Genomic DNA, 255,117 nt, shown 5'->3' with positions numbered 1-255,117 from the left:
ATAGCATCTTCCCTCGAATACCCTGAGCACTAATCAAATGCCTTCTGAAAATCCAGGTAACCCACATCCATAGTCTTTGTCTATCCTTTGTCTATCCTGCTATTAACTTCCTCAAAGTATTCAAACTGATTTGTCAGACTAGATCTCCCCTTCATCATGCTGAATTCAGCCTATTTTATCAGGAGCCTCTGTACTTGGAAACCTCATCCTTAATAATAGACCCTAAAATCTTACCAATCTTACCAATGTTAATGTTTCATGTTGAAGATCTTTCCTCAAAACTGGGAAGGAGAAAAGTCAGCCTGTCGTTTCCACTCTTTTGCTTCACTCACATCTTGAACAGCGGAGTAATATTTGCAGTTTTCCAGTGCTCTGAAACCACTCTTGACTATAGTGATTCTTGAAAGATTACCACTAATGTTAATGTTTCCACCTCTGCTGTACAAGATGCACTGAGCAAGGTGAATGAGCGCAAAGCTGCCGGCCCCGATGGCATCCCTGGCCGGGTGCTTAGGGCATGTGCTGGACAACTATCCCAAGTCTTTACCGACATTTTCAATCACTCACTGGCCCAGGGTGTTGTCCCCACTTGCCTCAAGACATCAACCATCGTGCCAGTGCCCAAACAGTCAGCCACAGGGAGCCTCAATGATTTCCGCCCAGTGGCACTCACCCCTGTCATTGCTAAGTGCTTTGAGCGGCTGATCTTGGCTCACCTCAAAGCCAGCCTCCCCCCCACACTGGACCCCCATCAGTTTGCCTACCGGGCCAACAGGTCTACAGAGGACGCCATATCGGCGGCCCTACACTCTGCCCTGACCCACCTGGACAACAACAACTCCTACATCAGGTTGCTGTTCATTGATTTCAGCTCCGCTTTCAACACTGTCATCCCCGCCAGCTTGATCACCAAACTCAGCGGACTTGGCATCTCCACCTCCCTCTGCAACTGGACACTGGATTTCCTCACCAACAGACCACAGTCTGTTAGGGTCAACAACCTCACCTCCACCACTATAACACTGAACACCGGCGTGCCACAGGGCTGTGTGCTCAGCCCTCTCCTCTACTCCCTCTTCACCCACGACTGCATCCCTAAGTACGGATCCAACGCCATCATTAAGTTTGCTGACGACACCATGGTGGTAGGACTGATCAGTGACAACGATGAGTCAGCCTACCGAGAGGAGGTCCAGCACCTGACAACCTGGTGTGCCAATAATAACCTCGTCCTCAACTCCAAGAAGACGAAGGAACTTATTGTCGACTTCAGGAAGGTCAGAGGGGGCAGACATACCCCCATCCACATAAACAGGACTGAGGTGGAGCGCGTCTCCAGCTACAAATTCCTCGGGGTACACATCTCGGAGGATTTGTCCTGGTCCCTCAACACCTCCAAGCTGATCAAAAAGGCACAGCAGCGCCTTTACTTCCTGAGGAGGCTCAAGAAAGCCCACCTGTCCCCCCAGATCCTGACCAACTTCTACAGGTGTACCATCGAGAGCATCCTGACCGCCTGCTTCACGGTATGGTACAGCAGCTGCACTGTTGCGGACAGGAAGGCACTACAACGGGTGGTGAAAACCGCGCAGCACATCATCGGTGCCCCGCTCCCTGCCATGGATGCCCTCCACCGAAAACGGTGTCTGAAACGAGCTGGGAAGATCATTAAAGACCCCTCCCACCCCAACCATGGACTGTTTGCCCTCCTCCCATCAGGGAGGCGGTACAGGAGCCTCAGGTCTCGTACCAGTAGGATGAGGAACAGCTTCTACAATCATACCGTCGCATTGCTGAACTCGGAGTCCCGCCGATAGATTCCTCCGGTCCCTCCGTCCCCATTGTTTAATTATTCTGTATTTTTTATTATTCTGTATCCTCTTTTTTTTTAAATTTCTATATTGCACTACTACTACGGACTGACGCAAAACTGCATTTCGTTGTACCCATACTCAGTATTTGTGCAATGACATTAAAGTTGAATTGAATTGAATTAATGCCTCCAATCTCTAAAGCCATCTCTTTCAGAACCCTGAGGTGTAGTCCATATGGTCCAGGTGACATCCAACTTTAGACCATTCAACTTCCTAAGCACCGTATCCTTTGTAATAGCCACTCAACTAACTTCTACCCCCTGACTCTCTTGAATTTCAGGTACATTGCTGGTGTCATCTGTTGTGAAGACTGACACAAAAACAACCTAATTCCTCTGCCATTTCTTTATTCCCCATTATCACTTCTGCAGCATTATTCTCCGGTGGTCCAATGTCCACTCTTGCCTGTCTCTTACTCTTTATGTACCGGAAGAAACTTTTGCTATGCTCATTTATATTATTGGTTAGCTTACTTTCACATTTCATCTTTTCTCCCCGTATTACCTTTTTAGTTACCTTCCATTGGTCTTTAAAAGCTTCCTAATCCTCTAGTTTCACACTAATCTTGATATATTATAATCCACAAATTCAAAAACTTCAGGTAACTTACCTTATATCAGTGGCCAATTCAACTGTAAGTCACCTATATGTAATATTGATTCAGTTTCTCTCTGCATATCCTGGATATTTCCTGCTGTTCCATATAGGTAGGTTTTATATTTTTTGTCTGTATATTCTCTCTTTTTCTTCAACGTCCCATTATCCGACCAGTCAAATAACTTCATCAAAAAAAAAATCACCAAGGCATTCTAGCTTCACTCCACCAGGGATAACGAAAATCAGAAGAACTGCAGATGGTGAAAAGCTAAAAATAAAGAAGAATGTTGAAAGCGTCCAGCAGGCCAGGCAACATTCATACATTTATAGTCAAACAGCAGGGAAACAGGCTCCTTAGCTCAAATTGTCCATGCTGTCCAAGATGCCCCATCTAAGCTAGTCCCATTTTCCTGTATTTGGCCCTTATCCATCTAAACCTCAGTTTTGTGAAAAGAGAAACTGAGTTAATGTTTCATGTTGAATATATTTCATCAAACTAGGAAGAAGACATAAGTGTTAAGAAGCAGGGAATGTGGGGGTGGGATAGACAAAAGGATGGTTGAGTTTGAGTTTATTGTCACATGTACCGAGGTACAGTGAAAAGATCTTGTTGCGTGCCGACCAGTCCACAGAAAGACAATACATGATTATAATCGAGCTATCCACAGTGTACAGATACACGATAAAGGGAATAATGTGAATAACATTTAGTGCAAGATAAAGCCAGTAATGTCCAATCAAAGATAGTCTGAGGTGGACAAAAATGTTGGAGCAACTCAGCGGGTGAGCAGCAGATTTATTGAATCATGAAAGTTTGAGAAACAACACCACAGCTTGTTGTTGGTGAAAGTGTCAGTGGTGAGATGTGATTCATGGTCAGCATGAACTTGGTGGGCTGAATGGCCTGCTTCCATGCTGTATCTTTCAATCAATCCAAAGTTCTGCTTTCCCCAAAAAGAGTGCATTGATTTTCAACCTAATGGCTGATTATGGTGGTGGAAAGACTCAGGTGGCTCAACGCTGAGAGGAGAGTGGAACTGAATTTCCCATTGAAATACCCAGCGCAGACCAGCAACAAGCTATATTTAAAGGGCTCATTATAATGAGATCCAACACAAGCTTGAGGAACAGTACCTGGTGTACCGTCTGGGAACATGGCAGACTTGTCAACTTCAACATTGAGTCTACAACTTCAGGTAACCTGATATATCTGTTAATATCATCCATCTGCAATGTTGGCTCAGTTTATTTGTTATTTTCTCTTTTCACTCTTTTTTCCTTGTGCCCAACCCAATCTGCTGAGCATGCAACATGCAAAACATGAAGATCACTCCTACATTATTTGGTCCATGCTCTTGTGACTCTTTCCATTCTAACTGCACCCATTGATTCATTGACTGGGTGAACTGGTTAATAGCCTATCCTATTAGAGATTGCCAGCTCATTCTTCCCTGCAACTCAAAACAAGCTTTTGTCTCTTTCCCAGTTTTGGCAAAGAGTTTTCTATCTGAAAGCTCTGTTTCTCTACCTACAGTTGTGGCCTGAACTGCCAAACCTGACTCCCACATGTGAGGATAAATATTTGTTTTGCAATAGTCACAATAATATGCCTCAACTGGTGTTCTTTTCAGCAAACCATGGAATGGGACCATTTTAAAAAAACAGCATTTTTATATTACCTTTCAAAACCTCAGGACAACTTGAGTTTAACAACATTTGACAAAATTTAAAACAATGTACACACATGCTCCCATAAACTACAATGATCATTAACAGTTTAGCATTGTCGAAAAAAGGATAATTTAGAAGTCTGAAATTACCCACCCAAAACAATTCACTTTCAGACTTTAATAGTTTAAAGAGAGTTACCACAACCACCTACGTAACAGGAATCAATTAGTAATTGCACAGCTTTCCATGGCTCCCTACCGCCCAGAGACAATTTAAAAACAATAAGATTGAAAAAAAAATTTTTTTTTAAAGACGTATACAAGTAGCACAAACGTATTTACAAACAAATTCAGTGACGTATCTGATCAAAGCCAAATTCTCAATAGATTATGGCAAAATGATACACTTTTGATACAAGTTAGCTTTACAATGTTACAAGATAAATATTTGGTCATTTCTCAATGGTTACTTTTGATTTCCAAGCAAGCTGAGATGTGTAAAATGTGAAGAAGTTGGTGAAAAACAAATAAAACAGTTTAAGGATAAGGGGGAAATCTTTTAGGACCGAGATGAGGAAAACATTTTTCACATGGTAATCCCTGGAATTCTCTGCCACAGAAGGTAGTTGAGGCCAGTTAATTGACTATATTTAATTATATTTAATTTAGTTAGATGTGGCCCTTGTGGCTAAAGGGATCAGGGGGTATGGAGAGAAGGCAGGTACAGGATACCGAGTTGGATGATCAGCCATGATCATATTGAATGGCGGTGCAGGCACGAAGGGCCGAATGGCCTACTCCTGCACCTATTTTCTATGTTTCTATGCTACATGGGTCAAAATGTTATCGGCATCGCAGTTGTTCAGCTTTCTTCAGGATTTTGCAGGTACTTTTAATATTTGTATTTATTCAGCAGTAATCAATGAAAAGGAAAACAGTGGACAAGATGGATGGCATCAAGGACACTACTAATTTGTGGCGACAGTAGTATAGGGAGAGGTTGAGCAGGCTGGAACTCTATTCCTTGGAGCACATGAGGATAAGGAGTGATCTTATACAGGTGTATAAAATCATGAGAAGAATAGATCGGGTAGACGCACAGAGTCTCTTGCCCAGAGTAGGGGGAATTGAGGATCAGAGGACATTGGATTAAGGTGAGGGGGAAAGATTTAATGGGAATCAGATGGGTAACATTTTCACACAAAGGGTGGTGGATGTGTGGAGCGAGCTGCCCAAGGAAGTAGTTGAGGCAGGGACTGTTGCAAAGTTTAAGAAATAATTAGATAGGTCCATGGATAGGGCAAATTTGGAGGGATATGGGCCAAGCGCAGGCAGGTGGGACTAGTGTCAAAGGGACATGTTGGTCGGTGTAGGCAGGTTGGGCCAGAGGGACGGTTTACAAGCTGTATGGCTCTATGAGTAGCTTCAGGATGCAGAGATAAATCAGTTTCTCACCATTCACACTATACTCTGTTATTCAATCTCCACTCCAAAATGGATAAGCTCGTACTTCCTCATCTTAAACTTCAACTGCTATACGTTTGCCTGCTCATTTAATCCGTCTTTCCCTCTTTACTTTACAGATATTTTGTGCCCTCGCTGTTTACTACATCTCCAAATATAGATTTGAAAAATTCTCTTTTAAGGGGCCTTCTCTTCTATTTCTACTTTCCACCTTTTCTTTTTTATTTTATTTTTTTATTTTTATTTTTTATATACACATTTCACATTTTTCTACTCTCTACCATCTATTTTTCCACTCTTTCCCCTTTCTATTGTTTTCTTTTTCTTGTCTTGCTTACTTCCTTATCATAACATAAAACTAGAGGTTGTACATAGAATGGATTACGGTATGACATAGTTGGCACCTAAAATTAGGTGCCACTGTATTGTTTTGTATTGTATTCACTTCTAATAAAATAAACAAATATAAAAAAAATTAAAAAAAGAACTCCCAGAACAACATAAATCAGTCTCTCACCATTCACACTATACTCTGTTATTCAAACTCCACTCCAAAATGGATAGGCTCGTACTTCCTCATCTTAAACTTCAACTGCTATACGTTTGCCTGCTCATTTAATCCGTCTTTCCCTCTTTACTTTACAGATATTTTGTGCCCTCGCTGTTTACTTTTTGACCCCGTTTTAACACTAAACCAGACATATTGCACTTGGTCCATTTGTTTAAGCTATTCTTGTAATTTGTAAACAACTAAGATTCCAGCACAGATGCCCTTTGCACTATTGAATTACCAATTACTAGATTTTGTTGCCACATCCTGGCAGTCCAACCATCATCAGACTTTGGACAGCAAAGCAGGACAACTGTGTGGCAAGAAGGTAAAGAAAAGGGGCAGTAGTTCTTTGGCAAAGAGATTTGAAAATCCCAAGGGACTGCTGAGCCTTCTAGTAGAAATGAAAATAGACACACAACTGGCGTACGATTCCTGTCCTGAAACCACTTCTATAACTTTTAAAACCGCTGAACCGCTCAGTCCGCCTAAACCTACCCGATCTTGCAATTGCTAAACACTTTAACTCCCCCTCCCACACAGACCTTTCTGTCCTGGGCCTCCTCCATTGTCAGAGTGAGGCCCAGCACAACAGAACCTCATATTGTGCTTGAGCAGCTTACACCCCAAGTCAATGAACATTGACCTCTCTAACTACAAGTAACCCTTGCTTTCCATCTATCTCCATCCCTCCCCCTTCCCAGTTCTCCAACCAGTCTTACTATCTCCAACTACATGTTATCTCTGTTCGCTTTGAACAGAGATGTAAAAAAAAACTATTTCCCAGCCAACAAATATCTATTCTCCATTTACCTTGATCTCCATTCCCTTTGTCCTAATATCTATGCATCTCCCTCTTCTATGACATCTGGCTGAAGAAGGGTCTTGACACAAATCATCACCCATTCCTTATCGCCAGAGATGCTACCTGTCCCGCTGAGTTATTCCAGCATTTTGTGTCTATCTTCGGTTTATAACTTTCCAAAATAAGCAGCCAAACCAGTGGGATACAATTGACCACACCTCAATATATTGATCTCCATGTTCATTAACAATAATCAAAACCATACAAGTTGAGTTTAGAAGGATGAGGAAGGAATCTTGTTGAAATCTACTGAATAATGCAAGGCCTTGGTAGAGTGGATGTGGAGAGGACATTTCCGGTAGTGGAGAGTCTAGGACCAGAGGGCACAGCCTCAGAATAAAAGAACGTACCTTTAGAAGAGAGATGAGGAGTAATTTCTTTAGCCAGAGGGTGGTGAATTTGTGGAATCATTGTCACATATAGCTGTGGAGGCTGTCATTGAGTATTTTTAAAGCAGTTTGATAGGTTTTTGATTAGCAGGGATGTCAAAAGTTACAGGGAAAAGGCAGGAGAATGGGATTGAGAGCGAAAAATTGTTCGGCCATGCCCGAATGGCGGAGCAGACTCGATGGGCCGAATGACCTTTCTGCTCTTATGTCTTATGATGTTAAATGATCAAAAATATTCAAGGATATCACAATAAAGCTAAGTAACAATCTGTACATTTGATGGAGGAGAAGGTTGCATTAAATACCTGCATTTGATCGGAGGCCAAGTCCAAGGACCAGTCCAAGGAGTAATATGAACAGCAAAGCCAGCAGCACCTATGCAGAATGAAATAGATACCATAGGTTTACACAGATCCATTTATGCAGTTCCAACACTTTGTATTTTGGCATAAAACATCAATTGTTAGCTGGACGTATCACAAGATAATTGTACAATTGGGGGTATTTTTCACCTTTTCAATGGGATGTAAACCCATTAGGTTGGATAACTTGACCACACAGTAAAGTTTTCTTCACTCTTTGTTTGCATTGATTTATTAATGTTGAGTGTCATGAAATACAGTGAAAAACAAATGGTTTACATGCTATCCAGATAGATCATACCACACATTAGTAACAATGAAACCATCCAGGTACCTGTACTACAAAAACAGAAAGGAAACAAAGGGGTAGAATAAGGGGTAAGCCATTTAGAACAGAAAAGAGGAAAATCCTTTTCCCCCAGAGAGTTGTTAATCTGTGGAATTCTCTGCCTCAGAAGGTGGTGGAGGCCGATTCTCTTGATGCTTTCAAAAGAGAGTTAGATAGAGCTCTTAAAGATAGCGGAGTCAGGGGATATGGGGAGAAGGCAGGAACAGGGTACTGATTGTGGATGATCAGCCATGATCACATTGAATGACGGTGCTGGCTCGAAGGGCCGAATGGCCTACTCCTGCACCTATTGCCTATGTAAAGCACAGAATGTAGTGTCACATCTATGGAGGAGGTGCAGATAAAAAATGTGCAAGGATTGTGCTGGGGTATAGTGAGAGATTGAGAATAATCTTTAGCTACTGAGAGGTCCATACTAGGGTTTGATCGCAGGGGGAAGAAGCTATTCTTGAATCTAGTGGCATCTACTTTAAAGCTGTTGGATCTTCTGCTTGACAGGATAGGGGAAAAGAAGGAATGGCTGAAATATGAGTGGTTCTTGATTATATTGGCTGCTTTCCCAAGGCAGCATGAAATGCAGATAGAGAAAATGGGGTCAAGGTTGCTTTGTGTGATGGACTGGGCTGTGCCCAGAATTCTCTGCAATTTCTTGTTGTCTTTAATTGGATAGGTCCACACTTGAAGTGGCTGCTATAACGCCAAGGTGCCAGATAAGAAGTTCGTCTAGACCCCTGGCTCAGCGCAGCTAATCTCAGTAATTGACTCAATGTTGAGAGAACCCACTGTGAATGGGGGTTAGATGCTTTTAATTAAGAGCTTGTACTTTGATAATTTCATCTATTCTGCTTCAGTGCGACTTTTTAAATATAATTTAGTCCCTAAAGGACACCAGTGAACCAGGTGTGCATTGTTTTTAAACAATCCATTAGTTTCCCAATGACCATGATAATCTAGCATATTGTATTGTATTGTATTCAAATTTATTGTCATTGTCTCAGTTAGAGACAACGAAATGAATTTCCCTTACAGGCAGTATCATAAAAATAAAAATAAATAAATAATAATAAATAATAAAACATATTAAAAATAAAATACAATTAAAGAAAAAAACACTGAATGTCCACGACACAACATAACACAGTGGCACCAAGGTGAGGAAGGCACCATAGTCCAGCCAGCCTCCCCTCCGTTCTTCCCAGATGTTCACTTGTGGTCGAGGCCTTCCTAGCATGTTTACTTGAATTTAAATGCCTTGGCTAAACCATGATCAGGACCTCTGGTCCATAATCCTTGTCTTAATGCAACCGCAATAATAGTTCTAACATTAACAGCTCAGACCATTTCACCAGAACATACACCAGGGAGCAGAACCATCAGAGTTAATTGGCTCAGCTCATCAGCCTTCCAGACATGGATAAACTGACCACTGTCCATTACTAGGTTTCGAGTTGACACAAAAGAAAACAGAGCATTAAGGGGCAGGCACGTCAGTGCTGGAAGAACTCCCAATTGCCACTCAGCAGAAGCATTTGAGCCAAGGTTCCGACTTCCAGTGCTGTCTGAAGTTTTCACATTCTCCCTGCAACTGAATGGATTTCCCCAGATGCGTTGGTTTCCTTCCATTTACCAGCAATTGTGATGGTTCTTAGGTGAAATGGCCACAGTCAAAAATCCCTACTGTAGATGGGCAGTAGTAGAATCATTGTTTTGTAGAAAGATTATTACGAGTCAATAGGTCACAGAGAAGTATGTAGAAAAATGTGAATGCTTTCAGAATTTGCATGGACTCAAAAGACGGAAGAAAAATGTAAAATATGAACTCAAAGCTCACAATGAAAGAGCAGTGAAAATAACAACTACATTTATAATAATAATAAACTTTATTACGGACTCAAGGTCCAGACAAGGGGCAACATTACATTAAAAATGCATTGCATATCAAATATCATAAATATATATAAAATCATGGTATATCACATAAAAATATCATAATTTATATTTAACAAAAACCCACAATACTTAAGTTAAAAATCCAGATTAAAAGATGATCAATGTCCTACAACGAGACAACGATACCAGTGTCTCCACAACTGTTTGTCAAGGCCACAATAAGCACATTTTTAGAGTCATTTATCCTGCAAATGAATTTATACATGTGGTGTCTTAGGATAGCTTCTAAAGTACTGACTCCTGCAGCCACAAACATATTACTGGCACTACACCATCTAGGTTGCCTTAGCAGTGTTCTCATGGCATTGTTATATGCCACCTTTAGTCTCTGCATACTTGTCTTTAAATAGTTCGACCACAGGTGCGCAGTGTAGAGGGGTGTGCAGTATGCTCTAAATAGCGACATCTTCACCACATCTGCACACGCACCAAATTTACGCAAGAGGATATTTGCCTGTACATACAGCATGCGTCGTTGCCTATAAATATCCTCATCATCTGTCATTTGTTCTGTAATAATATGCCCTAGATATTTTATCTTATTACAGACACTAAGATTGTTGTCAGACAACTTAAAAACAGGATATTTTAGGCATTTATCCTCTTTGGTCCTACAGACCATAACAGCACTCTTACTAGCATTATATTTAATGTCATGTTCCATACCATACACGGAACATATAGTAAGGAGCTGCTGGAGACCAGCGCTAGATGGACTAAAGACCACAAGATCATCTGCATACATAATATGGTTCACTAAAATATTACCAATCACGCACCCAGTGTTACAGGCTTTCAATTGTTTAGACAGATCATCAATATATAGATTAAAAAGGACTGGGGACAAAATTCCCCCTTGTCTAACACCATTGCTAACCCCAAATGGGGCTGAGACCCTATTGCCCCATTTTATTTGCATAGTCTGGTGGACATACCAGTAGGCCAGAATTCTAACAATGTATTCAGGCACCCCTCTTTGACTCATTTTACCAAACAGCTTTCTGTGATTAACACGATCAAAGGCTTTGGAAGCATCAATAAAGCACATAAGGATTGAAGAGTTTTTGCTTCTATATTTGTTTACAATCTCCTTTAGGGCATATATGCATAAGTCAGTGCCATGTTTAGCTTTAAAGCCAAACTGGTTATCTGTGGAGTTAACAAACTCATTTATTCTATCCAGCAAAACTCTTTCTAAGACTTTTGACAATATGCTGGCTAAAGCTATGGGCCTGTAATTATTTAGGCTGCCTACTTTACCAGCTTTGTCCTTAATGACCGGCACTAACAAGACAGACAACATTGAGTCTGGTAACAAGCCATGAATCATAAAGCCAGTAAAACAAATAGCTAGGAGAGGAGCTATCCTCATACTCGCATACTTAAGATGTTCAGCAGAGATATGATCCAAGTCACTTGCTTTGTTGTTGGACAGCTTGTTCATGGCATGATACACCTCATGTGACATAATCACCATCGAGTCATTACTCTCAATATTTTCCACCCTATACAAGTCACCTTGGACAGTTGAATAAAGTGATATTTATGACTATTATTGACTGAGCTATAGATTTCCTTCTTCAATCTGCATAAAGTTTAATCGTTACCACCAGAGTCTGATTTAGCACACTTAGAGCTTTTGTGTTTGATGACCTGTTTAGAGGATTACATCTGGAACAGATTGTGCTTTAATCTATCAGCAATTCCAACCATATTTCAGAGTACAAAATTCTTGCACTTTTCTGCATAAAATCACAAAACTGACCGGCTGTTTTAAATTAGCCACTTTCCAAATTCAGAGAGAACCCGCGTTGCAAATGTGGCTGCCCATAATACAGAATCGTACTGAAAAAGATTTCACTCTTCAATTTATCATTTGCTTATTCTGAAGAAAAAAATGTATTAAACTTCTGAACAACTGGTTGAATTTTAATACAATTGCAAAATATCTGTTTTATGGCTTCTAAATCCTAGATGTATCATAAATGTGTCTAAACTCTGTGAGAAAACTACCCCATCAGTAAAAATAAATAAATATATATATAAAGACAAATAAAAGACAAGAGGTGCTACATCTTGGCAGGACAAATCAAAATAGGACGTACATGGTAAATGGTAGGGAATTGAAGAATGTAGGTGAACAGAGGGATCTGGGAATAACTGTGCACAGTTCCATGAAAGTGGAATCTCATGTAGATAGGGTGGTAAAGAAAGCTTTTGGTGTGCTGGCCTTTATAAATCAGAGCATTGAGTATAGAAGTTGGGATGTAATGTTAAAATTGTACAAGGCATTGGTGAGGCCAATTCTGGAGTATGGTGTACAATTTTGGTCGCCTAATTATAGGAAGGATGTCAACAAAATAGAGAGAGTACAGAGGAGATTTACTAGAATGTTGCCTGGGTTTCAGCAACTAAGTTACAGAGAAAGGTTGAACAAGTTAGGGCTTTATTCTTTGGAGCGCAGAAGGTTAAGGGGGGACTTGATAGAGGTTTTTAAAATGATGAGAGGGATAGACAGAGTTGACGTGGAAAAGCTTTTACCACTGAGAGTAGGGAAGATTCAAACAAGGGGACATGACTTGAGAATTAAGGGACTGAAGTTTAGGGGTAACATGAGGGGGAACTTCTTTACTCAGAGAGTGGTAGCTGTGTGGAATGAGCTTCCAGTGAAGGTGGTGGAGGCAGGTTCGTTTTTATCATTTAAAAATAAATTGGATAGTTATATGGATGGGAAAGGAATGGAGGGTTATGGTCTGAGCGCAGGTATATGGGACTAGGGGAGAATATGTGTTCGGCACGGACTAGAGGGGTCGAGATGGCCTGTTTCCGTGCTGTAATTGTTATATGGTTATATGGTTATAAATAAATATCTATCTATCTATCTATCTATCTATCTATCTATCTATCTATCTATCTATCTATCTATCTATCTATCTATCTATCTATCTATCTATCTAATTAAAACTCTCAGCTTGTTTGTTTGTTTGTTTGTTTGCATGTATGAGTGTTCCCAAAACTCCGCCAAAACGACAGCGCTACAATTTTTGGCCCACCTTACTCGCCATTGTCCTGCGATGTAAATTAAACAAGTTTTGTTCAGATTTATGTTATATTTTACATGGAACCCGTCAGCCGCGCCCCCGCAGTTGCAGGCTATGGGTGAGTGGTGGAATATTACGTTGCGGACGGGGCCCAACGGGTCCTCACTTGGTCTAGTGTACAATAAAAAGGAGTAATGTGTAGAAAGGACCTGCAGATGCTGGTTTGAACCAAAGATAGACACAAAATGCTGGCATAATATACACTGTATAAGTATAGAACAATAAATTATTTACCTCTCTCAAACAAGCTTGAACTAATCTACTCCCTGTTACTGTGTTTACTCAGAAGCTAATGTCAGGGATTTAAGGTCAACTGATGGCAATAGGACAACATGCTCATACTTGTATATTGCTCTTAAAATGGCAAAATGCACAGGACATAAAGAGCATTTCATAGCCTAATGAGAAAAGGAGAGATTAGGATGAAGGATTATAAAATGTCAGGAAAGGCAGAATTTAATAAAAATCTTGGGACGATGAAGGGCAGTATGATTTAGAGAAAGAAAATTATAGTTGAGGGTCATAGAGTCCGAGTCATAGAGTACAGAAGCAGCTGCTTCAAGCAGACCTTTCAGCCCATCCTGTCAATGCCAACCAAGATGCCCCATTTAAGATTATCTCAAATGCCCATGCTTTGCCATATCTCCCCTAACCCTTCCCATCCACATATAATGCCCAAATTACTTTTAAATGTGTTATTGTTCTTGCCTGAACCACTTCCTGGCAGCTCATACTTTATACCCACTCTGTGTGAAAAGGTTGCCCCTCAGGTTCTGATTATATCATCCCCCTCTCAAGTTCTGATTATATCATCCCCCTCTCACCTTAAAATTATGTACTCTAGCTCTCATCTCCTATCCTGGGAAAAAGACTCTGTACATTCACTCACTATTTTAGCCAACCCCAAGATCGCCCTCAGCCTCCTGCGCTCCAAGGAATAAAGTCGTAGCCTGTCTAATCTCTCCCTGTAGCTGAGACCCTTGAGTCTTGGCAACATCCTCGTAAATACTTGCTGCAGTCTTTTCACTTAATGGCATCTTTCCTACAACAGGGTGACCAAAACTGAACAAAATACTCCAAGAGCAGCCTCACCTATGTATTGTACAACTGTAACATAACGTCCCAAGAGAATTGGGAATTGAGGACAGAGTCACCAGCAGAGGAGCAATTTGAAGGTGATCACAAGGCAAAAATTGGAGGAGGGCAAATTTTCAAAATTTACATGTAATTAAAACTTGGAGGTGTAAGGAGCTATGAGGTTAGCAAAGGACCAACAAGATACAAGCAGGTTGATGGAATATAATGGAGATATAGAATATAGAATATGAAGCATAGAATATTACATTTAGGAGGAGGAGAAGAGGCAGAATGAATTAGATGGCTCCTTGAACAGTTGAGTCAAGGGGAGTTCACATAGTCAGCATAGTTCAGCAAGTTAAAGGTATTTGGGTGTACAGAATTTATCAATTAGGGCAAAGAGTTCAAGAGCAAGGATGACATGAAGAACCTTCATAAATGTTGGTTCTACCACAACTGATGTATATATGGCTAAACTGGGGTTGTTGTCCTTGGAACAGAATAAATTGTAAGGTGATACGAGAGAGATATTTAAAACCATGAAGGATATACACTGAGAAACTGTTCCCTCTGGCAGAAGAGTCTAGGATCTCGAGACACAAAATGAAAGTGAGTGACAAAGTAACTAAAGGCAATATGAAAAGTTGTTTTATGTTTGTACATGATAGGGATAGCAGTGGAGGCAGATTCAATTAAAGCTTTCAAGTACGAGTCGGAATATGCAATCTGTATATGGAACAAGAGGAAGAAGTTGAGACAGGTATAATAACATTTAAAATACATTTGAACATACATGGATAGGAAAGATTCAGAGTGATATGGGCCAAACAAGACCAGAGGGGTGGGAAATAGGCTATTTCAGTGCTGTTCGACTCTAATTCTACACTGATATTGGGGAAAGCCAGAGCAGCCGAGAGAAATCAATGTGTGAGCACAGGGAAACTGTGCAGACTCCACACAGGCAACAGCAGAGGTCACAATAAAGCTCACGTTCTTGGAGCTGTGAGGCAGCATGACATGTACAGCTCTCATGTTGAAGGACAACCTAGTGGGCATCGTCCAATAAGCTACTTGAGCTCATCTTCATCACTCTACTTGTTACCAATACACCCAACCATTAACGCACACATAGACTACTGTATCCCTCCCTAATGTCAAAAGCATTCTTGTTGATTATCCCTCTGCTTCTACAGATGCTGCCTGGCCCACTGAGTTGCTTCAGTATCTGCAGTCTCTTGTGTCTCACAAGCTGCATCATGGTTTGTTACAGTTGTACATGTTGGTGGGACCGCACCTGAAACATTGTGTACATTTCCGATTGTCATATTATAAAGATTTGATTAAGCTAGAGAGGGAGCAGAAACGTTTCACAAGAATATTGCCAGGAATGGAGAGCTTGAGATGTCAGAAGAGTTTGTACCTCGGTACATGTGACAATAAATTAAACTCAGAACTCAGGCTGGATAAGCTGTGACTATTTCCCCCGGAGCGAAGGTTGCTTGGGGTGGCCTTGATGATGTTCATAAAATCATAGGTGGCACAGGTAAGACAGATGATCATACACCTTTTCCCCAGGGTAGAGTCTAATACTAGAGGACACGGGTTCAAGATATGAGAGAAAAACATTTAAAAGGGAAATGAGATGTAATTTTCCCCACACAGTGGGTGGTAGGAATATGGAACAAGCTACCAGAAGAGGTGGTAGTGGCAGGTATAATTTCAATATATAAAAAAATTTGGATGGGTACATGGATAGGAAAGTTAAGAGGGACATAGATTCCGAACACATCAAGGAACTCAAACCTGAAGACTGCAAAGTGCTTTTAGCTAGCAGATTTGAATTGCAGAATGGTACGTCTCCTCACAGACAAAGGACAGGACAAAGACAGGACAGACAAAGGTTAGTCAGTAGATATCGTTTACTTAGATTTTCAGAAAGCCTTTGATAAGATGCCGCACGTTAGGCTGCTTAGGAAGATCACAGTATCAAAGGGCAGATGCTAGCATAGACAGCAGGTTGGCTGGATGGCAGAAGACAAAGAGTGGCAATAAAGGGGGTGTTTTCTTGTTGGCTGTAGGTGACAATAGACACAAGTGGAGTTCTGCAAGGGTCGGTGCTGGGGCCGCTACTCTTCACGTTGTATGTTAATGATTTGGACGAGGGGAAAGGCTTTGTGGCAAAGTTTGTGGATGATACGAAAATATGTGGAGGGGCAGGTAGAGTAGAGAAAGCAGGGACTCTGCAGAGGGACTTGGACAGGTTGGGAGAGTGGGCAGAGAAGTGGCAGATGGAATATATAGGTATGTTGCAAAGCTTACCTGAAGCGTCGCTGAAAATCTGTCGCTGCCCGTGTGCGCGATTTTGGCGCCGTTTAGAGGGGGCGGGTTTAAAACGCGATTTTCTCTAGGCTGTTCAAATCGAAGATGTTCAGCCTAGTTAATTATTAACGAAAAATCGCTGGAAGACCCCGTCGCAAAAGCTATTATTAGTTTTAAAGGCCACGTATAATAGTTATAGTAGTTTAAAAATCAACCTCTAAACCCGCGAACACCAGCAACCGCAGGGTCTCATAAAGCAAATAGCAGAAGGTAGGCTGTATATTTTTACATTAAAAAGAGCTTCTAAAGATCCCTTTATACAAAGTTTAATATTGCGAGTAGCTCATTTTGGGCCCATTATATCCCGCAGTATTTTTCTCGGCATTTGGGGGCACAAATCTACCGCAATGTGAACGTTCTAAACCAGCACGTTCACAGGAACCCACTGGAAAGCCGATTTAAAATGGACTTTAATTTACAGCAATTAAACACTAAATTCCTTCCATTTGGTCTATAAATTAATGTAAATGAGATTTAAAAATCATGTTTTATTGTGAATTATTTGTGAATATTATTTGGACATTTAGGCTATTTAAAAATGTTAATCATTTATTAAGAAATGGATAGATGTTTAGATCTAGTAATTGAAGTCTGAAATTAGCTACAATTAGGTAACTAACTAATTATATGCTTTAATTTCAGGTCATTAAAGTAAGATAATTTTATATTTGTTTCAGAATGCTTCAATCTATGATAACTGAAAATTTCATTCAGTTCTCTTAATTTTTAAGAAAGTTATGGGCTTTTGACTGTTCATGATCACAGCTTTTTTGTTATGTCCATAGAAAATCAATAGGGAACAAGATGCTCATTTCCCAGTATGAAAATGGCCATAACTTTTTAAATACTTGAGATATGAAAGTGAATTAGGTGTCAAATTAAACTTATTTTTATGCTTTATCTGATGGGATAAATTGCAGACTTGATTTTTAAAATCTCAAAATTTTGTAACATTGCTAGAATATAGTGTTGCAAAATGTGGAGTCATGCATTTTGGTAGTAGGAATAAAGGTGTAGACTATTTTCTAAATGGGGTGAGAATCCAGATATTGAAGGTGCAAAGGGACTTGGGAGTGCTGGTGCAGGATTCCCAAAAAGTTAAACTGCAAGTCAAATCCATAGTAAAGAAAACAAACTCAATCCTAGCATTTATTTCAAGAGGGCTTGAATACAAAAACAGAGATGTAATGCTGAGGCTCTACAAGGCGCTGGTAAGGCTGCATTAGGAATATTTTGAGCAATGTTGGCACCATATCTGAGGAAGGATGTGCTAGCTCTGGAGAGGGTCCAGATGAGGTTTACAAGAATGATCCCAGGAAGGAGTAGGTAAACCTATAATGAGCGTTTGTCTGCACTGGGCGTGTAATCACTGGAGTTTAGAAGAATTAGGGGAATTCATTGAAACATACAGAATAGTGAAAGGCTTGGATAGAGTGAATGTGGAAAAGGATGTTTCCATTAATGGGCGAGTCTAGGACTAATGGGCCTGTCCCACTTAGGCGACTTTTTAGTCGACTGCAGGAGACTATGCGGTCGCCACATGTTCGCGGGTGGTCGCCTTCATGGTCGTGAGGAGTTCCCGCATTCTGGGAACTAGACGCGACCTCATTATGGTCGTCCCGACATGTTGAAAAATTAGCGTCGACCAGAATGAAGCCGCCATGGAGAGTAGCTAGAATTCGTGTGCAGTAGATGGGTCGCCAGGAGGTTGTAGGTTATTGTAGGTTATTGTAGCCAGTGCTGACCGGTGAATTTCATTGGCTCATTGGGGAAAAAAAAACGTAAGCAATAGTTTTCAGAACCAAGGATAACCGACCGGTAATGTTAATGTCCACCGAGCTTCACAGCCGTGTATCTCTGGCTTCTTAAAAGTTGTCTCCACTCCTTCTCCCCCTCTCTCCCCCCACCCCCCCTCTTTTAAAGGACTTGCGTGCCCCTTACCACTCAGACAGCGCTTCCCCCGCTTGCCCTGTCCCTCGCCTGCATAACAGGCTGGTGAAGGGTGTGTGTGTGAGCAACTTGACAGCCACCTGAAAAATCGCCTAAGTGGGACAGGCCCATTAGACTCAGAATTAAAGGATTTCCCTTTAGGAAGGAGATGAGAAGAAATGTCTTTAGTCAGAGGGTGGTGATACTATGGAATTCTTTGCCACAGAAGGCTGTGGAGACCATCAGTGGGTATTTTAAAAAATATAGACAAATAGGTGCAGGAGTAGACCGTTCGGCCCTTCGAGCCAGCACCACCATTCAATATGATCATTGCTGATCATCTAAAATTAGTACCCCGTCCCTGCTTTTTCCCATATCTCTCGATTCCTTTAGCTCCAAGAACTAAATCTAACTCCCTCTTGAAAACATCCAGTGAATTGGCCTCCACTGCCTTCTGTGGCAGAGAATTCCATAGATTCACAACTCTCTGGGTGAAGAAGTTTTTCCTCATCTCAGTCCTAAATGGCCTACCCATTACTCTTAAACTGTGATCGCTGGTTCTGGACTCACCCAACATCGGGAACATTTTTCCTACATCTCCCCTGTCCAATCCTTTAAGAATTGTATATGTTCCTATAAGATCTCCTCTCATCTTTATAAATTCCAGTGAATAATAACCTGGTGAACTTATGCTGCACTCCCTCAATAGCAATAAGGTCCTTCCTCAAATTAGGAGACCAAAATTGCAGACAATACTTCGTAGTACAAAAACCTTTCCTAACCAGAAGCCTCGGATGAACCATGAGATCCGCATTCTTCTGAAGACCAGATCCCAGGCATTCAGGTCTGGCGATGTAGAGGTCTAGAAGAAGTCCAGATATGACCTTGGTAAGGCCATCAAAAAGGCTAAAAGGGACTTCTGCTCCAAACTGGAGGATGAGACGGATGTTCGGCAACTGTGGCAGGGCTTGAATGCAATTACCTCCTACAAGGCGAAATCAGGAGGCAGCTCAAATGTCAGCGAAACTTCACTCCCTGACGAGCTCAATGCATTTAACGCACGCTTTAAAGGGAGAACACTGAAGTGCCTTCCCGAGCCCCCATTCGGCGTGATGGTATTTCGGTCACAGTCACAGAGGCCGACGTCAGAAGATCCTTCAGAGGGGTGAATCCTCGGAAAGCGTCTGGACATGATGGTATACCCGGTCATGTTTTAAAAACCTGTGCGGACCAACTGGCTGGAGTCTTTACGGACATTTTCAACCTCTCACTTCTGAGGTCTGAGGTTCCCACCTGCTTTACAAGGGCATCAATATTACTGGTGCCCGAGAAGAGCAAGGTGACGAGCCTCAATGACTATCGACCAGTGGCACTAACATCTGTGGTGATGAAGTGCTTTGAGAGGTTGATCATGGCGCATATCAACTCCTACCTCGACAAGAACCTGGACCCACTGCAATTCACTTACCGCCACAACAGATCAACGGTGGATGCGATCTCACTGGCTCTCCACTCCGCTCTGGACCACTTGGACAACAAAAATTCATGCGTCAGGCTGTTATTCATTGACTACAGCCTTAACACCATCATCCCCTCCAAGCTGGTTACTAAGCTCTCAGATCTGGGTCTCTGCGCATCCCTCTGCAATTGGATCCTCGACTTCCTCATTCACAGACCACAGTCTGTCCGTATTGGTGGATATGTGTCATCCTCGATAACAATCAGCACGGGAGCACCTCAAGGCTGCGTGCTCAGCCCCCTGCTTTACTCACTCTATACTCATGACTGCGTAGCCGGACATGGTGCGAACTCCATCATCAAGTTCGCCGACGACACCACTGTTGTGGGACATATCACTGATGGGGATGAGTCAGAGTATAGAAGTGAGATCGAGCAACTGTCCATATGGTGCCAGCACTATAACCTGGCCCTCAACACCAGCAAAACCAAGGAACTGATTGTGGACTTTGGAAGGGGTAGGATAGGGACCCACAATCCTGTTTATATCAATGGGTCGATGGTGGAAAGGGTCAAGAACTTCAAATTCCTGGGCGTGCATATTTCCGAAGACCTCTCTTGGTCCCAGCACACTGATGCAATTAAAAAGAAAGCACATCAGCGCCTCTACTTCTTGAGAAGATTACGGAGAGTCGGTTTGTCAAGGAGGGCTCTCTCGAACTTCTACAGGTGCACACTAGAGAGCATGCTGACTGGTTGCATCGTGTCTTGGTTCGGCAACTTGAGCGTCCAGGAGCTGAAAAGAATGCAGAAAATAGTGACCACTACCCAGTCCATCATTGGCTCTGGCCTCCCTACCTCGAGGGGATCTATCGCAGTCGCTGCCTCAAAAAGGCTGCCAACATCATCAAGGACCCACACCATCCTGGCCACACACTCATCTCTCCGCTGCCATCAGGTAGAAGGTACAGGAGCCTGAAATCTGCAACTTGCAGGTTCAGGAACAGCTACTTCCCCACAGCCATCAGACTATTAAACACAACTTCAAACAAACTCTGAACTATAGCAGCCTATTGCACTTTATCTGTTTATTTACGGGTATATATATGGTCTATGGTATATAGACACACTGATCTGTTCTGTATTTATGCCTACAATATTCTGTCTTCAAAAAAAATTCCAACTTTAGCTAACTCTTATCCCATGTCCCCCACCCTCTCTATTTTCTATGTATCTATGTATGGTAATTGACTGTATCTGTTTGGATAGCTTACACCACAAAACTTTTCACTCTACCTTTTAACATGTGATAATAATAAACTTAAACTGGTTCCTCTTAAGATCGAAGATAGACACAAAAAGCTGAAGTTTCTCAGCGGGTTAGACAGCATCTCAGGAGGAAAGGAATAAGTGATCTTCTTCAGTGTCTCGACACAAAATGTCACCTATTCCTTTTCTCCAGAGATATTGTCTGTCCCGCTGAGGTACTCCAGTTTTTTTGTCTATCTTCGGTATCAACCAGCATCTGCAGTTCCTTCCTCCACTTAAGACCTGGGACACTGGTACCAGGTTTAGTACTGCCTACTCTTGACAGAGATCCTAGCCCTCCAATCAGAACACTCACAGGTATGTGTCTGAACTGACCGTTGAACACATTAAAATAATGGTGGAAAGCTGTGCGGCTGCACACAGCAAGGGGGAAGCAGTGGCTTCCATCTTATCTCTCAGGAGGTGACGGACTGGAGTATCCAAGCGGTCTGACAACACGCAGAGCCAATGCGGCAGTCCTACCGATTGTTGCACGCACTGTGCCAGTCGGCTTGTGGTCCTGAGCCCCACAGCTCGATGCCAAGTAGCTGCACTACTCAGCCTGGCTGGGCAATGCCAGTGCCCCCACGGGCAGCCGCTCCATGCTGAGCATTGGGAAGACTACAGCTGGATTTGCAGCAAGTTCCCTGCACAGCAGCGCGCACAACAGAGAGGGCAGGGCTTATGCCATGTTCTCAGCACAATCGTGCGGCCTTTCGACATGTAACACTACAGCAACAACTTTCATCACTGAATCCATTTTCTTCCTGGGATCACATCTGGCAAACCAAGCCAACTTCCCCTGTACGTGTTGACTATTCCACGCTTGCCCTATACCACGGACCTTCATGCTTTGTCACCTGTTCCACCCCTCCTTTTACTATTTAATGTACTTATAGAAATCTTCTAGATTCTTTTTTATGTGAACTTCTATATATTACTTGTCTACGAGTAATATATAGAAGTTAACATCAGAAAGTAAAGAGGTCTTTCCAGGTGCGGCAGAGGTTCACCTGCACCTCCTCCAACCTCATTTATTGCATCCGCATTTATGTTAATTTCTATATATACTTTTAAAATCCTATTGCATTATCCTTAATCCAATATACCAGAGCTATATTCATGCTCCCTTGAGTATGCTCCTAAAACACTCCTCAATCCCCTACATGCAGGTACAGCAGGCAGTGAAGAAAACTAATGGCGTGTCAACCTTCATTGCAAGAGGATTTGAGTTTAGGAGCAAGGAGGTCCTACTGCAGTTGTACCGTGCCCTGGTGAGAGTATCGTGTGCAGTTTTGGTCTTCTGATTTGAGGAAAAGTATTCTTGCTATTGAGGAAGTGCAGCGTAGGTTCGCCAGGTTAATTCCCAGAATGGCAGGACTGACATAAGTGGAAAGAATGGGTCGACTAGGCTTATATTCACTGGAATTTTGAAGGATGGGATCTTATAGAAACATATAAAATTCTTAAGAGTTTGGACAGGCTAGATGCAGGAAAAGTGTTCCCCACATTGGGAGAGTCCAGAACCTGGGAGTCACAGTTTAAGAATAAGGGGTAGGGACTGAGATGAGGAAAAACTTTTTCACCCAGAGAGTTGTAAATCTGTGGAATTCTCTGCCACACAAGGCAGTGGAGACCAATTCACTGGATATTTTCAAGAGTGAGTTAGATTTAGCTCTTAGGGCTAACGGAATGAAAGGATATGGGGAAAAAGCAGGAACGGGGTACTGATTTTGGATGATCAGCCATGATCATATTGAATGGCGGTGCTGGCTCATAGGGCCAAACGGCCTACTCCTGCACCTATTTTCTATGTTTCTATATTCTTCCAGAGACTTGATCCTAGCTGTCTATACCTGACCCATGCCTCCTTTTAGCTGACCAGAGCCTCAATTCCCTTCCATATTCTTAACTCTAACAGGAACATGCATGCATTGAACTCACACTATTATCCTTTTTAAAAGTATCCCACTTTCCAGACATTCTTTTGCCTGTAAACAACTTGCCTCAATCAATTTTCACAAGTTCGTGTCAAATACCATCAAAGTTACAATTTCAAAATTTATCAAACTTTTTACTTTAATTTAAACTTTTACTCTGAGGAAACTTTCCTGAACACACGTGACAGATTCCACCTTCTTAAGTTCTTGGCACTGTCGCAGTCCCGAACAATATTGGGGGTGTTAAAAGCTCCCACTATGACAGTAGTTGTGATCTGGAATGCACTAACTGAAAGGCTGATGAAAGCTGATCGAATTATAACTTCATAATGAAATTGAATTAACATTAAATCTCTCTTTAGCTTCCAAATGGGCAGAGCTGAAATTCTCCCATCAGGCAATTTACTCTTATCTCCTCCATCTTCCTTTGCAATCACATCCTTCTTGTAATTAGATCACCAGAACTGTACACAATATTTCAGCCGCAAGAGCCTGTAGTTGCTGGAATCCACAGATGCTGCCTGTCCCACCGAGATCCTCCAGCATTTTGCTTTTTGCTCACAATATTCCAGATATGGCTGCATATTGGGTATCCCCCCCCCCCCTCCCCCACACACAATGACCTTCCTGCTAAAATGTATTATAGCTTACATTATAAAGAAACAAAAACAAAACTAATTGTAAATCCTCTCCGAGTCCATAAACAACTAAATGAAAGAGAATTATGTAGCAAACAAGTTAAATGAAAACATTAGTGTTCAAAAGGGAACTGCAGATGCTGGAATATCGAAGGTACACAAAATTGCTGGGGAAACTCAGCGGGTGCAGCAGCATCTATGGAGCGAAGGAAATAGGCGACGTTTCGGGCCGAAACTTTAATTTTAAAATTTTTAATGTGCCCCATCCCTTGGGGAGCCCTCCACATGTTGCCTGAGGAAACTTTCCTGAACACACGTGACAGATTCCACCTTCTTAAGTTCTTGGCACTGTGGCAGTCCCGAACAATATTGGGGGTGTTAAAAGCTCCTACTATGACAGAAGTTGTGATCTGGACTGCACTAACTGAAAGGCTGATGAAAGCTGATCGAATTATAACTTCATAATGAAATTGAATTAACATTTTACTTCGGAGTCACGTGAGTGACTACATGAAGAACCCGCCAGTACGCACGTGTGTCATTATCGCTACACGCATTGTGAACAAGTCATTACGAGGGGAGGACGTTCCTCCCAAACGGCAGGGTTGAACCTGCAACAAGTAAGGTAGGAGAACTTAGTTTCTTGACTTACCTTTTTTACAGGCAGGCTGATGAAAACTGGCTGGGGAGAGTCTGCAGAACTGCAGGCAGCCAGCAACGGCCGGGGGCACCACTATCCCCCTTAAACGGCAGCCGGAGCCGACCTCAGCTCCAGCAGCACGCCGACAGCGGTGGAGCATTCTGGAGCCGTCATTCCGACGGCTCGGACAACAGCCCCACGGACCTATACTACATGGGTCCGAGGGGCTGGAAGGTGCTGGGTTTTTCCACAGCACTAAAAATAGCGGCAAGCGGTCAGTGCCCGAGAGCACCGAGTACGCGTTGGAGCCGCTGGGCCTGGGTCCCGAGCGGCCAGTTCCCCGAGAGGACTGGACCGCGTTGGAGCACCCCAGGCCCAAGTGGAGAAGGAGCAGCACAGTGCGGGAAGCACTGCACCGCGTTTAAAAAAAAAAAACTACCAGACCTGCGGCTGCGAGCAGCCAGCTCCCCGAGAGGACTGCACCGCGTTGGAGCATCGCAGGCCCAAGTAGAGAAGGAGCGGCACAGTGCGGGAAGCACTGCACCGCGTTAAAACTGCCATACCTGCGGTTTGCGAGCGGTAAGCTCCCCGAGGGACTGAACCGCGTTGGAGCACCGCAGGCTAACGGCAGTACGGGCGGCTCAGTACTGTGAGCACTGCACCGCGCTTTGGAGCACCGCAGGCCAACGGGGATACAGGCGGCACAGTGACCGTGTACATTGCATCGCATTGGCACTGCGGGGCCTGCACCTGCGAGAACATACCGTTTTGCAGCGATGCAGGTGCAAGAAGAAATCCTCCAGTGGGTAAGTCCCATAGCAGCACCTTATACAGGGCTGTATTTCACTTCTACTATTACAGGGAAGTGGTTGAGGAAAAGACAGACTCAGGGAGAAGGAAGCAGCACCTTTTCTATAGGGCTATAATCATGCTTCTCTCTCCCCAGTAGACTCTTCTGTCAGAAGAGTGCTGGGGTCAAGTCTAGGGCAAACCCTGGACAGGTAAACGGATGTAAGAGCTGTAACAATGAGGTGATGCCTTTTCTAAGTCACAAAGTACATAGAGTGCATTATTGGTCCTTTCCTGATAGAAATACAGGAATACTTATGTTGTGACTGAAGGATTTAGCAGTCCAAATATTTACTAACAAATTCCATTCCCATCTGGGAAGTCACACGGGAATGTCTGTCTATGTTTCAGGGGGAACAACAGTACAGCTGTGAGTAAAGCTAACTGGGAAAGATCTACAAACCAGGTTAGAAGCCAGCATAGACCATATGTTTTCTATCTACTGCAGGGGCAAACATTAGCTGACACCATAGCTGTCACTTGCCACCGGGGATTGTAAATCCCTGAATGTACTAAACTAATCAATTTATGCATCTGGTTACATCCAACCGGGATTGACGCGGGCCTGTGTAACCCGAAACCTCCTAGCAAAATCTTTTTATTTGGGGGTGACCTATCTAGAAGGTCAAGGAGTTGGACAATGAAGCCAAACGGGAGCTCATCTAAACTTCCAAACATCATCCTCAAAGGTATCGCCCCTATGCTGGAAGATGTGTACACCCACAACACACGGCCTCGGGGATCCAGAAGAAAACAGTAAAACCAGAAGGAAGCAAGTAGGTTGGTGCGAGAAGACATCGAATAAATAACTTTTTGACATATCTTAAACAGTATCCGGGAATACACAATAGAATTTTACAACACATAATCTTCTTGTCCAGCAGATATATCGAGAGAGGAATTTGGAGGAGAACACCAAATGGATATTGGGCTATAGTATTTGCTGATGTTTCTACACGATATGGAACACCAGATGCCGATCTACTCGTATCCAGACATAATCACCAATTACCAAATATGTCATATGGGATACAGACACTGGACATCAGCAACAGATGGGGTTTTAGCTGCATTGCAAGGGAAGAATTATTATCTACACATTCCCTTCCAAACAAAATAGGTTATGGCGCTTGACGCATCAAACATAGATCAGATCTCGGCTGTTTGGCTAAGATCAAGTATAATATCTGTTCTTATCAGTTTAAATATCTGATATGTCCCTTATCTAGGGACCATATATTATAAAATAAAATAAAAAAAAATTTAAAAAGTAAAAAATAAATAAAACGATATATTCGTTTTAAGAACAGAAACTTTTAGAAACATAGAAACATAGAAATTAGGTGCAGGAGTAGGCCATTCGGCCCTTCGAGCCTGCACCGCCATTCAATATGATCATGGCTGATCATCCAACTCAGTATCCCGTACCTGCCTTCTCTCCATACCCTCTGATCCCCTTAGCCACAAGGGCCACATCTAACTCCCTCTTAAAAATAACCAATGAACTGGCCTCGACTACCCTCTGTGGCAGGGAGTTCCAGAGATTCACCACTCTCTGTGTGAAATTTTCTATTGTTAAGTATATTCGTTTTAAGAACGAAAATGGCAAGCATTGATTCAAAGGATGCTTACAATTTCAGTACCCATAACAGGTGACCACGGACATTATTTTATCTAATTGGATGGCTCAGCTCTAGCAGTATAGAGCACCACCTAATGTGTTTACATTAGCACCTAGGTTATTTACAAAATATGACAACCAGCCACACAAAGAAATGCTTCTTTGGATGACATACTAATTGTGTGGAACCTTAGGACGGGCTGAACAAACGGTAACAGCCACTTAACAATTATTTGGAAACTAGGATTCATTATCCATCCAATTAAATAGTAAGATTAAACGAAAACTTACCAGTTCGAAGTTTGATCTGTATTTTATGAGGAGTAACGTTGAGGGAATACATGAAGAACCCGCCAGCACGCACGTGTGTCATTCTTCAAAGCAGCGGAGTGAATCACAGATACCTGTAATGACTTAAGCATAGTAAGATTAGAGAAAAGATACCAGTTGTGTTTATGATCAAGGGTGGGAGCGGAGGGCATGTATTCCCTCAACGTTACTCCTCATAAAATACAGATCAAACTTCCAACTGGTAAGTTCTCGTTTAATTTTACTTCGGAGTCACGTGAGTGACTACATGAAGATTTCAAAGCTCTGTGATTCAAGCCGTGGAACGAGTCCATCATCACGTCTGCCTTGGTTTTGGGGAGAATAGTGATAACATATTGAACATCAATATGATATATATAAATAACCATAAAGTTAATAATAATTGATAGCCCCTGTTTTTTGGGGTAAATTATGGTACAGAAATTTAACAATGTTTCTGAAAAATTCCAGTTTCCATTACTGGTTAGTTATAATCTTTAGAATGTTCTTTCCGATGGCCATCCTGCAGTCCTGAGGATTTTATCCATAGGAACCTCCAATTTAAATGCTGCCGACGTTGCTGCAGCCTGGTGGAGTGAGATTTTAACCCAGTTAGTGTTTACATCAACTTTTGTCAATACTGTGTTAGCCATTTAGCTGGCCTGGCCTGTTATTCTTTAATGAGGCTGTCTGTCGTTGATGAGAAGTTCCTCTTCTGTGCCACTGATGGTCTGGGTTTGTTCCATGTATATTTGTAGATGTCTCACAACACAGTCAATCATCTGTAGGGTAGGCTCTAAAAAAAAATGTTATTTTAAGGCCTGCTGACCCCTGTCTGTTTAGTTCCCTAATTCCTGAATATAGAAGTGTAAGTTGCCAGGTGAACTGGTCAAGGTATCCATCCTTAATTTGGTAGGGACTGAGTCCTTAGTGCCGTGACCTAAGCCATCAGCATGACAGTTTTGTAAAATGTCAAAAACTGTAATGACAGCGCTGTGGCTGGAGCCCAGTTCTTTAACAACGTTAAGACGATGCTGATGTCCCATATTTGGGAATACCTGGTCTTTGGGGAATTCCCATAAAAAGTGTCCCTCATAAGCTGTTGTTCCGTTCTCTTGCCATAGGTAAGTAGATGGGCCACTTCTGGCACAGTTGATGTCACTAATACTAAGCCTCTGTAGGTTAACAAAGCTTCCTAACAGGCTGGATGATGTATTATGGTTGCAACACATCTCCCATTAGTTTATGTATTTTAGACATTGTCTTTAGGTTGATTGTCTGTGGCCCGCTGTGATCATGTCCATTGCTCTGGCCGTCTGTTTTGGATGGTGCTGCATGGTTCTAATCTCATTCCCATTACCACCTAGAACCATGGTTGGGTAGGTCAGTCGGGTACTATTAAAACACCAGACGCAGAGTCTTGTAGTATTTCCCTTAGTACCCCCCCCTGATGAGGTTGCCAAATTGTGTTGGCCAGATTGTTACATGATATAGATTCCCTTTCACCCATGTGGTTGATATGTGCTACCACAGTAGTGTTGTTAATTTATAATCTAATAACCTGTTTAATATATTCCAGAGCAACATGACTTTAGGCCATGAAAAAACACCCAACATTTCCAGGTAGTTATGCCCAGTGTTAGTAATAATAGTATCCATATGTAGGACCATAGACTGGTTGCTGACAATGATAGGATTGGAGCAATGCCCAATGTTATCTTTCCACCATTTAGTTCCAATATGGCTTCTGTATGGCTTCATCATTCTATCGAAATGATCACCATTAATTTTAAGAGCTCATATTTTGGCCCTCTGTAAATCTTTATAATGCAAGGGTCTGAATTATGTGGCTGGAAACCATATGTTGCCAATATTCTTGCTACCAGTCTGATGGATGGTTTATCCTCATGTCGATGATTTTGCTGTATGCCTCTATTAAGGTTGTAACCTCTGTTGGCAAAGTTACTGACACGAGGAACTGAGTTAATGGTGAACCCCAAATAATCCCTTTAGTTTGAAGGCTTTAATTTTGATTTAATTGGATGGATAATGATCCTAGTTTCCAAATAATTGTTAAGTGGCTGTTACCGTTTGTTCAGCCCGTCCTAAGTTTCCACACAATTAGTATGTCATCCAAAGAAGCCATTACCATTGTGTGGCTGGTTGTCATATTTTGTAAATAACCTAGGTGCTAATGTAAACACATTAGGTAGTGCTCTATACTGCTAGAGCTGAGCCATCCAATTAGATAAAAATAACGTCCGTGGTCACCTGTTATGGGTACTGAAATTGTAAGCATCCTTTGAATCAATGCTTGCCATTTTCGTACTTAAAACGAATATACTTAACAATAGAAAAGGTTTCTGTTCTTAAAACGAATATATCGTTTTATTTATTTTTCACTTTTTTTAATTTATTTTTTTTAAATCTTTTTTATTTATTTGTTTATTTATTTAATTTTATAATATATGGTCCCTAGATAAGGGACATATCAGATATTTAAACTGATAAGAACAGATATTATAGTTGATCTTAGCCAAAAAGCCGAGATCTGATCTATGATTGATGCGTCAAGCGCCATATCCTATTTTGTTTGGAAGGGAATGTGTAGATAATAATTCTTCCCTTGCAATGCAGCTAAAACCCCATCTGTTACTGATGTCCAGTGTCTGTATCCCATATGACATATTTGGTAATTGGTGATTATGTCTGGATACGAGTAGATCGGCATCTGGTGTTCCATATCGTGTAGAAACATCAGCAAATACTATAGCCCAATATCCATTTGGTGTTCTCCAAATTCCTCTCTCGATATATCAGCTGGACTAGAAGATTATGAGTTGTAAAATTCTATTGTGTATTCCCGGATACTGTTTAAGATATGAGTGTCAAAAAGTTATTTATTCGATGTCTTCTCGCACCAACCTCCTTGCTTCCTTCTGGTTTTACTGTTTTCTTCTGGATCCCCGAGGCCGTGTGTTGTGGGTGTACACATCTTCCAGCATAGGGGCGATACCTTTGAGGATGATGTTTGGACGTTTAGATGAGCGCCAGTTTGGCTTCATTGTCCAACTCCTTGACCTTCTAGATAGGTCACCCCCAAATAAAAAGATTTTGCTAGGAGGTTTCGGGTTACACAGGCCCGCGTCAATCCCGGTTGGATGTAACCAGATGCATAAATTGATTAGTTTAGTACATTCAGGGATTTACAATCCCCGGTGGCAAGTGACAGCTATGGTGTCAGCTAATGTTTGCCCCTGCAGTAGATAGAAAACATATGGTCTATGCTGGCTTCTAACCTGGTTTGTAGATCTTTCCCAGTTAGCTTTACTCACAGCTGTACTGTTGTTCCCTCTGAAACATAGACAGACATTCCCGTGTGACTTCCCAGATGGGAATGGAATTTGTTAGTAAATATTTGGACTGCTAAATCCTTCAGTCACAACATAAGTATTCCTGTATTTCTATCAGGAAAGGACCAATAATGCACTCTATGTACTTTGTGACTAGAAAAGGTATCACCTCATTGTTACAGCTCTTACATCTGTTTACCTGTCCAGGGTTTGCCCTAGACTTGACCCCAGCACTCTTCTGACAGAAGAGTCTACTGGGGAGAGAGAAGCATGATTATAGCCCTATAGAAAAGGTGCTGCTTCCTTCTCCCTGAGTCTGTCTTTTCCTCAACCACTTCCCTGTAATAGTAGAAGTGAAATACAGCCCTGTATAAGGTGCTGCTATGGGACTTACCCACTGGAGGATTTCATCTTGGACCTGCATCGCTGCAAAACGGTATGTTCTCGCAGGTGCAGGCCCCGCAGTGCCAATGCGGTGCAGTGTACACGGCCACTGTGCCGCCGGTATCTCCGTTGGCCTGCGATGCTCCAAAGCGCGGTGCAGTGCTCGCAGCACTGAGCCGCCCGTACTGCCGTTAGCCTGCGGTGCTCCAACGCGGTGCAGTCCTCTCGGGGAGCTGGCCGCTCGCAGCCGCAGGTCTGGCAGTTTTAACGCGGTGCAGTGCTTCCCGCACTGTGCCGCTCCTTCTCCACTTGGGCCTGGGGTGCTCCAACGCGGTCCAGATCTCTCGGGGAACTGGTCGCTCGCGACCCAGGCCCAGCGGCTCCAACGCGTACTCAGTGCTCTCGGGCACTGACCGCTTGCCGCTATTTTTAGTGCTGTGGAAAACCCAGCACCTTCCAGCCCCTCGGACCCATGTAGTATAGGTCCGTGGGGCTGTTGTCCGAGCCGTCGGAATGACGGCTCCAGAATGCTCCACCGCTGTCGGCGTCCTGCTGGAGCTGAGGTCGGCTCCGGCTCCTGTTTAAGGGAGATAGTGGTGCCCCCGGCCGTTGCTGGCTGCCTGCGGTTCTGCAGACTCTCCCCAGCCAGTTTTCATCAGCCTGCCTGTAAAAAAGGTAAGTCAAGAAACTAAGTTCTCCTACCTTACTTGTTGCAGGTTCAACCCTGCCGTTTGGGAGGAACGTCCTCCCCTCGTAATGACTTGTTCACAATGCGTGCGTACCGGCGGGTTCTTCATGTAGTCACTCACGTGACTCCGAAGTAAAATCAAAATTAAAGCCTTCAAACTAAAGGGATTATTTGGGGTTCACCATTAACTCAGTTCCTCATGTCAGTAACTTTGCCAACAGAGGTTACAACCTTAATAGAGGCATACAGCAAAATCATTGACATGAGGATAAACCATCCATCAGACTGGTAGCAAGAATATTGGCATCATATGGTTTCCAGCCACATAATTCAGACCCTTATATTATAAAGATTTACAGAGGGCCAAAATATGAGCTCTTAAAATTAATGGTGATCATTTCGATAGAATGATGAAGCCATACAGAAGCCATATTGGAACTAAATGGTGGAAAGATAACATTGGGCATTGCTCCAATCCTATCATTGTCAGCAACCAGTCTATGGTCCTACATATGGATACTATGCACTAGGATGGTGTGTTACCAATTCCATCTCCAGCTGTGGAGGAAGATGGAATACACAGCAAGCATCATTATTACTAACACTGGGCATAACTACCTGGAAATGTTGGGTGTTTTTTCATGGCCTAAAGTCATGTTGCTCTGGAATATATTAAACAGGTTATTAGATTATAAATTAACAACACTACTGTGGTAGCACATATCAACCACATGGGTGAAAGGGAATCTACATCATGTAACAATCTGGCCAACACAATTTGGCACCCTCATCAGGGGGGGGTACTAAGGGAAATACTACGAGACTCTGCGTCTGGTGTTTTAACAGTACCCGACTGACCTACCCAACCATGGTTCTAGGTGGTAATGGGAATGAGATTAGAACCATGCAGCACCATCCAAAACAGACGGCCAGAGCAATGGACATGATCACAGCGGGCCACAGACAATCAACCTAAAGACAATGTCTAAAATACATAAACTAATGGGAGATGTGTTGCAACCATAATACATCATCCAGCCTGTTAGGAAGCTTTGTTAACCTACAGGGGCTTAGTATTAGTGACATCAACTGTGCCAGAAGTGGCCCATCTACTTACCTATGGCAAGAGAACGGAACAACAGCTTATGAGGGACACTTTTTATGGGAATTCCCCAAAGACCAGGTATTCCCAAATATGGGACATCAGCATCGTCTTAACGTTGTTAAAGAACTGGGCTCCAGCCACAGCGCTGTCATTACAGTTTTTGACATTTTACAAAACTGTCATGCTGATGGCTTAGGTCACGGCACTAAGGACTCAGTCCCTACCAAATTAAGGCTGGATACCTTGACCAGTTCACCTGGCAACTTACACTTCTATATTCAGGAATTAGGGAACTAAACAGACAGGGGTCAGCAGGCCTTAAAATAACATTTTTTTTTAGAGCCTACCCTACAGATGATTGACTGTGTTGTGAGACATCTACAAATATACATGGAACAAACCCAGACCATAAGTGGCACAGAAGAGGAACTTCTCATCAACGACAGACAGCCTCATTAAAGAATAACAGGCCAGGCCAGCTAAATGGCTAACACAGTATTGACAAAAGTTGGTGTAAACACTAACTGGGTTAAAATCTCACTCCACCAGGCTGCAGCAACGTCGGCAGCATTTAAATTGGAGGTTCCTATGGATAAAATCCTCAGGACTGCAGGATGACCATCGGAAAGAACATTCTAAAGATTATAACTAACCAGTAATGGAAACTGGAATTTTTCAGAAACATTGTTAAGTTTCTGTACCATAATTTACCCCAAAAAACAGGGGCTATCAATTATTATTAACTTTATGGTTATTTATATATATCATATTGATGTTCAATATGTTATCACTATTCTCCCCAAAACCAAGGCAGACGTGATGATGGACTCGTTCCACGGCTTGAATCACAGAGCTTTGAAATCTTCATGTAGTCACTCACGTGACTCCGAAGTAAAATAGTAAGATTAAACGAGAACTTACCAGTTCGAAGTTTGATCTGCATTTTATGAGGAGTAACGTTGAGGGAATACATGCCCTCCGCCCCCACCCTTGATCATAAACACAACTGGTATCTTTTCTCTAATCTTACTATGCTTAAGTCATTACAGGTATCTGTGATTCACTCCGCTGCTTTGAAGAATGACACACATGCGTACTGGCGGGTTCTTCATGTATTCCCTCAACGTTACTCCTCATAAATTACAGATCAAACTTCGAACTGGTAAGTTCTCGTTTAATCTTACTATTAAATCTCTCTTTAGCTTCTAAATGGACAGAGCTGAAATTCTCCCATCAGGCAATTTACTCTTATCTCCTCCATCTTCCTTTGCAATCACATCCTTCTTGTAATAAGAATATTTGCTCACAATATTCCAGATATCCTGGTGGCGGCGCGACTCGTTGCAGCGGCTCCTACAGCCTGTCTGTCTTTTTTTATTTTTTGTCTAGTTAAATGTAGTGTTTGGTGTTTTTTAAATACTGGTTTTTAAATGTGTATATGTGGGGGGCGGGGGGGGGGAGGGGGAAACCGTTTAAAATCTCTTCCCTGTCCGGGAGACCCGACCTTTTCCCTGTCGGGTCTCCGTTGTCGTTGGGGCCTAGCACCGTGGAGCGGCCTCCAACCTGAACGACCCGGGGGCTCAGGAGACTGCGCTGCGGACTACTCACCATCGTGGGGCTGGCCGGCCTCGGAACGTGGGGAGCGGTGGTGACTCGCTGCTGCGACTCGACCCCTGGGGCTCGGAGGCTCCAGCAACGCAGCCGCAGGTCCGGTGGACTGGGACATCGGGAGCTCGCGGGTCCGGGGGGAGAGAGAGACCGCTTCCCGGAGCTCCCGCAACGCGACTTCTCCAGCCCGTGTCGCGGGGTTTGGAACGACCCGGAGCGGGGAAGTACATCACCCGGCACGGCTTCATGGCCGTGGGACATTACAGCGCCCGCCGGGGGCTCCAACTTCGAGACTTCTAGACCGGGAGCGGGGCCGTAAATCGCCCGGCACGGCCTAAAATGGCCGTGGGACTTATCATCGCCCGCCTGGGGCTTGGACATCGGGAGAGCAGGGGAGAGAAAAGACTTTTGCCTTCCATCACAGTGGGTTCACTGTGATGGATGTTTGTGTGAACTTAATTGTGTGTATGTCTGTAGGACATTGTTTTTGTTTGTATGGCTGTGGAAACAAAATTTCGTTTGAGTCTCACTGGGGCTCAAATGACAATAAATGTGTATTGTATTGTATAAGATCACTAAAACTGTACACAATATTTCAGCCGCAAGAGCCTGTAGTTGCTGGAATCCACAGATGCTGCCTGTCCCACCGAGATCCTCCAGCATTTTGCTTTTTGCTCACAATATTCCAGATATGGCTGCATATTGGGTATCCGCCCCCCTCCCCCACACACAATGACCTTCCTGCTAAAATGTATTATAGCTTACATTATAAAGAAACAAAAACAAAATTAATTGCAAATCCTCTCCGAGTCCATAAACAACTAAATGAAAGAGAATTATGTAGCAAATAAGTTAAATGAAAACATTTGACATTCATGTATACAATTTGCACAGCGAATAGAAACATAGAACATAGAAAATAGGTGCAGGAGTAGCCCATCGGCCATTCGAGCCTGCACCGCCATTCAATATGATCATGGCTGATCATCCAACTCTGTATCCTGTACCTGCCTTCTCTCCATACCCCCTGATCCCTTTAGCCACAAGGGCCACATCTAACTCCCTCTTAAATATAGCCATTGAATTGGCCTCAACTACCTTCTGTGAGATGTTTTCCTCATCTCGGTCCTAAAAGATTTCCCCCTTATCCTTAAACTGTGACCCCTTGTTCTGTACTTCCCCAACATCGGAAACAATCTTCCTGCATCTAGCCTGTCCAACCCCTTAAGAATTTTGTAAGTTTCTATAAGATCCCCCCTCAATCTTCTAAATTCTAGCGAGTACAAACCGAGTCTATCCAGTCTTTCTTCATATGAAAGTCCTGACATCCCAGGAATCAGTCTGGTGAACCTTCTCTGTACTCCCTCTATGGCAAGAATGTCTTTCCTCAGATTAGGAGACCAAAACTGTACGCAATACTCCAGGTGTGGTCTCACCAAGACCCTGTACAACTGCAGTAGAACCTCCCTGCTCCTATACTCAAATCCTTTTGCTATGAATGCTAACATACCATTCGCCTTCTTCACTGCCTGTTGCACCTGCATGCCTACTTTTAATGACTGGTGTACCATGACACCCAGGTCTCGTTGCATCTCCCCCTTTCCTAATCGGCCACCATTCAGATAATATTCTACTTTCCTGTTTTTGCCACCAAAGTGGATAACCTCACATTTATCCACATTATACTGCATCTGCCATGCATTTGCCCACTCACCCAGCCTATCCAAGTCACCTTGCAGCCTCCTAGCATCCTCCTCACAGCTAACACTGCCCCCCAGCTTCGTGTCATCCGCAAACTTGGAGATGTTGCATTCAATTCCCTCGTCCAAATCATTAATATATATCGTAAATAGCTGGGGTCCCAGCACTGAGCCTTGCGGTACCCCACTAGTCACTACCTGCCATTGTGAAAAGGACCCGTTTACTCCTACTCTTTGCTTCCTGTCTGCCAGCCAGTTCTCTATCCACATCAATACTGAACCCCCAATACCGTATGCTTTAAGTTTGTATACTAATCTCTTATGTGGGATCTTGTCGAATACCTTCTGAAAGTCCAGATATAACACATCCACTGGTTCTCCCTTATCCACTCTACTAGTTACATCCTCGAAAAATTCTATAAGATTTGTCAGACATGATTTACCTTTCATAAATCCATGCTGACTTTGTCCAATGATTTCACCACTTTCCAAATGTGCTGCTATCCCATCTTTAATAACTGATTCTAGCAGTTTCCCCACTACCGACGTTAGACTAACTGGTCTGTAATTCCCCGTTTTCTCTCTCCCTCCCTTTTTAAAAAGTGGGGTTACATTAGCTACCCTCCAATCCTCAGGAACTACTCCAGAATCTAAAGAGTTTTGAAAAATTATCACTAATGCATCCACTATTTCTGGGGCTACTTCCTTAAGTACTCTGGGATGCAGCCTATCTGGCCCTGGGGATTTATCGGCCTTTAATCCATTCAATTTACCTAACACCACTTCCCGGCTAACCTGGATTTCACTCAGTTCCTCCATCTCATTTGACCCCCGGTCCCCTGCTATTTCCGGAAGATTATTTATGTCTTCCTTAGTGAAGACAGAACCAAAGTAGTTACTCAATTGGTCTGCCATGTCCTTGTTCCCCATGATTAATTCACCTGTTTCTGACTGCAAGGGACCTACATTTGTTTTAACTAATCTTTTTCTCTTCACATATCTATACAAACTTTTGCAGTCCGTTGTTATGTTCCCTGCCAGTTTTCTTTCATAATCTATTCTCCCTTTCATAATTAAGTCCTTTGCTGGTCTCTGAATTTCTCCCAGTCCTCTGGTAAGCTGCTTTTTCTGGCTAATTTGTACGCTTCATCTTTTGTTTTGATACTATCCCTGATTTCCCTTGTTATCCACGGATGCACTACCTTCCCTGATTTATTTTTTTGCCAAACTGGGATGAACAATTGTTGTAGTTCATCCATGCAGTCTTTAAATGCCTTCCATTGCATATCTACCGTCAACCCATTAAGAATCAATTGCCAGTCTATCTTGGCCAATTCACATCTCATACCCTCAAAGTTACCTTTCTTTATGTTCAGGACCCTTGTTTCTGAATTAACAATGTCACACTCCATACTAATGAAGAACTCAACCATATTATGGTCACTCTTGCCCAAGGGGCCACGCACAACAAGACTGCTAACTAACCCTTCCTCATTACTCAATACCCAATCTAGAATAGCTTGCTCTCTCGTTGGTTCCTCTACATGTTGGTTTAGAAAACTATCCCGCATACATTCCAAGAAATCCTCTTCTTCAGCACCCTTGCCAATTTGATTCACCCAATCTATATGTAGATTGAAGTCACCCATTATAACTGTTTTACCTTTGTTGCACGCATTTCTAATTTCCTGTTTGATGCCATCCCCAACTCCACTACTACTGTTAGGTGGCCTGTACACAACTCCCACTGGAGTTTTCTGCCCCTTAGTGTTTCGCAGCTCTACCCATATCGATTCCACATCCTCCAAGCTAATGTCCTTCCTTTCTATTGCGTTAATCTGCTCTCTAACCAGCAACGCTACCCCACCTCCTTTCCCTTTCTGTCTATCCCTCCTGAATATTGAATATCCCTGGATGTTCAGCTCCCAGCCTTGGTCACCCTGGAGCCATGTCTCCGTGATCCCAACTATATCATAGTCATTAATAGCTATCTGCACATTCAACTCATCCACCTTATTACGAATGTTCATTGCATTGAGACACAAAGCCTTCAGGCTTGTTTTTACAACACTCTTACCCCTTATACTATTATGTTGAAAAGTGGCCCTTTTTGATTTTTGCCCTGGATTTGTCTGCCTGCCACTTTTACTTTTCACCTTGCTACCTATTGCTTCTACCCTCATTTTACACCCCTCTGTCTCTACGCTCACACATTTAAGAAACCCTTTCCCTTTAACTCCATCCTCAAGTATCCCATTCGACACCCCACCCCCCCTTATTCAGTTTAAAACCACCCGTGTAGCAGTGGCAAACCTGCCTGCCAGAATGCTGGTCCCCCACCTGTTAAGATGCAATCCGTCCCTTTTGTACAGTTCCCCCTTACCCCAAAACAGATCCCAGTGATCTAAGAATCTAAATCCTTGCCCCGTGCACCAGTTCCTCAGCCACACGTTCAGGTCCCGTATCTCTCTGTTCCTGCTCTCGCCAGCACGAGGAACTGGAAGCAAACCAGAGATAACAACCCTGGTGGTCCTGCTTTTCAGCATTTTTCCGAGCTCCCTAAAGTCACGCTGCAGAATAATCATCCCCTTCTTTCCGACATCGTTTGTGCCGACATGCACTACCACTTCCGGCTGTACACCTTCGCCCTTGAGGATTTTCTGCACTCTGTCCGTGACATCCTGGATCCTGGCACCAGGAAGGCAGCACACCTTCCTCGAATCCCGTCTGTTGCCGCAGAAACCCCTGTCCGTACCTCTCACAATGGAGTCTCCCACTACAATGGCATTGTCTGACTTTGGCCTTTTTGGTTTTGGCTCAACAGATCTAGTCACCTATCACACAACACTGCCTGAACAATATGTTATAAAAAGGAACTGTAGATTCTGGTCTATACCAATGATAAACACAAAGTGCTGGAGTAACTCAGTGGGGCACGGAGCATCTCTGGAGAAAACAATGTCTATACAATTAATATAACTAGCCTCCCACAAACCACCTGAGAGCAGGCTTCCGTGTAGATTGGTTGAGGTAGGCCATAGCACGTGCACATAAAGAATGGGTATGAGGCAGAAACCAAGCAGCGTAAACATTTACATGAGATGTATGACCCCAAAGAGCAGCTCTCACTACAAATGCGTTAAACTACAGTCTTATCACCACTCCACTGCATATAATCCTTGTGCAGTTAGTGACATCCAACAGCTGCTCCCCAATGAGTGAATCACTTTATTTCCCAGACAAACAAGGCATTGAGTCAAAATGTGGCTGGCATGCTTAGCTAACTTTCATTCTTTTGATCATTAGAGCTTCAGTCCAGAGCTGCACAGAACACCCAGCATTCAGACGGTGACAGTTTGGAGCAAATGTTTCTCTTACAAATAGTGAAAGAAATATAATTATTTACTAAATGTTAGATAAACAAAATGCAGGTTTGATTTTCATGGCCAATAATCCACAACCACAGATAAGTAGATGAAGAGTGTTTAATTTATATATGTGTCAAATATGAACTGGAACAATGAAATTCTTACCTGCTGTAGCTTTCTAGGCACAGCAATAATACATTATTGGTTATTCTCAGCAAACCAGACCATGCTAGTTTAAAAAAAAAATGGACAGAGCAACCAGAGTAGTGAGAAGTCCATTATAGTTTGCTGCAGAGGTAAAATTGTTGTTGTTCAAGAATCTGATGATTGATGGAAAGAATCAGTTTAGTTTAGTTTAGTTTAGTTTAGAGATACTGCGTGGAAACAGGCCCTTCGGCCCACACACTAACGATACCCTACACACACTAGGGACAATTTACTCTTCTACCAAGTTAATTAACCTACAAACCTGTACGTCTTTGTGGTGTGGGTGGAAACCGAAGATCTCGGAGAAAACCCACGCGGTCACTGGGAAAACATACAAACTCCGTACAGACAGCACCTGTAGTCAGGATCGAACCTGGGTCTCCAGCGCTGCAGCAACTCTACTGCTGCACCTCCATTCAAGCTGTTCTTGAACCTGGAGGTAACGGTTCACAGGCGCCTCTGGTTGACAGCATCAGCTAGAAAAGAGCATGGTCAGAGTGGTGTAGAGCTGACAATATTAGCTGCCTTCTTGAAGCAGCATTTCCTGCGGATCCCTTTAATGGCAGGGAGTCAGTTTTCATGATCAACCAGCCAATGTCTACCACTTTCTGCAGCATCCTTCATTCTTGAGGGGTTGCATGCCAAACCAGTCCATAGTGCAGCCAGTAAAGGGCCTGTCCCACGAGCATGTGACCTGCATGCAGCAAGCACGACCAAACCGGAAGCGGGGGCCGCTCGGAGGTCGAGTGATCCCCGTACAGGGCCAGTCCCACCAGCATGCGCCTGCATGGGGCGAGCGCGACCAAACCGGAAGCGGGGGCCACGCGGAGGTCGTGTGAGTGACGTGAAGTTCGAGCAAAATCCGCGGAAGTTCACGTGTGACATACGGCGTCAAGATACTGCGTACGGCGTCGAGATGCTGCGCACGCCCGTCGAGGAGGTGCGTAAGGCGTCTGCGGGCCGTCAGGCCATTGCCGCGCGGAATTTTTGTACATGGTCAGTTTTTCGGAGCCCCTCACAATGTCGGGACTAGCTCCGCACAACTCCATATGGCTCCAGCGATCGTAGTGGGACCGGCCCCGTATGGCCCAAGTGACCACGTTAGGTCGCGCTTGCCGCATGGAGTCGCATGCTCGTGGGACAGGCCCTTTAGTAAGCTCTCCACCATACACCTGAAGAAGATTGATAGAGTATTTAGCAACAAGCCAAATCTCCTCAAACATCTGAGCAAGGAGAGACATCAGTGAGCTTTGTTTGTGATTGCATCAATGTGCAGGGCACAGGACAGAACGGTGGAGATGTGTACACCGTGGAACTTGAAGCCAACTCTCTCCATCACTATCTCACCAATGAAAACAAGAGCATGGTCCCACAGCTTTCCCTTCCTGAAGTCAACAATCAGCTCCTTGGTCTTGCTAATGTTGAGAGCAAGATTGTTATTTTGGCACCACTCAATCAGATTACCAAACTCTCTCCTGTACCCGACTCATCGCTAGCTGTTATTTGTCCAACAACTGTGGTATTGTTAAGTAAATTTAAAGATGCTTTTGGAGATGTGTCTGCTACACAATCATGCGTATACAGAGAGTAGAGGAGGGGACTGAGCATACACCCTTGAGGTGCTCCTGTGCCTACAGTCAGCAAGGAGGTGTTGTTGCAAATCCATACTAATTAAGTTCACGAGGAAGTCAAAGATCCAGTTACATAGGGAACTGGGTCTCTGTTCGTCCCCGAGTTTGACGATGAGCTTGGAAGGGATGATGGTGTTGAATGCTGAGCTGTAGTCAATGATCAACAGCCTGTCAGAACATCAGACATCCAACCATGTCCTCTCTGGGTGCCTGCTCTACCACCCACCAAATGGAGCTCGAGGCCTGGCAGACATTGACGCAGAGACAACAACCTGGCTGCTCAACACCCGTTTTGAGATCTAACTATTCCTTTGGTTTATGTTTTATTTGCAAGAAGAAGCCTGATGTACATATTGCAGTTATACAACAGCTCCATTGCAGAGTGGAGAGCCAAAAAGATCACATCTGCTATTGATTTGTTGTGGCATTAGGTGAATTGAAGTGGGTCGAGGTGATTACCGAGGCAGCAGTTGATTTGAATCATAACCAACCTCTGGAAGCACCTCATCAAGATGCGAGCACCATCGTTTAATAGTCATTGATGCACTGGAGTCATTTTAAAATCAGCTTCTAAAGCCGTCAACGCCGACAATGGGGACGGATTTCATGTAGGTGACAGGTAAAAGAAAGTTGTTTATTTTTATGTATAAAAGTGTTTCTTAAGATGCCTTTAGTTCACATTTTGTTGCGAAACGGTGATTTAGTCCTCATACGAATGGGCAGTATTTTTCATGCCGATATGGGGACTAAATCACCTGCAACCGCAACATTCCAAATGGTCGCGTTCCAGAAAAACCCACTCGTAAGATGATTTAAATGGCCATTAATTTGCAGGTCTCAAACATTAAATTCCTTCCATTTGACCTATAAATCCATGACAATGAGATTTAAAAAACATGTTTTATTGTGAATTTGTGTGTGAATGTTATTTGGACACTTAGGCTATTTAAAAATGTTAATCTATTCTTAAGAAATTGATAGATGTTTAGATCTAGTAATTGAAATGTGTAATTAGCTACAATTAGGTAACTAACTAATTATATGCTTTAATTTCAAGTCATCTAAGTAAGATTGTGTCATATTTGTTTCAGAATGCTTCAATCTATAATAACTGAAAATTTATTTCAGTTCTCTTAATTTTTAATAAATTTATAGGCTTTTGACTGTCCTCGATCACAGCTTTTGTGCTCAGTCAAGGAAAAGCAATAGGGAACAAGATGCTAATTTCCGAGTATGAAAATGGCCATAACTTTTTTAATACTGAAGATATGAAAATGAATTAGGTGTCAAATTAAACTTCTTTTTATGCTTTATCTGATGGGATAAATTACAGACTTGATTTTTAAAATCTCAAAATGTTGTAACATTGCTACACATTGCATTTATTTTCTCAGGTTCTTAAAAAACAGTTCTGTTAAGTTATTAGGGAGCATTTAGTGTGGGAATTAATTCACCGTTCACGGCACCACACTTTGTTAATTCTATCCACAGTGGAATATTGGCACAGAATAAGACGGGATGCAACAAGCGAAAGTGAACTTGAAAACAGCAAAAGGTTGCAATCCTGAGCACAGCTCGGGGGCTATGGTGGTTCGTGCAAGCGCAGGGCACCCGATCTCTGTCCTACAATTGCTCATCGGTGATCAGAAACCCCCCTTAATATGCTGAAAACATTCAATGTTCACGTTTCATGTCCAGGATCTTTGGTCAGAATGTACTAACTAGACTGGAATTAGACTTTATACATTAAGATATCTCTCTGAAAATAGACACACAATGCTGGAGTAACTCAGCAGGACAGGCAGCATCTCTGGAGATAAGGAACGGGTTACGTTTCTGGTCGATAACCTGTCTTCAGAAATCTGAAGGTTCTCGACCCGAAACATCGCCCACTCATTCTCTCTGGAGATGCTGCCTGTGCTGCTGAGTTACTCCAGCATTTTGTGTCTATCTTTAAACCAGCACCTGTGGTTCCTTCCTACACAAGACATATCTCTCTTTCTCTCCACAGATGCTGTCCAACTTGCTGAGTGTTTCCACTATTTTCTATTTGGTTTCAGATTTCTAGCAATTCCAGTATTTTTCCCCACTTCTTCGAGTTCCTCAAGTTTCTGAGGGAGAAATTCTAACCCAGTGGTGGAAGTTCGACTACAATGTGTCAGAAAATTTGTAGTGGGCATAAAACTGTCAGCTGTGTGCGGTGATATAGCGCGTCATTTACACCTATAATTGTGCCACCTTTTAAATGAATATAAGACTCCAGATACAAAAGCAAATATTTTGTGTAACTTGCACAATATTCGCATTAACACTCCAAACTTTGAGTAAAAAGTAAGCAAAAAGTAAATCGGTCAGAAATTGACCGGTAATCTGCAGTAACAGGGTGGTTAATTGTAACAACTTGACACTGAGCTGCGGGAAACTGAAACGGCGAGTTGTATGAAGTGAGTTTGTGTAGAGTTTTTCCACAGCACTCACCCCAGTGAGCAGCCGGCATCGGCGGCTCTGCCAGCGGCTCCTCGCTGGCGGCTCCCCGGCGCCGGGTAACATGGACGCCCGCTGCTCCTCGTTGGAGTAGTGCGCTTCGCAGCCTTGTTTATCTCGCCCCAGATCCATGCCGTATCCAATTTAGTCGTCTGTTGCACAGCGAACAAAACAATCTCAGCAGACGAGAGGGTGAAGGGGGGAAGGCGTTGCGACGGTCCACCCCTCCTGGGGTGGCCAAGCAAATCCCAAGCCATGCGGGGCGGGAAGAGGAGAGGGGAGGAGGCGCTCCCAGACCCAGGGCAGCGCGGCTCTGAGTGCAGGTGAGCTCACCCACAATGTACACAAGGATCAAGGACGTCTCACTGCAACTGTTGCAAGTAAACTGTTGTTTGCGACAGTTCGCTGCATGTTTATTCCATGTGATTTACGGACTTTTAACCCGACAAAAAAAACAGTTTAAATGATAGGGAAAGCGAGCAAATATGCACGAGGGTCATCCTTTCCATTTGGTTGTTAACATTTGATCATTGCATGGTGTTTTCCACTAAACGGAGCCTTAAATTTAAGATTTTCAACAGTGAAAATATAATATGAACTAGTTGCAGTAATGTTTTCATATCCAGAGATGGGTTTAATGTTCCTAATGCCTTCCTTCTTTCCGTTAATTCTGTCCTGCTCTTCCTGATAATTCAAGTTCACAGGAAACAACCAATTAATACTGTACAATAACAATATGCATTCACATGGCTCCCTTTATCATCACCAACAACCAATTTTTTTTTTAAATAGCCAAAAAGAAACTCACATGTGGCTCAACTGGTAGGATTTCTCTTCTGTCAGGAGATAGTAAACTTCATAGATGAATACTGAAATTTGGGCGAGAGGGAGCTAAATTATGCCCAATCCATATTTTGCCTTTGGCAAACATTGCCATGCTGTAGGGAGGCTACCGATGATCAACTTGCATCCCCGCCTGAAGGAGTATTCAGTCAAGGTTGCGTTGCAATCTCCTACTGTTATAAGGACTGTGGAGAAATTGATTTGGAGAGCAGATTGTGAGTAGTGAAGATTAATTACATCAGGGAACAATGATTTGGATGAGAACATGCAGGGCAAGATTAGCGAGTTTGCTGAAGTTACAAAAGTTAGTGGTTTTGCAGATAGTGAAGATGGTTGTGAAAGATTGCAGCAGGATCTGGATCGATTGGCCCGGTGAAGGTCAAGTCGCAGGTAGATAGGGTGGTCAAAAAGGCTTTTGGCACTTTGGCCTTCATCAGTCAGAGTATTGACTGTAGAAGTTAGGAGGTCATGTTGCAGTTGTATAAGACGTTGGTGAGACCGCATTTGGAATATTGTGTTCAGTTCTGGGCACCATGTTATAGGAAAGATATTGTCTAGCTTGAAAGGGTTCAGAAATGATTCACGAGGATGTTGCCAGGACTAGAAGGTGTGAGCTATAGAGCGAGGTTGAGTAGGCTGGGTCTCTATTCCATGGAGCGCAGGAGGGTGAGGGGAGATTTTACAGAGGTATACAAAATCATGAGAGGAATAGATAGGTTAGATGCACAGTCTTTTGCTCAGAGTAGGTGAATCGAGGACCAGAACTCTGATTAGAAGTCTAATAACAGAGGGGAATACGCTATTCCTGAATGGTGGTGTGTGAATGAAGCCCATTTCCTGCAAACATCAGGTTCTTGAACCAACCTGCACAGCCCTAATCCTATCTCAGTAACATAGAAACATAGAAATTAGGTGCAGGAGTAGGCCATTCGGCCCTTCGAGCCTGCACCGCCATTCAATATGATCATGGCTGATCATCCAACTCAGTATCCCGTACCTGCCTTCTCTCCATACCCTCTGATCCCCTTAGCCACAAGGGCCACATCTAACTCCCTCTTAAATATAGCCAATGAACTGGCCTCGACTACCCTCTGTGGCAGGGAGTTCCAGAGATTCACCACTCTCTGTGTGAAAAAAGTTCTTCTCATCTCGGTTTTAAAGGATTCCCCCCTTATCCTTAAGCTGTGACCCCTTGTCCTGGACTTCCCCAACATCGGGAGCAATCTTCCTGCATCTAGCCTGTCCAACCCCTTAAGAATTTTGTAAGTTTCTATAAGATCCCCTCTCAATCTCCTAAATTCTAGAGAGTATAAACCAAGTCTATCCAGTCTTTCTTCATAAGACAGTCCTGACATCCCAGGAATCAGTCTGGTGAACCTTCTCTGCACTCCCTCTATGGCAATAATGTCCTTCCTCAGATTTGGAGACCAAAACTCCAAACACTGCAGACCACTTCTTCTAACACCATGGACTTGTGTTCTAATCGTGTTAGGACTAATGTTTTGTTTCATATACAATATTTTTTCTTTTCACTCTTGTACAATTTATGTGTCATTTATATTTTCTGTGATGTCCCAGTCTGTTCCTGTGATGCTTGACAATAACATAAATACAACAATAAACCGGACAACTTAACTTGATTGAGTTGTCATAAACTAGATTGTTGTTGAACTGATTTATATCCATGGAGATATACATGGAGATGGAGATATTTTATTTATTTATCTACCATTATTTTTTATTTTTATTAGAAGCAATTGTACAAGAATAAAACATTCGGCATGTAAAATTATACAATTATTGTACAGCTTCAATTTTAACCTGGAAATGAGGGAAAAGAAGAGAGAAAGAACAAGAGAGGGGAAAAGTGAAAAGTGAAAAGATAGGACCCCTAGACTACCAAAATAGTGTGGCTAAAGAGTGAATAAAGATATGAGAGGCAAGAGAAAAAGAGAAAAAAAGATATACCTGCCCCTCGTCCCCCCTCCCCCGCCCACCTCAACCAACCCAGAATCAGATTTAAATCCAAATTTGTGTTAGAATTCGGTAAAGGGTGTCCATGTCTTGAAAAATTGATCTGGGTTTTCTGCCAACACAAGCCTAATATTTTCCAAATGTAGTGTCTTGGACATGTTTGTAATCCACATCTTTACAGACAAAATCTAATGAAATAATTGATGTCTTCTTTTATCGTTCTATGTGAGTGCATTATATTAAATAGGCGTCTCAAGTTGTTGAATGTGTTGATCAGAATGTATTAATTTACTAACGTATTTGCTTAGTCTTCTTGCCAGGGTTTTAGCTAATAGTTTCTGATCTGTATTTAGCAGAGCTATTGCTCTATATGATCCCGGCTCTTCGAGATCTTTATCTTTTTTCGGTATCAGTGTAATTGTTGATTCGGCTAAAGTATGTGGTAGCTTATGTTCTTTAAATGCGTGTATATAAAGGGCTTGTAAACGCGGGGAGATTAAATCATAATTTTTTTAATAAAATTCATTACTAAACCCGTCTGGGCCTGGCGTTTTACCATTATTCAGTGATTTAATAGTCTCTTCAATTTCTTTTATTGTGATCTGCGCTCCTACTTCTTCACGTTCCGCCGCGTTAAGTGAGGGAAAATTGCAATTGTCGAGGAAGTTTTTAATTTCTATACCAGATGATCTCTACAATTGAAGGTGGGAGCGGAGGGCACGTAATCCCTCATCGTAACTCCTCATAAAATACAGATCAAACTTTGAACTGGTAAGTTCTCGTTTAATCTTACTATTTTACTTTGGAGTCACGTGAGTGACTACGTGAAGATTTTAAAGCTCTGATTTCAAACCGTGTAACAGTTCATACTTCACTCGCTGCCAAAGTCATTCGAGGGAGGAAGTATGTTATCGTAATCAACCATTAATCTGTTTGTAAAACAATAATGGTGTTATTAACAATAACAAGACCAAAATGCTCCCCCGTGTTTAAATTATATATTTGCAGATTCTAATACTTTTTCTGCAAACGATACAGGTTCTGCCAGCGGCTTGTTATAAAAAGTTTGGAACATATACTCCCTAGACCACCCCGATGTAGCCAGGATGTGGTCCATAGGCACGTCCATCCTCTTAGCCACCGATGTGGATGCTGCCCTGCTGGAGTAAGATTTATACACGTTAGTATTTACTCCATCAACTCCCAGTATCTGCTTGAGCCACTTGAGATAGTTTGGCTCATCACCTGACCATGAGGTTTCTTGTGGCTGACCCATAAGGCTTTTTCTCTCCCTCGGGGATTTCTTATTGTGTCAATGTAATTCAATAAGTGGGTCATGACACATAACCATGGTTCAGGTGGTTATGCCTGGAATTCCATGACTGGACCTGATGTTCCTGGTCTGCTGGTTTGACCAGCCCCTGAATGGTAAATGTGACACGGTCTGGTGTTATAACCATATTGTCCAATCGTAGTAGATGGAGGAACTGAACTCTTTGTGCTGAGACAAGGCCATCAGCATGGCCGTCTTCAGGGTAGGCTGTTCCAGGGTGAGGGACCTGGCTGGTGACCATCCCCTAAGGTACGTCAGGACCACACTGACATCCCAGATTTGGGTGTACCTAGGTCTGGGGGATTAGAGTTGAATATGCCTCTCCCGAGTTTGATCACTAGTGGGTGGTACCCTATAATAATAATACATTTTATTTAATGGGCGCCTTTCATACATCTCAAGGACACCTTACATAGTAATCGGAATAAAAACATATAATCGGAATAAAACAAGTAATTAAAGACATCACAGTGACACAAATTAAAAACAGAATTCAATCCAAAAACAGAAAATCAAAAACACAGTGTGAAAAGAGAGCAGCGGCAGCCAAAGCGCGCCAGCGTCCACTCTCTCTTCACGGCAGCCATCTTGGACACAGACCTACAGGACTACAATTAGACAAAAAAATCATCCCCCCACAGTGGATAGCACTGTGGGGGAAGGCACAATGCCCAGTCCCACCCCATGTTCACCCCAAAGTCAGGCCTATTGAGGCCACCGCAATTGCCTGTACGGAGGCCCGATGTCCCTGGCCGTTCTCACCGGGTGGTCTTGCCCCGGCGTCGGGAGAGTCCTTTCGGCGGCTGGGCCACTTGGAACGGCCGCTTCTTGGTTGGAGCCCGCGGCTGCCGAAGCCGACAAGGCCGCGCCGGTTTGGCGCTCCCAGGCTCCAGATGAAAAAGTCGGCGCCCGCTCTCCGCACTGCCGCCTTGCCGCCTTTACGCACGCCGTCTCTCCGCACGCCGCCTCTCCGCTCCGCAAACCCGCAGCCCGGAGATGTTGCTCACGGCGGTCCAGCTCGCCAGAGCTCCAGCGCGGCGACCCAGGCAAGGCATCGCCCGCTCCGCTCCGCTCCAGCGCTCCAATGCTGTGCCGCCACCCAGGCCGAGGTGCTGGGTGGTTCCCGCCAAGAAACGGCGCTCCAAGCCCGCTGGTAGGCCACGAGGACGGGTCGACGGGCAGCCCGGAAAAAAGGCTGCCACACCGACCAGGTAGGGACCTATAAATAAAGTAACACCTACCCCCCCACATTAAAAGACCATATCCCCTACAAACAAAAAAACAGGACTCACTAAAAACTAAAAAAAAACGAATTTAAGACGCACGGCTGCTGGCTAGCAGCCGTTCACCAAGATGGCTCCTCCTCCAGTGGCCTCCCTATGGCCTGTTGTCCTGGAGCCTGAGTTAAGTAGGCTGACAGAGCACTTCTGGCTGTATTAATGGCGCTGTAGCTGAGTCCTTCATTGTGGTGAAGACCTGCCAGGAACTCCAGTACAGGTTTTGTTGTAGTTGAATATGTAGTTCCTGTATTTGAACAGTATCTTCCCACTTCTTGATGTTCGCCAAGTATAGTTCCCTTGTGGATATGCGATGGGATGCTGTCATCGTGTCGATAGTGCTGTCTGACAAATCCAGGCCCAGCAGTGGTCTTTCCAATTCTGCAACCCAGGCCCAGCAGTGGTCTTTCCAATTCTGCAACCCAGGCCCAGCAGTGGTCTTTTCAAATCTGCAACCCAGTAGTTTAATTTATCGTGGCATGGGTGGCTTATGCCTGATACTGGGTGAATTAATAAGTCTGGGCTACTGGGAAAAGTCATTGGGGTTTTAATGACCATGTCGAGGACCACTGGGAACCAGGTTAGTCGGGTACTATCAAAATACCTGAAGCAGAGTCCATCTGTATTTTGCGTAGTACCCGACTGATGAGGCCGTAGTACCTGACTGATGAGGTAGAAAAGGGGAGAACATAGAGATTAGATTCCCCCCCCCCCCCCCCCCCGTTCAGCGGGAATGTATCCATTGCCGCTGCCTCAAGGTCTGGTTTCATGCGACATATATCGGTACGTGGTGATTCAATTGGAATACAAGGAAATCGATATCTGGTGTTCCATATTGCTTTGTAATTTCAGCAAATACTTTGGTTTAATATGCCTGTTTACAGTATTTAGCTCACCTGGTAGGTAAGTTGCTGATGGTCAAACATGTTTGACGACATACGGTTACCAATTGTTAAATAAATTGTCACATGATATCGATTTTATTCCGCCCATGTGGTTTGGTATATGCCACCACTGTGATGTTGTTAATTTATAAACAAACATGCAAAATGGTGCACTATTGAACAAAATGCTTTTACCCCTAGAACGCACTCAATATTTCCAACTAGATTTTATGCCCAGTGTCTGTAGTGATGATGACTCCAGATTAGTCCATTTACCACCTGTTCTGGGTATGGGTTATTTTGTTTAAACACTAGCACCTTAGCTCTAATGGAAAGGTTCAAGTTAAGTAGCTGGTAATGCTGCTACTAATTCCCAATTACTCTTGCCACTTTGTTGAATGGTTGGTTGATTGTTACCATTAATTTGTTGCAGGTTGTGCCATACGCTGACTCTCCTTTTGGCAATGTTATAGACAAGTGGATAGAGTTAATTGAATACCAGATAGTCCATAGTTGTGGATGGTGTCAACGTAGATTTATCTGGATTGTATGACAGAGCCCAGGCTAAATAAGTTTTAGTAGCTAATGCTGCTGATGTAGCTATTTCCATGGTTTTGTCTGTCGTTAATATCATAGAGACATGCCATGATGATATGTTCCTTAATAGTGTCAGGGCTGGTTTGAATATCTTGGAAAACAGTTTTGGCTTGTATTTAGCCATTGTCAATAATTTATACTGCCATATTTACCCCATCCAGGTAAATTGTGGTATCTCCGAAGATCTTTTATGAATGGGTACTGAATAGTATGCATCTTTTAAGTCGATGTCTACCATAAAGTATCCTAGGAAATCCACGGTTAGCAGTTACAAGTTTCCATTAAAGTGTGTATACCTGGTGAAAATATTCAAGTGGTTAAGTCAATGATGGTGCGACATTCACCATCTTTGGGTTTTTTGGTACCAAAGGTTCATATTAGACTTCTTTATGACCCCTTTGTATATCTTCTCCTGTTAGTTAGTCCCTCATGTTCTTTTTTTAGTGGGAGGGTAAACCCCTTTGGGGTGCATGCTGAACTGGTGGCAAGTTTCTTAATTCAATTTTTATCCTTGAATACTTTTGGTATATAACTACCAAGTGTGATAGTTCTTCATGCTTCCAAACCCAGGTGTGATTTCCACCCCCCCCCCCCCCCCCCCGTTAGTACAAACCCTTCACCTTTTATGTGATGGTAGGAACCATACTCATCTGCCTTCACTGTTGTTTAGTGGTGTGTTCATTTCTTCGGTTTCTGGTTCTTTATCTGTCGGGATGGTGTTGTTGGGAGGTGGCGCATTTTCCATGGGGCCCGCTCTGGGCCCTGGCCTGAAAAGGCTTACGGGCACTGGCATGCGGGCCCCGAGCTTTCACCAGTACCATTAAGTAGACGCCTACTGGTGGACGCGTGGAGGTACTGCTGTCTGGTTTTGTGTGATTTGCTCATTCCAGGCCCTGCCCTCATGATGCCGAATATCTTGGATACTTCATCCAATTTTTAGACTTGTTTGGTAAATTTACCAGATAGCAGGATCTGTGGTTGTGAGGTCGGCGTTCTCACAGTCCTGTGAATTTTTTAGGTTGAGGGCAGGTTTTATGACTTCCTTCCAGAGGTTGCGGTCGCATACTGTGTTGAACAGTAAGGTCAGGTGTTTTGCCATACTACCCTGCCCCTCTGGAATGAGCATGCAAAAATGATAGCCGACGTCAGGGGTATCAAATGCAATTTAAGATATTTGGGTTTTTAAATGCCCTGCTCAATGTACCCCCAATAATGGTAGGCACTTTGAGTAAATGCAATTTTGGGGAAACACTCCTTCCCTGGAGTCGAACAGGGGCCGTTTCCCTCTGTGCTGCTTTGCTCCAGTTTCCCCTGGTGCACAAAGAGGAGCAAAGTTGTGAGTTTGAACCTGTGGGTAAGTACTTACCTAACAGTCCATTCCTTCAAGCTTGTAGCGGGAGCGCCCGTACTCCCGTTAGTCGCTGTTGCACTGCGTGAACGCTCATGGCGCGCATGCGTGCTGGACGGGTTCTTCACGTAGTCACTCATGTGACTCCGAAGTAAAATTGCCTGTCTTTAATCCCTTTGTAGAAATAGTTTATGTTGCCTTTTCTTGGCTGTTGCAAATAGTAGGGCAAATGTACTTCTACAATAACATTGAGTGGGCAATTCATGGAATATCAGTGAACAAAAGACAACATATGCACAAACATAGGGGTGTGACTTTGAGGTGATGGCTTTGTAGTCCTGCTGCCCATATATGTTATGTGCAAGAAGCGGCAGGTTTGAGTGATTTGCCTGATCAAATTGTTGCAAGGCCCTTTAAAGATAGTGTAAATACCTTAGTTTCACACAGGTTGAAGCACAAGCATCTTTATTGTTCAGTTCATCATCATCTAGGCAGTAAATCATACGTTCACTCTACTGCAGCTACTGAAGACAGTAGATGAGTTCTTACACTATAAAGCATGCATTAGGCGGAGTTATAATTACTAAGCATTCTGATTGGCTAACATGCAATAGCCAATCTACATCTCCGTGTATAAATGAAAAAACAACTAAGGCATTTTAAACAATAAGCAATCCGCAGATCGTTTACACTACCGGCCACAATATGCAAGGCAGAGAGAACAGGTATTTCAAATGGTGGAAGACAATCAACTGAAACACTTTGTCCAGGATTATGTTATACCTTGAGAATCCCAGTAAAGCTTGCCAGATGCTAAGGCATCTAACATGATCTGTTGTGGTGATGGTTTTAATTAATATAATGCACAAAGAAGAAATTATGATTTTATTTAACTATTTTATTGCAGTGATTTATTTATTTATCTTGGTTTGTTTCCAGGAGCATCTGGGAGGAGATGAGATCAGCCGGTAGTCATCAGCTGACAGACATGCCTTCTAACCACTATGTACTCAGTGACATTGGTAAAAAAAACTTGAACTCTCCTGTGATGACACATCTAGGCTTACCAAACAGCCAAGTGGAAAAATAACCCTAAACGAAGACCAATTTCTTTTTGTCCGGTTTGTTTCCTATTGATATTCCAAATCCACCGTGAACAAAGGATCAGATTCATCATTATAACTGTATCCCACAATAGTCAATTCATTTTAAACATCTGGCATTTTACATCTCAGTCCCAAATAAACATCTCAGTCCCAAATAAATGTTTTGAGCTGTAAAATATCTGGAACTGGCTGCTTTCTATCCTGATAAAAATCAAGCCCAGTGATCAACTCCACATCCCGTACACGGGCTGCATGGGCCCAGATTCGTTCTTTAACCCACTGGGATTCCGGTTTGCCATCCTGCGAAAAAAGATACAGAAACAGTAAATCTATTACACAGTCAAATAAAATTAAGACATTTGCTGCTTGCAGGTTGGAAAATGTTGCTGGATCATGTAATTTTCAATCATATGCCTTTAGGTGGTTTATTTATGTGATTAGTGATGTGTCCTGAATGGGACAAGCTAAAATATTTATCGATGATACAGCACTTTTGATATTTCTTTTTTGCACTTCTCACCAGAGACCTCAAACCTGAAATGTTAACCTGCTGTTTCCATTTTTTCTTCAGATTGGGGGTAGGTTGGGGGGGTGGGGGGGTCATGCAGTGCATGTGCCTTAATTAAATCTAATAGATAGAATAGTTGGCCTACAGCATGCAGCCATGATATTCTCTATGAATGGCTGATCTTGACATAAATCATTAAAAAATCCTATCACCTTCAATTTTTCTCCATCAATTGTACTTGCTAGACACTCAACAATTTGCTTTTTCATAAAGTCCTTCTGTATGAGTGCATGAAATATACAAAAAATGTTTCATGAATATGTATAGGTTAAATGAGTGCACTTAAGTAAGAAAATAAATTGCAGGATTTTTTTCACATTTGTGAAATGTTGGTGTTGGAGGATCTGGGTCTAATTGCAAGCAATTGCAGGAAGCTAATATGCAGGTGAAGAAATGGTGTTTGTCTTTATTGCAAAGGGATTAAAGGAAGCCTTACTATATTAATGTAGGACTGGTGGGACTGTACCTGGAATTCTATGTTAATTTTGGTCTCGATGTCTAAGAACTGATATATTGCCACTTGAGGGAAGGCAATTTAAATCTACTGAAATGACTCCTGGAATGGGGGAGATTTAGATTAGGTGCATTACTTCAGTTTAGATGAACAAAGGATGATTTACTTGAAATCTAATATTTTCATGGGGCTTGAGAGTGTATCCAGGAAGTATGGTTCTTCAAGCTGAGAAGATTACAACGAGAGATCAGATTCTCAAAACATGAGATCAACTATCTATAACTGAAATAGAGAAGGTTCTTCAGATAAAGCATGGCAAACCATTTGCATTCTTTACCTGAGAGGACAGTGGATGCTTATTTGTCGAATTTGTTCATAAAACAGATTTTTGGATTTTCATGTGATAAAAAAGTGTGGAGACATTGGAGAAAGACGATTGTGGTAAAAGATCAAGGAACGGAGAAGCTCCTGCTCCTATCAATTATTTCCCATTTTCTCTCCCTATAGAGGAGGCCATTCTGTCCATTAACTCTAAAGTGGCACTTAGTATAATCCTTCTCCCCTACTTAGTTTCCCCATAACATTCTTCCCACATGCCATCAACACCCCCGATCCTCCTACTACCCACCTACACTTGTGACAACATACAGCTGCCAATTTATCAACCAGCCAAGCAGAACCAACATATTTGGGATGCAGGAGGACCCGGGGGAAACATACATGGTCATCGAGAGAACATGCAAACTCCACAGTGTTTTAAAGATTCTTGCACATAAAGATGCGCTCTTCATGAATACTTGTTTCAGACGCTGTTTCTGCTTGTCCATGAAGTTAACAATATAACATTGATAAACCGACGTGCAGTGTTTTAAGGTAAAGATTTGCTGTTATTTCTTTATTCTGATTTAAACAGGGAATAGTGAAGAGGAGCAGAATGTTTCTCCTGTGTCCCTGATTCACCCCCACATCCTTGCTGAAGTTATATCTTGGCAGCTGGGTATCTCCAGAGTATTCACTGGCTGCTTAAGGAATCTTAGCAGATGTGGTTGCTAAAGACCCAAAACAGGATCAAGAACTATTTGGGAGGTGGTTAGTCCAGAAGAAAGCAGGTTGGAAATGCATCAAGATCAGTACAAAGCTGGGGCCTTGTGAAAATAAATCAGTATATGTTAAGAACTGAAAGTCTGTCGGCTGTACTTACCGGGCAACTTTCACTGTTATCCACTCGATGTGGTAGAATGAATGACATTACATCCAGTGGGCCTTCACAAGTCAGGGGAGTCTGAACAGTGTTATTACAGCTGGTAAGGATTACATAAAAATGCGTAGGAATGGGGACCTTTGTATTGTTAACATACCTGGAAAAATAACATGAGAAGTCATTCAAAAAATGTCAACATTTTATCAGTGTCAGTGCCAGTATTTTATAATGTCATTGAATTGGATTATTTGAATGAATCCCACAGCCACACTTGCCTGAATTCTCCTTCATCAGATCTACACATTCATTCTCGTTTTCCCCACACAGTCTGGAAGCTGAATGACGAGGCCCTGAGCAGTGGCAGTGAATTGGCCAGTGAATGGCAGTGAATCTGGCCATGCCCAAAACCTCCCTTCAGAAACATTTATTTTTTAAGAGTTACAACATTGAAATAGGCCCTTCAACCCTTGTAGTTCACACTGACCATTGATCACACATTCATACTAGCTCCATGTTATCTCACCCATACCCTACACATTGAGGCCTATATCACAGAGGCAAATGAACCTACATGTCCACACGTTGTTGGGATGTGGGAGGAGACAGGAGCACCTGGAGGAAACTCTCACAGTCACAGGGAGAACATGCAAACTCCATACAGACAGCACCCAAGATTAATGTTGAGAATGGCCTGCTGTTTTCCCTGGATCTGCCACCAAAACTGAGCAAAGCTCAGGCCAATATTTGGAGTGAGGCCAATTAGCAACATTTATGCAGTAGCCTACTGGTGAGCTAGTCTGATATGAGAACATGCGATGGTTCATGTTGGTGATTTGTTTAACCAGATTCAAATTGGATGCCAAATGAAAACATAAAATGCTAGTAATACTCATCAGGGCAGGTTACATATGTAAAAATAAACAGAACTAACATTTCAGATACAAGTCGTTTAGTCAGAACTGGGGAGGAGGCAAAGGCAGATTTTATTAAACTGCACGTGGGATGGGGAGGGTGATAGGTTAGAATCGGGGTGAACATGGGGAAAAACTGTAAACAAGGCCATCTGGTCAATGCGCGAAAGAGAGTGAGAACATGGACTAAAGAGTTGAGGTGTAGTTGTGGAATTGAATTGAATTTACTTTTTAAGAGACTTGATGTCTTGAAATAAAATATTGCACTTTCCTTGGAAATATCTTTTTATTCATGATCACTATCTCCAATTTAAAACCGAGATGAGGAATTTCTGCTCTCAGAAGGAAGGAAGAATGAAAAAAAACATGATTATGTGGCACAGTGGCACACCTGTTAAAGCTGCTACCCCACAGGGCCAGAGACCTAAATTCAATCCTGACCTCAGGTGCTGCCTGTGTGGAGTTTGTATGACCACATGGCTCTCCACCGGGAGCTCTGGTTTCTTCCCAAATCCCAAAGACATACAGGCTTGTAGGTCAATCGGCCTCTGCAAATTGACCCCAGGCTGTGGGAAGTGGGATAACATAGAGCTAATGTGAACATGTGATCAAAGGTTGGCATGGACTCAGTGGGACGAAAGCTCTGTTTCCATGCTGTATCCTTTAATCAATCAAATAAATGGAAGGACACCACAGAATGGTGCCATACAAAATGACTTTCTGCAGTTCACCTCCCCAGAGCTGCAGGGGCAGAGCCATGGAACATGGGACAGGACAGCACTGGAACATGCCATTTAATATAATCAATGTGGGATTGACAAGTATTCAAACTAAAAGATATTTTCCATCCACAGACGAAAACAGACAGGATCTCAATTTAACATCTAGTCATAAATATGGCAACTGCTTTAGTACAACAATGGAACGACAGCTGGTCATAGATACTCAGGTCATTGGAGTAAATCTTGAATCTGCAAACTTCTAACTCAAAAGTGGGAATGCCTGAACTACCCATAAATGTGTTACACCTTGCATATCCTGTTATATAAATGCCTTGTAATCATTAAAGCAACTGGTAGTTTTCTAGACTTTGTGGCTTTACACGTCCAGACTAAACAAAACAAAATGAGCTATAATAATACATTTTTAGCAATTTCTGCATCACATTTGGTTAATAAATCACTTCAGGAATTTTAAATAGGTTGGTTATCCTAAGCTGGTTTAAGGGTCTGTCCCACTTTCACGACCTAATTCACGACCTTTTTTACTCATGGCCATTTATCATCATGCTAGAAAAATGCCCCGACCTACTTGATGCCACGAGTACCTACGACTAGCATCACGACCTACCTACGACTAGCATCACGACTTACTTACGACCTCTTGACGACTATGCTGCGAGTATGAGTCAAGGGCAAACTCGACAGAGGTCGTGAATTAGGTCGTGAAAGTGGGACAGGCCCTTTACTCTTTCAATGTTTCTTAATTATGCTCTCACCCAATGGTAGTCAAAGTTTACATTTTGTATCAAACAATATAAAGTACAAAAAACATATTCCTTACTTTTTTATTTGGTTAGGTGTATCAAAGTGTCCATCGTAATTATAGTCAAATACTGGTCCACTCAATACATTGACTCCATTTTTCAGCACAGCCATGTCTGGCAGCATAACCATGTGAAAGTAATGCCAAATCGCTACAAAATAATAAGAACTTGGTTATTTTGAAATGTAATAAATGAAAAGATCTGTTTAATACCCCATTCATAGACATTTCCATAGAATTCCCTTTATTTTCCATGACATGGTAACAGGCTTCTAAAAAGAACAATTTATTTTAAGCTTTCATACTTTTTATCTGTAGCTGATTCATTGCAAGAAATATCTTTCCAAATGTCGTGCTTTATCTTTTGGAGAAATGTAGTTAGATATTGTCCATCCTTGATTTATTTTTCAAGATTTCTTTAGTCTGAAGTTATCCTTATATAGATATTGCAGTACATATAATTATATTGCTGGGAATTCTGAACAATACTAGGTTTTTAAAGCAGAGGTAACACAGTGGTAATCGGTGTTTAAGTCACATTTTCTTGTACATTCCAAGAACATCATACCTACAAATCGATATTTTTTTAAATGTGCTATCCTCACCTTGTTTCCACACATTGTAGGTCTTGTCACTAATAGCCACACTATGATTTATCTTGCCAGAACCTCCCTCTTTACTTAATGACAATAAATTGTATTGTATGTATTATACCCATTCTAAATTGCCATCTTTCAATGCCCTCATCAAAAGGTTCAATTATCTTGTCTGCTTGTTGATTTTTATTTATCACTACCCCCATTATAGACAATAGACAATAGGTGCAGGAGTAGGCCATTCGGCCCTTCGAGCCATTCAATGTGATCATGGCGGATCATCCACAATCAGTACCCCGTTGCTGCCTTCTCCCCATACCCCTTGACTCCGCTATCTTTAAGAGCTCTATCTAATTCTCTCTTGAATTATGCTAGTTTATACTCTTGCATTGTTCTCTCTGCTATGAATGTGTGTTTTTTAGTACATAGAAGAGTACAGCACAGGAACAGATCCTTCGGCCCACGATGCTTGTCCCAAACATGATTCCTAATTAAATTGATCTCATCTGTCTGTACACGATTTGCATCATATAGAGCTGCATCATAACCTCCTGACATATTTAATGCCCCTAGCATGCATATCATACAGCTGTTTTACCACCATATCTACTTGTTCTGCCACCTTTAATGAGCTGTGAACTTAAGACTCCAAGATCCCTCTGCATATCAGTGCTGTTATGGATCTTGCCATTAACTGTATACTCTCCTTACATTCAACCTCCCAAAGTGCAATACCTCTCACTTCCATCTTCCATTTCTCTGCCCATTTCTGCAGCTGATCTATATTCCACTGTATCTTCTAACAGCATCCCTCAATGCATCACCTCCAATTTTGGTGTCATCAGCAGTCTTACTCACTAACCCATCTATATTTCTATCTCGAACATTTATATATATCACAAACAGCAGGCGTCCTAGCAGAGAACCCTGTGGAACTTCACTGGTCACTGGCCTCCAGCCAGAATATTTACCTTCAGCCACAACCCTCTGCCTTCTATGAATAAGCCAGTTCTGAATCCACACAACCAAGTCATTGTGAATCTCATACATCTTAATCTTCCGGATCAGCTTATAATGAGGGACCTTATTGAAAGCATTACTAAAATCCATGTATCAACACCACCCTACCTCATCAATCCCCTTTGTCACCTCATCAAAAATTCAATCAAGTTAGTGAGTTATGACATGCCATGTACATAGCCATGTTGGCTATCCCTAATTAGCCCATTCTCTTCCAAATGGGAGTAAATCCTATCTTGAAGAATTCTCCCCCAACAGTTTCCCTACCACTGATGTGAGGCTCACTAACCAATAATTTCCTGGGTTCTCTCTACCTCCTATCTTGCACGAAGGAACAACATTGCCCACCCTTCAGAGTTCTGAGACCTCGCAGTGGCTAGCGAAGAAACAAAGATCCTCGTCAAGGCCCCCATAATCAACTATCTTGCCTCGCTCAACAACCTGGGATAGATCACATCAGGGCCCTAGTTCTTCAAATGAGCCACAGTACCTCCTTCATCCCGATCACAAACTGCCCGAGCATATTTGTATGCTCCACACTGATCTCGTTGTTCTTCCCCTCTGTGAATACAGATGCAAAGAACTCGTTTGGTACCTCTCTGACATCCTCCAACTTCAAGCATAGATTCCCTCGTTTATCTTTGAGCTGTGCTACCTTCTCCCCAGTCACCCCTTTATATTTAACGTATGTATAAAAAGCCTTGGAATTATCCTTAATCTGACTTGCCAATTATATTCCAGGGTCCCTTTTGGCCCTTCTAATCGCCCACGAGATCCTTCCTACTCGCTTTATATTCCTCATAAGCCCTGTCTGATGCCACCTTCTTAAACCTGACATATGTCTCCTTCCTGGCCATTTTTCTTCCTGACCAAATGTGTAACCTTCTTGGTCATCCACGGTTGTTTTACTAGTCTTTCTAGTTCTGACAGCATCCTCCTTACTGGAATATGCTGATCCTGCACTTTGATCTACTGACCTTTAAACAACCTCCCTCATGTCATCTGTAGACAAACCCAAGAACAACTGCTCAAATTTACCCTCCTTAGCTCCTGCCTAAAAACATTGTAATCTGCCTTGCCCCAATTAAGTACCTTCCCCCAACATCTAAATCTGTCCCTATTCAAAATAATCTGAAAATCTATGGTTGTGAGCAAAGATCCTATAGCTAGCAAGATAGTCCACTCGACGAAAAAGATGTAGTACGGTCATGGGACGATTCATGGGTAATTTTCGGCCCCATTTCCATAACCGGCTTCCGTGTCCACACCAAAGATCCCATAGCAGAGCAAAGATACTAGTGCGGAGATGGAAGCTGGTTATGGAAACATCCTCGTAAAAATAAAAGTTCTTTGGTAAAAATTTTCTCCTCATTTTCAGAATTATAATTTATTAACACCAACTGTTCCCCTGCAACGTTGATTACACTGCGAGTCGGGTCGGGTTACCGAAATGGATGAAAAAAAGGCCAACGTTCCGTTCCGTTGCGTACTACACGTCAGCCCATTGCATTTAGCAGGCGTGCTCTATCTTGCTCCACTCTAGGATCTTTGTGAGCACTGTCTCCAAATTCTTCTTCCACTGCAACAACAGTCATCTGGCACGGCTCATTTCCCAAGACAAGGTCCAGTGTGGTCCTTCCTCGAGTCAGACTATCTGTATATTGTTTAAGGAAACCTTCTTTGATATACCTAACTAATTTTGCCCTGAGTAAATCCCGGTCCATTTTGGGGAAGTTAACGTCACCCACTACAACAACTTGTACTTTCTTGCATCCTTCCGAAATCTGTCTACATATCTGATCCTCTATCTTCTGCTGGCTACTGGGTGGTTTATAATATAATCCCATTAGAGTAGTTGCTTCTTTCTTATTTTTGAGCTCAATCCATAATGCTTCACGAGACATAATGCTTCACACTCCAGTATGTCTCCTCTGTGTACCATCTTAACATTCTCCCTGATTACTAAAGCCGCACCTTCACCTCTGTTACCCCAACTCTATTTTGCCCGAAATATAGATTAATTTCTGTATGATTTGGGATAATATTGGCTTCCAGAGCTTATTCCAGTGATCCAATCATATAAACCGTGCCTTACACAACAAGTGGCTGTATGCCAAGTAATTAAACAGCAAACCAAACATTAGCTCATGTTTAACCCTAATCTCCACCACAAACACATATTTATCACACTTACTTTTGAAAGCTTCATACATAGGCACAAGGTTGCTGGTAATTAATGCATCAAATTGCTCAGGGTCGTTTCTGAGATCTGCAAAAATACCATCACATATTATTAAATGGAACTAATATTCTGGTCTGAACTAATTTAATTTAAATCCAAATCCCTTCATCAACCGCTCCCCCCTCCCCCAACTCTACAGATCAATCAAATAAATCATAGTCTCACAAGATTTGAATAGCATATGCCTTTGGCCAGTTGACTTTCAGAAAATGAAGTTTGCCATTAACCTTTGCACAATATTCAATCACACTTCCACAGTCCTTCATTGATCTTTTCAAGGTGAAATCCTGTTCTAGAAATCCATATTCCAACATATGCTCCAGTTGGACCTCTCGGATGGAAAAGTTTTCCAGTTTGAGAGTTACAACTCGGAATGATGACCACCAGGATAACCAGTTTTGAATGTAGTGGGATTGTACCACAACCAGTGACTAATGGTGTTTAACTGAGATTCCTTAACACATTCAGTGCCTCTTGTCAATATCAAGCTATACCAAATTCACTTACTTGGAGGATAAAGAAAGTCAAAGGTCATGTTCAATGTGGCGTTAAGATTTGAACACTGCTGGCTATTATTTGCAACGATTCGAGGATCAGGCCGTAGGCAGTTCTGAATGACTGCAGGCAGAGGTGGAACTCCCGGCTGGTGAAATACAAGAAAAGGTTAAACATAAAGACCATGTCAATTTCAACAACAAATTCACAAACACAGACTGTAACACCAAGCCCCGTAACACAAATGACAGCCAGTGGAGATAGGAAATGACTCCAGACAACATGTAACATTTTCACTGGCACATGACTACTCAAAATGGAGGAGCATGAAGAATGGCAATGAGAACCTCAAGTCCATGTGACAGAAGCCCAGAATAAAGCAAACCACCTCCATAACTACCCACCTGCTTCCCCCCATCAAACTCCTACCCCACACATGACAGAAACTGTGGCTCCCACATTGGCCTTGCAAACCATCTCTGAATGCACACACCTGGAGTGGAAATGAGTCACCTTCAGCCCACCAAAGAATCAGCAGTACCTACTGATAGTTTCAATTTAGCTCATGTTCCTCACATGGCTTATGTCCCCATCATGGAAAAATTACAAAAGATTCTCGAATTAATGGGAAGGAAAGCTCGAGAATGGACAACAGAGTAAGGTCAAGGCCAATTGCCAGCGGTGCAAGGGGGGAAGTGAATACGGAGGTTAAAGTGTTGTATATGAATGCGCGAAGTATGAAGAATAAAGTGGACGAGCTTGAGGCTCAGTTAGAAACTGGCAAGTATGATATTGTGGGAATTACTGAGACATGGCTGCAAGAGGGCCAGGGCTGGGAACTGAATATTCAAGGGTATACCTCCTATCGAAAAGACAGACAGGTGGGCAGAGGGGGTGGGGTTGCCCTGTTGGCGAGGAATGAAATTCAGTCCCTTGCAAGGGGTGACATTGAAACAGGAGATGTGGAGTCAGTATGGATAGAACTAAGGAATTGTAGGGGAGTCAGTATGGATAGAACTAAGCAATTGTAGGGGTAAAATGACCCTAATGGGACTAATCTACAGGCCCCCAAACAGTAGCCTGGACATAGGGCGCAAGTTGAATCGGGAGTTAAAATTGGCATGTAGTAAAAGTAATGCTGTGGTTGTTATGGGAGATTTAAACATGCAGGTAGACTGGGAAAACCAGGTTGGTACTGGACCCCAAGAAAGTGACTTTGTAGAGTGCTTTTGTGATGGATTCTTAGAACGGCTTGTATTAGAGCCTACCAGGGAGAAGGCAATTCTGGATTTAGTGTTATGTAATGAACTGTATTTGATAAAGGACCTCGAGGTTAATGAGCCATTAGGAGGCAGTGACCATAACATGGTCAGGTTTAATATACAATTGGAGAGGGAGAAGGGTGGATCGGAGGTGTCAGTGTTGCAGTTGAATAAAGGGGACTATGGGGCCATGATAGAGGAGCTGGCCAAAGTTGACTGAAAAGATACACTACCAGGGATGAGAGTGGAACAAAAATGGCAGGTATTTCTAGGAATAATACAGAAGGTGCAGGATCAGTTCATTCCTAGGAGGAAGAAAGATTCCAAGGGGAGAAAGGGACGACCATGGCTGACAAGGGACGTCAGGGAAAGTATAAAAATTAAAGTGAAGAAGTACAAGGTAGCAAAGATGAGCGGGAAGCAAGAGGATTGGATAATGTTTAAAGAACAACAGAAGATTACCAAAAAGACAATACAGGAAGAAAAGATGAGGTACGAAGGTAAGCTAGCCAAGAATATAAAGCAGGATAGTAAAAGCTTCTTTAGGTATGTGAAGAGGAAAAAATTAGTTAAGACCAAAGTTGGACCCTTGAAGACCGAAAAAAGTGAATTTATTATGGGGAACAGCGGACGAGTTGAACTTTGGATCCGTCTTCACTAAAGAGGACACAAACAATCTTCCTGATATAGTAATGGCTAGAGGATCTGGGGTGGCGGAGGAACTGAAAGAAATCCACATTAGGCTGGAAATGGTGTTGGATAAACTGATGGGACTGAATGCTGATAAATCCCCAGGGCCCAATAGCAGCCACAGGATTGGTCCAAGTCAGCATGGATTTACAAAGGGGAAATCATGCTTGACTAATCTGGAATTTTTTGAAGATGTGACTAGGAAAATGGACATGGGAGAGACAGTGGATGTAGTGTACCTGGACTTTCAGAAAGCATTTGATAAGATCCCACATAGGAGATTAGTGGTCGAAATAAGGGCACATGGTATTGGCGGTAGAGTGCTGGTTTGGATGGAGAAGTGGTTGGCATACAGGAAACAAAGAGTAGGGATTAATGGGTCCCTTTCAGAATGGCAGGCAGTGACTAGTGGGGTATTGCAAGGCTCTGTGCTGGGACCGCAGCTATTTACAATATATATCAATGATTTGGATTAAGGGATTCAAAGTAACATTAGCAAATTTGCTGATGACACAAAGCTGGGTGGCAGTGTGAACAGTGAGGACGATGCTATGAGAATGCAGGGTGACTTGGGGGAGTGGGCAGATGCATGGCAGATGAAGTTTAATGTGGATAAATTTGAGGTTATCCACTTTGGTAGCAAAAACAGGAAGGCAGATTACTATATAAATGGTGTCAAGTGGGAAAAGGGGAAGTACAATGGGATCTGGAGGTCCTTGTACATCAGTCTATGAAAGTAATCATGCAGATACAGCAGACAGTGAAGAAAGAGAATGGCATGTTGGCATTTATAACAAGAAGAATTGAATATAGGAGCAAAGAGGTCCTTCTGCAGTTGTACAGAGCCCTTGTGAGATCATACCTGGAGTATTATGTGCAGTTTTGGTCCCCTAATTTGAGGAAGGACATTCATGTTATAGAGGGAGTAGGTTTACAAGGTTAATTCACGGGATGGCGGGACTGTCATATGCTGAGAGAATGGAGCAGCTGGGCTTGTACACTCTGGAGTTTAGAAGGATGAGATGGTATCTCATTGAAACATATAACATTGTTAAGGGTTTGGACACGCTAGAGGCAGGAAACGTCCCCGATGTTGGGGGAGTCCAGAACCAGGGGCCACAGTTTAAGAATAAGGAGTAAGCCATTTAGAACGGAGACGAGGAAACACTTTTTCTCACAGAGAGTGGTGAGTCTGTGGAATTCTCTGCCTCAGAGGGCGGTGGAGGCAAGTTTTCTGGATGCTTTCAAGAGAGAACTAGATAGGGCTCTTAAAAATAGCGGAGTCAGGGGCTATGGGGAGAAGGCAGGAACGGGGTACTAATTTTGGATGATCAGCCATGATTATCAGCCGAATGGCCTACTCCTGCACGTATTGTCTATTATCATACACCTTCCTGTGGCTTAAGAAGAAGAATGCAGATCTCCAGTAGACCTGCTATAAAAGCTCTGTTATTTTGCTTGTGAACTTAAGTATAGAAAACAAAACTGCTAATTGTCACATGAAACATATACTGTGCAAAGTTATGTCATAATGTGGCTTTGGTTAGTATTAGAGTTGGAATCTCACTAAGGATGTGGAAAATTTGTTTTCTTTCCATGGGTTTTTGTTCTGTTCGGATTATTTTAATGATTCACGGCTTTCACTCCCACAGCACAAACACACCATTATTGGTCACCAAACCACAACCACTTCCACATCTTGCCCATGTACTAACATTCCAGTGAGTTTTACTTGGACTTCTTTGTTATTGCTAGTTGTTGATGCCTCAATTTTCTCTAATTTCATATTCTTTGCATTTTGTCTATTATTTCCTCATTATCAGAACATCAGTTTTCACTTCTATTTATTTCCTCTCTTGATCTCTCTGCACCACACGATTTCTCCTGTTTTGCTTTCCAGTTGTTTCAGTTGCATTTCAGTTCCTTACCCACCTCCCATTACTCACTTTCCTCTACTCTTGTTTTCTTTCCTCTCTTACTTAGTCTTTCTGTTCCTGTTTCTTCCTGACAATTCTAGGCCCAGAAATTACATTGTTTCAATGAAAATACATGAAAATACTTGGCACTGTTACCGTGCAAAACTCAGACCAACTTCTGGCATCCGATATCTGCACTCAAATGCAGAAATTGTTAAGTCTCCACCATCTTCACAGGAAGTGCTGTTGTTATGAAGTTAAACAACTTATATTTGATTCTCAGTGCAAAAGAAAACAACAAGAAACATTCAGCCAGGATAATTGTGTCTTTAGTAGCAGACTGACATTGCTGGCTCTGAAAAGCTACTCTGACAGTTGTGCAGTTTCATTCTTCTACAAGGTTATTCAAATGTTGTGAATTTACCATAAAATAAGTTATGCTTTTTTGCTTTGTTCTGATCATTAACTTCCTTTGTATTCTATACATATTTTGCAACTAGAGGTTGGATGGTGGCGCAGCGGTGGAGTAGCTGCCTTACAGCGCCAGAGACCCGGGTTCAATCCTGATTACAGGCGCTGTTTGTACATTCTCCCTGTGACCTGGGTGGGTTTTCTCCGGTTTCCTCCCATACTCCTACGACGTAAGGGTTGTAGATTAATTGGCTTTGGTATAATTGTATATTGTCCCTAGTGTGTGTAAGATACTGTTAGTGTGTGGGGATCTCTGGTCGGCACGGACTCAGTGGGCCGAAGAGTCAAGGGGAGAATGTACAGAATAGCAGTTAGTTTACATGAGATGTTAAAATGAGACCATGCCTACTTGTCCTGCAAATAAGAGTTCTTGTACCAGCATTAAATAAGGAAAGGGAATTCTCCCAATGCCACGAACAATAATCTCTCAACCAGTATTGCCGAAAACATGTTGACAGGTTGTATTTTATGTTTGTTGTCAATGGAAGGTTACTTTACATGATGTACATTGCCTGCTACTAATTAATCGAAGTCCTTGGTATTGCAAATAATATTGAAAGCCTCCTGGTGTCAAAGGCAAAGTGAGAATCTGAGGATTTGTACTGAAACGCAACCATCATGTTTTGAAAGCCAGCGTATTCTCTGCCTTATCCATAACCTTGACAATTACTGTGAAAGCTCTCAATTTTTTTAATGATTTTTAAATTTAATGATTTTTTTGCATGCCTTTCCATAAACACTATCTTCAAAAATCCAGTTTTGCTACTCATCTTAACCATCGCATCCTCTGTAAAGTACTTATTTTGCATTGATTTTACTCCTATTGTAAGCCAGGACTGGATTCGTTTTGTTGTGATTTCTTTAGTGCGGTGTACGTACTTAGTGACGGGAGAAAGTTAATGAACGCAACACACTTACCGATTTGTTAACAGTATATGCACTCCACAGAGGCATTAAAATATCAGAGCTATATCCAGTTGTGTAAAATGTTTGAGTCAAGAGACAATATTCGCTGTTGTGCTGTAAAACTCGTGGTCTTCCATAAGGCATGTTTTTAGCTTCAGCTGTTTTAACTAAAAAGACACACAAGATTAACATTATACATTTAAAGCTAGATTAATTTGTGGTAGTTAATAGCTAGTGCAAACTCAGTGGGCTGAAGGGCCAATTTCTGTGCTATTTTTTTCTATGACAGTGATTCTAGTGTGAATTTTATGCAAGTAAAAGCATTTCATCGATAAGTGGAGAAAACAGGTATTTGTGTTGACCTCCCCTGTAAATGAATAAACCTCAATGGTTCAATGATTTCTTTATTATCAAAGGTACCAAGGTCCAGTGAAATACTTTGTTTTGCATACAGATCAGCAAGACTTTCATCATACAATAACACAATCCCCTGGTTAGTACAGAATGTGCAAAACAACCCGCCTTCCCTGCACTCATCCAGTTTCCTACAAAGGACTCAATTTAGATAACCAACGACCAGGCATGTATAGACGTGGTTTGATGCGGACCCAAAATGACATAATAGAAATATAATAAAAGACTAATCTGAAAGTTGTTATGGGTGATTTCTCTAAATTTTTGTTGGTAAACTAATTTAATTTCTTTCTACTTGATGGGGGCTAATGTAATATGTATATATATTGAACAAGGTCAAATGGTACAGACTCGAGAGGCTTTGGTGAGAAGGCTGAGCAGAGGCTGACTGTAAGACATGGTTAGGTCTTGTTTTTGTGATTTTCTTTTTTAGTCTAAGTGTAAGAGGGTTATGCTCCTCCTGCAGGATGTGGGAGAACGGAGAAACTTCCTGCAGGATGTGGGATAATAGAGAAACTTCCAGTGTCCCCGAGGTCTACACCTGTGGGATGTCTACCCAGCTGCAGCTCCTGGCTGAATCAGCGAGGAAACTGTAGCTGCAGCTGAAACACCTCAGGGTTGCCCAGGAGAATGAGAGGGTCATAAATAGGAGTGATAGTGAGGTGGTCACACCGAAGGTGCAAGCAGAAAGTAGATGGATGATCGCAGGAAGGGTAAAAGGAGTAGGCAGAGAGTGCAGGAGGAGAGTGTGGCCATTCCCCTCAAAAACATGTATACCCTTTTGAATAATGTTGGGGGGGGGACAGGGAAAGCAGCTGTAGCCAGTTGTTTGCACCAGTTCTGGTTCTGAGGCACAGTGGCGTAGGGTGAAGGCAGACAGCACTATAATGATAGGAGACACTATAGTTGTACGAACGAACGTATACCCATATGTCTGATTCTGAATTGAATAATGTTATGGGTATGTACAGGCACCAGTATCCCTGTCAATCTCTCTTTGCCCAAGGATGGCCTGTACATTCCATTCATCAGAATACTTTCTTGGAAAATTTGATGTTCTTTTAATAATGACTTCACTCATGTTCACTCATGCCTACACTTGTATCTTTCAAACATGTTCATATTAATTAATATCTGCTGAGTGTTTTTTTTTTTACAGTAGTTGATTAGCTGCTATAATTTAGTCATAATGTAGTTAATGTGGCTGCATCTTGATGCCGCTACTTAATACATTCTATTTTGCATATTTGCAGAACTGCTAAACAGCTTTCACAGTTAAACATTCATAAAACCATTACAGTATCCTACCTTGATCAGCAGTTAGGTTGATTCTGTTATTCATTTCCTCAACTGAAGGGGTCTAAGGGGCATAAGTACATTCTGTTGACGTTAAGAGTTTAAATGTTCTTCCAGAGCTCCCTTTATAAAACTCAGATACGTTTTCTCCTCGGTATCCAGTAGCTCTGCGATTCTTCCCCAGCTCCCCAGTCGTATCAGGGACCCAACTTCCCCAAGTCCTCATATTTCACCCCATCAGTCGTCACTTACAGTACCTAATAGTCTGACATTTTCGCCACCTCTAACGGGATCCCAACACTAGCCACATCTTCCCATCTCCTCCCCTTCCGCTTTCTGCAGAGGTCATTTCCTCCGCATTCCTTCTCTCGCTGCCTCTCCCCAAAACTAATCATCCGGACAGTTCCACTGTTCGCATCCATATATCCCTTTGTTACCACCTCTTACACAGCCAACAATGGACCCTGGTGGGCTCCATCTTTCCATGGCCATTAGTGCCTGCTCTGATTCAATCTTCCCGATATAGTAGTGGCCAGAGGATCTGGGTGACAGCGGAACTGAAGGAAATCCACATTAGGCAGGAAATGGTGTTGGATAGACTGATGGGACTGAAGGCTGATAAATCCCCAGGGCCTGATGGTCTGCATCCCAGGGTACTTAAGGAAGTGGCTCTAGAAATCGTGGATGCATTGGTGATAATTTTCCAATGTTCTTTAGACTCAGGATAAGTTCCTGTGGATTGGAGGGTAGCTAATGTTATCCCACTTTTTAAGAAAGGCGGGAGAGAGAAAACAGGGAATTATAGACCAGTTAGCCAGGCATCAGTGGTGGGGAAGATGCTGGAGTCAATTATAAAAGATGAAATAGCCGAACATTTGGATAGTAGTAACAGGATCGGTCCGAGTCAGCATGGATTTACAAAGGGGAAAACATGCTTGACTAATCTTCTGGAATTGTTTGAAGATGTAACTACAAAAATGGACAAGGGAGAGCCAGTGGATGTAGTGTACCTGGACTTTCAGAAAGCATTTGATAAGGTCCCACATAATAGGTTAGTGGGCAAAATTAGGGCGCATGGTATTGGGGGTAGAGTGCTGACATGGATAGAGAAGAGAGATTATGAACATTGAATTCTCACAATTCTGTTAGACCTTGCTGTCTCCTCCCCTTCCTAGCTCTCCCTCAGCCCTCGGGCTCCTCCTCCTTTTTCCTTTCTTCTCCCCACTTCCCCTCACACCCCATCAGTTTGAAGAAGGGTTTCGGCCCGAAACGTTGCCTATTTCCTTCGCTCCATAGATGCTGCTGCACCCGCTCAGTTTCTTCAGCATTTTTGTGTACCTTGGATAGAGAAGTGGTTGGCAGACAGGAAACAAAGAGTAGGGATTAACGGGCCCCTTTCAGAATGGCAGGCAGTGACTAGTGGGGTACCGCAAGGCTCGGTGCTGGGACCACAGCTATTTACAATTTACAATAATGATTTGGATGAAAGGATTCAAAGTAACATAAGCAAATTTGCAGATGATACAAAGCTGGGTGGCAGTGTGAACTGTGAGGAGGATGCTATGAAAATGCAGGGTGACTTGGACATGTTGGGGGAGTGGGCAGATGCATGGCAGATGAAGTTTAATGCGGATAAATGTGAGGTTATCCACTTTGGTAGCAAATACAGGAAGGCAGCTTACTATCTAAATGGCATCAAGTTAGGAAAAGGGGAAGTACAACGGGATCTAGGGGTCCATGTACATCAGTCTATGAAAGTAAGCATGCAGGTAAAGCAGGCAGTGAAGAAAGCAAATGGCATGTTGGCATTTATAACAAGAGGAATTGAATATAGGAGCAAAGAGGTCCTTCTGCAGTTGTACAGAGCCCTAGTGAGACCACACCTGGAGTATTGTGTGCAGTTTTGGTCCCCTAATTTGTGGAAGGACATTCTTGCTATTGAGTGAGTGCAGTGTAGGTTTACAAGATTAATTCTCGGGATGGCGGGACTGTCATATGCTGAGAGAATGGAGCAGCTGGGCTTGTACACTCTGGAGTTTAGAAGGATGAGAGGGTATCTCATTGAAACATATTAGATTGTTAAGGGTTTGGACACGCTAGAGGCAGGAAACATGTTCCCGATGTTGGGGGAGTCCAGAACCAGGGGCCACAGTTTAAGAATAAGGAGTAAGCCATTTAGAACGGAGACGAGGAAACACTTTTTCTCACAGAGAGAGGTGAGTCTGTGGAATTCTCTGCCTCAGAGGGTAGTTGGTGGAGGCAGGTTCTCTGGATGCTTTCAAGAGAGAGCAAGATAGGACTTAAAAATTGCGGAGTCAGGGGATATGGGGAGGAGGCAGGTGCGGGGTACTAATTGGGGATGATCAGCCATGATCACATTGAATGGCGATGCTGGCTCGAAGGGCCGAATGGCCTACTCCTGCACCTATTGTCTATTGTCTATTGACCCCCTCCTTCTCAATGCTCCTGCCCTCCCCCGCAACTTTACCCCTGGCCAGACTCCCCACACGCTGTGAAAGGAACTCTCCCCCCCCCAATTGGTCCCTTGAACTAGTATTGTCATTCAATACGATCACAACTGATTCAACTTGTCCCGGCGTGCTCCCGTTTTTCCCACCATCTCTCCACCTGCCGTCACCCTCCACCCCCCACACATTCAGTAATTGTGAATGAAGGAGATTTTGAACCCTTGGGCAAATTGAATTGTTACTTTCTTTATTTTTATTCTTTATTTTTACGGAGAGGAGAACAATCTGCGCATGCGCGGTTTAAGATTTTTTTAAAGCCGACTGACTGCCTACTCTGAGTAATTACTCACGGCACATGCCTGCTACACACACTGGGGACAATTTACACATACACCAAGCCAATAAACCTACAAGCCTGTATGTCTTTGGACTGTGGGAGCAAAGCGAAAATCTCGGTGAAAACCCACGCGGTCACGGGGAGAATGTACAAACTCCGTACAGACAGCACCCGTAGTCGGGATCGAACTTGTGTCGCCGGGAGGCAGCAACTCTACTGCTGCGCCACCGTGTTCTGAACTGTTTCAAACCTCTAGCTTCCCTCCCCACTGACTCTCAGTCTGAAGAAGGGTTTCGACCTGAAACGTCACCCATTCCTTTTCTCCAGAGATGCTGCTGACCAGCTGAGTTACTCCAGCATTTTGAGTCCATCCTAAGTTTACAACAATTCATTAAATGTCAGTCCTCTACTTACTTGAATTTCACATGAACATCCCAGATTGTCAGTTGGATTCAGTGTGGCGAAGCGACAGGGCGATAAACTAGATGCCTCGGGAGGATGAGTAGGATTCTTGCGCGGTTTCTTCAGCAGATGATTTAAGCTGCCATGAGTTCCATTATTAGGTGCAGGTGTGATATCCAATAGATCTAACAGAAACACCACAAAGTAATCATGTCAGATTTCTGCACCTCAGAAATTTACCTTGAATTTCTGATAGCCTCGGAGTAGGTACCAGTAAAAAATGGACTTTGGATACAGAGTAAGGTAATTTTAAGTGTGGCACAAACACTTTCACACTGAGATGTTTGGATGTTTTAATGCACATCTGAAGGAATAGTTTAATGACTAAGTAAAACAACAAAAAAGATACATGACTCATAAACAAAATAACTGGATTGTACATTAGCATGTAGTTCCCTAGAGGGCCGAAGGTTTCTGTTGCTCAGGCTTTGACTTGTGTCCAACTTCCATGATTGCACAGGCCTGAGGCAAACTGAAAATTGGATTCCAAAATATCTGGGGTCCCATCCTGTCGCTGACTCAGCATCAGCAAAGTGTTCTGAAAAGAAGGTCGGATGCACTTCATTTTGTTACTTTCGACTGTACCTTTAACTTTATGCTTTCATCTTTACCTTCAACTCGATACGAAGGGATGGAGACACAAGAAACTACAGGTGCTGGAATTGTAGCACTGGTATGGCAAGTAAAGGGCCTGTTCCACTTGGCCGTCATTTGCGCGCCATTTACGCGGCCTCCAAATATGTGGCCCCAGTTTAAGCTAAGTCTAACCGTTCGTATTATGACTACTTCTCTGCTTTGTTGATTGCATGTGGTCAACAGGCAGGAAGAAGAGTGATACCATTTCAGGATGGAAGCAGTCAAGAGGTTGCACTAAAATTGCAACGCTGCAAGTTACAAGAATTAACTGCCAGTAATTTTCGTCCAAGAATAAACTTAATGTGCCCTGTTATATCTTCACTGTGGAGAATATTGTTGGCAAGAAAATACCTTAATTTTCAATATGCCTTTCACGAGCCAGGGAAGTTCCAGCATTATAATTCCTTTGAATTGTAGACTTTATTCCAATATTAAAACCACCTACCACACATCAGATTGTAGAGTTCAATATTGTCGAATGAATTGACCTCTGTCTTGAATTTGAAGCCAGGTCCATTAGCTATGAAGATAGTCTGGAATTGTCCATCAAGGCAAAAGGCAGTTAACACAAAATTGCAAATACAGTTTGGACAATTTAGTTTAAAAATGTTCAAATGGACAATTTAAATTAAATTATAGGTCTTAATTCTTTCAAAATAAACATTCTCCAAGAAACAGGGCTTACGTCTTTAATTACAATTATAATGAGAAACTTCATCAGCGTTATCATTTTCAACCTTGCAAATTTACATCTATTTTCTTTTACATTTTGCAAGAAAACTCTGTTGGCAATTGAATTATAGAAACATAGAAACATAGAAAATAGGTACAGGAGGAGGCCATGCGGCACTTCGAGCCAGCACCACCATTCATTGTGATCATGGCTGATCGTCCCCTATCAGTAACCCCGTGCCTGCCTTCTCCCCACATCACTTGACTCCACTAGCCCTAGTAAAATATTATATTATATTTTACTATTTATTACTTAGGTTAAAAAAGTCAATTTTCCATCGGGAGGATGATTTTGGAAGTCAATGCTACTGGTGTAAAATTTCACTGATTAAAAATATCTGATTGGAACTTTGCAAGTATGTTACTTATTGTTCCATTACAATCTCATTGCTATCATATACCTGGTATTATAGCAATACCAGTTTATAGTCATAATGCACACCAATTACTGTAAATGACCCCATTGGAAAACTGGTTCATAAAATTACCTCTCTGTTGTTTTCACATATACCACACTAATGGCAACTGATAACTTCCAGATGCATTCCACGATCCAGTCCAAAGCATGTACTGAGTCATAGCACCAAGGAAACTATCTTCCTTGTCACATTATCTATTTTTGTGATATGTCTAGGCAATTTGAAAGCTAATGGAAAATCATTGTGCTGTTATAATTTTCAAGATGAGCTGAGCCATTTTCTAACATTTGGTTATGGTAGATGACATTCTGTACCAGAATGCAGAAACTGGAAAGCAGACTAAATATGTCAATTGGTGTCAAATTGATGTTGAATAGTGATGAATACTAAGTTCAGAGCAATTCGATAAAGAAAGAATTTCAACTACACATAGTACTGCCAAAATGTCAACTCATTAGATATAACACAGTTAAATATATTTAGTTACTTACATGCATGCTTTTATATTCATTATCATAGCCATGAGTTCCACCATTGCAGAAACTGAATGTAACCTTATCTCTGAAAAAAAAGGTTAAATCAGGATATCAATTGCAAAGAATGGAAATGATAAAACAATAAGACAATGTAAAAGAAAAAATACAGGTATCCTTACGTATCACACTTGCTGGAGAATGCAGGTTATAGCTGTAGATGCCCGATTTGAATGGAGGCAAAAATTCTGTGAGATACATGTTTCACATGGATTGGGGAATCTTAGGTCCCTTCCTCCACATCACTGGCCTTTCATTGTGTGCACCTAGGCTGCACCTTTAATGTAGGTTGAAAGTTGGCATATCCATACCAGAATCAGAGACATCCCACCAACTCACACTGCGATTATGAAGCAATCCAGCAGAAATTCTGTCAGGAAGTTTAATTTTTCAGGAACTACCAATAAAACTGATGTTATGCTCTGGGCAAATTGATGGTCCGATGGACAGATATTACTGGAAATAATCATTGACCTGAAACATTATTATACAAAGAGGAACCCGACATGGGGTACCACTGAGAACAAAGAGGCACCCGGCATGGGGGAGGAGGGAGAACCGAGAACAAAGAGGGACTGGGGGGGGGGGGCAGTTGGGGAAGAAGGAAGAGGGACTATATTGAATCCTTTTGTAACTTTGTCGGCAGCCTTTACATCTGTGCAAGGACTCTTGCATCCTTGCACAGTATGTAAACAAAGATTCTCACTGTACCAAGTACACGTGACAATAAAGTATCAATCAATTTCAAAGGATATGCTGCTTCTCTGAACTTGGATGAAAAAGGAGCAGAGGTTGTGGTCTAGTTTAGATGCAATGCATGAATATGTTAGAGGTATTGAAAAATGAATTGCAGAGTTAGGCATTACATTGAAAAATGAGACTTTACGGTATTGATTTCCAGTTAAAATTTCTGTCTGCTGGACTTTAACAGGTTAAGGAGAGCCAAGTAAGAAAGATTAACAAGTGATTCATGTTTGGTGCATGAAATAAAGATCACATCACTGGGGCACTGAAGTGATAACTAACATAAGAGCTATCACAAAGAATGCATCTTGCTAATGCAATGTCTTTGCAGGGAAAATAAGTTGAAAATCTAGTGCGGGATGAGAAGTGCCTATGTTTATGCCCACATGGTGAGAATCGGATTGATATATTAATATAAAACATTAGCAAGGCCACAGGTGGACTATTATGTGCAGCACTATTAGAAATATGTGATTGCAAAGATTCACTATGAAGTTGTCTGGTATTAAGTATTTCAGTTATGAAGAGAGACTGTCAAGTCAAGTCAAGTCAAGTCACTAATTATTTCTATAGCACATTTAAAAAACAACTCTCGTTGGCCAAAGTGCTTTACATTGGTGGAGGTACTAATGTTATACAACAGTGGTTCATAGATTAAGTACATACATAAATACATACATTTAGCCCTCACTCAGAGGATGTCAAGAAAGGCTTGAGAGTAAAGATGAGTTTTAAATCTCGACTTAAAGGAGTCGATGGAGGGGGGCAGTTCTGATGGGAAGAGGGATGCTGTTCCACAGTCTAGAAGCTGCAACCGCAAAGACGCGGTCACCCCTGAGCTTATGCCTAGACCGCGGGATGTTCAGTAACCCCAAGTCGGCCGATCTGAGGGACCAGGAGGTGGTGCGGTGGGTAAGCAGACTATTGATGTAGGTGAGGGCAAGCCCATTAAGGGCTTTGTAGTCATAAAGGAGGATCTTGAAATTTATTCGGAACCGCACAGGGAGCCAGAGGAGAGAGGCCAGGATCAGGGTGATGTGGTCCTTTTTTTGGGTGCCCGTCAGGAGTCTCGCTGCGGCATTTTGGACTAGTTGCAGGCGGGACAGGGAAGATTGGCTGATGCCAGTGTAGAGGGAGTTGCAGTAATCTAGGCGGGAGGAGATAAATGTGTGGATGATCTTTTCGAGGTCATCAAACTGGAGGAATTGTTTTATTTTAGCTATCGTCCGAAGGCTGGATAGGCTGGGTTTCTTTTCTTTGGAGTAGAGGAGACTGAGGTGGGAATGTGATTAACATATCGCAGATTATGATAGATCCAGACATTAGGAAACATATCCCCACTGCTGAGATATCTATCTATACTATTACTAAAACTCTCATCTTGACCACATACGGGTTGTGCTTTTTATAAATTTGCGCAAAAATTGTAAACCTATATTGTTGGGATTTTTTGCCACCTTACTCACCGTTCTCATCTGCTCCAAGTGCATGAAGTTTTGTTCCGATCCATGAAATATTAGAAAATTTATGAAGGTTTAAAAAGTCATGAGATCAGCAGATTGGTCTTCTCGCCTGTCAGTCACCATGAAGGTAATGCCCCTTCCGGCACCCGCAGAGAATAAAACCCTGGAGGCAGGGCTGAGTCCGTGAGCAGCGTGCGGGCAGAGAGCAGCGTGAGCTGGGAATGGTTAAGTTGAACCGGAAGCCTCTGAGTGAAGTCGGTCTGGGACCAGGAGCTGCTGCGTGAGGCCGAAAGCTGAAGGTGCAGGGTGAGCAGAGTGTTCAAGTTCAAGTGAGTTTATTGTCATGTGTCCCTGTATAGGACAATGAAATTCTTGTTTTGCTTAAGCACACAGAAAATAGTAGGCATTTACTACAAAACAGATAAATGTGTCCATATACCATGATATAAATATATACACACATGAATAAATAAACTGGTAGTGCAAATAACAGAAAGTGGTTGCTAATAATCTGAGTTTTGTCCGAGCCAGGTTTAATAGCCTGATGGCTGAGGGGAAGTAGCTATTCCTGAACCTGGTTGTTGCAGTCTTCAGGCTCCTGTACCTTCTACCTGAAGGTAGCAGGGAGATGAGTGTGTGGCCAGGATGGTGTGGGTCTTTGATGATACTGCCAGCCTTTTTGAGGCAGCGACTGCGATAAATCCCCTCGATGGAAGGAAGGTCAGAGCCGATGATGGACTGGGCAGTGTTTACTACTTTTTGTAGTCTTTTCCTCTCCAGGGCGCTCAAATTGCCGAACCAAGCCACGATGCAACCGGTCAGCATGCTCTCGACTGTGCACCTGTAGAAGTTAGAGAGAGTCTTCCTTGACAATCCGACTCCCCGTAATCTTCTCAGGAAGTAGAGGCGCTGATGAGCTTTTTTGATGTGTTCTCGGACCAGGAAAGATCTTCAGAGATGTGCACGCCCAGGAATTTGAAGTTCTTGACCCTTTCAACCTACATGCCTACAACGAAAGATAAGTCTAACATCACCAGAAAAGAGAGGCAGGCCTTGACAGAGCTGAAGGAGAACAACGAGATAGTGATCAAACCAGCAGACAAGGGGAGCAGTATAGTCATCATGGACAGACAACAGTACCTCTTCGAGGCACATAGACAACTGAACAAGATAGAACACTACACTAAGTTAGATGAGCCCATATATAAAGAAACACAAAAGGAAATAGGGGGCATTTTGGAGGAGCTTAAGAGATCAGGATACATCCTAGACAAACAAGTAGAATACTTGACAGGAGCACAACCCAGGGCGAGGAAATTCTACATGCTCCCAAAGATACACAAAAACCCAGACACGTGGACAGTGCCTGGAGAAATACCACCAGGTAGGCCCATAGTATCAGACTGCAGTAGCGAATCCTATGGGGTAGCAGAATACATTGACCACTACCTTAACCCACTGGCACAACAACATCCCAGCTACATCAAAGACACCTACCACTTCACCCGAATAGTTAACTCCCTCAACATACCACCCAACGCAATACTCTTCACCATGGATGTGGAAAGCCTGTACACAAACATAGAGACAGACAGGGGGATACAGGCAGTTAAAAACATCCTACAGAGAAATCCTGACCCAGAGAGACCAGACGAGGCCCTAATTAAACTACTGGATCTGGGTTTGACTAAGAATGACTTTGAATTTAACGGGGAGTTCTATTTACAAGTCAAAGGTACAGCAATGGGGAAGAAGTTTGCCCCAGCTTATGCCAACATATACATGGCAGAATGGGAGGAGATAGTTTTCCACAAATGTCCGAAGCATCCAATGTGCTACTACAGATTCCTAGATGACATTTGGGGAGTGTGGACACACTCAGAGGGGGAACTACAGGAGTTTATTGACATACTCAATGCCCACCACCCATCCATCAAGGTAAAGGCCATGACCAGCCAGCAGAGGGTGGACTTCCTCGACACCACTGTCTTTAAACTACCATCAGATACCCAAGACCACAAACTAGCCACCAAAGTCTTCTTCAAACCCACAGACACACACACCCTCCTACACACCACGAGCCACCACCCAAAACACACCTTCAGGGGTATCGTTAAGTCACAACTGACCCGCTTCCACCGTATATGTACTAGGGAGGAGGATTTCAACCAGGCCACAAGCACCCTTTTCACCGCCCTCAGACAGAGGGGTTACTGCAAACGTAAATTAAGACACATTAAGTCAGATTTTCTGAAAAAGCAAACGAGCTGTGTCTGCTGCAAACGCACCCCCCCTTCCCACACACCCCCTTCCCCCTCCCCACCACCCCCACACCCCCTCCCTTCTCCACACAACCCCCTTCCCCACAACTCCCCTTCCCCACAACCCCCCTTCCCCACAACCCCCCTTCTCCCACCCCCCACAAAGGGCCGTAATTCTACTGTAAAACTCTCTCTGTGACTCTGATAAGCTTATTAAAATAGAAGCAACAGGATTATCTGAGGTAAATGCTGAGAAATAAGCAGGTTATTAAAAATAGAAAAATTACAGTTAAAAAAGATTTTTGTTTTAAATGAATGAGAATACTAGAGAACTAGGTATCTCAGTGTTCCAGGAAGTTGGAGTAGAGCAAATGAATATCAAATGCATTCTAATCAAAACTAATAAGTGAAAGGCATAACTGTAGAGAGAAATGATATTGAAGCTACCATTAAGTAAGTAAGTAAGTAAGTAGGTAAGTTTATTGGCCAAGTATTCACATACAAGGAATTTGCCTTGGTGCTCCGCCCACAAGTAACAACATGACATACAGTGACAGTTACGAATGACTGAGAAAACACTAAACATTAATAATAATAAAACATTTATGATGAAACACCATTGATCAAGCATGTGAACCAACAAAATACCAGATCAAAGGGAGGCTACAGATTTTTGGCTGTTGAGTAGTTCAAGTTCAAGTGAGTTTATTGTCATGTGTCCCTGAACAGGACAATGAAATTCTTGCTTTGCTTCAGCACACAGAACATAGTAGGCATTTACTACAAAACAGATAAGTGTGTCCATATACCATGATATAAATATATACACACATGAATAAATAAACTGATAAATATCAAATAACAGAAAATGGGTTATTAATAATCAGAGTTTTGTCCGAGCCAGGTTTAACAGCCTGATGGCTGTGGGGAAGTGGCTATTCCTGAACCTGGTTGTTGCAGTCTTCAGGCTCCTGTATCTTCTACCTGAAGGTAGCAGGGAGATGAGTGTGTGGCCAGGATGGTGTTGGTCTTTGATGATACTGCCAGCCTTTTTGAGGCAGCAACTACGATAAATCCCCTCGATGGATGGAAGGTCAGAGCCGATGATGGACTGGGCAGTGTTTACTACTTTTTGTAGTCTTTTCCTCTCCAGGGTGCTCAAATTGCCGAACCAAGTCATGATGCAACCGGTCAGCATGCTCTCTACTGTGCAACTGTAGAAGTTAGAGAGAGTCTTCCTTGACAAACCGACTCTCCGTAATCTTCTCAGGAAGTAGAGGCGCTGATGAGCTTTCTTGATAATTGCATTAGTGTTCTCGGACCAGTAAAGATCTTCAGAGATGTGCACGCCGAGGAATTTGAAGCTCTTGACCCTTTGAACCATCAACCCGTTGATATAAAGGGGCTGTGGGTCCCCCTCCTCCTCCTTCCAAAGTCCACAATCATTTCCTTGGTTTTGCTGGTGTTGAGGGCCAGGTTATTGCGCTGGCACCATTATGGACAGTTGCTCGATCTCTCTTCTATACTCTTACTCATCCCCATCAGTGATACGCCCCACAACAGTGGTGTCGTCAGCGAACTTGATGATGGAGTTCGCACTGTGATTGGCTACGCAGTCATGGGTATAGAGTGAGTACAGCAGGGGGCTGAGCATGCAGCCTTGAGGTGCTCCCGTGCTGATTGTTATCAAGGCTGATACATTTCCACCAATACGAACAGACTGTGGTCTGTGAGTGAGGAAGTCGAGAATCCAATTGCAGAGGGATGCGCAGAGACCCAGTTCTGCGAGTTTTGAACCAGCTTGGAGGGGATGATTGTGTTAAATGCCGAGCTGTAATCAATGAATAACAGCCTGACATATGAGTTTTTGTTGTCCAAGTGGTCCAGAGCGGAGTGGAGGGCCAGCGAGATCGCATCCACCGTTGATCTGTTGTGGCGGTAAGCGAACTGCAGTGGGTCCAGGTTTATGTCGAGGTAGGAGTTGATTTGCTCCATGATCAACCTCTCAAAGCACTTCATCACCTGTGTTAGTGCCACTGGTCGATAGTCATTGAGGCACATCACCTTACTCTTCTTGGGCACAGGTATAATTGATGCCCTTTTAAAGCAGGTGGGAACCTCAGTCCTCAGAAGTGAGAGGTTGAAAATGTCCATAAAAACTCCAGTCAGTTGGTCCGCACAGGTTTTTAGAACACGACCGGGTATACCATCAGGTCCAGGTGCTTTTCGGGGGTTCACGCCTCTGAAGGATTTCCTGAAGTTGGCCTCTGTGACTGAGACTGAAATGCCATCACAGCAACTACTCGTGGATAAAAACTGTTTTTATGTCTGGCTGTGGCAGCTTATGGCCTAAATTTAGAAAGTAGGGCAAAAATAAGGCTGGAAAAAAAATCATATTTAGGAAGGCAGAGAGGGAGACTGGAAAGGAAGAGGTGGAATGGCATTCCCAATGAAATATTATTTCACAGTGTCTGGGATGTAATAGAACAAATACTACATATTGTAGAACAATATCTACATGGGTAAAATCTGGAAAGAGCAGGAAATAATTGCATATTTTTTTGTTTCCATTAAAGATAACTACAGTGGATATCAGTAAGAAGTCATGTATATCAGAAATGTTTAGGTATCTCAGTATAATCTCTTATAGGAAACGTGGTGATTATAAATTAGGCACCATTGCTGAATAAAATGACATACCGCCCAGCCAGCCATTGTTTGTCCAAGTACAGAAGGACCTCCTTGTCTATCCTACTGTTGTGGGCATAGTGGAAACGCTTTGGCAGTTCATAGGCCACATATGGTATAAAATGCTGGTTTGGATTCTTGCACTAAGGAGTAATAAAACAAGTATTAGAAATAAACAGGTGATAACTTTATAATTTTATGCCCCAGTAATAAAACCCAAATCTTTCTATACTATGAAAGACCAATGGTTCAAAAGGGAGCAGAATGTTTGCTGCGTGAAAGATTATTTTTAAATTATAATTTTTAAGCTGCTTTATTGGGATATTTGCTGAAAAAATAATAGATTACATATGTGTTTTAGTTAAGGTGTTTTAGTTCCACCTTACTAATATGCTTACCATACTGAAAATACTTAACATACTTACCAATACTGAAAATATTAAATCTAAAATAAAAACAGAGAATGCTGGAATACTCAGCAGGTTAGGCTGCTTTGCAGAGAGCAGATGTATTAATATTTCAATGAACCAGGAACCTATAGATAGGAAAGGTTTAGAGGGATATGGGCCAGATGCGGGGTCAGGTGAGAATAGTGTAGATGGGGCATCTTGGTCAGCATGGGCAAATTGGGCAGAAGGGCCTGTTTCCATGCTGTATGACTATGAACGGCAGAGTTAGGAAACCAGCATATTTTATGTTGCAGAGATGAGAGTGGTAGAAAGAACAAGAAGAATGAGCGTAAATTAGGCCAAGTGTTTGTTAATCGCAAATGATCGGCCTGGAGAAGAAGCAAGCAGAAGAAGATGAGAGAAAGGGATGAAAGGCAATATGAGATATAGAACACTGCAATTGTTGTAAACACTCAGGGAATGTAGCATCTGTGGAGAGGGAAAAAAATAATGATCATTGGGAATGTGAACACTTGCAGTAGTGTGTGGGATATTTGACAAATTGGCCGATGCTGACTGAGTGAAAAGATGCCAGGAGAGTGCTATCAAGAATAGCAAACAGGAGGAAGCGATGGAATGAACTCGCCAATCTTAAATATGCACTGCACGTGTAAATACAGAAATAACTTTTTACAGCTGACTGAGTTGTAAAACCCCACACCCAAACTTGAACAGCTGTCTAAACATAAATTATTTAAAGTGTTTTCTAGATTTTCTCATATCCAAAAACATTTCAAACTACAAAGATAAATCAGATTGTTAAAAAATACTTAAGATTATAAAAAACATAAAAAAACATTAAAAAAAACTAAAACTGTTTCAGTGGCTTGCAAAAGTTTTCATACCCCTTGAACTTTTCCACATTTTGTCACGTTACAACCACATGACCAACACAAGTGGTGCATAATTGTGAAGTGGAAGGAAAATGATACATGGTTTTTTTACAAATAAAAAACTGAAAAGTGTGGCGTGCAAAAGTATTCAGCCCCCTTAGTCAATACTTTGTAGAACCACCTTTCGCTGCAATTACAGCTGCAAGTCTTTTGGGGTATGTCTCTACCAGCTTTGCACATCCAGAGACTGAATTTTTTGCCCATTCTTCTTTGCAAAATAGCTCAAGCTCAGTCAGATTGGATGGAGAGCGTCTGTGAACAGCAATTTTCAAGTCTTGCCAGAGATTCTCAATTGGATTTAGGTCTGGACTTTGACTGGGCCATTCTAACACATGAATATGCTTTGATCTAAACCATTCCATTGTAGCTCTGGCTGTATGTTTAGGGTCGTTGTCCTGCTGGAAGGTGAACCTCCGCCCCAGTCTCAAGTCTTTTGCAGACTCTAACAGGTTTTCTTCCAAGATTGCCCTGTATTTGGTTCCATCCATCTTCCCATCAACTCTGACCAGTCTCCCTGTCCCAGCTGAAGAAAAGCATCCCCACAGCATGATGCTGCCACCACCATGTTTCACAGTGGGGATGGTGTGTTCAGGGTGATGTGCAGTCTTAGTTTTCCGCCACACATAGCGTTTTGCATTTAGGCCAAAAACCTCAATTTTGGTCTCATCTGACCAGAGCACCTTCCTCCACACGTTTGCTGTGTCCCCTACATGGCTTGTGGTAAACTTCAAACAGGACTTCTTATGGCTTTTTTTCAACAATGGCTTTCTTCTTGCCACTCTTCCATAAAGGCCCGATTTGTGGAGTGCACGACTAATAGTTGTCCTGTGGACAGATTCTCCCACCTGAGCTGTGGATTTCTGCAGCTCCTCCAGAGTTACCATGGGCCTCTTGGCTGCTTCTCTGACCAATGCTCTCCTTGCCCGGCCTGTCAGTTTAGGTGGACGTCCATGTCTTGGTAGGTTTGCAGTTGTGCCATACTCTTTCCATTTTCGGATGATGGATTGAACAGTGCTCCGTGAGATGTTCAAAGCTTGGGATATTTTTTTATAACCTAACCCTGCTTTAAACTTCTCTACAACTTTATCCTTGACCTGTCTGGTGTGTTCCTTGGGCTTCATGATGCTGTTTGTTCACTAATGTTCTCTAACAAACCTCCGAGGCCTTCACAGAACAGCTGTATTTATACTGAGATTAAATTACACACAAGTGGACTCTATTTACTAATTAGGTGACTTCTGAAGGCAATTGGTTGCACTGGATTTTATTTAGGGGTATCAGAGTAAAGGGGGCTGAAAACTTTTGCACGCCACACTTTTCAGTTTTTTATTTGTAAAAAAATTTGAAAACCATGCATTTTCCTTCCACTTCACAATTATGAGCCACTGTATGTTGGTCTATCACATAAAATCCCAATAAAATACATTTACATTTGTGGTTGTAACGTGACAAAATGTGGAAAAGTTTAAGGGGTATGAATACTTTTGCAAGCCACTCTATTCCCTTATAATTCACTTCCATTGACATCAGTGGAAGAGAATTCTAGGAATCATGTTAAATATATCATAAAATAGACATAAAAAGCTGGAGTAACTCAGCGGGATGGGCAGGATCTCTGGAGAGAAGAAATGGGTGGCATTTCGGGTCGAGATCCTTCTCACCCATTCCTTCTCTCCAGAGATGCTGCCTGTCCTGCTGAGTTACTCCAGCTTTTTGTGTCTATCTTTGGTTTATAACTTTTCACCCTGATTTACACCAGCATCTGCAACTCCTTCTTACACATATTGAATATATAGCAGAAGTTCTTCATGTGGATTCCTGAGGTAAGTACAGGGCAATGGTTGCAACATTGCACTCAACTCTTGCATCCATGACTGTTCAGCCCACAATGTCGTTGGGAAATAGCAAGTGAACCACAGCCAGCAAGTGCAAACTTTCCAATTCTTGCAAGTAATCCTGAACTCATTGGCAATTCGCTGCAAAATCCAGTCAAATCTTTACAGCAAATGGATATTTTTTTTAATTACTTACAGAAATGTTCTTAACAACTCCTTCTGGATCAACTAGAAAAAAAACAAATCATTGTAAAAAATTCATAGAAATCTATAGGAGTTGTAATTTAGATCTACTTTGACTCCCTCTTGCCCCAGGCCTAATGAGGGTAAAATTACATGCTCTGTGCGCAGTTCCATTGTAGTTTGTGACCCTCCACTAACATCATAAGCGAGACAAAGTTCTGGGAGAAGACTAAAAAATCTCCTGCAAAACTTTGGTCTTATTACATTTAAACCAGAACAAAGGTGTCGGAAATAAATTAGCAAATAAACCCACAATTAACCATTAACTGGTAACAAAATTAATGCATTTGATAATTTAAAATTCTTTTTTCCCCTCAGTATTTTGAACTGTTATACAAAAGCATTCTTACGTCATTCCGAAGACTGTAAAGGTTTGATAGATTTGGATAAAGGGAAAAGTATAGCAAAAGTCAAGGTGGTTCACTTATGGATTGAGGTAGGAGAGAAAAATATGGGGAACAACAAAATGGCAGAGAAAGTAAACAAATATTTTACTGTCTACCATCATGAAAGGTACAGAAATCCTCTCAGAAATATTGGAGAACAGGTCCAGCACGAATATAGAGCTGGAAGAAATAGTGTTGGAGAAATTACAGTTACAATTTAAGACTATAGTGGGGCCACATTTGGAGTATAGTGTTCGGTTTTCATTGAGCTCAAGGATGTAATTGAGCCTGAAAGAGCACGGAAAATATTTCCAAGGAAGTTGCCAGGACCTGAGGGCCTGAGCTAAATGGAGTGGTTGGGCAGGCTAGGACTTTATTTTGTGGAGTGTAGAAGACTGGGGGATGATTTTATAGATGTGTATAAAATTATGATGGGAATAGATGGGGTGAATTATTATGCCTAAGTTAGGAGAATCAAGAACCAGAGCACATAAGTATAGGTGAAAGGGGAAAGATTTAATACAAACCTGAGGGGCAACTTTTTCACATAGGGTGGAGGGTATAGGGTATATGGAAAAAGCTGCCAGAGGAGGTGGTTAAGGCAGGTACTGTAATAGCATTTAAAAAACTGTTGAAAAGTACATGGAAAGGAAAGGTTCAGAGGGATTTGGACCAAATTTGATCAAATGGGTGAAAACGTAGAAACAAAGAACTACAGATGCTGGTTGAGCCAGCCAAAGATAGGCGCAAGGTGCTGGAGTAACGCAGCGAGACAGGCAGTATCTCAGAGTGAATACTTTGCTCCAATTATATGGAGGCCAGGGTGAGCCTCATAAGCGTATATAGTGCACATGTCTGGCGTCCCTATCTAAGGAAAGATATTCTTGCACTAGAGGGCATGTGCACAGATTTGCCAGGATGATTCCTGTGAGGGGGTTCTGCCCTTTGAAGGAAGATTACGTAGACAGGGGCTTAAAAGAATTAGGAAGAAGCACACAAATCTATTACTGGCTTTCACAAGGTAAATGCTGGAATAAAGTTTCCCCTGGCTGGTGTTTCCAGAACCAGGGATTCAGTTTCAAAATATGAAGCCGGCTATTCAAGACACAGCAGGGAAGAAATGGCTTCACCCAGAGGTGGGTGAATTATTGGAATTCTCTACTCAAAGTTGCTGTGGCAGCTCAGTGACTATATACATTAGAGGCAGAGATTAATAACAATGTTGCTATTTTAAGGGATCAATGGATATAAGACAGGATGGTGGTGCGGTGATAAAATATCGCCCATTATCTTTTTGAGTGGTAGAGTGAGCAGTAGGGACTGAATGGCTTACTTATGTTATCTTATGTTGTTACTATTGATTATGTTGTACATAAAATTGTGCTACTTTAACTTACTTTAACCAATCCTGGTTTTAATTTGGGAATAAGTACTTACATGACAAATAGTCCTCAGGAACATTTTTGGCTCGGATGCGAGCAGCCGAGCCTCCATAAACAAATATATCCTTCACACTCTCAAAGTAGTTGGTCATATACTCAACTCGGTCACAGGAAGTTTTTTCCATTCCTGAAATATTTTTAAAAATATCAGAGGAAACATTGTTATATCTCATTGAAATAAAATCTAGATCTTTAAAGTTTAATGCTTCCAATTGAAAAGGTTAATTTTTCCAAAAGTAAAACATAGACATAGAAAATAGATGCAGGAGTAAGCCATTTGGTCCTTTGAGCCATTCAATATGATCATAGCTGATAGTGCAAAATCAGTATCCCATTCCTGTTTTTTCCGCATATCGCTTGACTCCGTTAGCTCACAGAGCTATATCTAACTCTCTCTTGAAAACATCCAGTGAATTGGCCTCCATTGCCTTCTGTGGCAGAGAATTCCACAGATTCACAACTCTCTGGGTGAAGAAGTATTTCCTTGTCTCAGTCCTAAATGGACTACCCATTATTCTTAAACTGTGACCTCTGGTTCTGGATAACATTACTGGATAACAGTAACATCTGTATCGAGTGCGGAAATTAAACTTCAATGTGTCCTTCAATTTTATTATTCCCTTTGTGTCCACTTTGGTTCATAAATATCATGCATAACAATTAATGATATAACTCTTACAATTTTTACTGTGCAGTGAAGCCTTGCTCAGCAGATGTCTGTTTAGGTCAGCAGACCGCAGTTTTTCTATTGCTGTGTGGGTGCCAGTATATCAGCCAGCTGATTCATGAATTTAATTTGGTACACAATATTACACCTTTCTAGCTCTGGTGCAAATCTCTTCAAGTGAATTTTAATTTTATTATATTTAAGTCACTTGGATAACTGTTCACAGAGAGCAAGAGGAATACTGTGGGCCAGGCAGTTTATGTGGAGGGAAATGACAGGTGGCATTTCGGGGTGGGACCCTTGTATGGACTGAAGAATGGTCCCAACCCAAAAAATCATATGTCAACCCATTGAGTCCCTCTTGCACTTTGTGTTTTGCTCAACATTCCAGCATCTGCAGTTCCTTGTCTCTCTGTGGATAGCTCAGTGGGGTTTTCTGTATTTGTTTTGCTGTTCTCTGATTTATTGTAAAATATAGAAGTGTAGGGTTGTTCATATTATTTACAGGAATAATTAGTCCTCCTTGGGCGGCACAGTGGCACAGCGGTAGAGTTGCTGCCGTACAATGCCAAAGACCTGGGTTCGATCCTGACTACGGGTGCTGGTCGGTACAGAGTTTGTATGTTCTCCCCGTGACCTGCATAGGTTTTAGACAATAGACAATAGGAGCAGGAGTAGGCCATTCGGCCCTTCGAGCCTTTGTGAACCTACGCTGCACTCCTTCAATAGCAAGAATGTCCATCCTCAAATTAGGGGACCCAAACTGCACACAATACTCCAGGTGTGGTCTCACTAGGGCCCTCACATTTATCCACATAACCTCACATTTATCCACATTAAACTGCATCTGCCATGCATCTGCCCACTCACCCAAACTGTCCAAGCCACCCTGCATTTTCATAGCATCCTCCTCACAGTTCACACTGTCACCCAGTTCTCTCTGGGATTTGCAGTTTCCTCCCACACTCCAAAGATGTACAGGTTTGTAGACTAATTGGATTGGTATAATTGTAAATTGTCCCTAGTGTAGGATAGTGCTAGTGTATGGGTCGACACGGATTCAGTGGGCCGAAGGGCCTGTTTCCACACCGTACCTCTAAACTAAATTAAGAATAATAATTTGTTCTGTGCATTGTGATGTAAATAGGTTTTGGTATCTCCACTATGTTAATCTCTTAAAAAACATGTTTTCAATAATATCCTTTCAATAAGTTGATTGTTGGCTACTCATTTTCCCAACAATATATTTTGCTTTGATGAAAATTGACACAACAATGCTCATACCATGATCAGCTAAGATGATGAGGTTAACGCAGTTATGTAAATTCCTCTGTTTGAGCCCATTCATCAACATTCCTATGATCTGATCAACTCTCTGCAAAGCTTTAACCACCTGCAAAATGAGCAACAGTCACTTTCAATTAAAAAAGGCAAAATTACTCAATCAGAGAATGATTTAATTAAAAATTCAAGACATCTCTGATAATATCTTGAATTCTTCCAAACAGTACTAAAAATTAGCTGCTCTAAAAGTGATATTTTTTTTAGTGAGATTGTCTCACTTCTGATACAAAACCAGAAAATGACCACAGTTTAACATCACCAAGTGTGATGACTACTCATAGCATGATAACATAGCATTTCAGCTGGTTTCTCAGCAAATTGTTTAAGGTACAATTAATACAAGATATCTGAGGTATGGGTAGATGGAAGAGGCTGCCAGAGGAGACAACTGAGATCAATGCAATCAATGCAACATTTGAAAGGCATTTGGATAGGTATTAGGTTTGGAAAGGAGTAGAGGATTACAGGCCCAAGTGCAGACACATGGGATTAGTGTAGACCGGCACCACGGTAGGCATGGACAAGTTGGGCTTGTCTGCGCTGTACAGCTCTATGACTCTATATTTCAGGGATTATGGTGGTAAATCCAACCACCCTCCCAGAAAATGGTAACCTGATGTGTCCAGTGGAATATGAAAAAAGGACTGCTTTTTATATTCAAGAGAACTGTTAAATCAGAGAAGATGATTTGACAAAAAAGCAAGACAGGATTACTACTAATGGTCTGCTGCAGACTGACATGTTGGTCAAGATGACATATGTAATACTTAATGAGAAGAAGCATGGGCAAAGAAAATGCCATGGTGGGAGTAGTATTAGTATAAGGATTGCTATATTTCAAAAACAAATTCGATACAGCAACAGTAGGGGAGGGGTCAAAGTAAAAAATAATTGAATCATCCTTTAGCACAAGAAGCGAGTTTACAATTATAGATCTAAGAAAGATGTGTGCAAAGTAAGTAAACATTGTCAAAATAGGTAATAAATATATTTCATATGCTTAATTAAAAACCCCAAACTCACCTCACCACTAACAGGTCCGTAACTATGTCCAGCATGGTCTGGTTCTTCGAAATAAAGGGTATAAAAATCTGGCCTAATTTAACAAAACCAATGACTTAGTAAACAACGAGTAAGATGTTCAGCAAAATTGTATTGTTAATTTTAATGGTAGAATTATGGCATTGCTCGCAGGAATGTATTTGTTGCATCTCTCTTCCCATCCCAATCATACAACTTATCTCATATACTCTCCTTGTAATGTTCTATATCTGTCAATGTATGCCCCCACTCTCATTCCCTCTCTAAATCTTACATGTTTCTTCTCATTCTTATCTCTATCTGTGATGCCCCCTGTTGTTTTTACCCCCTCTTTTATATATCTCCCAGACTCATGATGTTTCTTTCTTTGTCTTTAGTTGTCTTTCTTTTTGCCCTCATCTTTTCCTTCAACATGCTCTGTATGTTTCTATTTTTACTTTCCCTTTTTCCCTTCATTTGGTATAGATTGGGTCCTGAGAAAGAGTGTCATATCTGGAACTATGGACAGGGGAGGACTGGGACAGGCTGAATCCAGGGTAGGAAAAGTTGGTTTGGTGCAGTCTCACAGTTCCAGTCGCCTCCTGACCTCCAGAGCTGTCTGAGTGGAGTTTAAATGTGATTGTACACACCGGTCACTGAAAGTTGGCGTGCAGGTACAGCAGGCAGTGAAGAAAGCTAATGGATGGTTGGCCTTCATAACAAGAGGATTTCAGTATAGGAGTAGAGAGGTTCTTCTGCAGTTGTATAGGGCTCTCTTAAGACCACATCTGGAGTATTGCGTACAGTTTTGGTCTCCTAATTTGAGGAAGGACATCCTTGTGATTGAGGCAAAGCAGCGTAGGTTCACGAGATTGATCCCTGGGATGGCGGGACTGTCATATGAAGAAAGATTGAAAAGACTAGGCTTGTATTCACTGGAGTTTAGAAGGATGAGGGGTTATCTTATAGAAACATATAAAATTATAAAAAGACTGGACAAGCTAGATGCAGGAAAAATGTCCCCAATGTTAGGCGAGTCCAGAACCAGGGGCCACAGTCTTATAATAAAGGGGAGGCCATTTAAGACTGAGGTGAGAAAATACTTTTTCACCCAGAGAGTTGTGAATTTGTGGAATTTCCTGCCACAGAGGGCAGTGGAGGCTAAATCACTGGATGGATTTAGGAGAGAGTTAGATAGAGCTCGAGGGACTAGTGGAATCAAGGGATATGGGGAGAAGGCAGGCAGGTTTGGGGGCAATCAGCCATGATTGCAATGAATGGTGGTGCTGGCTCGAAGGACCGAATGGCCTCCTCGTGCACCTGTTTTCTATGTTTCTATGTGGGAAGATTAAAATGAATTTAGTGCCGGATTGATGTTCAATGCTAGGTAAGTGGGCCTATATGACTCTATGATACTCTGTGACTATGATATAGCAGGAAGGCTGATGTGTTGCAGCAAAGAAAGTAAAAGTTAAACATAAATGGAGACATCAGGCATAACATGTGAAAAAGGAAGCACATTACAAGAATTGGCACGCAAAGACAAAAAGAAGAAAACAGAGGCTGAGGAGTATGTTTTGGAGGACAGTGAAGCCTATTTACTGGTAAATGAAACAACTAAAGCCAAGGAGATCAGAATGAATAATGGAACATAACATGGTCAAGTATATACTATTAATAATAAAGTTAAATGTCAAAAAAAAAAAATTACCGCTCAGATTCAGGTAAACTTAACCATTTCAAAATAGTCAACACTCTATCTTCAAATGGAATTGATCTGAAAATACAAAGAGTTATGTGAATAAATGAGACCAAAAAAGTCAAGATAAACATTTGCTTACATTGTTGATGTTATGATACATTGAGTACAATTATCCACTAGCCACTCCAAAACTTACTAGTAGGACCGAGGGGCCTACAAATTAGTTTGTACTAGAGAACATCTGTTGTAGGTACATACCACACCAGACTGACCTGGTAAAGATTGCCCATCAATATTTGGTTCCACCTCATTATCATCAATCCATTATCCATCCAACAGCAACAGTGATGTCTCACTTTAGGGCTTATTTACAGGGCAAACATTTTTCAAATAACACGCATTGTATACTAATTGATTCATTTACAGAATGTCGATTATGCTGGCAGAGCCAACATTTATTGCCCATCTCTTATCCTTGCGAGGGTACTGGTGAGTAACTTTCTGAACAGCTGCTTCCCTTGTGGTAGAAACTTTAATATGTCTGAAACTCTCAAATGTCTGAACCACCCATCCCCAGAAGTTATCACAGATTTGGTCCAAACTGAATTAAATAACTGAATTACTGAGAGGAGGAGAGAGTGATCTCCCTTAGTAGCATTCCACAGGCCAGTGAGAGTCTAAAGGAAAATTAATTCTACCAGTTAGAATTAATCTACATGCACATGAAGGTGGTTGTGGTTGCTGGAAATCAATAATCTCAGCCCTAGGATATTGCAAAAGGAGTTCCTCACGACAGTATTCAAGGCCTAAATATCTTCAGTTGCTTTATAGACAAGTGGGATATTTGCTTACTTTGCACAATGTTCAATTACATTCAATTATTTGCACAGCTCTTCAGAAAAGGACATGTGCCTCCATAAAACAAAAGATAGACACAAAATGCTGGAGTAACTCAGCGGGTCAGGCAGCATTCCTGGAGATACCCTTTTTCAGACTAGAGCCAGGGGAAAGGAAAATGAGAGATATAGACCGTGATATAGAGATATAGAACAAATGAATGAAAGATATGCACAAAGTAATGACGATTAAGGAAACAGGCCACTGTTAGCTGTTTGCTAGGTGAGAACACTCGTCTCCAAAGACGTGGAGGTTTATAGGTTAATTGGCTTCGGTAAAATTGTAAATTGTCCAGAGTGTGGAGAATAATGCTAGTGTATGGGGTGATTGCATGTCAGCACGGACTCAGTGAGCCAAAGGGCCTGTTTCCAACTGAAGGCCAGTGTTTCCAGTGAAGTCCAACTCAATACCCAATGTGCTGAAAAACCTGGCACAGCCAGCACACAATGTCTTGGCATTGTCTTGTGAAATACATGGTAAATCTTTCTACATTTGCAAACACAGTTGTCCAAACTTAATTCTTATTAAACTCTGCTGTTTTTATTGGATGTCACTTTGTCAAGATTTATCTTCTGCCATTGGTTTCTCTTCGCAAAGACAATTGCGTAACACCATGATAGTAATTATTTTTTAAACGTATTTCCACTTACTTCTATTTTAAAATGGTCAAAGTAATCCTATTCAAAGTGATACACAGCAGCTTGCTTTCAATAGTAATTTGTTATGAGATTTGGGATTTGCTTTAGACATTCAGCAGCGTTTTACCAGTCATTAGAAAGGTATTCAATTAAAAAAAAACTTTCAAATGCACTCCACATTAATTAATATTTCTTATTCATTTATTAACTACATGAGACTGTAACAACAATATTTGCTGCCCTCTAATTCCAGCAAAGCGAGAGGTGAATGTATTCATGGGTAGAGTAGACAGTGAATTTGCAATTTTAAATATACCTTTGTCACAAAGCCTTCAGAAGCATTAAAAATAATGTTCTGATATCCACTAGTTTGTCTTCAGTCGTATTCTACAAACTCCACAGATGGGGAGCAAATAAGAAACCAACAAACAAACCGACAAACCAACAATCCACATTCCCACTTTACAAATTAATCCCACTGTGAACATCAGTGCTCGGCTTCGAATTACTTAACCTTCTGAGTTTATAGTTTCATTCAGTGAAGAATAATGAAAATGTAAACCTTAGGTATTCAGTCCAAAGTTAGGGTGAAATTAAATCCTAAAACATAAATGTCTTCATAAGTTAAATGAAAACTTGATTTAAAAAAAAGACCTACCACTCCCTACACCAGTACATTTATAAAATGTCATACATCATGCCGAAAATAGACTGCCTCTCACTCAATCAACTCCTGGCTCCAATTGATCTGAGCACACTGATCCCCTGACGCAGTGAATATTGACATTTTCTGATTGCAAAATCGATTAACAGAAAATGTTGAAATGTTAACAAAAAATATCAATGATTTGATCTAAATGCGGACAAGCCTTACCACAAGATTTACTACAATGTTCGTTTTGTCATTTACCAGCATATTTTCAAGTCTCTCCGGAAGTGGCGGCGCTGGTAACCGGCTGTGGCTCGCCTGCAGTCCGTTTGTCTTTTCTTTTTTGTGTTGTTTTTTTTTGTTTTGTCTAGTTACGTTTTTAGTTTTTAGGTTGTGTTTATGTGGGGGGGGGGGGGTTGAAACGGGGCTTGCTGTCTCTCCCTTCGGGGGAATACGACTTTTATGTCGTATCCCTCTTCTCTGCCTCCACCTGCGCTGAGGCCTAATGGCGGAGCTGGCGACCTCGAGGCTCCGGAGGCAGCCTGTCAGGACTCGCCCTGGGCTCGCTCCCGTGAGGGCGGCCCAGCTCGGGGCTGGAACGCCGCTCCCGTGAGGGGCTGTGACGCTCCCGTGAGGGCGGCCTGGCGAGGGGCTGAGACTCTCTCGTGAGGGGCTGTGGCACTCTCGTCGGAGTGGCCCAGCCCGAGGGAGGAACGGCACTCCCGTCGGAGTGGCCCAGCCTGAGGGAGGAACGGCACTCCCGTCGGAGCGGCCCAGCCCGAGGTGGAACGGCACTCCCGTCGGAGTGGCCCAGCTCGAAGGAGGAACGGCACTCACGTGAGGGCGATCTGGCTCGGGGCTGGAACGGTGCTCCGGTGGCTGGGACGGCGTTCTGGCAGCGGTGACCTGAGTCCTGGGTTCAGCCGCGGGCCAGCGGCTGCGTACGCTGGACTGGAGGGCGGCAGCTTCAACCACCCCGGGCCGCGGTGTTTGAACCGGCCCGTTTGCGGGGTTCGGTGAGCCGCGGGACTGTTTGAGCCATCACCCGGTGGGGAATCGCCTCAGCGCAGAGGGAGAAGAGGAGGGAAGAGACAGTAACACTAAGATTTTTGCCTCCACCACAGTGAGGAGGTGCTTGGAGGATACACTGTGGTGGATGTTAATCTGTGTTTATTGCTGTTTATTATTGTATGATTGTATGTATGACTGCAGGCACGAAATTTAGTTCAGACCGTAAGGTCTGAATGACAATAAAGGTATTCAATTCAATTCAATTCAATTCAATTATTTCCTGTGTAATGATACTTACGAATTGAAAGTTACATATCTGTTTGGGTACGTTCCATTAATTTTAACATCCGATCCAGGCCAGAAGAAGGTGCCTGCTTTCAGGCCCTGATACATGGCTGTCAGCCACAACTATGAGAAGAACATAAGCAAAATGAGTACACTCTTATGTGATCAATGATTCCTATGAAAATTATTATGGCAGCAGAGATTCCAGGACCAAGTCACAGGGGCACTCATCATACTTTCCCGAAAGCCCACATTGGGGTACGCCCAGGTACACATTATGACAGGTGAGCTGGCAGTTTACTGGCCCCATCACAGATTGAGGTAGTCCTTGGCTTTGTCTGAGTAGTAGGTGCCATGATGATGCACTATATAAAGATCAACACTGCCTTTCTGAAATACCTCCTCACATTAGTTTAGTTTAGTTTAGAGATACAGCACCAAAATAGGCCCTTCAGTACACTGAGTCCGCGCTGACCAGCGATCCCCGCACATAACACCGACGTACACAAACTACCGAATTTTACAATTTTACCGAAACCTATTAGCCTACAAACCTAGGATAGACATAAAAAGCTGGAATAACTCAGCGGGTCAGACAGCATCTCTGGAGAAAAGGATTAGGTGACGTTTTGGGTCGAGACCCTTCTTCAGAAGAAGAGATGCTGTCCAACCCACAGAGTTACTCCAGCTTTTTGTGTCTATCTTCAGTTTAAACCAGCATCTGCAGTTCCTTCCTACACATTTAACCTACAAACCTGTACCTACAAACCACTCGGCCCGTCCCCGCCCTGCCTATCCGCCTACTTGCCTGCCTGCTCGCTGCCGCCGCCAAGCCGGGCCGGGCTGGGCCGCAGGGGGGGTTGGAGTCAGTGTTCGTCACGGTGGGCACCATGTGTTTTGGCGAGCTGGTGGAGAATATCTCCACCGAAATGGCCGTGAGGGTGAGTTACCGCAGCGGTGACGGAGGATACGGACGGTCGCAGCCAATCACCCGATGGGACATGTAAACGGGACCACCATTGCCACAGAGGGCAGGTAGGGGACAGGGGTGAGTGAGGGAGAGAGAGACGGGACCAGGGCCTCCACTGAACCCCCCCGCCCCCGGTGGTCGGGAAGACCCTAGACATTTACTGTGAGGAGGGGAGAGAGGAGTTTGTGAATGAGGCGGGAGAGGCCGTGGTGCAGGAAGGGGCCGTTCCGGCCGTGGCATTGACTGACAGGAGAGGAGACCAATCTGAGCACGCCAACTGACAGGAGTAGAGACCAATCTGTGCATGCACAAATTTTAAGATTTTTTAAAAACCTTAATAACTTTAAATATATACCATAAATCGGAACAAAACTTGTTGCACTTTCAGCACAGGAAAATGGTGAGTAAGGTGGCGAAAAATCATAGCGCTATCGCTTACCGTTTTTGCGCAAATTGAAAAATCATGTAAACCGGAGGAGCACAAGATCAGAGTTTTAGTTATGTAATAGATAGAAGAAGAATATAGGTTGTCTTGAAGTTAGAATTGAAGTACATTTCATTTTGTAATGTAGGCAACTCTATGTGTTTAACTGGGGATTGTACTTATGTACAGCAATAATCTTACTGATCTGGATGCAATATAACAATTTCACTGTACGTTAGTGCACGTGCCAATTTTGGACCCATTGAATAATTCTAATATGCCATGATAAAGGCATTGAATGTCAATAGAGAAAACTGATTCTCGTCATTGTTACTCACACAGAAGATCCCTAATTATGTGCGGCAGAAAAGCAGAGAGAGTTCTAACTGGAAACATGCTTGATTACAACATTCGGTGATGCAAAAGCATCATTTTGACCATCATCCATAACCTCTTCTGCTAGTATTTACAGCTTCCAATTATATTTATGCGGACTATCCCCCATTGCGCTAGACAGTGAGTTCTATGCAGACACAACTTTACTGTATATGCAAGAATACTCATATATGCAAGAATACTCATTCATTTTGATGGAAGTAGGTTCTGATGTTATTGATAATTTCATTATTTACCAGAGTAAATAAATAGTGTGTGCAGTGAGCATTATATTAGGCATGCAATGGTAAGCTTTCCAAACATGTGGTCCCATTTTGAAAATCCCTCTATTGGAACCATTATTCTGAAAATGACAGATCAATGATATCGTACCCCATCTTAGGTGTAGCATATTGACCTGAAGTGCTAAGCAAATACAAACATTAAGCTCGCATGGAACACCACAAGAATTGGGAATTTTTATCCCATTAGTTTGAATCATTCCTTGTGAGACCCCAGAGTTAGAAGGCCAGTAAATCATCCCAGTATATCTAATGTATTTTATTTATGTATAGTTTAGAAATAACTCACAAATGTTTGGGTTAACGGGAAAATTAGGTTTTAAATTGTATTTAAAATAGAATTTATCTTTAGCTAACCCAGTACATGTAGCCCTTCACCTACAAACAAAGCCTCACTTTCTCAGTAAATTGAAAAACAAAATTAATCGATTTAGAAAATCTGAAATAAGTATCATAACAATACCAGGAAGGTAATCAGCATCTTAAACAAAACACGGTTTAATAAGTAAAAATGTGATAGCTTTTTTAAAATGCTGACTGACCTGCATTGCGTTTCTAGTATTTACTATTTTATTACTAATGTTTGTACTTTATAACTTTTTACCATCAATAGATACACAATGACATGTCAGTCACAATTGAGACACTAACATTTATTATTCCACATGCATTAACCTTAGATATCCAGAACGGGCTTGAAACATACCAATTTCTAATTACGTAATACAGAAATATTAATATTATACTTACTGGCTGCCCCCCCCACCAAACTGGATTGCTCTTTTCAGTACCAGAGAGGGAGAAGGACATGTCTAATTTGTAATCGTACATGTTGTTGTCAACTATGCCATGTGTCTCTGCATACTGCCCCTAAAAAAAGTACATTAACTTGAAATAAAAATACATTGACTTAAGATTAATTGAATTCATAATTATTTCAACATAGGGCAATTATATGGAAGCAAGGAATAAGAGCAAGTTAAGGTGGGGGATCAGGAAGGAATGAGAATTATTATATTGTTAGATTTTGCCAGATACATGATTGCGAATGGCTTCTGATGCAATCTGGAGTCAATAGTTTGACTTTCAGTCAAAATATTTGTTTGAGTTTTTTAAAGGGGTGATCAAGAGGATTAATAAGTACACTATAGTAGATGTTGTCTACATGGAGTTAAGTAAGGCCTTTGATAAGGTACTCTATGGTAGGTGAGTCTGGAAGGTAAAAACACATGGGTGAGCTGACCAAAAGGGTACAAAGTTGACCTAGTGGAAGGAGGCAGTAGGTAGTAATAGAGGGTTGTTCTCAAATTGAACAGGCATGTAAACAGGAGTGCACCACAGCGACCAGTGCTAGGTGCCCTGTTGTTCATATATATTTAGATTTTGGGTTCAAAAGTAGGTAGCATGTTTAATGATCTTGCAGATGACACTAACGTTTATGTTAATATTATATTAATGGTCAGTGAAGAAGGTTGTCTAAGGTTACAGAAGAACATTGATCAACTTAGAAAGAGAACCAAGGAATGGGAGATGGAATTTAACTCAGACAAATGCAAAGTGATGCATTTTGGAAGATTAAACAAGACCAAGTCACACGTGGTGAATGGAAGTTGTTTTGAACAAAAAAAACTTAGAATACAAGTACATTATTCCTCAAAAGTTGAAGAACACAAATAGTATGTTTGACTTAATTGGCCGTAAAATTGAGTACAAGAGTTGCGGTGTCATATTACAATTTACAAAATATTAAATTGACCATACTCCCTGTGCAGTTTTGCTCACAGATCTGGTATTGTATGCAGTTTGTGATGACACGCTATAGGAATGATGTGATTATGCTAGTGATGGTGCAGCAAAGATTCGCAAGGATGCCGCCTGGACTGGAGGACTTGAGTTAAAGGAGAGTTTGGATAGGCAGAAACTTTTCTCTGGTGTGAGGGAGGCTTTTGGGTGACATTATAGATATTCATTAAATTATGATGGACATAGACGGGTACGTTGGCACTCTCTTTCTCCTAGGAATGGGAAGTCCGAAATTAGAGGGCCTAGGTTTAAGATGAGAATGGAAAGAATTAAAGGGGATTCGAGGGGCAAGTTTTCCGCTCAGAGTATGGTGCATGTCGAGGATGAGCTGCCCGGGTAGGATGAAGGCAAGTACAATTATCAATCATTTGAATAGTTACATGATAGGGAATGCTTAGATCCCCAGACGTTGATCTCCAGGCTGCAGAGGAGATGAGAACAGTCACTCTTCCTGTGGGGAAAGGTTTGCTTCTAATGCAAGGGACTTCCTGCAGAACTGGTGTCTTAAAACTCTAAATCTGGTGGGAGAGTACTTTGGAGGCGAGTCCTTGGAAAATAAGTAAGTAATCTGCATTCTGCAATGAGCATATTTCAAAACCTGTCCCTTGATGGATATCTATTTTATCTATTTACAGATAAAATGGAAATAAAAGTAGAGAATGTTGCAAATATTCAGAGAAGACTAGAGCTAATTTCTATGGGGCATGAAATAGAGTCAATTTCTCAGAATAACATTATTTCATCAGAACTGTTTCTCCATCCAAAATTCCAGCAACCTTTCAAGCTGTTATACATATCCAGCATTAGTGGTTTTATTTGCAATTCAATATTTTTTTAAATTTTGCTGTTTGCATTATTTCAAATAACCTGGATGCAATCAAAATGGGCATAAACTAAAGGCCACGAGTTATGATTTTTAACTGCTTTCCTGATTTTGTGAAGATAGATATTTTCTAGAATCACTGTGACACTGCAATAGCCCCACAGAAGTTCTATAGCTCCTGCATAGTATAATTTTTTATCATCCAAAGCCAACCTAGGTGGGGTACAAATTCCTAAATATTGGCAATATCCTAAAATTAAAGTGAAATAGGAAATTTCAAGATTTTTTCCATGTTTCCATTATTTAGTGTATCCATGGCAGCAAGCTGAGTCACTGAGGATGACTAAGTTAATGTCCACTGACTAACTTGCTTACTACTGTGCCTGCGCTGCAGTTTTTATAATCTAATTTTCAAAGTTACACGCAGAATGGAAACTTGACAGAAAGTCACTGTGGCTTAAATGAAAAACTTACCGTGACAATTGTGTAATGATTGGGAAACGTTTTAGTGGGATACATAGGTCTCAGATACGTGGCGTGTGTTCCACAGGATCCTGGAATAATTACATCAAGTTTAGTTATATTTTTAAACAGTCACGATATTTCACAACAGTTCATTTGCAGCTTCTTGGACTGACAGTGCTGTAGTTTGAGTAACAATTAGTCAATATAGTTCAAAAACAGAATGTATAAAATATAGCTTGGGATATTTGGATTGCAATTGTTTTGTAACTCCAGTCATCACACAACTGCAATCCAGTGTATAATCCAGATTGAAACAAAGTGAGGCTCCATAAAATCAAAGATAATGTTGTAATTCACTGAACTAAACATTTAAGTGCATCAATGCAAATAATAAGGAACTACTTTTGCCGACAAACTCATCAGAAACAGTTGTGAAGTCCAACAGAAAATAATAGAAATGCAGCAAAATGTAAAGAGATGAACTTTGTTGAGAATGTTGGGAAGCTCTCTATCTGCTTCGCATTTATTTGTTGTATATGAGACAGAAACAAAGCAGAACTTCCAATCCAAACTTCAAAAGACACCTGCAATTTCTTCTTCTATCTTAGTGGAGAAAAATCCACTCTTCCCATATTCTGATTTACAGAACATCTTGCCTTTATTAAAAGAAAGTCATTTCTTTTGGTCCTAACATGAACAAGAGTAGTTCTGTACAGTGTTAGTTTGAGGAAACAGATAACATCCTTCGAGACTCCCTTGAGTCGACGGTATGATCCATATTCGAGGACTGTGACAATCCTGAATGAGTATGCACTGCTGGCACAGACCTCATCAGTAAGTGTTTAGAGGACTGCATGCCAAAGAAGACATTACGAGTGTGCCCCAACTGGAAACCATGGATAGAAACATAGAAAATAGGTGCAGGAGTAGGCCGTTCGGCCCTTCGAGCCTGCACCGCCATTCAATATGATCATGGCTGATCATCCAACTCAGTATCCTGTACCTTCCTTCTCTCCATACCCCCTGATCCCTTTAGCCACAAGGGCCACATCTAACTCCCTCTTAAATATAGCCAATGAACTGGCCTTAACTACCTTCTGTGGCAGAGAATTCCAGAGATTCACCACTCTCTGTGTGAAAAATGTTTTTCTCATCTCGGTCCTAAAAGATTTCCCCATTATCCTTAAACTGTGATCCCTTGTTCTAGACTTCCCCAACATCGGGAACAATCTTCCTGCATCTAGCCTGTCCAACCCCTTAAGAATTTTGTACGTTTCTATAAGATCCCCCCTGAATCTCCTAAATTCTAGCGAGTACAAGCCGAGTCTATCTAGTCTTTCTTCATATGAAAGTCCTGACATCCCAGAAATCAGTCTGGTGAACCTTCTCTGTACTCCCTCTATGGCAAGAATGTCTTTCCTCAGATTTGGAGACCAAAACTGAACCATGAGGTCCATTCGCAGGTGAAGGCCAAGCCTGCAGCATTCAAGTCGAACGATCCAGCATTGGTAATCTACATATGACCAACACAAACTCATAAAGGATGCCGAGGAAATTCCAAGCCAAGCTAGAATCCTAGGATAACAAACTGAAGTCAGGCAATATTGCTAGAACAACAAAGCTCCTCCTGATAAACACAATGCATTCTATGCTCGCTTTGAACAGAAGGTCAGTGGAATGACATAATCTTGCACAACATCCTCGGGTGAGCCTGTATATATTGTTATTGTGGAAAATGCAAGATCGGCCTTCCTAAGAGTGAACCCATGAAAGGCGATTGGTCTGGATGGAGTTGCCAGCTGCATCTTCAGGAGCTGGGCAGACCATCTGTCAGGAGGATTTAACCTCGTCTTACTGTGGCAGACGTAAGATCGGCTTTCCCGAGAGTAAATTTGCAGAAATAAACTAGTAAGGAGTCCCTGGCTGCATCTTCTGGATCTGCCATGTCTTCAGCACCTGTGTGGATCAACTTTCACAGAGATCTTTAACCTCTCATTACTCAATTCTGAGGTCACCACCTGCTTCATAAAGACCACTATCATTACTATACTGTATAAAAGGAAGGTAGCGTGCCCTACTGACATCCACCCTTCATGAACTGGTTTGAGAGACTGGTGATGGTGCACCCTAACTACATGCTTTCATGCTGCCTCGGAAAAACAACCACAGCTCTTCCCGCTCCAAAGACGGGCAGCTCCGCAATGTCAGGTCCGCAGGCTCCGCGACTGGAGCCCTCAGGTTGGTCCCGGCCCGAGGCCGCCGCAGGCTCCACGATGTTAGGCCCAACGACACCGGAGACCCGACAGGGAAAAGGTCGGGTCCCCGTACAGGGAAGAGACTAACGGTTTCCCCACCCCACCCCCCACATATACACAGCTAAAGAAAAATAATAAAAACTAGTCAAGACATACATTTAACGAGACAAAAATTTAATAAAAGACAGACGGACTGTAGTCGAGCCACTGCCAATAGGCGCAGACACACCATACTTAATATTAACATGTTAACATAGAAAAAGTCATTGTAATCACGGTACAATTAGAGAAATTAGCACAACCTTTTAGCAAAATGACAAAAAAAGGTTGATTTAGGCACTCGATCGTGAAAAAGGCATTATCTTGGTGAAATCACCAAAAAAGGCATGAAAAGGCACATGGCATTTATAGCAAAATCCTGGCTCTAGTTACCAGGCTTTTGACTGGTCCTTCCATAAGCGAAGGTATGGTTTGATTCACCTCTACCCCATTGAAGACAGTAGATTTTGTCTCTGGAACTGATGCACTATAATGCACCACAATGCTGAGAACTATATTCTGCACACTATATCTTTCCCTTTGATCTATCTATTGTATTGGAGTTTGACGATTGCATTTATGTACGTTATATCTGATCTGCTTGGATAGCGTGCGAAACAAAGGTTTTCACATGAATGTTAGTACATGTGACAATAATAAACCAAAATCTAGCACTCTACCCGGCATTCTGGTTATTTTTCTCTTTGCGTAAAGGGTTCAGTCCAGATCTCGGGCTCTGTCTGTATGGAGTTTGCACGTTTTCCCTGTGATCATTTGGGTTTCCTCTTGGGTTCCAGTTTCCACCCACATTCCAAAGACATGTGGGTTTACAGATTAATTTCCCCATATAAATAGCCGCTAATGTGTAGGAAGTTGATGCGATAGTGGATAACAGAGGACTAGTGTGAACGGGTGATCGACGATCGGTGTGGGCTTGGTTAGCCGAAGGGCCTGTATCCATGCTGTATCACTAAACTAAAACTACTCGCTGTACTTGTGTATGCCTTGAATGTACTCATGTATGGTATGTTTTGACTGCATAGCATGCAAAAAAAAAATTCCTCATTGTATCTTAGAACACATGACAATAAAAACCTATAACAATATTAAACCAATAATAATAATAAACACATAACAATAGCAATGTACTTGCCATTTTATTGTAAAGGGAATAAAAGAACAGGTATGGTATTTGTCAAGTCAAACTGAAATGAAAGGACTAATGCTAAATTAAAATCACAAGCGCACAATAGTAGGAAAAGAGCATATACCGTACAGGTGAAATGGAGTTAAAGGGGGAGGAGTGTTAGGTATGGGATAATTAGGATAAGTAATTGGTGTCTTGTGATGTCTTGGGCAAGTGAGCAGGGGGAGGCTGGAGGTGGCGTCCTGCAGTAAAGAAGCTTGTATGATTCCTCCCGTGTCCGAGCCTTTATTCAAGACTGTTCAAAGCATCCGAATACACAACAATTGGCAACGAGGATAAAAGAACGAAGATAAGAACAAGGCCAGCAAGAAGAATCGAAAACAAAAGTTAAAAAAAGAAGTAGTCTTTGGAAACAAGTGGAACAGCACCAAGCCAAATGGTTTTGAATTGGCGCCAAAAAGAAAAAAGGTAGGAACGGGAAGCAATAGCTCAGGGAAGAGCTAGGAAAACAAGCAGGGGCAGTAAGGGTCACCAAGCATGGTGTCAGCTTACCTGGAATGTATCCAGGGCTGTGCAGCCCACAGCCAAGCCCAAGCAGGAGACACAGACCTCGGGTGGGGGCCTAGTACCGTGAAGGCCACGGACAGGTCCAGAGAAGCCACCGACAAGAGGACCATGTAGCCCACGGCCAGCCCCAGTAGCAGCCACAGACGTCAGGTGAGGGCCTAGTACCGTGTAGGCCACGGACAGGTCCAGAGAGCCACCGACAGAGGCTGAGTCTTCAGCCCAACCGGGAACAGTCAACCCGGTGGGGGGAGAAAACAGAGAAAGCCTGGTCGGGATCAGAGTCAGCCCGACCGTGAACAGAAAAGCGGACAGGCCCACGAGAGAAGTTGACTTGCGGCTAAAACTTGAACAGTATAATCTAAGAGACTGTCCTAAAAACTGCCGCGATCGCCAGCAAAGGCATGCAGGACTGATTATCTATAGCACCCGATTGGCAGCCGGTTTTTAACCTGCTAAAAGACTAAACTGTTAAATACCTTAAGACCTACAACATCCAAATGCCTTCAAAGTAATGGCTGAAGCAATAAATCAAGTGGAACTAAATTAATTGCTGAATCTGCCAAAATAAAAAAGGGAAAAAAAAAATGGAAAAGAAGTGTTTGGTCATTGAGTGAAATCCAGTTCATCATTTCGGGGTGGATAAATCAGATCCCTTTCAAGCGGGGAATCTGCACAAAAACATTAGAAGACTTGACAGTGAAAAACCGCTGTAACCAGGAGATCTGGAAACCCGGAAAAGAGACAGTTAAGTCAAGATAAATCATGGCTGATGAAGTTACTGGAAAGTCAACTGAGCAGCTCAAGGTGGAGAGGACAACAGCAAAACGGGCATTCTCTCGTCTTGTTAACAGCATCATTAGGAACCATAAAGAAATGTCTGAAGAGGAGCTCAGGAACAAGTTTAACAAACTCATGCAGGAGGCCAAAGAAGTCATGGAAGTCAATGACGATGTGGAGGCTGGACTCATTGCAGAGCTGGAGGCGGAGCTGGACGCAGATGAGGAAGCTGTGTTAACTGAACAGCAAAAAGCCGACCTGGCAAAGACTGCAAAGGAGTGTGAGTCGAAATTAAAAGAGGTCAAAGGACTCATCCAGGACACTCTATGGGCAAACTTTGGAAATGTTGAATTATCCACCTCACTACAGACAGCAGATGGTGCATGTGAACTGGCTGCTGCCACCGCACCATCAAATAGCAACCAAGAAGCATATGAATTCATGCTTAACCACCTGCAGAAACTGGTAGAGACTGCAAAGGAGGGGTACAGTCAGTGGAAATGTTGGGTCCCTCTGGATGAGCAAGAGAGCTTCCAGAAACACCTAAGGACACTCGAGCTTCTCGTCCCCAAGCTGGTTTCCAGGAAGGCTGACTTCATACAGGCAAGAATAAAGAAGGACGTTGAAGGATTAGCACAAGCGGCGAATGCTTTCAATTATCCTTCACCAGCCATCAGACTGAGACCCACGGCCCTTCCTAAGTTTACTGGAAACAAGCGTGACTTTTATAGATGGAGGAAGGATTGGGAAGCACTGCAAAAGCAAGGTGAACCCACTGGATCAAATGAGGTGAAGAAGGTTCAATTGCTGGACAGTCTGGAGGACAAAATTACAAGAGACCTCCGCCTCACAAGTTATAACACTGCAGATGATATCTTTCGTGTCCGGTTTGGAAATCAAATAGCTATTGCTATTGAGATAGTGGAGGAGCTTCAGAGAATCCCACCTGTCAGAGGACATCAGCCACGTAAAATAGTGGAATTAATTCATGCTGTGGAAAAGGCGCTTAAGGACTTGAGCGATCTCGGAGACACAGGCGCTATTAAAAATCCACTGATGACAAAATCAATTGAAACCAAGCTTCCAGAAACCCTCAAAAAGGAATAGCTGGTTTATGTAGCTGACAAGAGGAATGCTGTGGCACCAGATAAACGGTTTGACAGTCTCTTGTCATTTCTCAAAGAGCAGGAGAGCATATACGAACAGCTCGAGCAACTGAGGGACGAAGAGCCGAGTAGAAAGGAAATTCGGACTGAACCAAGACATGCCAGAACCAAGTCTACCAAGTCAGGAAATGCCCACACAAGTTGTGCAGTCTGTGGTGATGTAAAGCATAAAAGAAAGCTGTACTTCTGCAAGCAGTTTCGAGGGCTAAAGCTGACAGAGAAAAGAGCTGCAGTAAAGAAGTTGGGAGCATGCAAAAAGTGTCTTGAAGTTCATGATGATGGTTCATACTGCAAACCTGCATATCTGTGTAAAAATCAAATCTGCAAGGATGAACAGACTCCTGAGCATCATTTTTATCTGTGCCCCAATTATGAGATGAGGAAAAGCAGTGTGGGTCAGAGAAGGAGTAAATTTGGTCCAGAGGAAGATAAAGGCAAGAAGAAATATACAGTGGACCAAGAGGAGTTTTTCAGCAAACTTCCACCAGAGTTGGCAAAACAATGCCGAGATGTGTTCTCCAACACTGCATCAAGAGCCTTCAACACTGCAAAGCATCAGCCAAGCCTGCTAAAGGAAGGTGGACTGCAAGAGCATCCAGTGATTATGATGCTTCTGGAGGTCGTAGCAAATGCTGGACAAAAGGTTGGGACATTAATTGACTTGGCTTCAGATACCAACTACATAACTCACAAGGCTGCGAGTAGACTGAACCTTAGGAGTGAAGACATCACACTTATCGTCCATGGAGTTGGGGGGATGAAGGTCCACGTAGAGACGAGGCGCTACCTTCTAAAGATCCGAGTGAAGAATCCCAAGGGCACACTCAAGTCGCACCAGTTAGTTTGTTATGGATTGGACAGCATTTCAGATGTTCACAAACGTGTGACACCACAGCAGCTGCAAAAGTTATTTCCAGACGTCCCACTTGAGGAACTTGTGAGACCAAAAGAGATACATTTGCTCATAAGCCATAGAGAAGGTCAGCTAGCGCCTCAGAGGATTAGAACTGTTGGAGATCTCATTCTGTGGGATGGACCACTGGGAAAGACTGTTGGAGGTTGTCATCCTGAGCTGTTTGAGGAGCTTACCATGTCAGCCCACATGTCCAAAACACACTTCACAAGATCAATGAGAGCAGCTGCTTTAAAGTATGAGGAGCTCACTGCCCCAGTCCCTGAGGAACTTTCACCAAACGGACAGGTCGCCGTCAAAGTCCAGAAGTCACGTACATCAACCGCCAATCGGGACTTCTTGGATTGGTGGAAGTGGGATAGCATTGGAGCAGCATGCGAGCCAAAGTGCGGGGGTTGCCGCTGTGGAAACTGCCAGCCAGGCGGAAAAGAAATGACTCTTGCTGAAGAGAGAGAGCTCGAAGTGGTAAGGGAAGGCCTCACCTACATAACAGGAGACCGTCACAGTAAAGACCCACATTGGCATGCTAGCTATCCTTGGTTGGAAGACCCAGCTTCTCTACCAAATAATAAAAGGACAGTGGAAGCCACATTTCTCAGGAAGGAGAGGCAGCTATCCAGAGAACCTGAATGGAAAAGTGCCTACACAGCTCAGGTGCACGAAATGGTGGACCGAAAGGCTGCAATCAAATTGTCAGAAGAGATGATTGCAAACTGGAAGGGACCAGTGTGGTATGTGAGTCACCTTATTGCTCCAAACCCCCACTCTGTCACAACCCCAGTGAGACTAGTGTGGAACAGCAGCCAAAAGTGCAATGGTGTCAGCTTAAATGATTTGCTGATGAAAGGTCCAGACGTCCTCAACCAAATTCGCGCCGTCCTCCTCAGATTCAGAGGCGGAATCTATGCTGCTCTGGGAGACATAAAGAAGATGTATAACTCAGTCTGGTTGGAGGACCGTGAAGTACACTTACACAGATTCCTCTGGCGAGTTCCGAGGACGAGGAACTGGGAGAGTATGCTATCACAAGAGTTAACATCGGAGACAAACCTGCGGGGTGCATTGCACAGTTGGCAATGCGTGAGACTGCAAATCTTCCTTCTTTTACCCACCTCAAGGATGAACAGCAAGTACTCCAGAAAGACAGCTATGTTGACGACATCCTCACATCTCACAACAGCCTCGACCAGTTGAGAATCATCACAGCAAATGTGGAACGAATCCTAAAAGCTGGTGGGTTTGAGCTCAAGCCTTGGGTTCTGTCTGGCCAAAGTGGGAGGAAGGAGGACAGTGATACTTTAAAGAAAAGCAAAACAAAGACCATGATCCTACCAAACCAAATGCATGATGATGATAACAAGGCACTTGGTCTGGGCTACATTGTTGAAGAGGACATGCTCCACCTTATGGTGGGAATCAATTTCTCCAAGAGAAAGAAAAAGATGCGGCTTGGTCAAGACCTTCTACAAGAGCAAATCAAAACTCAGACGCCAAATCCCCTAACAAGAAGAGAGCTTCTCAGCCAGGTAGCAGGGCTATATGACCCCATCGGCATAGTGGCTCCTGTTAAGCAAAAGGGAGCGATTCTAGTACGCAGAGCTTTCCAAGAAGCAAAAGAGGGAAGCTGTTCGGTCAGAGACACATGGGACATGGCACTCTCAGATGGACTCAGGAAGGATGCAATTAAGCTCTTTGAAGAGTATGTGCAACTTGGAAAAGTCAAGTTCGTCAGGGCACTGACTCCCTCTTGCTCCGCAACTGAACCCTTGGGAATCACCTTTTCTGACGGAAGTGAGCACACCTACGGGGCGGTGATGTACCTGAGATGGGATTCAGACCATGGCCCAATTGTCAGACTTGTGGAATCCAAGGCCAAGTTAACTCCCTTGGACCACAGAGGAGACGCTGTTAAAGCAGAGATGTGCGGAGCAGTGTTCTCCTCACGCTTAAGGAAGTATTTTGAGCTACACAGTCGAATTCAAGTGGAGAAGTGGTATCATCTTGTGGATAGCCAAACAATCCTTGGTGCAATACAGCGAGAAAGCTACGGATTTCAGACATTCTTCGCCAATTGGATTGGAGAGATTCAAACAAGCACCAACATTCAGGACTGGCGGTGGATTCCAATCCCACAAAACATCGCTGATGTAATCACCAGAGGTGCCAGCCCTCAAGACCTTGATCAGTATTCGGAGTGGCAAAATGGACCAAAGTTCCTGGTGTTGCCTGTGAGTGAGTGGCCAATAAAATCAGCTAAAGAACTGGCTGCCATTGCCAGAGAGAACATCGACAAGTTACAGAAGAAAGCTTTTGTTGCAGCACTATCAAGAGCCAAAGTAGAGAAACAAGAACCGGAACCAACAAACCCAACCCCATTCTCCTGCCTTCACCCCATAACCCCTGATACCCTTACTAATCAAATCAATCTCCACCTTAAAAACGTCCAAGGACAGCCTCTACAGCCATCTGTGGCAATGAATTCCACATTTACCACCCTCAGACTAAAAAATAAATTCCACCTCATTTCCTTTCTAAAGGTATGTCTTTTTATTTTGCGGCTATGCCCTGTTGTCAGAGATTCTCCCACTAGTGGAAACAACCTCCTCACATCCACTCTATCCAGGCCTTTCACTATTCGGTAAGTTTCATTGAGCTACCCCCTCATCCTTCTAAATTCCAGCGAGTACAGGCCCACTACCGTCAAATGTGCATCAGATGTTAACCCATTCATTCCTGGGATCATTCTGGTAAACCTCCTCTGGATCCTCCCGAAAGCCAGCATATCTTTCCTCAGATTTGGGGCCCAAAACTGCTTACGATATACCAAACGTGGCCTGCGAGTACTGTATAAAGCCTCATTATTACATCTCTGTTTTTATATTCTAGTCTTATCGAAAAAAATGCTAACATTGCATTTTCCTGCCTTACCACCAATTCAAATTGCAAATTAACTTTTCAGGAACCTTGCACCAGCACTCCAAAGTCACTTTGACCCTTTGATTTCTGAATTATCTCCCCATTTAGAAAATAGTCTCTGCCTTTATTCCTGCGACCAAAATGCATAACCGCACATGTTGCTACACTGTATTCCATCTGCCACTTCTCTGCCCACTCTCTCAACCTGTCCGAGCCTTTTGCAGAGTGGTTTGGGAATGGCTCCATCCAGGACTACAAGAAATTGCAGCGAATTGTAGTCGCAGCCCAGGCCATCACACAAACCAACCTCCTTTCTATGGACTCCATTTATACTTCATGCTGCCTCGGAAAGACCAGCAGTATAATCAAGGATGAGTCGCACCCTGACCACTCCCACTTCTCCCCTCTCCCATCAGGTAAAAGGTATAGAAGTGTGATAACGCACATTCAGATTCAGATTCAGGGACAGTTTCTTCCCAGCTGTTATCAAGCAACTGAATCATCCTACCACAACCAGAGACCAGGGCTGAACTACTATCTACCTCTTTGATGACCCTCTGACTATCCTTGATCAGACTTTGCTGGCTTTACCTTTCACGAAATGTTATTCCCTTATCACGTATCTATGCCCAGCACCAACCCCAATGGAACACTACTAGTCACTGGCAGCTACCCAGAAAAGGCCCCCATTTTTCCCCCACTCTTTGATTTTTGCCATCCAGCCAACTTTCTATCCATGCTTGTATCTTCACTCTAATGCCATGGGCTCTCATCTTCATTAGCAGCCTCACAAGCGGCACTTTATCAAAGACCTTCTAAAAATCCAGATAAACAATATCTACTAACTTTTCTTTGGCTGACCAGATTTTTGTACCAGGTGCTTCTAAGTTCTCGGAAACCTCATCCTTTATAATGGACCTATAAACCTTACCAATAGTTTTCCCCTCTTTAGCTTCGCTCTCTTCTTCAACATCGGAGTAACATTCACAATTTTCTAATCCTCTGGAATACTCCTGCCTTTAGTGATTCTTCAAAGATCACCACTTTGATCTCCACAATCTCGAAAGCCACCTCTTTCAGAACCCTGGTGTGTAGTCCATTTGGTTCAGGTGACTTATCCACCTTCAGATCTTTCTGCTTCCCAAGCACCTTCTCCTTAGTAATAGCCACACCAGTAACTTCTGTCCCTTGACTCCCTTGAATTTCAGGCACATTGCTGATGTCTTCTGCTACGAAGACTGACACGAAAAATATATTCAATTCATCTGACATTTCCTTATTCCCCGTTATCACTTCTCCAGCATCATTTCCCAGTGGTCCAATGTCCACTCTTGCCTCTCTTGCTCTTTATATATCTGAATAAACTTTTGCTATCCTCTTTTATATTGTTGGCTAGGTTACCATTTTTCATCTTTTATCCCTGTATTGCCTTATTAGTTATCTTCTGTTGGTTTTTAAAAGCTTCCCAATCAATATATTTATTGTTTTTATTGAAACATAGAGATATGAGAATATTGTAAGGCTGTATAATCTTTGAATGCTACCATTGAACAGATCTTTTAATCTATTGGATTTTTGTTGGAAAGACATATTATGGCAGGCCGTATGCATTTAGCTGGTATTTATTTCTAGTGTCTTACTGAGTTTCTCAATAACTGGGATGAACATGTCCCACGTCTCTAGATACTCTGCACGAAATCCATCTAGTGAAACCAGTATCAAAGGTGGACGGGAAAATCTGAAATCCAAGGATAACATGTTATTTTAATTATAATTATTGAATTCGCATCAATGTTATCACAGATATCAACTTTCTTAACATAGCCCTCAATCTGTTTATTTACATGCAATTCACATTGATAAGTTTATGTTCTAGGAGCTGAATTAGGCCATTTGGCCCATGAAGTCTACTCTGCCATTCAATCATGGCTGATCTATCTTTCCCTCTCAACCTCATTCTCCTGCCTTCGCCCCACAACCCCTGACACCCTTACTAATCAAGAATCTGTCAATCTCCACTTTCAAAATATATCCATTGACGGCCTCCACAGCCGACTGTGGCAATGAATTCCACAGATTCACCACCCTCTGACTAAAGAAATTCCTTCTCATCTCATTTCTAAAGGTATGTCCTTTTATTCTGAGGCTATGCCCTGTGGTCCTAGACTCTCCCACTAGTGCAAACATCCTCTCCACTCTATCCAGGCCTTGTTTGTCTGAAGGGTCTTTCTGAAATATTAACTCTTTTTATTTCCATTGAAGCAGCCTGGCCAGCTGAGAGTTTCCAGCATTCAAGTCAATAACCTTTCATGAGACCTTGAAACATTTAGTAATGTGAAAACCAAGGTGAGATGGGAGGACAAAACAAATAAGAAGAATTGTAACAAGGAACAAGGTCGAAATTGAAAGATTACAGGGTATAGGTTTAAGGTGAGAGTGAATTTAAAGGAAAAGTGTCGGGAGCAATTTTTTTGAAACAGGGAGGGTAGATGTCTGGAACACATTGCCGGGGGTGGGGGTGGTGGAACCAAACATGATCGTGATGTTTAAGGGGCATTTATTCAGACTCATGAACATGCAGGGAATGGAAGATTGTGGATCATGTGCAAGTAGATGGGGTTACTTTATTAGACATAATGAACATAGAACTTTTCCATGTTTGATGTTCCACGTTCTGCCTGAATAGAACTGAGCCTCAGCTGACGTAAGCAACAGGCATCCAACCAAAGATGTTTCCTCTCGCCTTGCCTAAACATTAACACTCGCACCCCCCCCCCCCCCCTACCCCCACTCAATTGCATCTACAATTTTAATTTTGGTTCGAACTCGAGTTGAACCATTGAAACATTGTGTTATTGGAACCATCTAGTTTAGTTTAAATTAAGGGTAAGCTGATGGGATCATACAGACATTTCCCACAGGCTGTTCCTGAACGGAATCAAGCTTTTACTAAATTAAGTTACAAAATAATTTTATACACTTTGGAAATGTTGGGAATTCATATTAATTACTTCAGAACAACGTTTGTTCTTTTTCTAATTCAGCACAGCTGCCTTTCGCTGCGTTCTCTAAATCATGAGCCACTGAGCTAATGTATTTATTTAATTATAGATACCCTTACCCTGCAGGACACACAGGAGTATTGATTTCTTCGCACTCATCGTCCCACCAGGATGTTTCCACTGCACACAAAGTAAGATCATTGAAATTATATCTGAAATTTTGAGTTCTCATTCAGATCAAACTTCACATTTTCATTAAATTAAACAAAGTTCATGCTTTGCACAAAAGAAATAGAAGCTTCATGTCAGCTACAATAAGATCACAGCAGCCACAGTCCTGTACAAGACCTACATGCATTTATTTCCCTTAATATTTAAAAACATATTTTAACCTTTGTCCTTAATATGTTCAGTAACTGAACTATCATAGTCCACATAGATAGAGAATTCTGGGTGAAAAATATTCTTCTTATCTTAGTCCAGGAGAGCTGCTCTCTATTCAAACTCTTGAATTCAGACACCCCACTCAGGGGAAATAACAACCTTGCATCTATCAGGTACAATGAAGTGAGATGTTTTATATTTCAGAAGTGCAGTTATTATAGCTGTAATCAACCAGAATCTTGTGTCTAAGAACATAAAATTTATACTTCAATTTGCATTCGAAATAACGATAAATTGACATTCAATTGATGAGGTTTAATCAGAGATTCTACTATGATAGTTTGCTGTGATTGTAACTATGCAGAATTCCACAGGACCATTACTCTTCTAATTAATTATTGATCTGGATTGATCTGCTTGTGGGCATGATTTGTAGTTAACACAAACTCTTGTACACTGGTAAGAATATTTCAGCCTGATCTAAATGAGATGTGGGAATGGACCCCCATTTCACTGATATCTTTTGTTTTGGTGCATGCACTGTTTAGCATCTAGGATCTGACTAATGTTGTGCTGCCGTGTATCTACTCAGTTTACCTGTGACCGACCGGGTGGATTTTCCTCCCGCATTCCAAAGACGTGCAGGTTTGTAGATTAATTGGCCTCTGTAAATTCTCCCTAGTGTGTAGGATAAAACTAGTGTATACTGCAAGTGATCGTGGGTCAGCGCAGACTCGGTGGTCCGAAGGGCCTGTTTCCAAGCTGTAGCTCTATCTGTTAACCCTGCATATTTCAGATTAAATATTCCGCGTCATGCGACACAACCTTGAATGACAGATATTCTATCAACACGTATGTTTTCTGTCAATTTCCATTGTTCCTTTGTTTCCTACCAACTGACCCATGATCACCTCTAATTATTTTTGAGTACGCAGCCTGCCGATAAACTGGAATCTCATAAGTTCATAAGTTCATGAAGCTGGATCTGATTTAAGTACACGAACACGAGGGAAGTTCCAGTTCAAAGATCGTATGCTTTATATTTTTATTTGACCACTCCCTATTACTCAAAAATCTACAATGCTAATTTCAATCTTTGAAGACAATAATGTAAAGTCCACAGGCTAATTAGCTTGATATGGTATCTACATCGTGGTTTGTATGTTTCAGTTTTCAAAGTAGTACATTGATTAGAAATTTGTTGGAATATTGGGAGAATCCCTTTTCGCAGACAATATTAAAATCATCGAAGACGGCAAATTTTTAATTTGATTTCAACCAACTTTTTTAAATGATGAAAGTCTTTTTGGTTTCAACAGAAAATAACAAACAGCCTTGTTGCAAATTTTACAAATGGTGCAGCAATAATCAGTCATTTGCAAACAACCTTAGTGGCTTGTCAGTGAATGTTTTTCACTGTGATGGAACATCCATAGCTCAGCACATTACAAAATTATCCAGTTAGTTTAGAAATATACTGGAAAACAGTGCCCGGTATTCTGCAATAGATAACCCGATAGAAAGTAGAAAGCCAATGGACTGCTAGATTTCATGCACATGGACACCTAGTATGGAGAGTAAGCTTACTGGTGAAGCAGGCAGTGAAGAAAGCTAATGGCATGTTGGCCTTCATTGTGAGAGGATTTGAGCTTAGGAGCAAGGAGGTCCTACTGCAGTTGTACAGGGCCCTGGTGAGACCACACCTGGTGTATTGTATGCAATTTTGGTTTCCTAATTTGAGGAAGGCGATTCTTGCTATTGTGGGAGTGCAGCGTAGGTTCACCAGGTTAATTCCCGGGATGGCAGGACTGACATATGATGAAAGTCCACTGGGCTTGTATTCACTGGAATTTAGAAGGATGAGAGGGTGTCTTATAGAAACATATAAAATTCATAAAGGATTGGACAGGCTAGATGCAGAAAAAATGTCCCCACTGTTGGGAGAGTCCAGAACCAGGGGTCACAGTTTAAGAATAAATGATAGGCTATTTAGGACTGAGATGAGGAAAAAATGATTCACCCAGAGTTCTGAATCTGTGGAATTCTCTGCCACAGAAAGCAGTGGAGGCCAATTCACTGGATGTTTTCAAAAGAGAGTTAGATTTAGCTCTTAGGGCTAAGGGAGTCAAAGGGATATGGGGAAAAAGCAGGAACAGGGTACTGATTTTTGATGATCAGCCATGGTTATATTGAATGGTGGTGCTGGTTCGAAGGGCCAAATACTCTACTCCTGCACCTATTTTTCTATGTTTCTATTTTTTGTTTCTGTTTCTATTTTTTCCATGTTTCTATGTTGCTATGTTTCTATGTTTTCTTTGTTTCTATGTTTTCTGTGTCTATGTTTCTATGTTTCTGTTTTCTATGTTTCTATGTTTCTATTTCTATGTTTTCTATGTTTCTATGTTTCTATTTCTATGTTTTCATGTTTCTGTTTTCTATGTTTCTATGTTTCTGTTTCATATCTCTAAGTTGTCTATGTTTCTATGTGAAAGTGAATTAATGATTCTTTATCCTGTATTTTTAAAAGTTCACTAGAATGACACCAGGAATGAGAGGGACACCAGCAATGAGATTATAAAATGAAAGGGTTGAGTGTTTTTCTTGTGATTAACGAAAGCTGTATTTGAATTTATGAGATGTTTTCAAAATTGTGTAAAACTTCAAGTTAAGATAATGGGAGTACTTCCAGCAGTTGGCTAATTGATGATAATTAGGCATAAATTGTTTATTGTTGCATGAGGAAGTGAGAAGGAATATTGTCAATCAAAAGTAGAGACTGCAGCATCATTTAGTCTCAAGGTCATTTGATATCCAGTTTTCCTTTTCAAGAGGAGTCCTTCTGAATGACACTCCAGTTACAAGATGGGGACAGCCCTATGGAGTGGCACATCCAGAAAAAGGAGGCAAATCAACTTCAAGAAAACTTTGGAAACAGTAGCAATCCTCCATTTGAATTTCTTTTTCTATCGTGCGAGTAGTTAGTGTGGTCTTGCCTGCATTCTCCACCAGTGTGGCATCGGGGATAACGCCAGGTTCGGCAATGACCTCACTGACACTGACATGAAACGCATGTGATATGTTTTATTTACAGTGACAGGAAACTCCAGGACTGCATGGGAACGCTGTCCCTCATCGTCAGGGTGCATGTAAGGTGCTGCTGGCAATCTCGGGCTTGTCCTGGCGGCTCAGTCCTGGCATCATAGGTGGGGGCCTGGCTATATCAGGCTTCTCCCCGCAGTTTACCCATACCTTGAGAGGAAGTAACTGGCAGTCTCTGGCTTATCTTGGAAGCTCAGTCTTTGTTTCTCTGTGAGGGCGCAGTCCCTCATTGTCCGTGGACAGGAAGAAGCACTGGTAGCTCAGGCTTGCACCGGCCGCTCAGTCTTAGCTTCAGTAGTAGTGCTAGCTGTCTTGGGCATCTTCCAGGCAGCCCAATCTTGACCACACGGTGGCACTGGTTGTCTCGGGTTTGTCCCAGTTGGTCAGTCTTCCTTAAACTTAGGACAGGGGAACACTTTCCGCTCCCTTTCTCTCCCTTCCACTCTTTCTTCTTTCTTTCTTTCTCTTTCTTTCTTCTTCCTCTTTCTCGTGGTTTGTATAAGAAGTATGCTGACGAGGTGCAGGTGGGCCAATCTGATGTCAGTTGATTGGATCCAGTTGTAAATTAGTTACGACTACCTCATATTCTGCATGCGTAGCTTCCAACCCAAAGGTATGAATGCTAAATTCTCAGATTTTAGATAATTGCAACTCTCCTTCTTCTCCCCTACCCTTTCTCCCCCCCCCACCCCTTTTCCCCCATGCCCTACCTGGAATCACACCTATTTCTCCCCTCCTCCATCCCTTCCATATATTCCTTCCTCTAGCTTCACAAATCGCAATTCTTGAATCCTTTTGTCTCACACCTCCTGTCTTTTCATCTCTTGCCGTTGCCCAACTATCTGCTTATCAAAAACTCCCCTCAACTATATCTGCCCTTTTACTTACCATGGTTAATCCTCCAGAGTTTCTTCCCCTCCCCCCCCACAAACTGTCTGAAGAAGGGTCCCGATCTGAAACATCACCTATCCATGTTCTTCTTGATCCGCTGAGTTACTCCAACACTTTATGTCTTTTTTTGTAAACAGGCATCTGCAATTTCTTGTTTCTACTTCAACCAATGCTGTCATTGTGCATATGCAATGGATATACTGTATTGGTGAGATTGGTAGATTTATTCTTTATGTTGGTTTACTTACCACATTCTGTAACAGTCTGACAGCCTTAACATTCAGGACTCAGGCCAACTTGGTCATTGGTGCTGCTGCCAAAACACTCAGTAATATGAATTCTCACATCAAGAATCCATTCTCTTTCGTTGCAGGTCCTTTACAACTTGTTCTCTATGAAGAGGCTCTGATTCATCAATCAAGGTGGGTGGCCAGGAAAGGAAGGTTCTCTGGTAAGTATTTGACCTGATACCGCAAGACTTCAAGATGTCCAGTATCAAAATTAAAGACAACTGGGAGAACTTCTCATTTCTGGTGAGCAGGACCAGGATCACAATGAGAAGGCCGTGACATTGACTGATTGGATGTGATTTATTGAGTCATGCTATTTCTTGGCCTGTTTATGGTTTAACTTTCTCAATTAAGATGCTGCTCCCCTGTTGTTTGAACAAAATTGACTGGGTTGGGAGTCAATTTACCATCTTCAAATCCAGTGCCTAGTCCTATGTTGGATGGTCTGTCCCATTTTATTCTTCTCATATTTAAAAGTAGGGGTCGATGCAACTTAATGGCTTGGTTGATAATTTTTTAGGGCATTTAAGGGTTAACTACATGGCTATAAGTGAAGAGTCGCACATCGTTCCAGTCAAACAAGAACATCCGATTTCCTTGATGAACAAGGTTCAATTGGGCCAATCCAGTGAGTGAGTGTATGCCCAAAATAGCACAGGGCAGCTTGGTGTCCCTCCTCTCCCCCACCCCCTTACATTTCCTCCTCACATCCAAGGCATACTCTTATGCTGCTGTCCTATGCTTGCTATGGAGAGAGTGAGAGCTGACTTTCTTCCCAGTGCTAAGTGCTGCAATTATTTTTGTTACAGGCAACTAAATTAGGCACAAGTGCTTCACGCAGCATCCTTTTAATACGCCATCAAATAGTATATTGCAAATCAAATCATTAAATAAATCTAGTCAATCACTAATTTAACGATGAATTGTGTAGGAAATGTATAAATTAAAATTACCTTTCTCTTGCACAGGTGATGACTTACGTTTCAGACCCAAACCTAGTCCAAGTCCAAGAGATACAACAATTAAGCAGACAACCAGCACCTGCAAAGAAAATGTCATCACCTCTTTAGCTGAATAAGACTACTCAAAGTGTAGTGCACTAATAAAACATGATAATAAGCCATAACTGTTTTTTCTGCAAAACATTGTCATCTAATTTGAAAGTTAAAAATCATACTTCATTGAAGATATTCTTCGAAATAATCTTGCCAAAAGATAATATTCTTGAAATAGCCATGCCTGATCAAAACATACTGCCTTCACACTTAAATCATGGGTACGAAGTATAAGCACATTTTTTGCAGGAAATGCACTGTCTGCCATATATTAATAATCAAACTAAAGACGCAGAACCAAACGTTTGGAAGAACACAATGGTTCAAGCAGCATCTGTAGGGCAAAGGGATGGTCAGCAATTGGGGTTGAGACCCTACATTAGAGGGTGAATATCAAGTTTGAAGAGGTGAGAAAGATGGGTGAGACAGGGGCCGATAGGTGATAAGCGATAGGTGAAACAAGATGAAGAGGAGTTGATGAGTGGATGGAGGCAGATGGGAGAGGTGGAGGAGGGAATTTTGAGCAAGGCCTGGTGAGTCATTGACGTTGACAGATAAGAAAAAAAAATGGGACAGGTGAACGCAGATAGGGGGAAGGTAGAGTGCAAGATAAGGGAGGGATGATGGGTAGATGGAACAAGATGTGGGAGAGGTTAGGAAAAGTAAGCTAAGGAAGAAGAAACCCAGGTGGATAGGTCTGTGGGTAATGGGAGAAGGAACCAGACTGGGGAGGGTGATGAATCTACGCAGGGTTGGAGGGGGAGGGGGTGAGGGTGGAAGAGAAAGGTTAACAAATGGAGAGAGAACCTAGGTAGAAAAACATGAGTTTGATATGAACGTGCAGGGTTGGGGGAGGTGGGGGTGTATAGTCTTCTCAATGCCTGAAGAAAACATTCTGTTACTTTAACCTACCGACAAGGGAATAATTATTCCTGCTGCAACTTATGTTTAACCTGAGGTATTCGGCATCAAACCAATAAAGGATAAATATTTCCCCAAACCACTGCCGCAGCCCAACGTCAGTGCCTATCACAAGCCCATCCACAAAACAGTTGGACAGGTATGTGGATATGAGTGGTTTAGAGGGATAGGGGGGCAAACAAGGGCAACTGGGACCATCTCTACCACGTTGCACACAGTACTGACTTATCTGGAAAACAAAAATACCTACGCCAGAATCCTATACATTGACCAGCTCAGCTTTTAATACCATCATCCCACGGAGACTTGTGGAGAAACTAACCCTGCTGGGCCTCAACACCACCCTGTGTCACTGGATCTTGGACTTTCTGACAGAGAGACCGCAGTCAGTCCGTGTTGGCAAGAACACTTCAGGCTCGATCACGCTGAGGCTGCCCCTCAAGGCTGTGTGCTCAGCCCGCTGTTGTTCACACTACTCACACATGACTGTGCTGCCAGATTCAGGGACAATAAGATCATAAAATTCGCGGATGACACAACAGTGGTGGGACTCATCAGCAGAGATGACGAATCAATGTACAGGGAGGAAGTAAAACATCTAGTGGACTGGTGCGGCAACAACAATCTAGCATTAAATGTCGACAAAACAAAGGAGATGGTTGTCGACTTCAGGAGGGCACAGCCAAAACACACACCCCTCAACATCAATGGCACCACAGTGGAAAGAGTGGAGAGCATAAAGTTCCTCGGAGTGCAAATTACAGACAGTCTCACCTGGTCCAGGAACAACACTGGGATTGTCAAACGGGCCCATCAGCGACTGCACTTTCTGAGGAAACTCAAACAGGCCTCACTCCCTACCAACATCCTCAGGACTTTCTACAGGGGCACAGTGGAGTCTGTACTCACGTACTGCATAAACATGTGGTACTCCAACTGCAACTGCTCAGACAGGAAGGCTCTGCAGAGGGTAGTGAGGGGAGCAGAGAGGATCATTGGCGTCTCCCTACCCTCGGTACAAGAACTGTTCCAGAGCCGCTGTCTGAAAAAAGCTCTGAGAATAGCTAAGGACAAACTGCACCCCCACCACATACACCTGGATCTCCTGCCATCAGGCAAGAGATATCGCAGCATCAAAGCCCGGACTACAAGACTGCTAAACAGCTTCCTGCCACAGGCTGTGAGGCTGCTAAACAGTCATTCTGTACTCATAGTCACCTGATTCTGTGGCTTTGCACTGACATTTTAATAACTCTGGCACTGGCCACTCAAATCAGCTGCCCTGGACATTTTAATGGTTGGTTTTACTGTATTTTAATGTTGCTGTTTTACCTGCTTTTAACTATTTATACTGTTTCATCAGGGACTGGATTGTTTTTATTGTTATTATGTGTGAAATGTTTTAAGTTTCATGTGCGATGCTCCGGTATTCCCTGGGAAACGTCTTCTCATTTTGCACTGTACAACTGTTGCTTTGCAAGATGACAATAAAGGTTGATTGATTGATTGATTAATTGACTGACTAGCTTAGACAAAGCATCTTGTCGGTATGGACAAATTCTGCTGAAGAGTCTGTTTCTGTGCTGCATCTCTCAATATTTATAGCAATATTGACAATGCCACAATGCCTTCAATCTTTCCACCATGACCCCACTCTAATCCCCTAACAAGAAGTACAGTTCACTTCAATCGCCTTCATACGCAATTACCCAACAAGCTTTAGTTTAGTTTAGAAATACAGTGCGGAAACAGGCCCTTCAGCCCACTGAGTCTGCACCGACCAACGATCCCCACACATTAACACTATCCTACACTAGGAACAATTTTTACATTTATACCAACCCAATTAACCTACAAACCTGTACGTCTTTGGAGCGTGGGAGGAAACCAAAGATCTCTGAGAAAATCCACACAGGTCATGGGGAGAACACACAAGCTCTGTACAAATAAGCACCCGTAGACAAGATCGAACCTGGGTCTCTGGCGTTGTAAGGCAGCAACTCTACTGCTGCGCCACCATGCCACCCTGTAAAACTCTTCAAGATACATTCATTACTCCTTCAAGACACATTCATTACACAAGAATTACTTGGAACATTCAGTACTGCAACTTCAGCATTATGATGGGACTCAGAATCCAAAATCCATGTTTTGTGTTGAACAGGCCACGGGATGTGAGTGGGTAACATCTCTTCCGTACCCTCATGTAATGGGCCCAAGGATGCTGTCTGGATCCTGCTCCACAAAGTTGCTGTCTACTCTCCACCCTTACCCACTAATGCAGAGGACCAAATACAGAGGTCTGATGAAGGGTCTCCACCCGAGAAGTCACCTATTCATTTTCCCCAGAGATGCTGTCTGATCCGTTGAGTTACTCCAGCATTTTGTGTCTATCTTAGATGTAAACCAGCATCTGCAGTTCCTTCTTATACAAATTGCTGATCCTCTGCATCTGGAGTTTAGCAGATTGTTGACAGGGCTTCAGGCTGTACAGTGCAACAGCCCCACCCCAAAGCTCCCCGGCAGCTTTTGACAGTCAACAATGATGGGATAGGTCGACTATGCCCTGTTTCGACTAATGCAATCAACTCGACGTGCACAAACGGAAGATCAAATAGAACAAGTTGTCCAACAACTTTAGGCTGTGCACGCCACATGAAAGAAGAAGAAGGGTAGGTCGACACAAAATGCTGGCGTAACTCAGCGGGAGTGGCAGCATCTCTGGTGAGAATGAATGGGTGACGTTTCAGGTCGAGACCCTCCTTCAGACAGAAGGGTCTCAACCCTAAACGTCACCCATTTCTTCTCTCCAGAGATGCTGCCAGTTCTACTGAGTTACTCCAGCATTTCAAGATTCAAGATTGGTTTATTATCATATACTATAAGATAAAGTGACATTTGAGTTAACGTATGGCCACACCAAGTGAAAAGCAGTAAGACATACAACCACATAAAATAAAATGTACACAAACATCCACCACAGCAGGTCCCCACATTCCTCACTGTGATGGAAGGCAATAAAGTCCAATCTCTCCCTCTTCTCCGCGGTCGGGGCTGTCGAACCGCAATCGGCGATCTGATGCCCTCGGTGATGGAACTCCCTCATCAGGACGGTTGAAACTCACCAAGGCTTGGAGCCCCAACTCAGTCTCTAACTAGGGACCACGATGTTTCAACCAGGTACCAAGATGTTAAAGTCCACAGGGCCACGGGTGGAGCTCTCTACAGTCGATTTTGTGTCTCTTCGATTTAAACCAGCATCTGCAGTTCTTTCCTACACAATGATGGGGTAGGTCTTTGTTGGTTTTGAAAATTTGAAAGGACTAATTGTAATTGTTTTTAAAAGTCCCTTATATCAGTATCAGTTATTTATTATCAGTATTAATAATAAATTATCATTATCAGTGGTATTATGCTCGGGTTCTGTTCCCTTTCAGTAAATTACATTTTTATTCCTGGGGTATATCGCCCTTTTTCTATCAGCTCTTCGTTTTATGGATGAGAATTAATTCTTCAATTCATCAGTGATGTCCCAAACCTTGTCTGCTCCCCACTTCCTGACAGTGATCACTCAAACCTGCATTCATATCTTCACTGATCTAAGGATGTAGCTGGTCTCTGCATTTCATCTCCCCAAGGCCCCCGGGACATGCTGACAGATATGGTGGTGCTCTGCATCACCTTTTTTGTTTGTTATCTCTCACATGACCATCTCCAACAATGTGTCCAATGACACATTCTGCTTGTTAAAGAGCAGGCTCATTGATTACAGTAGCCAGCTGTTTTTAAATTAACCTTTTCCAAGAAGGTTAAAGATTTTCAGATTCAACATCTACTATCTCATATCACTTCTTCCCCACTACTTCTTACTACATCTACTTGGGCCAAAATGTGGGAAAATATGACTAACTTAAATGCGGCACCTTGTTCAGCATGGATGAGTTGGCTGAAGGGCAGTTCCATGCTGTATAACCCTATGATTATGACTCTATACCATTGGAATGTCCACTGTCTCTGTTAAATGTGGCAGCTATGGCAAACATAAGGTCATTAAAAAGTAAAAAGCGCGGCCATATGGCTCCTAGAGCTTGCACTGTGATTCAGTAAGGCTAATCTAATCTTGGTATAAATTCCTATTTCCTGTCTGTTCACCGTAACCTTGACCACCGCAATTTCCCCATTGACCAAAAATCTGTTCATCTCATCTATGTAGATACAATGTTTTCGTTTTGGCAGCTGTCCAGGATGCAAAATGCAGATTCTTGACCCTCTGAAAGAAGAAATTCTGCTTTCTTGCCTCGGATAGATAGAGAGATATGACATTAAAACAGGCCCTTCGGGCCACCAAGTCCACGCTAACCATCAGGCACCCATTTACACTAATCATTCTGTTCATATTGTAATCAGTTATCCCCAGATTAAGTTATTAAAAGCCTGAATATCCCATTTCTTTGGTTCCCTTCATCTACTCCACCAGCCCCATTCTCAAAGAACAAGTAGATTAGTCAAACATGATTTATCTTCCATAAGTCTGTATTGACTTTGTTCGTTCATACAGTATTATCATTGTCTAAATGCCTTCACATCACATCCTTATATATTCCAGCATTCGAGTGTCAAATTAATGTCAAATTAATAGGTTTATTATTACCTTTCCCCTCATACATGTTTCGAAAAGATTTCCTTTAATTCCCATTGGGGTTTGTCAAAACTATGCACCTTCCGATTAAGAGAACGTCTTTATCCCAGTTACTTCCCCAGTGCACCTTCGCTGAATTTCCAACAGTGCAAGTTTATCATGGAGACCAAAACTGCATGCAGCACTCCAGGTTTAATCGGACCAACTCTTTGTATAGATGTGGTGAGATTTTCCTTCTTTTATACTCCAATCCCCTTACACTAAATGTTAGCATTACATTAACCCTCCTATACCTGCAGGCTATATTTCTGTGTTTTGTGTACAAGGCCACCTAGATCTCACCATACAATAGCATACTGTACCCTTTTTCCATGAAAAAAATATTCTGTTTTTTTTAATCAATAAATTTAGTCTCATGTTTCACCGTATCCCTTTGCAAAGTACGCGTGTCCTCTTCGGAGCTTTTGTTCTCACCTATCTTTGCATCATCAGCAAATATGACTACAGTGCATGCAGTCCTCATCTAAGTCATTAATATATGGAATGTAACTAGTTGTGGCCCAATATTGAACCCAGTGGCACGCCATGGATTGGCACGCCCACAGAGAATTTTGACCCCATCAGTTCTCATCTTCAGTGTCCTATCATTTTTATCCTTGGCTCTATATTTTAACCCTATATTCTCTTGAACACAAGAATGTTTCACCTCCATCTGGTTTCAGTACAATTGCTCTTCACGTTTTTATCTGTGCTTTTGCTTTCTCATTCCAGCCTCAACTACTGCAATGTTTATCTGGTCAATTATCTGTCCACTCAGCACCTACATTCAACCAAATGTCCAGTTTAAAATCTATACCAGATTATGGCTGGTCCATTAATTACTCAATTGCTTCTCAGCCACCAATGGTAACAAGTCTATCAAATGTCCAGAATTTAAGCGTCATCCTTGTGTTCATGGCCTCAACTCCACCTATCTCTGTACATATATATATTGAATGCATGAGCTTATAGATGCACAACAGAGGGCTACCCATCCCTTTTGCCTGCTCTGCCATTTAATAAAATCATGGCTGAACAGATTGTAACCTTAATTCAACAGAACGATCTGCTCATAGTGACCTTTAATCCCCTTGCTTATCAAGAATCTATTCACCTAGAGTCGTACAGAGACAAGGGGTGGCACAATCGTGCTGTGGTAGAGTTGCTGCCTGTCAGCACCGGAGACCCAAGTTTGCTCCTTGCTATGGGTGCTATCTTTACAGAGTTGTACGTTCTCTCTATGACTGCGCAGGTTTTCTCCAGGTGCTCTAGTTTCCTCCCACAATCCAAAAATGCACATGTGTGTAGGTGAATTGGCTTTTGTAAATTGTCCCTATTGCATAGGATAGTGTTAGTGTACAGGGTGATCACAGGTCAGTGGGGACTCAGTGGGGCCGAAGGGTCCGTTTCCATGCTGTACCTCTAAAGTCTCTACTTCCTTTGAAGGCTTAGGAAGTTCGGTATGTTCCCTACAACTCTCACCAACTTCTCCAAGTGCACCATAGAAAGCATTTTACCAGGATGCATCACAGCAGGGTTTGGGAGCAATTCCATCCAAGACATTGCAGCGAATTGTGGATGTAGCCCAGACCATCAATCCGACCAACCTCCCTTCCATTGACTCCATTTATACCTCAGGCTACCTTGGCAAGGCCAGCAGTATAATCAAGGACCAGTCGCACTCTTAGCACTCCAGAAAGCCCCCCCCCCCCCTCCCCCCCACTGGCCACCAATATTGGAATTGGTGGAGAGGTGGATAATTGCGTTGGGGGACCAGCCCTCCCGTGTGATGCTGGGACCCAACGGGTCCCACTTAGTCTAGTATACACTGTACATGGCACAATAGTATTCATGTATTGCTTTTATGCTGACTGGGTAGCATGCAACAAAAGCTTTTCACTGTACCTCGGCACACGTGACAATAAACTAAACTGTTGAACTGTTTAAAGTCTAAAGTCCAAAGAACATAAACAGGCCCTTTGGCCCAACTTGCCCATGCCAGCCAAGATACCCCACCTATACATCAATAGTCCTATTTGCCTATATTTGGCCCATATCTTTCTAACTCTTTCCTACCCATGTACCTATCCAAATGTCATAATATCTGCCTCAACTTCCTCCTCGGGAAGCTCGTTCCATATACCCATCGCCCAGTGTGAAAAAGTGGCCCTTCGGGTAGCTGTTAAAGCTTTCCCCCTTCTCCATAAAGCTATGTCCTCTGGTTCTCGATTCCCCTGTGCCCTGTTATCTGTGCACTGTATAAAGTATTGTATTCATCCATAGTCTTTCCTTTCTTTGACTGGATAGCATGCAACAACAAGCCTTTCACTGTACCTCAGTACCCATGACAATAATAAACTATGCTGAACTAAAATGTTGTACAAGACATTGGTGAGGCAGCTCAAGAATGTTGATAGGTCTTAATGACCTGAGCTTATAGACAGAAATTAGGAAGACTAGGACTTTATACTTTAGAGCATTGGAGGCTGAGGAGTGATCATATAGAGGTGTATAAAATAATGAGTGGAATATAGGGTGAATGCTCTGAGTTCTTTTCCCATGGTAGGACAATCGAGACCGTAAGGTGAGGGAAAGATTTAATAAGAATCTGAGGGGCAACTTTTTAACACAGATGGGTATATGGAATGAGCTGGCAGAGCAAGTAGTTGAGGCAGACACAATAACAACATTTAAGACATTTGGACAGGTACATGTATAGAAAGGATTTAGAGGGATATGGGCCAAATGTTGGCAAATGCACTAGCTTGGATGGGACGTCTTGGTCGGCATGGATGAAATGGGCTGAAGGACCTTACACAGAGAGTGGTGAATCTGTGGAATTCTCTGCCACAGAAGGTAGTTGAGGTCAGTTCATTGGCTATTTTTAAGAGGGAGTTAGATGTGGCCCTTGTGGCTAAAGGGAACAGGGGGTATGGAGAGAAGGCAGGGATGGGATACTGTGTTGGATGATCAGCCATGATCATATTGAATGGTGGTGCAGGCTCGAAGGGCCGAATGGCCTACTCCTGCACCTATTTTCTATGTTTCCATGCTATATGATTCTATGACTCAAATAAGATGCCAAAAATGCCGACCTCCAAATAAAACAAGGCTTTGGGAGCTGAAGGTATTCCTACTTAAGTCAGTCACAGAATGCTGGAGTAACTCAGTGGGACAGGCAGCATCTGAGCTGGTGGGGACCCTTGAAAAGTCATCCATTCCTTCTCTCTAGAGATGCTGCCTGTCCTGCTGAATTGCTCCAGCATTTTGTGGCTATTGTCGGTATAAACCAGCATCTGCAGTTCCTTCCTACACATACCTACTTAGGTCAGTGATGATATACTTAATGATCAGGACCTCAAATTTGGTACAAACCACGTCCACCGGATAGTATCACCATTCCAACATGCTTCTGAGGTGACTCACTTTTGGCCGTTCAAATAAATAAATCATTGATTACATAAGAATGGTCTTGTATTCCTACAGTGGAGGCAAAACCCCAGATTTATAAGCTCAAGTGTCCAGAGTGGATTTGAAACTGCACCTTACTGACTCAGAGACAACTGAGTCATGGCTGAAACAGATAGCAACATTGGCCTTTATCACAGACTTAAAATGACAGCAATGGAAACATTCCACACTGGATTAAAAAATATTCTGTAGCCTTTCTAATCACTAATACAAACACAGATCTCCTTTCTTTAGCCAGTTACCATATATATGAAATTGACATATGTTACTTATTTATAAAAATGTTTGAATGCTATGTTTTGAAAAATTATTCATGACAATGGTTGCGACCTATGCCATTATGAAACTATTTCACAGTGAGATTAATAAAAATTCAGCCACATTTATAGTATGAAGTCAGTTTTATCAGTGGTTAGAAATGCTACATACTGATTCAACATAATTTAAACAATTTAATTTAACTTAAAATAAGTTGACCAAATTTAGTTTGAAAATAAAATGTAGCATAATCTGTTATTCAAGTCAAGTCAAGTCAAGTTTTATTCGTAATTTGTTATTTGATTCAGTACCTGTGAATCAATAACATGCTGAAAATCTGAAAGGTCTATTATCTGAAACATAAACTCTATTTCTCTTTCCACAGATACTTCCTAACCTACTGAGAGTTTCCAACATATTTAGTTTATGTGTTTTTTCCATTGTTTATTCCATTAAAATGGTGAATTGTATTAAAAAATATATTTACATGTAAAATCTTTCAGCTATACCAAATTTATTCATAATTTTATCAATGTCTGTACAGGTAAACTTCAGACTTTAGATATACAGCGAAGAAACAGGCCCGTCGGCCCACCGAGCCCGCGCTGACCAACGATCACCCCGTATACTAGCACTAGCCAACATACTGCGGAAAATGCACAATTTTACCAAAGCCAATTAGCCTACGAAACCTGTATGTCTTTGGGATGTGGGAAAAAATCCATGGGGTCACAAGGAGAATGTACAATCTCCGTATAGCCAGCACCCGTAATCAGGATTGAACCCGGGTCTGTTGCGCTGTAACGCCGCAACTCCACTGCTGCATCAATGTGCCACCAAAAGGGAGATCCAAATGTACAAATATGTTAAAAAGTTACTAAAATCATTTCAAATAAAATAAGTATAGGGCATAGCTGTAACAAAATTCTTGATAATAAATTACTTACCACACATAGTATTTTGTACTTTTTTACTTCCTTATTTTCCGATGAGTCTGTCATTTCTGAGTCTGTTTCTCAGGTGGAAACACAAATTGTCAAACCAGTTAAAATTAATTTGTTCTCTCTCTCTCTCTCTCTCTCTCTCTCTCTCTCTCTCTCTCTCTCTCTCTCTCTCTCGCTCTCTCTCTCTCTCTCCCCACCCCCCCACTCTCTCTCTCTCTATCTCTCTCTCTCCCTCTCCCCCTCTCTCTCTCTCTCTCTCTCTCTCTCAAATTCTCTACTAATTCCTTTTTCCTTTTCAACCTACAAATCTGTGAACTTGCATGTCTTCATGCACTTTGCAGGTCGAGATTAATGTCCGTATTATTATATACCATAGTCAGAATTTATTATATACAGTCATATATATTAACAATGAGTTAATAACTAACAACAATAACTAACTTGCTGAAATTGAATTATTGAATGATTATAAAGTACATGTTAATTTTCTATTTAAAAAAATTGGTTTTAAAGGTCTTAATAGTTGAGCACAAAATATATCTGATTTCAGAGTTGAAATTTCGAAACAGATGAATCTTCTATTCTCATCTGCTTCCTGATACCATACTCTGATGGTTATGGGAATAGTTCCATTATGCAGATTAATAAATATGATATGCTGCTACTGCATTAAAGAGTCAGCGTCAGCGTACAACATCTTGGGTGTCAACAGATTAATGTCCATTTCACTATGAACAACCCATAATTAAAATTATGTTTTCAACTGATGTCAGCAGTCTGTGTCATTGGTACAAGGGAGACTCGAAATGTTCTTCCATAGAGTTAAAAATTAAAAATAGTAACGTGATCCATCTCCAGCCAAGTTGGAAAATAAGTAGAAGCAAAGAACTGCAGATGCTGGTTTACAAAAAAGGACACAAAGTGCTTGAGTAACTTGACTTTATTAAAAATATTATTGGAGATATCATTGCCCCTCTAACCTTAAAGCTATGTTTTCTCAGCGTTGACATTTTCATCCTGGGAAAAAGGTTCTGACTATCCACCCTATCTATGCTTCTCATAATTCAATGTATTTCTGTCACGTTCCCCCTTCTACCTATGACATCCCAGAGGAAACAATCTAAGTTTGTTCACCCTCAAATTCACGTATTATTCTGGTAAACCACCTTTGCACCCTCCATATTCTTCCTGTAAAGACGTACAAACTTCCAAATGAGGCCAAAACTAAATTTCAATAAAGCTGCATCATAGTTCCACATCTCTACACTCAATGCTTCGACCAATGAAGGCAAGCATACCATATGCATTCTTTAGTTCATAGGTTCATTTGTCATAATAGCGGAAATAGGCCATTCAGCCCATCGAGTCTACTCTGCCATTCAATCATGGCTGATCTATCTTTCCTTCTCAATCCCACTCTCCTGCCTTCTCCCCATAACCCTTGATACCCTAACCAATCAAGTATCTTCAATCTCCACCTTAAAAATACACAATGTCAGCCTCCACAGCCGGCTGTGGCAACGAATTCCACAGATTAACCACCCACTGACTAAATAAATTCCTCCTCGTTTTTATAAAGGTTCTGAGGCTATGTCCTCTGGTTCAAGACTCTCCCGCTAATGGAAACATCGTCTTCACACCCACACTATTCAGACCTTTCACTATTTGATAAGTTTCAATGAGGTTCCCCCTCATTCTTCTAAACTCCAGTGAGTGCAGGTTCAGTCTCATCAAACTCTCAAAATATGTTATCCCAGTCATCTCCAAGATCATTCTTATAAACCTCCTCTGGACCCTCTGCAATGCTAGCACATCCTTCCTTGGAAATGTGGCCCAAAACTGCAAACAATACTCCAGATGCAGTCTGACCAGTGCCTTATAGAGCCTCAACATTACATCCCTGTTTTATATTTCAGTCCACTCGAAAAAGATAATATCATTCCATTTGCCTTCCTTTCTACCTATTCAACTTGCAAATTAACGTTTTGGGAATCGTGCACCAGCACTCACAAGTCTCTTAGCACCTCCGATTTCTGAATCCTTTCCCCGTTTAGAAAATAGTCCATGCCTTTTTCCTACTCTCATAATGCATGACTGCACATTTTGCTACATTGTATTTTGTCAGCCACTTCTCTTCCCACTCTCCCCTATCCAAATCCTTCTGCAAAGTCCCTGCTTTCATTGCATTATCTGCCCCTCTACCTAACCGTATCATCCGCATATTTGGCCACAAATCCTTCAATCCCCTTATCCAAATCACTGATATACAATCTGAAGAGTAGCGACTCCAGCACCGACCCCTGTGGAACTCCGCTAGTCACTGGCAGCCAAACCGAAAAAGCCCCCTTTATTCCCACTCTTTGCCTTCTGCCATTCAGCCAACCTGCCATCCATGATAGCATCTTCCCTCGAATACCCTGAGCTCTAATCAAATGCCTTCTGAAAATCCAGGTAACCCACATCCATAGTCTTTGTCTATCCTTTGTCTATCCTGCTATTAACTTCCTCAAAGTATTCAAACTGATTTGTCAGACTAGATCTCCCCTTCATCATGCTGAATTCAGCCTATTTTATCAGGAGCCTCTGTACTTGGAAACCTCATCCTTAATAATAGACCCTAAAATCTTACCAATCTTACCAATGTTAATGTTTCATGTTGAAGATCTTTCTTCAAAACTGGGAAGGAGAAAAGTCAGCCTGTCGTTTCCACTCTTTTGCTTCACTCACATCTTGAACAGCGGAGTAATATTTGCAGTTTTTCAGTGCTCTGAAACCACTCTTGACTATAGTGATTCTTGAAAGATTACCACTAATGCCTCCAATCTCTAAAGCCATCTCTTTCAGAACCCTGAGGTGTAGTCCATATGGTCCAGGTGACATCCAACTTCAGACCTTTCAACTTCCTAAGCACCGTTTCCTTTGTAATAGCCACTCAACTAACTTCTACCCCCTGACTCTCTTGAATTTCAGGTACATTGCTGGTCATCTGTTGTGAAGACTGACACAAAAACAACCTAATTCCTCTGCCATTTCTTTATTCCCCATTATCACTTCTGCAGCATTATTCTCCGGTGGTCCAATGTCCACTCTTGCCTGTCTCTTACTCTTTATGTACCTGAAGAAACTTTTGCTATGCTCATTTATATTATTGGTTAGCTTACTTTTACATTTCATCTTTTCTCCCCGTATTACCTTTTTAGTTACCTTCCATTGGTCTTTAAAAGCTTCCTAATCCTCTAGTTTCGCACTAATCTTGATATATTATAATCCACAAATTCAAAAACTTCAGGTAACTTACCTTATATCAGTGGCCAATTCAACTGTAAGTCACCTATATGTAATATTGATTCAGTTTCTCTCTGCATATCCTGGATATTTCCTGCTGCTCCATATAGGTAGGTTTTATATGTTTTGTCTGTATATTCTCTCTTTTTCTTCAACGTCCCATTATCCGACCAGTCAAATAACTTCATCAAAAAAAAATCACCAAGGCATCCTAGCTTCACTCCACCAGGGATAACGAAAATCAGAAGAACTGCAGATGGTGAAAAGCTAAAAATAAAGAAGAATGTTGAAAGCGTCCAGCAGGCCAGGCAACATTCATACAGCAGGGAAACAGGCTCCTTAGCTCAAATTGTCCATGCTGTCCAAGATGCCCCATCTAAGCTAGTCCCATTTTCCTGTATTTGGCCCTTATCCATCTAAACCTCAGTTTTGTGAAAAGAGAAACTGAGTTAATGTTTCATGTTGAATATATTTCATCAAACTAGGAAGAAGACATAAGTGTTAAGAAGCAGGGAATGTGGGGGTGGGATAGACAAAAGGATGGTTGAGTTTGAGTTTATTGTCACATGTACCGAGGTACAGTGAAAAGCTTTTGTTGCGTGCCGACCAGTCCACGGAAAGACAATACATGATTATAATCGAGCCATCCACAGTGTACAGATACATGATAAAGAGAATAATGTGAATAACGTTTAGTGCAAGATAAAGCCAGTAATGTCCAATCAAAGATAGTCTGAGGTAGACAAAAATGTTGGAGCAACTCAGCGGGTGAGGCAGCATCTATGGAGCGAAGGAATAGGTGACGTTTCGGGTCGAGACCTTCTCGATCCGAAACGTCACCAATACCTTCGCTCCATAGATGCTGCCTCACCCGCTGAGTTTCTCCCGCATCTTTGTCACCCTTCGATTTTTCCAGCATCTGCAGTTCTTTCTTAAAGATAGTCTGAGGGTCTCCAATGAGGTAGAAGGTAGTTCATGACTGCTCTGGAGTTGTGGTAGGATGGTTCAGTTGCCTGATAACTAACATATTTCTGGTAGATTGCAGCCACACTTGCCCTGGGGATAAACTGTAAATGAAGTCACCTGGTCAAAGGTTTAATACGGAGTGGAGTTAACGTGGGAGAGGAGAGTTGTTTGCTCATTTAAGCTGAAATTCTGTTTGTCTTTCTACAGATGCCACCTGACCCAAGGGTACCGAGGGCATTTTTGATTTCTAAGAGAAATATTCCCTTTGTCCTATTCATCCCTCCCTCTCTCCTCTCTGCAATTTATTATGAATTTGTTTTCTGACAAAGGATCTTGACTATAAATGTTAATTCTGTTTTTCCTATAGATGCTGCTTGGCTCCCGTATTTCTAACATTTTCAGCTCGTCTTAGATTTCCAGCATCTGTAGTTTTTCAATATCTGTTCATTTATAACTCATAATTCCCTATCAGTGGGCAAGGGTAAAATTATGAACACACCCTTGAAACTTTTCCTATCTTGTTTCTCAATACAGCTTCTCATAAAGAGTGAACAAACATGCATATAAACACGTGCAATATATTAGTAGCTGGTTGGAGTTATGATTCATGGGTTATCACTGATCAGTACACTACATATTAAAAGTTGCACTTATGATTGTAGGATACATGGTAGACTATGTACCTGAGAGAACAGCACACCAAGTTAAAAAGCTGTGAAAGGGGCTTTGGCCAACACCATTGTCAACATGAAATGATTCTCACCAGTCTCATAAAAGAATCAAAGCATTTTGTCTCGCATTTTCCACAGTGCCTGACAGCCTAAAGACTTTCAGCAAGTTCCATGACCCAATAAGGGCCGTCATGGTGGTGCAGTGATAGAGTTGCTGCCTTACAGCAAACACATCCCGACTACGGCTGCTGTCTGTATGGAATTTGTACGTTCTCCCCATGACCTGCGTGGGTTTTCTCCGAGCTCTTCGGTTTCCTCCCACACTCCAAAGGTGTACAGGTTTGTAGGTTAATTGGTTTGTAGGTTAAAACATTTTTTTTTAATTGTCCCTAGTGCGTGTAGGATGGTGTTAATGTGCAGGGATCACTGGTCGGCGCGGTCCCGGTGGGCCGAAGGGCCTGTTTCCGCGCTGATCTCTAAAATAAAAAAAATAACTATTTTATGAATTCAAAAGACCTGTAAATTTTAATGGGGGTGGAGGGAGAAAAGAGAGAAAAAAAACCCACACTGACAGCAACACACGACAGTTTCACCAGCTATGTTTATCGATGGAGGTTTGAACACTGAAAATGCTGCGCAGAACACAAAGTGTAGGAGAAACTCAATGACACAGGCCACATCTCTGGTGGGCATGGATAGGCAACGTTTTGGGTTGGAGAATTCTTCAAACAGGAACCAAATGCTGTGTTTTCTTTTCTTTTCTTGGGCTGTAGAGTTATTTTAACAGGGGATGGCCAATGTTCACCAGCAAGCACACAATCTTAACAGTGACGTCATGGTCCAATGGCAAGGATGACCAAGGTGAATGGCGAAAGACTCTACTGCACAGGCTTAATGTGCATTCATAAAGTGCACAAAGATATCCTCTGATCATATACATCATGGAGATAGATACCCAACCTTGGGCACTTAAAAAAAAATATTCCACTTACTCTAAACTCGCCCATCCTAATCCCCTCTTTCAGTCTCCTCCTAAATGGCTTCCTCGCCCCCTCTCCTCCTTCCCCCTCTCCTCCTTACCCCATTGCTGCCCACAATCTGCTACCTTGTGGCATCCTCAGGACCGTTCCTCATTTAACAATTACCTTCCACCATCCAAAGTCCACAGTCAGTACCTTGGTTTTGCTGGTGTTGAGGGCCAGGTTATTGCGCTGGCACCATTTGGTCATTCGGTCGATCTCACTTCTATACTCTGACTCGTCCCCATCAGTGATACGTTCCAAAACAGTGGTGTCGTCGGCGAACTTGATGATGGAGTTCGCACTATGTCCGGCTACGCAGTAGCTAGTACAGTAGTATAGCTAGTACAGCAGGGGGCTGAACACGCAACCTTGAGGTGTTCCCGTGCTGATTGTTATCGAGGATGACACATTTCCACCAATACGGACAGACTGTGGTCTGGGGATGAGGAAGTCGAGGATCCAATTGCAGAGGGATGCACTGAGATCCAGATCTGAGATTTTGGTAACCAGCTTGGAGGGGATGATGGTGTTAAACACTGAGCTGCAGTCAATGAATAACAGCCTGACATATGAGGTTTTGTTATCCAAGTGGTCCAGAGCGGAGTGGAGAGCCAGTGAGATCACATCCACCTTTGATCTGTTGTGGTGGTAAGCGAACTGCAGTGGGTCGAGGTTCTTGTTGAGGTAGGAGTTGATATGAGCCATAATCAACCTCTCAAAGCACTTCATCACCACAGACGTTAGTGCCACTGGTCGATAGTCATTGAGGCACGTCACCTTGCTCTTCTTGGGCACTGGTATAATTGATGCCCTTTTAAAACAGGTGGGAACCTCAGACGTGAGAGGTTGAAAATGACTGTAAAACTCCAGCCAGTTGGTCCGCACAGGTTTTTAGAACACGACTGGGTATACCATCAGGTTCAGGTGCTTTCCGAGGGTTCACCCCTCTTAAAGATCTTCTGACGTCGGCCTCTGTTACTGTGACTGAAACACGATCATGGTGAATGGGGGCTCGGGAAGGCACATCAGTGTTCTCCCTATCAAAGCGTGCATAGAATGCATTGAGCTCGTCAGGGAGTGATGCTTCGCTGACATTTGCGCTGCCTCCTGATTTTGCCTTGTAGGCGGTGATGGCGTTCAAGCCTTGCACAGTTGCCGAACATCCGTCTCATCCTCCAGCATGGAGCAGAAGTCCCATTTGGCCTTTTTGATGGCCTTACCAGGGTCGTATCTGGACTTCTTGTAGACCTCTGTATCTCCAGACCTGAATGCTCGGGATCTGGTCTTCAGAAGAATGCAGATCTCATGATTCATCCAAGTTCTGGTTAGGAAACGCTCGGAAGGTTTTAGCTGGGATGCAATCCTCCACACATTTCTTTATGAAGTCTATAATTTCGTATTCATTCAGGTCCGTTGCCGAGTCCCTGAACATTGCCCTGTGTACAGACTCCAAGCAGTTCTGGAGTTGTTCCTCTGCCTCCCCCGACCAGCTCTGTACTGTCCTCACCTCTGGGGGTGCGCTCTTCAATTGCTCCCTATAGGCAGGAAGAAGCACCGCAGTATGGTCGGATTTACCAAAGTGAAGGCGAGGGATAGAGCAATAGGCATCCTTGATGGTCGTGTAGCAGTGGTCGAGGGTGTTTGATCCTCTGGTGCATCTGGAGACATGTTGCTGGAAGTTAGGGAGCAATTTCTTAAGGCTGGCTTTGTTGAAGTCCCCGGCTATGGTGGTAAATGCCTCGGGGTAAGACATCTGGTGCTTGTTGACCACTGCATGCAGCTCCCCCAGTGCCAGATGGCCATGAGGCTGGGGTCGGATGTAGACCGCGGTCAGGATGATGGAGGTGAATTCCCTCGGTAGGTAGAAGGGACGGCACTTTACCGCCAGATGTTTGAGGTGTGGAGAGCAGGAGTTGGATAGGACTGCCACGTCTGAGCACCACGCAGAGTTGACCATGAGGCAGACGCCCCCTCCTCTCCCTTTCCCAGATGCCAGTGTACGGTCCATATGGTGGATGGAAAAACCTTCAGGCTGGATGGCTGAGTCTAGAGAGCTGGGGGTGAGCCATGTCTCTGTGAAACAGAACACAGAGCATAGAGCATTCCCTCAGCTCCCTTTGGTAAAGCAGTCTTGCCCTTAAGTCCTCCACTTTATTTTCCATGGACTGTAAATTGGTTAGTAGGATGGTAGGGAGAGGGGGCCGATGTCCCCTACGCTTCAGTCTGACCTGAAGTCCTGCCCGTCGGCCACGTTTCCGGACACAATGGAGGCCTCCCCGTAGTTTCCAGGTACTGAGCTTACTGTACCTGCTGTTTCTGCGAACCTGCGCTGGAACGGAGATTCCCTTGCAGATGGCAGCTCCAGCTCCGTTGCGAATGGGGGTTCCCTCACAGTCAGCAGCTCCAGCTCCGTTACTCCTGGGTGAGCCTGCTCGTCAGCTCCGGAGGTCTCCCCGGTGTTTCCAGGTACAGCACCTGTGATCCTCAGTCGGGTCGGGTGTTCTCCAGCGATCAAGGGATCGTAGCGGCGATATGGAGAAATAGTTGGAGAGCTGATGTCAGGGTACATTTGGAAGAAATTGTGTTTAATGTAGCCAACAAAAAGAAAGACAGCTAGGGCCCATATGAGTTCCCATGGCTACACATTTGATTTGAAGAAAGTGAAAGGAATCAAAAGAAAAGTTGTTGAGGATAAAGACAATTTTCGCCAGGCAAAGGAGGGTGTTTCTAGAGAGATTAGGACACTGTTCAAGGAAAGCATTGAGGAACCTGTGGCATGGTGTGTGCAGGGGAAAGTATCTGTGGAGTGGGTGGTTTGGGTGGGCAGTGACGAGTTAACCAGGGAGTCGCTGAGGGAATGGTCTCTGCGGAAAGCGGAATGGGGTGGAGATGGGACGATGTGGCTAATGGTGGGATCCCGTTGGAGGTGGCAAAAATGTCGGAGGATTATGTGCTGTATGCGATGGCTGGTATGGTGAAGACTAGGGGATGGTGAAGGGGAACAAGAGCGGAGCTGCGAGATACCTTGTCACCTTCCCCTCAGCTAACAATGAACCATTCTACATTTCCTTCTCATCATCTGCTTTGATCTGTCGTTTTTATACTTTACCCTTCCATATCTCTAGACTCCCTCTCCCCTGATTCTCAATCTGAAGAAGTCTTGACCTGAAATGTCACCCACTCCTTTGCATCTGAGATGCTGCCTGTCCCACTGACTTACTCAATCAATCAATCTATCAATCAACCTTTATTGTCATCTTGCAAGCAACAGTTGTACAGTGCAAAATGAAAAGACGTTTCCCAGGGAATACCGGAGCATCGCACATGAAATTTAAAACATTTCACACATAATAACACTAAAAACAATCCAGTCCCTGATGGAACAGTATAAATAGTTAAAAGCAGGTAAAACAACAACGTTAAAATACAGTAAAAACCAATCATAAAAATGTCCGGGGCAGCTGATTTGAGTGGCCAGTGCCAGCTATTAAAGTGGCCAGTGCCAGTTATTAAAGTGTCCGTGCCAAGCCTCAGAATCAGGTGACTGTGAGTACAGAGTGACTGTTTAGCAGCCTCACAGCCTGTGGTAGGAAGCTGTTTAGCAGTCTTCTAGTCCGGGCTTTGATGCTGCGATATCTCTTGCCTGATGGCAGGAGATCCAGGTGTATGTGGAGGGGGTGCAGTTTGTCCTTAGCAATTCTCAGAGCTTTTTTCAGACAGCGGCTCTGGAACAGTTCTTGTACCGAGGGTAGGGAGACGCCAATGATCCTCTCTGCTCCCCTCACTACCCTCTGCAGAGCCTTCCTGTCCGAGCAGTTGCAGGTGGAGTACCACGTATTTATGCAGTACGTGAGTACAGACTCCACCGTACCCCTGTAGAAAGTCCTGAGGATGTTGGTGGGGAGTGAGGCCTGTTTTAGTTTCCTCAGGAAGTGCAGTCGCTGATGGGCCCGTTTGACGGTCCCAGTGGTGTTCCTGGACCAGGTGAGACTGTCTGTAATTTGCACACCGAGGGACTTTATGCTCTCCACTCTCTCCACTGTGGTGCCACTGATGTTGAGGGGTGTATGCTTTGGCTGCGCCCTCCTGAAGTCGACAACCATCTCCTTTGTTTTGTCTACATTTAATTCTAGATTATTTTTGCCGCACCAGTCCACTAGTTGTTTTACTTCCTCCCTGTACATTGATTCGTCATCTCCGCTGATGAGTCCCACCACTGTTGTGTCATCCGCGAATTTTATGATCTTATTGTCCCTGAATCTAGCAGCACAGTCATATGTGAGCAATGTGAACAATAGCGGGCTGAGCACACAGCCTTGAGGGGAGCCGGTGCTCAGCGTGATCGAGCCTGAAGTGTTCTTGCCAACACAGACTGACTGCGGTCTCTCTGTCAGAAAGTCCAAGATCCAGTGACACAGGGTGGTGTTGAGGCCCAGCAGGGTTAGTTTCTCCACAAGTCTCTGTGGGATGATGGTGTTAGACGCTGATGCGTGAGTACTGTGTGCAGCGTGGTAGAGATGGCATCCTCTGTAGAACGGTTGGGGCGATAGGCAAACTGGAGGGGGTCTAACGATGAGGGGAGGCTGGCAGTAATGTGGGGTTTCACCAGGCGTTCAAAACACTTCATTATTATTGAGGTCAGGGCGACAGGGCGGTAGTCATTTAGGCAGGCAACAACTGGTTTCTTTGCTATGGGGATTATTACTCCAGCATTTTGTGTCTATCCTCAGTGTAAACCAACAACTGCAGGTCCTTCATACACATTTTGTCTGCTCCTTTGTGAAGTCTCCTCCAGGTATGCCTATTTTGAAGAAGTTCTCCTCCTCCCTCAGATGAGAGTTCTGCATCACCCTCTCTCACTGCTCCCGCTCTGTGATTCTTCCAGCTCACTGACTCTACGACCACGTTTAACCCAGACTTACTACCATAGCCACGTTTGTTTTCTTGGTGCTTGCATGCGACTCCATCTTCTGCCTCGGGGCTTCCAGACCTTCCAGCTCAGACCCAACCCGGATCCATCGTCTCACCTGAGTTCCAGGCTCAGCACCAGGCCCACAGCCTCCATGCTGCAGACTCCAACACCATGTGGTTTGACACCTGGGACCTACTGCTCCCCACCTCCTACAGGGAACCTCAGTAATGAGTCCACTGGGTCTTCCCCTTCCCCCTCGTTTAACCAGGTTACCTCAACTACTCCCCACCCATACACTAGTCCTCAGGCCCCCCTCCTCTCTGAACCACCACCAACCCCCCACCAGACATTGCCTCAACAGGTTGGGAGGGGAAGGAGGAGGTCGGGTGTCGGTGCCGCGCGGTCAGTGACTTTGGGTGGGCAGAGGGAGCAGATCCAAGTGTGCAGCAGCTGATGTTGCCCGGAGCCACGACCCCGCTTCACCCGGCCCCGCTACACCTGGCCCCATGTGTGGGCGCTGCTGACCCACAGCCAGTGCGGCCCACAGGGGGAGACGGGGCGGAGGGCGGCCATGGCCGGACAGCGCTGACCCCGGGGGGGGGAGCATGGGGGCAGTCCCGAGAGATGCGCTCCTTCGGCCACTTACACCTTGGTGCTCGGGTTCAGAGCAAAGATACTAGAGCATTTGGTTCTGAGCGCTCAGTTACCCAAAAAAATAACCCCACAATATTGCCATCAAATTGCTGAGTTTTAGTTCACTTTATATAGCGAAGGCTTATCGAAATGGTGCTGTCTGGACACGACAATGATTGCAGCTAGTCACGGATTGTAAAAGACGCTACACCATGAGATAACACCAGTTTAAACCTGATACCTTCCCGCTTTCAATGACAGCACCCACAATTATTTACGGAGCAAAAATTGACAATTTTGGCAGTATTTAACAGGTAAGAAAGTACCTGTTTCATGTGTTAACAGTGTGTGCCAAGGCAGCCATGACCTCCACGTGGATTAAGCTGCTCCGTGCATCACTCCCTTTGACCCGATTACCTTAAGTGCAACACCCCCCCCCAATAAGGAATAGGAGTGGAATTAGGCCATTCGGCCCATCGAGTCTACTCCGCCATTCAATCATGGCTGATCTATCTCTCCCTCCGAACCCCATTCTCCTGCCTTGTCACCATAACCTCTGACACCTGTACTGTGTCCTTTTGTGTATTAAGCAGCATCTGCATTGCTTGTTTTCTACAGGTTAGAGGTGGCCTGGGGTTGGATCTTGATCTTGGTCTTGGTCTTGTGCTGCCGAGGATGTGGCGTCGCAGGTGGCCGCAGGGGGCGCGACGCCCGACCGCCTCATCGTGCACTTGCGTCACCGGCGAGGCGCAGACGTGCGCGCCCCCGCTCCTGCTGCGTTGTTGCGTCGCCGCCGCCGAGGCTCCGGGCGCAGGGAGCGCGCGCGCTCGATTGTTTGTGCGTGAGCACGAGCTCGCGCGCGCCGGTCCGCCCGTCCGTCCGTCCCCGCTATAGGATCTTTGGTTGTGTCCGAGCCTCCACCGAGCAACCCCCTGCACCAGCAGCGAGCGCCGGCTCCCCCACACAGGGCGCCGGGTGACGGGGTGGGTTCCCGTGGATCTTCAGCGGAGCCTCACAGAGTGTTCGTGCCCCTTCCCCCGGAACCACAGTGACTGAGCCATTGCGGCAGGGCGGAGGGTGAGAGGCGACGGCGCCAGTGATCCGGGAAGCGGAAGCTGTCCCCGCTTGCCCTGGATCGACGGGGAGCGGGCGGCTCAAGCGGGGAAGATGGCCGTTTCCATGGAGACGCAGCTACAGAGCATCTTCGAGGAGGTGGTGGTGAGTGAAAGGCTGGGAAAGATCCAAGCGAGGGGAAAGTTTGAATAAGAGCGAGTGGGAGGGAGGGAGGGAGAAAGAGGGGGGAGTGGGTGTCCCTGGGTGTTGGAGGGATGGAGAGAGCGCGGGTACGAGAGGCAGATGTGAGGCGGTGGGACGAGGGTCGGGAGATAGCGATGGGAGGGAGCGGGTGGAGAGAAGAGGAGGGATCAAAACCTTGGTAAGTTTGAGATGCAGGTTTAGGTTTATTATTCTCACATTTACCGAGATGCAGTGAAAAGATTTGTTTTGCATGCTAATCAGACAGGTCAGATATACCAGACATAAATGCAATCAAGCCAAACTCTAGTACAATAGATAGAATGAAGGAAAGGTCCAGAGTGCAGAATATAGTTTTCGGTATTGCAGAGTATCAGTTGCAGAGCCTAAAAGTCTAATGTCCACTGTTGTTTGTCATGTACATCAATGATCTGGATGATGGTGTGGTAAATTGGATTAGTAAGTATGCAGATGATACTAAGATAGGTGGTGTTGTGGATAATGGAGTAGATTTCCAAAGTCTACAGAGAGATTTAGGCCATTTGGAAGAGTGGGCTGAAAGATGACAGATGGAGTTTAATGCTGATAAGTGTGAGGTGCTACATCTTGGCAGGACAAATCAAAATAGGACGTACATGGTTAATGGTAGCGAATTGAGGAATGCAGTTGAACAGAGGGATATAGGAGTAACTGTGCACAGTTCCCTGAAGGTGGAATCTCATGTAGATGGTAAAGAAAGCTTTTGGTGTGCTGGCCTTTATAAATCGGAGTATTGAGTATAAAAGTTGGGATGTAATGTTAAAATTGTACAAGGCATTGGTTAGGCCAATTCTGGAATATGGTGTACAATTCTGGTCGCCAAATTATAGGAAAGATGTCAACAAAATAGAGAGAGTACAGAGGAGATTTACTAGAATGTTGCCTGGGTTTCAGCAACTAAGTTACAGAGAAAGGTTGAACAAGATAGGTCTTTATTCTTTGGAGCGCAGAAGGTTAAGGGGGGGACTTGATAGAGGTCTTTAAAATTATGAGAGGGATAGACAGAGTTGACGTGGATAAGCTTTTTCCATTGAGAGTAGGGAAGATTCAAACAAGAGGACATGATTTGAGAATTAAGGGACAATAGTTTAGGGGCAACACGAGGGAAGTTATTTACTCAGAGAGTGATAGCTTTGTGGAATGAGCTTCCAGTGGAAGTGGTGAAGGCAGGTTTGTTTTTATCATTTAAAAATAAATTGGATAGGTATATGGACGGGAAAGGAATGGAGGGTTATGGTGTGAGTGCAGGTAGATGGGACTAGGTGAGAGTAATGTGTTCGGCACGGACTAGAATGGCAGAGGTGAATCGGACTGTACGCTAGCTTATAGAAGGACCATTCGGAAGCCTGATAATCGGAGGAAAGTAGCTGCTCCTGAGTCTGGAGGTGCGAGCTTTCAATGAAGATAGGATTATACAGAAACACAAGGAACCGCATTTGCTGCATACTATTATACAGTTTCCGTGGTTGAACATCCTGCCGACATTCACTGCTTGAATGCAAGTATCACGATTGTGTATAACTCGTAGCTCTGAATGGAAAAGATTAAAATTGACAGCGTGCAAAACAGTCTGAAGGAGGGTCCGAACCCAAAATGTCATATGTCCATTCCCTCCATAAATGCTGCCATGCCCACTGAGATCCTCCAGTATTTTGTTTTTAACCTTTAGAATTAATTTGCCTAAAATGGCAGCATTAGTTTGAGGGTTGAGTCGTTTTGATGCTTCAATGATCAATTATGTTTTATTGTTAATGTTTAATGTTTTATGTGTTATTCCTAACTGTCACTGTATGTCATATTGTCACTTGCGGGCGGAGCACCAAGGCAAATTCCTTGTATGTGAATACTTGGCCAATAAATCTATTCATTCATTCATTCATCATTCATTCATTTAATCATTCAGATTTAAAGGCAAATACTTCCATGGCAAGTTCTGAAAGTAAATACTGAGCTTTCTGTTTTGTGAAAAACTTTGAAAACCTTATGTGTTTCAGTTTTGATCACTATTCTTTATACATCTTAACATGCCTTCACAGTCTCTGATGATCCAATAGACAATAGGTGCAGGAGTAGGCCATTAGGCCCTTCGAGCCAGCACCGCCATTCAATGTGATCATGGCTGATCATCCACAATCAGTTGCCTGTTCCTGCCTTCTCCCCATATCCTCTGACTTCGGATCTTTAAGAGCCCCATCTAGCTCTCTCTTGAAAGTATCCAGAGAACCGACCTCCACTGCCCTCTGCGGCAGAGAATTCCACACTCACAACTCTCTGTGTGAAAAAGTGTTTCCTCATCTCCATTGTAAATGGCTTACCCCTTATTCTTAAACTGTGGCCCTTGGTTCTGGACTCCCCAACATCGGCAAACCATTAATAATCTTAAATGTTTCAACCCCGTGATCTCATTGTCTGCCAATATCAGAGCATCCTTCAAGAGGATGAATGCACACAATGTATCCCGCGCAGATGGCGTATCTGGCCGAGTACTAAAGACCTGTGCGGACCAACTGATTACATCAACCGTACCATGTTGGCAATGGTAAAAAATGAACTGCCTCAGAACTGACCTGGATTTGCTTCAATTTGTCTTTTGCTACAATAAGTCATCTGCAAATGCTATTTTGCTGGCACAACACTCTTCTCTCGACCTTCCAGATTACAAAAACGCATACACCAGTCTGCAGTTCATTGACTATAGCTCAGTATGCATTACTATTATCCCCTACAAAATTAATCACCAAGCTTCCTGGGTCCTTGTATCTTCCTTTGTAACTGTATAGATTGGTAACAACATCTCCTTATCATTGACCCTCAACATTGGTGCACCTAAAGGCTGTGTGCTTGTGACCGGGCCATGACCTCTTCTCACTGCTACCACGGTGCAGGAAGTAGAGAAGATTGAAATTGCATAACACCAGATTCAGGAACTTTCTTGCACCATCAGGTTCTTGAACTGACCCACTCACTCATCTCCCCGCTGCCTTCGGGTAGAAGGTACAGGAGCCTGAAATCAGCAACATCCAGGTTCAGGAATTATATATTCTGGGAGGGCTGGTCCCCAACGCAATATTCCACCTCTGCACCAATTCCAATATTGCTGGCTAGTGGGAGGGGAGGGGGGGGGGGGCTTTCTGGAGCGCTAGTACGGGTGTTGTGGACTGAAGGGACTGGTTTCCAGAGGGCTAGTATGAACATTGTGGGCCGAATGGATTCCTGGGCTGGCAGCTCAGTCACTCAGGCCTGGTGGGCTGGCAGCTCAGAAACTGTCAGAAATTCTGCCCAAAACAGGTGAGAGAGAAGGGGGAGAGGGTGAGGGTGAAGGAGGAAAGTTGGCCTGGATGGCACAGCGAGCAAATGAAGGGAGGGAGAAAAATACTGGGGTGAGGTTTAATACTTGCAGCGGGAATACTTACTGATGGGCCGAAGGGACCCATGGGCTAGTACAGGCCTGATGGGCCAAAGGGGCTCTTTAAAAAAAAGAAAAAGAGTGAGATCTCAGTGAAACACACTTTTTCTGGACTTTTCCTGGCCTGGCATGGACCTGTTGAGAGTTGATACAAAGGTTAGTGGGTTTGCAGATAGTGAAGATGGTTGTGAAAGATTGCAGCAGGATCTGGATCGATTGGCTAGGTGGGCGGAGGAAAGGTTGATGGAATTTAATACAGCAAAGTGTGAGGTGTTGCATTTTGGGATGTCGAACAAGGGCAGGACCTACACAGTAAATGGTAGGCCACTGGGTATTGTTGTAGAGCAGAGGGATCTAGGAGAACGAGTGCATGCTTCATTGAAGATCGAGTCGCAGGTAGATAAGGTGGTCAAAAAGGTTTTGGCACTTTGGCCTTCATCATTCAGAGTATTGCGTATAGAAGTTGGGAGGTCATGTTGCAGTTGTATAAGACATTGGTGAGACCGCATTCATAATATTGTGTTCAGTTTTGGGCACCATGTTAGAGGAAAGATATTGGCAAGCTTGAAAGGGTTCAGAAACAATTTACGAGGATGTTGCCAGGACTAGACGGTGTGAGCTATAGGGTGATGTTCAGTAGGCTGGGTCTCTATTCCATGGAGCGCAGGAGGATAAGGGGACATCTTACAGAGGTATACAAAATCATGAGAGGAATAGATCAGGTAGATGCACAGAGTCTTTTGCCAAGAGTTGGGGAATTGAGGACCAGAGGACATAGGTTCAAGGTTAGGAATCCAAGGGATAACTTTTTCACACAAGGTGGTGGGTGTATGGAAAAAGCTACCAGAGGTAGTTGAGGTTGGGACTATCCCATTGTTTAAGAAACAGTTAGACAGGTACATGAATAGGACAAGTTTGGAGGGATATGGACCAAGCGCAGGCAAGTGGGACTAGTGTAGCTTACAATACAATACAATACAATTCAATTTATTGTCATTTGGACCCCTTGAGATCCAAACGAAATGTCGTTTCTGCAGCCATACATTACAAAACAAAAAGACCCGAGACACAACACAGTTTACACAAACATCCATCACATCGTTGTGATGGAAGGCAAAAAAAACGTATCTCTCCACTGCACTCTTCCCCCCCCCCCCCCGATGTCAGAGTCAGAGTCAAAGTCAAAGCCCCTGGCTGGCGATGGCGATTGTCCCGCGGCCATTAAAGCCACGCCGGGTGATGCAAGGTCGCGCACCGGGTCTTGGTGTTAGAGCCCCCGGCGTGCGCTCGCAGAGTCCCGCGGCCATTCCAAGCCGCGCGGGGCGATGGTGTAAGGCCCCGCTCAGGTGCTCTTCAACCCCGCAACTCGGGCGGGAGAAGTCGCCGTTGCGGAAGCCCCGAAAAGCGGTCCCCCAGCAGGGACCCGCAGGCTCCCGGTGCCGCCGTCCGCCAAACCCGCAGTTGCAGCCTCCGAAACTCCGGAGGTCGGGTGGCAGCAGTGCTCAACCACAGCTCCACCCGCTCCGGACTCGGCCAGCCCCGTGACGGTGAGTAGTCGGCAGCTCCGCAGCTGGAACCCCAGGTCGTTCCTGTTGGAGGCCGCTCCACGTTGCAGCCCCAACGACAACGGAAACCCGACAAAGAAAAGGTCGGGTCTCCCGTGCAGGGGAAAGATTTTAAAGTTACCCCCTCCCCCCCACACCACCCCCACCCCCCTGCCCCCCCCCCCCCCCCCACACACATACCCCAACAAAAAAAATAACAAAAACTACATAAAAACGAGACAAAAAAGAATAAAACACAGACGGACTGCAGAGGCCGCTGCTGACGAGAGTCGCGCCGCCCACCGAAGTTCTTCATGAGACATTGTTGGCCGTTGTGGGCGAGTTGGGCCTAAGGGCCTGTTTCCACACTGTATCACTCTATGACACAGAACCTGTGGGTGAAGAGTATTCCATCACACTCCTGACGTACTTAGTAGGTGGCGGAAAGTTTTTCGATTGTCGGGAGATGCACTGCAGAATATACAGTCTGCATTCACTGCAGAATACACAGTCTCTGATGTACTCCTGTAGCTGTAGTATTTGTACGGCTGGTTTATTTAAGTTTTTGGATTCCCAGGAAGTTAATGGTGGTTTACCTAATGATAGTATTGCCATTGAATGTCAAATGTCATGGTTAAACTCTCTCTGTTGGAGAAAGCAATTGCCTAGCACTTTCAATGTCATGAAAATTACTTGTCAATTATTGTCATTTGCTTTTGAACTGCCACCTCTGAGTCATTCACATTTTTACTGTGACACCCTTCCTCAACAACGGGTGTCATAGTAGTGCAGCTAGGAAAGATGGTGCCTTACAGCACGAAAGATTTGGATTTAATCCTGACCTTCGGTCTGTCCATGTGAAGTTTGCACGTTCTCCCTGTGACTGCATGGGTTTCGGCGGGTGCTCCGGTATCCTCCACTTCCCAAAGATATGCGGGCTTGTTGATTAATTGGGCTCTAAATTTCTCCCTAATGTGTAGGGAATGAGTGAGATAATACAGAACTGTTATTGATCCTGACCTTGGGTGCTGTCTGCGTGGAGTTTGCACCTTCTCCCTGTGACAGCGTGGGGTTTCTCCAAATGCTCCGGTATCCCCCCACATTCAAACGAAGTGCAAATTTATAGGTTTATTGGCTTCTGTTAATTGTCCATAGTGTGTATGATAGTGTATGATAGAACTAATGTATGGGTGATCATTGGTTGGCGTGGGCTGAAGGGCCTCTTTCCACACTGTATCTCTAAACTAAACTAAAGTAGTGTGAACGGGTGATCAATGGTTAGCATAGACTCAGTGGGCTGAAGGGCCTGTTTCCATGCTGTTTCTCTCTGAGCAAAACTAAACCAACATGTCTTTCCGCTGACTGCTTAGCAGGCAACAAAAGCTTTTCACTGTACCTCGGTACACGTGGCAATAAACTAAACTAAACATTCCTTGCTTTAATTTCATATTGTTTTATTTTGCAGAAAACTGAAGTAATTGAGGAAGCATTTGCTGGGTGAGTGTACATTTTCACATCTTAGTCATTTTGAGCTATAAGTAATTGGAAGTTAACCTCATTTACAATAAATTCTTTATTAGGAAATCTATCTTTGGCACCACCTACTCAAACTGAATTAATTAAGTTTTTTTTAATGTTTGCATTTGGTGAGAGCACAGACACCAATGCTTATATTTGCATTTGTTACTGATATTGTACCTAAAATGATGCTTGATGCAACAAAATCTCAAATATATTGGCAGCTATCCTTTTTTATTGTATAATATTGAAACGATTTTCAAAACTATTGTCTATAAAGATGCTTTATTGTATCCTAAGGTAATGAAAACTGTTATATAGTTTAAGCCTTCATTTTCAGTCAAGCAACCTCTGGATCCATATGCATTCCTCAACTGAGTCTAAGCCCAGGAGTTGGTCAATGGATATTTCCAGGCTGACTCCACCCTGTTTGAGTTGAACTCTGACCTCTCTTCTCCTTTACTCAACTGATGTCATCTATTCCTTGTTCTCGAGCAGATCTATTTTCTCTGGTGTTTCTTTATAGAACGTAACCACCGACTGTTAATTGTTTTGCTCCCATATATATATATATATATACATTTTTCTAAAACTACATTTAAGGTATCTGAAGCCAACTATTTTCAAACAATTTTTTTCACAGTATGTTTATGGACACAGCTGAAGATGAGAGAACCAAACTGATCAGTTGCCTTGGAGCTTTCAGACAACTCTGGATGACACTTCCTCAGGTTAGAATCCAAGCATCAGTATTTACCTGAAACATGCTTTCAGTTACAGTTGACTTTCTTCATTCTATATAAGATCTTTCAATGATACATTGATAACTGCTTTTGAATGCCAGGAATCTCACGAACAGTGTGTACAGTGGATTGTTCGCTTCATCCATGGACAGCACAACCCCAAGAGGATTTCCTTTCTATATGACTGCATTGCAATGGCAGTTGAAAGTGGACTACTACCCCCCAGGTACACATGAAAGAAGAAAGCCAAGAATTTTAATTATTTGTGGGATGAATTATTTAAATGTATCAAAAAAATCAGTGCATAACAATACAGGTTATGAAATAATTGCTGTTTTCTGTTGATATTTTGATTTTCTCCTCTGTTTTCAAATTTTAATATAATTGAAAAGTAAGTTTTTTTAGATTGTGTGCCTTACTTGGCCCTTTGCCATGTTATTAGAAGACAAATTAAGTGTCTTGGTTTGGGGGGGGTATTCAAATTTCATAAAATTCTTTACAGCAAAGCCAACCACTGGCATTTTCCTTGAGTGCTTGGGGAATAGCCCCACAGGGTTTATATAACACAGTAAGTGGCTCCGAATTCACAAATCCTAGCTGCACTCTTAGATCTAGCCTCATGGGACCTGATGAAATAGCATTAATGTTTAAGGTTGCATACCAAAAAGAACCTCAGTCTTGGGCTTGAGTCAGGTTCATATTAGCCATCACTGACTTCATTCAGCTCCAGTTTTAATTTTATACCCAAGCAGATTATTAGAACAAGCAATTTTACGGGCACAGCAAACTGCTCACCAATATTGATGTGCTGATTAAGATACACCTTGTGATTTCTGGTTAAAAAAAAAATGCATTCCAATGATGAAAGAACTGTGTCGATGAGAAATGGTGACGGTGAAAAAGAGAGAATGCAAAATATGAACTATGATTGCTTTTAATACTGAAGGAACTGATTGGCATGAGGAAATTAACTTGGACATTCTAGATAACTTGCTTCACCAGAGGGTTTTTCCTTCTACCCAGCATAAAATGTGAGTAAAGTTGTAGGACTGTGATTGAATATGTCATGGGTTAGCTAACTACTATAGATGATGATCTTTAAAAATAAATTCCACACGATAATTGAGATTCTGAAGAGATTTCTTTATTTGTTTACCAGGCTGGTCTGTGAATCGCTAATCAACTCTGAAAGTCTGGAATGGGAGAGAATGCAGCTTTGGGCTCTAACCTTTAGGCTGATTCGAAAAATAATTGGAGGTGTTGACTACAAGGTACTATGCAAAGAATTGAATAACTCACCAAGATGCTAGAAATAATTTCTAATTAGGTATAAAGAATGCTTAAATTAAAATTATTTATTGTTGCTAGTGATTGAAATAAGGCTTTCAATTTTGAGTAATGTTCAAAAGTCCAATGTGATTTTGTTAAAGTAATATTGGAGCCTTAAATGTGTGCTTAGAGCTAATAAAGGTTTATATATTCTTCAGAATTGTATTGAACTCGTGAACTTCATGGCATATTTGTCAATAAATATCTTTAACACACAATTCAATCTCTGTTTAGGGTGTAAGAGACCTATTGAAAGCAATTTTAGAGAAAATTCAAACTATTCCTAACACCGTCAGCTCTGCTGTTGTTCAGCAATTGCAAACAGCCAAAGATGTAAGTTTTTGGTATCTTTTTTCCCCATGTTGAAAGTAATCTTAAATATCGGCTTGTTTAGGTCTTTGCTGATACTTTAATGCTTAGGCCGGATGAAAAGAATGTACAACTTGCTCCTTTTTGAAAATCATGACCTTTGATATTTTATACAGTAATTGGTAGCAAGTAGTAGCTGAATCAATATCCTGCAAATGCAAATTTTTACATTTAAGCTATATATTTTTTCATTTATATATTATGCTGGCAAAATCAATATTTGGTTTTGTTTTAAATTGAATAGTTTAAATATTTTTCTTTTGAACATGTAATGGTTGTTCCTTCTTTTAATCTTTCTAGGTTGTGGCATATATCCTGGACAGAAATGCTTGTCTTTTACCAGCATATTTTGCAGTTACTGAGATTAGGAAGCTTTATCCAGAAGGAAAGTTGTCTCATTGGGTAAGGGACTTGCATTTTTCTTAAGCATTAAAGCTTTGTTATTCTCTGCTGTGAGTGATCCTGGTGCAAAATGAGCAAATAAAAGGAGAAAGTGATACAGACACAAGAAGATAGGAACAGGACGCCCGTCCGCTCAAAATGGTCCCGTGGTTCAGTATGAGATTGCCTGATTTGCCAGAGGCCTGGACTCTTCTTCTGTGCCAATTCATATAAACTTTGATTCCCCAACCTTTCAAAAATTATCTACCTACTCTTTGAATTCCTCCAGCTATCTTCCCTACACAGTCCTCTTGAGGTAGAAACTTCAAGAGAACATCATCCTCTGCAAAAAGAAATTCTTGCATATCCAACTACCTCCTTAATTTGTAATTGTGTCCCTTTGTCCAAGACTCTTCTCCATGGGGAAACAGCTCAGCATGTGCATCATTACACTCCTTTAGTTCTTTGTATGTTTCAATCAGATTATCCCTGTAACACTAAACAATAAACATCCAACTTTACAATGTATCCATACCATGCCATTTTTAAGCTCCAACCCCCTTCAGTAAAGGCCAATATGACATTGCCTTTTTAATTACTTGCCTTACCTGCATACATTTGTGTTTTGTGCACCAGAAAACCCAAATCCCTCTTGACTCCGCTACTTTACACTACTCCTTTTGATTTATTTTTACCTAAGTACACAACCTCACACTTTCCTTCATTAAAACTTTGCCAAGTTTTCACCTAATCATTCTAACTGTTTATGTCCTATTGCAGAATAAAAAATCCTGCATGCCCTCCTAAATGCCTTTGTATTATCAGCAAAGTTGGTTGCATTCAGCCCTTGTGTAAATTATTAACATAGGTAGTAAATCATTCAGAGATCCTTGGGGAACTCTTCTAGTTGCATCTTTCCAGTTTGAAAACAACCTATTCCGTCAGTTTTTCAGTCTTCTGTAATCTTTAATCCTTATTAACATACCTCTCCAAGTATGAACGATTATTCTGTGCACTAATATATAACATTGACTGTAGCATATTACCAAGTCTTCTAAAATCCAAATTCCAGATATCTACAGGATCCCCTCTATAGACTCTGACTAATACATCGTCAAATAATTCTAACAAATTTGTCAATCATGGTTGTACTTTTCACAAGACCGTGTTGACTTGATTACACTGAGCTTTTCAAAATGACTAGCTATTTCTTCCTTGAATACTATTTTGAGCATCTTTCCAAAAACAGTTAAGCTAACCGACATACAGTTTCCAGCCTTTTGCCTCCCTTCCTTCTTGAAAATGAGCATCGCAGTCACAGTTTTCAATCTACATACACCCTTTTGGAACTAAAGCAAGCTTTGAAAACTTTCAACTAATGGCTCTACCATTTCTGCAGCTACATTCTTGGGTGCAGGCCACCAAGTACTGCAACTCCCTCCCTCTTTCTGGAATTCCACATTTTCCTTAACTACCCTCTTTTCCCTATTTAATGTGATAAGTCTATAACATGGAGGTAATAGACCTGTCATAAATATTAAACTAATTTCACAAAGATTGGAGGAAATCTCATCAAAGGGATCTGGAATATTCTATTTTTAAAAAACATGGTGGAAGCAGAAACTGATCAGGTTTCTAAGATAGTGATGAGATGTAACCTGCAAGGTCACTGTCCGAGAGTTGGGAATTGGGTTATACTTTATAGCTTTTTTTTTTGGTTGGCATAGACAGAACAGACCTCCAGTGTTGTAAATATTTATGCTATGGTATTTCTGCAGAATATGTCAATATTCTTGGGAAATAAGGTATGGCATTAGAATTTAATTATTTTTGAAAGCAATTAAGGGAAATCTTTAGAAGTGCTGTAAGATGTAGTTAAGTGATCTCCATTAGGGTACTCAATTTCAAATCTTATCACTAATACTCACAAGCTTCTCCACAGCAACATTAAAACATTTTAATCTCAAAGTTCTCATGCATTGTAAAAATTGGATATCATTATTTGGTTGTCTTTCACTTTAATAGCTACATCTTAATTCTTATGAATTATTTTACATTTTAATGCTAAACATATTTATTGATTTATTTTGGTATAACATTTTGTATATAATTTTTCCTGCAGTTGCTAGGCAACCTGGCTTCTGATTTTGTTGATAGCTTCAGACCCACATCACGAATCAACTCCATATGTGGTAAGAGCAAAACCAATCTTTTTGAACTTCATGAATATGTTACACTTCAAGTGGAGTAGCACAGTTGATGTTTTAAAAACACATTTGTGCTCTCTCCCCCCTCCCCCTCTTTCCCCCCTCCCCCTCTTTCCCCCCTCCCCCTCTTTCCCCCCTCCCCCTCTTTCCCCCCTCCCCCTCTTTTTCCCCCCCCCCCCCTTCTCCCCCCCCCTCCTCTCCCCCCCTCCTCTCTCCCCCCACCGGCCTCTCTTTCACGACCACCTCCCAGGGCCTCTCTTCCTCTCTCTCCCCCCCACCTCTCTCTCCCCCCTCCTCTCTCCCGCCTCCTCTCTCTCTCTCTCCTCTCTCCCTTCCTCTCCTCTCCCCGCTCCTTCCTCTCTCCCCCTCCTCTCTCTTCCCCCCCGCCTCTATCTCCCCAGCCTTTCTCTTCCTCCCCCGGCATTCCTCTTCCTCCCCAATCCCGCGCGTTGAGGGGACGGGACTTGGTCTAGTTAAATTTAAATATTTTGAATAGCAGAGCACTTTGGTTAGCATTTTTAAAAAGATAAATGTCATCAACAGCTTAATCAGAATTCCACATCTTAGGATGTGGTAGGGAAGATAGCAAAGTGGTGAAAGGAAGAAGTTGGGTTACCTTTTCTGGTTTGAAAGGTAAACATTGATTGAAAATATTTTCTCAGAATCATGAGCTGTTATAAATGGACAGTTGTAAGAAGAAATAGAAAAGACGGAAAAGGCTGAGAAGATAAAAAGGAATGCCATGTGATGAGCTGAAGGACAAGAATTGATTGGATTACATTTGATAATGTTGCAAGAACAGGAATAATGAACAAAAATAGGAAATGTGTGCAAGATCCAGAAGATATGTAATTTAGAAGAGAATAATAGAGAGGAAAGCATTGAGGCTTTGGCATGTCACTGGGGAGAATGCATGAGAATGACAATGGACAATAGGTGCAGAAGTAGGCCATTCAGCCCTTCGAGCCAGCACCGCCATTCACTGTGATCATGGCTGATCATCCAGAATCAGTACCCCGTTACGGCCTTCTCCCCATATCCCCTGACTCCACTATCTTTAAGAGCTCTATCCAACTTTCTCTTCAAAGTATCCAGAGAACCGGCCTCTACCGCCTTCTGAGGCAGATAATTCCACAGATTCACAACCAATTGTTCAAGCGCTTTTGATTGCAACATGCGCCTTAATTTAGTTCAACAAAGAAACTGACAAGTTACTAAAGAAAAAAGTTTTTCCTCATCTCTGTTCTAAATGGCTTACCCCTTATTCTGAAACTGTGGCCCCTGGTTCTGGACTCCCCCAACATCGGGAACATGTTTCCTGCTGCTAGCGTGTCCAAATTCTTAACAATCTTATATGTTTCAATAAGATCCCCTCTCAGTCTCAGCATATGACAGTTCCGCCATCCCAGGAATTAACCTTGTGAACTTACACTGCACTCCCTCAATAGCAAGAATGTCCTTCCTCAAATTAGGGGACCAAAACTGCGTACAATACTCCAGGTGTGGTCTCGCTAGGGCCCTATACAATTACAGAAGGACCTCTTTGCTCTTATACTCAACTCCTTTTGTTATGAAGGCCAACGTGCCATTCGCTTTCTTCACTGCCTGCTGTACTGCATGCTTACTTTCGTTGAGTGATGAACAAGGACCCCCAGATCCCGTTGTACTTCCCCTTTTCCCAACTTGACACCATTCAGATAATAATCTGCCTTTCTCTTTTTGCTACCAAAGTAGATAACGTCACATTTATCCACATTAAACCGCATCTGCCATGCATCTGCCCACTCACCACACCTGTCCAAGTCACCCTGCATTCTCATAGCATCCTCATCACAGTTCACACTGCCACCCAGCTTTGTGTCATCTGCAAATTTGCTAATGTAACTTTGAATCCCTTCATCTAAATCATTGATGTATATTGTAAATAGTTGCGGTCCCAGCACAGAGCCTTACGGTACCCCACTAGTCACTGCCTGCCATTCTGAAAGGGACCCGTTAATCCCTACTCTTTGTTTCCTGTCTGCCAACCAATTTTCTATCCATGTCAGCACTCTACCCCCAATCCCATGTGCCCTAATTTTGCCCACTGATGTCAAATGCTTTCTGAAAGTCCAGGTACACTACATCCACTGGCTCCCTCTTGTCCATTTTCCTAGCTACATCTTCAAAAAAATCCAGATGATTAGTCAAGCATGATTTCCCCTTCGTAAATCCATGCTGACTTGGACTGATCCCGTTACTGCTATCCAAATGTGCTGCTATTTCATATTTTATGATTGACTCTAGCATCTTTCCCACCACCAGTGTCAGGCTAACTGGTCTATAATTCCCTGTTTTCTCTCTCCCACCTTTCTTAAAAAGTGGGATAACATTAGCTACCCTCCAATCCACAGGAACTGATCCTGAATCTATAGATCCACGATGTCTGGAGCCACTTCCTTAACTACCCTGTGATGGAGACCACCAGGCCCTGGGGATTTATCAGCATTTAGTCCCATCAGTCTACCCAATACAATTTCCTGCCTAATGTGGAATTCCTTCAGTTCCTCCGCCACCCCAGATCCTCTGGCCACTAGTACATCATGAAGATTGTTTGTGTCCTCCTTAGTGAAGACGGATCCAAAGTTCCTGTTCAACTCATCTGCCATTTCATTGTTCCCATAATAAATTAACCTTTTGCAGTCTTCAAGGGTATATTTTGATGGAATGAATGCTGAGGGTGGCAGATGAAGTGTAAATTTTGAAAGCTGCTTTATCCTTCATGTTACGAAACACACTATTGGTGTTTGGAGTTGTACTCATTCCTCTAAGTTGCGAGTATTCCATCATGCTCCAAATTCGCATCTTGTAGTAGCAATGTTACAAAATTTTGAGATTTTAAAAATCAAGTCTGTAATTTATCCCATCAGATAAAGCATAAAAATAAGTTTAATTTGACACCTAATTCACTTTCATATCTCAAGTATTTAAAAAGTTATGGCCATTTTCATACTCGGAAATGAGCATCTTGTTCCCTATTGATTTTCTATGGACATAACAAAAAAGTTGTGATCGTGAACAGTCAAAAGCCCATAACTTTCTTAAAAATTAAGAGAACTGAATGAAATTTTCAGTTATCATAGATTGAAGCATTCTGAAACAAATATAAAATAATCTTACTTGGATGACCTGAAATTAAAGCATATAATTAGTTAGTTACCTAATTGTAGCTAATTTCAGACTTCAATTACTAGATCTAAACATCTATCCATTTCTTAATAAATTATTAACATTTTTAAATAGCCTAAATGTCCAAATAATATTCACAAATAATTCACAATAAAACATGATTTTTAAATCTCATTTACATTAATTTATAGACCAAATGGAAGGAATTCAGTGTTCAATTGCTGTAAATAAATGCCCATTTAAATCAGCTTTCCAGTGGGTCCCTGTGGAACGCGCTGGTTTAGAACGTTCACATTGCGGTAGATTTGTGCCTCAAATGCCCAGAAAAATACTGCGCGATATAATGGGGCCAAATTGAGCTACTCGCAATATTAAATTTTGTATAAAGGGATCTTTAGAAGCCCTTTTTAATGTAAAAATATACAACCTAACTTCTGCTATTTGCTTTATGAGACTCTGCGGTTGCTGGCGGTCGCGGGTTTAGAGATTGATTTTTAAACTACTATAACTATTATACGAGGCCTTTAAACCTAATAATAGCTTTTGCGACGGGGTCTTCCAGCGATTTTTCGTTAATAATTAACTAGGCTGAACATCTTCGATTTGAACAGCTTAGAGAAAATCGCGTTTTAAACCCGCCCCCTCTAAACGGCGCCAAAATCGCGCACACCCGCAACGGCAGATTTTCAAAGACGCTTCAGGTACGCTTTGCAACATACCTACTTGTAGATGGTCAAAAAACTTTGGGGTCCATCAAGTGAGTTGGAGGTGAGTTGGTTGCCACAGGATACCCGGTCTCTAATATATTCTTGTACAGCAGTATTGGTATGGCTGCTCCAATTGAGTTTCTGGTTCTGGGAGTAGTCTGTGATGGTAATTCAATTGAATGTCAATGGCAGGGTGGTTAGATGCTCTTTTGTTCTAAATGGTCATTGCTTGGACTGTTGTTCATGATCAACACATGCTTTATAGGGCGGCATAGTGGCACAGCAGTTGAGTTGCTACCTTACAGCGCCATAGACATGGGTTCGATCCTGACTATGGGTGCTGTCTGTATGGGGTTTGTATGTTCTCCTTTCCCCAGGTGCTCCGCTTTCCTCCCACACCAAAGACATGCAGCGTTTGTAGGTTTATTGGCTTCTATAAATTGTAAATTGTCCCTAGGGATAGTGCTAGTGTATAGGTTGATCGCTGGTCAGCACGAGCTCCGTGGGGCGAAAGGCCTGAGTCCACACTGTATCTCAAAAGTCTAAAGCCTTCATGCAGCAAAACCTAAATGACATGCAGGCATGGATTGCTTTATTTCCTTTGGAGTTGTGGCTTGGGATTTAGTGGTGGATTTGTGGTCCAAAAAGGAAACAGTTGTCAATAGAGTCGTTGAACAATTAAAAACAAAAGATTTATTTGCAGTTCTATTTGCACTGTAAAATATTATTTGAGAACATCTCATGGATGAGTTTTCCAGATATAATTTAGAAGTCTTTTTGTGCAGATTACCATTGTCTTACAGTTTGTTTCACCATCTCTGTTATCCCCTTCAGTCGTTCAGTGAGTTCCTTTGAAATTCTATTGATGTCTCAGAGTTAAATATTTCTAAAGTGTGGTCACTGTATCAGTGTCCAAATTAAAAATATTTTTTACGTTTAACTTCATTAATTATTTCGTAATTGTTTTTCTCCGTAACATTCCCTCCATTTTCGATTTGAATGTTCCATTTCTGTGACTGCTATTATGCATTGCCCCTTTTATGGTGTCACTATTGATGGCATTGCTTTTTAACTTCCAACCCCTTCAACCTGAAACTTCTGTATGAATGTATTCATTTCCTACACCTTTCAAACCTGCACTTAAAATACATCATCCTAATTTCAGCTCCTTTGGCATGAACCTATTTTTATCACAACATCTGTTTGTTTTCATTACCTGTTCTCTACTTGGATAAACATGATTTATTTTTGATTAGGTTTTTCTTGAATTACTTTGGATTTTCAGCAAAATATCATTGACTCACAAATTAGCATTTAAGATTTTATTTTGAACAAAGTTACTGGATCTTAATGGGAGAATGCAACCTGACTCTTGGAACAAATTGAAACTGATTATATGTTATGGGCAATTTGAAAGTAAATGGTCCATTTAAGAGGCTTAAGAACTCTTTCTTTCTTTCCATTCCCCAGGACGTTGCAGTCTTTTGCCTGTAGTGAATAACTCCGGTGCAATCTGTAATTCTTGGAAATTGGATCCAACAACACTCCGTTTTCCTTTGAGAGGACTCTTGCCATATGATAAGGTAAATCGTATGATCGGCATTATTTTGATTAAACCCACTCATATATTTAATAATTTAGCAAGAAATAGCTTTAAACTTTTGCAAATTATTTCAGCAGCATAGGTTATGTTTCTTAAATGTTCCTCGTTCTTGTATCATGAATTTCAGGGTATAGTGTTTCCATTAACAACAAAACTATCCCTCATAAACATAAGTGAACTTGTTTTTTGTTATGACAACAATCTTTGCTTACATTAATGTTATTTGCACTAATATAATACTCATAATATACCAAGAACATCTCATGGTCCTTCACAGCAATGTCAATATACAGGCGATTGCTGTGAGACAATGTTTGGACAACGGAAATTCGCACTTACACAATTCACAATTCAGTATCGAATAATTTGAGACACCTAATAAAATTGGTAGGAAAGACCTGCAGATGCTGGTTTAAATCGGTATTCACAAAATACTGGAATAACTCAGCGGGATAGGCAGCATCTATGGAGAGAAGGAATGGGTGATGTTTTGGGTCGAGACCCTTCTCCAAGACTGGTCTGAAGAAGGGTCTCGACCGGAAACGTTACCCATTCTTTCTCTCCAGAGATGCTGCCTGTCCCGCTGAGTTACTTCTACATTTTGTGTCTACCTAATAAAATTTGCTCTCTTGAAATTTAGATGGGGATAAAGTAAATAAACACAATTTTTATAAATTTTTTTCAATTTGCATTATTTTAATATGTGAATATAATGCTGCTTCTCATTATGGAGCATTGCGATACAGACCATTTTCTTGGAACACCCCACAGCCTTAATGGAGGGATTGTCAAAAAATCGACGTCAAGTTACATAAGGAGATATTAGGACAAATGACTAAAGGCTTGATCAAATCGATTTTGGAAGTGAGGTCCAGAGTTTAGTGCCAAGGCAGCCAAAGACATGACCATCGGTGGTGGGCGATTTTATATGTGGAGGATCGTGTATCTTGGAAGATTATCGGGCTGGAGGAGATAGCATAGACAAGGAAAGGGGTAAGACTATAAAAGGTTTAGAGAACAAGGATCAATGTTTTAATATCGAGGGTTCCTTAACATTTTTAATACATTTTAACTTTCCATTCTTGCTAGATATGTAGTTTGATAATCAATAGAAGTTGATGTCCATTACTTTACATTTGCTATTAACACTGCACACAAGTTTATCTTCAAATTCTAGCTTTAGTTGTGTATTAAATAATTGTTGACATTATACTTTCATCTTTTGTAAACAGCTTTTTCTGGTGGGCTGGATCTTGCTCAACTCAGCCACTGGGGCCAATTTTGTTGGCTCTCCATGACCCTTGGTTTGATAACAAATTGATCTTTTTTGCCAAAGTGTCGAGGTCTCAACCTTCTAAAGCCTTGTCAAGCTTTAACAAAAAGCAAAGCCAAAGGCAGAGTTGTACAGCTATCAAGTATTTCAACAGCTCAAAAGCATTTAAAACTAATAAAATTGATCCAAATTGTTTTTTAAGTTAGGAATGTTGTAGAAAAATAATAACAGACAGAAAATATTTGCAATAATAAATATAAAATAAAATATTTTTTTAAATGGTTTACCCTTTCCATTCTAATCTGTGATCCTTAAAATTAATGGCATCTCAGAACTTGCACTGAGTCTCGATAAGAAATTGGGCTTGTTTGGGAGTCTAGTGGTAGGGTGAACTAATCGATTAACCCTCCTTGAATATTTCAGTATATACTGGACGTAACCCATCAGGTCACCAGGACTTCCACCTGAATAGCAACAATTCAGGTGGAAGCCAAATCCAATCACTATTCAGGAATAGTGATTGGATTTGACACAATACTAGGCTTTTTAGCAAGCAGGTCATTTTTCACAGCAAACAGATAAAACATATAATTTTTATCTATGACTAGTTAACAGAATAAGAGTTCCAAGATAATTCTGATGTTTAAGGTATAAACCTATTTATCATGTGTGTTTAGAGACAATTATCTTGAAAGTGCCAAGGAATATTGGTTGTATTAATGTGTATATTGACGTTGGCTTGCAGTACAAACTGCTTAATATTTTAATTTTATTTATAAAGCTCTTATTTATATTTTGCAAAAGATCTGATTCATTTCAAATTAAGACATAATATGCTTTCACAAAGTAGGTGCAGTATCAAGCAAGCTAATCAATAGCCATAAATAATAAGTAGCATTTTCTGGTTTTGCTCTTCTTTTGTATTTACTGAATGTTGCAAACAATTATTTGCTCTTTTGGAGACATTGAACACATGAAGTGGAATTGTATATCTGGTAAGTCACCTCAGTTAGAAATTTAAAGAAAAATAAATTATATTTACTGTATTACAAATGATATATTTGTTATTTTCTCAGCACCTATTTTTGGGTGAGCGTCATAGTCATTAGATGTCAACTTTTAAATGTCATGTGGCAACGCCATTTTTATGTGTTGCACTGACAATTCCCACATAATTAAAGTAAAGGAAGAGCAGAAGTGCTCAGCAGCTAAGTGTTAAGCAAAGAAATACTGCTAAAATTTCAGAGGTCACTGAAATACTACTGATCATAATTTTGGTACAGATGTTCTAAAGAAACAAAAACAATGCTTGAAGCTAATACTGTCAAGTTTTGCTTGTAAGGAACACTTGTAATACAAGATACTTAATTTTTTTAACACAGGAGGAACCTTGGATGCTTCACAGCTTTATTATTTATTGAACAATTGATTTGTTTTAACCTGAAAAGAAAGTGCTGGAATTGGCAGATCATGTAGCGTGAGAACTATGGAGCCAATGTTTCCATTATTAGAAGAGCAAAAACTAGACTAGTTATAATTTATGATTTTAGCTTCCATTTTACTCTTAATTAGTTCCTTATTTTGGTGAGATTCAATGCTCTACACAGTACAAGATCTTTCAAGTTCTTTGACCAACACGCTTATTTCTTATGACATTTTAAAATTGTGCTAGCTTAAACTTTGCACAGTTACATTTATGAAATGTGGTCTGAATTTATAAATTGTATTCATAAAGATCCATTTATTTTCTCATCTTAATTGATGGCATTTATTTGACTATTTGGTAAATTTTAACTTGTAGCTTCTTTGTAATATAAAATGTGGACAAATTATCATTCTTCCTGTTCACTTTTTCCATCATCTCACAAATAGCAGCAACAGTCTATGTAAACGTCATGTTATAATTCTTGTAATGGGACAATTGCACATCAATGGTGATCATAGTCATCTCGTCTAATTCAAGTAAATTGCCAATTTCATCCCACTGTACTTCTCTATCTTGCCAATTTATGTTATTTTGCTTACCTAATGCATTTTACACAAGCATGTCGTTATTTAAGAATATATCCAGATTCTGAGAACTGCGTTTTTTACATTTGTAATTATCCCCTCCACTTTAATAGAATTATTCCTTCTTTATGTATTGATTGGCCATGTGTGACATTACAGAAAATTGGTCTTTATATACATGACTTTTGTGAATTGACCGATTAGGTAACTGGTTTAAAGAATTAGCAACATTTAAAAAAAATCAGTAACCATGTCTACATTGACCTGAATCGTGTTTGGTAAGTAATACCAAAGTAAAACTTGCTGTTATGATTTTCTTCCAATATGAAGCAGAAATGTATTAATAAAGTAGATGCTCATGGGAAACTGGTTTGGAATTCTGGTTTCTGCTTCTGGATTGTGTGCCCCAGACAAGAACGTAGAAACGTGGTGTGATAGAACCATGGTGGTATGGATCATGAAGTTGTACGGATATGAAGTTATACAGATAATGATTTGTACTTTTGGGTAAAGTTCTGAAGTCCGCGTTTGTCATTTTAAAATCTAAATTTTGAACAAATCTGAGATCGGAATACCAGCCTTAGTAAAGTAAGTGGGTTGCAGGTTTGGTGTCTGGCAGTTCCAAATTATATGAGCATATTGAAGAATTGTTTAGATCTTTAAGCCACAAAGAAAGCAAATCATTAAAGGAAATAAATGGCAGAGTCGATTAGGAAAGTTGATGGTAAATACTGAATGCATTTTAAACCCTATTGAATCTTTAAGGAAGTTTCTGATTCAAAACAGATATTACATGATTCGAAAATAAATTTAGTACAACTCCATATTTGAAAACCTTTAAGGGACTGATCACATAAAAGCAGAAGCTATTGCAATCAAATTGTAAGGGATGTATCCATTACCTTTATATTACTATTATGGCGGGCGAATAAGCAAGCCACACGTGGTGAATCAAAGAGATCTATACTGATGAAGTAAAGAGAACCACACACACGCGAATGGGGGAAGGCTGACCCGGGGCTCTATATTTATACTAGGGCACACCCCTAAACCCCGTGACAACTCCATCCCGCCATTACCCAGTCAAGTGACCCTACCCCCGACTGCCGAGGGTTCGCATAATGAGTAGCCTACCCACTGGGTGGCGCCACGGGGCCACCCCAGAATCGGAGGTACGAAAGCGAAAGAGTAGACGAACAAGGCATTGCCCCCACACATCCACTAACAGAGATTGGGCCCGAAGGAAATCTGCGCCCAGCAATGGCTGGGAAACGTCAGCCACTGTAAAGGTCCAGGTAAAATGGCATGGGCCAAAAATGAGTGGGACCATGCGAACCCCATACGTCTGTATGGAGCTGCCGTTGACTGCAATCAGCGAAGGCCCCTGATGGCCAGAACGAATGTCCACCCCCAACGGGGGTAAAACGCAAACCTCCTCGCCTGTATCCACCAGGAACCGTCGTCCTGAGTGTCAATCCCATGCGTAGAGGCGATGTTTCAGGCCGACCGCTGCAGCGACTACTGCCGGCCGGCCCTGGCATTTCAAGGCTACGAGCAGGGCGGGCGGCACTGATGGGCTGCGGGACCCCAGCGCTGGTAGTGGTAACACCACTTCCCCTTACCGGGGTTGTTCGGGACAGGCGGCGCAGCTAAACTCCCGGTGGACGCAGGGCCTGGTTTCTGGGCCGCCTATACTCGATCGATCGAGCCACCGCCCTGCTACTTGGCTTGCCACAGCTCGTCCGCAAGCAGGGGGTGTGCAAAATCCTCACTGGCGAGCAGCAAGCAGATGTTGTCCGGCATCTGCTCCAAAAAGGCGTGCTTGAAAATCAGGCAGGGCCGATGCCCGTCCATGAGGGCGAGCATCTCGCTCATGAGCTCTGACGGCTTGCGATCGCAAAGGCCGCGCTGCGCAGTCCCGGCGGCTGAGCCCAAAGGTCCGCAAGAGCAGCGCTTTAAGGCCATCATATTTGTCCTGATCCGGCGGTGCGCGTAGGTAAGGAGCCAGGCGACCGTCCGTCTCCAAATCCAAAGCGCCGACCACATAGTAGTACTGAGTGTCGTCGGCCGTTATGCGTCGAACGTGGAACTGGGCCTTGCTTGTTGGAACCACACCTGGGGCTGCGATGTCCAAAACACGGGCAGCTTCAGGGAGACAGCGTTCTGCTGGGCCGGACTGTCAGCGACCTCGGGCTGTTGAGGTTGATCGTTGTCGGCAAACATTATTGAAATCCAAAATGACCGTTTTGGATCGTGGAAGTCACCAATATGGCGGGCGAATAAGCAAGCCACGCGTGGTGAATCAAAGAGATCTTTATTGATGAAGTAAAGAGAACAACACACACGCAAATGGGGGAAGGCTGACCCGGTCCTCTATATTTATTCAAGGGCACACCCCTCAACCCCGTGACAACTCCTTCCCGCCATTACCCGGTCACATGACCCTTCCCCCCGACGGTTCACATAGTGAGTGGCCTACCCACTGGGTGACGCCACACTATTGGACTTGAATAACAATTTCCATTTTTTACAGTTGAATAGAAGAAATTTTCTAGACCTCATAATAGCCAAATTATATAAATCCCACTCCACATTTTATATACATTTCTTTGAGAAGGAATATAGTATCAATATCTTTAAAGCATCTTTGAAAGATTAACCATTCTATATTACTGCTATCGTAGCTGAATTTGAAATCAATGAGCTGTCATACAAATTGTTCAAATTAAATTAACATTTTATGATTGAAATTGAACACCCAAATCCAATTTTAGCAAAGTAGATGTTGGGAGAAGGTTTTTTTCTGGCTGGAGAGTCAATAAATAGGCAGCCTGGTTCTAAGTGATTGCCTATCTGAGCTAAATATCATAAGACATTTCTTGACAAACAACATGGAATTATATATCTTTGAATTCTCTATCTTTTAGAGGGTTGGGGGTGCTCATTTATCTAGTGTATTCAAATTTACGATCATCAGATCTATGTTGTACACGATTAGAGCAGATGGAGATCAGTGAGGAATGTAGAAAAACAAGATGATCCATTGCCTCATTAACTGGCAACGCAGACTAACCTGTGTTATTTTTCTAGGTCTAGTTATCTGGTACACAACTCCATCAAAATCACTGCATCAGGAAACTTGTTTTTTTCCAAAAATTCCAGATTTTTATGATTAGATACTTCAATGTTAAGTGAAGTATTTACTGTACTATATTTCATAACCAAAGTTCAAATATATTTGTTAATGGTGTTTCTTTTCCTTCAGAGTTGGGTATTACAGAGTTGGGTTTAAACACTCCTCAAAAGATAAAACGAATATCAACTGTGTGTGTTTTGTTTCCCTTAGGACCTTTTTGACCCACAGACTGCTCTATTGAGATATGTTTTAGAACAACCTTACTCCAGAGATATGGTCTGCAACATGCTAGGTCTAAATAAACAGGTACTGTGTCTCCCTGTATATTGCCTTGGATTTAACTTCTAAATATAGCCTGCACTGTTTTTCTCTTTTCTGTTACTATGGCTAAATAAGCAAAACAATATTCAGCAAGAATAGCTAGACTGTAAGTTAGCATCAGTTTCTAATAGATTTACTCTAGTTACTTGAAATAGGGAAACAGTTTTAATCTTCCAGTTATATATTGCCTTGTGGATGGGAATAGTAAAATACTGTAAATGCAGTATCTTATGAAAAATCGGTAGAATTAATGTAAAGAAATACATGATTTGAGTTTTATTTACATTGCTTTAGCTATTAGGCCAGCCTCAAACATGAGAAATTGTACATTGGTTTTTGTGGGGCTTGGCCTGTCTGGGGCATTCTGAGGCTGGCCTCATAGTCACTGTTATGTCTTTCTTTTTTTCTTCCTTTATTTTTGTTCTGTCCTGTCTTGTCCTGCCCATCCTACAATGCTCTAGACCTTGAACATTGCTCAGGTATGTTTACAATCTTACTGTTGTATTGTGACTAACGAGACGCTGACTGCTTGGTAGCAACTGATGCCATTTTAGAGAATAAAGTAGATCTGCATGCTGGTATACGTAGAGTATGTAGTGGTGTCTGTCGCTGTCTGCTACAGAATGTGTGATTGTTGCAATTCTTGCACCTAAGATTTTTTAAAGTTGTCATGGAGAGGTTATTTAGAAAATATTATTTTGTTAATCTGTGAAAACTAGTTAACTGCATATGTAAAGTGGCATCAACAGATGTGTTCAAAGTAGCCGTACCTTTGTAAGGGACCGTAAAGCATGCTTTCAAAGGAAGTACAATTTTTAATTATTTTTTTTAAGTTTCATGATCACACGTGGAAAGCATGCTAATTTTATATGTAGGTAGTAATAGAACTTAGGCTCGGAAGAAAACACAAAAAAAACCTCTGCTTTACAAATTTGATCACTAGAACATGTATGGTTAAGTTTCTTGTTGACCAAAGTTGAGTCTCCTTTTTGGGGGGAAAAAAGCAAAATGTGTTTCTGAATATGCAGATTTGGGGAGAAGGGCAAATCATTGCATCTTTTTTTTACGCTACATGCAAATTAGGTGCTTTCTGAAATACCTCATTGCAGTGTGTTTAGGTTAGCATTTCATGCTTTGTTCATTTTCTTTTGCGTGAGAAGCCTATCTTTGTGTTTAATGTTCATGACTGTAATAAGTGTCTACTTTACAGCACAAGCAACGTTGCCCAGTTTTGGAGGATCAGCTTGTGGATTTAGTGGTTTATGCTATGGAACGCTCAGAGACAGAAGAAAAAATTGATGATGGAGGCACCAGTCAATTGTTGTGGCAACACCTCTCCAGTCAGCTCATTTTTTTTGTATTGTTTCAATTTGCTAGCTTCCCACACATGGTGTTATCACTGCATCAAAAGGTATGTTTGGGGTACAAAAATGTATATATGTATAATTTCAGACCTGCGTTGCAATCAGTTCACCATTTAATCCATGATTATTTATTGAGTGTATAGGAAGATATACTTGTACAACAAAGGTTTTTGAATTAGCAGGGGATTGAGCCAATGACATAGAGCTGACAACATGTGAATCAAATCCGATGAAAATTGCACATTATTAAAGGGGCTCAGTTTACAACAAGCTCATAGCTAGATATTGATAAGCAAAAACAATTGTAGTCTGAAGAAGGATCTCGATCCAAAATGTCACCTATTCCTTTTCTCCAGAGATGCTGCCTGACCCGCTGAGTTAATCCAGCATGTTGTATATACCTTTGGTGTAAACCAGTATCTGCAGTTCCTTCCTACATAAAAATTTTGAGGTGCTGAAAACCAGACATAAAAATGGATCATGGTGGACATGTTTAGCATGCAATGACACATGTGGATATTTGATGCTGAAGAACTTTCAACAGAACTGGATGTGAGAAAATATTTTTTCAGAGAATGGGAGGGTTAGAGAAAATGTATTTACATTACTTTTATTAAGGAAAGTGAAAACAATATCAGCACAGTCAAGAAGAACTGCTAATGATGATTAATGTTCAAAACAATATTATTATAAGCGATAATTGGACTGAAATTAGAAAAACTGCTTGAATCTCGTAATACTGAAGGATGCTGGTGAGTAAATTGTCAGGGTTTTACAGTTTCACAGAAAATCTTCAGCAACTGACATTTATTTAGAGATCTGAATTATCTGAAATGTAATTAAATAACTTCAATTAAAGGAAAAGCAATTAAAAAAAACCTAATTTTACTTTGATTAACTTATTTATTAGAATTCACTTTGATTAACTTATTTTTTAGAATTCACAGCGCAAAATAAAATACAAAAATGCAGTGGGGAAATCATAACAAACTGTGAAGTTGAAGGTGACCTTAGATAAGAGTTGTTTTTTTAATGAAATCATTGTGTAATGATGAGAGCGGTGTGACTGATGTGATAAAGGTGGCTGTTGCATGGCATTTTAATAAAGCTTACTTAAAAGATGTACTATTAAAATTAGAATGCATGTTGATAGAGGGAGAAAAGGCTTTTGTCCAAAAAAGCCGTGGATAGCACGCATCAAAAGTTCTTCACTGTACCTCGGTACACGTGACAATAAACTAAACTGAACTGAAAATGTAAACAAATAAGCAGATTAGTAAGAACAGAACGATATAGCAATAAATCTTTAAGGCTGATAACTTGACAATGGAGCAAGTAAGGCTAATTTATAATCTTTCATATTTGATGTACTGAATTTATTATAAGAAATAATTTTGATTGGTTTGAACACATTTGGAATTTTATATGCCATTCTGGAAGTCTTAGTGCTGGGAGGATAATCAAGCATGGAAGTGATATAATGAAGACCCACTGTCATACCTCTGATGGGCAAAATTACAACTAATATTGCTATGTGGCTCAAGAGCTGAATGTGTGCTCAATATCCATGTTCAGCTATTAAATTACAATGCCCTAGCCATCATTTCCTCAAAGCTTTTCAAAATCAAATCTCTTCCCCATGCTATCCAACATTTCAGGCGTTTGCACAATAAGATCTGTAACTTGTGCCACAATTATTATTTTGTTTTGAATTTTTATTTTCCTGTACTCAATCATTACCTGGAAGTATTAAGCAATATCTCTGCATCTTTGTTGTCTTTATCTTTTAGCTGGCAGGCCGAGGCTTAATTAAAGGCCGAGACCATCTGATGTGGGTTTTATTACAGTTCATTTCTGGCAGTATTCAGAAGAATGCGCTGGCTGACTTCCTTCCAGTGATGAAGCTGTTTGACCTTCTGTACCCAGAGAAAGAAGTAGGATTTCTACATCAATTTACCATTGCAGTTATTTGAGTAGAGAAAGAAGAGAACTTTCCAAATTTTCATGTGTGCTTATTTTTCTTTATTTGCAGTGCATTCCTGTACCTGACATTAGCAAGCCACAGTCAACTCATGCTTTTGCTATGACTTGTATCTGGATACATCTCAACAGGAAGGCTCAGAATGATAATTCTAAACTGCAGATACCCATCCCTCACTCTCTCAAACTCCACCATGAGTAAGCTGCTAAATGTAAAGTCACTGTCTTTGCTATTCAGAGCAGTGACCCTAATATTTAAATGGGAGGAATGGATTAGAGCACACGTTGCCTGCATGGATGAAGGCATTAGGTTCCCTTTCTCCAGTACTGTCTAGATAGACATGGCCAGATTACTTCCTGCCATCAACATATATTTTAGCATGGTAGAAATACAATTAAAATTAGGCAGTTTATGTATGGCAGTATCTTTAGTTGATACATATGGCTTTGTATAATAAACAATATATCTTTAAAGTGAGGATGAATAAATTAATAACAGTGAATAGATAAAGGCCTGCCGTCATCTTCAAACGGATGATCCAATACATTTAGAAGACCTTTATTGGAAAATAAAGTGACAGCATTTTATGAGAGATGATTCTTAATGGTTAATAATAAATACAAGAAAGCAAAGTAATTCATAAATTGTTTCATTATTTCCAAACAGGTTTTTGCAGCAAAGTTTGAGAAATAAAAGCCTACAGATGAATGATTACAAGATTGCGTTGTTGTGCAATGCTTATTCCACTAATTCTGAGTACTTTACATTACCTATGGGAGTATTGGTTGAAACAATATATGGGAATGGAAGCTTGAGGATATCTCTTCCAGGAACAAATTGCACAGCTTCAGGATCAATAACACCCTTGCGAATGAACTTATTGGATTCACTAACAGTCCATGCCAAAATGAGGTAATGATTAGTATTTAATCCTGATCAACTATGTTTTTTGTGAAAGGTTACCCTATGCTCATTCTCATTAGTCCTTTGAGTGGCAAACAGAAAAAATATGTTATAGTGATAGGAAGAACCAATTCATAAAATAAAATATTATTTTAGAAAATAATAGTGAAGTAATAAATAACTAGACAAGAAAAAAATGTTTTAATAATAAACATCTTGAACTATTAATAGCATGCATTAAAACAATGTATTTTAAGAGAAATGAAATCAGTTCATCCAAATGAAGTAATAAACTTATTTCTTGGACTCCAACATTAGATTAAATCTTAGATATTTAAAATATGTTTGGCCATTAATACCCTAACAATGCTAATTTTCTTGCATTCCACATAGTTTATTTACTTTTATTCTACCTGTCAAGCAATTGCCTTTTTAATTACTCAAAGGTTATCATTATTTTGATACAAATAAATGATGAACATTACTGCTGCTCTTTAGCAATATTCTAATGGTTGAATTTGATTGATTTAAGTATTCTGCATTTCAGCCTCATTCACAGCATAGCTACAAGGGTGATCAAACTAGCCCATGCCAAATCAAGCCTAGCATTGGCCCCTGCTCTGGTAGAAACTTACAGCCGTCTTCTGGTTTACATGGAGATTGAATCCCTTGGAATTAAAGGTTTTATCAGTAAGTGAATCTATGAATTCTAAATAAATAATTTTCACCCAGTTATGAACTACTTTGAAGATTGTTGCATGTCTTTGAGGTGGGTAAATAATTATATTTTGAGAACCGGAGAACTCAATAATATGTTGATGGAGACTTGCGTAGTTTCTATCGCTTTTTTGTTTGAATTAGACTTTTGGGTATTTCTTTAATCTATATGCAAATGTTAAATGCTGGGATTCAGTGGCATGGATCTTCCATTGCTAAACTCGTGAAAGACTTAAATTAGATTGGCAGGGGGTGAGATCCAAAAAAGTAGTGAGGCAGATAAGAAACTGCAAATTGAAATGCAAATCAGTAATGTTCAGTAGACAAGACAGACAGGATCACGGCAGGGAGTGAGGAAAGACTGTTGGATTAAGTTGCATTTATTTTAATGCAAGAGGTCTCTCAGCTAAGGAGAATGAACTTAAAGCATGGAAAGATACATGGGACTGGTATATTGTAGCCATTATGGAAGCTTGGTTGAGGAAGCCAAAGGACTGCCAACTCAGTGTTGCAGGGTACAGGTGTATGACAAAAAATCATGCCCCCTTGTCTCTAGCCTTCTGTACTGCATATAAATTGTTAAGTTAGAATATTCATAGTCACTTTGCTATGAAAATTCTTAACATTACTTTTGAAAGTAGTAGGAGACCACAACAATAGTGGTTTTGGAAAAATAATTATTTTGGTTCTCTAGGAATGGTTACTTTTCGATCACATTTTTTTTGGTTCATGGCAAAATAAAAATAACTACCTATATGTGATCTGATGGCAATGTTGCAAAGATTAAGGAAAATAAAGGAATATTTGTCCCTATTTCAAATGAAAATAGTCTTAATAGTGCCATAATTTCTATAACCTGTTTACAGCTAGCAATAGTTAGAGTTCATTCATGAATTGAAATTAAAATTATTTGTAATATAAAAATGTGATTGGTGGAGTGGAAGCAATTTATTTGAGATCATGATGACTGCAGTTATACATATGCCATACAGTTCTTTCTCAAAATTTAGTATATCTCTTTCCTAGAATTGTAATTTTCTGAGCATACAAATGTTTTTACTTGTAACAGTGCAGTCATGTGTAATTTTATTATTTAATTTTGCAGTTGCATTTGTACCATTGAATAATGGCAAAGAATGACATTTCCAAGACAGCATCCCTATCCTTAAATTGTAATCCTTCATTACAGGGTAATGGGTGTAACCCATTTAAAATAGGTTTTTGAAAAGATATTACATGGATCCATGTTGTGTGCAAGGAAGTTAACTTTCTACTTTCTTTTTAGGCCAGCTTTTACCAAATGTTTTCAAGTCACATGCATGGGGAATCTTGCACACTCTGCTGGAGATGTTTAGCTACCGCATGCATCACATCCAGCCCCACTATAGGGTGCAACTGTTAAGCCATCTTCATTCATTGGCAGCAGTGCCACATACCAATCAAAATCAACTTCACCTCTGGTAAGTTATTTGTAGTCTTTTCAAAGAATAACGGGGCTAGTATGTCAATGCACGAATCTTAAATATAAATAATATTGTGGGGAAGATGAGGATTCTGAAATGCTTAAAATATGCCTTTGTTGAGTATCTTTTAATTGAGTAATGATAATTTCAGCACAGAAATCAACTTGCACGCAGCTAGAGCTATCTTAATCACACATACCTTGCTTTCTTCCATTGAACTTCAGGTTCTTCATTTCAAATAGTTATCCAATTGTCTTACGATTTCTATCAGTAGTAATCTGTGGTAAAAGCATTCTACATTTTGATTGGTCAGAATCTAAATCTATCTTTTATTTTCTCTTGACTATGATGAGAATCTCATTTTGATGCTAATTCCTTCAATTAGGGGTCGGCATCCTACGGCCCCCGGGCCAAATGCGGCCCGTAACCCAAAATCATAAGGCGTATTTTTTTCCCCGGAATTATCCGGCCCGCAGAATTCCGTCATCTCTGGTACCTCCCAGTCTGGAGACCGCGGTGCCCAGGTGCGATGATGCAAGGAGGCCTGCGCTGGTGGCCGCAATGGCGGAGCCATCGAGCAGCGGCAAGCGCCGAGCTCTGGCTGTACCGCATCCTGCGCAAAGCAGCGCACCTTCTGTGTCTGGACTTCACTGTCGGGATCCGGGTTGTCAATAGGCCGGGGGCGAGTGAGTGTGAGTATTTGAGTCACTGCCTTCAGGATAGAGCCAAGGCAATGGTCCGTAGGTACGCCATGTTTGTGAGCGCCCGTAACTAGGGGTCAGTGCTCCGGATGGTGTCCTCAAAGGGGCGGGATCTATGTGAACATGTGATTTGATGCCTGCCATATGGGGCGGGATTCATGTGTACACATGATAGATGTGGCCCGCCATCCGCTCACAGATATGCGTCCTGGCCCCTATGCAGAACCAGGTTGCCGACCCCTGCCTTAAATGGTGGAAGCAACCCTTTGCTATTTATGGTCATACGGAGTTTTCATAATTTATTAATGTTACAGCAATCTAGTAAGATGGATTTGAAAACTGAGCTGTTGTCAGTGAGTAGCACCCTGACATTGGTATTCTTATTGTTGATATACTAGAGCTGAATGTAGTGCAAGAGAGTTGACATCCTTCATAGACCTATTGAATGTCTAATATGTAATATCTGTAAAGTATGCAATCTGTAATATCTAATCTCATTTTGTTTTCCAAACAAAAGATGTGATTGTGCATTTTCACTGACATGATTTTGTTATTTCTAAAGACTTTATGCAAATGCCTAAGAATTCCAACAAATTTTATTTATGTTTTTAAACGCTCATAGGATGAGACAAAACTTCTTGAAACGCTACGTTTTGTTTATAAATTGAGAGTTGTATGCTTGGTCATATCAGAGGAAATCAGAATGGAAATGGAGTTCCGTATAGTTCACAACAAAAAGTGATGACAGGTAGTTTTTGCTGAGGACATTAATAGACTTGTTAGGTTTTCAAAACAATGTCAGAAATATTACTATTACCTTAACTGTTGTTGGTTGTTTATTGGTATCCATAGTTTATGCTGATGATTTACTGATTCAAATGTAATTGAAAAATCTAGCAGAGGGATTAATCATTGGTGAAATGGATGGGGCTGTGGTTATCATTCATAAATCTCAACTAGGAAACAACTAGAACATTGAATCATAAGCTACGCTTTCTGTCTTTGATTATCTAGTGTTGAAAGCACCGCTCTCCGGCTCATCACAGCCTTGGGCAGTTCAGAGGTCCAGCCTCAGTTTACTCGTTTCCTCAGTGATCCTAAAACCGTACTTTCTGCAGAGTCCGAGGAACTTAACAGAGCTCTAATTCTTACTCTAGCTAGGGCAACACATGTAACTGGTAAGTGGTAACATGTAAATTTTGTTTTGTTATCATTGTATTGTGAATTATCTATTGTTGGAATAGGCTTATTCAGTTTACTTTTGCATGAAATTGGGGATTTCATGCAAGTTACTTGAAGTCCATTATTTTCATTTCTAGGTGCTCTGCACATTAGGCATGGAGCACATGGAAAACCTTGGGCATGACAGCCTGCTAAGATGTCAATTCCTGGGTTTTCCATGCCATTTGATCAGGTTCTCAATGGCCTGGTGAAGCCTGACGAGTGATGACTCTAACAGATCCGGGTCTAATGAAAACTCCAACCTGAGTAGGGCCCCATTAAGTGATTTATTTTTACCCATTTCTCCTTCAGTCTCCTAAACACCCTTCGCACCTTTCCCCAAGGCCCTTCCTCCCCACACTTCTCAGGCTATGGTAGTAATTTGGCCTCGCCACCCGGCCTCACAGTCATCACCATACCAACCTCTTGTCCACTAATCTCCATGACTACCTCACCCTAGTCACAAAAAGCGATTGCAGTCCTATGACTTTCCATGCACCAAGATGGAACATCTTATGTTCATAAGTGATAGGAGCAGAATTAGGCCATTCGGCCCATCAAGTCTACTCTGCCATTCATTCATGGCCGATCTATCCTCCCCTCTCAACCCCATCCTCCTGCCTTCTCTCCATAACCCCTGACACCCAAACCAATCAAGAATCTATCTATCTCTGCCTTAAACATATCCATTGACTTGGCCTCCATAGCCTTCTATGGCAATGAATTCCATTGAAACCAGCCTTCTGCAGGTTGCCAATAGCTGTGCTACTGAATTTGCAGCAGGTTAATCGTGGCACTGTGTTAGCAACGTGAACAACTGAGAGGTGGCAAGACAGTTAATGTTTAAACTCATTGTGACGTGTTAAACTGATTTTTTTTTTCAATTATAATTTCATTTTATTAGAAGTATATTCATGTTCATTGTTTTTAAATGTCTGACATTAGTGAACATCCCAGCAATTTTACAGCGAGTTCATCCTGGAGAGTGGCATAACAGGCTGCTTATGTATTTCTCTGGGTTTGACCATGATCCTGCCAATCAGTTTCAAGCTTTCATTCAGGAAGCTCCCACCAGGGGATTGGCTCATGGTAAAGGGCCTGTCCCACTTGGCGATTTTTTTTTCAGCGACTGCCGGCGTCATATCAGTATCGCCAAAAGATTTTGAACATTTCAAAATTCAGCGACGACAAAAAAAAATGTTGCGACACTTGAAAAAACACCACCCGTCATACGTCATCATGCCGCGTCACGCTGCGAATTTCTCGGTGACCTGATACGTCAGTCAATGATGCCGGCAGTCACCGAAAAAATCGGCAAGTGGGACAGGCCCTTAAAAGCGGGTGTAATGGATATATGAGAAATAGGTCTTCCTACAGCCAGAGAATTCTGAATCATGGTTGCAGAATGCTGTCTTTCAGAGCCAATATTGTCACCAAATACCACATCCTTAATAATTCTGTCTACTATTTTTTAATGTTTATCATCTCTTAAAAAAATTATAGACTTCTTTACAGGCTCAGAATCTATACAAGGAACCTGGTGTAAGGACATTCTACAGACAATCATGGTTTTCACTCCTCACAACTGGGCTTCACACACTCTCAGCTGTTTCCCGGCTCCATTGCAGGTAAGGTCATTTTTAGTTTGAGTTTTACAGTTAAATTTTAAATGTTAGCATGGTGAGACAGTAAACAAGATGGCAACCTTGCTAATAAAACTCTTTAATCTGAAGTATATTGTTGTGCATTCCACTTTTTACTATGTCTGTTCTGCACCAAATGGGCAAAGGTTCATGAAGAAACACTTTTAGACAATGGACGTTGTCTACACTTTTAGGGTAGACAATAATTTGATACTAACTTAAGATGGCTTCCAAAGAGGAGCCTCTTTCTGCTTGTGTGAGATCTTGCTTAAGGCATCTACGTAAGAATACAAGTTTAAAATAAAAAAACCTTTCCCTTTATAATTTATCAGGAAGGGATATTTGGCGGGCAAATGAAACCCAGTATAGAAAAAAATCACATGTGGTTAAAGTGCACATTGTCAGATTTTATTGAAGGGTATTTTTATACATTTTGGTTTCACCATGTAGAAATTACAGCTGTGTTTATATATCGTTCCCCCATTTCAGGGCACCATAATGTTTGGGACACATGGCTTCACAGGCGTTTGTAATTGCTCAGGTGTGTTTAAATGCCTCCTTAGTGCAGGTATAAGATAGCTCACAGCACCTAGTCTTTCCTACAGTCTTTCCATCACCTTTGGACACTTTTATTGCTGTTTATCAACATGAGGACCAAAGTTGTGCCAATGAAAGTCAAAGAAGCCATTTTGAGATTGAGAAACAAGAATAAAACTGTTAAGAGACATCAGCCAAACCTTAGGCTTACCAAAATCAACTGTCAACATCATTAAGAACAAAGAGAGCACTGGTGAGCTTACTAATCGCAAAGGGACTGACAGGCGAAGGAAGAACTCCACAGCTGATGACAGAAGAATTCTCTCTATAATAAAGGAAAAAACCCAAACACCTGTCTGACAGATCAGAAACACTCTTCGGGAGTCAGATGTGGATTTGTCAATTACCACTGTCCGCAGAAGACTTCATGAACAGAAATACAGAGGCTACACTGCAAGATGCAAACCACTGGTTAGCTGCAAAAATAGGATGGCCGGGTTATAGTTTGCCAAGAAGCACTTAAAAGAGCAACCACAGTTCTGGAAAAAGGTCTTGTGGAATGATGAGATGAAGATTAATTTATATCGGAGTGATGGCAAGAACAAAATATGCAGTAGAGAAGGAACTGCCCAAAATCCAAAGCATACCACCTTATCTGTGAAACACGGTGGTGGGGGTGTTATGGCCTGGGCATGTATTAGCAATGTTACTAAATTTTGAGATTTAAAAAATCAAGTCTGCAATTTATCCCATCAGACAAAGCATAAAAATAAGTTTAATTTGACACCTGATTCACTTTCATATCTCAATTATTTAAAAAGTTATGGCCATTTTCATACTCGGAAATTAGCATCCTGTTCCCTATTGATTTTCTATGGACATAACAAAAAAGCTGTGATCGTGGACAGTCCAAAGCCCATAACTTTCTTAAAAAATAAGAGAACTGAATGAAATTTTCATTTATCATAGATTGAACTATTCTGAAACAAATATAAAATAATCTTACTTGGATGACATGAAATTAAAGCATATAATTAGTTAGTTACCCAATTGTAGCTAATTTCAAACTTCAATTACTAGATCTAAACATCTATCCATTTCTTAATAAATGATTAACATTTTTAAATAGCCCAAGTGTCCAAATAATATTCACAAATAATTCACAATAAAACATGATTTTTAAATCTCATTTACATTAATTTATAGGCCAAATGGAAGGAATTTAGTGTTCAATTGCTGTAAATTAAAGTCCATCAGCTTTCTAGTGGGAAGCTGTGAACGCGCTGGTTTAGAACGTTCACATTGCGGTAGATTTGTGCCCTCAAATGCCCAGAAAAATACTGCGGGATATAATGGGCCCAAAATTAGCTACTCGCAACATTAAACTTTGTATAAAGGGATCTTAAGAAGCCCTTTTTAATGTAAAAATAAACAGCCTACCTTCTGTTGTCTGCTGTATGAGACCCTGCCGTGTGACAGTGGTCGCGGGTTTAGAGGTTAATTTTTAAACTACTATAACAATTATATAAAGCCTTTAAAAGTAATAATAGCTAAAGCGACGGAATCTTCCAGCGATTTTTCGTTAATAATTAATAGGCTAAACATCCTCGATTGGAACAGCCTAGAGAAAATCGCGCTTTAAACCCGCCCCCCTCTAAACGGCGCCAAAATCGCGCACACCCGCAGCGACAGATTTTCAGCGACGCTTCAGGTAGGCTTTGCAACATACCTACATGTATGGCTGCTGAAGGTACTGGCTCATTTATCTTCATTGATGATACAACTGCTGATGGTAGTAGCATAATGAATTCTGAAGAGATATCCCATCTGCTCATGTTCAAACAAATGCCTCAAAACCCATTGGCCAGCAAGACAATGATCCCAAACATACTGCTAAAGCAACAAAGGAGTTTTTCAAAGCTAAAAAATGGTCAATTCTTGAATGGCCAAGTCATCACCCGAACTGAGCCCAATAGAGCATGCCTTTTATATGCTGAAGAGGAAACTGAAGGGGACTAGCCCCCAAAACAAGCATAAGCTAAAGATGGCTGCAATACAGGCCTGGCAAATCATCACCAGAGAGACACCCAGCAACTGGTGATATCCATGAATCGCAGACTTCAAGCAGTCATTGCATGCAAAGGATATGCAACAAAATACTAAACATGACTACTTTCATTTACATGACATTGCTGTGTCCCAAACATTATGGTGCCCTGAAATGGGGGGACTATGTATAAACACTGCTGTAATTTCTACATGGTGAAACCAAAATGTATAAAAATGGTCTTTATTAAAATCCGACAATGTGCACTTTAACCACATGTTATTCTATTACAAATCTCAAATTGTGGAGTACAGAGGCCAATAAATAAATGATGGGTCTTTGTCCCAAACGTTATGGAGGTACTGTGATCTTCATAATGAGAGAAATTGAAAATGTTGTACTTCCGGTGGCGCTGGTGCCAGCAGCCTCCACCTTCAGCCGGGTATCTTTTTGTTTTTTTGTTTTTTTTAGTTATGTTGATGTGTGTTTTTTATGATTTTTTAAATTCCTTTATGTGGGGGAAGAGGGTACGGTGCGGGGGATACCGTCCTTCAGTCGCTACCTGGAGAGGACGCGACTATTATTCAAGTCGCGTCCTCGCCCCCCCCCCCCCAGCGGCCTGCCTGGATTGGCGCGGCCTTTCCTGCCGGGATCGACCAGAGCTCCAGCAGCCGCGGGACAGCACTGAAACATCGCGGGGCTGGCGCCCGGAGTGCTGGACTTGCTGCACCGACATCATGGAGCTGCGGTTTGTGGGCTCCCAACGCGGGCGGCGCTGATGGACAGCGCGGAGTCCTGCGACTCTGCCCGGCTCGGCCTGCGGACTCGGGAGCTGCGGACTCCGGCTGCGGGAGGCGGCTGATCTGGAGGTCCGGGCCGCTGAGGAGGATGTTCACCGTCGGGGATCGGCGTCGGCGTTCCACCAGCCCGGCGTGAGGGCCTGAAGATCGGGCCACCCGGGGCGGCGACTGCGGGCGCTCGGAAGGCCCCGACCACGGATGAACATCTGGGAAGATCGGAGGGGAGGCTGGCTGGACTATGGTGCCTTCCTCACCTTGGTGCCATTGTGTTATGTTGTGTCGTGGACTTTCTGTGTTTGTGCTTTTTTTTAAATTCTATTTTATTTTTTAATATGTTTTATTACTTATTATTTATTTATTTTTATGATACTGACTAAGGAAAATTCATTTCGTTGTCTCTAATTGAGACAATGACAATAAATTGAATACAATACAATACAATACAATACAATACAAATTGAGATCAGGAGCAGGGATGCCTTACTGCAATTTTCCAGGGACTTTGTGAGACCATACTATGACAATTGGGTGCAGATTAGGTGTCTTCATGAATATGTACGTGCTTCGATAGATTGAAAATTCTTCAGATGAATTACAGGGATGGAAACCTGACATATATTAGGAACGATTGGGACCTTTGGGCTTATCTTCATTGGAGCCTGGAAGAATGGAACTGATAAGATGCTTGTGCGAGTGGGTAGATGAAATGCAGGAATGATGTTTCTGAGGAAGGGGGAGTCCAGAACCAGAGGTGACAGTTTAAAGATGGCCATTAGGACTGAGGAGGATAAATTTAATCCAAAATGTTGTAAACCTATGTAAATTTCATCCACTGAAGGTCGTGAGACAAAATAATTAGCATTATTGATCACTCCTAAAGAGATCAGTGGAAATTGGCACAAAACAAGACCTGCGTACTGAATTTCGATGATCGTCATTAATCAATCTGAAGGGCCAAATGCTCTATCATTGCTCCTGATTTGAAACAGTTTTTAAAACAATTGGAGGATAAATACGAGATTTTAATCCAGGAGCAACATGAGAGCAAAACGCGTTCAGCTAGATTTAACGGCCATCATTGAATCGTGACGTATTTGTCCTGAGGACAATTGTGCGATCACAATTTTTCCATGTGCCCTTTTAATGTTGAAATTATGTGTGCTCTTTATTAACAATATATTTTATCTGCCTTAGGCTTTTTTTAAACAAAACAATGTACCTCAGGAAAGTAGATTTAATTTAAAAAAGAATGTGGAAGAAGAATATAGGAAGTGGAAATCCATGACCAATGAGAACGATATCATCACTCACTTCTCCATGCAAGGTTCTCCACCACTCTTCCTCTGTCTGCTTTGGAAAATGTTGTTGGATACAGATCACATTAATCAGATTGGCTATAGGTAAAAATCAATCGATGACTTTCTACAAATGTTGTGGATAAAATTAGAAGTGCTATCTATAAGTTTGAATACATTGCAGTCGTATCCCCCTTCTCTGCCTCCGTCTGCGCTGAGGCCTAATGGCGGAGCTGGCGACCTCGAGGCTCCGGAGGCAGAGCCTGTCAGGACTCGCCCTGGGCTCGCTCCCGTGAGGGCGGCCCGGCTCGGGGCTGGAACGGCGCTCCCGTGAGGGGCTATGATGCTCCCGTGAGGGCGGCCTGGCGCGGGGCTGAGACGCTCCCGTCGGGGCGGCCCAGCTCGAGGGCAACGGCGCTCCCTTGGGAGTGGCCCAGATCGAGGGTAACGGCGCTCCCGTGGGGGCGGCCCAGCTCGAGGGTAACGGCGCTCCCGTCGGGGCAGCCCAGCTCGAGGGTAACGGCGCACCCGTCGGGGCGGCCCAGCTCGAGGGTAACGGCGCTCCCGTCGGGGCGGCCCAGCTCGAGGGTAACGGCGCTCCCGTGGGGGCAGCCTGGCGCGGGGCTGAGACGCCCACGTAAGGGTGACCCGGCTCGGGGCTGGAACGGTGCTCCGGTGGCTGGGACGGCGTTCTGGCGGCGGCGGCCTGGACTGGAGGGCGGCAGCTTCGACCACCCCAGGTCGCGGTGTTTGAACCAGCCCGTTCGCAGAGCTCGGTGAGCCGCGGGACTGATTTTACCATCGCCCGGTGGGGTATCGCCTCAGCGCAGAGGGAGAAGAGGAGGGAAGAGACTGCAACCCTAAGATTTTTGCCTCCATCACAGTGAGGAGGTGCTGGTGGACTCACTGTGGTGGATGTTAATTTGTGTGTTCTGTTGTTTATTATTATATTATTGTATGTATGGCTGCAGGTAATGACATTTCGTTCAGACCATAAGGTCTGAATGACAAATAAAGGATCTAATCTAAAAAAAAATACAGATAACGTGACATGCCTAATGTAGCTGAATGAATATATTTAGATTGTCAGTTCTCCAGATGTTGGCCTGGCTAGTTGGTTTGTCTTTCCAGTGAACTTGGACGATTTTGCAGAGATAACGTCAATGTTATTTTCTTCTGCCCTAAGATGTTTGCTGTTGATAGTCGAAATCTTCAAGCATTTTTGAAAGTGCTGGGATTAATGTGCTCAATTGACCATGAATGTTTTGTCAAATCCAAGATCTTGATCTGCAAACATATTTTTCTTCGATTGGGGAGAGGTGGTGTTGGTGCATTGAAAACATTTGTGAATTTCATTATCGATGGCTGTCTTTGCTGAGATGAGAAGTTGTCTACCTTTTCTTGAAGCTCATCATGAATCTTTCTTGTTAGACGGTGGCACGAGATAATAGGGACAGTTTTATTTTGAGGATGAACACGAAATGCTGGAGTAACTCAGCGAGTCAGGCAGCATCTCTGGAGAAAAGGAGTAGGTGACATTTCGGGTTAAGACCTTCAGAACTGAGAGTCAGGGGAGAGGGAAATTAATGATATGAGGAGGCACAAAGAACAAATGAATGAAAGGTAAGCAAAAGGACTGAGGATGTTGGCTTGGAGCTTTGATTCTAATAGCATGCAAATGCTAGAGTTGTCTGCACGCTGCAATTCATTGAGCTTTGGGCATCCTTATTTCTGGAGTGTAATCACCAAATGTGGAATCGTTTCAAGGAAACAATTTAAGCCTGTTCTCAAAACTTCCTTGAAGAAATGCAACATCTCCACTGCTATCTGTGGCCCATGACCACTCAAAGTGGGGAAATGCAATCAGAATGATATTAAAAACCTCAAGATTATACATTAGGAGCAAATAGGGTAACTACATAAGTAGCAGAAGGAATGTACCACTCATAAACCAGTTTCAGTTTAGTTTATTGTCACAGGTACCGAGGTACAGTGAAAGGCTTTTGTTGCTGGCTAACCAGTCAGCAGAAAGACAATACATGATTACAATCGAGCCATTTATAGTGTATAGATACATGATAAGGGAATAACGTTTAGTATAAGGTAAAGCCAGTAAAGTCCTATCAAAGATAGTCTGAGGGTCACCAATGAGGTAGATAGTAGTTTAGGACTGCTCTTTAGTTATGGTAGGATGATTCACCCAAACAGCTCCCTGCTTTGGCCCTAGCCTACGTGTGGAGGAGTTTGGGACTCCCACATTGGCTACATTAGCCTACAGTGCATTCAGAAAGTATTCAGACCCCTTCACTTTTTCCACATTTTGTTATGTTACAGCCTTATTTTAAAATGGATTCAATTCATTTGTTTTATCATCAATCTACAAACACTACCACAGAATGAAGAACCGAAAACAGGTGTTTAGACATTTTTGCAAAGTAATTAAAAATAAATAACTGAAATATCACATTTACACAAGTATTCAGACCCTTTGCTATGACACTCAAAATTGGGCTTAGGTTCATCCTGTTTCCATTGATCCTTGCGATGTTTCTACAACTTGATTGGAGTCCACCAGTGGTAAATTACATTGATTGGACATGATTTGGAAAGGCACACACCTGTCTATGTAAGGTCCTACAGTTGACAGTGCATGTCAGAGCAAAAACCAAGCCATGAAGATGAAGGAATTGTCCGTAGACCTCCGAGACAGGATTGTGTCGAGACACAGATCTGGGGAAGGGTATAAAACAATTTCTGCAGCATTGCAGGTCCCGAAGAGCACAGTGGCCTCCGTCATTCTTAAATGGAAGAACTTTGGAATCACCAGGGCTCTTCATAGAGCTGACTGCCTGGCCAAACTGTGTGTAGATTGATGATAAGAAAAATGAATTTAATCCATTTTAGAATAAGCTGTAACGCAACAAAATGTGGAAAAAGTACTTTCTGAATGCACTGTATGTCTCAACCCACAAAATTGTAGTGGAAGCAAGTCATCCTCAATCTCGAGGGACTGCCGAAGAAGAGTTTAATACTGTATTATAGATGATAGATTTCTACCTACAACATCTTGTTTCTTATATTTGTCTATTTTCAACAGCTTAAGATGTTTATATTATATATTTGCGTCTTTTTCAATAACCTATGATTTAATCTCTTGAATTGTAGTCTTCCCTTAAGATTATACCTGTTAAACGTGTTTCCATTGTTTAATGCAATATACTGTCAGTTACATATTTGTAAAGTGAAATGCGTGTAGTTTTATTGCACATTGTACGATTTTAGAATTCTAAAATTTTGCAGATATCCATTTTATTACTTGTTTGTTTTTGCCAGTATTGTCAAAATTATGTATTTGCTAGTTATGTAACTTTCTTGTAAATTATGTTAATTTCCTTAAATGCAGAGTGTTGGAGAGAATAGGAGCTAGAGCTTTGGTAGCTCATGTTCGAACATTTGCCGATTTCCTTGTTTATGAGTTTTCAACCTCTGCTGGAGGACAACAGTTGAACAAATGCATTGAAATCCTAAATGATATGGTGTGGAAATACAACATTGTCACCTTGGACAGACTGATTTTGTGTTTGGTAAGTCCACCATTACTCGTTTTTTATGTTCATGAATCATGCTACATGGTTGATATTTCAGACTAATGGGTGTTAATGATCAGAGCACTAATCGAAAATTAAACAAATGCTTGTTTAAGAATGGTACACAAAATTGCTGGGGAAACTCAGCGGGTGCAGCAGCATCTATGGAGCGAAGGAAATAGGCGACGTTTCGGGCGAAACCCTTCTTCAGTTTAAGAATGTCATGTTTAAAACTTCAAAATAATTGTCCCTTTATTTATGACCTTAATGCTCCAAAGATAAAAACTAGAAATTTGTTCAGTGATTTTGTCAACTGTTGTCACATTTGAGTCCTTCCAGATGTGGCCAGGAAACAATTAATTGGGATTCAGAATCTGATTCTGGTTGTCTTCCTTTACAACACAATTGCTTATTAGAAATTATTTTTGTTTCTAAAGTGAATTTATATAATTCATGGTAAAACAGTGTCTGCTTTTTATATAAATGATAATTGAATTTCACCAAATTAAAATTGTTTTCAAATGTAGGCTTTGCGAAGTCATGAAGGAAATGAAGCTCAGGTCTGTTACTTCATTATTCAGTTGCTGCTGTTGAAACCAAATGATTTTAGGAATAGGGTGAGTGATTTTGTGAAGGAAAATTCTCCAGAGCATTGGCTGCAGGATGATTGGCACACAAAACACATGAACTACCACAAGGTGAGTGTCCTTCTTACTGATACTTTATTTCAGACATATGTTGCATGTGTCAGATTCATTCTCTTAATTTAATATGTATCAAGGTGAGTATTTTATCCAAACATAGAATAGTACAGGAACACGGCCTTCAGCCCACAATGTCTCTGCTGAACATGATACTAAATTAAACTAATCCCTTCTGCCTGCATAAGTGCCATATCCCAACAATTTTGACATATTTATATACCAATCTAAAAGTCTCTCAACCGTTTATTTTTTTTAAACTTTCCGTATTTCAAATATGCCACGCTAGGTGTGTGCATAATTAGAAATGCTAACTTTTTGAGCCAAAAAAATTGTCAGCACTCATGTACTTGGCTTGGCTTTGGAACATCTATGCCGATGATGCACAGCATTTTAGGAAGAGGGCTAGATTGAGGATGTGCATTTACTGAATTATAGACAATAGGTGCAGGACTAGGCCATTCGGCCCTTCGAACCAGCACCGCCATTTGATGTGATCATGACTGATCATCCATAATCAGTTCCCTGTTACTGCCTTCTCTCCATATCCCTTAACTCCGCTATCCCTGAGCTCTATCTAACCCTCTCTTGAAAGCATCCAGAGAACCAGCCTCCACCACCCTCTGAGGCAGAGAATTCCACACACTCACAACTCTCTGTTCTAAATGGCTTACCACTGATTCTTAAACTATGGCCCCTGGTTCTGGACTCCCCCTACATTGGGAACATGTTTCCTGCCTCTAGCGTGTCCAAACCCTAAATAATCTTATGTTTCAATTAGATAACCTCTCATCCTTCTAAATTCCAGAGAATGCAAACCCAGCCGCTCCAATCTATCAACATATGACAGTCCCGCCATCCCTGGAATTAACCTCGTGAACTTACTCAGCACTCCCTCAATAGCAAGAATGTCCTTCCTCAAGTTTGGAGACCAAATCTGCACACAATACTCCAGGTGTGGTCTCACTAGGGCCCTGTAATAATAATAAATAATAATAAATTTTATATTTAATGGGCGCCTTTCATACAAAATCTCAAGGACACCTTACATAGTAAAACATATAATCAGAATAAAATAAGTAATAAAGACATCACAGAGACACAAATTAAAAACAGAATTCATTCCAAAAACAGAAAATCAAAAACACAGTGTGAAGAGAGAGCAGCGGCAACCAATTCGTGCCAGCGTCCACTCTCTCTTCACGGCAGCCATCTTGGACACAGACTTACAGGATTACATTAGACAAAAAAATCATCCCCCCACAATGGATACCACTGTGGAGGAAGGCACAATGTCCAGTCCCCATCCCCAGTTCACCCCAAAGTCAGGCCTATTGAGGCCACCGCAATTGCCTCTACGGAGGCCCGATGTTCCTGGCCGTTCTCACCGGGTAGTCTTGCCCCGGCGTCGGGAGAGTCCTCTCGGCGGCTGGGCCACCTGGAACGGCCGCTTCCTAGCTTGAGACCGCGGCTTCCGGAGCCGACAAGGACGCACCGAGTTGGAGCTCCTAGGCTCCCGATGTTAAAGCCGGCGCTGCCCTCTCCGCTCCGCAGACCCGCAGCCCGGGGATGTTGCTCTCGCCGGTCCAGCTCACCAGAGCTCCAGCGCGTCGCTCCAGCGCGGCGACCCAGGCAAGGCATCGCCCGCTCCACTCCGCTCCGCGATAGCGCTCCAACACTGTGCCGCCACCGAGGCCAAGCTGCTGGGCGGTGCCCGCCAGGAAACGGCGCTCCAAGCCCGCTGGTAGGCCACGAGGACGGGTCAGCGGGCAGCCCGGAGAAAAAGCTGCCACACCGACCAGGTAGGGACCTAGAAATAAAGTTTACACCTACCCCCCACATTAAAAAGTCCATATCCCCTGTACAACTGCAGGAGGACCTCTTTGCTCCTATACTCGACGACTCTTGTTATGAAAGCCAACATACCATTTGTCACTGCCTGCTATACCTGCATGCTTACTTTCAGTGACTGATGAACAAGGACCCCCAGATCCAGTTGTACGTCCCCTTTTCCCAACTTGACACCATTTAGATAATAATCTGCCTTCCTGTTTTTGCCACCAAAGTGGATAACCTCACATTTATCCACATTAAACTGCATCTGCCCACTCACCCAACCTGTCCAGGTCACCCTGCATCCTCATAGCATCCTCCTCACAGTTTACACTGCCACCCAGCTTTGTGTCAACTGTAAATTTGCTAATGTTACTTTTAATCCCTTCATCCAAATCATTAATGTATATTGTAAATAGCTGCGGTCCCAGCACCGAGCCTTGCGGTACCCCACTAGTCACTGCCTGCCATTCTGAAAGGAACGCGTTAATTCCTACCCTTTGTTTCCTGTCTGCCAACCAATTTTCTATCTATGTCAACTCCCTACCCCCAATACCATGTGCTCTAATTTTGCCCACTAATCTCCTATGTGGGACCTTGTCAAATGCTTTCTGAAAGTCCAGGTACACTTCATCCACTGGCTCTCCCTTGTCCATTCGACTTAGACTTAGACTTAGATCCTTTATTTGTCATTCAGACCTTTCGGTCTGAACGAAATGTCGTTGCCTGCAGCCATACATGTAATAATAAACAACAAAACACACAATTAACACAAATTAACATCCACCACAGTGAGTTCACCAGGCACCTCCTCACTGTGATGGAATCAAAAACCTTAAGGTTACTGTCCCTCCTCTTCTCCCTCAGCGCTGAGGCGATACCCCACGGGCGATGGTAAGTTAGTCCCGCGGCTCACCGAGCTCCGCGAACGGGCCGGTTCAAGCTCAACGGCCCGGGGTGGTCGAAGCTGCCGCCCTCCAGTCCAGCGGACACAGCTGTTGCCGCGGGAGCTTCGGAAAACAGGCACCAGTCTGTGACCTGCGAGCTCCCGACGATGTCGCCTACCGAGCCCCGGATTCAGGTCGCAGCTGCCAGAACGCCGCCTCAGCCACCGGAGCACCGTCTCCGCCCCGCGCTGGGCCACCCTCACGGGAGCGCCATCTCAGCCCCGCACCGGGCCGCCCTCACGGGAGCTCCATTCCAGCCCCGAGCCGGGCCGCCTCACGGGAGCGCCGTTCCAGCCCCGAGCCGGGCCGCCACAGCCACCGGAGCGCCGTTCCAGCCCCGAGCCGGGCCGCCTCACCGGAGCGCCGTTCCAGCCCCGAGCCGGGCCGCCCTCACGGGAGCCACATTATCCTGGTTACATCCTCAAAAAATTCCAGAAGATTTGTCAAGCAAGATTTCCCCTTCGTAAATCCATGCTGGCTCGGACCGATCCTGCTACTGCTATCCAAATGTTCCGCTATTTCATCTTTTATTATTTACTCCAGCATCTTCCCCACCACCGATGTCAGGCTAACTGGTCTATAATTCCCTGTTTTCTCTCTCCCGCCCTTCTTAAAGAGTGGGACAACATTAGCTACTCTCCAATCCACAGGAACTGATCCTGAATCTATAGAACATTGGAAAATGATCATCAATGCATCCACGATTTCTAGAGCCACTTCCTTAAGTACCCTGGGATGCAGACCATCAGGCCCTGTGGATTTATCAGCCTTCAGTCCCATCACTCTACCCAGCACCATTTCCTGCCTAATGTGAATTTCCTACAGTTACTCCGCCACCCCAGATTCTCTGGCTAGTACATCAGGAAGATTGTTTGTGTCCTCCTTAGTGAAGACGGATCCAAAGTACCTGTTCAACTCATCTGACATTTCATTGTTCCTCATAATAAATTTACCCTTTTCAGTCTTCAAGGGTCCAACTTTGGTCTTAACTAATTTTTTCCTCTTCACATACCTAAAGAAGCTTTTACTATCCTCCATTATATTCTTGGCTAGCTTACCTTCTTACCTCTTCTTTTCTCCCTGTATTGTTTCTTTAGTTATCTTCTGTTGCTCTTTAAAAGTTACCCAATCCTCTGGCTTCCCGCTCATTTTTGCTATGTTATATTTCTTCTATCTTCATGAGTTCCCTTGTCAGCCACAGTCGCCCCTTACTCCCCTTGGAATTTTTCTTCCTCTTTGGAATGAACCGATCCTGCACCTTCTGTATTATTCCCAGAAATACCTGCCATTGTTATTCCACTGTCATCCCAGCTGGGGTATCTTTCCAGTCAACTTTGGCCAACTACTCCCTCATGGCTCCATAGTCCCCTTTGCTCAACTGTAATAGTGACACCTCCGATTTACCCTTCTCCCTCTCACATTGTAGATTAAAACTTATCATATTATGGTCACTACCTCCCAATGGCTCCTTTACCTCGAGTTCCCTTATCAAATCTGGTTCATTACACAACACTAAATCCAGAATTGCCTTCTCCCTGGTAGGCTCCAATACAAGCTGCTCTAAGAATCCATCACGGAGGCACTCCACAAAGTCCCTTTCTTGGGGTTCATTTCCAACCTGATTTTCCCAGTCTTCCTGCATGTTGAAATCTCCCATAACAACCATAGCATTACCTTTGCGACATGCCAATTTTAACTCTTGATTCAACTTGCACCTTATATCCAGGCTACTGTTTGGGGGCCTGTAGATAACTCCCATTAGGGTCTTCTTACCCGTACAATTCCTCAGTTCTATCCATGCTGACTCTATTGGCTCTATCCTGGACCATCAAAACCCTTGCTGAAATCAAAGTTAATAGAATACATCAAATCCACAATCCTTCAACCCTCCTTGTTGTCTCAACAAAATAACTCAATCAATTTAATTGGGCATGACCTTACTTAACAATACTATGTTGATTGTCCTGGATTAATTTGTGTTTTTTAATTCAAGGTTTCTGCTGTCCCTCTGGAGATTACTCCTTTGGGCTAGGACGTTTCTGGAATTTCTAGTAGAAAAAGACCTAAAGCCGTAGAGAAAGAAACTGCATTAACATTTCAGAATGATCTTTCATCTGATGTAGCTCCATTTGATAGTTCTTACAAGTTATCTGATCTTGCAGTTGTGATTATTTATTTAATCTATATTGCTCTCCTTTACTTTTAATGAACAAGATTAAAGGGATAACTAAGAGAGGCCAGGGTTGACATGGAGATACGTTGCAGATAAAGTCACTTGGTTCACAGCTAAACGAGGACAGTTAGCGAGATCAGAGGCAAATGGGTATGTAAAAATAGCGAAATGCAGAGCTGTCGGAAATGCCCAACAAATCCAACTACGCCAGAGAGGAAAAACTGAGCCAATGGTATGGATGAATGACTTGCAGTAGTGCTGGCCAATTCTGAAACAAACAGAGAAAGCTGGTAATCGGAAGTTGCCGAATTCAATATCGAGAAGATGAGGTGCTGTTCCTCAAGTGAGCATTGTGTCCAACCAGAATATTGTTATCAAACCTGCTGACAAGGGTGATGCCTTTGTGGTCTTGCATGGATGAAAGTAATTTCAATGTCTGTTTTTTGGAAGACAGAAGAAGAGAGACTGCCCAGAAGTATACATGAAAAATCATACAACGCAGGAAAAGGCCTTTCGGCTCATTTCCATACCAATCCACAAGTACCTATCAATATTAATCCCATTTTCCAGCACTTGGTGTAAATTTCTATGTGAAGGCATTTCAAATCCTCCAAAGTTTGCCGTTAAAAGATTGGGGATTAAAAACATGGAATTGGGAGAAGAAATTGTTTAGAAGAAATATATTGAAGTAAATCAATTTTTATGTATTTCACCTGATGGTTTTCTATTGATAGTTTCCCTTTTTCTCTTTCAGAAATATCCTGAGAAGCTGTATTTTGAGGGTTTGGCTGAACAGGTGAATCCCCCTGTGCAAATTCAGCCTCAGTATCTTCCCATTTATTTTGGAAATGTCTGCCTTCGATTTTTGCCTGTATTTGATATTGTAATCCACAGATTTTTAGAGTTGCTTCCAGTTTCAAAATCTTTGGAAACTCTTCTTGATCATTTAGGAGGCCTTTACAAGTTTCATGGTAGGTTTTAACCTCCGATAAATTCATTAGCCTTGATTCGTAGATTAACTGTTATTGTTTTAATTTCTTGAAATTTAAAATCTTCAGGTTAATCTATTTTCAGTCTTTTCTTTGTGTGACCTTGAACTGACAATGGTATTGATTTATTATTGTCAGGTGTACCGAGATTCAGTGAATAACTTTATTTTGCAAACTATCCAGGCAAATTATGAAGACACAAGGAACTGCTGATGCTGGAACACTTTGTGTTACACGTAAATTCTACCATACATCAAAATAGTGCAAAAGAGAAAAAGAAACAGTGTGCAGAATATAACATTACAGAAACGTAGAAACTGCAGTTAAAAAAAGTGCAAGGCCACATCAAAGTAAATTGGTCGATGGAAATACAGAGAAGGCAGTGGGTTGTAGTGGAAGGAAGATATTTTGGCTGGAGATCTGTGAGCAGTGGAGATCTGAGCTGGGACCTCTGCTGTTTGTGATGTATATAATTGACCTGGACGTAAATGTTGGTGAATAATAATAAAATTATTAGAGGCATAGATATGGTAGACAGTCAGAACAGTTTTCCCAGGGTGTAAATGTCCAACATTTATAGATCTATATGCATAGCTATAAGGTGAGAGGGGGGAATTTTATTGGAGATGTACGGGGCAAGTTTTTTTACATGGAGATTAGTGGGCGCTGGACATCATTGCCTGGGGTGGTGGTGGAGGCAGATCCGATAGTGGCATTTAAGAAACGTTTAGATAGACACATGGAAGTGTAGGGAATAGATGGATATGGATCATGTACAGGCTGATGAGATCAGTTTAACGTGGTATGTTCGGCACAAACATTGTGGGCTGAAAAGCCTGTTCTTGTGCTGTACTGTTCCATATTCTAATACATCCTTAGCATATGAGAAGTCTGTTCAAGAGAGTGATATCAGCAGGGGAGAAGCTGTTCTTGAATCTGGTGGTACAAGCTTTTGGGGTCAATTTGGGGGTGGGTGGGTGAGGCTGGTTTGCGTGATGGACAGTGCTGAGTTTGCAACTCTGCAATTTCTTGTGCTCTTGATCAGAGCATTTTTCTTACCCGGTTATCCGGATAGGATGCTTTCTTATCCGGATAGGATGCTTTCTATGGTGCATTTGTAGAAATTGGTAAGAATCTTTGGAGGCATGCCAAATTACCTTAGACGACTGAGGATTTGGAAGCGTTTGTGTGTTTTCGTGACTGGACCATGACAAATTGTTGGTGGTATTTGTTGCTAGGGCAGAGCTAACCAAAAGATTAGTCACATAATATGCATTTGTCAGTGAATATGTGAGGTTTTGAAGATCATATACTCTTGGAAATCATCCTTATTGAACTGTTGCCAAAGCCAAATACAAAGCATTGATCGTGAAGTCTCAGAAATGTTGTCTGACTTGGATAGATAATAGCAATGCCAAATATTATAATGTGTAACTAAGCGTTCTCAAGTTATATTTTGCATAGAATTTAAATTTCGGAAAAACTTTGATGTGACTGCAAATGCTATTGAAGTATGCTTTTAAAGCATCAGCAACTGTGAGGGGAAAATTTGACATTAATATTCTGGGGATTTCATTTACACTGAAAAATTAAAGAACTGCAAATATGTTTGGAAAGTTATTGATTAATCTTTTGCCTATCAAGCATTCTTGATCTCGACAACACAATGACTTTGTAAGAATCTGTGTTTATTATGCTGGGAGAGCAATCAGCTGAGGACTGATACCGAAGGTGTCTGTTATATTCCTGATTGTGAAGAAAATTTGTGTTTTAATTTTGCAAAATGTGTCCATTTCATTTCTTAAGATGATTAAAATGTACCTTTTGTTTCTACCTTTGGTTTAAGAATATGCATTTTTCCTTTTATTACAGACCGACCTGTGACATATTTGTACAACACACTTCATTACTATGAGAGACATCTCAGAGACCGTACAAATCTTAAACGCAAACTGGTTCATGCTGTTATTGGTTCTCTAAAAGATAATCGTCCACTAACTTGGTGTTTAAGTGAAACCTATTTGAAATTTGCCATGAACGCACGTGAGGATAATCCATGGGTTCCTGACGACACTTATTACTGCAAGTTGATTGGTCGACTAGTGGAGAATATCCTTTTGCTGTTCTACCTACTTTTACATGCAATACTGGTCCACTACTGATTTTCCGGCAACTGGTGATCTGGCCCCTCCTTTAATCCGAACAAAATTACGAGAGTGCACTAGAAATCCTCCCTCGTAAGCCCCCCCCCCCCCCGAAAATGTGGTGCCAAGGCTGGATGAGGCGGCCGATCTCAACCTCAACAGGACTTTCACGCCGATTGGCGAGCTGAATTTGACCCTGCGATAACGATAATTTTCAGGTTAGGTATTTCCATATAAATAAAAGGGGATTCAAATCCATTACTGTGTCTGTCTGGCATAAAATGGGTCTGGCGGGCATAACATTTCCCAACCTAATGTGCTAGGAATTCTGCTAGTACCAGACAGGGTGCCTGTGCTGTCACTTGGTGTCTGAGTCCAGGACATACTTAACCCGAGACAGTTGAACATGTGGAACTTCTAGATTACTTAAACACAATTTTTGATTTTTTAGCCAAGTTTTGAAGTCCTCTATTGGTAATAATTAAGATTGAGCAAGGACCAAGGAATGAGAACATATGTTATAGCAGGAATAGGTCTTTCAGACTACTGTGCCAGTTCTGCCATTCAGACTTTGCCGAGCTTTTACTTCAGCCTTATCACCCATATCCCTAATTTCACATAATATCAAAAAATCTATTGATCCAACAGCTTTTTTATTAGTGGTTGTATTATAACAACAGTGGTTGTATTAACATTACTGCTATTTGGTATATCCAAACTACTGTTTACAATATGGTGTTTGAGTGAGCTTGCTTTTCATTTAATTTCTATATCTGCATGTGAAAGCCCTTATGTTCAGTAACAGTTCCCTTAATCAGTTCTGCAGCTATGGCAGGAAAATCACCTGGTCCATTTCCAAACTGTGACTGGAGATTCAATGAATTTCCCAACCCAGCAGCACATGCCCTCCATGTAACATGTGTGGAACTTATGGCATTATCTGTGACAGGGAAGGAAGTTGGAAATGAGCTTCTAAACGTCGTTCTTAAGAGGTAACTAGTTTTGGCAATTCTTTTTATTCAACGAAGGTAACAATGGACTAGAAAGAATGGCTTAACTTTAATATGGAAATGATCAATAACATCTTGCTTAATGTAAGGAAAGGGCCTTTGTTGAAAAATGAGTGAATGGTGCAAAATTCCTGGTCTAATTTTTGAAGTCAGTCCAATGATACAGAAAATGAGAGCGTAAAGTTAGTTACCATGTAAAAATTATTTTGAAAATTGTACATATTTGTGTATTATTTATTGTTTGAGTGTGTACTTAGATTAGATTAGATTAGATTTCCTTTATTGTCATTCAGACCTTTCGGTCTGAACGAAATGCTGTTGCCTGCAGCCACACATGTAATAATAACAACACACAATAAACACAAATTAACATCCACCACAGTGAGTTCACCAAACACCTCCTCACTTTGATGGAGGCAAAAGTCTTAGAGTTACTGTCTCTTCCCTCCTCTTCTCCCTCTGCGCCGAGGCGATACCCCACCGAGCGATAGTATCAGTCCCGCGGTTCAAGCTCCGCGGCCTGGGGGTGGTCGAAGCTGCCGCCCTCCAGTCCAGCGGACGCAGCTGTTGCAACGGGAGCTCCAGGTCGCCGCCGCCTCAGCTGCCGGAGCACCATCTCCGCCCCACACCACCCACACGGCAGCGTCTCAGCCCCGCACCGGGCTGCCCCCACGGGAGCGCCTTCCAGCCGGGAGCTGGTCCGCCCTCACCGGAGCGCCTTCCAGCCGGTAGCCAGGCCACCCACACGGCAGCGTCTCAGCCCCGCACCGGGCTGCCCCCACGGGAGCGCCTTCCAGCCGGGACCCAGGCCGCTCACACGGGAGCGCCTTCCAGCCGGTAGCCATGCCGCCCGCACGGGAGTGTCTCAGCCCCGCGCCGTCCGCCCTCACCGGAGCGCCGAGTCGTGCCGCTGCCCGGACGTCGCCACAGCTCGAAGACGGCCAGCCTCGCGTTGGTAAGTCCTGGCTGGCTCTACCTCCGGACCCTCGAGGTCGGTCGCAGGTTGGAGGCCGCCAGCTCCGCCATTAGGCATCAGCGCAGATGGGGGAAGAGAAGGGGATACGACAAAAAGTCGCATTCCCCCGAAGGGAGAGACAGAAAGCCCTGTTTCACCCCCCCACACATAACACCACCTAATAACCAAAAAATTTACTAAACTAGACAAAAAAAACAACACGAAAAAGTTAAAACAGACAGACTGCAGGCGAGCTGCAGCCGTATCACAGCGCCGCCACTTCTGGATTTCTGTCCTCATCAACTATAAAAATCACAAACATAGCTTCACAGTCTAATCATTACATCAGATGTTATGGTAACTGTTCCTTCTTAGAAACATGGTAAAATAGGTGTAGGAGTAGGCCATTCGGCCCTTCGAGCCAGCACCACCATTCAATATGATCATGGCAGATCATCTAAAATCAGTACCCCGTTCCTGCTTTTTCCCCTTATCCCTTGATTCCTTTAGCCCTTAAAGCTAAATCTAACGTTCTCTTGAAAAGATCCAATGAATTGGTCTCCACTGCCTTCTGCGGCAGAGAATTCCACAGAATCACAACTCTCTGGGTAAAAAAGGTTTCCTCGTCTCAGTCCTAAATGGCCTATCCCTTATATTTAAACTGTGACCCCCCACCCCTGGTTCTGGACCACCCCAACATTGGGAACATTTTTCCTGCATCTAACCTGTCCAATCCTTTACGAATTTTAGGTTTCTATAAGATTGCCTCTCATCATTCTAAATTCCAGTGAATACAAGCCCAGTCGACCCATTCTTTCATCATATGTCAGTCCCGCAACCTGGTAAGCCTACGCTGCACTCCCTCAATAGCAATAATGTCCTTCCTCAAATTAGGAGACAAAAATTGCACCCAATACTCCAGAAGCGGTCTCACCAGGGCCCTGTAAAATTGCAGTAGGACCTCCTTGCTCCTAAAGTCAAATCCTCTCGCTGCCTGCTGTACCTGCATGCTTACTTTTTGTGATGTAAAAGCACACCCAGGTCTCGTTGCACCTCCCCTTTTTCCTAATCTGACACCATTCAGATAATAATCTGCCTTCCTGTTCTTGTCACCAAAATGGATAACTTCACATTTATCCACATTATACTGCATCTGTCATGCATCTGCCCACGCACCCAACCTATCCAAGTCACCCTGCAGCCTCATAGCATCCTCCTCGCAGCTCATACTGCCACTCAGCTTTGTGTCATCCACAAACTTGGAGATGTCACATTTAATTCCCTCGTCTAAATCGTTAATATATATTGTGAATAACTAGGGTCCCAGCACCAAGCCTTGCAGCACCCCACCAGTCACTGCCTACCATTCTGAAAAGGACCTGTTAATTCTTACTCTTTGCTTCCAGTCTGCCAACCAATTCTCTATCCATGTCAATACCCTACCCCCAATACCATGTGCTCTAATTTTGCACACTAACCTCTTGTGTGGGACCTTGTCAAGGGCTATTTGAAAGTCTAGATACACAACATCCACTGGATCACCCTTATCCATTCTACTTATTACATCCTCAAAAAATTGCAGAAGATTAGTCAAGCAGGATTTTCCTTTCATAAATCCATGCTGACTGACCGATCCTGATTTCCAAATGTGCTGCTATAACATCTTTAATAATTGACTCAAGCATTGATCCAGAGTCGAGAGAACATTGGAAAATGATCACTAATGCATGCACGATTTTTTGGGCCACCTCCTTGAGTACTGGGATGCAGACCATCAGGCCCTGGGGATTTATCTGGCTTCAGTCCCAACAGTTTACCTAACACCATTTCCTGACAAATGTGGATTCCCTTCAGTTCCTCCCTCCCATTAGATCCTCGGTCCCCATGTATTTTTGGGAGATTGTTTGTGTCTTCCTTAGTGAAGACAGAACCAGTGTGCTCATTTAATTGTTCTGCCATTTCATTACTTCCCATTATAAATTCACCTGTCTCTGATTGTAAGGGATCTACAATTGTCTTCACTAATCTTTTCCTTTTTACATATCTAAAGATGAATTCCAGTCAGTTTTTATATTCCCGGCAAGTTTTATTTCATGCTCTTTTTCCCCCTCTGAATTAACCCCTTTGTTCTAAATTTCGCCCAGTCCTCCGGTTTGCTGTTTCCTCTGGCCAATTTATATGCACGTCTTTGGATTTAACACTATTCTTGATTTCCCTCGTTAGCCACCGTTGAGCCGCCTTCCCCATTTTATTTTTTCGTTTTATTTTTAATTTAAAGACCGCATGGATGAACTCCAAAAATTGTTCATCCTTTTTTGACAAGAAATAACTATTTTTGGAGTTCATCCATGCGTTCTTTAAATCTTTGCCATTGCATCTCCAATTTGGTTGGCCCAATCTATATGTAGATTAAAGTCACCCATGATAACTGCAGTACCTTTGCTGCACGCATCCCTAATTTCCTGCTTGCTATCCCCAACCTCCCTACTGCTGGTTGGTGGTCTGTATACAACTCCAACAAGCGTTTTCTGCCCTTGGCTATTTTGGAGTTCTACCCATCCCGATTCTACAGCATCCAAGCTAATGTCTCTCCTTGCTCTTGCATTAATCTCTTTTACCAGCAATGCCACCACACCTCCTCTTCCTTTCTGTCTATCCGTCACGAATATCGAATACCCCTGCATGTTTAGCTCCCAGCCTTGATCACCCTGGAGCCATGTCACTGTAATTCCAACTATATAATATCCCTTAACTACTAACTGTAGCAATGTTACAAAATTTTGAGATTTTAAAAATCAAGTCTGTAATTTATCCCATCAGATAAAGCATAAAAATAAGTTTAATTTGACACCTAATTCACTTTCATATCTCAAGTATTTAAAAAGTTATGGCCATTTTCATACTGGGAAATGAGCATCTTGTTCCCTATTGATTTTCTATGGACATAACAAAAAAGCTGTGATCGTGAACAGTCAAAAGCCCATAACTTTCTTAAAAATTAAGAGAACTGAATGAAATTTTCAGTTATCATAGATTGAAGCATTCTGAAACAAATATAAAATAATCTTACTTGGATGACCTGAAATTAAAGCATATAATTAGTTAGTTACCTAATTGTAGCTAATTTCAGACTTCAATTACTAGATCTAAACATCTATCCATTTCTTAATAAATGATTAACATTTTTAAATAGCCTAAATGTCCAAATAATATTCACAAATAATTCACAATAAAACATGATTTTTAAATCTCATTTACATTAATTTATAGGCCAAATGGAAGGAATTTAGTGTTTAATTGCTGTAAATAAATGCCCATTTAAATCAGCTTTCCAGTGGGTCCCTGTGGAACGCGCTGGTTTAGAACGTTCACATTGCGGTAGATTTGTGCCCCAAATGCCGAGAAAAATACTGCGCGATATAATGGGCCCAAATTGAGCTACTCGCAATATTAAACTTAGTATAAAGAGATCTTTAGAAGCCCTTTTTAATGTAAAAATATACAACCTAACTTCTGCTATTTGCTTTATGAGGCCCTGCGGTTGCTGGCGGTCGCGGGTTTAGAGATTGATTTTTAAACTACTATAACTATTATTCAAGGCCTTTAAACCTAATAATAGCTTTTGCGACGGGGTCTTCCAGCGATTTTTCGTTAATAATTAACTAGGCTGAACATTTTCGATTGGAACAGCTTAGAGAAAATCGCGTTTTAAACCCGCCCCCTCTAAACGGCGCCAAAATCGCGCACACCCTCAGCAGCAGATCTTCAACGACGCTTCAGGTAGGCTTTGCAACATACCTACTAACTGCGCATTCAATTCATCCACCTTATAACGAATGCTCCTCGCATTAAGACACAAAGTTTTCAGGTTTTTCTTATCTCGCTTCTACCTTTTGCTTCTGTCTCTTGGTCCCCATTCCCGTCATCTGATTCAAAAATAACATGCATTAGATTTGTTTATTTCTATCAACCTTTATGTCGGGTTGGGGGAAGAAATTTATCTGTTCCTTTTCTAATATATAGCAATAGGCCAGAATAAATGAGAAAATGCCAGTTGCTTCATTGCTGTTATAAGGAGCATTATAATGGCACCCATTATACTTATAATGGCACCCATTATAAGGAGCACCAAGTTTGGGACTTCATTGTTACCATGGAAGTTGCACGATAATTGCAGGCTACTCTTTGTCAGCAACTTTCCAGACCCATGGTCTCTGTACCACTTATGCTGGAGACTCTGCTCATAGAACCTGCAACAGGTAGTTGAGGCTTCAGCTAGGTCGCGGCGTATTTTTCAAGATGTTAAAAATTGACCGCGACTAAAAATAGGTCGCCGTGGGAAAAATATATATTTTTTTAGTCGTAGGTCTAGTCGAAGCCAGTCATAGTAGGTCGCGATGCTAGTCGTAGGTAGTCAAAGGTAGTCGAAGGTAATAGCTCCGGGGTGAAAAAAAGGTCAGTAGAAAAGAAAAAGATAATTTAAACAGCAGAACGTCACCTCTTTCACGCCAAGGCATGTTCATTCACAGCTGGAGAGTTTTTTGGAGAGGAGACTCGTGTTTTAGAGATGGCACCAAAATGGCAACAGCACATCCCTCAAAAAAACCTGCCATGCAGGTGTTGCCTACCCAGGTGGCGGAGTGGCAGGAGGTGATGCCACAGGAGGTGATAGTGCAGGAGGAGGAAGCCCTGCATGAGAGATCGCCCTGGAGGTGGAGACCAGGGTGGTAGTATATGTCCCCCCCCCAACCACCCCATCCTTCACTGCCTCATTTGAAGGCAGCAAAGCAGCCCTTTCTCCTATGTCTGACACAGCATCAGAGGCAGATGCCCCATTCGTGGTGAGGGAGGGCTGGAGGAAGGTTATGCCCTACACCTTCACCAGGCAGCAGGAGGGGGACATAGAAACAGAAAAATAGGTGCAGGAGTAGGCCATTCGGCCCTTCGAGCCTGCACCGCCATTCAATATGATCATGGCTGATCATCCAACTCAGTATCCCATACCTGCCTTCTCTCCATACCCCTTGAGAAATGGTTCCAGCAGAATGCCATCCTGTACGAAAAGAAAATGAGGGGTGCAGGGACAAGAATGCATGCTTGCCATCCACTGCACCACATGTGTGCTTAACGTTCCATCTTTTGTCAAAGCCCAGCGCCACTCTCTTCCAGTCAACTGGTGTACTGGGACAGTCCATCACATCATCTCCATTCACCCATTGAGACCTCATCTTGTGCTTGCTCTTCCCCTTCTGCCTTTCTGCTGAAGCAAAAGGGCTCCTGCAAACAGCAGTAGTTGTAGTTTTACTAACATCCTCCAAACTAGTTCCTTCCTTGCTTGCATGGTTCAGAATTATTAAAAAAAAAAAAAAAAACCTTGGAGGCATTTTTTAGTGAGAAGAAAATGCAGACATGACATCATTTTCTTAGGTGATCATTTGAGCTGTAGACACTCGTCACTGGTCGTTGTTGGTTTTCCGTGTGGTCCTCTGAGGTGGAAGGGGGTCGTGCTCATTCACGGACCAATTTGCCAGAGACCATCCTCGAGTAAAACTTACATGGTCGAAGCCAGTCTTCAACATGGTCGAAGGAGGTCTTCAACATAGTCGTAGGAGGTCGTAAACATAGTCGAGGAAGGTCGTAGGTCACCGTGACCTTGATTTTTTTTTAGTCGCTTAAGGTCGCCAGAGGTCTCCCAAGTGGGACAGGCCCTTAAGAGTGTTCTTCACTCTTTTGTTCAGGTTTTGTTTCATAATTTTGATCATATATTTCAATTGTTGCATTTGAATCAATTTTTTAAGTTTCCAGATGCCTCACTCAAAAGACATTGATGATTATTGAAGGTAGACACAAAATGCTGGAGTAACTCAGCATCTCTGGAGAGAAGGAATGGGCGACGTTCCGGGTCGAGACCCTTCTTCAGATTGATGATTATTGACTAGTTTGACAGCCAGCTAAGCCATGGAGCATAGGTCATCTGTCTGTTTAAAACATTCCATTTGTATCACTGGGGGGGCTTGTTCTCACTCACAGGAAACTCAGGATCACTGTGAAATGTGCATTATAATGCCAAAATGGATCTTACTTACAAACCTTGTTTCTTGGTTAGCTCATGAAAGTGGGCTGATATCTTGTAGGTACAATTTCAGTGATAATTTTCTTTTTTCCAGTCAACCTTTAGTACCGAGAGAAAATATTACAGCTTGGATGAATGCAATTGGTCTTGTGATAACTGCGTTACCTGTAAGTATAAAAGTGTTTACATTATTCCGGGACCATAACTATAATTGATGCAGCCTATAGGCTTTTGTAATGCAAGGGACAAAATTAACCAGGGAAATTACTTTATACACCAAGGAGATTCGTGAAGGTTCTTCTAACTTAAATTAATCTTTCTTTCCAATTATGACAATATTTTTGAAATTTTATTTTTGTGAAAAGCCATTAGTTTTCTAGTTCATCTTTAACTGTGAATTGCCAAGTGGAAGATTATCTGGGGACCTTTGAGAGTTCCCCACCATCACGGATGCTAACGTTCAGTAAAAGCAGTTTGATGTGTATAACATCAAGAAACAATTGAGAACACAGGATGCTGCCAAAGCCAAAAAACATAACAATACTTCAGTTATACAATAACAATGGGGAAAGTGTGCAATATAAAGCACATCACACGATTAATTGTAGTGAAAAATAACTGAATCTTAAAATGGGGAGGAAGCATTAATAAGTGGGAAATGAAATATGTAACTAGGCTTCAAAAACTCTGCTGAGAAGATGCTTCAGCCTGACATACTTTGCATTGTTAATGATTGAGTACAGAGTACAGCTGCTGTGAATAATTCTTTAAAAGGATTTACTGTGACAGTTTGGGCAACAATTGTATGTTAGCAAGCAGAGATTCATTTATTTAATTTTATGGGATCTCTGGTTATGCTGAATACTGGTATGCATTTTAAGCATACATCCTGAAACATTTAATGGTTTAATTTCTAGTTAGACTAGTCTATTACCAGACATAAATTTGACGAGCTTTGAAAGCTTTCTACTTGCACACAGTTAATTTTCCCTATGAAATGTGTGTTTTTGAAAAAGCATTAACAGATGTAGGGATGAGGGTATGGCACATTACCAATTGCCTCCTTGAATTGGAACATGCTCAAGGAACTAATGGGCCTAATCCTGATGCTATATAATAGTGTTACGGTCATAAGGAATAGTAGTAGAATTAGGCCTTTTGGCCCATCAAGTCTACTCCACCATTCAATGTGGCTGATCTATTTCCCTCCTAACCCCATTCTCCTGCCTTCACCCCATAACCTCTGACACCCATACTAAGCAAGAATCTATTTATCTCTGCCTTAAAAATATCCACTGATTTGGCCTCCACAGTCTTCTGTGGCAAATAATGCTTCACATAATGGTATTATGTGAGGAAGTCTCAATGGTCATAGGGTGCAGTCTGTACTAAAACATATGTTGGATTGTACTAATTGGCTTCGTTTGTTAAATCATCAAGAAACCATGGGTGTCTGATAAATAGGAATATAAATCAGGCAACTGTGGAATTCTTAGAAAAGAGCTAAAGATATGTTGTTTTGGGGGTCATTGTTGGATAATGCATTCAAATAAAGATGTTATTTCTACAGAATGTTGTTATATTTTATGTTAAAGGAGCCCTACTGGATAGTATTGAATGATCGCATTGTGAGTGTCATCAGCAGTGCTACACTGACCTCGGATACAGAATGGGTCGGCTATCCATTCCAACTCTTTGATTTCACAGCTTGTCATCAGTCTTATTGTGAGATGTACTGCAGCTATGTTCTTGCCTTGGCACATGCAGTATGGCACCACTCAAGTATTGGACAGCTTTCCCTTATCCCCAAGTATGTAATAGAAGTCTATATATCTCTCTTGCTGAAATGTTGTCTCTTAGTATGCAACGCTTTAAAAATGTAATAGAATTGCTCATGTTTGTATACGAACTCGGTGATGCCACATAATAAGCATATTCTAATACAGAGGGTCAGTTGTGGTTTATTTGACAACACACTTGTCATCAAGTCAGCTGGTTGTGTATTGATGTCTGTGGATGTTAGAATCCTACACTAATGGAGATACTGTTCATCAGACAAGGCAAATAAAATAAGTACCTGGCGTTGTGTGGGAAACGTTCCCTTGTATCTGAAATCAGCAGCAACAAAGATTATCTGATCATTTACTTCATGATTATGAAATCCTGATGTGCACAATCAAAATTTCACTTCAAAAGTATTTAATTGGAGATCTTGAGGTTGGGAGAAATTTAGAATCTAAATCTCACCTACTTATGTGAATCAAGTAAGTTGTTTCCAATTTCCACACCCTTTCTCCACCATTGTTCCATCTTCAAATGTTTACCTGTTCTGCCTTTGTTTCTAGAATAAAGCAACATTTTGATGTATGCTTCTCTTCCTCTTAAACTTGCTCTGTGAACATTTTATGGCATGATTGGTACGTTTTGCAGATTACACTAAAATAGGCAGCATAGACAGTGAAGATGGTTATAACAAATTACTGAGGGATCTTGATCAGGTTGGCCAATGAATGGCAGATGAAGTTCAATTCAGATGAGTGTGAGGACTTTATTCTTTGGAGTTAAGCCTTAGTATAGAGTTTAGGAGACAGGGATTACCTCATAGAGGTGTATAAAATCATGAGGAGCATAGATAAGGTGATGCACATATTCTTGTTCCATGGGAGTGCAATTGAGAACTAGAGGGCATAGGTTTAAGGTGAAAGGAGAGGAAGGCATTTACAAAAACTTTATTTGAAGGTCATTTGGATAGCCTAATGTATAGGAAAGTTTTAGAGGGATCTAGGTCAATTGTGGATAAATGGGACTAGCCTGGATGGTATTTCAAATGAAAGATAATTTAAATCGTAGAACTATTTACTGCTCAAGAGCAAGCTATTCAGCCCATTCTGTCTGTGTCAGCTCTCCACCAAACTGAAAGAAAAATATTGAGAGAAACTCTAAAGGCGAGTATAAAAATCATGCAAATACAGTTGATACCTATTTGTGTGTCTTTTGCTCACTAATCCAGTTATGAAGGTTATATAAAGATGTAAATAAAGGAAAAGAAACCTGAAACAGTAGAAAATACACTAAGGAGATAATAGAGTGGAAAACAGTGAAGATTATAGAAGGAATTAGGTGGGAAACTGCCAATTGAGAGTTCCAAAAAATAATGTTCTGATTAGAAAAGCAATTATATATGTTAAAGCTGTTTAAGATTATTTGCCTTTAGATCCTCTCCTGTTTCAGAGGGCTTAGTTTAGAGGTACAGCGCGGAAACAGGCCCTTTAACCCACCGAGTCAGCGCCAACCAGTGATCCCCGCACACTAACGTTATCCTACACACACACACACTAGGAACAATTTACAATTTACCAAAGCCAATTAACCTACAAACCTGTACATCTTTGGAACGTGGGAGAAAACTGGAAATCCTGTAGAAAACGCAGGTCACGGGAAGAACGTACAAACTCCAAACAGGCAGTACCCATAGCGAGGATCGAGCCCGGGTCTTTGGCGCTGTAAGGTAGCATCTTTACCGCTTTACCACCGTGCATTTATAATAGCAGATGGAACTATAAAAATGTTGTTACCCTAAATATGTTAATTTACTTTAAACTGTTCACATTTTCTGATTTTTCTCTAAAAAGCCAATGACCCAACCAATAGTCTGCTTCAGCCACGTAACCCTGAATATATATTTGAACTTGTTTCTTATATGAAAATATATATATTATTAACACCATGCCATTGGTATGTACTATCATGATGCAGCACTTAATACTTCTGCTACAAAGCTCAAGAATCCTTGGATCAATCTGACCTTGGATGCTGTCAGTGTGGAGCTTGCATGTCGTTCCTGTGATTATGTTGGTTTCTGCTGTTTGCTACAGTTTCCTCACACATCCTAAAGATGGTCCAGCAGGTTAATTGGTTATGATAAATTATGCCTCTGTGTGCTTAAGTGGTAAAAGGGGAGTCAATGGGCATGCAGGAGAGAATAAGTTGCCGTGCTGCACGGAATTAAGGAGGAGGGGAATTACATTGTGGGGCATCTTTGCAAGGAATCGGCTCAGGCCCAGTGGGTTGAATGGCATCCTATAGTACATATGAAAGTACAGAACAAGAACATGCCCTTCTGCCCACATTGTGTTGAATATAATGCAAGACAAACCCTTTTCTGCCTGCACCATGTTCGAAAGGTCTCTTAAATGCCACTATCATATCTGCCTCAACCACAACACCTGGCATCATGTTCCAGGCTCTCAACACCCCCTGTAAAAAAAAAGTTGTCCTGCACGTCTCCTTTAAACTTTTCCCCTCTCATCTATGCACTTTGACCTAAAGAAGGTGGCTTATTCATTTTTGATTTTTCCATCCCGGGGGAAAACGTTCTGACTGTCACCCATGTCTATGCCTCTGATAATTCTGTATACTTCTATCAGGTCTCCCCGCAACTTCCAGCATTTCAGAGAACATAATCCAAGTCTGGTATGTGATGATATTGAATGGTATGTGATGATATTGAATAAGCCATCTTCTTTAGGTCAGAGAAGACTGCATACTCAGATACAGTATATGTTCTGCCTTTGGTAGAAACAGTCATGTAACCATGCCATGGAAATATGCTATCTAATTTGTGTAGCAAAAGTAAAAATTATCATTTCATTAAAATGAATAAACTACTTTTCCTCAGATTTCTCACAGAAGTGCTGAAACCATTGGTGGAGACCGAGTTCCAATTGTTGTATGTTTATCATCTTGTTGGCCCATTTCTGCAACGGTTCCAACAAGAGAGAACTCGATGTATGCTCGAGGTCAGTAATTTGGTGTTTACAAAACTAATGAATGAACCCCAATGAATTTCAAGTATTAGCTCACAGTTTATGGCAATGAGCTACTGAGAACACAATTATGGAAAATTAGTTTGCCATTTCACAGATAAACACATAAAATGCTGGAAATATAGTGCAGATAAGGCAGTAATTGTGAAAAGAGATGGTTAACATTTCAGGTATATGAACTTTCATCAGAACAAGAAAAAATATAAATGTTTAGTGCTTTAACAAATTAAATATGCGTATTGACATTATTTACTACAACTTTTTTTAAATTGTCTCTGCCTCACCAAATTTTCATATGTCTATATTCACTGTTAAATAATATTCAAATACATTTTAGAATGATGATGTATATAATTTTAGTTATCATGTAGAACAAAACTACATTTACTATGCCTGTGGAACTTTGAAACTTCCAAGACATTTATTAATTTACTCTCAGCTGCCCATGCAGATTATTTGTCATTCAATTTCCAGTTAAGAAACTTACTTTTCCTGTTTTAAAATTTTGTAAACAAATAATATGGACACTTTTGATGGCAGTTAAATATAAATAATAATGGCATAGGGAAACTAATATTATTGTATGTAATTATGAACTACATGGATTGAGTTAATTTCCAAGTCTTTTGTGTAAATTATGCAGTTTTCAAAAGCAAACATTTTGTGGAGAAATTGTTCTCGGTGCCTTTATTCAACTTATGCCAGCCATAATTTAAATTGTTTCTTTCTTTTTCACCAAAAACATATAAGCAACAAATCAATGGCTTGGGTAGAAGTCTGCACCAACATCCTTTCTTTCCTGGCTAAGCCACGTTAGTGGTAAACTGGAAAGAAACACCCAGGAATAAGGCAATTGAGCAAAATCTCTTTTTTAGTATGTTCCTTTAAAGAGAAGGGGTAAGACAGAGAGGTTCAGGATTGTAATTTGAAAGTTTAAAGGTTCAACAACTGAAGTCACATCACAGCTGTTATTGATGGAGCAATTACATTTGAGGTTATCAAGTGACATTGGGTTCAGGAGGAGTGAATGTTTTGTGTATGGTAGAGATAGAAATAAGAGTAAAAGGAAAAGAGATGTAGAGATTTATAAGTGAGATGCATTTAAAAACGGGTACATTGCTTAATCAATTGTCCCCTTCAGGTTTAAAAAGATGATGTGCTTCCTCTATACAATTTGTTTACTTTCACTCCCCTTTTAATTTACCCTTTCTTTATTGTTTTCCTTGTCTTGATTTGTCTAATTTTGCTTTTCTCCATTTAAACCTCCTGGAGAACAGTGCCTTAGAGTCCCTGCCTCTAGTGCTATAATTCTGCTGTTTTAACAACAACATCACTTGGACTTTGCTGTTATGTAGCTGTCATGTTGCCATTTCACTATTTCGTGGTTTGCCTCTCATGACATGCATAACTCAAACCCAAGGGCACTTCAGTTCAAGCTAAATTATTTTACAGTTGTATAAGAAAGCAGGCAAATAGGGGGAGAAGGTAGAGTGGTGAAAACCGAATCTTTTGGTTGCATGAGGGAGAGAAGCTGAAATGCCAGAGATAGATACAAATTTCAAATACTATTATGTGTGTCTTTTGAGGTGGGTGTGAAGGGGAACCCAAAGTGTACAGCATGAATCGGGGACTCACAGTGAGGATCATAACCTAATTTGTGACCTTTATGGTGTGGCTCCAATCATTATTTATGCTTTATTTTTCATAGAAATTGAATCATATAATTCACACAATCTAACTTTGGAGCAGCTGCATCAATCTGTCCATGATTGCCTTTCTATCTCATTGGTGATCATTAAATGCTTTTGCCCTTATGTTTGCTTTCTTTTATTGAGTTTTGTTTTGGTGTCATTCTTTCTTGTGTTTGATACTTTTTTTTCCTTTTTAAGTAAACTTGCCAAGTAATGTCATGTTGCATCTGTGTGACTCAGAACTGACTACTAGATACCACTAGAATTTTGAGACTGTATCTTTTCCCTAGCTATAGCTCTGTTGATAGTTGTTATGTTGATAGTTGTTATGCTGTAAATGTATCTTTGACAGCATCAAATTCTTTGGCATCTATGCTTCTCAAAGTTAACCAATGTTTTTGAAAGTTTGTTAGAAACCTCGTGAACAGTTGACATTAATCAAGTCAAGTCACTTTTATTTATATAGCACATTTAAAAAACAACTCTCGTTGGCCAAAGTGCTTTACATTGGTGGAGGTACTAACGTTATACAACATTGGTTTATAGATTAAATGCGTACAACACTACATACATAAAGCCCTTGCTCAGATACAATACAATACAATACAATATTTATTGTCATTTGAGCCTCAGTGAGGCTCAAACGAAATTCCGTTTCCACAGCCATACAAAGACAATTTCTACAGACATACACACAATTTAATTCACACAAACATCCATCACAGTGAACCCACTGTGATGGAAGGCAAAGTATTTTCTCTCCCCTGTTCTCCATTTCTCTCCCGATGTCCAAGCCCCAGGCGGGCGATGATAAGTCCCACGGCCATTTTAGGCCGTGCCGGGCGATTTACGGCCCCGCTCCCGGTCTAAAAGTCACACAGTTGGAGCCCCCGGCGGGCGCTGTAATGTCCCACGGCCCTGAAGCCGCGCCGGGCAATGTACGGCCCCGCTCCGGGTCGCTCCAACCCCGCGACACGGGCTGGAGAAGTCGCGTTGCGGGAGCTCCGGGAAGCGGCCTCTCCACCCGGACCCGCGAGCTCCCGATGTCCCAGTCCACCGGACCTGCGGCTGCGTTGCTGGAGCCTCCGAGCCCCAGGAGTCGAGTCGCAGCAGCGAGTCACCACCGCTCCCCACGCTCCGAGGCCGGCCAGCCCCACGATGGTGAGTCCGCAGCTCCGCAGTCTCCCGAACCCCCGGGTCGTTCAGGTTGGAGGCCGCTCCACGGTGCTAGGCCCCAACGACAACGGAGACCCGACAGGGAAAAGGTCGGGTCTCCCGGACAGGGAAGAGATTTTAAACAGTTTCCCCCTCCCTCTCCCCCCCACCCCCCACATATACACATTTAAAACCAGTATTAAAAAAACACCAACACTGCATTTAACTAGACAAAAAATTTTAAAAAGACAGACAGGCTGTAGGGGCCGCTGCAACGGGTGAGTCGCGCCGCCTTCAGCCTGTCTGTCTTTTTCGTCAAGAAAGGCTTGGGAGTAGAGATGAGGTTTTAGTCACGACTTAAAGGAGTCGATGGAGGGGGCAGTTCTGATTTTGAAGAGGGATGCTGTTCCACAGTCTAGGAGCTGCAACCGCGAAAGCGCGGTCGCCCCTGAGCTTATGCCTAGACCGCGGGATGTTCAGTAACCCCAAGTCGGCCGATCTGAGGGACCTGGAGGTGGTGTGGTGGGTAAGCAAACTATAGATGTAGGCGGGGGCAAGCCCGTTAAGGGCTTTGTAGACATAAAGGCAGATCTTGAAATTTATTCGGAACCGTACAGGGAGCCAGTGGAGAGAGGCTAGGATCGGGGTGATGTGGTCCCTCTTTCGGGTGCCCGTCAGGAGTCTCGCTGCGGTGTTTTGGACCAGTTGCAGGCGGGACAGGGAAGATTGGCTGATGCCAGTGTAGAGGGAGTTGCAGTAATCTAGGTGGGAGGAGATAAATGTGTGGATGATCTTTTCGAGGTCATCAAACTGGAGGAATTGTTTTATTTTAGCTATCGTCCGAAGCTGAAAGAAGCTAGCTTTTACCACAACATTGACTTGTTTGTCAAATTGGAAGTAATCAGTTGGAAGTAATGTACGTATGTGGAATCAAAAGAGATGGCAAGCTCGATTTCCTTCTCAACTCATTTGTCATATTAAATTTTGAAATGGTGCATTCTGTTTTTTTCTGTTTCAGTATAGCTCCGTGCAGTTACAAATTGCTCTATTCATTCATCAGTTGAAGAATGATGCTAGATTGAATGTTTATTATGATTCACAACAAATTGAATTGTTTCTCCTTCTATAACACTGCTGTGAAACTTTGCAACAAAATGTTCATTCATTTTTTGTTGGAAGGCCTGTTGACAACTCAATATCATCTGTTCAAATTTTAATGAGAGCCGTATTGTTTGTGCTTAATGTATTAAAATGAATGATGAGTAACTTATAGGTTTAGCAGAGCAAGTAATTAATTTTAACATTTATACTCTACAGATTGGCATAGCATTTTATGAGATGTTGCAGAATGTAGATCAAAATAGCAAATATTTGAGCTACATGGATCCGATTTGTGATTTTCTATACCATGTAAAATACATGTTTACTGGAGACAGTGTAAAGGATCAGGTAAGGTTATAAGTATGCTCATACATTCATATTGGGATATGTAAGGTTCTAAATATTTGGCAGAGGGAAATGCTTTTCATGATGTGTTTATTGATTTTCATCATGGGGGATGTTAGAGTAGAGGAGTTAAAGAATTTGAGATGAACAATTGTCCTGAATTACTTAAGAAAGAACTGCAGATGCTGAAAAAATCAAAGGTAGACAAAAATGCTGGAGAAACTCAGCGGGTGAGGCAGCATCTATGGAAATTACTGCTATGTTTCATGCATTGTTCAAAGTTGATGTTTCAATCTTGACATTTTAAAAGTAATAGGTCTAGAAAACTCTAGTGGTCTTTGTAGCATCGCAGCGAAGAATCAGAGAAGCAGTTTTCCTATTTCATTAACTATTAAGGCGATTTGACAATAATTTCTTAGTGAAAAGATTGACCACTTGATGAACACATTAATTTTTGTTTGTAACTTACACAGAATCTATCAGCACTACATTCTGAGATTTTTGCATTTCTTTCTAGGTGGAAAAAATAATCTGTACGCTGAGGCCAGCTTTAAAACTCCGGTTGCGTTTTGTGACACACATTAGTAAAGTGGAGCCAGCAGCTCCTGTTCAACCAACAACCAGTGCTTCTCCAGCCGTCCCTTCTGGCCAGGTCTCCACGGGTGTTGCTCTACCAGTAACACAATAAGAAGACATGGATAGCTTTTTCAGTTTGGTAGTTCAAATGCTGTGATGTAAAATATAATTTAGTATTTAAGACCTAATCCAAACATTAGACTACATTTTAATTTTGTGCCTGTTTTTCATTTGATGATGTAAATAACACTGACCAGGTAGGGTTGTTAACTGCCAACAATGTGCACTAGTTGCTTTCCTCTTCTTTAATCTTGATTAGAATGGCTCTGTGTGCCATAGAAGTAAAACAAAATGAACTGTCTGCCATGTTCAGTGATCACTCACTGATCAATAACAGGAAATATTGAAACTTGCATAAACAATAGATCCTGATACTAAATACTAATATCATTTGTTTCTGTTGGTGATTTTTTAAATATTATTTTGTATTATGTTTTATTTAAGCCAAAGGAAATCTTTATTTTTATTCTGTATTCAGTTGCCGATTGTTCACATAATTTAGCTCGCATTCTGCAACCACTGGTGTGTTTTTAACTAATTATAAATGGCCAAAGAATGCACAGCAACCATGTTGATGTACTTTTTTGAAATAATCCTGATTTGTTTGGTTGGTTCTACCCTTTCTAATGATGTTTTGTTTTAATGCACTTGTTACTTTAATGCCTAACCTTACTTTCAAAGGGGTCACATCTTCTGTTACCACTCGTGACATTTTAGAGATCAGTTCAGGCTTCAAATTGTACATTCTTGAAGCTTTGCTTTGGGGATTCAAACTGGTCTCCAGACATCTTGAAGATATTTAAATACATTTTATTAGCAGAATTACATACCTGAGCGTTAGACAAACCAGATTTCTTACGGGTGTACTTTTTTCTTTTTGGTTCCATTTATAAGGATGGCTTGAATTATTTGTCAATTGGCCTTAACATGTTTTCATACTTAAGAATGTGAGTGCTTTTATCCTGAATCATCTGGCATCCTGCATAGAAACAGAACTTCAGACCACAAAGCCTACATTGACAATAGACAATAGGTGCAGGAGTAGGCCATTCGGCCCTTCGAGCCAGCACCGCCATTGACTGTAATCATGGCTGATCATCCACATTCAGTACCCCGTTCCTGCCTTCTCACCATATTCCCTGACTCCGCTATCTTTATCTAACTCTCTCATGAAAGCATCCAGAGAATTGGCCTCCACTGCCTTCAGAGGCAGAGAATTCCACAGATTCACAACTCTCTGGGTAAAAAGGTTTTTCCTCATCTCCGTTTTAAATGGCCTACCCCTTATTCTTAAACTGTGGCCCCTGGTTCTGGACTCCCCCAACATCGGGAACATGGTTCCTGCCTCTAGCATTTCCAATCCCTTAATAATCTTATATGTTTCAATAAGATTCCCTCTCATCCTTCTAAATTCCAGAGTGTACAAGCCCAGCCGCTCCATTCTATCAACATATGACAGTCCCGCCATCCCGGGAAATAACCTTGTGAACCTACGCTGCACTCCCTCAATAGCAAGAATGTCCATCCTCAAATTTGGAGACCAAAACTGCACAGAATACTCCAGGTGTGGTCTCACTAGGACCCTGTACAACTGCAGAAGGACCTCTTTGCTCCTATACTCAACTCCTTATGTTAAGAAGGCCAATATGCCATTAGCTTTCTTCACCGCCTGCTGTACCTGCATGCTGACTTTCAGTGAGTGATGAACAAGGACCCCAGACCTCTTTGTACTTCCCCTTTTTCCAACTTGCCACGATTCAGATAATAATCTGCCTTCCTGATTTTGCCACCAAAGTGGATAACCTCACATTTATCCACATTAAACTGCATCTGCCATGCATCTGCCCACTCACCCAACCTGTCCAAGTCGCCCTGCATCCTCATAGCAACCTCCTCACAGTTCACACTGCCACCCAGCTTTGTGTCATCTGCAAATTTGGTGATGTTACTTTGAATCCCTTCATCTAAATCATTGATTTATATTGTAAATAGTTGGGGTCCCAGCACCGAGCCTTGTGGTACCCCATTAGTCATTGCCTGCCATTCTGAAAGAGACCCATTAATCCTTACGCTTTGTTTCCTGTCTGCCAACCAATTTTCTATCCATGTCAGCACCCTACCCCCAATAACATGTGCTCTAATTTTGCCCACTAATCTCCTATGTGGGACCTTATCAAATGCTTTCTGAAAGTCCAGGTACACTACATCCACTGGCTCACCCTTGTCAAATTTCCTAGTTACATCCTCAAAAAATTCCAGAAGATTAGTCAAGCATGATATCCTTATTGTAAATCCATGCTGCTTCAGACCGATCCTGTTACTGCTTTCCGAATGTGCTGCTATTTCATCTTTTATAATTCACCAGCATCTTCCCCACCACCGATGTCAGGCTAACTGGTCTATAATTCCCTGTTTTCTCTCTCCTGCCTTTCTTAAAAAGTGGGGTAACATTAGCTACCCTCCAATCCACAGGAACAGATCCTGAATCTACAGAACATACTGACTCTACATTTCCTGATTCTATGTCACCTCTCGCAAGGGACTGAATTTCATTCACAATCACAATCACTAAACTAGTTACACTAATGCCATCTTATTTATCCCATGTTCCCATCAATCTCCCCCCTGATTCTACCACTCACCTACCTACACTAGGGACAATTTACAGGGGCCAATTAATCTACTAAACTGCATGACTTTCGGGATGTGGGAAAAAAACTGGAGCACCTGAAGGAAACCCATACAGTCACAGGAGGAATATTCAAACTGTTTGCAGACAACATTGGAGGTCCGGATTGAACGCAGGTCTCTGGAGCTGTGGGGGAGCAACTCTACTAGCTACACCACTGTGCCACCCAATGTAACATAACATATGATGCAATTTAAGCATCAGTTAGTCTGCTATAATTTTTTTTTTTACTCTGATTTATAGTTAAATATAATGTTCTTTAAACATTGAACCTTGCTGCCTCAAGCAGTTAATGCTAATTTTTGTAACTGATAAAATTACCACAAAAATGAAATAAGGTGTAAATAATGTGACAGTTATCCGCAGTGAAATATCGAAATTTTGATAGTCAATAAATATTTTGTTAAATTGAGATAGTTGAGGTTTTGCAGATGTGTTGCTTTTCTGGGTTATATTTTAGCCAATTTACTTTAGTCGATTGGCTGATGTAGCCACTGTGCAACTCGGGAAGATGCTGCCAGTGTCTGAAATCTGAAGCGGCGTGAAGGTGGATAGTCCATTACCTGTGTTTGTGTATTAGCAATTAAAAAAACGTACAATATTGTGATAATAAAGTGCATAATCACTTTGTAAAACACTGTTGCTGATCTCAAGACAGCCAAATAGATATAGGTTTATTATTGTCACGTGTACTGAGGTACAATGAAAAGCTTTGTTCTGCATGTTATCCAAACAGATCAGATATACCAGACGTAAATACAATCAAGTCAAACACAAGTATAATAGATAGAGCACAGGGGGAAGATACAAAGTACAGAATCTAGTTCTCAGTACTGTAGTGTATCAGTTCCATAGACAAAGTCCAATGTCCTCAATGTGGTAGAGACAAATCTGACAGTGCCCTAGATATGGAAGGACCATTCAGAAGCCTTATAGAGGGAAAGAAGCCTTAGAGAGGGAAAGATCCACTCAGATAAGATTAGATAACCTCTTAACAACTATCATCTTTGCACCTCTTTTCAATTTGGACCTTAACTGTTTGTGTTCCTTAAGCAGAACCTTGTCCTTAATGACAGAAGAGTTGTGAAACTTGTGAGTTCTCGACGAGAGCAAAGAATAGTTCTAGTAGTTTTTCTTTGTTCTCCCTTACCTTTATTCACCTTTCTGCATGGCATGCTATTCAGCCCTTCTACAATCCCATCACAATCTCTCGTGATATTCATCCTATCACAGCCATTCTCCTTGGTTATCTCCATCCCTCTTCCTTGTCTAAAACTTCAAATATTTTGTTTTCTAGCTGTCTAATTCTGATGAAAGGTCATTGACCTGAAACCTTAACTCAGTTGCTCTCATCCCACAAATACCAGATAACCCGCTGAGTATTACCAAACCACATCCCTTCTGGCTGTGGCAGACTAGTTTATATTATGTAAAATAAAAGCAAAGAATGCTGGATACATTCAGTAGGTGAGGAATACAACGATCATTGAATGATGCAGTCCACTGGTTCTGGCCTAACCAATATTTTGCACAGGATCATAGTATCTTCCCTGCTTTTGTACCCTCTGTGTTTATGAATCCCTAGATCCGAGGTTACCAAACCAAAGTCTCAATGTGCCTTTTAACTTTCAAGGATTTAAGTACATGCAGCTAATTTCCTACTTATACTGCTAAATGCCTTAATTGCATTGGCCTCAATTTTTGTAACCAGCCTTTTGTGCCTTCTGAATGTTCATGAAGATGACAGCTACTGTATTTCTTTCATCAACCTTCTCTATTATCGCTATAGATTATTCAGAACCATTTATTTTAGGAAATCCATATTGTATTTTTATCAGCTCATTGTGCGAATAACTGACAGCTGTATATTCTCAGAGGGTGTAGCTGCATCATTCAGAATCCAACACCATTTGGGACAGTAGTTTGACAGTAGTGGTTTAAGCCACTGGACTAAATTTATCGAACAGGGAGGAGCTATTCAGCCTATCTAGTCTATGACGGCTACTATTATGTCAGCTCCCAGTACATTCCCAGTATTCTAATTTTTCCACTTATTTCTCAGTAACTATTTTCTATCACATGCTCATCAACTCCATCCTGATTCTCCTGCCACCCATCAATTCTAGGAGCAAGCTAGACACAAATTGTCTTGGATTGTTTTATCTGGAACGTTGGAGGTCGAGAGGAGACTTGATAGAAATATATAAAATTATGAGGGGCACAGATAGGGTAGACATAAAGAATCTTTATCCCAGGGTGGAAATATCCAACACCAAAGGGCATTGCTATAAAGTGAGTGGGGAATGTTTAATGGAGATGTGCGGGGCAATTTTTTTTACATGTTGTGGGGACCCAGAACCTATTGCCAAGGGATGTGGTGGAGGCAGATATGGTAGGGGCATTTAAGAGGCTTTTAGAAAGACATTGAAATGCAGGGTATAGAGAGAGAGACGTGGATCATGTACAGGCAAGGAAAGACCTATCACCCTTTTTCAAAGCACCTGGTGAAGGGCAATAAATGTGAACACTTTGCAAAAATATTTCATAAAAAACATTGCTGAATGCTTAAATTCATCATTTAAACATCACAGGCTGTTGGAAGTAGCTTAAATCAAAACTGCATGTGAAACATTCTCGTAAAATATCCAACTGGAATTGAAAACACAATTTTCAACTTCATGTATTTGCCTTCAATTTTTTTGAAAAATGCATTGAATTGTATTGCCATAAACAGTAGTTTTAAATGAAGGATACATTTTCTAGCCGAATGTAATAAAAATAAAACTCTATCGCGTGATAATGAATCATTCTGCTGCATCCCCCTTAAAATCATTCACCATAAAAATACTGAAATTGAACCACCAGAGGCTCCTGCCCCTTTTTTATACATAATTGGGTTATTTATGGTTGAATCCTTGCCACGAGAGATATAATGTAGTCTTTAGTGATGGAGATGAATGTAAACAATTCATCATCGCAGACTCTGTCGCAGTTTATATTCGCAATCTCTGCAGCTGTTGGGTTTGTTTTGCTTTACTTTTTATACACGCCAATGTTAGTCCACAGTATTAATAACTGTAAGGTTTTGAAAGGATACAAAGAAGTTACTTGTTCTCTTTGTTCATGTCTTGCTTTTGAGAATTTAAAAAAATCTACTCTTTCCAATTCATCCTTTTAAGCATAAAAGAACAGAGAGCCATGGCTCATTCGTAAAACATAATTTACCTTTTCACCCAAATAGGTTAGACCATGATAAATATTCACTTTATAAAGCAATGTGTGACTTGTGGTTGGGTTAGAAATTACATAATAGGTATTGTTGCCAGTGTTCTACTAATTTAGGTTGCTGCCTCTGGCAAAATCTAAGCAAAAGCCATTCAAGGTAAAATAATCTACCTTTCATGGTAGCCATAGAATGAGTCCAGAAGAGATTCACCATAGTATTGCCTGGATTGTAGGACTACGAGTTGGGAGTTGAGGAGTGAAATTGTGCAGGTACATAAAATTATAGGGGGTATTGATGGGGTAAACAGTTAAAACCTTTTTATTATCCCAGGGCAGAAGAGTCTAAAACTAAAGTGCATAGCTATAATGTGAGAGAGGAGAAATTTGCAGGAAATCTGAGGGGTAGGATTTTCACACCGAGGGTGTAGTTATGTGGAACAAGCTGCCAGAGGAGGTGGCGGAGGTAGATACCATTACAATATTTAAAGGACATTTGGACAGGCACTTGGATTCAAAAGGTGTAGAGGGACATGAGCCTAATGCTTGCAAATGGAATCAGTGTGGATGGGTAACACCGTTAGCATGGGTGAGGTAGACTGCTAAGGCCTGTTTCTGTACTATGCATTTCTATGTTTCTATAGTTTTTAGGGGAACAACTTTTCATTTTCACTGATTAGTAAGAGAAAACACATATTTGAAGAACTACCTTAATTACTTAGTGGACGCAGAAGGCACTGATATTATTGTTGCCGTTACCAATGTAATTACAATCATTTACTCAAGCTGAAAGTTGGTACATTTCCTGAGGTTTTAATTTAGACAATAGATGCAGAAGTAGGCCATTCGGTCCTTCGAGCCAGCACCGCCATTCAATATGATCATGGCTGATTAATACCCCGTTCCTGTCTTCTCCCCATATCGCCTGACTCCGCTATCTTTAAGAGCCCTATCTAGCTCTCTCTTTAAAGTATCCAGAGAACCGGCCTCCGCCGCCCTCCGAGGCAGAGAATACCACAGGCTCTCAACTGTGTGAAAAAGTGTTTCCTCATCTCCATTCTAAATGGCTTACCCCTATTCTTAAACTATGGCTCCTGGTTCTGGAGTCCCCCAACATCGGGAACATGTTTCCTGCCTCTAAAGCAGTGGTTCCCAACCTTTTTTTGGCCATGCCCCACCTAATCACCTCTAAAATCCTGATGCCCACCCCCCATGTGGTGATATATAATTCTTATCATTTAAAAAGTGAACTCCGTTTCAGCTGAAGAAGCATAAAACGCCAATACCTTGGTTTAAACAAACATTTCTGAAACATAAACTACATATGTTTACCTGATGGAAAATCCAAAAAAATAAAAATCGAAAATTTGGACCCAGACCTCCTCAGTCGCGCTCAATTGCCCCCCTTAAAAATCAAATTGCCCCCCTGTGGGGCGTACGCCCCACGTTGGGAACCACTGCTCTAAAGTATCCAAACCCTTTATCTATATTACTGAAAGTCTGAACTTGACCACTTCCTGTTGTTCTGTATATTGATTTTAGAAAAAACGCTGCCACTTACGGCTGCGATTTTTGGCCATCTTACTCAGTCCCCCTCCGCTGCGCAGGACGAGTATTTTTCCCATCGATGAAAACTAAAAGAGTTATTAGTGTTTTAAAAATGTTGAGATTCTCTCTCCTGTAGGCCACGCCCCTTCCGGAGGGACTATAAAACCTGGAAGTTGCGAGGTGCCTCAGTTCTCTGCAAGATGGGGGAAGCGAAAGGTCGCAATTCTCAGTCTGAGGTGTGAATAACATTGAACACGTCTACTAAACTGTGAGTGGTTTTACTGACCTGTCAGTGCCCTTAATGTGGTTTGAAAATGTAGTTTGAAAATGCAAAAGTGTGTTTTGGTTTGAAAGTGCTAAAGCTGCGTTGCCTTTGGTTTTGAAAGTGCTAAAGCAAGCTGCCTTGCCTTTGGTTTTGAAAGTGTTAAAGCAAGCTGCCTTACCTTTGGTTTTGAAAGTGCTAAAGTGAGCTGCCTTGCCTTTGGTTTTGAAAGTGCTAAAGCGAGCTGCCTTGCCTTTGGTTTTGAAAGTGCAAAAGCGAGCTGCCTTGCCTTTGGTTTTGAAAGTGCCTAATTAGAGCTGCCTTGCCTTTGGTTTTGAAAGTGCTAAAGCGGGCTGCCTTGCCTAATTAGAGCTGCCTTGCTTAATTAGAGCGGCCTTGCCTTCTATATAATTAAAAGTCTAATCTTGACCACTTCCTGTTTGCGTTTTATATTGATTTTAGAAAAAAACGCTACCATTTACGGCTGTGATTTTGGCCATCTTACTCAGAATCCATCTCCGCTCATCAGGTGCCGAGGATTTTTCCCATCGATGAAAAATAAAAGTTATTGGTGTTTAAAAAATGTTGCGATTCTCTCTACTGTCAATCACGCCATGAAGGCCACGCCCCTTCTGGTGGGAGGGGGGAGGGATTATAAAACCCAGAAGTGTGGGCGTGGCTCAGTCTCTGCAAGATGGGGGAGGGAGAGGTCACGACTCGCTGTCTTTAATGGCCTTGCACCCTGCTTGAAATGGTATGAAACTGCAATTGAATTTGGTGTCCCTGCACCCTGCTTGAAATGGAATTTCAAGGAAGAGCCGTGAGTCAACTGCGAGCCCACCAGGCATGAGAGCTGCCAGCACAACAGGCTTGAGTGACTGAGCCGCCAGCACAAGAATCCATTTGGCCCACAATGTCTATACTAGCCCTCTGGAAACCAGTCCCTTCAGCGCACAACACCTATACTAGCGCTCCAGAAAGCCCTCCACTGGCCACCAATATTGGAATTGGTGGAGAGGTGGAATATTGCGTTGGGGGACCAGCCCTCCCATGTGACTTAGTCTAGTAATCTTATATGTTTCAATAAGACTTCCTCTCATCCTTCTAAATTCCAGAGTATACAAGCCCAGCCGCTCCATTCTCTCAGCATATGACAGTCCCGCCATCCCGGGAATTAACCTTGTAAACCTACGCTGCACTCCCTCAATAGCAAGAATGTCCTTCCTCAAATTAGGAGACCAAAACTGCACACAAAACTCCAGGTGTGGTCTCACTATGGCCCTGTACAACTGCAGAAGGACCTCTTTGCTCCTATACTCAACTCCTTGTTATGAAGGCCAACATGCCATTCGCTTTCTTCACTGCCTGCTGTACATGCATGCCTACTTTCATTTAAATATTACTTTTAACGATTAAAACTGCCTGATTTCAGTAACGGAACCAACCCTGTCCCCCCCCACATCGTTGAGCCTGCCAGCATGTTAAAGGCTGTGTTGCAGAGGTTGGTCTTCTGCCATGACATTCACAAACACTCACGACTTGTCAAAAGTAGAGTGGATATGTCTAGAAGGCATAGCTTCAAGGTGAGAAGGGCAAAGTTTAAAGGAGATTTGTGGGGGGTGGTTTTTAAAAAGAACGTGAGTGCCTGAAACGCACTACCAGTGGTGGTGGTGGAAGCAGGTATGATGATGGCATTTCAGAGGCTTTTAGATAGGTGTGTGGATATGCAGGGAATGGAGGGATATGAATCTTATGCAGAGGACATTAGTTTACCTTGACATCGTGTTTGGCACATATATTGTGGGCTGAATGGCCTGTTTTATGTTCTATCCAAGTTGCAGGTTGACCTGCTGGCAGATTCTGGCATGTCTTTGGTCATCATTCCATTAATTCCACATTCAGAGAGGTATTAATTTTAAAGTTAGGTGCCCTGCAGCACACCTCTTCCCGAGGACTGTTCCCTTGGCTACATATGGAGTTGATGAACCTGTCTGAAGTAGACACCATCATAGCAATTTCAGGAGCAGTTTGTATGTTTGTCCAGAGGAGCAAGCATTTGGTTCTAACACTGGCCTTGAATGGGATAAACATTAAGGCAAGGTACATTTCTGGAGGCACGCCTTATTGATAAATTGTTTGAAAGATACAGCATGGAAACAGGCCCCTGGACCACCTTGGCCATGCCATCCATCGATCAGTTGTTCACAATTCTTCCATGTTATCCCACTTTAGCATCCACTCCCTACACACTAGGTGCAATTTATTCAGGTCAATTAACCTACAAACCCACGTGTCTTTGAGATGTGGAAGGAAACCAGAGCACCTGGAAGAAACCCACACAGGAGAATGTGCAAACTCCACACAGATAGCACTTGAGGTCAGGATTGAACCTAGATCCCTGGCATTGTGAGGCTGCACATAGCTACCGTACCAGATGAAAACAAAAACATATCCACTAAAGTTTAGGAGAGTGGGGGGCACCAGGTTGAAACATTAAGAACTTGGGGAAGAATCTAGGTCAATGTACTCACTTATTTAAATAGAAATGAGTTAAATGTTTTCTTTGGTCACAAGGAACTGCAGATGCTGATTTACAAAAAGGACGCAAAATGCTGGAGTAATTCGACAGGACCGGCAGCATCTCTGGGGAACATGGATAAGTGATATTTCGGGTCAGGTCCCTTCTTCAAAATTATTTGGCACTTTCTTCCTCAAAGAGTGGTGGAAGGGTGGCTTTTGGGTAATTTTAAGACAAAGTAGAATAGATTTTTGATGAGCAAAGAGTGAGAGGTTACTGAGGTGGATGGGAATGTGGAGTTGTTACAGTCAGATCAACCATGATAGTATGGAATGACACAGCAGGCTCAAGGGGCCGATTGGCCTTCTCCCAATCATTATTTGTATGTTCATAGCACACAGCACTCACACAAAAGCACCTATTTTACACTGTTGAGATGTATAATTGATGCAACATCAATATATTTTGAGGTCCGGTCTTAACTAGAATTCCTATTAGTTCATTTCTACTGTTGACTATGGTATCAAGAGTTGTTTTCTGACAGCAGTCCAAATCTGCCCATTAAAACACTGAACTTTCGCCTTCCTTCACTGCTGTCCCACTTAAATGAAATTATTGTCTTCTTGTACTGCCTCAGGGGCTAGATGACCCACTTAAAATGTTAAAGTGCAGGACATAGCACTCAGAACTGCTGCTTATGAAATAACTTTGAAAGCAGACTGGAAATTTGGTACGTATTCTAAAATAAAAATTTGAGGGTTAAGCTTGTGTTTTTGTTTTCTGCTTATGTCAAAATTATTAATTAATTCTTTTATAGAATAATAAATTAATTTAGTAATGCAGAGCCTGGTCTTCGGTGGATCCTTGTCACTAAATAGGGACTTTGAAGCCTGTGGGGTGGTTGGAGCGTAGCAACTATTCCACTTTGAAGGAATCAATGCATACATTTTGACGTGAAGTTTGGGACCTGGAATGTCAGGAGCCTCGTGGATAATCCCCACGGTAAAATATGTAAATGCTGTTCTGCTATCCCGGCTAAGCAACTTGAAAACTTTGAATCACCATTGTCACCCCGAGTTAATCACTTGGCACAGGCATAGGCAGTTTATAGGACAAGGTCATGTGTACAACATCATCTGGAGGGGCAAATTGGGGGAGAAATGCCCTCTTTTTGGAGGGAGCTCCATCATCTGACTATCTTAGTATTGATGAAATCAAAATAATGGACCTACCTTCATGGCAGTACTGGGTTTGGAAGTCAATGCTCTTCATAGATGTTTTCAAATTCACCTTAAACACCGTATTATTCTATTTAAAAATATATATTATATAATATCTGGGAGTATTACATTTACAGGTCCTTTTAAGCTGCTGCAAGTAAGATTTTCATTGTTGGTACATAGGACAATTAAACACTTCTGACTTGGTATTCTATTTGCAATGTTCGTTATTGGAACATTGATCAGTATCAGCTGCTGAGGTCAACAATAAATCTAGCACTTTGTTTATGACCAGCTCAACAACCGTTTTATTTTTAACAAGCAGAAAACAAAATCAACTAACTCAATTTGAGGCAGGATGTGAGGGACTTGAAGAAAGAACATACCTCAAATTAAAGCTGTCTTTCTGGGACCAAGACTCATAATCTCAAAATAAGGAATTGGCTGATAAGTACAGAGGTGCAAAGAAATCCCACAACACAGAGGATGGTGACATTTCAGTCATCTCTACTCAAAAGTGCTGCAAAATGAGTATATGAAAGACAAATTTTGCTGGATTTTAAAAAGCATTTTAAGGAATCAATGGAGGAAAGGTCACTGACCTGAAATGTTAACGAGTTTCTTTTCCACAGATGCCACTTGACGGTTTGAGTTTTTCTAGCGTCTCTGTTTCAGATTCCAGCATCACCAGTTTTATTTGTTTTCAAACAATGGATGTGGGGTTAGTGCAGGAAAACGCCACTGAGATGAAAGATCAGCTGTGATCTTATTGAATGGCGGAGCTGAACAACATGCTTCTTTCAAGGATTTCCTGAAAATGTCAGATTGCTGAAAAAAGGTACACAGTGGTAACACGTTGGTTACCACTGTGTGAGCCATGTGGATGATATTTGCCTGCTGCCCTCACCCCCACCTTCCTCTGAAGGCCTCTACCCAAGGACTATCTGACAGGATCCTCCTGTCTGTAGATACCTTGCCTATTCAATGCCCTCGCTAGAATTTAGGAGATTGAGGGGGGAATCTTATAGAAACTTACAAAATTCTTAAGGGGTTGGACAGGCTAGATGCAGGAAGATTGTTCCTGATATTGGGGAAGTCCAGGACAAGGGGTCACAGCTTAAGGATAGAGGGGAAATCCTTTAGGACCGAGATGAGAAAAACATTTTTCACAGAGAGTGGTGAATCTCTGGAACTCCACAGAAGGTAGTTGAGGCCATTTCATTGGCTAAATTTAAGAGGGAGTTAGATGTGGTCCTTGTGGCTAAAGGTATCAGGGGGTATGGAGAGAGGGCAGGTACGGGATACTGAGTTGGATGATCAGCCATGATCATATTGAATGGCGGTGCAGGCTCGAAGGGCCGAATGGCCTACTCCTGCACCTATGTTCTATGTTTCTATTAAGGGCAGCACGGTGGCACAGTGGTAGAGTTGCTGCCTTACAGCTCCAGAGACCCTGGTTCGATCCTGACTACGAGTATTGTCTGTACGGAATTTGTATGTTCTCCCCGTGATCCGCGTGTGTTTTCTATGACATCTTTGGTTTCCCTTTTTTTAAATGTGTGTGTAGGATAGTGTTAATGTGTGGGGATCGCAGATTGGTACAGACTCAGTGGGCCGAAAGGCCTGTTTCTGCACCTTATCTCTAAACGAAACTAAACTACACGGTCAAGTGTAGGATACAGCTGTGTTGTGCATTCTAACCCACCATAAACCATCACCTTGTAAAACTGAAGGTAGACACAAAATGCTGGAGTAACTCAGCGGGACAGGCAGCATGTCTAAAGAGAAGGAATGGGTGACGTTTTGGGTCGAGACCCTTCTTCACACTGATGTCAGGAGAGTGGGATCAGATGATAGCAATTTTCCTTGTAAAACTGTAGGGGTTTCACAGTTAAAGGCATCAAGATTATTCTTGTGCTGAGAAAATTTATACCATACTGAGGTTAAGGAAATGGATTGGTACCTCTTGCAGCTTGTCAGAGAGAGCTAGTGTCTTCACTTTGGCTGGATTTATGGAGACTGTCATTTAACCAAACAAGAACAAGACAGTTACAATGAATATACAATCTCAGCATTCTCTATATCCCTGTCTGTCAGATTTTCCCTTACATCGCTCATCCCCAGTACATTTACACATGTTGAAAATGTGGCAAAAGTTCATCTGGTTTAGTCTCCAGTCATAGAACATAGAGCAGTACAGCACAGAAACAGGTGCTTTGGCCCAAAATGTCTGCAGAACAACATGTCAGGCTAAAATAATCTCCTCTGCCTGTACGATCTACACCGCTGCACACCCTGGATATCCATGTGACTATCTAAAAGCCTATTAAATGCCACTATCGTGTCTGCCTTCATCATCACCCCTGGGTTCAAGACACCCACTACTCACTGTGTAACATTGCCCTGCACATCTCCTTTAAACTTTGCCCTTCTCACATTCAAGCTTTGCCCTCTAGTTTTTACGTAGAAACATAGAAATTAGGTGCAGGAGGAGGTCATTCGGCCCTTCGAGCCAGCACCGCCATTCATTGTGATCATGGTTGATCGTCCCCTATCAATAACCCGTGTCTGCCTTTTCCCCATATCCCTTGACTCCACTAGCCCCTAAAGCTCTATCTAACTCCCTCTTAAATCCATCCAGTGACTTGGCCTTCACTGCCCTCTGTGGCAGGGAATTCCATAAATTCACAACTCTCTGGGTGAAAAAGTATTTTCTCACCTCAGTCTTAAATGACCTCCCCTTTATTCTAAGACTGTGGCCCCTGGTTCTGGACTTGCCCAACCTTGGGAACATTTTTCCTGCATCTAGCTTGTCCAGTCCTTTTATAATTTTATATGTTTCTATAAGAATCCCCCTCATCCTTCTAAACTCCAGTGAATACAAGCTTAGTCTTTTCAATCTTTCCTCAGATGACAGTCCCGCCATCCCAGGAATCAATCTCGTGAACCTATGCTGCACTGCCTCAATCAGAAGGATACCCTTCCTCAAATTAGGAGACCAAAACTGTACACAATACTCCAGATGTGGTCTCACCAGAGCCTTATACAACTGCAGAAGAAAGCCCTATACATTTTTGACAATTCCACTTCAAGAAAAAAAGGTCTGATTGTCTACCCGGCTCTCGTTTTGGCCTCTTTAATTAATGGACCTTGCTACTTTTCTTTTTAAATGTCCCTTTCATTATTTTTTAACATTTCCATAATATTGTATTTACCTACCATAAGTAATCTTGATTATTTTAATGTTCTCATTCCCAAATATTTGGGGTTTTTTCATATTTACATCTCCCAATATAAGACAATATAATGAGTTTGTTTTATACAATGTGTAAATCCTCATTACTCATTCATAAATCAGGAATATATTCATTGGCAAAGAACCTTTATTTGACATTATCTGAAGAAGATATTAAAATGTGGACAGCCATCAGTTAATTTCCACATTTCTCGATGTTTACTTATCACAATAAATTTGTCATGGAGCCATATTGAATCAAATATTAGGATTAGGATTAGATGGAACAGAATTCAAAATGTTCTCATCAAAGTATCTTTCAAGATTTTAAATGATTTTTTTCCATTGTGGCAGTTTCTTGAACATGAACAGATCTCCTGCTGATGGAAATTGCTACTTTATGTTCAAATTCCCAGCCTCTTGGACATTCAGTCATTTGTATCTATAGCAACCAACAGTATTTTTTCCATGACAAGTTCTGAATTTAATGGATGTAGATCGTTCTAATCCCTCTGAAATTATGACTCGCACGCACATTGGCTAAGACTGGAAATCTCTTCCCGAGCTGTAGGGGCTTGGACTTGTTAACAGTCCAGGTTGTTTGAATCCATTCTGTCTCTCTTCAGCTGCCTTGTAGGTCCACCGTGTTTCTCTTGCATTTAACTTTAACTTTAGATCCGTTGTACTTCGTGCATCCTTTTTCATTTTTTTCTGCAATTTATTTTTAGAGGGGCCTCTTTCACAATTTTCATCCCTCTGAGTCATTTTCCAGAGTTTTTTAACACAATGTTCCCCAATAAGGGAAGTACTCAATACCCCAGAATAAGGGCAGCATAATATTGCCAGCTGGTAGAGCTGATGCCTCCCGACCTGACCTCAGGTGCTGTCTGTGTGGAGTTTGCACTTTCTCCCTGTGACACTACACGTGTTTCCTCCGAGTGCTCTGGCTTCCTCCCACATCGCAAAGCTGCGCGGGTTTGTACATTAATCGGCCTCTGTAATTGCTCCTAATGAGGAGGGAGTAGATTCAAAAGTGGGATAACATAGAACCTGTGTGAACGGGTGATCGATAGTCAGCATGGACGCGGTGGGCTGAAGGGCCTGTTTCCATGCTGTATCTTTCAACCAATCAATCTATCTATTTGTGTCTCTCTTTCTCTTTTTAAATATAATTTTCATTTCAAGTTGATCAAACATTGCCTAGAGAATTTCAGAATGTTAGTATTACTGTGAGTTTATAGGTTCCTCAGACATTATAATAATTACTAGATTTTGATATGTAAGATTATTTTTCAAAATATTTGACATTTATTTGTTACTAGACTAAGTGGGACCCATTGGGTCCCATGTTCACACGGGAGGGCTGGTCCCCCGACACAATATTCCACCTCTCCACCAATTCCAATATTGGTGGCCAGTGGGGGGGGTTTCTGGAGTGCTGGTATGGGTTCTTGGGGTGGCAGCTCAGTCCCTCAAGCCTGATCTGCTGGCAGCTCACTCACGGCTGGTGGGCTGGCAGTTGACTCATGACTATTCCTTGAAATTCCATTTTAAGCAGGGTGCAAGGCCACCAAATTCAAATCCATGTTCCTACCATTTCAAGCAGGATGCAAGGCCACCAAATTCAAATGCAGTTTCTTACCACTATGAGCAGGGTGCAAGGCCACCAAATTCAGTGCAGTTTCATACCACTTCAAGCAGGATGCAAGGCCGCCAAATTCAAGTGCAGTTTCATTCCACTTCAAGCAGGGTGCAAGGCCACCAAATTCAAATGCAGCTTCATATCATTTCATGCAGGGTGAAACCACCATAAAACCACACAAAACACCAAACTCACAGTTCAGTAGACATTCAGTGTGTTCAGTTGATTCACAGCTCAGACAGAGTCATGACCTCTCCCTCCCCCATCATGCAGAGACTGCGCCACACCCACACTTCTGGGTTTTATAACCCCTTCCCCCTCCCACCGGAAAAGGTGTGATTTCAGGGCGTGATTGACAGGAGAGAGATTCTCAACATTTTTTAAACACTAATAACACTTTTATTTTTCATTGATGGAAATAATTCTCTGCACCTGCTAAGCGGAAGGGGGACTGAGTAAGATGGCCAAAAATCACAGCCGAAAGTGGTAGTGTTTTATCTAAAATCAATATATAGTGCAAACAGGAAGGAAGTAAGTGCATTTGCAGTAGTGACTTTTACCTTCAAGCCAAAGCACCCAAGCCACCATTTGCAGTAAGTAGTCCCTTTCAACTTCAAGCCAAAGCACTCAAGCCACCATTTGCAGTAAGTAGTGCCTTTCAACCAAGCCAAAGCACCCAAGCCACCATTTGCAGTAAGTAGTGCCTTTCAACTTCAAGCCAAATCACTCAAGCCACCATTTGCAGTAAGTAGTGCCTATCAACTTCAAGCCATATCATCCAAGCCACCATTTGCAGTAAGTAGTGCCTTTCAACTTCATGCCACCATTTGCCGTAAGTAGTGCATTTTAACTTCAAGCCAAAGCACCCAAGCCACCATTTGCAGTAAGTAATGCCTTTCAACTTCAAGTCAAAGCACACAAGCCACTATTTGCAGTGTCTTTCAACTTCAAGCAAAGCACCCAAGCTACCATTTGCAGTAAGTAGTGGCTTTCAACTTCAAGCCAAAGCACCCAAGCCACCATTTGCAGTAAGTAGTGCCTTTCAAATTCATGCCACCACTTGCAGTAAGTGGTGCCTTTCAACGTCAAGCCAAAGCACACAAGCCACCATTTGCAGTAAGTAGTGCCTTTCAACTTCAAGCCAAAGCTCCCAAGCCATCATTTGCAGTAAGTAGTGCCTTTCAACTTCAAGCCAAAGCTCCCAAGCCATCATTTTCAGTAAGTAGTGCCTTTCAACTTCAAGCCAAAGCACTCAAGCCACCATTTGCAGTAAGTAGTGCCTTTCAAACCAAGCCAAAGCGCCCAAGCCACCATTTGCAGTAAGTAGTGCCTTTCAACTTCAAGCCATATAATCCAAGCCACCATTTGCAGTAAGTAGTGCCTTTCAACATCATGCCACCATTTGCAGTAAGTAGTGCCTTTCAACTTCAAGTCAAAGCACACAAGCCACAATTTGCAGTGTCTTTCAACTTCAAGCAAAGCACCCAAGCCACCATTTGCAGTAAGTAGTGCATTTCAACTTCCAGCTAAAGCACCCAAGCCACCATTTGCATTAAGTAGTGCCTTTCAACTTCATGCCACCATTTTCAGTAAGTAGGGCCTTTCAACTTCAAGCCAAAGCACCCAAGCCACCATTTGCAGTAAGAAGTGCATTTCAACTTCAAGCCAAATCACCCAAACCATCATTTGCAGTAATTAGTGCCTTTCAAATTCAAGCCAAAGTACCCAAGCCACCATTTGCAGTAAGTAGTGCCTTTCAACTTCAAGCAAAGCACCCGCCACCATTTGCAGTAAGTGGTGCCATTCAACCTCAAGCCAAAGAACCCAAGCCGCCATTTGCAGTAAGTAGTGCCTTTCAACTTCAAGCTAAAGCACCCAAGCCACCATTTGCAGTAAGTAGTGCCTTTCAACATTAAGCCAATGCACCCACCACCATTTGCAGTAGGTAGTGCCTTTCAACCACAAGCCAAAGCACCCAAGCCACCATTTGCAGTAAGTAGTGCCTTTCAACTTCAAGCCAAATTACACAAGCCAACATTTGCAGTACCTTTCATCTTCATGCATTAGCACCCAAGCCACCATGTGCAGTAAGTAGTGCCTTTCAACTTCAAGCCAAAGCACCCACCAACATTTGCAGTTAGTGCCTTTCAACTTCCAGCAAAGCACCCAAGCCACCATTTGCAGTAAGTAGTGCCTTTCAACCTCAAGCCAAAGCACCCAAGCCACCATTTGCAGTAAGTAGTGCCTTTCAGCTTCAAGCAAAGCACCCAAGCCACCATTTGCAGTTAGTAGTGACTTTCAACTTCAAACCAAAGCACCCAATCCACCATTTGCAGTAAGTAGTGCCTTTCAACTTCAAGCCAAAGCACCCAAGCCACAATTTGCAGTTAGTAGTGCCTTTCAACTTCAAGCCAAAGCACCCAAGCCACCATTTGCAGTAAGTAGTGCCTTTCAACACCAAGCCAAAACACCCAAACCACCATTTGCAGTGAAAAGTGCCTTTCAACTTCAAGCCAAATCACCCGCCATCATTTGCAGTAAGTAGTGCCTTTCAACTTCAAGCAAAATCACCCGCCACCATGTGCAGTAAGTAATGCTTTTCTACTTTAAACCAAAGCTCCCAAGCCACCATTTGCAGTAAGTAGTGCCTTTCAACTTTAAACCAAAGCTCCCAAGCCACCATTTGCAGTAAATAGTGCAATTAAACTTCAAGCCAAAGCACCCAATCCACCATTTGCAGTAAGAAGTGCCTTTCAACTTCAAGCCAAATCACCCATCACCATTTGCAGTAGGTAGTGCCTTTCAACTTTAAGCCAAAGCACCCAATCCACCATGTGCTGTAAGTAGTGCCTTTCAACATCAAGCCAGATCACCCGCCACCATTTGCAGTAAGTAGTGCCTTTCAACTTCATGCCACCATTTGCAGTAAATAGTGCCTTGGCTTCATCCATCTTGCAGAGACTGAGTGAGGCACACCACTTCCTGGTTTTATAGTCCCTCCCCCTCCCTCCAGCAGGTGCAGCAGAGAGAATTGTGATTTGTTTTAAACTTCAAGCCAAAGCTTCCAAACCACCATTTGCAGTAAGTAGTGCCTTTCAACTTTAAACCAAAGCTCCCAAGCCACCATTTGCAGTAAATAGTGCAATTCAACTTCAAGCCAAAGCATCCAATCCACCATTTGCAGTAAATAGTGCAATTCAACTTCAAGCCAAAGCATCCAAGCCACCATTTGCAGTAAGAAGTGCCTTTCAACCAAGCCAAATCACCCATCACCATTTGCAGTAGGTAGTGCCTTTTAACTTCAAGCTAAAGCACCCAATGCACCATGTGCTGTAAGTAGTGCCTTTCAACTTCAAGCCAAATCACCCGCCACCATTTGCAGTAAGTAGTGCCTTTCAACTTCAAGCCAAACCACCCAAGCCACCATGTGCAGTAAGTAGTGCCTTTCAACTTCAAGCAAATCACCCACCACCATTTGCAGTAAGTAGTGCCTTTCAACTTCAAGCCAAAGCTCCCAAGCCACCATTTGCAGTAAGTAGTGCCTTTCAACTTCAAGCCAAAGCACCCAAGCCACCATTTGCAGTAAGTAGTGCCCTTCAACTTCATGCCAGCATTTGCAGTAAATAGTGCCTTTCAACTTCAAGCCAAATCACCCGCCACCATTTGCAGTAAGTAGTGCCTTTCAACTTCAAGCCAAACCACCCAAGCCACCATGTGCAGTAAGTAGTGGCTTTCAACTTCAAGCAAATCACCCACCACCATTTGCAGTAAGTAGTGCCTTTCAACTTCAAGCCAAAGCTCCCAAGCCACCATTTGTAGTAAGTAGTGCCTTTCAACTTCAAGCCAAAGCACCCAAGCCACCATTTGCAGTAAGTAGTGCCCTTCAACTTCATGCCAGCATTTGCAGTAAATAGTGCCTTTCAACTTCAAGCCAAAGCTCCCAAGCCACCATTTGGCAAGGCAAGGCAAGGCAACTTTATTTATATAGCACATTTCATACACGAGGCAGACTCAAAGTGCTTCACATAAAAACATGTCATACAATAAATGAAATAATAAAATGAAATAAAATAGAAGAACTAAAAGAAAAGAAAAGCAAAATTAAAAATGCATTATAAAAAGTGCAAAAGTTAAAAGTGCAATGTAGTTAAGATTTAGCTGAAAGCTAAAGTAAACATAAAAGTTTTCAGTCTTATTTTAAAAGTGGTCAAAGTTGAGGCAAGTCTTAAATCTTCAGGAAGTTTATTCCAGCTATTTGTTGCATAGTAACTAAATCCTGCTTTCCCATGTTTTGTATTTACTCTGGGAATCACTAGCAGATTGGTTTCAGAAGATCTTAGCGGTCTAGAAGGCTTATATAGTGGAAGCATGTCAGTGATATACTTTGGCCCTAAACCATGTAGTGATTTATAGGTGAGCAGCAGGATTTTAAAATCAATTCTCTGACATACAGGGAGCCAATGTAAGCATTTAAGAATTGGTGTAATATGCTCAAATTTTTTGGTCTTTGTTAGAACTCTAGCAACAACGTTCTGAACAAGCTGTAGCTGCCTGACAGTTTTTTTTGGAAGACCTGCAAGGAGACCGTTACAATAATCTAGCCTACTATTAATAAAGGCATGTACAAGTTTTTCTAAGTCTTGAGCTGAAATGAGTCCTCTTAATCTTGCTATGTTTTTGAGGTGATAGTAGGCCGATTTTGTTACTGATTTGATGTGACTGTCGAAATGTAAATCTGAATCCATAATGACCCCAAGATTTCTGGCTTTGTTTGAAGTTTTCAGGGACAGAGAGTGAAGGTGTTGGGTTACTTTAAGCCTTTCTTTTTTAGCACCAAAAACAATTATCTCCGTTTTGTCCTTATTTAGTTAGAGAAAATTTTGGCACATCCAGTCTTTGACTTGCTCAATGCACTGGCACAACAGATCTATGGGGCGATAGTCATTTGCAGTAAGTAATGCCTTTCCACTTCAAGACAAAGCTCCCAAGCCACCATTTGCAGTAAGTAATGCCTTTCAACTTCAAGCCAAAGCTCCCAAGCCACCATTTGCAGTAAGTAGTGCCTTTCAACTTCAGGCCAAAGCTCCCAAGCCACCATTTGCAGTAAGTAGTGCCTTTCAACTTCAAGCCAAAGCTCCCAAGCCACCATTTGCAGTAAGTAGTGCCTTTCAACTTTAAACCAAAGCTACCAAGCCACCATTTGCAGTAGGTAGTCCCTTGCAACTTCAAGCCAAAGCACTCAAGCCACCATTTGCAGTAAGTAGTGCCTTTCAACCAAGCCAAAGCACCCAAGCCACCATTTGCAGTAAGTAGTGCCTTTCAACTTCAAGCCAAATCACTCAAGCCACCATTTGCAGTAAGTAGTGCCTATCAACTTCAAGCCATATCATCCAAGCCACCATTTGCAGTAACATAGAAACATAGAAACATAGAAAGTAGGTGCGAGAGTAGACCACCAGGTCCGTCGAGCCCGCACCGCCATTCGCTCATGGCTGAACACTAAACAGACACACTTACCCACAAACAGTAGACACAAGACACAGAACACAAGACACTACCCTCCCCTTTATACCCCTCTCCACCCCAAGAACCTCGTGATCTCCTGGGGGAGGCAAAAAAACGGATAAAAACCCAGGTCCAATTCGGGAAAAAAATCCGGGAAATTCCTCTCCGACCCCAATCCAGGCGATCGACACTTGTCCAGGAGATCACTCAGGTCTTACTATACTAACCATACCTAGGTCCATATCCCTGCCCTCTCCCCGTAGCCCCTTATCCCCTTGGCAGCTAAAAAACCATCTATTTTAGTCTTAAATATATTTAAAGTTTCTGCTTCCACTGCTCCCTGGGGCAGTGAATTCCATAAATTAACCACCCTCTGGGTGAAGAAGTTCTTCCTCATCTCAGTTTTAAAAGAGCCCCCCCTTATTCTGCAACTATGTCCCCTAGTTCTAGTTTCCCCGATCATTGGGAACATCCTCGGTGCATCCACCCGATCAAGGCCCCTCACGATCTTATATGTTTCAATGAGATCGCCTCTCATTCTTCTAAACTCCAAAGAGTAGAGTTCCAGCCTACTTAACCTTTCCTCATATGTCAATCCCCTCATTGCAGGAATTAATCTTGTAAACCTTCGCTGCACTGCCTCCAGGGCTAGTACATCCTTTCTTAAGTATGGACCCCAGAACTGTACACAGTATTCCAAATGTGGTCTCACTAATACTGTGTACAGCTGCAGCAAGACCTCCGTGTTTTTATACTCAATCCCCCTAGCAATAAAGGCCAAAACTCCATTGGCCTTCCTGATTGCTTGCTGCACCTGCATACTAACTTTTAGTGATTCATGTACTAATACCCCTAGATCCCTTTGCGTTGCATTACAACGCAGCTCCTCCTCATTTAGAAAATAACTTGCCCTATCATTTTTTTTCCCAAAGTGAATGACTTCACATTTATTAGTATTAAATTTCATCTGCCAAGTTGTTGCCCACTCACCTAGCTTATCTATATCCTTTTGCAGACTCTTCCTATCCTCCTCATCCCCTACTTTTCCTCCCATTTTTGTATCGTCCGCAAATTTTGATATATTACACTTGGTTCCCTCCTCCAAATCATTTATATAAATTGTGAACAACTGGGGTCCCAGCACCGACCCTTGCGGAACCCCGCTAGTTACCGGTTGCCATCCCGAGTATGAACCATTTATCCCCACTCTCTGCTTCCTATTTGTTAGCCAATCCTCTACCCATGCTAATATATTACCCCCAATCCCATAATTTTTTATTTTTAGCAATAATCTCTTATGTGGCACCTTGTCAAAAGCCTTTTGGAAGTCCAAGTATACCACATCCACCGGTTCCCCTTTATCCACCCGGGTTGTTACTTCCTCAAAGAATTCGAGCAGATTCGTTAAACAGGACTTCCCCTTCACAAAACCATGCTGGTTCTGTCCGATGAAGTCATGTTTATCCAAGTGCCCCGTTAGTGTTTCTTTAATAATTGTCTCTAACATTTTACCCACCGCCGATGTTAGACTAACCGGTCTATAGTTACCCGCCTTCTGTTTACTTCCTTTTTTAAATATAGGTGTTACATTGGCCATTTTCCAATCCACTGGGACCGTTCCTGCCTCCAGGGAGTTTTGGAAAATTATCACCAATGCATCCACAATCCCCACCGCTATCTCCCTCAAGACCCTTGGATGTAATCCATCAGGCCCAGGGGATTTATTAAGTAGTGCCTTTCAACATCATGCCACCATTTGCAGTAAGTAGTGCCTTTCAACATTAAGCCAAGGCACCCGCCACCATTTGCAGTAGGTAGTGCCTTTCAACCTCAAGCCAATGCACCCAAGCCACCATTTGCAGTAAGTAGTGCCTTTCAACTTCAAGCCAAAGTACACAAGCCAACATTTGCAGTACCTTTCATCTTCATGCATTAGCACCCAAGCCACCATGTGCAGTAAGTAGTGCCTTTCAACTTCAAGCCAAAGCACCCGCCAACATTTGCAGTTAGTGCCTTTCAACTTCCAGCAAAGCACCCAAGCCACCATTTGCAGTAAGTAGTGCCTTTCAACCTCAAGCCAAAGCACCAAAGCCACCATTTGCAGTAAGTAGTGCCTTTCAACTTCAAGCAAAGCACCCAAGCCACCATTTGCAGTTAGTAGTGACTTTCAACTTCAAACCAAAGCACCCAATCCACCATTTGCAGTAAGTAGTGCCCTTCAACTTCAAGCCAAATCACCCGCCATCATTTGCAGTAAGTAGTGCCTTTCAACTTCAAGCAAAATCACCCGCCACCATGTGCAGTAAGTAATGCTTTTCTACTTTAAACCAAAGCTCCCAAGCCACCATTTGCAGTAAGTAGTGCCTTTCAACTTCAAGCAAAGCACCCAAGCCACCATTTGCAGTTAGTAGTGACTTTCAACTTCAAACCAAAGCACCCAATCCACCATTTGCAGTAAGTAGTGCCTTTCAACTTCAAGCCAAAGCACCCAAGCCACAATTTGCAGTTAGTAGTGCATTTCAACTTCAAGCCAAAGCACCCAAGCCACCATTTGCAGTAAGTAGTGCCTTTCAACACCAAGCCAAAACACCCAAACCACCATTTGCAGTAAAAAGTGCCTTTCAACTTCAAGCCAAATCATCCGCCATCATTTGCAGTAAGTAGTGCCTTTCAACTTCAAGCAAAATCACCCAATCCACCATGTGCTGTAAGTAGTGCCTTTCAACATCAAGCCAAATCACCCGCCACCATTTGCAGTAAGTAGTGCCTTTCAACTTCATGCCACCATTTGCAGTAAATAGTGCCTTGGCTTCATCCATCTTGCAGAGACTGAGTGAGGCACACCACTTCCTGGTTTTATAGTCCCTCCCCCTCCCTCCAGCAGGTGCAGCAGAGAGAATTGTGATTTTTTTTAAACTTCAAGCCAAAGCTCCCAAACCACCATTTGCAGTAAGTAGTGCCTTTCAACTTTAAACCAAAGCTCTCAAGCCACCATTTGCAGTAAATAGTGCAATCCAACTTCAAGCCAAAGCATCCAAGCCACCATTTGCAGTAAATAGTGCAATTCAACTTCAAGCCAAAGCATCCAAGCCACCATTTGCAGTAAGAAGTGCCTTTCAACTTCAAGCCAAATCACCCATCACCATTTGCAGTAGGTAGTGCCTTTTAACTTCAAGCTAAAGCACCCAATGCACCATGTGCTGTAAGTAGTGCTTTTCAACTTCAAGCCAAATCACCCGCCACCATTTGCAGTAAGTAGTGCCTTTCAACTTCAAGCCAAACCACCCAAGCCACCATGTGCAGTAAGTAGTGCCTTTCAACTTCAAGCCAAAGCTCCCAAGCCACCATTTGCAGTAAGTAGTGCCTTTCAACTTCAAGTCAAAGCACCCAAGCCACCAATTGCGGTAAGTAGTGCCCTTCAACTTCATGCCAGCATTTGCAGTAAATAGTGCCTTTCAACTTTAAGCCAAAGCTCCCAAGCCACCATTTGCAGTAAGTAATGCCTTTCAACTTCAAGCCAAAGCTCCCAAGCCACCATTTGCAGTAAGTAATGCCTTTCAACTTCAAGCCAAAGCTCCCAAGCCACCATTTGCAGTAAGTAGTGCCTTTCAACTTCAAGCCAAAGCTCCCAAGCCACCATTTGCAGTAAGTAGTGCCTTTCAACTTCATGCCAGCATTTGCAGTAAGTAGTGCCTTTCAACTTCAAGCCAAAGCTACCAATCCACCATTTGCCGTAAGTAGTGCCTTTCAACTTCAAGCCAAAGCACCCAAGCCACCATTTGCAGTAAGTAGTGCCTTTCAACTTCAAGCCAAAACACCCAAGCCACCAATTGCAGTAAGTAATGCCTTTCAACTTCAAGTCAAAGCACCCAAGCCACCATTTGCAGTAAGTAGTGCCTTTCAACTTCAAGCCAATGCACCCAAACAACCATTTGCAGGCAGTGCCTTTTTACCTCAAACAAACCATATTTTCATTTTCAAACCACATTAAGGGTACTCACAGTTGTGTAGACATTTGTTCAGTGTTATTCAGAGCTCAGAGAGACATGAACCTTGACTTCATCCAAGGTGAGGCACACCACTTCCTGTTTTATAGTCCCTCCCCCTCCCTCCAGCAGGTGCAGCAGAGACAATGGTGATTTTTAAAAAACTTCAAGCCAAAGCTCCCAAACCACCATTTGCAGTAAGTAGTGCCTTTCAACTTTAAACAAAAGCTCCCAAGCCACCATTTGCAGTAAATAGTGCAATTCAACTTCAAGCCAAAGTACCCACCACCATTTGCAGTAGGCAGTGCCTTTCAACTTCAAGCCAAAGCACCCAATCCACCATCTGCTGTAAGTAGTGCCCTTCAACTTCAAGCCAAATCACCCACCACCATTTGCAGTAGGTAGTGCCTTTCAACTTCAAGCCAAAGCACCCAATCCACCATCTGCTGTATGTAGTGCCTTTCAACTTCAAGCCAAAGCACCCAAAAAACCATTTGCAGGCAGTGCCTTTTTACTTCAAACAAACCATATTTTCATTTTCAAACCACATTAAGGGTGCTCACAGTTGTGTAGACATTTGTTCAGTGTTATTCAGAGCTCATAGAGACGTGATCCTTGGCTTCATAAATCTTGCAGAGACTGAGTGAGGCACACCACTTCCTGGTTTTATAGTCCCTCCCCTCCCTCCAGCAGGGGCAGCAGAGAGAATGGTGTATTTTAAATAAACATTAATATATCTCTGATTTGTCATCGATGGGAAAAATCCTCGGCACCCGTAAGGCGGAGGGGGGCTCTGAGCGAGGTGGCCAAAAATGACGGCCGTAGGAGGTGGCGTTCTGTCGGATATCGCAGCACAGTGGGCCAAAAGTGGTCAAGACCAGAGATTTAGTAATATAAGATATTAGCTATGTGTCATGACAGGTATGGGCTCCCATATCCACTTAGGTATGTTACAATACTTACCTTCAGCGGCGCTGCAATTCTGCCACTGGCCGTGTGCGCGATTTTGGTGCGTTTGAGGGGAGGGGGGCGGGGGGCGGGGTTAAAACGCGGTTTTTTTCTTACCTTGTCCTGGATTATATTTGGTTGGAGTGCAAGATTTTGTTGAAGAATCGTTCCGACGGGCGTTCTGTCTATTTTTTTTTTAATCGCCTGACTCATTCAGCGCTGGAGTGATTTTAAAATCAGCTTCTGAAGCCGTCCATGCCGACAACAGGGACGGATTACATGTAGGTGACAGGTAAAAGAAAGCGGTTTATTTTTATATATAAAAGTGGTCCTTAAGATACCTTTAGTTCATATTTTAAGTTGCGAAACGGTGATTTAGTCCCCATACCAACGGATAGTGTTTTTCATGCAGATATGGGGATCAAAATCACTGCAAACTGCAACGTTCCAAATGGTCGCGTTCCAGAAAAACCCACTGGCAAGTTGATTTAAATGGCCAGTAATTTACAGGTATTAAACATTAAATTCCTTCCATTTGGCCTATAAATCCATGACAATGAGATTTTAAAATTATGTTATATTGTGAATTCTTGTGTGAATGTTATTTGGACACTTAGGCTATTTAAAAATGTTAATCTATTCTTAAGAAATTGATAGATGTTTAGATCCAGTAATTGAATTTTGTAAATAGCTACAATTAGGTAACTAACTAATTATATGCTTTAATTTCGTCATCTAAGTAAGATTGTTTCATATTTGTTTCAGAATGCTTCAATCTATAATAACTGAAAATTTCTTTTAGTTCTCCTAATTTTTAAGAAAGTTATGGCCATTTGACTGTCCTCGATCACAGCTTTTGTGTTAAGTCAATGGAAAAGCAATAGAGAACAAGATGCTAATTTCCGAGTGTGAAAATTACCATAACTTTTTAAATACTGAAGATATCAAAGTGAATTAGGTGACAAATTAAACTTCCTTTTATGCTTTATCTAATGGGATAAATTACAGACTTGATTTTTTAAATCTCAAAATTTTGTAACATTGCTAATCCATTCTATCGATTCATCTAACACGCGGATATCCGCTGTGAAATAAATCTTCAATGGAATAACGTCACCTCTCAAAATGAAAGTCAAGACTCCAGCTTAACTGCTGATTAAATGATGCCGACATCAGTCTGAAGAAGTGTCTCAAACCGGAATATCACCTATTCCTTCTCTCCATAAATTCTGGTCACCCGCTGAGTTTCTCCAGCATTTTTTGTCTACCTTCGATTTTTCCAGCATCTGCAATTCTTTCTTAAACAACTCAACAACCTTATTTTATGATCATTCACTGGAGTTGGATGTTGCCAGCATTGCCAACTTCTATTGCTCATCGCTAATGGGCACTGCAACCAAGTAGCTTGCCAAGCCACTTCAGAGAACAGTTGCAGGTCTGAAGTCATAAATAGGCTAAATTGTGTCAGGATGACTGAAGATAGATGCAAAGTTGTGAAGTAGCTCAGCAGGCTGAAGAAGGACCCCAACGCAAAACATCACCCAGTTGAAGGAACTGCAGATGCTGGAAAATTGAAGGTAGACAAAAATGCTGGAGAAACTCAGCGGGCGAGGCAGCATCTATGGAGTGAAGAAAATAAGCGACGTTTTGGGTCGAGACCCTTCTTCAGACTGAAGAAGGGTTTCGACCCGAAACGTCGCCTATTTCCTTTGCTCCATAGATGCTGACTCAAGAGTCAAGTATGTTTAATTTTCAAATGTACTGAAAACAGAGGGAACTGAACAATGAAATTCTTACTTTCAGCAGCATAACATGACTGTAAACACATAGATAACATAATAAACAAAGAAAAATCAATAAATTTAAAACCTCAATATTATTGCAAAAAACCTGAAGTGCTTAGAGCACCCAAATTAGTTAGTGGGCAGTTCCTGAACCCGGAGGTCATGGTTTTCAGACTTCTTCCCGATGGCAGAAGTGAAATGAGAGCTTGGCCAGGGTGGTGTGTGTCCTTGATGATGCTGGGTGCCTTTTTGAGGCAGTGCCTCCTATAGATATTTCAATATTACATTTCTTCAGCAAATCAACTTCAAATCCCGTACGCTTCACCCACAGTTTCTGTTTTGATATCTCAACGACATATCAATCGGAAAAAAATGAAGATCAGTGTTCATGCAATAAATTGCCACACAAATAAAATCATTGTTATAAAAGCCTGAGGAAGTGGAACATGGTTATTATTAATAATTTGCTATTTCTATCAGTTCTACATAATGCTTTTAATGACAGTAAATAATAATCCCTCCCACAAAGAAAATCTAAGGAAAATTCAAGTTCCAAAATACGAACTGCAAAATTTAGCGTAACTTGGACAAAAGTCAGAGGTGCCCAACACTTAATCATTCTTCATCATGAAAAAAATGAGCTGAGAAATGTGATCATTTGCACTATACTTTGTATCTAGCAATGTATTTTTAATAGGGGCTCAAATATACACTCTGCCTATGTTGAAAAAATGACACAAATGCAGGAGAGAAAATTGGTCTCTGTGTCTATTCCATTGAAAAGCGCTTGAAGTGCTGGAGCCAGTGTATCTATACAATTGATAGGAAGACAAGTTTAAATAAAACACAAATGAAAAAATATGTGGATCACTTTGCAGTGGTAGGAACAAATGAAAATAAAACCACACGCACTCTCAAACTTATAAGAATGAATTCACATGTAATTACCATCCATTTGTCAGTTATGATTGGCTTGACCAAGATTATAATCTGAATAGAGAAGAAATGAAAAAGATAGTAAGATATTATATGTACCTGTTAGATGATGGTGGCAGTTATTTCTTATAGCCAGAACTATACATTCTTAGGTTCCTTAGTCTTTTTATGCGGGGGAGGTGGGGAGGGTAAGGGGTAAACCGTTCCTCAGACACTTTCTGGTCGAGGATGCGACTATTCTCTGAGTCGTGTCTTTGCCCCCCCCCCCCCCCCTCTCGTGGCCTACCATCTGGATTGGAATGGCCTTTCCTGCCGGAGACCGACCAGAGCTTCAGCAGCGGCGCAGCACTGATTTACCATCGCGGAGCGGGCGCTGCCCTACCGGGGATTGCCGTGTTGAAGCTCCGGTGTGTTGGGCCTGCTGCTTTGACATCATGGATGTTGAGCTTCTAGCCACAGGCGGCGCTGACTTTAACATTGCCGAGTCCTGGGATCCCCAGCTCTGCCTGCAGACTTCGGGAGCCGCTGTAAGAAGTGGTCGATTCAGAAACTCCAAGCCGCTGAGAATGTTCTTCCGTTCCGACGTCGGAGTTCCGATCATCCCAACAAGAAGGCTTGAACATCGGGCTGCCGTAGTGGTGACTGCGGAGGGCTCAAAAGGCCCCGACCACGAGTGAATAACAAAGAGGAGGATGACTGAACTTTATTGCCTTCCCTCACAGTGGGAAACGTTGATTCCGCTGTGTGGGGTGTTCATGTTAAATTCTATCGTGTGTTGCGTTTATTTTATTCGTATGGCTGTATGGTAACCCAATGATAATAAATGTAAACTTGAACTTGAAACATTGTGTTTACAGCTACATGGAGTCTTTTATTTGATCAACATATTTTAATTTGATATTTTATCATATCCACTGAAAATAGAACATAGAACATAGAACAGTACAGCACAGGAACAGGCCCTTCAGCCCACAATGTTTGTACTGAACATAATGCCATGTTAAACTAATCTCCTCTTCTTGCATGTCCCAATGACTGCAACATATCTACGTTACTAGTGGTAGGGGGCGCGGGTGATCCACTGTAACTTCTCAGAAATGTAAACAAGCTTTGTTATCTCCTCCCATTTCGTGTTTACATTTACCATCCACAATTCATCACATTCCCAGACTGGAGGTAATACGTCTAATCTTAGTTTGTCGATTCTCACAAACTTCTTCTGCACCTGGTCAAGCGAGAGCTGCCAATTGTCACATCCAAAACACCCTTTCGTTACCTTGTTCAATTATAATTAAATAAAGAACAATATTAAGTTTTCTTCCACAGTTCCCTCCTTGTTGATCTTTATGATCAACACATCATAAGAAAGGATAATAATATTTTCTCTCATTATTCAGTTGCAAAAATTGAGCCAAAAATGTCCAATTATAATTTTTGGTTGGAATCCGTCCTTGAACAAGCAAAGGAATATGGGCCCAAACACAACATACTAATCGGATAAGGAAGCTTGTTTACTTAGAGGAGCAAATTCACTATTTTTTGTTTGAAAGTTGTTCGTTGATTTCATACTCCAACTTCACCCTCATCCTCTCTGATCGCACACAATGTTAGTAAATTCATAAGTTCTTAATACTACAAAAATAGTTAATAAGGATTATGTCTACATTTTAATACTCTTTATTTATCATTATAAACTTTTACGATTCTTGTGTTTCCTTCACTTCAAAGGTTCCGTCTGAGTGATGCAGTTTACATCTGGTGGCATGTACCCAATCGGGTTTTTCTTTTACTTTTACTCCTGTTCGTGTTGTTAGTCGCACCAAATATGGCTCTTTCCTCCTAGGAGAGAAAGAATCTTCATTCATTGCTTTTAAGGATTTTTGATCATTCCAAATTAGAGCTACCTTCGTTCTCAGGGCATACATCACTATGGGCATGGCGTCTGGCCACAACAACCTATTTTGCTGGCATACTTTGCCCAAAGTAGCTTTTATCTCTCCATTTACTCTTTCTACCATCCCTGAGGACTGTGGTTGATTTCGAGCCTTCGTCAAGTTCTGAACTAATTTACTGGTGAAATGAGTTCCTCTGTCACTATTTATTCCCATGAGCATCCCGAATCTAAGTATTAATTCTTTCATTAAAATATTGACTACCGTCCTTGCATCATCCCTCCTTGTGGGATTTGCTTCCACCCATTTAGAGAACATATCAACTATGACCAGAATGTACTTAAAACCTTTTGCTGCTGGCATATGCATAAAATCAATTTGTAAATTCTCAAAAGGCATTTCAGGTTGTGGTAGGTGATCAAATTTTGCATGTGGCTTCCCCCTATCATTTTGTTGACATACCAGACCTGTTCTTGCAACCTCATCAATTATGACTGATATACCTGGTGCATACCATTGTTGGGACAATGCGTGTGCCATCCCCCCTTTCCATGTGAGCCTGTCCATGAGCTAGGCGGGACAGGGGCAAAAATCGCCTCCTGGGGCAAACTACCCGACCCAGACAATGGGGTCTTGATAGCACCCTGCTTTGCTCCAGGAATTATTTTCCTGAAGTGATTGCTAGGCTCTGGGCATCCTGCAACTGGGTTACATCAATGCTACTTGCGAGCTTTCTTTGTGCTGCAGACTTAATTTTAATCGCTTGTAATTGCGGGGTTTGCCTCAGGGTAATCTGTTTGGCTACATAATCAGCTGATCTGTTTCCCCTTGATACATCATCATCCGATGATGTATGAGCTTCTCATTAAATAACTGCAATTTGCCGTGGCAATTGAATAGCATCCAATAAATTTAAAACCAGTTTATCATGCTAAATAGCCTTTCCTGTTGATGTGATGAATCCTCTATTTTTCCATAACTGCCCAAAGTCATGTACAACCTCAAATGCATAGCGAGAATCGGTGTAGATATTAGCACTTTTATCTTTTGCCAATATGCAGGCACAAGTCAGGGCATGCAGCTCTGCTGGACATTCCAGATGGTAAAGCATACGCCTCCAGCACTTGGTGTGGTGCGACCACCACATAGCCTGCTAATAATCTGTCATTGCTAGGTCAGTGTGAAGAGCCATCAGTAAATAGAACCAGATTAGGATTGTCAATCGGATGACTCTGTAAATCCAGCCGGGGTGTAGCAACGGCTTCTACAAGCAATAGACAATCATGATCACAATCTTCTTCTGGCAGTGGTACAAAGGTAGCTGGGTTTATAGCAGATGATTGCTGATAAGTATAGTTTGGATGTGATAAAATGATCTTTAGATTTCTAAACACCTGGTCTCTGTCTGCAGTCCATACTACCCTGGAGGGTATAGTGGTATTATAATATTGGTGTCAGGTACTAAAGGAGCAATAGGGATCACTATATATATATATTTTTTTTTTTAAATAGCTCTCAGGTCTTGCACGAAACGCCATTCATTACATCTTCCCACTTTTGGGATTGGCAGAATAGGAGTATTGCACGGACTTTGTATTTTCACTAATACTCCTTGTTGTAATAAAGATACTATGACCATAGCTATCCCTTCGTCAACCTCTGTGGTCAGTCAATATTGTTTTAAACATGGCAAGGAAGCACCCTTTTTTAAAGTCACTTTATGTTCAGGGGCTGAATGCACTTGTCCCTCATGATTCTTATGCTTTGCCCATAGTTCAAAGGGTACTTACACCAACGCCATTGGTGACCTTGGCGGATCCTCAGTAGGCGGCTGTTGCCTTTCAAAAATATTGTCTCATTCCTTTCTGACCCATGTGATCTTTCCTTCTGTGTCATTGGCAACTTTAAAACATGAATTGACTCTTTGTCCTTCAGCCTTTTAAAAAAATCATTTCTCCTATTTCCTTAGCTGTTGCTGGAGGTCTAGTAGCTACAGTCTAGTGTGACTCAGAGGTGTCTCCCATTTTAAATCGATCCCTTTGGTTTTGTGAGAGGTGGGCCATCATTCCTAATCCCAGGACCCCAAAAAACAAATAAGGGGTAACTGTTAATTGTTCGAGTTTATTCAACCAAGGGGAGACTCTTTGTATCTAGATTACAAGGTGTCTTTACATGGGAATTGGCAAGATAAAGGAAGTTATAAGCTATCTCTGTCCTACTAGAAACATGGAAACATAGAAAATAGGTGCAGGAGGAGGCCATTCGGCCCTTCGAGCCAGCACCGCCATTCATTGTGATCATGGCTGATCGTCCCCAATCAATAACCCGTGCCTGCCTTCTCCCCATATCCCTTGATTCCACTAGCCCCTAGAGCTCTATCTAACTTTCTCTTAAATCCATCCAGTGACGGCCTCGACTGCTCTCTGTGGCAGGGAATTCCACAAATTCACAACTCTCTGGGTGAAAGAGATAGCTTATAACTTCCTTTATCTTGCCAATTTCCATGTAATTGATCAGCTAGATTACCATAAAGATTGACCAGACTACAAGAGCTAAATGAGTTTCAGCCTCTTCTATTGTGGCCAAGTAGTGCTTTATTGTATTAACAAAAAAAGGTTTCACAGGACATTCTTCAAAACTGTTTTAGGCTCTTAAAATATGCAAATAAGGGGCAGTAGTCTGTTTGAAGTCACTTTTGTGGTATTGTGTGCTTTGAGTCAGCTGAGGCTGAAGCCAGTTACACTTGCCAATACCCGGTCCGGACCTCCCTCAACACTCTAAAGGCATAGCTTCAGCAAAGCGATCTTTTTAAAACTATACTTACAATAACACAGTGAGTCCATCCATCTCATTCCCCACTTGCATGCAGCCCCCAAGTTCTTAGTACTCCTCTCACACATCAACAGCAGCACCACTCCCATACCAATCCCTTAATACAGTCCGTATACTCAGCCTCGCTCCTCCGGCTTATCTCATTGATGAATCCCCCAGACATTCAACTAACCTGTGCCAGAAATGACTCCAACATCCACCCTGGGAAATTGACTATGAACATGCATTTAGGTGCTGGGTAACTCAGTAACTATTTGTTTTGTCAGGCTTGAGCTAATAAATAGATTTGGCCTTTGGCTGAGAATGCAGGGTGACTTGGACAGGTTGGGGGAGTGGGCAGATGCACGGCAGATGAAGTTTAATGTGGATAAATGTGAGGTTATCCACTTTGGTAGCAAAAACAGGAAGGCAGATTACTATCTAAATGGCGTCAAGTTGGGAAAAGGGGAAGTACAACGGGATCTGGGGGTCCTTGTTCATCAGTCTATGAAAGTAAGCATGCAGGTACAGCAGGCAGTGAAGAAAGCGAATGGCATGTTGGACTTTATAACAAGAGGAATCGAATATAGGAGCAAAGATGTCCTTCTGCAGTTGTACAGAGCCCTAGTGAGACCACACCTGGAGTATTGTGTGCAGTTTTGGTCCCCTAATTTGAGGAAATGACATTCTTGCTATTGAGGTGGTGCTGCAAGGTTAATTTCCGGGATGGCGGGACTGTCATGCTGAGAGAATGGAGCAGCTGGGCTTGTATACTCTGGAGTATAGAAGGATGAGAGGATATCTCATTGAAACATATAAGATTGTTAAGGGCTTGGACACACTAGAGGCAGCAAACATGTTCCTGATGTTGGGGGAGTCCAGAACCAGGGGTCACAGTTTAAGAATAAGGAGTAAGCCATTTAGAACGGAGACGAGGAAACACTTTTTCTCACAGAGAGTTGTGAGTCTGTGGAATTCTCTGCCTCAGAGGGCGGTGGAGGCCGGTACTCTGGATGCTTTCAAGAGAGAGCTAGATAGGGCTCTTAAAAATAGCAGAGTTAGGGGATATGAGGAGAAGGCAGGAATGGAGTTCTGATTGGGGATGAATAGCCATGATCACACTGAATGGCGGTGCTGGCTCGAAGGGCCAAATGGCCTGCTCCTGCACCTATTGTCTATTGTCTATTGTCTGAACACATTGGGCAAATAGGCTGCTGGCTTCAAGTTCATTTTGTTTTGGAAACATAGAAAATATAGAAACATAGAATATAGGTGCAGGAGTAGGCTATTCGGCCCTTCGAACCTGCATCGCCATTCAATATGATCATGGCTGATCATCCAACTCAGTATCCTGTACCTGCCTTCTCTCCATACCCCCTGATACCTTTAGCCACAAGGGCCACATCTAACTCCCTCTTAAATATAGCCAATGAACTGGCCTCAACCATCTTCTGTGGCAGAGAATTCCAGAGATTCACCACTCTCTGTGTGAAAAATGTTTTTCTCATCTCGGTCCTAAAAGATTTCCCCCTTATCCTTAAACTGTGAGCCCTTGTTCTGGACTTCCCCAACATCGGGAACAATCTTCCTGTATCGAGCCTGTCCAACTCCTTAAGAATTTTGTAAGTTTCTATAAACATATGGGAGCTCAACATTTTCCCTCAGTGCCATGGCCCATTAGTCACTGCCAGTTGCCCTCTCCTTGGCATCCTTACAATGACTTCTATCAACTGTTTGTTCCTTTCCTATTATTTTTTGGATTGCATGGATGAGTAGCGGGCTTCCTCCGAAATGAAATACACTTTATTCCGCACATTCCCAATATAGATTACGATATACTTTCTTCGGTTTATCTGGAACTGCAGTTTTAGCTCCCCCTCCAAGTTGCTTGATCACCATTTGCTAATTCTTCCTGCTGAAGTAATAAATTCTGTAAACCAAGAATGGTAATTCTAGACAGTGCTGCTACTTGATTCCAGACATTGCTCTCGGAAGAGGTGAAATATCCCAGGATAAAAACTGGAATGGGAAATTGATACTTTTTAAAAACTCATGTATGCAATAAACCCATTACTGGCTCTAGACCCAGGTTAGGCTAATATTTTCCAGGCAACCATGACTGTGGTGATACCTTTATAATGGTGAAGTACCCAGAACTTGCATGTGAGTTATACAAAAATAACAGCAATGACAGTTGCCTGGGAGATGTTATCTCTAACTTGAGATATGTCAGTAAATTGTGTTGCCAGTTTACACAGTGAGTTAATAGCTTCAAAACCTATGTCCTGTTCTGCTGCCAGAACTACGCCAGAACTAAATATCCAACTTGACAACGCTCCAACAACTTGACCCTATCAGATTTCCAGGGAACAGGCAGTTTGCTTGTTTTTGGCAAGTTTATTAACGTCATCTTGTTCTTTGTTGCATTATTCTTCAACTTTAACTACTTGCTTCACGTTGCTCTAGACTTCAGAAAGATTCTCACCCCCACAGCCCAGGCACCAATCAAGTGGCCCAAGTTGGAAAAAGTAGTGTTCTGATTCTCCCCGCTATATATTTGTTCTAAATCAGCCTTCCTGTAATTACTCAGAATGATGCAATTCCACCTAATGAGGTGGATCTGGTTGTAACTCACACGCACTGTGTGTAGTGCACAAAGTGTGAGAGTGACTGGAACGATGATCCCCATCATGAATCTGACTCTAATTCACAAACTGCAGAGATGACTAAACATGCACAACCTGAGCCTGATTGCAGTGCACCCATTGTAGAGCAAGGCTTGTCCTGTAGGATTCATTACAGCATACACAACACGCGACTCGCTATAAATTGAGTCAATGTGGGACCAAGTAGTCATACATGCATTTTGATACAGCCTCTGAGTTAAACACAATGGGCAAGACTGCAGTGCATGCACCATTAGACAGTGTTCAATGTTCATAACATAACTACTGGGTTTGTTTCATAAAGAATATATTCATACTGTATATGAAGGGATGGCACAGTGCCAAAGCTAGTATAGCTGTTGCCTCACAGCACCAGAGACCCAGGTTCGATCTTGATCTTGGATGTTGTATGTGTGGTGTTTGCATTTTCTCTCTGTTTATCCTCCAGGTTTATTTAAACAGTTCGTTCATAATGCTCCGCAGATATATATTACAGGTAAATATCTCCCAGGGGAAAAATAAACGGCTAGTGATAGACCAAAAGATTGAGAATTTTACGAGCCTGCAGCAAGAGACTAATAAAGAGGGGGAAACTAATTATGAGAGAAGCCGGGCAAGGAATATCAAAACAAACAGCAAGAAAGAGGTTTTATTGATATGTAAACAGGAAGCGGAGAGCTAGAGTAAGTGCATGATCCTGAGATTGGGGAATCGATATCAGGAACAAAGGAAAGGGAAAATGTTAAATCAATATTTTACATTAGTCTCCAAGGTGGAGAATTCTACATATATCGATAAGGATTTCTCAAGGGCCACATTGAACTTGTAACAATCATTATCATGAGGAATAAGGTATTGAAAACATGAATGGAACTAAAGGCAGGCAAGCCACCATGTCCTAATGGTCAGCACCCAAGGAATTTGAAGGAAACACCTGCAGAGATAGTGGAGTAATGGCTTTTACAACATTCACTGAGTTCCCAGACTGGAAAACTCCAAGCAATACTCCATTGTTCAAGAAGGGAGGGAGAAGAAAAGTGATTAATGCCTGTTGTTGGTAAGATCCTGTACTCTTCCATCAAGGAAGAAATAGTGGTGGGAGACTGCAACCTTCACGTGGTCCGCCCTGTTTCAACGAATGCAATCAACCTGGCGTGCACAATCAAATAAGATCAAATAGAACAAGTTGTCCTCCAACTTTAGGCTGTGCACACCATTTGCAAGAAGAAGAAGGAAGAAATAACTAGTCATTTAAAGAAGCTTAATACAACCAAACTGAGTCAACATTATTTTTATGAAAGGTAAATTTGCTAGAGTTCTTTGAGTATATAACAAGCAGAGTTTGTCGAGTGGAATCTGTTGATGGAATGTATTGGGATTTTCAGATGTTTGACAAGGTGCCACAAAAAAGATTGGTTACACAAGAACTGAACAGTTCATTATTGTATGTGCATTAGCTATGAGTGAATATTGGTATTTGTTTGGGATATTGGTTTATTATTATCATGTGTACTGAGATACAGTGAAAAGCTTGTGTTTGTGTGCTCTCCAAAGAGAAAAATATCAGAGTGCAGGATGTAACTTACAGCATTGTAGAGCAACAATTCCAGAGAAAAAGTCTTATGGCTGCAGTGAGGGAGGATAGAAGATCGGCATTACACCCTAGCAATTAGAAGGGCCACTCAGAAGTCTGATATCCAAGGAAAGGAAGCTGATCCAGTCAGGTGATACATGCTACCAAACGTTTGTATTTTCTGCCTGAAGGGAGATAGCAAGGTTAAAGTATTGTCAGAAGATCCTTGAGCTAATATGGTAATTGTCATAGAGAGATAAAGCATGAAAACCTTTGTAACTTTAGGCCGATGGGAGAGGGAAGAAGAGGGAATAACCGGGATGAAAAATGCCCTTGGTATGTTGACTGCCCTCCCAAAGCAACGTGAGCTCTAGATAAAGTTAATGATGGGTCACTGCGTAAAAGGCAGAGAATCAGAATATAGAGGCTCTTTGCATTTGCAAGGATGTCACCAGTGAAGGGGCCCAGGGATCAATTCTAGGTGCTCATTTATTCACGATTTATATAGTCATAGTCATAAAATGATACAGTATGGAAACAGGCCCTTCGGCCCAACTTGGCCACACCGGCCAACAATGCCCCAGCTACACTAGTCCCACTTGCCTGCGCTTGGTCCATATCCCTCCAAACCTGTCCTATCCATGTAGGTGTCTAACTGTTTCTTAAACGATGGGATAGTCCCAGCCTCATCTACCTCCTCTGGCAGCTTGTTCCATAAACCCTCCACCACTTGTGTGAAAAAGTTACCCCTCGGATTCCTATTAAATCTTTTCCCCTTCACCTTGAACCTATGTCCTCTGGTCCTCAATTCCCCTACTCTGGGCAAGAGACTCTGTGCATCTAACCAATGTATTCCTCTCATGATTTTGTACACCTCCATAACATGCCCCCTCATCCTCCTGCGTTCCATGGAATAGAGGCCCAACCTACTCAACCTCTCCCTATTGCTCACACCCTCTAGTCCTGGCAACATCCTCGTAAATCTTTTCTGAACCCATTCAAGCTTGACAATATATTTCCTACAACATGGTGCCCAGAACTGAACACAATATTCTAAATGCAGTCTCACCAACCTCTTATACAACTGCAACATGACCTCCCATGTTCTATACTCAATACTCTGATGAAGGCCAAAGTGTCAAATGCCTTTTTGACCACCCTATCTACCTGCGACTTGACCTTCAAGGAACCATGCACCTGTACTCCTAGATCCCTCTGCTCTACAACATTACCCAGAAGCCAACCATTTACTGTGTAGGACCTGCCCTTGTTCAATATCCCAAAATGTAACACCTCACACATCTCTGTATTAAATTCCATCAAATATTCCTCTTACATCTGGCCAATCGATTCAGATCCTGCTGCAATCTTTCACAACCATCTTCACTATCTGCAAAACCACTCACTTTTGTATCGTCAAACTTGCTAATCTTGCCCTGTATGTTCTCATCCAAATCATTGACATAGATGACAAACAGTAAGGGGCCCAGCACCGAACCCTGAAGCACATCACTAGTCACAGGCCTCCAGTCCAAGAAGCAACCTTCCACCATCATTCTCTGCTACCTTCCATGAAGCAAATTTGCTATCCATTCAGCTATCTCTCTTTGGATCCCATGCGATCTAACCTTCCAGAGCAACCTACCATGCAGAACTATGTCGAATGCCTTATTGAAATCCATGTACACAACATCTACAGCTCTGCCCTCATCAACCTTTTTGGTCACCTCTTCAAAAAAATCAGATTTGTGAAACACGACCTCCCACTTACAAAACCATGCTGACTATCCCTAATCAGCCCTTGCCCATCCAAATGCCTGTATAACCTTTCCCTCAGAATACTCTCTAGTAACTTTCCAACTACAGATGTTAAGCTCACCGGCCTATAGTTCCCAGCATTTTCCCTTGAAAAGAGGCACAACATTTGCCACCCTCCAGTCTTCCAGCACCTCTCCTGGATTTAAGGACGGCTCATAAATTTCCCAGGATTCCCGCAATTTCCTCTCTAGTTTCCTGCAATGTCCTCGGATATATCTGATCAGGCCCTGGAGATTTGTCAACCTTCATAAACGACAGTACCTTCAGTACTTCTTCGACAGTAACACTGGCTGCTCTCAAGACACTTCCAGCGACTGCCCCCAAGTTCCTCCGTCTGACTGTCTTTCTCCTCGGTAAATACAGAGGAGAAATACTCATTAAGGACCTTGCCCATCTCCTGCGGCTCCACAGAGGTGACCGCTTTGATTCCTGAGAGGTCCCACTCTCTCTAGTTACCCTTTTCCCCCTTATAAAATATTTTGGGATTGTCCTTAATGCTACCTGCAAGAGCTATCTCCTGGCCCCTTTTTGCCCTTCTGATCTCCTTTTTCAGTTTACTCCTTAGTTCCCGAAACTCCTCCAGCGATGTATTTGATCCCAGCTGCCTAAAACCTGCCCCATGCATCCTTCTTGTTTTTGACCAACGCCTCAATTTCCCTCACCAGCCAAGCTTCCTTACATTTGCCTGCTTTGGCCTTCACTCCAACGAGGATGTACATATCCTGAGCTTTGTCAGCACACTTTTAAAAACATCCCACTTGGCCGATGTTCCTTTCCCCTCAAATAACCTGCTCCATTCAACTTGAGTGAGACCTTCTCACATACCCTCAATGTTGGCCTTACCCCAGTTGAGCATTTTAACACGTGGACCCTCTCCGTCCCTATCCATAACTATCTTAAACCTAATTGAACTATGGTCACTGGTCCCAAAAGGCTCCTCCACAAACACTTCATTAACTTGCCCTTCCCAATTTCTTAATACTAGATCCAGCATTGCCCTCTCACATGTGGAGGCCTCCACATACTGCTTATGAAAACTCTCCTGAACACTTTTGAGGAATTGCACCCCATCTAAACCCTTCACACTATGATTTTCCCAGTCTATATTGGGAAAGTTAAAACCCCTACTACAACAACCTAATTTGACCTGCAGCTGTCTGCAATCTCCTGGCATATTTGTTCTTCTAATTCCCATTGACTATTCGGGAGTCTGTAGTACATCCCAAAAAGGTGAACATCCCTTTCTTGTTCCTCAGCTGCTCCAGTTCCCTAACACGATCCTTCAGGACCTGCACCTGGACACAATTTCCGCAGATGTAGTTGTCGGAGGCACCAGCAGTGTCCCTGACTTCCCACATCCTGCAAGAGAGACACTGTAACAACTTGCCTGCCACTACTTCAGTAGACAAATCACCAATTACGAATGAGACACACTCACAGAGTTGAGTGAAACCTATTCCCTTCTCTGCTGCCGATTGCCTCCTTCTGCACTGCAATATGTCACAAGTTTAAATATCGGACACACACAGAACCCATTCAAGTGTAGCCTCCTTGCCTCAGTCACCTCACCGAAGACTCTTGAGCCAAAGACTCTCACTTTACCTCCCAAGGCACTTCACCTCAACAAGGCCGCTCCCAATAATGATCTGAGGAAGTGGGCAGGGTGTAAGGTATCAAAGTTTAATGATGCATTAGTAATTTTTTTTTTGGGGGGATGTGGCCATTATTGACTAGGTCAGCACTTATTGCCCATCCATAATTGCCCTAGTAAAAGTGACGGTGAGCAACTGCCTGGGCCACAGTAGATTAGTATGGAGAGGGAGTTCCCGGATTGGTCATATCAATGAAAGGGTGCACGCCAGAGAGAGAGAGTGCAGTGAAGATTCACTGGTCTGGTTCCAGGACAGGTGGGACTGTCATATGAGGAAAGATTGAGTAGATAGGAACGGTATTGCCAAATGAGGAAATATTGTGTAGTCTGAGGGCTTTAGAGGAATGATCTCATGGAAACACATTAAATTCTTCAAGGGCTAATCTGATTAGATGGAGGGAGAATGTTTCCCTAATTCAGGATTCCAGTACTAGGAGGCACAGTCAATGAATAATGAGTAGACAGTTTAGGATTGAGATGAGGGGAAATTTGTTCTCTCGGAGTATAGTGAACCTTCAGAATTTTCTCTCCTACACTGTTGTAGTGGCTCAGTTGTTGTGTCCATTCAAAACACAGTTGATTTACAGAAATAATGGGAATCAAGAGAAATGGGGATGATGCAGGAAAATTGTGCTGAGGTGGAAGATCAGCCATGATCTTGATGAATGGAGGAGCAGGCTTGAAAGACAGAATGGCCTCTTCCAGATCCCTCGCCCTAAGTTTTTTATATTTTATGCTCCAATGTTTGGGACATAAAAACATAACATAAGGAATAGGATAGGATTTTGTGACTTATTGTTACTCAGATGGATCCTTATTGAGTGATGAAACACCTCAGAAGTGGGTGGATGGGGAATCTGGAGCGGTATGTTACAACTTCCAGAAATATGCATTCAAATGTCCAAGAGATTCAAACCTCTAAACTCAAAAATTAATCTATTGAGCAATGAGAATCCTTGCTATATAATATATATATATATATATATATATATACAATGAGCTGCAGTAGAGTTTAATTTGTAAATGGTGGATTATTTTGTGCAAGGAAATCATACCTACAAATGGCAAATACTGGTGGCTTTTCAGTACAAATGTATTCATTTCATCAATTTACAAAACACTCCAATTAATTACAGCTTTGTGTTCTGACAGATCAGCTAAATAATTAAAAGTCTCCTCCAGATTATTATCAGTAACAGAGGGTGCTAAAGATTTGAAAACTTAATTGTTTGTCCCATAATTATGTGTTTGTACACATGACAAAACACTGAAGAATCTCCTATTGAGAAAGAGCAGTGTATTTTTTAAAATACAAAACAAGTAGGCAGGCAATTATTTTAAAAAAACTTGCCTTTATAGAATGCTTTTAATTATTTCAGCTCACCGTAAAATGTTGTACAGTCTCTGAAGTACATTTTACATGTGGTCATTGTTGTAATGTTAAAGGTTAAGCAGCCAATTTGCATTCAACAAACTCTCATAACTCATAACATGATAACCTGCCACATTGATTAAAAATCAAATATTGACCAGGATATTCAGGATAACCTCCCTATTCATTGACCAAGTGCACATGATCGTTTAGAGCAGACAAGGCCTGTGTCTCATGTCTCAACTGAATGATAATTCCTCCAATTGTACAATGCTACATTAAAGAGTAACAATAGATTTTTAGCTTAGAATTAGACATAAACTCATAACTTCTTGATTCAAGGCAAGTGAGCTAGCTACTCCGCGACAGATGATACCACATAGACACGAGCTCTGGCCCACGGATATCTGCTATAAGGATGATTTGTGAAAATGAAATCTTTGGAGAAAATATTCATTTAGCAGCTGGTTTAATTTTAATTTTTAATGCTGCGATAAACTATTTCCAATTTGCATTAATCCGTGTGTTGCATGAGTTGATGTTGAAATTGCATACAGCAAGTAGTCAAGCCAATGTCAGCCAGACACCATTCAGCTTTCAGCTATCAAGCCTGATAACATTATTTAACATATCAATTGTGGACAGCACGGTGGCACAGTGGTAGATTTGCTGCCTTAAGGGCCTGTCCCACGAGCATGCGACTGCATGCGGCAAGCGCGACCAAACCGGAAGCGGGGGCTGCACGGGGGTCGCTCGGAGGTCGAGTGAGTGACGTGAAGTTCGAGCGAAGTCCGCGGGAAGTTCGCGCGTGACGTATGGCGTCAAGATGCTGCGTCCGGCGTTGAGACGCCGCATATGCCCGTCGAGGCAGTGCGTACGGCGTCGAGGTGGCTGCGGGCCGGCAGGCCGTTGCCGCGCGGAATTTTTGAACATTGTCAGTTTTTCGGAGCCCCGCGCGATGTCGGGACCAGCTCCGCACAACTCCATACGGCTCCGGCGATCGAAGTGGGACCGGCCCCGCAAGGCCATACGGCTCAAGCGACCACATTGGGTCGTGCTTGCCGCATGCAGTCGCATGCTCGTGGGACAGGCCTTTTACAGTGCCAGAGACCTGGGTTTGATCCTGACTACCGGTGTTGTCTATATGGAGTTCATAAGTCCTTCCTGGG

General features: G+C 42.2%; 2 protein-coding genes, 1 long non-coding RNA gene and 2 pseudogenes across 5 annotated transcripts; 2 read left to right on the top strand and 3 right to left on the bottom strand.

The window, feature by feature from the left end:
• Nucleotides 1-26,537: 26,537 nt before the first annotated feature.
• On the top strand, nucleotides 26,538-26,646 carry LOC116973851 (annotated as a pseudogene).
• A 3,120-nt stretch (nucleotides 26,647-29,766) lies between these two features.
• On the bottom strand, nucleotides 29,767-29,875 carry LOC116973855 (annotated as a pseudogene).
• Nucleotides 29,876-53,007: 23,132 nt separating this feature from the next.
• Nucleotides 53,008-129,461, bottom strand: LOC116973323 (ectonucleotide pyrophosphatase/phosphodiesterase family member 3-like). Its single transcript, XM_033021281.1, has 23 exons — nucleotides 129,339-129,461; nucleotides 118,962-119,049; nucleotides 113,464-113,524; nucleotides 111,983-112,080; nucleotides 100,572-100,651; nucleotides 98,222-98,341; nucleotides 95,414-95,523; nucleotides 91,930-91,995; nucleotides 90,222-90,294; nucleotides 89,139-89,247; nucleotides 87,183-87,314; nucleotides 85,313-85,344; nucleotides 81,952-82,082; nucleotides 74,742-74,811; nucleotides 73,545-73,632; nucleotides 72,416-72,588; nucleotides 69,209-69,260; nucleotides 67,499-67,653; nucleotides 62,254-62,389; nucleotides 61,699-61,773; nucleotides 57,907-58,039; nucleotides 55,433-55,589; nucleotides 53,008-53,509 (listed from the first exon to the last, which is right to left on the bottom strand). Exons 1-23 carry the CDS (start codon nucleotides 129,390-129,392, stop codon nucleotides 53,354-53,356), a joined length of 2,349 nt encoding a protein of 782 aa, XP_032877172.1. The 5' UTR covers nucleotides 129,393-129,461; the 3' UTR covers nucleotides 53,008-53,353.
• A 12,321-nt stretch (nucleotides 129,462-141,782) lies between these two features.
• Nucleotides 141,783-211,236, top strand: med23 (mediator complex subunit 23). 3 transcript variants are annotated; one of them, XM_033021278.1, is made up of 30 exons: nucleotides 141,783-142,042; nucleotides 148,533-148,564; nucleotides 149,229-149,316; nucleotides 149,430-149,554; nucleotides 150,488-150,599; nucleotides 150,892-150,990; nucleotides 151,327-151,428; nucleotides 153,530-153,599; nucleotides 158,960-159,072; nucleotides 165,722-165,817; nucleotides 166,294-166,311; nucleotides 167,043-167,243; nucleotides 168,987-169,130; nucleotides 169,229-169,374; nucleotides 169,844-170,089; nucleotides 170,628-170,770; nucleotides 172,083-172,257; nucleotides 173,976-174,139; nucleotides 175,698-175,810; nucleotides 180,404-180,609; nucleotides 183,908-184,088; nucleotides 184,619-184,789; nucleotides 190,500-190,716; nucleotides 192,607-192,843; nucleotides 193,705-193,870; nucleotides 201,011-201,083; nucleotides 202,512-202,726; nucleotides 205,595-205,715; nucleotides 209,906-210,037; nucleotides 210,552-211,236. In XM_033021278.1, exons 1-30 carry the CDS (start codon nucleotides 141,992-141,994, stop codon nucleotides 210,720-210,722), a joined length of 4,128 nt encoding a protein of 1,375 aa, XP_032877169.1. In that variant the 5' UTR covers nucleotides 141,783-141,991; the 3' UTR covers nucleotides 210,723-211,236. The 3 variants fall into 3 exon arrangements, with proteins under 3 accessions (XP_032877169.1, XP_032877168.1, XP_032877170.1); XM_033021277.1 differs by having other exon boundaries at nucleotides 175,686-175,810; XM_033021279.1 differs by lacking the exon at nucleotides 166,294-166,311 and having other exon boundaries at nucleotides 175,686-175,810.
• On the bottom strand, nucleotides 159,697-179,425 carry LOC116973322. Its single transcript, XR_004412040.1, has 3 exons — nucleotides 179,414-179,425; nucleotides 176,715-176,718; nucleotides 159,697-160,055 (listed from the first exon to the last, which is right to left on the bottom strand). It is a non-coding gene; the product is annotated as an uncharacterized LOC116973322 (long non-coding RNA).
• Nucleotides 211,237-255,117: the final 43,881 nt, after the last annotated feature.

Source organism: Amblyraja radiata, chromosome 5 (assembly GCF_010909765.2).
Source record: "Amblyraja radiata isolate CabotCenter1 chromosome 5, sAmbRad1.1.pri, whole genome shotgun sequence".
In the NCBI taxonomy this organism is placed as follows: Eukaryota; Metazoa; Chordata; class Chondrichthyes; order Rajiformes; family Rajidae; genus Amblyraja; species Amblyraja radiata.
The sequence above is the reverse complement of the archived record's forward strand: the minus strand, read 5'-3'. Positions and strand labels throughout refer to the sequence as shown.

Excerpts from the sequence above, each read along its gene's own strand:
- LOC116973323 (XM_033021281.1), bottom strand. The coding sequence starts at position 129,392 with ATGACAGACTCATCGGAAAATAAGGAAGTAAAAAAGTACAAAATACTA. Across the intron at positions 90,295-91,929 it reads AGTTTACCTGAATCTGAGCG|GCCAGATTTTTATACCCTTT; the intron begins GTAATTTTTTTT and ends TTGTTAAATTAG. Across the intron at positions 73,633-74,741 it reads ATGAATATAAAAGCATGCAT|ACTATCTTCATAGCTAATGG; the intron begins GTAAGTAACTAA and ends GGACAATTCCAG.
- med23 (XM_033021277.1), top strand. The coding sequence starts at position 141,992 with ATGGCCGTTTCCATGGAGACGCAGCTACAGAGCATCTTCGAGGAGGTG. Across the intron at positions 184,790-190,499 it reads AACACATGAACTACCACAAG|AAATATCCTGAGAAGCTGTA; the intron begins GTGAGTGTCCTT and ends TTTCTCTTTCAG. Across the intron at positions 201,084-202,511 it reads TTGTGATAACTGCGTTACCT|GAGCCCTACTGGATAGTATT; the intron begins GTAAGTATAAAA and ends TTTATGTTAAAG.